Genomic DNA, 288,358 nt, shown 5'->3' with positions numbered 1-288,358 from the left:
GCTACATCCTGGTCTTTGTCATTTCCACAATGATTACACATATTTTATACAATGCCCATTGGGATTCTGCCCATGCTCCACCCATACTCCACCCCAGAACACATACAAGTTCGTGGTGTAGCCAGACCTACTATTTTGGATGGGCCCTTTCCACCTCCCCCCCCCCCCCCTTAGCTCATCATTTCCTCTGTCCTTCCCAACTCCCCCACTCCCAAAGACCAGCATCTGTCCCCTCTCTGAATCCCCCGGTCCACCTCAGAGGCATCCTGGCAGCCGCACTGATTCGTCTTCACAGACTTCCCTCTGCCACTTCCCACCAGTAAGGAAACAGGAAGTGACATCAGGGAGGTTAGAATGCAGCAGAGGGAAGGAAATTCCTATTATCCCCAGGACTCTATATGGGTCACTCAGAGTTGGGCGCAGATCCCAGATCCTCATCTAAGCTAATTAATTCATAAGCTGTTAATCAATAATTGGTGTTAATTGGCACTCATTTGAGTTTGTGCCCGGATCTGCCCTGCACCCTATTCTATAAAATACATGCCTATAGGTTATAATGTGCAACTCAAAAGGGGCGTGGCCAAGGGAGAGGCATAGGCGTCAGGAACTTTCCCAGAAATTAGGCATGATGTTATAAAATAGGGCCATTTATGTACCCAACTGTCATTTACAGTAGGTTTCAATAGACGTAAGTGTCGCACTCGAACTTAGGTGCAAGATCTGCACCAAGCTAGTATTCTGTAAAAGATGCTCTGCATAGAGTGCGATTTGCAGAATACTAGCTTAGCACAAATCTTGGCACCTTCCTTTGGGCTCATTTGGGGGGGGGGGGGGGGTCTTTTACAAAAGCCGTGCTAGTGTTTTTAGCTCACGGTAAAAATCAGCTGGCGGTAAACGCTGAAACGCCATGTCTCAGCGTTTACCGCCAGCTGATTTTTACCCATGAGCTAAAAACGCTAACACAGCCTTGTAAAAGGCCCCCTTATAGAAATGCCCCCCCACTATGTGATATATACGAGTGAAAAATGACTGTATAAAATCACCCCTAATGAAAGTAGGAACCATTAGCATCTCCTGTCTTTCCCCTCTCCTGTCTCTCCATGGAATCAGCTGTCCAGAAAAACATCTCTGACTCATCTGGGCTTCCAAGCAGTCCTGCTGCCTGCTGAGCTTGTACACCTGATACTGGGCACATCTAGATACGTGCTGATTAAAGATTTAATACCATGTGTAATGGATCAGCTCCTGAGGCTCTCTGTTCAGGCTGCAGTGTGAATTGATTAGAAGGTTATGAAGTAAAGGGTCACTCTCTCACTGACCTCCTACATCAATGGCATATGAAACAAGAAAGGCAGGGCTCCATAGAAAAAAAAATCTGATGATTTCAACTCAATAGATAATAGATGCTTTTTTTTTTCTGGCTGGATCATCAGGCGTGAGCTGTGACTGGGGGGTACCGTATATGGAGGAGTTGTCTTCATTCGGTATCTGATATTTCTGAGGGGAACGTGAAGCTTCTCCATGTGCCTGTAGGTCTGGGGCTCTGTACAGAGGCATTGTCTTGCCTTTCCATTGTTCATTAGAACTGTTTATTGAATTTGTCAGTAGTCGGATGGCCTAACAATGGATATTTATACAATGCATTGGCTCAGTGGCTGGGTGCTGCATTCTAGGGATGTGCATTCATTTTATAATGAAATGCAAAACTGCAGTTGTTATGTTAAAAAAATGAAATGAATCCCTTCTCAACACCAAAATTCAGGGTGGTGGGGGGGGGGGGGGGGAGGGTTCCTTTCAGTTTGGAAATGAATAAATCAGCACTGCTGACATTTACAAATTGACCTCCCCTCCCACGCTTTAGATGCCATCTTACCCCATCTGTGGCTGCAGTGAATCAGCTCAGGCTGACTGGCTGGTTGCATCAGCATGGCCCAATAGATCCCACAGCCCGTCTTCTGGATCCCAGGAACTGGGCCAGCACCTGCCAGTTTCCCTCCAGCATCAGTATGTCTCGTGTCATCGAGGCAGGCATTGGAGGTATTGACCTCAGCTCAATGTGTTTCACTGTACAGCAGGGGCGTAGCCAGATCTTATGGTGGGAGGGGGGACAGAGCCGGAGGTTGGGGGCACATTTTGAGTGCCGCCGCCACCCCCACCCCACCGCCACCCCTCGCTTTGCCTCACCTCCCCCCGCCACTGCCACCGCCTTGCACCTTCTCGCACCCCCCTCACCTCGCAAATACCTTTTCTGGCGGGGCTCCCCAATCCCCGCCAGCCGAAGACTTCTTCATCGCTGTCTCTGGCGCAGCCGCGTACCTGCCCTGATCTTCTTGCTCCTCCTGTCCTGTGCACGCTGACGCTCCTTCTCAGTTTCACGAAAAGGAGTGTCAGTGTGCACAGGACAGGAGGAGCAAGAAGAGCAGGGCAGAAACACGGCTGCGCCAGAGACGGCGCTGAAGAAGGCTTCGGCTGGCAGGGGTTGGGGACCCCCGCCAGCCAAACCAGGGGCCCGGACATAATTTGCGGGGCCCAGGCCCCCATGGCCCCCCATAGCTACACCCCTGCTGTACAGACACCTCTTGACACTCCACTGACTTCAGCATGACATTGAAAAATTGCAGTGGGGTCTCCAATGCCAGATTAGATCTGCAGCAATCCCCATTCACTCCTGTTCTGAGGCTGGCACCATTTAAAAAAAAAAATGGGATGCAGTGGGCAGGAACAATTTGGGATTGACCCTGCTTTCTTCTGGTTAAGAGGCATCTACTACTACTACTAATCATTTCTATAGCATTACTAGATCTAAACAGTGCTGTACACATTATATATAGGTACTTTCTAGGGGGCTCACAATGTAAGTTTTTTTGTACCTGGGAGAATGGAGGGTTAAGTGACTTGCCCAAGGTCACAAAGAACTGCAGTGAGAAATAAACCCAGGTTGCCAGGATCAAAGCCCGCTGCACTAACCATTAGGCTACTCCTCAGGCATCTAGAGAGAGAGGGTGGATAGGGAAGGCCGGGGGTGGGGTGGAGGCACAGCCTTCAAATGTCCATGGTGAGGAGATTTTTCAGCACCTGGAGGATTTATTTCTATTTATTTATTTATGTATGTATTTATTTCCTATTTTATTAACCACCTCTATCAACAGAGCCAAAGTGATTTACATACACATCTATATATATAAAACTCACCCTCAACGTTCTGAAGACAGTGACGTCAGTGAAGCCAAGCCACTGACTTCCTTCAAAACGGTTCGAAGGTTCGTGGTGGTGAAGCCACCGAAATCGCTCCGGGCCCCGCCCTCGAGGGCGGAGCAATGGCATTAAAGTCTTGCTGAAATACAAATGAAATCAAGAGTGTAGCTCTAATAGTTACCTCAGTCAATGAGTCTTCCAAAATCAATGAAATATCTTTCAATTCCTCAGATTTTTCTTGTTCCAAAACTTCAGAGATCTCCTCTTGATTTTTTTTTACATTAAAGAAAAAAAAATCTTATTTATTGGAGAAATATTTTGAGGAGAAAACTTCAAATTTTCAACACGGTATTTTTTAAATAAATCCAAGGGGAGGATTCCTATCGGTTTTGGAAAGTTTGGAATGTTCAAACGTCTGCTGTAGTTTTCAATTTGTTCAATTTTTTGACGAATATTAGTATTGTCTTTAATAACCGCTGAAACATTTTCTTTAATTTTTACAATATCATCTTGAGAGCTCTTTACTTGGTCTTTAAAATCTTACGTCATCAGCATTCTTAAACCTTATCCTAAACTGGATAGCCAACCAATGCAAAGATTTCATCATAGGGATCACATGATTCCACTTCCCCACTACCAACCTGACTGCTATGTTCTGAACCAATTGCCCCATGTATATCACATTAGAGTAATCTAATCACAAGATGACCAGTGCCTGAGTCACTACAGCCAAGTCATTAAGAGACAGGACTGAAATTCCTGAATCATCTTTAATTTCCAGTAACATGAACTTGTCAGAGCTGGAATTTGTGATTCCACAGTTAATATTGCATCTGTCCAGACACCCAAATCCAGTGGTGTGATGGAGCAGGCTCTCACAAGCTCACAAGAGCCGGTTAATTCTGGGAGCCGGTTGTTAAAGTAGGGCCCTCCATGGCTACTTTAACAACTGGCTCCCAAAATGTGGGCTTAGGCCCCCTGCTGAATTCTCTTTTACTTTGCTGGTGGGGATGCCGAGCCCTGCCAGCCAAGTAAATAGACTGCTGCTGCTCCCCGCTCCTTGTTTCCAGCTCTGAGCAGCAGGCTGGGACTTCTCCAGCATGTGTGAGAAGTTCCAGCATGCTCCTCAGAGCAAGACGGTGGGAGTGGTGGCAGTCCATTTATTGGCTGCCAGCAAAGGTATGACTAGCGTGCCCGCAGGAAGGGAGGGAGGAGAGAGAGGCAAGTGTTGCTCCCCCCCCCCTCCCGCCACCCCTGGCCCTTCCAACTGCAGAGCTGGTTACGGAGAAAGAGCCTGTTGTTAAAAATGTACCAGCACACTCCTGGTCAAATCCTTCATTTTTTATGCTCAAGGAATTCACACCTCATTCAGGCTTACCTAGCAAAGTGGTTCTCCCTCTTTTCTACCTCTGGCTTGGCCATATTTCATTTTAAATCATGAATTTAAAGGGTATTGTGGGTTGTATCTGCCGCGCAGTCCAAGTTATCTTCCCTATCCTTGTATTATGGGGTTGTACCTGCCATAGGGGTTACTGTGCTAACATGTTAAAAAATGTGTTATTTTCCACAGTTCCCATTATTTTTAATGAAACTTATTAATGAACAATGAGCACTTTCCAATTTAATGCAGTAATGCAACCTTGCAGGGCCATATTATCCACCCATAGGGCCCTGGGCAAACTTTTGTGGATGGTCTCCCCCTAGGAGGTTTAATTGACAGGAGATGGCACTACATGACAAGGCTGAAGCCATAGCCACCATCTTGATACACTCAAACCAAAGCAAACTATTGGTCCACACCAAGCCACTCATAGGTAGTCCTTATTTCTAATAAGCATTTGCTATTGTTTTGGGTGACTCAATATGGCAGCACGCTCCGCCTACTGGCTTCAGGCCAGATAATGGGCCAAGCATGGTCCCACCGTCTCCTGTCAATTAAACCTCCTTGGCCTCTCCCCTCCAATTTCAGAGTCCTTGCCTGGTCTAGCAGTGCCCCCCCTCTCCCATCCAGCTACGTAGCTTACCTTGCTTCCCAGGGATAAAAAAGGCATAAAGGCACAGAGCTGCCATCAGTCTGCGCTGCTGTTGACTCTGTCAATTGTGCCCCTCAGAAACAGGAAGTGGTGTCAGAAGGGGCTGGACTGGGAGAATGAGCAGCAGCATGGACTGATAGTCACTGCTTTTTATCCCCTTGAATATGCTGCATCGGGGAAGGGAGCGAAGAAAAATGCTGGACAGAAGCAGACAACCGCTTTTAACTTATGGACTCCCCTGTGCTCAGGGCCATTTTTACTTAAGGGCCCCCTGCACCTTTGTGAATAGAATTGTTAGAATGCAGCAAAGCCTTGTTCTAAGACTGCAGCTTTCTTTGGAATTTTGATTAGTCTGTATTTAACAATGTTTGGTCTCTGCCTTCCTTTGTATGGCAATGTATTTACTTTCTGAAGTACACTAAAATCACAAATGTATAAAACTAATCTGGGACTGCATTTAGACTATCAGGCTTATTTTCGAAAGAGAAGGGTGTCCATTTTTCGACACAAATTGGGAGATGGGCATTCTTCTCCCAGGGTCGCTCAAATCAGCATAATTGAAAGCCGATTTTGGGCACCCTCAACTGCTTTCCATCGCGGGGACAACCAAAGTTCAAGGGGGCGTGTCGGAAGAATAGCGAAGGTGGGACTGGGGCATGCTTAACATATGGGCGTCCTCGGTAGATAATGGAAAAAAGAAGGACGTCCCTGACGAACACTTAGCCGACCTTACTTGGTCCTTTTTTTTTTTACGACCAAGCCACAAAAATGTGCCCTAAAAGACCAAATCGGGGATGACCTCCCCTTACTCCCCCAGTGGTCACTAATCCTCTCCCACCCTAAAAAACAAATTTTAAAATATTTTTCCAGCCTCTATGCCAGCCTCAAACATCATACCCAGCTCCATCCCAGCAGTATGCAGGTCCCTGGAGCAATTTTAGTGGGTACTGCAGTGCACTTCAGGCAGGCGGACCCAGGCCCACCACCCCCCATCTGTTAAACTTGTGGTGGTAAATGTGAGCCCTCCAAAACCCACCACAAACCCACTGTACCCATATCTAGGTGCCCCCCTTCATCCCTAAGGGCTATGGTAGTGGTGTACAGTTGTGGGGAGTGGGTTTTGGGGGGCTCAGCACACAAGGTAAGGGAGCTATGCACCTGGGAGCTTTTTCTGAAGTCCACTGCAGTGCCCCCTAGGGTCCTAGCTGGTGTCCTGGCATGTCAGGGGGACCAGTGCACTACGAATGCTGGCTCCTCCAATGAACCAAATGGCTTGGATTTGGTCATTTCTGAGATGGGCGTCCTCGGTTTCCATTATCGCTGAAAATCAGGGACAACCATCTCTAGGAACGACCATCTCTAAGGTCGACCTAAATGTTGATATTTGGGCGTCCCCGATCGTATTATCGAAACGAAAGATGGCCACCTATCTTGTTTCGATAATATGGGTTTCCCCACCCCTTCGCAGGGATGTCCTGCGAGGACGCCCTCAGGAAAACTTGGGCGCCCCATTCGATTATGCCCCTCTATGTGTCCCATGATCACTGCAGACCTGCCCAAACCAAGCATTGTTAAAGGCATTCTCATCTTAATCAGACTGGATTTAGGTTCTTTTCTCTTTTTTTGTAATCCAGATTGATTTTTTTTTTTAATTAGAAAATATTGACTGAGGATTCTATCCCAAACCAGTGCCCATAGTAAAAAGACATGACTTGACCATGCCCATCTAGCAATAAATTGGCAGAGCTGCTAAAATCCCTCTTTTATTCCTAAGTAGGTGGTCAACAGATGGCTGAGACCCATTGCAGGTGTGGAAATCTGAACATGGCAAAAAGCAGGTCAGGATCATGTGTGCGTATTTTATAGCACACATCATATGCTATGAGTGTAGGTGTTGTATATCTCTATAGGGGAGGGGAAGACATATTAACCCCCCGGCTGCCAGTGTGCTAATGCTGACACAGCCTGTCGGCATTGCCTCGTGACTTTCAGCCTCATTTTCAAAAGAGATGGACGTCCAAAAAGTGACATAAATCGGCACTTGGACATCCATCTCACAGAGACGTCCAAATCGGTATAATCAAAACCCGATTTTGGACATCTTTCTCGGAAGTCCGTCGCAAGGACGTCCAAATCTCAAGGGGGCGTTTCAGAGGCGGGACTTGAATGTTCCTAAGACTTGGACGTCTTTGAGCCATAATGGAACAAAGCAAAGACGTTCAGGACTAAAACTTGGACTTTTTCACCCAGACCTGTTTTTATTACAAATAAGGCACAAAAAGGTGCCCAAAATGACCAGATGACTACTGGAGGGAATCAGGGATGACCTCCCGTTACTCCCCAAGTGGTCACTCTCACCCTCGAAAAACATGATTAAAAATATTACTTGCCAGCCTCAGATGTCATACTCAGGTCCCTGGAGTAGTTTAGTAGTAGGTGCAGTGCACTTCAGACAGGTGGACCCAGGCCCATACACCCCCTACCTGTTACATTTGTGGAGGAAACAGCGAGCCCTCCAAAACCCACCAGAAACCCTCTGTACTCACATATAGGTGCCCCACTCACCCATAAGGGCTATGGTAGTGGTGTACAGTTGGGGGTAGTGGATTTTGGGGGGGTGGGGTGGGGGACTCAACACACAAGGTAAGGGAGCTGTGTACCTGGGAGCATTTTATGAAGTCCACTGCAGTGCCCCCTAGGATGCCCGATTGCTGTCCTGGCATGTCAGGGGGACCAGTGTATTAAAAATGCTGGCTCCTCCCATGTCCAAATGGCTTGACTTTGGACGTTTTAGACTTGGACATCTTTGTGTTTGAAAATGGCCGAATATCAAAGATGTTCAAATCCAAGGACGTCTATGGTATTTTCGAACATAAAGACGGACGTCCATCTTTTTTCGAAAATGACCTTTTCCCTGCCTCCGAATTTGGATGTTTTACAAGGATGTCCAAATTCCAACTTAGACGTTTCTTTCGAAAATGCCCCTCTTTGTAAACGGGGGGGGGGGGGGGGGGGGGGGGGGGGTAATAAGGTTGACATTAGAAAGTAAATGTTGTTAATTAGCAATAAGGTTAGATTGTTGGTTTAATCTTTATCATAATGATTATGAGTAAACTGAGGCCATAATAATAACACTCCAGATCATTGGCTTGGTGGTGTCATATCGCATAATCATACAGAGCTGCCTATATGTGATAGACATGGTAACAAATTGCCAGCTGCCCTGGCTGTGATGCCAGTGTTCAATCATGAAGGAGTGTAACCTGCACAGAGTGGTGGGTGTGACTTTGGCCACCTTGTTGTGAAACTGGATGGACCCTGTGGGTCTTTATCTGCCGTCATTTATTGTGTTACCATGAATTTGAGTTTCCAGATCCTGTAATAAGAATAAGGTTTCATAGATACATTCCAGTGGCATAGCCAAACACCCAATTTTGGGTGGGCCTGAGCCCAAAGTGGGTGGGCATGAGAACCCTACCCCCCTACTGGTATCTTTCCCTCCCCTTCCTTGCAGGGGATCTGGCATCTCTCAGCACTCCCCCCCCCCCCCAAGTACCTTTTAAACACTTCAGTTTTTCACTGACAGCTCATACATACTACCAACTCCCACCCTAGGGCCTTCTCTTTGACACAGCTTCCTGTTTTCGCATAGGTGGGACCAAATTAGAGGGAAGACTCTGGGGCTGATGTGAGCAGCTTGTATCAGTCACTGCTCGCTGCCAGAGAGGATATGAAGTGTTTAAAAGGTACTTGGCGGGGGGGGGGGGGGGGTTGAGAAATGCCGGATTACCTGCAGGGGATGGGAGGGACAGTAGCTAGGAGTCTTCTGCTGGTGGGGCTTGAGGATCCTCACCAGCCACATAACAGGTGCACTACTCCTGGGTGGGCTTGGGCCTAACCGTGGTTACACCACTGCATTAGGCACAAAATCAAGACCGGCTCAGCCTAGCCCTCACAAGCAGGATTCATCTTGTAACCCTGTTCTTGAGGAGATCCCAGTGCAAAGCTTCCCAAGCCATACCTGGGAACCCCACAGCCAGTCAGGTTTCCAGGATATCCATAATGAATATGCATGATATAACTTTGCATACATTGGCAATCTAGCACATGCAAAATACTTGTTTCACACATGTCCCTCCTTTTCGGTCCCACTTTTATGCCCCTACTAGCATGCAAATGAAGCCCTGCAATGAGTCTCTGTGCCTGGCCCTACGTCCCTCTGTATTCCTGACAGGCCACCCTTGTTTGTTGTGGATATCTTGAAAGCCCAACTGGTTATGGGATGTATAGGGCAGATTTGGGAAGCCTTGTCTTAGTGTTTAATGCAGTGGTAGGCAATTTCAGTCCTAGGGAATTACAAACTAGTCTGGTTTTCAGGATATCTACAATGAGACAAATTTGCATACAATAGAAACAGTACATACAAATATATTTCTTGTATATTCATTGTGGATATCCTGAAAACTTGACCAGATTGCAGTGCTTGAGGACTTGAATTGCCCACCACTCCTCTAAAGAGCCTGAAAAGCGTCTCCTCCTTAGTATGTGTACCATTATAAAGCAATGGCTATCTGATTACTGCCACCTCATCACAAGTCAACCAAACATGCTTGCTGATCAAGTCCTGGCTTTGTTCCTTTGCCAGCATGGAAAGGCATGATAATGTTTTTATCATTAACGGAACGGAATTCAAACATGCGTGGGATATGCATAAAGGAATCCTGTGCAGAAGGAATGATTCCTCAGAAGCTTAGCCGAAATTGGGTGGCGGAGCAGGTGGGGGGAAGAGGGTTGGTGGTCGGAAGGCGAGGATAGTGGAGGGCAGACTTATACGGTCTGTGCCAGAGCCGGTGATGGGAGGCGGGACTGGTGGTTGAGAGGCGGGAAGTACTGCTGGGCAGACTTGTACGGTCTGTGCCCTGAATAAGGCAGGTACAAATCAAGGTAAGGTATACACATATGAGTTTGTCTTGTTGGGCAGACTGGATGGACCGTGCAGGTCTTTTTCTGCCGTCATCTACTATGTTACTATGTTATGTCACTGTGGGAGGCTATTTTGAATTAATGCTCCTTGGATTCAATGATTTGAGTTATATAAGGACATGTAAAGAGAAAGAACAAAAAGTACAACAAGAATTAGACAAAGAGTTTATATTTTTAAATGATGTGTGCTTTGTTTTTTGGGGTTTTTTTTGTCCGTGAAAATTTTAATTGGTTATAAAAATGTATACAATAACTAGAGCAGAGAAAACTACAAAACAGTAATAATATAGATATAACATCAACAGCAAAAGGGTTCAAAAGAAAAGGATAATAAAAAAAGGGAAGATTCTGTATTGCTATGTCAACTGGATAGAAAATAAAAAAGAAGGAAGAGGAAAAGAAGATATTATTAGCATGCTGTCATAGAGAGAAACCCTTCTGTAAATATCTCAAACACTATAGCTAAGAATTTTATCTAAAAAGTTTTTCAAAATTAGTCAGTGGCATTTCCAATGGCTGCCATTTTTTTCGATATGCGTTTACAAGTTTTCAGATGCGAACCTCTTCCCTGATGAAGATTTTCAAAACCTGGCCATGTTGGCGGGGGTTTGACGATCGTTAGGATTTGAAGAAAAATTTAAAATGGTGGATCAATGAGGATGTGATTAATGAACACCAAAAATGCTGGACCAAGTTTCCTAGAAGGTGTATGCTGCTAGTTTAAATCTGAAGATCCACATTTATCACATACTGTTGTGTTATGAATACATATTGGAGAGAGAAGAGAAATGCCACTGACTAATTTTGAAAAAACTTTTAGATAAAATTCTTAGCTATAGTGTTTGAGATATTTACAGAAGGGTTGATGTATAATCTCCACACGTTTGAATAGAGGTCTCTTTAATTTGATTGGTCATAGAGAGATAGTCATCAGTACCATTCCAAATTTTTTGTTTATGATTTATCAGCCACTGACATTTCAAATTTGTAAATTTGCCATTTCCAAATTTACCTCATTTAGGGGTCCTTTTACTAAGGTGCGCTAACAGATTTCGTACGCACTAATGATTAGCATGTGCTAATATAATGGGCTTCTTAGTGCACGCTAATCATTATTGCATGGTAAATTCATTAGCACACTTATTACAGATTGCCATCAATTAAAAAAATAAGAAAAATCGGCCTTTTTACTCCAGCGGTAATAATGACCTTAGCACGTGGGAATGACCCACATAAGCATGCACTAAGGCCACCTTTTACCACAGTTTGATAAAAGAGCCTCCAAATATGCACCCCTAAGCCCTACTTTTATTGGAGGAACTGACATTTAAATTAGACTACTGCAATGGATCTCAACCCTAATGCTGACACTTGCAGGCATCCTGCTGACACATGGAAAACGTGAATATGGCACAAACAGCTAAAGACTGGACTAGAGCAGTGGTTCTCAAACCTGTCCTGGGGGACCACCAGCCAGTTGGGTTTTCAGGATATCCCTAATGAATACACATGAGACAGATTTGTATGCCTGTTACCTCCGTTATATGCAAATCTGTCTCATTCAATTCAAATCAATTCTTGTATATCACTAATATCCCCTTTCCAGGGTTCAGTGCGGTTTACGCTCTAGGTGAGACAAAAGCAATAGCGTTAATGTGAGGTTTCAGATACATTAGAGACTGTTGGATTAATGAAGTAAAAGTCATGATGGATTGTTATGAAGCAGTCTTTGGGAACAGAAAGGTTTTTAGCCTCTTCCTGAAGTTGAGGTAGCTGTTTTCTGTTGTGATGGGAATAGATCGTTATTCATTAGGGATATCCTGAAAACCCGACTGGCTGGTGATTCCCCAGGACAGGTTTGGAAAACAAGGGACTAGAGGAAGACAATTGTTAAAAAAAAAAAACAACAATTGTTAAGGGAACATCGCACAAGTATTAATCCCCCAAATAAAAAAATCTATGGAAAGAAAGCCAGTACGGTTTTGGTAAAGAAGAAAGGAGATCTCAGATTAAGACTGGTAAAGCAGCAACGGAATAAAAAATCAGGCAAGTAGATATTTTTCAGAGTGCAGAGGGCAAATGGTCTGTAAGATCCTGAGTAATTTGGTGAAAGAAAGCATGTCTGAAAGCGGCTTGGGTTTAGCACACAGCTGTCTAAAGTCTTCTCCAGGGAAAAGGATAAAATGTTACATCAAGTTTCTAATTTCAGAGTTTGATGAATCTGACTATGCAAAATATTTACAGATGGGAGCAGGGATTGAGTGTGAGTGGCTTCGTCATGTTAATTCAAACAGTTAAAGGGAAACTACCATAATGCCACTTTTCTGCCTTTTTTGGCCCACTGCCCACCACACACACTCACACACAGAGTGAAGCTGTAAGCTGTCGGAGAAACCCACAACAAGTCCTTCATAGCACTGTGACGGTCTCTTCTACTTGCAGTCTTTCATTCCCTGTTAGCACTATCACACAGCACTCTGATCTGTCTCTCAGTCTCTCTCCCTAGTTTGCACCGCACTCCTACAGTGCCTGCTCGTAAATATGATCTATAAATATCTATCCCAGGATATTGCCTGTGTGTATCCACTATCCATCACAGAGAGAGAGAGAGAGACAGAATGGAGCTATGAGCTGTCAGTGAAGCCCTCACGTCCCTTACAGCACTATGACTGTCTCTTGTTTTAGTCACGCCTTCTGGGACCAGTTCTTCTACTGAGAACACTTCAACCTTGAGGTCGATTTTTCTTTCATCCTATTTCATATCTTTAATAGACAGGATATGTAACTTTAGGACTACAGTATCTAAATAAAACAAATAAATTTTGTTTTTGAAAGGTTATCAATAGAAATCAAACAAAATAAAACCTTTAAGAGTGGACCAACACGGCTACCACACCTCTCTGTTTTTGAAAGAACCCCCCTCCCCCCCAGAAATATGTGTTTGTTAATATACTACAAGGCTGGCTTAAGCAACAACTCAATTAGGCAATCACCTGGAGCACCAGAATTTGGAATATGGTAACAGACGAAGAAGAAACAGGGAAAAAGCAGGCTGAATGCTGCTCAAGGAGTCTGGGCCTGCCCTGCTGATGTGGGATGGATAAGAACTGGTTAATTGTGGGCCAAATGCCAAGTGATGGGAGGAAGCTGCCTCCTGGAACAGCTGATGCAAAGAGAAGTGAAGGGGGATGGGTGGTTCACAGCTGTTGCCACTTGCAGCAAGTTTTTGGTGTCTTTCCTCCCTACCCTCTGCACAATAGCTTTTGGCTGTGATCATATCAACATCATCTCTTCTAGAACAATCTTCTACAAATGCCTAGTAGGGAGGGAGGGAGCAGGGTTGGAGCAGAAACAACAAGGCCTCTGCCCTGAGCTTTCTGGTGTTTCCATGAAGATTCAGCAGTTCGTGCAAATTCCTGCAGTGTGTGGGTGAGAAGTTTCTTAGTATGAATTCCATTAATATCATCTAAAGTCTCTGCTTGAAGCCACAAAAGAATGGCTGGAACACGTAGGCACCTGTCTTTTATGAAACTGTCTTCTGGCGTGTTGTATGTTCAAGCACAGTTCATTTTCCCAGCAGGATAACATAGAATATGAAAGGAAAAACACAGGAAGGAAATGATCAGCTGGGTCAACAACCCCCATCCCGACTGATAAAAAAACTGGATGCCAGAAAACCAGATATAGTGGCAAAAGAGAAAAAAAACACCAGAATGGCATTTATTATAGAGGTGTCAGTCCCAAGCGATTACTCAGTGAATCCTGTGGAGAGAGGGAAGATTCTTAAGTACCAGGAAATGCAGTCCGAGAATAAGAAAATGTGGCAGAAAGACACAGAAATATTCCCTATCGTTTTTGGGTGCCACAGGCTTGATTATAAAGAACTTCTAAGCACACCTGGATAAGTTGCCTATACAGGTGTGAGGATGTTATAATGCTGTTATATCGCTCCATGGTGCGACCGCACCTTGAGTATTGTGTTCAATTCTGGTCGCCGCATCTCAAGAAAGATATAGTGGAATTGGAAAAGGTGCGGCGAAGGGCGACTAAAATGATAGCGGGGATGGGACGACTTCCCTATGAAGAAAGACTAAGGAGGCTAGGGCTTTTCAGCTTGGAGAACAGATGGCTGAGGGGAGACATGATAGAGGTATATAAAATAATGAGTGGAGTGGAACAGGTGGATGTGAAGCGTCTGTTCACGCTTTCCAAAAATACTAGGACTAGGGGGCATGCGATGAAACTACAGTGTAGTAAATTTAAAACAAATCGGAGAAAATGTTTCTTCACCCAACGCATAATTAAACTCTGGAATTCGTTGCCGGAGAACATGGTGAAGGCGGTTAGCTTGGCAGAGTTTAAAAGGGGGTTAGACGGTTTCCTAAAGGACAAGTCCATAAACCGCTACTAAATGGACTTGGGAAAAATCCACAATTCCGGGAATAATAAGTATAGAATGTTTGTACGTTTGGGAAGCTTGTCAGGTGCCTTTGGCCTGGATTGGCCGCTGTCGTGGACAGGATGCTGGGCTCGATGGACCCTTGGTCTTTTCCCAGTGTGGCATTGCTTATGTACTTATGTTACATCTTATGAACTCCAGAAGAAAGCTCTTTTGGCATGATGCAAGTACTTCGGTGAACATTAGCAGTACATTTGAGAGACTAAGATCATACACCACATATCCTGGCTTAGAAGTGAGGTTCATTCCTGACATGGTATATTATTATTATTATTTGTTACATTTGTATCCCACATTTTCCCACCTATTTGCAGGCTCAATGTGGCTTACATAGTACCGAAAAGGTGTTCGCCAAGTCTGGTAGAGGAACAAATACAATGTGATGTTAGGGTCGGATAAGGTAGGTATGTTTCAGGCACATTAGGGGTCGAAGATAGGGAGGGTTATATAAGTGTCCAACACGATCTTTGGTTTTGCTGTGTTGCAGAGTTGAGGCAAAATTAACCCTTTTGGGGAAATTGCTTGAAGGAAAATTATGTGCTTATGTTCATAAGATGTTACATGATCAAGCTGCGCTATATTTGATCCAATTACTGCTTGGTCCTTTCATAGGCAACATATGTTATTCTAAGAATTGGTTGTTATTGTGCTTTCCTTCTCCTAGGGGATCAAGATATAGAATTTTTTAATAACATTCTCTTAAAAGGCAGCAAAAGAAAGGAATAGACATGAGAGGGTCAATATTTTAAAAGGTTTAACGGGCAGGAGAGACTCCTGTCTGGTTAAACCCCCATGAGCTAGTTGACCACCAATAGCAGCACTTAACCAGGTAGTGACGCAGAATATCTTCGCTAACCAGCCATCCTCTAACCAGCTAGGCTAGGGACGGGCTGGTGGTAGAGTTTGGGCACAGCACCAACTTATCCAGTTAGTGGCATGTTCAGTCCACTAACCGGCTAAGGAGTCCTTTTACTAAGGTATACCGAAAAATGGCCTGTGCTGTTGTAGGTGCGTGTATTGGACGTGCAGAGGTTCATTTTTCAGTGCGCCTGCAAAAAAGGCCTTTTTTGGGGGGGGGGGGGGGCCCGAAAATGGATGTGCAGCAAAATACAAATTGGCGCGCGTCCATTTTGGGTCTGAGACTTTACCGTCACCCATTGACTTAGCGGTAAGGTCTCACGCGTTAACCGGGTGGTAAACGTCAGCACGCGTACACTGCCGATTACTGGCCGGTTAGCGCCACGCGGTAGAAAATTAAAAAATATTTTCTGCCATGTGTATCAGAAGTGCGTAAAAAAATGGAATTACCGCCCGGGGCGTGCAGTAGCTGGGTGGGAGTTCCAAATTGACGTGCATTGGATGCCTTAGTAAAAGGGCCCCTAAGTAAGCAAATAATTTAGGACAACAAAACAGCACCAAGTTAACCGGGCAACTTCCAGGTCAGCGAACATATCCGGATATTCAATACTGGGAGCTATGCCGGGGTTAGGTCAGCCCGCAGCTGGAAGTAGCTTGTTGCCATGGGCTGAATATTATCCCAGAGGGTTTTATACAGTTATATGTTATTTTGAAAGCAGTTGAAGACATACCTTTATAGTAAATATATTGAAAATTGTTAAAGAGAATATTAGTTACTGTAAGGAAATGGAACAACAGAATCCTGTTCAGAAGGAATGGATCCACAGAAGCTTAGCAGAGATTGGGTGGCAGCACCGGTGGTTGGGAGGCGGGGCTAGTGCTGGGCAGACTTCTAAGGTCTGTGCCCTGAAAATGGCAGGGACAAGTCAAGGTCAGGTATACATATAAAGTAGCGCATATGAGTTTATCTTGTTGGGCAGACTGGATGGACCATACAGGTCTTTTTCTGCCGTCACCTACTATGTTACTATGAATGCATATGCATTTTATTATAATTCTTAGCAACGGCTAGTTTCTTTTTTGTACTCGGCCTAGAATTAGTTAAGTACAGAAGTATTGCCATACTGGAACAGACCAAAGGTCCATGAAGCCCAGCATTCTGTTTCCAACAGTGGTCAATCCAGGTTACAAGTACCTGGCAAGATCCCAAAACAGTACAATACATTTTATGCTGCTTATCTTAGAAATAAGCAGTGGATTTTCCCCAAGTCCATTTTAATAATGGCTTATGGACTTTACTTTTAGGAAGCTATCCAAACCTTTTTTAAACCCTGCTAAGCTAACTGCTTTTATTACAGTCTCTGGCAACGAATTCCAGAGTTTAATTACACACTGAGTGAAGAAATATTTTCTCATATTCGTTTTAAATGTACTACTTTGTAGCTTCATTGCGTGCCCCCTAGTCCTAGTAGAGATCTGAGAGATTGGGCTGGAGCAGAGGTGAAAAATATAATGGTGTACCTAAATAAATAATTTTATGGGCTAAACATAATATCTTAAACTGGCTATGAAAGGACAGGAAGCCAATGAAGGTTTTCCAACAAAGAAGAAATTCGGTGAAACTTTCGCGCTTTGCATAAAAAATGGGCTGCTGAATTCTGGAGTGTTTGGAGTCTTCAAAGTTGAGTTTGATATCTTCAGTTTGGAAGTAAATATATTTTCTCAAATGTAAATCTACTATCGAAGATCACTCCCAGTTAACAAAACAAATCTACTGAAGGAATAGGCATATTGAATAATATTGGTACAACTGAGGGCTGTAATCCAACAGGTAACTGTTTGGAAGCATTTAAGACAAGTTTATGCTGGTGACACCAGATTGAAAGTGCATCCAAGCAGTTTTGTAGGGGACTAAGATCAGGAGACAGAAAAGAAGTAGGCAAAATTAATAGTATGTCATCTGCGTAAAGAAAAATTGAATGTTGAAGCTCTGGATCAGAATTGCCAGGGCACTTAGGAAAATATTGATCAAAAGTGGTGATAAAATTGAACCCTGAGGCATACCTGAGCCCAGAGGAAAATCAGAGGATGACGTAGAAGGTGTGGGTACTAAAAAAACATCGCTGTGTCAGATAGGAGGTAAACCAATTAAGGACTGTGCCAGAGGTACCTCTTTGCTGAAGACAAGTGAGGAGGAGTGAATGATCTACCAAATCGAACACAAGAGAGAGACCACAAGAACTATATCACCCTTATCCAAGAAAGAATGGAGCTGACTCAGAACAGCTGTAATAGTAGTTTCAGTACTATGGTGGTGAGTACCGAAACTAGTCTGGCGGGGGTACAATATGGATAACTGATCACAGTGAGAGATCAGCTGGTCAAATACTACTTTTTCCACCAGCTTGGAAATTAAGAAGAGGTTAGATATAGGATAGTTTTCTGGAAGAGATGGATCTAGAGATGACTTCTTAAGGATCAGTTTAATAACAGCTCTTTTCCAGCTGTTGGGAATGTGACCCATAAACAAACTCTGGGATACTATTTGTAAACATATTGGTAACAGACTGGCCAGCTTATTTTCGAAAGAGAAAGACGCCCATATTTCGACCCAAATCGGGAGATGGGCGCCTTTCTCTCTTGGGCGCCCAAATCGGTATAATTGAAAGCTGATTTTGGGCGCCTCCAACTGCACTCTGTCGCGGGAACGAACAAAGTTGACGGGGGCGTGTTGGAGGTGTGGTGAAGGCGGGACTGGGGCGTGTTTATCAGCCGAGGAGAGATGGGTGCGCTCGGCCAATAATGGAAAAAAAAGGGCGCCAGAAGAGAGAATTTGGGTCACTTTTTTGGACCCTTTTTTGTCACGAACAAGTCCCCAGAAAGTGCCCCAACTGCCCAGATGACCACCGGAGGGAATCGGGGATGACCTCCCCTGACTCCCCCAGTGGTCACTAACCCCCTCCCACCCAAAAAAAAGAACTTTAAAAACTTTTTTTTGCCAGCCTCAAATGTCATACCCAGCTCCATCACAGCAGTATGCAGGTCCCTGGAGCAGTTGTTAGTGGGTGCAGTGGACTTCAGGCAGGTGGACTCAGGCCCATCCCTCCCTACCTGTTACACTTGTGCTGCTAAATGGGAGCGCTCCAAACCGCCCCCAAACCCACTGTACCCACATCTAGGTGCCCCCCTTCAGCCACAAGTTCTATGGTAATGGTGTAGAGTTGTGGGCAGTGGGTTTTTTGGGGGGGATTTGGGGGGCTCAGCACCCAAGGGAAGGGAGCTATGCACCTGGGAGGTATTTTAATTTTTTTTTTTTTTACTTTTTACAAGTGCCCCCTAGGGTGCCCTGTTGGTGTCCTGGCATGTGAGGGGGACCAGTGCACTATGAATTCTGGCCCCTCCCACGACCCAATGCCTTGGATTTGTTTGTTTTTGAGCTGGGCGCCTTATTATCGAAACAAAAGATGGACGCCCATCTTTTTCGAAAATGCAGTCTGTCCCGCCCCTTTGCGCATCCATCCTCGGAGATAGGCGCCCAAGGAGATGGGCGTTCGCGTTCGATTCTGCCCCTCTGTGTGTATTAAAATGAACATTCTTAATCTGAAGACAATTGATAACAAATATTAGGGTGTATGGACTAGAAAGGCCTTTTCTCAATACTGTAGATCACTAGATACCCTCAGCAGAACTGCCAAGTTACCCAGTTCTAGGAGGGAGAATTGGGGTTTTCAACTTAACATCCCAAAGTTAAGTTTGAGTCATTTGTAGTCCCTGATCCTACCCATTGAAATCAGTGCCGCCGAAAACATAATGCATCAGGATGGGGTAGTCAGAAATCCAGGCCTGGTCTAAAATCTTGTAACTAGCCACTGACTTGGCAGCTGTACCTCAGGGTCCTATGCGTGGGGCTAGTAAGCAAACCAAAATTAACCTCCATTAAAGCTCTTCACTCATGCGCACCCGTGCACACACACACACACACACACACACACATCACGGCTGTAAAAATCTGAAGCTGCTGTCATTTTTAAAAAATGTACCTTTTGTTCTCAGAATGAATTGTTAGTACAGAACTCTGGTAAGAAGAAAAGGCAGTGTAGGTCAGTTTGTGTCTGAAATTTGGGGGAATTCTTGAGCAGACTGCATACAAAGACCATTGCTCTCTTTGTGACCTCGCCCAGACGGCAGTGTGTTTTCTGCGCTGACAACATTACAGCTCCCCGGACTAATATAACTCAGAACAGCTATGGCTCGTTATCAGACTGAAACAGTTATACTGTACATAGTATGAGAGAGAGGTGGGGGGGGGGGGGGGGGGGGGTTCAGGGGGAGAAAGACAGTGAAAACCAAATCAGATCTGACCCAGAGGAAAGGACCTGAGTCTCCCCTTTCAGCAGATTCTCACTGTTCAAAATTCTTAATAGTGTGTGCAGGGCATCGGCTGGGATATTTCCTTTAACATTGCTGAATTTGTTTTTTTTTCTCTCTTGTTCTTTCCCCCTCTTGCAACAAAAATCTGCTGAACACTTGATTCTGGTGCCTTGAAAGCAGCAGCTCCTACTCGTGCAAAATTACATTTTAATAACCTTCACTGCAGTACAGGAGGAGGACTGCAGGAAGTACTGTTTTTAAAATGGTCATTAAAAAAAAAAAAAAAAGGTTTCATTGTAATGACAAGGGAGCATTGGAACAGACAGTAGGCCCCTTGGAGGCATATTTTCAAAGCACTTTGGGAGGCTAAGTTCCATATGTTTCTATGGAACTTTGGGAGGCTAAGTGCTTTGAAAATAAGCCCCTTGGCCTCCTCTTCCTCTCCTTCCCCATCCCCCTGAAGACTGTTTGGATGCTCGGAAGAAGGTACCTGACTTATAATCAAGGACAACACGGTGGAGGAGGTAGGAAGCTCAGGAACTGATGGCCATTTTGTTGCCTCTTAGTTAATTAAATTTGAGGCATATAGCAATAGCAATTCCATCCCTCCCCCTCCCCTGAACCTTCTGGAAACAATATTTCAGTAACTGTTCTATCTTACTGCAATGGATTTGGAGTATTAGATTCATTTATCTGTCTCCCAAATTCAAGCTCTAGGTGAATTATAATTCAGGTATTGTTATTGTACTTACTTCCTTGCCCAAGAGGGTTTACAGTCTAAATTGTACTTGAGGCAATAGATTAGTTTAACCCTTTCTAGCCTGGGGTTGTTGTCCCAGGTCTATTATGCTTACGTTTATTAAAATCTTGTTTTACTGCTCTTCTAGAAATGACTCAAGGTGGTTTGCAATCATAACAGCAAGAGATAGCAAAAAAAAAAAAAAGAACCGGAAAAGAAAAGCAAAGCCATAAACACAAGAAAGCTCAATAGCATTATATAGTTATATGACAGGATATAAAAATAAAAATAGTAAAAATTAAGAAATAATAGAATTTTACAGCAAAAGTACCATCATTCTTCTGGCCTCACCACAGTGTAGTGCTTGGGAAAAGTCATTGAATAAAAATGTTTTAAAACCAGCCTTAAATCTCCAAAAATTATTCTCTGCGTTCCAAATTGTAGAAGACTGCATATTATTATTATTATTTGTTACATTTGTATCCCACATTTTCCCACCTATTTGCAGGCTCAATGTGGCTTCCATAGTACCGTTAACGGCGATATTGAGTAGAATCTAATCTAGCAACAAAATATGGAAAAATGGCTAAACAGTGTTGATCCTGAGAATACTCTCCTCTGGATTCTATATAGCGTGGCTTAAGTTGCACGCACAAATCCAGTCGTATTCTGGATTTGCACATGTAATGTAATTAGTTAACAAGCTAATCAGCACTGATCATTGCCACTTAAAAAGCAATGATTGACACTAATTGGCATTAATTAGAATTTACGTGCAGAACTGTCTAAACATATTCTGTAATATGATGCATGTAAATTCTAAGTCACATAGTTGAAAAGGGGGCATGGCCATGGGCGTGGAATGGACGGGTTGTGGGCATTTCTAAAATCTATGCGGGTTGTTACAGAATACACCCGTTCCGTGTCTAATTTAGGCATCAGCATTTGCACCAAGTTTTACTTGGCGTAACTGCCTGTGACTAGTCATGTGGACAGGACCTCGCCGTATTCTATAAACTGCATGGAAATTCAGTTTTATTTTATAAAGTACGCCTAAGTTTGGCGTACTTTATAAAATACACATAGGCGTATTTCATTTTGGCACCAATTTTTTAGGTGAGATATATAGAATCTAGTCCATTGGGGCCAAAAGGTTATGTAAATAATGTAGTATATAATGCTGTATGGACCAAAATTAATACATAGTAACATAGTAACATAGTAACATAGTAACATAGTAGATGACGGCAGATAAAGACCTGCATGGTCCATCCAGTCTGCCCATGACAAACTCATATGTGTATACCTTACCTTGAATTTGTACCTGTCCTTTTCAGGGCACAGACCATATAAGTCTGCCCAGCAGTATTTCCCGCCTCCCAGCCACCAGTCCCACCTCCCATCACCGGCTCTGGTACAGACCGTATAAGTCTGCCCACCCCTATCCTCGCCTCCCAACCACCACCCCCTCTTCCCCTCAACTGCTCCGCCACCCAATTTCAGCTAAGCTTCTGAGGATATATTCCCTCTGCACAGGATTCCTCTATGCATATCCCACGCATGTTTGAACTCCGTTACCGTTTTCATCTCCACCACCTCCCGCGGGAGGGCATTCCAAGCGTCCACCACCCTCTCCGTGAAAAAATACTTCCTGACATCTTTCCTGAGTCTGCCCCCCTTCAATCTCATTTCATGTCCTCTCGTTCTACCGCCTTCCCATCTCCGGAAAAGGTGCGTTTGCGGATTTATACCTTTCAAATATTTGAACGTCTGTATCATATCACCCCTGTTCCTCCTTTCCTCCAGGGTGTACATGTTCAGGTCAGCAAGCCTTTCTTTATACGTCTTGGAACGTAAATCCCATACCATCCTCGTAGCTTTTCTTTGCACAGTAAGACATTGGAAGACAATGTGCCTTTCAAAGTAGAGGGGGGGGGGGGGGGTAGGATCATATGATCATACCTCTGAAATTTGTTACTAATTTAGTGGAAGCATTCTATAAACTACATTACAATAGTCTAACTGACTCATAAGTGATGCAGACTAGAATCAACACAGCAGATTTATCTAAAAAAAAAAGCGTGGACAGCTCAACTAAACCTTAGTACCAGAAAACACTGCTTGATTACCTTTGTCACTTGTAGACCGAATGAGAGTTGTGTGTCAAATATAATGTCCCAAGATTCTAAGTGGACTCCAGTGGAAGAGACTGGCCCATGAGTTCCAGTGCTACTGAAGGGAAAGACCATGTCCTATAACCCACCTTGCTTTAGATTTGGCAGTATTTAATTTAAGACCATGGTTCCCTTTTCAAGATGCCACTTTGGACAGACATGCATTAAACAAAGAAAGATCTGGACAAGTAAGATCAGTAACTGCCACTAATTGTACATTATCGGCAAAAATACCCAGTCATTGAATCAAAAGGGCTAATGAGATAATAAACAGTACTGGAGAAAGGACAGAGCCATGGGACACTCCACAGTGAAGTGGATACTTCTTGGAGACTGATCCATTAAAAGAAACATAACACCGGCAAGCCAATGAAAATGATCCAAATCATTTAAACAGGGTACCCTAAGCCCACAATCATATAAATGAGGTAACAGCTAGGTATGGTCAACTAAATTGAACACCACAGTAAAGTCCAGGGAAACTATCAAGGCAGTCTTGCCCCTGTGCTGTTTGGCAGACTGGGGGTACATGTTCTGGGAGATTCCACTGATTTGTTGTTCTCACTGAATACAGCACTTGTTTCCTGGTTAGGACTATTATAATTGGGGGCCACTGGGAATCAATTCACATTCTCCACTCTTTACCAGCACTTAATAACTCAATCCATGCCAGAACCGGGGTTCTGAACCCAACATCTTACTTAAAAGTTGCTTTCAAGAATAAGGGACAGACTCAACAACTATAAGAAAAGCATAGCCACAGACCAAAAATAACAGCTGACTCTTACAATCACATAATTCTCTCAGGACTCTCCATATCGTACGAGAGTCTTCTTTCACTCCTTTCTATAGAACACCTTCAGAGCTGGATTGAACTGAGATGTGATCACAGATGCAGTTCCCTCTGACTTGCCTGACTCTCCTTGCTCAGATCCAGGGATGACTGTTACATCCTGTCCTTCTTTACCAGGACCAGGACTCCCCGTTGCCCTCTTGTACTCTACGGCTACTTTCTTCTTTCAGGGAAGTGAAGAAACCTAAGCAACTTCTGCCACTTCATACTTCTCTACTTCTGCTGGTGCAATGACTGGGCTGATCGAAACCTTGATCCTCTTACAGAATGGTGCAGCGGTTGGAAAATCAGTAATCGAAGGCACAGGATTCAAATGAGGTTGGAGGTTTATACCAGTTCCAGTTTCCCTCCAAAAGGGATCTCCTATTACTGTTAGCTCACTGAGCACGACATCCCTGCCCCTGTTGTGGAAACAGCAGAGGTATAAACAGTTCACAGCGCAATACTTTAGTTGAGACACTAGAGGTCTCTGCTATCCTCCAAAGGCAGATCCTTAGAGGCCTCTACAGAGGGTTAAGTGGCTTGCCCAAGATCACAAGGAGTGTCAGAAGGAGATGTGGGATCAGAACCCCGAATTCCTGGTTCTCAACCCACTGTTCTAATCACTTTTCCAAATCAAGCTTTTGTTTTCTTTGCTGGAGGTTTCTACAGCTGAAATGATTGAGATAAGTGGAGAAAGTGCTGCAGTACCTTTGGATATGTAACCCCTGGATACCTTTTCCTCATGACAGAGGGAGCGGGTGCTGGTACAGATAATTATATTATACTTCATACCAGGGGCGTATCTGCGTGGGGCCACAGGGGCCTGGGCCCCCGCAGATTTCTCCCTGGACCCCCATACCGCCATCAACCCTCCCCTGCTGCTGTGGCTTACTTTTGCTGACGGGGGACTCCAACCCCCACCAGCCGAGGTCCGCTTCCACCTGCTAGTGCCTCTGCCTTTAAAAATATTTCTTCAGCTGGCGGGGGACCCCAACCCCCACCAGCTGAAGAAATATTTTTAAAGAGGGGGTGGAGAGAGTCGTTGGTGGCGGGGGGGGGGGGTCTGGCAGCGGCGGCGGGGGGGGGGGGGTCTGGCAATGGCGGGGGGGGGGGGGGGGCTAAAATGTGCCCCCTACCTCTGGCTCTGGCCCCCCCTACCGCCGGAGTCTAGATATGCCCCTGCTTCATACCACTGGGGCCATTGCTGGATAGGGGAGGAGGAGGGAAATGGCATTCTTTTACAGCCCTAGCTTCATGGAGCTCACCACACTAACAGAGCTGGTGCTAGGGTCTCTGACACCCCTCTGCAAACTATCAGTTCTCCCCCCCCCCCACAGTTCAGAATCTCTTTTCTCTCTTCTCTCTCCCCCTTCTCCCACCCCGCCCCTTTTTCAGCCCAGTGCCTTAAAAGGTAGAGAGGAAAAAGGTTTTTTTTTTTAACTTATTTGACAACTTTTTAATTTAATTGAAAGCTTCCCATATGTAGATATAAATATCATGAAATATAATTGAATGTCACTAAAACTGCGTAAAAAAATTATTGTAGCTGGTAAAAACAGCACTAATAAAGTCTGTATTTCTGCTCATTTTTCTACACTGTTCTATACAATACAGTAATACATGGCCAAAGTTCAGTGAGGATATCCTGTTTACTGATGGGTTCAGCTTAACTGTTGTAATCTGCATTGGGATGGAATCAGTGCGTTTTTTCTAGCAAAAAAGGTGCCGGTACTCAAATGCTAGGTCACCCTTCAGGGGTGGGGTGATCACTGAAGGACCCACCCCCACAGTAGCCAGGACTCTGCAACCAGTCACAGAATCTATGAAAAGGCAGAATTGGTGTGTAGAGCCTGAGCTCTTTCATTAAAACTTGGGGTCCATGGGTCAATTTTAGCAGACGGTGGAAAAGGTGCCGGTACTCAGTACCCCCAAGTACCCCCTCAAAAAAAGCCCTGGATGGAATAGGCTATGAAAGTAAATTCAATTAAAATGAAACTCTCCTTTCATTGGGGCACATGGAATCACATCTTCACCTATCTCTTTTTAACAAATGGATTATTCTGTTTTGAGCATGTTTCAGGGACAAGTGGTTTTCATAAGTCAAAATAATAAAAATAAATATTTTCTTTCATGCAGATCGCTCATTTGTTTAAACATAACTAAATGGGATAATAAGCCCCTAATGTAGTCCATTAGCTTTCTTATATTTTGTACTTGTGATGAGTGTGACTTATATTGTGCCAAAACCTGCCTGCCGCCCCCTCCCGCACACTACAACCCCTCCCCCACTGCCACAGTTGCCATCACTTCCCACATACTACAACCCCCCCCCCCCCCTACTGGCACAGTTGCTGTCCCCCTCCCACACACTAAAGCCCTTCCTGGTCCTACCTTGAAGGGGACCTGGTGGTCTAGTGGCTTTTTCAGGGCAGGAAAGTACCCCACTCTTTCCTGCCCACTGTTGCTACTGTGCCTGGTGCCCCTCATGTTTAAAAAAAAATGGTAGACTGCTGATGGAAGCCTCCGCGCAGAAAAGCAGAGCAGAGACAGAGTAGCGGCATCGGGCAGGAAAGAGTGGGATTCTTTCCTGCCCCCACAGCCACAGAGGCCACTACACCACCAGGGCAGGCCCTTCAAGGTAGAACGTGGGCGGGCTGTAGCGTTCAGTGGCAGCAGCCAGTGAAGTGCTTTGGGTAAGCAAAGCATTGACAGTTTCTGGCACCCATCAAATGTTGGCGTTCCCCTGCCATGCATACCCTACATACCGCGTTCCGCCGGCCCTGCATACCAAGTACTGATCAGGGTGATTAAAAGGTAAAAATACAAGCTGACAACAGGTTGGTTATTCAAACAGAATGTTTACTGTTTAAACAGTAGAATTGCAATACATCGGAAACGCACTGGGAAAAAATCAGTCAGGAATTTCCTCTTGTGTAGCTAAAGCATAAATCTCAGGGGACAAAGGAACAAAACATTTCTAGATCTGGTAATTCCAGATTTTCTACATGCAGGCAGACTCCAAATCCTTATCCTGTCAGTTTTAGGCATGAAACCGATGTTCCACTGTCCTCTGAGGATTCTCCTCTGGTCTGTGCAAACTAATCTTTACCTGAATCTCTCTAGTTCAAGTAATGGTCCTTCTTTTTTCTTCTCCTGGGTAGAATTTTTTTTAATTCAACGTCTAGGGATCTTAGCTTCTTCTCTCAACCCTAGGCTGTTCTCATGGTTTGGTGCTGTATACTTTGCACACCTTACACTGCTCCATGTATGCTTTCAGCTGAGCGTGTTTGTCTGCCCAGTAGATGCATTCTTAGGCTTGTCACAGGCAGGCTTCCATTCCCATGTATGTGGTATGTATTCTGATCATGCTGGTATGACAATCTTATCTACCTTGAACAGAAACCCTCCTTGTGGGCTCAGTTTATGTCTTCTGTGATATTATGGAGCAACCTGTGTTCGCATTTGAGTGCTGTATTGTGGTCATCCAGCTCAATGGCTTGTAGAACATTATCCTATTCAGTACTTGTATCTTTCTGAGAATGCTTTTTAAGGGGGAAAGTTCTTGTAGCAGATTAATTCATTCTATCTCCTTTTTCACTGATCCATGTTGATTGTTTTCTAGGAGGTATGCCCTACATAGAGTGACTACCGTATGCAGGAATTTCCCAGGGCAATATGTTATACTTGTATTGCAGCAAAGCACAAAGTAGAGGTAGTCCAGAGAAGGACACTCAAGGTTCTCCACAAATAGATTTATTGATCATTGATCATTGACCCGACTTGGCCAAGTTTCGGCACTTAACAAGAGTCAAAGATTCTCCTTCATATAAAAGCTAGCGGGTCAAATAAAATGCATCCAGTGAAGTCTGCCAAAACTTGCGCGCTGGATGCTAATTTTGGTTATGCATAAGTGCTGAAACTTGGCCAAGTCAAGTCAATGATCAATAAATCTGCTTTGTGCTATTGCTTGTGTTGGATCGGCACTCTATAGAGTGTTTCTCTTCTGTTTGGTTGCTCTAAACTTGTATTGTAGACTAGTAGTCTCGGAAGCCTCACTAGAAGTCTCTTAGGAACAGTGGTGGTTTCCAATATGATCTCTAAAGATTTATGACTAAATGTACTTCTATTCATTATCCAAAGGTGAACTGATGGGAAACATTTAAGGCCAAATAATATTGCGAGTACCTCTTTTTCTATATGAGCATATCCACTCCCACTTTAGCTGAGATTACATTCATGCACCTTTCTGACTTTGCATGCAACTTTCTTTAACTAGTTCCTTATTTTCTCACTCCTATTAATCTATCGTATCTATATGTTCCATATGTTCCTTGCGGAAACAGGAAATGGGGGCGGGACCAGAGGCAGAGCTGAGAGAGAAGGGAAGGCGGGCTGAAGCGCCGTGCCTGCTCGCCTTTCACTGCTGTCGTCGGACCCTAAGGTAAGAACTTTTAAATTCTGGGCGGCACGCAGGAAGGCGAGGAGCAGGCAAAGGACTGGGAGAAGAGGGCGGGCAGCGCAGGTCGGGCTAGCACTCGGAGGAGAGGGAGGGAGGGGGCCTGGAACTCGGAGGACAGGGGGTCCTGGAACTCAGAGGAGAGGGAGGGGGGCCTGGAACTCAGATGAGAAGGGGGGAGGAAGGGGGCCAGGCTGGAACGTGGAGGATAACCTTGCTAGCGCCCATTTCATTTGTGTGAGAAACGGGCCTTTTTTTACTAGTATTCTATAAACCACACCTTTACAGAATATGCCTAGGCGGAAATATTTTTGGTGCCAATTTTTCACTACTACTACTACTACTACTTAGCATTTCTATAGCGCTGCCAGGGCTACGCAGCGCTGTACAAGTTTAACATGGGGAAGGACAGTCCCTGCTCAAGAGAGCTTACAATCTAAAGGTTACAAACTATGTAGTCAGTGTAGGTAACATGAATGGGGAGGGTGATTAGGCGCCAAAAGCAAGGGAGAAGAGATGGGCTTTGAGTAAGGACTTGAAAATGGGGAGGGAGGGCGCATGGCGTATGGGCTCTGGAAGTCTGTTCCAGGTACAAGTGCCATATATAGAATCTAGTCCTATGGGGGTAATTCTCAGAAGATCATGAATTCTGTAATGGTAATTATGTGCATAATTCGTTGTAGAATACTAATGTATGTCCACATTTATGCACCTAACTTTAGGCATAAGCTCTTATGCCGGCTCAATGGCTGGTTTGAATGTTTGCACCTAACTGTTTAAGTGTTGTATGTGCCCCTGACCTGCCTATGCCCCTCCCACATCCACAGCCCTCTAGTGCTAAGGCTATAGAATACCAGCTAAGTGCAGTTAAGCATGTAACTGAAAATCAGTGCCAATTAGTGCCAATTATTGATTAACACCAATTAGCCCCTAATTTAACAATTAAGTTATGTAACTCGCAGGATTCTATAGCCTTCGTGTGCAACTTTGCATAATAAGCACAAAACTGGGCATGCAACATTATAAGAACATAAGAATAGCCATACTGGGTCAGACCAATGGTCCATCTAGCCCAGTATCCTGATTTCAGCAGAAGCACCTGGCAGAAACCCAATTAGTAGCAACATTCCATGCTACTAATCCCAGGGCAAGCAGTGGCTTCCCCAAGTCCATCTCAATAACAGACTATGGACTTTTCCTCCAGGAACTTGTCCAAATCTTTTTTAAACCCTGAAACACTAACCGCTGTTACCACATCCTCTGGCAATGAGTTCCAGAGCTTAACATTTTGTTGAGTGAAAAAATGTTTCCTCCTATTTGTTTTAAAAGTATTTCCATGTAACTTCATTGGGTGTCCCCTGTTCTTTGCACTTTTATGAAAGAGTAAAAAATCGATTCACTTTTACTTGTTCTACGTTACTACTACTACCACTACTTATGGGATTTGCGTTACAAGACGTATGAGGAGAGACTTTCTGAACTAAACATGTATACTCTGGAGGAAAGGAGAAGCAGGGGTGATATGATACAGACGTTCATATATTTGAAAGGTATTAATCCGTAAACGAACCTTTTCCGGAGATGGGAAGGTGGTAGAACGAGAGGACATGAAATGAGATTGAAGGGGGGCAGACTCAAGAAAAATGTTAGGAAGCATTTTTTCACGGAGAGAGTAGTGGATGCTTGGAATGCTCTCCCGCGGGAGGTGGTGGAAATGAAAACGGTAACGGAATTCAAACATGCGTGGGATAAGCATAAAGGAATCCTGTGCAGAAGGAATTGATCCTCAGGAGCTTAGTCAAGATCGGGAGGCGGGGCTGGTAGTTGGGAGGCGGGGATAGTGCTGGGCAGACTTATACGGTCTGTGCCAGAGCCGGTGGTGGGAAGCGGGACTGGTAGTTGGGAGGCAGGGATAGTGCTGGGCAGACTTATACGGTCTGTGCCAGAGCTGGTGGTGGGAGGCAGGGATAATGCTGGGCAGACTTATACGGTCTGTGCCAGAGCCGGTGGTGGGAGGCGGGGCTGGTGGTTGGGAGGCGGGGATAGTGCTGGGCAGACTTATACGGTCTGTGCCCTGAAGAACACAGGTACAAATCAAAGTAGGGTATACACAAAATTAGCACATATGAGTTATCTTGTTGGGCAGACTGGATGGACCGTGCAGGTCTTTTTCTGCCATCGTCTACTATGTTACTATATATGTTATTATGTTACTTATCATTTCTAAAGCGCTACTAGATGTATGCAGCGCTGTACACTTGAACATGAAGAGACAGTCCCTGCTCGCCAGAGCTTACAATCTAATTAGGACAGACAGAACAAACAAGAGATAAGGGAATATTAAAGTGAGGATGATAAAATAAGGGTTCTAGGGTTAGGAGTTAAAAGCAGCATCAAAAAGGTGGGCTTTTAGCTTAGATTTGAAGACGGCCAGAGATGGAGCTTGACTACCAGCTCAGGAAGTCTATTCCAGGCATATGGTGCAGCAAGATAAAAGGAACGGAGTCTGGAGTTAGCCAGTGAATGGAGTTCCTGGGGAGGAATGTAGGGAGAGATGAGAGTGGAGAGGTACTGAGGAGCTGCAGAGTGAATGCACTTATAGGTCAATAAGAGGAGTTTGGACTGTATGAGGAAACAGATTGGAAGCCAGTGAAGTGACTTGAGGAGAGGGCTAATATGAGCATAACGACACTGGCGGAATATTAGTCGTGCAGCAGAAGTTTGAACAGATTGAAGAGGAGAGAGATGGCTAAGTGGGAGACCTGTGAGAAGCATTACTCAGGATTTTGTAGATCTCATTCATATCCCCCATCAGCCATCTCTTTTCCAAGCTGAAGAGCCTAACCTCTTTAACCTTTCCACATATGTGTAGAGTTCCATTCCCATTATCATTTTGGTTGCCCTTCTTTGAACCTTTTCTAATTCCACTATAACCTTTTTGAGATAAGGCAACCAGAATTGAACGCAATATAGATTTTAGGGATATTTATAAAGCAATAAAATACATAAAGAATATCATAATGCCTCTGTATCACTACATGGTGCAACCACACCTTGAGCATTGTGCGCAGTTCTGGTCGTCCCATCTCAGAAAAGATATAGCAGAATTGGAAACGGTCTAGAGAAGGATGACCAAAGTGATAAAAGGGATAGAACAATTCTCTTATCAGGAAAAGTTAAAGAGATTAGAGTTCAGCTTGGAGCAGTGGCGTTCCTAGGGGGGCTGATACCCGGGGCGGATCGCCAATGCGCCCTGTCCCCCAGGTGCAGCCCCCCCCCCGGTGCAGCGTGCCCCCCTGGCAAAAGGACACCCCCTCACCCCGGCGAAAGAACCACCACCCCCGGGTGCACGCCACTGGGGGGGTGCCATGCGCCGGTCAGCTTCGTTCGTTTCCATGCTCCCTCTGCCCCGGAACAGGGAGCATGGAAACGAACGAAGCTGACCGGCGCACGGCACCCCCCCAGCGGCGTGCACCCGGGGCGGACCACCCCCACCGCCCCCCCCTTGGTACGCCACTGGCTTGGAGAAGAGATGCTGAAGGGAAATATAATAGAGGCCTATAAATTCCTGAAAGGAGTGGAATGGATATGTGACATAATTGTTTACTCTTTCAGAAAACTCAATGCATAATTAAGCTCTGGAATTCTTTGCCAGGGGATGTGGTAAAAACAGTAAAGTGTAGATGGGTTTTTAAAAGTTTTGGACAAGTTCCTGGATGAAAAATCAATAAACCATTATCAAGGTAGACTTGAGGGGAAATTCACTGCTTATCCCTGGAGGTATGAAGCAGGAAATCTTGCTACTTTTTGGGACTCTGTCATGTGCTTTTGACCTGGATTTGCCACTGTTGGAAATAATAAGATATAGGGCTCGATGGACCTTTGGTCTTACCTAGTATGGCAATAGTTATGTACAAAAGTACTGCTCCTTCTGAAGTATCACACAGATTGCTAGTTGTTCGACTAAACTGTAGTACTTCAGTGTTGGAGCTTCATGAATGAAAGACTTGATTTTGCTGAAAGCCTCTTTCTCAGCTGGTGCTCATTTCCGTGCTGCATCCTTATGTGTTAGCACTTAGAGTAGTTGACAAGTATCCAATAGGTATGCCCAAAATTGAGAAAATTAATTAGCCATTCCAATGAGGTGCTGAGCTGATTTCATATCTGTAGATTGTGTGTTTGCTAAATGGCTTTTACCTTGTCTAGATTTGGCTGTAGACGCTCTGAATCAAGACATGCCCAATATAAGGTTATTTCTTTTTGTATCAACGTATTTTTGAACATTCAGTTTACCGTTCTTATTAAACCATACTTCAAGAAGGTGTTGCTGTTTGGCATCATAATCTGTTACATGACCTCTTATCCCCTTCCGGTTTGATGGGAAGAATATAATCTGCTCCGGTCTTCATGTCCACCAACTCTTCTAATGCTGGGCTCAGTTTGTGCTTGGAAACTTCTGGAGATGTGCTGATTTCTGTCAGCATTTACTACCAGTGATACCTGCTCAATAGTGTGCAAAACGTTCTCAAGTAGCTGGATTGCTCATCTAGTTTTACATGCCAATAACTATCTTTAATGTCACAAACCATAAACACGTTTTGCCTTAGATAGGTCTGGTAGCACATTCTTGATGGTTGGCAGAAGGTAATATGACTTCTTTGAGGGCTCTGTTGAGAGGTTTTGATCTATATAGGTTCTCAGTTTGCCGCTTCATCACCATTACTAAGTCACGATCCAATGAGTGGTTGTTTTTATTGGAGAGATGATAACATTTTGCTGCTGGTTTGTCAGTTTTTCCTATAGTGGTTTCATCAGGGCTAGTGGAATTCTGCATTTCGGTAAATTATACTGGTTGCATCTGTAGATCAAGTACTAAGGTCAGTCTGCCTTTGAAGTGTCAAGTTTTCTGGAATACATCTCTAATCTGATAGAATGGGGGCAAGGATTTTACCCGCTCGTCTGTTTGTCTGTAATCAGAAAAATGTGCTACACGCTGATTAATTCCATGTCCTCTACAGCTTGGCTGACCAGCAGTGAGTTGATGTCTACCCTGTTAATCGTTATTATTTCTAGTTGCCACTGTTTTCCATTATATGGATTCCTTTATATACAGGCAAAACGTGCTATGTAGCCTCACAGGTTTCTTGTACATTTTCAGAACTTTACGACATTTTCTAAGGAGTCACTTAAAAGGTTTATTGCAATGATGTTGTAGCGTACCTGGAATTTTTTCATTTTACACTTTAACATCATTGTTGCAAATGTATCTGAACTCTCACTCTTTCTCTTTAATATGTGTATTTCCTGATGTTGTGGCTTTTTGCCTGTTGTGTACATAGGACTTCCTCCTCCTCCTCTTCAGTGTCTGAGTCACCTCTTAAAGCATGACGTACCCTTTGCTTGTTGGGTGGGTTGCTGTAGCACTGACTTCTACAATGATTCTGCTTGCCGCAATTCTTGCATTCTTTCCCATAGGTTGGGCATTCCTTCATAAGATTAAGACCTGGTTGTTTTCTTAATTATAACATAGCAATATAGTAGATGACGGCAGAAAAAGACCTGCACGGTCCATCCAGTCTGCCCAACAAGATAAACTCATACGTGCCACTTTTTGTGTATACCTTACTTTGATTTGTATCTGTCATTTTCAGGGTACAGACCGTATAAGTCTGCCCAGCACTATCCCCGCCTCCCAACCACCGGCTCTGGCACAGACCGTACAAGTCTGCCCAGCACTATCCCCGCCTCCCAACCAGCCCCCCTCCCACCACCGGCTCTGCCACCCAATCTCGGCTAAGCTTCTGGGGATCCATTCCCTTGGAATAGGATTCCTTTATGTTTATCCCACGCATGTTTGAATTCCGTTACCAATTTCCTCTCCACCACCTCCCGTGGGACAGCATTCCAAGCATCCACCACTCTCTCCGTGAAAAAATACATCCTGACCTTTTTCTTGAGTCTGCCCCCCCTTCAATCTCATTTCATGTCCTCCAGTTCTACCGCCTTCCCATCTATGGAAAAGGTTTGTTTGCGGATTAATACCTTTCAAATATTTGAACGTCTGTATCATATCACCCCTGTTCCTCCTTTCCTCCAGGGTATACATGTTCAGGTCAGCAAGTCTCTCCTCATACGTCTTGTAATGCAAATCCCATACCATTCTCATAGCTTTTCTTTGCACCGCTTCAATTCTTTTTACATCCTTAGCAAGATGCGGCCTCCAGAACTGAACACAATACTCCAGGTGGGGCCTCACCAACGACTTATACAGGGGCATTAAAACCTCTTTTCTTCTGCTGGTCACTTCCCTCTCTATACAGCCTAGCAACCTTCTACTTATGGCCACTGCCTTGTCACACTGTTTCATCGCCTTCAGATCCTCAGATACTATCACCCCAAGATCCCTCTCCCCGTCGGTACCTATCAGACTCTCACCGCCTAACACGTACATCTCCCGTGGATTTCTACTCCCTAAGTGCATCACTTTGCATTTCTTCCCATTGAATTTTAATTGCCAAAGCTTAGACCATTCTTCTAGCTTCCTCAGATCCTTTTTCATGTTTTCCACTCCCTCCCGGGTGTCCACTCTGTTACAAATCTTAGTATCATTCGCAAAAAGGCAAACTTTACCTTCTAACCCTTCAGCAATGTCACTCACAAATATATTGAACAGAATCGGTCCCAGCACCGATCCCTGAGGCACTCCACTACTCACCTTTCCCTCCTCCGAGCGAATTCCATTTACCACCACCCTCTGGCGTCTGTCCGTCAACCAGTTCCTAATCCAGTTCACCACTTCGGGTCCTATCTTCAGCCCGTCCAGTTTGTTCAAGAGCCTCCTGTGGGGAACTGTGTCAAAAGCTTTGCTGAAATCTAGGTAGATTACGTCTATAGCACGTTCCTGATTTAATTCTCCGGTCACCCAGTCAAAGAATTCAATGAGATTCATTTGGCACGATTTACCTTTGGTAAAACCATGTTGTCTCGGATCTTGCAATTTATTGCTTATGTCCAAAATTATTTGGGGGTAAAGTTTATTTTACATTTGTTCACTGGCACTCTGGATTTTGTGGATTGTGTGTGATTAGATCATTACTCTTAGTTTTTACTTGATTAGAGACCAGGGGTTCTTCTTGAATAGGGAAGGGAAACACAACCGACAAGAGGAGGACCTACTAGGGACCATGGAGAGTTATAAGATAAATACAGAGTGGAAAGCACCAAGATGATAAGAGATCTCCTTCAGCAGACATCTGCGAATAGACTGGAGGTTCTAAATATGTATACCCTAGGGAAAGAGGGACAAAAGGGATCTTATACAGACCTTTAAATTCTAGAAATGAATTACTGCACAAAAGAGCCTTTTCCAAGTACATACTCGGACAGACCGAAGGTCCATCAAGCCCAGTATCCTGTTTCCAACAGTGGCCAATCCAGGCCACAGGTACCTGGCATGATCCCAAAGCAGTACGATATATTTTATGTTGCTTATCCTAGAAATAAGCAGTGGATTTTCCCAAGTCCATTTTAATAATGGTTTATGGACTTTTCCTTTAGGAAGATATCCAAACCTTTTTTAAACCCCGTTAAGCTAACTGCTTTTACCATATTCTCTGGCAACAAATTCTAGAGTTTAATTACATTATTTTATAGACCTCTATCACATCTCCCCTCAGCTGTCATTTTTCCAAGCTGAAGAGCCCTAGCAGTTTCAGCCTTTCCTCATAGGGAAGTCGTCCCATTCCCTTTATCATTTCCGACGCCTTCTCTGTACCTTTTCTAATACCACTATATCTTTTATGAAATGCGGTGACCAGAATTGCACACAGTATTCAAGATGCGGTCACACCATGGAGCAATACAAAGGCATTATAATATCCTCATTTTTATTTTCCATTCCTTTCCTAATAATACCTAACATTCTATTTGCTTTCTTTGCTGCCGCAGCACAATGAGCAAAGGGTTTCAAAGTATCATCAACAATGACTCCTAGATTCTTTTCCTGGTCAGTGACTCTTAATGTGGACTCTTGCATCAAGAAGCTATAGTTTGGGTTCCTCTTTTCCACCTGCATCACTTTGCACTTGCTCACATTAAACATCATCTGCCATTTGGATGCCCAGTCTCCAAGTCTCATAAGGTCGTCTTGCAATATTTCACAATCCTCTTGCGATTTAACAAGTTTGAATAATTTTGTGTTGTCAGCAAATTTAATTACCTCACTAGTTATTCCCATATCTTGATCATTTATAAATATGTTAAAAAGCAGCGGTCCCAGGGAGGTAGAGCCAAAACAACATCATAAAGTATTTTTTTCATGGAAAGTGTGGTGGATGCCTGGAATTCCCTCTCGGAAAAGGTGATAGAAGAAAAAATGGTGCAGGAATTAAAAACAGTGATATATACAAAGCAGCATAAAGGCACAGAGAGCTTCAGCTATGCAATGATTTTTGCATTACTAAGAAATCATGGGGAAAGTAATCTGCATTATGTGGCAAGTAGAAACCCAACAACCTTCCAAGACAGACTCTATGGACCATGCTGATCTTCCTCTGCCGTCATTGACAACGCTACTCTGTTTCTATGTTACGATGAACAGACTTATAACGTAAGCCCGCTGACTTTTTAATTGTTAGTTAATGTATATTTAGGGGCAGTTAGGAACTGCCATTGTTAGTGAGAGAGCAAGAGAGTCTAAAGCTCTACACAAGGTTGGCTTGAACTCTCTAGAGGAGAGATTCCTACACCAGACAGAGAAGCCCTACTTGGGAGAGGGAATATCTCAGTGAAGAGAATGGGAAAACAGCATCTGAACTCAGAGAGGACCAGTCATATTATTGCATGTTGTGATTTACTACTTTTCCCCAATAAAATACTGGATCCCTTCTACGTGAACCTTCCTTTGTTATATACCACCATGGAGCCTACGGCCTCAAGGGTAGGAAAAGGAGAGGAACCCAAACACATAACATTACCAATTACTTCTACTTCAAATACACATTCTTTCAGCAGAGTGGGTCCACAACACCTCCCAAGCCATATTTAGTTCTTTCCTTCAGCCTTGGCAGCCCCTAGTCTTAATGTTACCTCCAACCATAGCACATCCCCAGCTTTAATTCCCCTGTCTTTGTATGTTTTATGTGCAAGAGATAGGAATGCGGTGGGGTGGGGGTGGGGGGTAAACAGTTCTCCTTTCAGCAACTTGAAGGGAAACTAAATCAATTCTACATGGAAGACTGGCAGTGTGGTGGCTTGGTTGCTTAGCAGTTGGTTCAAAAGCTGAATGGTTGGCAAGAAATTATATGTCACAGGACCCCTTTTATAGGAGAAACTTCTCCCCCTGGCCCTTATCCATGCTTTGAGACTTTAGTTTCCTGGAATTCTGTACATATATCTCTAAGCACTTGCTTTGCAGATCTATTAGTTTTGTACATCCTGGTAGTTAGAGTGGCCCCTAGTATAACACAAGCAGCTGAAGGAGGGCCAACACAAGGGGTGGGCCCCAGGCTAGGAATAAATACCATACTGCCATTGCCTCTACCAGTGCAGCCGCGACAAAGAAAGCTCCCGTGTGGTTGCTCCTAAGCAGCCATGTCATTGAAAGCAGGGGTGTAGCCAGACCTCAGCGGGAGGGGGGTCCAGAGCCCAAGTTGGGGGGGGCACATTTTAGGCTGCCTTCCCCAGCTGCCGCCCCCCGCCGCCGTCCCTCCCCCGCCACTGCCAGGTACCTTTGCAGGCGGGGGTCCCCAACCCCCGCTAGCCTTAGTCTTCTTCAGCGCTAGTCTCCGGCGCGTTCGCTGATCTGTGCTGTGAGTCCTGACTGACATCCTGCATGCACGAACGTGCAAGACGTGAGTGCAAGACGTTAGTAGAGGTCGAAAGTAGAGGGGGCCAGGGCTGAATCTGTGGGGGCCCATGCCCCCGTGGCCCTACCTAGCTATGCCCCTAATTGAAAGGGAACAGGCTGATAGGCCTCAGAATCGGAAGGAGACTGCACTCCTCCAGCCAAACGTGACATCAGAAGAGGAAACCCGCACCCTCAGGCTGCCTGGGACATTTTTTAGCTCTGTGATGCTCCTGGAAGAAGGGGGAAAATGCAGCAGTGTATGGTGAAAGAATGTGGTAAAGTCTACTATGGAGGGATCAATAAACGATCAGTTACAATTGTATGTGTGTGTGCCTATGTTTTGACAGTTGTGATACCTTTAATTTGACTTGCATAAGAATTATAAAAAGACAGCATTGTCCTTAAGCTTTCATTTTCACCATTATGAATCTAATGATATCCGGTTGTGCTACGTTGTCTAGGGTTGCCAACTCCCTCTTTCGGATGTGACCTTTAGAGGTCATGATATGAGGCTGAAAGGAGACAGACTCAGAAGTGGCATTAGGAAACATTTCTTCATAGAAAGGGCAGTGAATGCATGTAATGGTCACCCTGAGGAGATAATGAAGGCCAAAGCAGAAACAGAATTAAAGGAAACCTAGGAAAAGCACAGGATCTTTGGCTATGAAAAAGTGAAAGGAAAGATTAGATGAGTCTTACAGTCTTTATCTGTCATCATTTCCCGTGTTTCTGTAGCTGGTCCCTGATCAGTTGGAGCTTGAGCAGATACACGTTATTTTTCAGTGTCCGGCTATAATCTCAGAATTTTCTCCACCCATCTCTTCCCGTGCACAAAGAACAAAGAAAAACGGTCCCTGTAGGCTGGCATTATGAATCCACAAAGTCTCCCTTCCCTCTGCAATCCAACTTGAACCCTCAAATCCCAAATTTAGGACACTCCTTAAGACCTGCATTTTTGAGAAGGCATACAATATACAGTTGGGCCTTAATGATTGCCCCAAGATCCATTAGCTCACGCAGTCCTACTAGATACTACCTATTCAAACCTTTTCCTTTGCTTTTAACTCTTTCCTATTAAAATAATGGTGTTTCTCCCTGATTTTTCTTTTTATTCATTGTATTTGTTCAGTTATCCTGTGAGGAAAGGCAGTATATTAAATAAAATAAACCATAAATCATACCGCAACACTGGAGAATTAAAAGAAGAAATGCATTTCCTTTTCCACTGAACTCAGTACAAAGACGTCTGCTATGCACATTTCTCAAAGCTATCATATTCCATTTAAAAACATTCAAAATAAAATGCTTTTTTCTACCTTTGTTGTCTGAACATTTTATTTTTCCATTATGTTGGTTCTAGTTTCTCTTTTCTGCTTTCTGCTCTGTCTTCTGCTAATTCTCTTTCCAGTGGCTGCTGTCCATTTGGTATTTTCTCCTCTCTCTCCTGTCTTGTTCCATTCCCTCACTACACCTGCTTCTGATATACTGATCATTCCTTTTTTTTTTTTTAGCTCTTTCATCTCTTTTCTTTTCTGCCTCTCTGCCCATTCAAATTGCACCCTCTTTTTCACCCTTCTCCTCCTTTTACTTTGCAGCTACCTATCAAATTTCCTTCTCCTTCTCTCACCCATTAGCTCTACCATTCTCCATCTCACTCCTCCCCTAGCCATCCATTCCCTTTCATCTTTAATCTACTCCCCATTACCATATTTCTGCCCTCTGTAATCACGACCTCCTCTCATTTATTTCCTTCCCACCCCCTCCTCTCTTCCTGGCCTCTCCCATTGGTTCCACTATTTCCAGAATCTTCCTCCCTCCACTCTTCTAGCTCAGCATCTGCTCCCTCTTTCTCCCCTCACCACCCTCATAGCCTGACATCTTCCTGTCCCTTCTCTCTTCCCTTCTGCTCCCTCCCCCATGATCTTGCAGTTCTCCGTCCATCCCTTCTGCCCCTGGATCCAACATCTCCCTCTTTCTCCGCTCCCTACCTCCTGTGCATCTCTTCCCCACTCTCCTCCACCCACATGTCTACCATCTCTCTCTCTCTCTCTCCTTCCCTTGAGCCCCAGGTCCAACATCCCTCCCAATGCAATAACTCGCTCTCCCTCCCCTCTACCACCATGCCAATATATTCCCCTTCTTATCCTGCTTCCCGCTCCACCCCATGTCCAACATTTCTCCCCCCTGCATGCAGCATGTCTCCCTTCTTCCTCTCTACCCTCATGTCCAACATTTCTCCCTATTCCGTCCCTCTCTCCTCCTATGTGCATCATCTCTCCCTCCTACCCCTCCACCCCCATGTGCAACATTGCTACTTTTATTGCCCCTCTCCACCCTGTGCCACATCTCTCTCTTCCTCACCTCCACCCCCATGCCTAACAGTTCTGCATCTTGCTCCTTCTCCTTCTGTGCAACATCTCCCCTCCCCTACCCCACCTCCAACAATTCTCCCTCTCTCTTCCCCCACCCCATGTAGCATCTCTTTCTTCCCCACCCCTCCACCTCCATGTCCAACCGTTCTCTCTCTATCTTCCCTTCCTCCCTCACATTGTCCAGCACTTCTCTGGATCCTCCCCCTGTCTACCTTAACAAGTGTCTTTCTCTTGAAAGGGTTGCCAACAGTGGCAGTGATTCCCACATGCTGCTTGCTGCGCCTGGAAGCCTTCCCTCTGCCACATCCTCTCCCCCTCTGATGCAACTTCCTGTTTCTGCCTGGATGGAACGCAGCAGAGGGGAGACTTACGGCTCAGTTGCAGGCAGCATTTGGGAATTGCTGATGCTGTTGGCAACCCTTTCAAGAGAGAGATGCTTGTTAAGGGAGGGAGATGCAGGACTACAGGAGCCTCCATGACTGTGGGAGCCTCCATGCCGGTGCTGTTGAGGGTGCACCACTGCTGGGTGGGCCTGAGTCCAATGTGGGTGTGCCTAGGTCCAACTGGGCCCACCACCTCTGCTTGGATGTGCTGGGTTCCAGGTCTATGCCCATAGTTTTGGTCATAGACGTCCTTTCCCTTTCTGAATTTGGAGTTGGATGTCCATATTTTGGCCCCTCCCTATTCTCACCCAAAATATACCCCAGACCACACTGCCTTCCATAAGGACATACTGCTGTTTTAGACATCAGTATCCAGGCTTTATAAAATTGGGATTTGGACATCCATGCAATATAGATGTCTAAATGCTGGTTTACAGCTATCTAAAACACGAATAGAGCTTCTCAAATAAGGGCCCCTATGTCTTGGGGTTCAGTTGTGGATCAGATTACAACCCGTTTTTCCTCCATACTCCTCTCCTCTCTTCCTCTTAACCTATAAGTTAGAGAACAAAGATCTTGATGGGCCCCAGGATGGGAAACACACTTCCTACTACATCTTTACTTTGGACTTCCTCAGTGCGAAGGAAGGAAGCAAGACCCTGGACCAGTAGCATAGCCAGACCTCAATTTCTGAATAGGCCTGGGAGGTGGACTGGGTAGGCACGACCGACACATTTCCTCTCTGCTTGGTACTTCCCCCCGACAGGTGATAAAAAAACTAATACCATTAATACCTTGGATGGCAGGGATCCTCAAGCCCTGCTATCTTAAGAGCCCTCTTTGCAGTCCCCCTGAGCTGTCTCAATCCCACGGCAGTCGGCAACACATTTCCAGCTGCTGATGCCGGCAGCCCCCCCCACCCATGCATGCTTAGTGCTGGTGCTGGTGGCTGGAAACATGCTGCCGACTGTGCCAGGGTTGAGACAGCTGGGGGGGGTGGGGGGCTCCATAGAGGACTCTTCAGTTGGTGCTGCCATTGGATGGGACCAGGGCTTTTTTGAGGGGGTACTGAGTACCAGCACCTTTTCCGTTGTCTGCTGCCATTGATCCATGGTCCCCAAGCTTGCCAAAGATTCTGTGACTGGTTGCAGGGGGCCTGACTATTGTGGGGTGGGTCCCTCAGTGATCACTCCATCCCTGAAGGGTGACCTGACATTTGAGTACCGGCATCTTTTTCACTAGGAAAAATGCACTGGATGGGACCAAATTGAATCTGGGTTTTTTTTCCTGTGAGTTTGGGCTTTTTTGTTTTTAGAACTCGTGGGTTTTTAAAAAAATTCACAGGTAGATTATTTTGGGGCTTGTTGGCGCTGGCCAGCATATGCGAGCAGAACGACTCACATACACTGCCAGCAGCCTAAGCCACTACTCCGGTGTCTTGCGATTGGCTGAGCTGTGGTCTCCTGGGGTGGGACACCGGTTGCTAACAGTGCAGAGCCGGTGTGCAGAAGAGGGTCAAGGTAAGCACCAGTTCCGGTTCCTCTAATGTCTGGTAATTGAAGGGAAGTAGCCAGGTGAGTGTTTTAGTATATGATTAAACTTCGCAGTATGTAAAAAAATAGGGTTTAATTTTGGGCTTATGTTTTAGGAAAAATGCACGTGTTTTTTCCACACCTACCTGGCAACATACCATTTTGTTTCAGACTTTCAGAGAGGGAGTAGCTGGGACTCTAGGAATTTTGATCAAAACAGAACCGGAAGCAGACAAAACCCAGGAAAGAAAAAAAATCTTCCAGAGGCTACAGCAAAGTGCCAGAAACAGGCAGGGCAGGCGGCAGGCCACACACATCAGCAAACACATCTGGAGACAAAACTGTGCTGTTTGTGTTTCGAAGCTTGAGGCTACACTCGTTTACTGGCTGCATCTGGAAGGGGAAAGTCCAGGAGGAGGAGGTCAGGAAAGTACCAGGCAGAGGAAGGAATTTGGAAGGGACATGGGGGCAAGCCTAGAGAAATCTGTACTCACAGCTTGCTTATGTTGGCTTCTGTTATACTACTTAGGTTTCTACATGTGTTAGACTTGCCTACTGTTGTACAGGCACTAGGGAGTCGGGCACATAAATGGAGCTGAGAGTTGGCAGCGGCGGGAAGAAGGGGTCGAAAGGGTTGGCACTGGTGGGGGTCAAAGGTGGTGGCGGCGGCGGGGAGGTCAAAAATGGCGGGGGGGGGGGGGTCGGCGGTGCCAGGGGGGGTCTAAAATGTGCCCCCTCACCTCGGGCTCTGGACCCCCCTCCTGCCAAAGTCTGGCTACGACCCTGGACTGAATCCTGAGATTGTTGATGACCTTATTCATCCACAGATTAAAAAAATCATAACAGTGCATCATAGGGCATATTTTTCCTCTCTAGGGCATACAGAACGGGTTGTATTTTGTACCCCTGGACATTTTAACAGGATGGATTAAGATTCCTTTGGTAGTAGAAATCAGCTATTGTTGGGGTTGGAAGGGTAGAGGATGGGGATGAGGAAGGCTATTATAGCTGCTCGCTGTTATTGTTTTCTATTAGTAATTTATACACAATAGTTGCACAGCATATTGTTCCTTTTTATAGTTTAATAAAAAGATTTAAATATAAAATCATAATTGTTCAAGGCTTCTGCAGATGAGGACAGAGTCCATGGGGACGAGACGGGGACGGAACCTGCGGGGACAGATACAGGGCTAGAGACAGAACCTGCGGGGACAGGGTAGGGATAGAGACAAAACTCATGGGGGTGGGGACATATTTTAGCGAACAACCCTGAACCTCACATGCTCATCCCATGGCCACGCCCCCTTTTCAATTGCACGCTAAAAGATTTGCATGAGCATCTTTATAGAATAGCGCTTAGTAAGATATGAGTGTAAATCCAAATTGTTGCCCTTTAACGCTGATAATTGATTATTAACCCCCATTATTGCTGCTAATTGGCTCATCAATCAATTAAATTGTGCGCCATATATAGAATCCAGGGGATACTACATAGGCCAAAGGGAGAAGACGATAAAGGGATGCCCAAAATGTATTAATAGGGAACTACCGGTTTGTTCTACACAAGTGAATGTCAGTTCTATAACAGGGTGTTTTCACATTTACACATCACTTGAGTGCTGTTTCCTGTGGTAGAAAATATTTTTCTATTTTCTACCGAGGGGGGCGTTCCTGGCGGTAATCAGCAGCAGAGCCACATTGCTGCGCACTGCTTGATTACCGCATGAGTAGCGCGTGAGCCCTTACCACTAGGTCAATGGGTAGTGATAAGGGCTTAGGTAGTAATACAGCTGTGCACTACTTTTAATTTTACCGCATGGCCATTTACTGCCCCCCCCCCATTAAAAAAGCCCTTTTTCCCAGCCACGGTAAAAAATGGCCCAGTGCGCGCCAATTTCACCCGTCCACACTACTACTACTACTACTACTACTACTATTTAGCATTTCTATAGCGCTACAAGGCATACGCAGCGCTGCACAAACATAGAAGAAAGACAGTCCCTGCTCAAAGAGCTTACAATCTAATAGACAAAAAATAAAAAAATAAGCAAATCAAATCAATTAATGTGAACGGGAAGGAAGAGAGGAGGGTAGGTGGAGGCGAGTGGTTACAAGTGGTTACGAGTCAAAGGCAATGTTAAAGAGGTGGGCTTTCAGTCTAGATTTAAAGGTGGCCAAGGATGGGGCAAGACGTAGGGGCTCAGGAAGTTTATTCCAGGCGTAGGGTGCAGCGAGACAGAAGGCGCGGAGTTGGCAGTAGTGGAGAAGGGAACAGATAAGAAGGATTTATCCATGGAGCGGAGTGCACAGGAAGGGGTGTAGGGAAGGACGAGTGTGGAGAGATACTGGGGAGCAGCAGAGTGAATACATTTATAGGTTAGTAGAAGAAGTTTGAACAGGATGCGAAAATGGATAGGGAGCCAGTGAAGGGTCTTGAGGAGAGGGGTAGTATGAGTAAAGCGACCCTGGCGGAAGATGAGACGGGCAGCAGAGTTTTGAACCGACTGGAGAGGGGAGAGGTGACTAAGTGGGAGGCCAGCAAGAAGCAGATTGCAGTAGTCTAAACGAGAGGTGACAAGGGTGTGGATGAGGGTTTTGGTAGAGTGCTCGGAAAGAAAGGGGCGGATTTTACGGATGTTGTAAAGAAAGAAACGACAGGTCTTGGCGGTCTGCTGGATATGAGCAGAGAAGGAGAGAGAAGAGTCAAAGATGACCCCAAGGTTTCGAGCTGAGGAGACAGGGAGAATGAGAGAGCCATCAACAGAAATAGAAAACGGGGGGAGCGGGGAGGTGGGTTTGGGGGGGAAAATGAGAAGCTCGGTTTTGGTCATATTTAATTTCAGGTGGCGTTGAGACATCCAGGCAGCAATGTCAGACAAGCACGCTGAAACTTTGGTTTGGATGCAAGGTGAGATATCAGGGGTAGAAAGGTAGATTTGGGAGTCATCAGCATAGAGATGGTAGGAAAAGCCATGGGATGAGATTAATGAACCAAGGGAAGAAGTGTAGATAGAAAAGAGGAGGGGACCAAGAACAGAACCCTGAGGTACGCCGACAGGCAGAGGGATAGAAGTAGAAGAGGATCCACCAGAGTGAACACTAAAGGTGCGGAGGGAGAGGTAGGAAGAGAACCAGGAAAGGACAGAGCCCTGGAATCCAAGTGAGGACAGGGTATCGAGAAGTATGCTGTGATCGACAGTGTCAAAAGCAGCGGAAAGATCAAGAAGAATGAGGATGGAATATTGACCTCTGGATTTAGCCAGTAATAGGTCATTGGAGACTTTAGTAAGCGCAGTTTCGGTTGAGTGGAGAGGGCGAAAACCAGATTGTAATGGGTCAAGAATAGCATGTGAGGAGAGAAAATCAAGGCAGCGGCGGTGAACAGCATGCTCACTACTGCAGGCCGCTTTTTACCGTATCTCAGTAAAAGGACCCCTACGGTTTTGTACCGGGACAATGGAGGGTTAAGTGACTTGCCCAAGATCACAAGGAGCTGCAGTGAGAATTGAACCCAAGTCACCAGGCTCAAAGCCCACACTGCAGGAACCATTAGGCTGCCCTCCGCTCCAGATCAAGGCGGTTTACAATTTGAAAAAAAAAAATGAACAATAAAAGAAAAACTGGAAAGGAACTACAATAGCTTGACAGAAAAGAATAGTCAAGCACACAAGAGCAATCAAATCTCAACAAACAATAGGCCAGCAGTGAAAGATAAGAAAAGTAGAGAAACCAGAAGTAGATAGGAAAAGAAAAGAATGAGGAAGGAGGGGGGAGGGGTACAATTCCTCTGAAAAGCAAACTTGGACTGGCTTAGGTGGCAGTCAAATGCCTCATGATAAAGCCAGGTTTTCAGAGCCATTCTGAACTTTGAAAAAGATGGTTCAGCACGAATAGAAAGGGGCAGCGAAGACAGATTTCCATAGCCAAAAAAAGACATTCTCTCCTAGATGGCCCTTGCTTTAACAGTGGTTTGATGCAGTTTCTGCTGTTCAGGAGTTCAATTCTTTCATTAATGTTTCTGCTACCGTTTTCAGTCCTACCTCTGAACCTGTTTAAGGCAACAGTTCAGACTGTTGTAAAATGACCCTTCAGAAACCACCAGGAAGTGACCTGAGAGGAGTGATGGCAAATAAATGTTCTTGATGCTCCCGGTACTGGTGACTGATTTGTGCATGTTGTGCAAAGGATCACCACAGTGAAGGAACAGACTTGAGCTGACATGTTCCCTTCCTTCCCTCATGCCATAAAAATGAAAACCACATCCTTAGCAGCCCAGATTGCTATCACAACAGATACTGACTAATTCAGGATGCTGGCTCTGTCATGAGTTTTTGAAGCCTAGTCACAGCCATGGCAGGCATCAGCTTCTCCGGGTCTTTTGGACCAGGGGAATCATTCATTTTCCAAAGATTTGCTCCATTTGTCTCTACTAAAGTACCTGACTATAGAAGGTTTTACCGCGTGCTCTTTAAGGCTTAATATCTTTGTCCCATTTTGCATTCAGAGGGCAATTTTCAAAGCCATTTCTACCATTTTCCTTGAAAAATACCAGTTCTTAATGTGAGTAAAATTATCGGCATCATTCCGCAACATTGGGTGGGATTAAATCACGTGCAGCACTGCGCAACTCTGTCTGGCAACAACACACTTAGTTTTGGAAAGCAGTAACAGATAAAAGCAGGCATGAATCTCTGTTGGTACATATTCCAGGGCAATAATTTGATTCCTAATGCATGGGTAAAAGGTATCCATGGACTTTTACCTAAAAGTAGGAAATTTGATGATCCCTCAGCCTCCTTCAATCTCACTGATTAATTTTAAGAGTGGGTTACAATTGGGCCACCTTTATGCAGGGCTGCCGAGAGGGTGCGGCGGGGGGGGGGGGGGGGGGGCAAGATTCCCCCAGGCCCGGCATCCAAGGGGGACCCAGTGCTGGGCTCAATGTGTAATTAATCTCTGGAATTCGTTGCCAGAGAAGGTGGTAAAGGCGGTTAGCTTAGCAGAGTTTTAAAAAGGTTTGGACGGCTTCAAAAAGGAAAAGTCCATAGACCGTTATTAAATGGACTTGGGGAAAATCCACTATTTCTGGGATAAGCAGTATAAAGTTTTTGTACTTTTGTGGGATCTTGTCAGGTATATGTGATCTGGATTGGCCCCTGTTGGAAACAGGATGCTGGGCTTGATGGACCTTTGGTCTTTCCCAGTATGGCAATACTTATGTACTTATGTCTATCTCTCTCCTTCTTCTGACGGGACCTGGGTGATTGCGTTAACGTAAACACCCGGGTCCCGACAGGAGCAGGAGAAAGACAGGTGCCGGGCCCTCCTTAGAGGCCGGGGAGGAGCAGACAATATTCCAAATTGGATTCGGGGACCCTGGTTTTGCTGGAGGGGGTCCTCAAGCCCTGTCAGCAGCAGCCTTCCTCCAGCGCTGTTCTCTGCCGCATTGCCTGCCCTGCTCAATTCTTCCCCTCATGTCGGCACTGAGCAGGGCAGGCAATGCGGCGGAGAACAGCGCTGGAGGAAGTCTTCTGCTGGTGGGGCTTAGGGAGCCCCACCAGCCAAGGTATGGGGAGTTGCGGTGGGGGGGGGGGGCAGGGAGGTGGGGCAAAATGTGCCCCTCCACTTTTGGCTCCAGCCCCCTCCCCCCCCAATCTTTCAAGTCTGGCTTTGCGCATGGAGGGGTTGTCTGAACGAGCAAGGGAAGGGCGGCAACTGCGACTGTGTCTTGAGTGAGGGGCCCACAGGGCGGCAGCGGTCCTGCCCTGGGTCCGGCTCTTTCTCTCGGCAGCCCTGCCTTTTTGAGCTGCTACATATTTATCCTTGATCTCAGCAAGGATTTCTCTTCTGTCCTCTCCTCCATCCCTCTGGTCAGTACTATCTCCTCCAGTCAGCAGGGGGAATTAGTAAACAGGGGCTCTGCGGTTCTGAACCACTGGGGGGGGGGGGGGGGGGGAGAAGAGGCAGCAGTGGTAGATGACTGGCCCTTTAATGCCCAGCTAAGGAGGAAGGTAGGAAAGTCTGGAGAAGCAAGAGCCCAGGGAGGTTTCAGGCTTATTATAACCTGATATACTGCTCTTAAGTATAACTTTCAGAGCAGCTCACAAAGAAAGAAGAATTGCAATATTGGATAGCACAGAAAGAGAAACAGAAGTAGGGTTACCATATGTCTGGGTTTCCCCGGACATGTCCTCTTTTTGAGGGCACCGTCAGGAGTCTGGGCGGGTTTCCCACTTTTCATTATTTGTCCGGGTTTCCCAGTTTGGTCTCAGACCTGCACGACAGCAGCACAGTTCCAGCCCCAGCCCCAGCTGCAGGCAGCTCTCGGTCCTCACCTGCCTGCCCTCAGCTTCCCGACAGCCCTCCTTTCCTTCCTGCTGCCCTGCGTTTAAAACTTGTATTTTACTTCAAGTCGCAGCAGCAGTGAAAGCAGCAGGCTCGCCTCCAGCCTTCCCTTCCTTCTCAGTGTCCCCCCCCCCCACCCCGTAGCTATGCCACTATGTTGAAGGTGGTGATCTCATGGTAGTAGTCAGAGTTGATGCCAGCAATAATTTGAATGTCATCAGCATAGACAAAAGCAGTCAATTCAGTGACTGGATTAGGGTCATGAAGATGTTAAAAAGAGTTGGGGCCAATAATGAGCCCTGGGGAATGCCACAGTTGAAAGAGAATGGATTGGAATAGTTATCTCTCCAAAAGACCTTTGTATGTTTGATTGATGAGATAGGAATGAAACTGTTCCAGAACTGTGTCCAGTATGCCAAGAATTTTGAGACGAACAAGAAGGAAGGTGTGATCAACTAGATGAAATTCCATGGAGAGACTCAAAGAAAGGAGAATAACCATCTTACCTTGAGCTAAGTGCTGGAGAATAGAAGTAGGGAGTCCTAAGATGGCAGTTTCTGTACTATGGTGTCATCTCACGCCTGTCTGGTGGGAATGCAAGGCATTATTAGATTTATCCAAAATATTAGTTAAGTACTCCAGGACAAAGGGCTCAGCAATTTTTGAAACAAATGGAAGTTGGGCGATTGGATGATTATTAGATGTTAGCATATAACCAATGGTAGTATCTTTCAGTTTAGAGGCAGATAGACAGGAAGAAGTAGGTTTGAGGATAGATGGGAGAAAGTGCCAGTGGGGACCCAGGAACTGAGGGAAGGGTTAGACACTCAGGGATTGGTTGAGATTAGTGAAGACTCGGGGACTGCATAAGGGGTGAGTAGAGCAGGGCCGCTGAGAGGGGGGACAAAATTCCCCGGGCCCGAGCCACCAAGGAGGGCCCGGCGCCAGAGTCTCTCGCCCTCTCCTGCTCCCAGGCCGCTGGTGCCGCAGTCCTGTCTCCACCTGCCTGCCCTCAGCTCCCTTCTGTCTGTCGTCCGACCCCCTGCATATAGAAAAAATCTCTGAAGCAGCAGTGCAGTGCCTTCTCTGCAAAAGCGGCAGATCGCCTTGGGCGGGCCTTCCTTCACTGTGTCCTGCCCTCCTCTGATGTAACTTCCTATTTCCGCAAGGGCGGGACACAGTGAGGGAAGGCCCGCCCGAGGCGATCTGCTGCTTTTGCACAGAAGGCGCTGCGGCTGTGTCAGGCCTAGTAACCCTCAGAAAGTGAGCCCCTGTGCCGAATGGAGTTAGGCAGCCGGACAATCCTGATCTTACCTGAAGAGTGGAGCAGCAACTCCTCAGGAGGTCAGGGGTGTGTAGACACAGGTGAGACTTCCAGGGCGGATGGAAAGCAGGAGCAAAGTCCAAGACCAAGCAAGTCTCAGAGCAGGTGACAAACAAAAGCACAGTCCAGGTCCAGGCAAGTTCCAGGGCAGGCGGCAAACAAAAGCAGAGTCCAGGTCCAGGCAAGTTTCAGGGCAGGCGGCAAACAAAAGCAGAGTCCTGGTCCAGGCAAGTTTCAGGGCAGGCGGCAAACAAAAGCAGAGTCCAGGTCCAGGCAAGTTTCAGGGCAGGCGGCAAACAAAAGCAGAGTCCAGGTCCAAGCAAGTTTCAGGGCAGGCGGCAAACAAAAGCAGAGTCCAGGTCCAGGCAAGTATCAGAGCAAGAGCAGTCCAAGAAAAACACAACGCCACAGAATCCACAAAAGCAGAAGCCGAAGCAATGAGAGTTCTACCTTGCTGCTCCTAAATAGCCCTCCCCATCAGGAGGACCGGTAACAGCTGAAAGGAGGCGGAGCTACCCACAACCGTGACTCAACAGCCCCGGATTGGCCGGCCAGAAGCAGGAGGCGGAGTCAGCCGCGATCGGCCAATCCGGACGTTGTGGAGAGTGACATCATTCCTCTGAGGCTCCACGCCTGCAAGGGATCCCTTTCTCGGGGAACGCCGGCCCTGTCCACCTGGCCGGCGTCTCCCCGCCGCCACCGAAGCGGACCGGAGGGCCGGAGCAGCCCAGACCACAGACAGGACTCCAGCGGTGCGATGCAGGGGCCTGGCGCCCGACCGCCTCTCCTGGCCAACACTCCCTGTGGCACCCTGACAGCGCGGCACGCCCGACGGAGAAGCGGCACAGGTGAGGGACGCGACAGTACCCCCCCCGAAAGCCCCCCTCCTCCGTCTCGGCCCAGGTCTAGAAGGATAACGAGAGTGAAACTCTCGAACCAAGTCGGGTGCATGGACATTCTTTGCTGGTTCCCAAGAATTATCTTCAGGACCAAACTTTTTCCATGAAATCAAATAAAAAAGTCTTCCCCTTTGGAGCTTGGAATCCAGAATTTCCTGTACCTCAAACTCAGGATCCGGCTCAGAATCAGGAACAGTAATCCGCTTAGGTTCAGGATGCCACTGTGAGGCCCGGAAAGGTTTGAGTAACGAGACATGGAAAGCATTGTGGATATGCAGGTTACTAGGTAAGTGAAGACGATAGACTACCATCCCCACTCTGGTTTGAACAGCAAATGGACCAATAAATCGGGGAGCAAACTTCAAGGATGGAAGACGAAGCTTCAGATATTTGGTGCTGAGCCACACCCATTGCCCAGGCAGGAAAACAGGAGCGGCCCGACGATGGCGATCAGCAAACCGTTTATACCGGGCCGCCGCCCGCTGCAAGTGGTGCTGTACTGTTCTCCAAGTGTCCTGGATAGTGGAGAGAGTCGGCTGAACTAGTGGAGGAGCGTGATCCAAAGGAAGCGGAGGAGGAAGACACGGATGACGTCCAAAAACAACAAAAAAGGGTGAAGTCTGGGAGGCCGAGTGCACACTATTATTGTAGGCGAACTCAGCCCAAGGCAAAAGATCAGTCCAATTATCCTGACGGGCATTAGTAAAAGCCCGGAGGAAAGCCTTAAGCGTCTGATTAGTCCGTTCAGCCATGCCATTCGTCTGCGGATGATAAGCTGAAGAAAAAAGTGTGGCGACACCAAAAGCGGAGCACAAGGACCTCCAGAATCGAGACGTGAATTGAGAACCTCTATCACTGATGATACGCTGAGGAAATCCATGTAACCGAAAAACATGCTGGACAAAATGGGAGGCCAAAACAGCAGCAGACGGTAGGGTTCGCATAGGAACAAAATGTGCCATGCGGGAAAAACGATCCACCACCACCCAGATGACAGTGTTACCCTTGGAGGGAGGAAGATCCGTAATAAAGTCCATAGAAATGTCCTGCCACGGATGCTGAGGTATGGGCAAGGGTTGCAGAGGTCCCCAGGACTTGCCCGGAGGAGACTTGGTGCGAGCACAGGTGGGACAGGTAGAAACAAACTGTAGAATGTCCTGAGCCATATGAGGCCACCAAAAATAACGGGAGATGAGATGATAAGTTTTCCGGAACCCAAAATGTCCAGAAAAAGCAGAAGAATGACCCCACTGTAATACCTTGCATCTGGAGCGGGAAGGAACCGGGGTCCGCAGAGAAGCAGCAGCCACCACCGACGCAGGAAGACAAGCCGGATCTAGCATAGGAGAAACCTCATCAGGTTCTTCGGGCTCCTCAAAGGCTCGGGAGAGCGTATCAGCTTGGACGTTCTTTTCAGTAGGTCGGAAGATCAAGTGAAAGTCAAAATGGGCAAAAAAAAGAGACCATCTGGCTTGCCGTGGATTGAGACGCTTGGCATCCTGTAAATAAAGAAGATTCTTATGATCAGTGATCACAGTAAAAGGATGTGCGGCCCCCTCAAGAAGATAACGCCATTCCTGAAAGGCAAGCTTCATGGCTAGCAATTCTCTGTCCCCCACCGTATAATTACGCTCCGCTGGGGAAAACTTCTTAGAAAAGAAAAAACAAGGATGCCGTTTACCAGAAGAAGCCACCTGTGATAAGACAGCTCCAGCTCCAAGAGCAGATGCATCCACTTCAACAACAAAAGGCTTCGCAATATCCGGAGTACGGAGTACTGGAGCAGACACAAAAGCAGTCTTTAAAGTAGAGAAAGCCTCCAGAGCTGTGGTGGACCAATTCCGCACATCGGCCCCTTTTCTGGTCAAAGCTGTCAAAGGAGCCGTAATCAAAGAATAATGTGGAATAAACTGTCTGTAGTAATTGGCGAAACCAAGGAACCTCTGCAAGGCCCGGAGTCCTTGAGGCAGGGGCCAATCTTGGATAACCTGAAGCTTAGCAGGGTCCATCTGAAGGCCATCGGCGGAGATAATATGTCCCAGAAAAGGAATAGTCGACTGGTGAAATGCACATTTCTCCAACTTGGCAAACAGTTGATGAGCCCGAAGGCGTTGGAGCACCGTGTGCACGTGCCCTGGATGGTCCTGAGGAGAAGCAGAGAAGATTAGGATATCATCCAAATAGACAATGACAGATGAATACAGTAAATCCCGGAAAATGAAATTAATAAAGTCCTGAAAAACAGCTGGAGCATTACACAGGCCGAAAGGCATGACCCGGTATTCAAAGTGGCCTTCGTGAGTATTAAAAGCAGTCTTCCACTCATCCCCCTCACGAATGCGGATCAAATTGTATGCACCTCGGAGATCCAACTTGGTGAAGATAACCGCCCCCTGAAGACGATCAAATAACTCAGGGATCAGAGGAAGAGGATAGCGGTTCTTAATCGTGATAGCATTCAGTCCTCGATAGTCAATACAAGGTCTCAGCGACCCGTCCTTTTTGGACACAAAAAAAAAACCCGCACCAGCCGGGGAGGAGGAGGGTCGAATAAATCCCTTGGTAAGATTCTCATGAATGTATTGCCGCATAGCAGCCGACTCAGTTCTGGACAGAGTATATAATCGTCCCCTAGGAGGCATCTTGCCCGGCAGTAAATCAATAGAACAGTCAAAGGGGCGATGGGGAGGGAGGGAGTCTGCCTCCCGTGCATCAAAAACATCTTGAAAATCACTATATTCCTCTGGAAGACAAGCTTCATAAGGTCGAAGAATCCCAGGTGAGGCGGAAATGCTTCTAGGAGGAGGTTCCACAGGAGTCAGGCAGATCTCAAAACAATGTTTACTCCATTGACTGATCTCCCCAGTCGGCCAGTTGATGCTGGGTGCGTGCAGACGTAACCAGGGTAACCCTAGAATAACAGGATGGATAGCATGGGGCAAAATAAAAAATTGGATCTCTTCATGATGCAAGAGGCCCACTTGCATCTTCAGTGGCGGGGTGAGCTGAGTAACAAGATGAGGCAGAGCCGAGCCATGAATGGACGTTACCTGCAGCGCAGGCTTACAAGGAACTGAAGGTTCTCCCAGCTTCTTAAGAAGAGATGCATCAATAAAATTACCTCCCGCTCCAGAGTCCAACAGAGCTAAAGTGTTCACCCTGAAGTCACGCCAAAGGAGAATTATAGGCACAGAAATCAAGTTATCTGGAAGGGAATTCGAATGACCCAACGCCACCCCTTCCTCAGGGCTTGGGTCTAGGCATTTCCCGGCTTATTGGGACACTCCTTCACAAAGTGACCAGGTTTACCACAATAAAGGCAAAGTCTATTGTTTCGTCTATGGGCCCTCTCAACGGCTGAAAGACGATGTCTGCCAATCACCATAGGTTCTTCAGACCCCTCTGTGGTCGATCCTGCCGCACCCTGAGGAGACATGGGCCGTCGCCTAGGAGGCGGACGCGAAGTCCCCTGTTCTCGTGCTCGCTCCTGGAATCGAACATCAATCCGGACACAGAGGGAAATAAGTGCATCCAATGTGCTAGGAACCTCCCGGCCAGCCAACTCATCCTTGATACGCCCGTTCAGGCCTTGCCAAAAGATCGCCTTGAGGGCCTCTTGATTCCACTTCAGCTCTGCCGCTAGCGTACGAAATTGGATAGCATAGGCTCCGACTGAACTGCTTCCTTGCTGAATACGTAGCAGTTCACTAGCTGTGGAGGAGGGGCGTCCTGGGACGTCAAACACCATGCGAAACCTTCGCAGGAACTCTCCCAGATCCGAAAGAAGAGGGTCTTGTTGTTCCCACAAGGGTGAGGCCCATGCCAGGGCTGACCCGGACAGTAGCGAGATGATGTACGTAATCTTGGATCTGTCTGTAGGGATTGAAGCAGGTTGCATGTCAAAGAGCATTTGGCATTGGTTCAAAAACCCGCGGCAGGCGGCAGGGGTACCATCAAACCGGGGAGGCTCAGGTAAACGGAAGGAAAGCTGGGGTGGAGCTGTCCGGCTGGCACCAGTAGTCGGACTTCGCTGGGCCGACATCTGTGAGCATACATCTTGAAGGACTCCCGAAAGTCTATTAAGCTGGGCCTGCTGTTGTTGAAGAGCTTGGGCCAGGTCGGTCAAGTCAGGCTTATCCGGCGAGCTCATGGCTTCGGCTTACTGTCAGGCCTAGTAACCCTCAGAAAGTGAGCCCCTGTGCCGAACGGAGTTAGGCAGCCGGACAATCCTGATCTTACCTGAAGAGTGGAGCAGCAACTCCTCAGGAGGTCAGGGGTGTGTAGACACAGGTGAGACTTCCAGGGCGGATGGAAAGCAGGAGCAAAGTCCAAGACCAAACAAGTCTCAGAGCAGGTGACAAACAAAAGCACAGTCCAGGTCCAGGCAAGTTCCAGGGCAGGCGGCAAACAAAAGCAGAGTCCAGGTCCAGGCAAGTTTCAGGGCAGGCGGCAAACGAAAGCAGAGTCCAGGTCCAGGCAAGTTTCAGGGCAGGCGGCAAACAAAAGCAGAGTCCAGGTCCAGGCAAGTATCAGAGCAAGAGCAGTCCAAGAAAAACACAACGCCACAGAATCCACAAAAGCAGAAGCCGAAGCAATGAGAGTTCTACCTTGCTGCTCCTAAATAGCCCTCCCCATCAGGAGGACCGGTAACAGCTGAAAGGAGGCGGAGCTACCCACAACCGTGACTCAACAGCCCCGGATTGGCCGGCCAGAAGCAGGAGGCGGAGTCAGCCGCGATCGGCCAATCCGGACGTTGTGGGGAGTGACATCATTCCTCTGAGGCTCCGCGCCTGCAAGGGATCCCTTTCTCGGGGAACGCCGGCCCTGTCCACCTGGCCGGCGTCTCCCCGCCGCCACCGAAGCGGACCGGAGGGCCGGAGCAGCCCAGACCACAGACAGGACTCCAGCGGTGCGATGCAGGGGCCTGGCGCCCGACCGCCTCTCCTGGCCAACACTCCCTGTGGCACCCTGACAGCGCGGCACGCCCGACGGAGAAGCGGCACAGGTGAGGGACGCGACAGGCTGCTGCTTTAGAGATTTTTTTTTTTTTAATTTAAACGAAGGGGGTCGGATGGCAGGCAGAAGGGAGCAGAGGGTAGGTAGGTGGAGACTGGGAACTGCGGTGCTGGCGGCCTGGGAGCAGGAGAGGGAGGCGACAGAAGTAGCGATTGATGGGTGGGCGGGGCAATCCTGGGGGAGGGGGCGGAGCCTTGCCCCGGGCCCGGCTCAGTCTCTCGGTGGCCCTAGAGTAGAGAGTGGGAATGGAGATTGGGGCAGAGAGAATGAGGATTCCATTGAATGTGGTGGGGAGAGTGAGAACTGAGGCTTGAGTATGGAAACTGAGGGAAGGAAAGGGAGATGCTTGCTGCTGATAGATATCTGTGTAACAAGGAGAGAGAGGCTGCAAAACTGAAGGTGTGCCCTGGGTAAGGTGATTATGCCAGAAGGTGAAGAATGGAGAGAAGGTGATGGGTGTGCTGTGACAAAGTGAATCCAGTGCTGGCTTTCCGCAACATGATATAGGTTGGGAACTACTGCTGTAGTGCTAGAGGGCTATTGTAGGGCACATCATTCATTCCTGACACTAACAAAAGCATAACAATGAACCAGGTACTTTTTGCTATTTCTCTGTGGGGTAATATCTTCAAATGGGTTAATCGCATGTACAGAAATCACTTGTAGTTCAAAACCAGATACAGCAAAAGGTGCCCACACTTATCTCACAAAAAACTTTTTAACATTAATGCTGAAAATTAATATCCTCTAACAGGAAATAATGATTCAGCTGTAACACAAGCTCAATCAGCTTCAGAATTTTTTTTTCCTTTGGTCCAAAAAAAATTCCCTGTTCATAGAACAACTTTCACTTTCATTTTTTAATTTAAGTTTTTGAGAAACTGTAGCCCCGTCCATAGGCGTCTGGAGGACGCAAATGATAGAGCTACTGAAACTGGAAAGATGTGGATTTCTCCTCCAAAGAGGGCAGGAGCCTGGAAAAAATGGGCAAACTTTTGGGACACATTGCAGCCAGCAGCGAGAAGCAGAATCCTAAACTAACAACACTGACGGACTTCATCTATGTGACTCGGACTCCTTGCACCCATACAAGCGGATAGCATTGGGGGGGGGGGGGGGGGGGGGAAGCAGGGTTTGGGATAGGAAGGAAGTAGTAACTGAAAATGTCTATTGTACCTGCACATGACGATTTTCTTGTAATTTGTCTCACATTAAGTCATGTATTGTTGTTTTTGGAAACTTAATAAAAATGAGTTAAACATAATTTAAGTTTTCAATTGATTAATTTTATACATACCATTAGAGGAATGAACCTGGGGGGGGGGGGGAAGCACTTACTGCCACCCACTGAAGGTGGCGGTAAGGGCTCCTGCACTAACCCAGCCGTAACCGGGCAGTGCGCAGCACTGCCGATTGCTGCCGGGTAACCTCCAGATATTTCCACTAGCACTGGAAATGCCATAAGCTGGGGGTTGGCACTTGCGTTGGGCTGGTGATAGTTCCTGGTTGCTGAATGGTATGCTATCTACAAATATTGATGTGTGATGTTATTAGTATTGGAGGAAAAGCCTTTCAAATAAAGGCTAGGACATTCCTTTGTCAATCTAGATGAACGCGTAGACACCCAGCACATAAAATACCAGTCTGTGGATACCGCGGACCCTGATGTAGGAGTCAAAACCTTGGCCAAAGTCGGGCCGGGGTTAGTGGATAGAGATTAAACAGACAACTGGACGATTGGAAAGGTAAGTCTCTTTTCATACTCTAGTTTAAGAGCTATTTGAAAAAACTGTAACAGTAAAAAGACGGGAGGTTTTTCAGCCAGTGACGATTGCGCGGGCTTCCCTACGGTTGATTTAAAGATTGCCAAAGGAGTGTCCTAGCATTTATTTTAGGCTTTTCCTCCGATACTAATAACATCAAACATCGATATTTGTAGGGGCGTTACCAAGATGGCGGATGTGTGACCTTGTCCGGAAAGGCTGCTCCCTGCTGCACAAGTGAGACTGATTCTTCTGTTGCAAAATGCTGCATACAAAGCGGAAAGGAGCTGTGAGGCTTCCCCTGCCACCCGCAGCTTCTTCCTCCCCACTTCAGGGCAGCATTGAGCCCTTCCTCTCGTGTTCGTCTCAGAGAGTAGAGACGGGGTTGCCTGCTGTAGGGGTATCCGGTGGAGCAGACCCCCTATTGGGCCTTGAAACATCTTTATCCCTGCCTCCGGAATCAATCTGTCCTCCGTGTCCGGCTTCTGCGATGGTGAGGGGAGCAGGCACCCGAGAACCCACGGTAGCGATTAAGGAGCCAGTGAGCGGAGACCCCTTGCCACGGGAAAGAAGCCGAGAAAGAGAAGTCCTTGTGTTTGAGGGACCCGGAACAACTCCGGAGGTGAATCTGGACAGGATTTGGCTAATGCTGGGTAAAATCGATTCAACTCTTCAAAATACCTCAGAAAAGGTAAATACTCTATCCGTGAAATTTGAGGACATGGTGAAAAATCTAGAAATGGTTAAAGAAGACTTGACTATACAAGTTAAAGATTTAAGAAAAGATGTTGTTCAACTGCAAGAATTTAAAATGACAGTGATAAAAAATGAGTTGGCTATGCATAGAAAAATCGAACAGATTGAGAACTTCAATAGAAGATTAAACCTCCGAGTACTGAATTTCCCTAAAATTCCTGGCAAGACACCTATTGACTTGTTTAAAAAAATATCTGCTGGAAAATTTGAAAATACCTCAAGAACTTATTCCCCCTATAAATAAAATATATTATCTGCCAACAAGTCCAGGTGGAAAAGAAGGAAACAAAGACGGTCTTGGAGTGGATGGTATGGATCTTAACAATCTGTCTGCAATTCTGGAACAATCCATTGAAATCGTCTCGGAAAGGGCTACCCTTTTGGTTTCCCTGGTGTTTGAGCAGGACCTTAACACAATATTAAAGCTGTACTTTAAATTTTCAAAGGTACCGTTTTATGGAACTAAATTGTGGATATTTCCGGATGTTACTAAGGTAACCCAAGAACGTAAAAAGCTATTTTTTGCAATGAAACAGGATGCCCTTAAGTTAGGTGGCTCATTTCTGTTAGCATATCCTTGAAAATGCCTGGTCAGGCTTAATGGGATAAAGTATGTATTTTATGACCCAGAACAGCTGAAATCCTTTCTGGATATGAAACAACTGCATGTAGATTTAGTTAAATTACGTGGGACGAATTGCACACATAGACCGCATTATGTATATTTTGAAATTGTACCTTTAAATCTCCACTGATTTGTAACTCCCCCCCTCTTATTTGAGGTCTAAGAAAGCAAACTATTTCCTGTTTAAATTTGTTACTTTAAACATTTATGATACGCTGTTTTTCTGTAACAAGTGTCATGCTTGTAAAAAATTGAAAAATTCATTAAAAAAAAACATCGATATTTGTAGATATCTTAACATTTGATTAGTTGATGAACAGAGCGATATCCTACACGCTTCAGTTTGTTACGCTGAATGATAAGCCTGGGTTGGGCCTTCCACTGCTTAGTAAAAGGTCTCTTAAGTGCTATTCTATAAAGAGATCGTGCCCTTTATAGAATAGTGTTCGGCATGGATCTGGTGCCTAAATTTCGGGTGCCATACTTATACCTGCTAAAGCAAGTGTAAATGATGGGGCCCAACTTAGACGCACTTCGGGTGAATTCTGTAAATCTGTGTGCAACTTTTTGGAATGCCTCTGACATGCCTCCTTTTCAGATACGCACAATTGAAGTTAGGTGCCTTTGTTCTGAGAATGGTGCATAGTGAGATGCGCACGCAGATTTTAAGACTGCCAATTAACATTAATAATTGGTTGTTAGCGCCCAGTTATTGATGTTTCTAAGATCATTAGTCAATTCATTTGCACACACATAAAGTTGGATGCAGAAATTTGGGCGCGATATATATAATCTGGGGGTATGAGCGCACATACAATGTTTAAAGACCATACACTAAGCATTATTGCCTTTCCCCGTATAAAAAGTTTAAAAGAGCTTCTGTGTCCTGCAATGCTGCCACTCGTACAAGAGAGCAGAACATTTTGAAAGGAGGAACATCTTTGGTTGGACATTATCAATGTGGGAATTTTAAGACTTGTGGAATCACTGTACAATTAAAAGAATTTTGTAGTCCAATGGACAACACAGTGTATAAGTTGAAGTATTCACCAACTGCAAGTCAGATTTTGCTACATCTTAAAATACAAATGCAATAAGTTATATGTAGGAAAAACTATTAGGGCTGTAAACCTTCATATGAATGAGCACAGATCAAATATTTCCAGAAAAAAGGCTGAAGCATAATTGGTTACACATTGTATAAAGTTTAATCATAAATTTGAAAATTTTGGCTGTTTTTATAGAACAAATTCCTCCCAATACATGAGGAGGTGACTGAGGCAAAAGACTTATCCATCGAGAGCAATGGTGGATTCATAGTCTCAAAACATTTAATGGTTAAAAAATGCTAACTATGTATGGATTACAATATCGATAAGTATAATGACCATGAGTGTCATCTGTTTCTGGAACTGTTTAAATTCGAGAACTTAAGTGCTCATATGTGTAATAGGAACAAGTTGATGTCGGAGCTTTTGACTGACTGTGTTTTGCTAAAGGCGGGCACCATTTAGATATCAGTATTGATTGCTGGTGTATAAGCAACACCGTGAGATGAAGTGAGTAATTCTGGCTTAACTGCATTTGTGTGGTGTAGAAATAGGATGAATTTGTTTTTCTCATTTCGTTGAGCAGCTTCCTATATATTCCCTGAAGAAGTCAGAGGGTGAAATGGAGGCCACTGTGGGGATTGCAATTATGTAGTAAAGATGAGTGCTCAAGACTATTTGGGATTAAGAGGTGATGAATACACACAAACAAAAAAAAAATCTAAAAACTCAAAAAAGTTGAAAAATTTTAAAAATAGATACAATATTTAAAAATTGTAATAATGGTGAATAAATTGTTAAATTTGTAATCCTATTTTCTTGCAATTAATAATGTATGATTTTCATTTTTATTTTTATCATTGTACCTTCTGGTTAATTGAACCATTCTCTTATCTGTAATCTGCATAGAACTTGAGGTAATTGCAGAGTATAAGAATTAACTATTATGTTATGTTATAAACTGGTATAGTGTGTGTGTGGGGGGGGGGGGGGGGGGGGGGGATTGACCGATGAAAGAGACTGGAGTCGTAAGAGGCAATAGCTACAGAAAGTCTTTGTACTTAAAGTGGCTTTATGCTGTGAATACTGAGGTCTTTTTCCTCCCTTTCAGCTTTATGCTGTGAATACTAAGGTTTTTTACCCCTCCCTTTCCATTATTTTCATATCACCTAGATTGTTTTAAATCTAGACTGAAAGCCCACCTCTTTAACATTGCTTTTGACTCATAACCACTTGTAACCTCCTCTCCTCCACCTACCCTCCTCTCCTCCTCCCTGTTCACATTAATTGATTTGATTTGCTTACTTTATTTCTTGTCTATTAGATTGTAAGCTCTTTGAGCAGGGACTGTCTTTCTTCTATTTTTGTGCAGCGCTGCGTACGCCTTGTAGCACTATAGAAATGCTAAATAGTAGTAGTAGTAGTAATTGTTACAGTTCAGTCAGCCTACTGTATATTTTTATGGTTGATAATGTTCATGGCTACTGACATTGCATCATATTATTGCTGTCACTATAACTTGCCTACTTACAAATTTACCTCATAGTTCTAATTCTGTATTATGCTGACATTTGGTCATTTTACTTTAGCTATACGGTTATTACAATGAGTTTCCTCTGTTCTAGCTACACCTGCTGTACACCATCTTGGGTAAATCTCTTCATAATAGTGGTTAATATATCTTAATAAACAAAATAAATCAATAAATATTGTTGGGCCCAGGTCAAATTCTCTGTCCTGGACTTACAGTATGTCCCACACAGAATCTGCATGTTGGGAATTCATTGGCTAATTTGACTTTTCCAGTTGCAAAAGTATGCAGGATGAGCTGCCCCTGATGCTTTGCACTGGGCCCAAACATATTTTGTGGTGGTACGATATACAGAATGGGCCACATTCTATAAATGGCACTGAAAATTCAGCAGCGATAAAATTTGGCACGCAACTCTATTGTATAAAGGACGCTTCAGGTTTTTATCTCCATCACCTGCGACCGCACCTGGAGTATTGTGTTCAGTACTGGTCTCCGTATCTCAAAAAAGATATAGTAGAATTGGAAAAGGTACAGCGAAGGGCGACGAAAATGATAGTGGGGATGGGACGACTTTCCTATGAAGAGAGGCTGAGAAGGCTAGGGCTTTTCAGCTTGGAGAAGAGACGGCTGAGGGGAGATATGATAGAAGTGTATAAAATAATGAGTGGAATGGATCGGGTGGATGTGAAGCGACTGTTCACGCTATCCAAAAATACTAGGACTAGAGGGCATGAGTTGAAGCTACAGTGTGGTAAATTTAAAACGAATCGGAGAAAATTTTTCTTCACCCAACGTGTAATTAGACTCTGGAATTCGTTGCCGGAGAACGTGGTACGGGCGGTTAGCTTGACGGAGTTTAAAAAGGGGTTAGATAGATTCCTAAAGGACAAGTCCATAGACCGCTATTAAATGGACTTGGAAAAATTCCGCATTTTTAGGTATAACTTGTCTGGAATGTTTTTACGTTTGGGGAGCGTGCCAGGTGCCCTTGACCTGGATTGGCCACTGTCGGTGACAGGATGCTGGGCTAGATGGACCTTTGGTCTTTCCCAGTATGGCACTACTTATGTACTTATGTACTTATGCGGTGAGAGGGCATTCCAAGTTTCCACCACCCTCTTGGTGAAAAAATACTTCCTGACATTATTCCTGCATCGTCCTCCCTTCAACCTCAGTTCATGTCCTCTAGCTCTTCCACCTTTCCGTTTCTGGAAAAGATTTGTTTGTGGATTAATACCTATCAAATATTTGAACATCTGTGTCCTATCACCCCTGGTTACAGCTCCATGGCACAGCTCCAGACTATATGGTACCATTAAAAAACTTATCTCAAAGAAACACTAAATATGAGGCAAGAAACTGTCTCAGACTACACCTCCCATATTGCAAAAAAAGTGATCTACAAAACAGTCCACTCTGCAGACTTCACTTACCTAGGAACCAAATGGTTCTTACCACCGAAAATAAGAAATATACAGGAATATACTAGATTCTGCAAAATCCTCAAATCGTTCCTATTCAAACAAACCCTCACAAAGGATGACCATATCTCAAACAATTAATTATTACCTGAATTGGTTATTACTCTATTTGCCATTAACTTTCTCTTTGCTTCATGTACAATTTCTCAACCATAATAGATTTTCTAAATGTTAAACTTCCATAGTTATTCCAGTATGTTTATGATACTGTATTGTAAAATTGATTTCTTACAACAAATTACTTTATTATGCATTATTCTTTGTTATGTATCCTATACTGTTTGTTGTAATCCACATTGAACTCAAAGTTGTTTGGGATAATATGGGATATAAATGTTACAAATAAATAAATAAATAAATATACACAGGGGTGTGCTGGTAAATTTTTAACAATAGGCTCTTTCTCCGGATGTAGCCAGCTCTGCAGTTGGAAGGGCCAAATGTGGCCGGGGGTGGGGGGTGGGGGAGCAACACTTGCCTCTCTCTCCTTCCTCCCTTCGTGCGGGCACGCTAGGCATACCTTTGCTGGCAGCCAATAAATGGACTGCCACCACTCCCAACGTCTTGCTCTGAGCAGCATGCTGGAAACAAGGAGCGAGGAGCAGCAGTAGTCTATTTACTTGGCTGGCAGGGCTCAGCATCCTCACCAGCAAAGTAAAAGAGAATTCAATAGGGGGCCCAAGCCCACATTTTGGGAGCCAGTTGTTAAAGTAGCCATGGAGGGCTTTACTTTAACAACCGGCTCCCAAAATTCTTAAAAACTTAACAACCGGCTCTTGCGAGCCTGTGAGAGCCTGCTCCAGCACACCACTGAATATACATGTTCAGGTCATCAAGACTCTCTTCGTACGTCTTGCTACACAAACCACATACCATTTTCATTGTTTTTCTTTGAACTGCTTCTAGCCTTTTTACATCTTTTAGCAAGATACGGCCTCCAAAACTGAACACAGTACTCCAAGTGGGGCCTCACAAACGACTTGTACAGGGGCATCAACACCTCCTTTCTTCTACTAGTTATACCCCTCTCTATGCAGCCCAGCATCCTTCTGGCCATGGCCATTGCCTTGTCAAATTCATTTGTCACCTTGAGATCCTCAGACACCATCACCCCAAGGTCCATCTTCTGAGCCGAGCTTACCAATCTCTCCCCTCCTATCTGGTACATCCAGAGCTGCCAAGTTACCCATTCCAGGAGGGAGTCTTTCTGGCCGGTCCTGGTTTTAAACTTACATCTCAAAGCAGTGTGGGGCTTGTAGTCCATGATTTTATCCACTGAAATCAGTGCTGCAGGTCCCATAATGCACCAGGATGAGGTTGGCAGAAATCCAGGAACGGCCAAACAGTCTCCCTCCTGGAATGGGTAACTTGGCAGCTCTGTACATCTCTTTTGGATTTTTGCACCCCATGCATCACTCAGCACTTCTTCGTATTAAATGTTAACTGCCATTCTGCAGAAGTCTTGCAAGGCCACCGCTGGAAATCTCGGAAGCCATTTTAAAGAAGTGGGTGCAGCAGCAAAATGGTCAGCAGCAGTGGGTAGGAAACACTGGGGATCTTTCCTGCCCTGAAGAAGCCACTAGGCTACCAGGGTGGCTTGAGGTATGTGCCTGGAGGGCACCCAGGACTGGTGGGGAGGGCTGGAGTCATATGTGGGAAGGAGGGAGGAAGGGAGGGAGGGAAATGTAAATAAAGCAAGGTTAGTATCTGTTTCCCCTTTCTCACACAGCCGTCATTGCTGTACACTCAAAACACAGCAAGCAAACCTGTGAGCTGCTGCATCCATGTTGTCGTTCTTTATTGTTGATGGCATTTTTATTTAATCTCACTTATATTTTCAAACATGTTGGCTTGTGCAGCATACAAATTTATACAGAGAAAGTATAATAACGGAATAACTTTTCATAGGTAGAGTAGTAATTTGTTATAAATCGTAATCAGTGTATCATTCTCCACCGCTGCCAACTCCAGGCTCCGCCCTTTCTGCCTCGCCTCACCCCATGCTTGGAATAAACTCCCTGAGCCCATACGCCAGGCCCCCTCCCTGCCCATCTTCAAATCCTTGCTCAAAGCCCACCTCTTCAATGTCGCCTTCGGCACCTAACCATTTCACCTCTATTCAGGAAATCTTGACTGCCCCAACTTGACATTTCGTCCTTTAGATTGTAAGCTCCTTTGAGCAGAGTCTGTCCTTATTTGTTAAACTGTACAGCGCTGCGTAACCCTAGTAGCGCTCTAGAAATGTTAAGTAGTAGTAGTAGTAGTAGTAGTATATTCATGCAGAGATTTTTTTTCTCCTGGTACAGGGCCACTAAAACAGACATCATGCTATGAAAATCAGGTGCTCAGCATTCAGAGTTTCTATCTATCTATCTATCTATCTATCTATCTATCTATCTATCTATCTATCTATCTACTTATTTATGACATTTTATCCCACATTAAACATGAATTAGGTTGAAACCTGGGAGCATTTAAAGTCTTTTTTTTTCCTCTGCCTACATCAAAAGAAAAAGATGGCATGTGGGAACTTGCTCCTTTTGTTTTGTGGATTGCAGTGGTATATTCTTAAAATGTACCTGCCTATTTTTTTTTAATGCCCAGTTGGGTATATATGCTAATCTGAACTTTGTTAAATGTTTCAGACATATCCATCTACTTGCTCCCATGATATAACTGAATTCTATTATTCTGTCATAGACATAGTAACATAGTAGATGACGGCAGAAAAAGACCTGCACAGTCCATCCAGTCTGCCCAACAAGACAAACTCATATGTGCTACTTTTTGTGTATACCTTACCTTGATTTGTAACTGTCATTTTCAGGGCACAGACCGTACAAGTCTGGCCAGCACTATCCCCGCCTCCCAACCACCAGCCCCGCCTCCCACCACCGGCTCTGGCACAGACCGTATAAGTCTTCCCAGCACTATCCCCGCCTCCCAACCACCAGCCCCGCCTTCCACCACCGGCTCTGGCACAGACCGTATAAGTCTGCCCAGCACTATCCCCGCCTCCCACCACCGGCTCTGACACAGACCGTATAAGTCTGGCCAGCACTATCCCCGCCTCCCAACCACCAGCCCCGCCTCCCACCACCAGCTCTGCCACCCAATCTCGGCTAAGCTCTCACTTTAATTTCAAACGTAAGCTACAATGAACCTGAGTTTGCTTGGGATAATGTGTAATATAAAAAAGTCACTTATTTCTAATAATCTTTTTGCTATTGTTTTGGGCGAACCAGTATGGGGGCAATCTCTGCCTATTTGCTTCAGCCCATATAATGGGCTAGAAAGGCTCACCCCGTCTCCTGTTTTATCTAACCTCTTTGGTAAAAAAAGGTGGAGGGAGTGTGGGTGCAGGTAAGAGGGAAAAAAGATTGGTAAGGGGGACATACATGGAGGAATGGGGAAGGGAAAAGGGGAAACAGAGCACATGGGACAGAGAGGGACATGCTGCTCATGGATATGTGTATCTTACTCAATTTTGTGTTTAACAGAGTATGGAAGAAAATGATTTATGTTACTTTTACTAGTATTTTTACTGCTTATAGAATCTGGCTTTCTTGGAAAGGGGTCAAGGTGACTGCGCACAGCATGGCAAGGGCAGGGTGGGCCAAGGGATGGGATGGAGGAGATTATGTGATGCAGGGATGGGTTAGATTCTCCAAGGGGATGGGCAGGGACGAGTTAGATTCTGGTGGGGTTGGGCGGGGACGGGTTAGATTTCTGTCCCCATGCAACTCTCTACTTCAGACTTGAAACCATGCCTCTCTTTATCAGCTACAGATTCCATTGGTTATAACAGCAAGGATGAAAGAATATTTATTTATTTACTAGCCATTAAGCCTGTTAAAACGTGCAAGCTTTTTGTTTTTAAAAATGTAATGAAAGAGCGAAAGGAAGAAATGAAAGTTGAGGGGCGAGTTTTTTCTTGTTGTAAATTTAATAATTCTCACTTCCATCCATCCATGTCCAACAACCCTCCTCTCTCCCCTGCCCTCCCCTCCCCTCCATCGATCCATGTCCAGCAACCTTGCTCTCTCCCCTGCCCTCCCCCCATGTCCAGCAGCCCTCCTCTCTCCCATGGCCTCCCCCCATCCACCAACCCTCCTCTCCCCCCTGCCCTCTGACCATATCCAGCAAACCTCCTCTCTCCCCTGCCCTCCCCCCATGTCCAGCAATCCTCCTCTTTCCCTTGGCCTCCCCCCATGTCCAGCAACCCTCCTCTATCCCCTGCCCTCCCCCCATGTCCAGCAACCCTCCTCTTTCCCTTGGCCTCCTCCCCGTCCACCAACCCTTCTCTCTCCCCTGCCCTCCCCCCACATCCAGCTACCCTCCTCGCCGCCACTCCCTCCCCCCTCTGTGCCGGGCCCTGCACTGACATGTCAGTGCCTCTCACCTCCCTGTGAAAGTGCTGCAGGCACTGGAAAAGATTGCTGATTCTCTGGGCACCGGAATTACACCTAGTGAAACCTGGTATAAATCCTGGCGCCCAAGCTGGGTGCGGAGACCCATTATTCTACAACACTGTGCACAACTTTTTGGAATATGCCTGACCCGCCTATGCCCCTCCCATGGCCACACTCTCTTTTGGGTTGTGTGCTATGGAATTTAGGTGCCCAACATTATAGACTAGCACACAGACAGATGTGTGCGCAAATCTTAATTGGTGCCAATTAATGCCAATATTTGGTTGTTAGCATCCAATTATTGATGGTTAACAGCTTGTTAGCCAATTAATTTGCATGCGCATCTTGGGAGCGCAGTCAAATCTGGGTGCCATATATACAATTCAAGGGTTAGCTCTAAACTGCAGATTACTGCTGCAATATTAAGGTCACCGTAATCTGCATGCCTATGAGATTGAGCATAATTTCACGATAGAAGATTCTACTGTGAACCTCTGAGAACTGGCAGACTCTCTGAGATGGCTGTCAATAGCCCATGTGTCTCTCCTAAATTCCAGCAGAGATCCAGGACTCAGGAAGCAGATAATCAGATTAAATTCTCCCTCCACTCCACCCCAGGCCAAGGAAAAGTGAAACCCTGGAAGCCAGAGCTGGAAAAAAGGCAGAAAAGAAAGAGGTGCCTTGCTGCCTTAAGCCCTGCCTGTCATGACCGGCCGGAGTCTCACTGTTCCCTGACCGGGGGAGCCAGGCAGGCAAGGGCAGGAAATGAGTCACATTTGGCCTGGCAGCTGTCGCCCTCCTCATTTGCATGCAGCAAGGCGGAGGCTCCGGAAGAGGCAGCAGTGAGCTCCCGAGTCACCATTGCTCATTAATCAGAGCGCTGTCTTTTTAACCCGGTATACTTAGGATTCATTTATAGTCTTGGCTTAAAAAGAAGAAAATCCAAGAAAAAGATCAGTTCTGCCCAATAAAAAGAAAAAAAAAAAACCCCAGTATTGACCGAAGCCTTTAATTAGTAAACAGGGAACTCGTGTACGTTTATGTACTGGTTTATTTATGTGTTTCATTCTTTGCTTTATTTACATAGGGAGGGTTATAATTCGAGATGTTTTGAATGGGGTTCGTAAAACATATCTCCATCTCAGGTCTTCCTTTACATACAGATGCTATAGATACTACTTTTCCCTTAAAAAAAAAAAAAAAACCCAAACATTTTTTGCTCTGTAGAATCGACCTTTTCGCCACTAAATTCTAGCCTAGGAAGCAGCTGATCGGCCCACCTCGGGGTTAGAGTTGTGTGTGTGTGTGTGTGTGTGTGTGGGGGGGGGGGGGGGGGGGGGGGGGGGGATGGGGATGGGGACTGAGTGTCAGCCCATCAGTCCCCAGTGGGGGCCGGCAATCGCCTTTGTGGTTTATTACTGTTACGAACTTGGACAGAGAGCTGATTGTTCAGCTTCAAGCCCCTTTTTATTAATCAGCATGGACGGGAGCTTGTCCCTTGGCAGCGCTCACGCCTGGCCTTAAAGAGGCAATGCCGGGGCGGGGGACGTCCTGCACAGGCGCTGCACAGGGAGGGGCTCGGGCACCAGAGAGCATCACCACGATGGTGAACTTGGGTTTCAATGAAAGCACTTTGTACCGAAATAAAAGGAAATCCGACCCGAGCTTGACGAAAACGATTAAGTCTGTTTTTATTTGTTAATTAATTTCATTTTCTAATTTTGGCGCACGCCTCGTGCGTCGTTTTCTTTGGGTCCTGCAATATTCGGTACTGATCCGGGCGCCCCAGTATGATCCCGGATCTTCGTTTTTTGGCTGACTGTGATTGCAGACGACACCGAGGAGAGGTTCATCCTGTTCTTGCACCAAATAAATGTCCATATTTATCCAGAAAAACAATGACTGCTCTTTTTTTGGCATTGATTTTTTTCCCTATGTTGTGATGATTCTCAGGAAAAGTTGAATTAAATAAAAACCAGAAATAAAAGGGCCTGGTCCATTCTAATGTTTAGATATTAAAGACTCAAAGATCCGGTCAAACCATGTGCATAAATTATAAGGAGACTGTTATGTACATAGGGCCTTTAAGCTGAATAGGGTTGGTATATACAAGGGAGGACATTTTATCAAGAAGGATCCCAGTCTTACCTTTTGTAAATACAGTATTTTTTTTATTAAGGGATCTGCATGATTTAAACTTTAACACTGATCTTTTAAATAATTTTAATATGAATGTGAAGGCTTTGCTGTGCTGTTAAAATTGCCCTATTGTTATTGCAGGTTGCCTTTCCCCTTTAGACAGCTGTGTGGTGTGGCCGTTTTCTCCGTCCTTTTTGTTTTATGTAGGTCTGCAGATTTTTAAATGAAGCTTTGTAAAAAAAACCTTTGTGCCTGTAGTGTTGGTGAACCAGCTAGGCAGGACTGGTCAATCCTATCATTCTAATTGCAGGCTTTCTCTAGCAGCCTATATACACTGTAAACAATCCTCAGATTTCCTATTCCACCAGTCCTTACAAGGACTTTTTGTCTTCAGAGGACATTGGGATCTGGGGAGAGGGAAACAGGGACTCAGAGGGGCTGAGAGCACCTTCTTCCTTATGTGGGCCCTGGCCAATATTCAGCTGGGGCCCGCAATGTCTTATGCGAGTCCTGGCTGAATACTGGCATAAGATCTGGCAGCCAGCACATGCCGACATGGCCCCAGATATTTAATGCCGGTGCTTGGACTTAGCCTGGCACTGAATATCTGAGCCTTATCTTGCCCGTGGCAGTCAGTGTTTAAAAAAACTTTGACCACCACTGGCTGATTATTGACCAGACTGTAGGTGTATATATAGATAGATAGACAGATAGATAGATAGATAGATAGCAGTGGCGTAGGAAGGGGGGGAGGGTCGGTCCGCCCCGGGTGCACGCCACTGGGGGGTGTCGGCTCCGCGCTTGTGCACTGCCCTCTCTGCCCCGGAACAGGTTACTTCCTGTTCCGGGACAGAGAGCAGTGAACCAGCGCTGAGCCGACACACCCCAGCAACGTGCAGTCGGGGCGGATCGGCCCTCCCGCCCGTCCCTCGCCGGAGGTATGCGCTCCGGGGGGGGGGGGTGCGCTCCAGCGGGAGGAGGGTGCGCCGTGCTGCACCCGGGGAGGGGGTGCGCAGTGGCGACCCGCCCCGGGTGTCAGCTCCCCTCGCTACGGCTCTGATAGACAGATAGATAGATAGAAAGTGATGTGCAAAAGTCTAGAGTAAGTAGTTCTTAAAGATGTTTTGAAGCTTCAGTATGCAATTTTTCACTTAACTGTAGATGTTATGGTGGAACATCATACATTGTGGTGCTCATTTTCGAAGCATATGGATGTCTGTGACGTCCATATGCTTGAAACTTCCAATTCCCGATTTTGCAAAGGCAGAATAGGAATGTCTAACTCTGCAGTACGTTCAAATAGCAAGGGGGCATGCTCTGGGTGTGTTTTTGGCGGGACTAGGGAAGGCCTGAAAACTGGATGTCCAACAGTGATTACCGAAGGAGAAGAAATGGCCATGTCTAAAAAGAAGGATGTCTTGAAACCTGTTTGAGGAAAGTCCAGGTTACAAAGATGTCCACTGGAGGGATTAAGGCACGACACCTCTTAATTTCCCATTGGTTGCTGTCCCCTCCCTCTTTCCTGAAAGTGAAACCAGAAGGAAATTCTAGGATAGCTTCAGGTATTTTGAACAAAGCAGGAGGCAAGTCTGAGGGGTAGCCTAGTAGTTAGGGTAGTAGGTTGTAAACCAAGGCACTCAGGTTCAAATCCCACTTCAACTTATTTTTTTTTAAATTGTGAGCCCTCCAGAGACAGAAAAATACCTGCTGTACCAAAATATATAAAACACCTGCAAACCTGAAGGCTGTTGAAGTAGTGCACATTAAGGTATAGTAGATATTTTTCTGTTTCTGGAGGGCTCACAATTTCAAAATAAGAGTTAAAAAGTGGGATTTGAAACTGGGTCCCTCGGTTTACAGTTCACTTGCACTAATCACTAGGCTGGCCCTGTGCTCTGCATAGACCTCTGTGTGGCCATTTTCTAAGAATGCTGTTATACAGATGTTCACGTGTGCCTTGTTTTTTCCCATTCAAAATTTGGACATGTCAGTTTGTAAAATAGATGTTCGTGCTGGACGTTTCCAGTGTATGGACATCCATCTGACATATTTTCGAACAGGCTATATACTGTTTGAAAACACATGTGAGATAGACATCCCTTTGGGATGTTCTGACTTTAAGTCTTTTTGAAAATGCCCCTATATATTTCCATGATCACTCCTTTTTCAGATGCAGATTGGATGTGTATTCGTACTGTCTGTTGCTTAACAAATAGTAAAGTTAAGCAAAGTTGGATTCTGCAGGAAAAAATAGATCCAACTTCAGCAGGAAGCCGGCAAAAGAATCGGTTGGGCCGCTGGATGACCGAGGGGTAAAAGGGGCAATCAAGGAAGATAAAGACGTAGCAGAGAGATTGAATGAATTCTTTGCTTCGGTCTTCACCGAGGAAGATTTGGGTGGGATACCGGTGTTGGAAATGGTATTTCAAGCGGATGAGTCGGAGAAACTTACTGACTTCACGGTAAACCTGGAGGACGTAATGGGGCAGTTCAGCAAACTGAAGAGTAGCTAATCTCCTGGACCGGATGGTATTCATCCTAGAGTACTGATAGAACTGAAAAATGAGCTTGCGGAGCTACTGTTAGTGATATGCAATTTATCCTTAAAATTGAACGTGGTACCGGAAGATTGGAGGGTGGCCAATGTAATGCCAATTTTTAAAAAAGGTTCCAGGGGAGATCCGGGAAATTATAGACCGGTGAGTCTGACGTCGGTGCCGGGGAAAGTGGTAGAGGCCATTATCAAAAACAAAATTACAGAGCACATCCAAGGACATGGATTACTGAGACCAAGTCAGCACAGCTTTTGTGTGGGGAAATCTTGCCTGACCAAGTTACTTCAATTCTTTGAAGGAGTAAACAAACATGTGGACAAAGGGGAGCCGGTTGATATTATGTATCTGGATTTTCAAAAGGCGTTTGACAAGGTACCTCGTGAAAGGCTACAGAGGAAATTGGAGGGTCATGGGATAGGAGGAAATGTCCTATTGTGGATTAAAAACTGGTTGAAGGATAGGAAACAGAGAGTGGGGTTAAATGGACATTATTCACAATGGAGAAGGGTAGTTAGTGGAGTTCTTTAGGGGTCTGTGCTAGGACCGCTGCTTTTTAATATATTTATAAATGATTTAGAGATTGGAGTAACTAGCAAGGTAATTAAATTTGCTGATGACACAAAGTTATTCAAAGTCGTTAACTCGCAACAGGATTGTGAAAAATTACAGAAGGACCTTACGAGACTGGGCGGCTAAATGGCAGATGACTTTTAATGTGAGCAAGTGCAAGGTGATGCATGTGGGAAAAAAGAACCCGAATTATAGCTACGTCATGCAAGGTTCCACGTTAGGAGTTACAGACCAAGAAAAGGATCTGGGTGTCGTCGTCGATAATACACTGAATCCTTCTGCTCAGTGTGGTGCTGCGGTTAGGAAAGCGAATAGAATGTTGGGTATTATTAGGAAAGGTATGGAAAACAGGTGTGAGGATGTTATAATGCTGTTGTATCGCTCCATGGTGCGACCGCACCTTGAGTATTGTGTTCAATTCTGGTTGCTGCATCTAAAAAAAAAAAGATATAGTAGAATTGGAAAAGGTGCAGCGAAGGGTGACTAAAATGATAGCGGGGATGGGACGACTTCCTTATGAAGAAAGACTAAGGAGGCTAGAGCTTTTCAGCTTGGAGAAGAGACGGCTGAGGGGAGACATGATAGAGGTGTATAAAATAATGAGTGGAGTGGAACAGGTGGATGTGAAGTGTCTGTTCACGCTTTCCAAAAATACTAGGACTAGGGGGCATGCGATGAAACTACAGTGTAGTAAATTTAAAATAAATCAGAGAAAAGGTTTCTTCACCCAACACATAATTAAACTCTGGAATTCGTTGCTGGAGAATGTGGTGAAGGTGGTTAGCTTAGCAGAGTTTAAAAAGGGGCTAGACGGTTTCCTAAAGGACAAGTCCATAAACCACTACTAAATGGACTTGGGAAAAATCCACAATTCCAGGAAACATGTATAGCATGTTTGTACGTTTGAAAAGCTTGCCAGGTGCCCTTGGCCTGGATTGGTCGCTGTTGTGGACAGGATGCTGGGCTCAATGGACCCTTGGGTTTTTTTTTTTTTGTTACATTTGTACCCCGCGCTTTCCCACTCATGGCAGGCTCAATGCGGCTTACATGGGGCAATGGAGGGTTAAGTGACTTGCCCAGAGTCACAAGGAGCTGCCTGTGCCTGAAGTGGGAATCAAATTTAGTTCCTCAGTTCCCCAGGACCAAAGTCCACCACCCTAACCACTAAGCCACTCCTCCACTCTTTTCCCAGTGTGGCATTACTTATGTACTTATGTACATAAGTAATGCCACACAGTTAAATAATACTGACTGCAAGTTCATTTCACCTCAGCTACCCAGGCAGTGGTTTGACAACTGTGGAGTGGCAGATTTTTAATCTACAATGTGCATAAAATTCCTGAAATGTGGATTGAGGGGATATAAATCAAGAAGAAACTGTTGTTGACAGAGAAACAGGTAAGTACAGAGCCCAGTGAGCACAGAAGTACTAAAAATGGACTTGAGATGTGGAAAAAGGTATTGTACTTTTCAGTGACAAAAGTACTCACTGCCTCTTTGGAGGCCAGGCTCGCACTTATGTATGTATGGTGATTTCAGGTGAAGAATACAAGCCAGAGTGTTTGAATGTGTCTGCCAAACATCCGTTGAAGGTCATGGCTTAGGGTTGCATGACAGCAAGTGGCGTTGGGATGTCTACAAATCATCAGTGGCACATAAATGCCAAGAAATCCATCGAGATTCTGCAGAAGATCACGATTCCATCAGCACAGACACTTTTTTCCAGTTGACTACATATTCCAGGATGACAATGTCCCATACCGTCAAGCCAAAGCAGTTGAATGGAAGAAATCCAAGAAGATCTCTACCCTCAACTGGCCAACCCAGTCACCCGACTTGAATACAATGGAAAACTTGTGGCATGAAAGAGCACTGCAAAATCAGTGCAAGGACAAATTGTTCCACCCCCTACTATTATCAGATTTAAGAGCAGAGATGGAGTTTTAGATTGAAGACCCAGGAATGGCCAGGTCTGAATATTGGAGTTGAATGGAAAGCTTTTCTGTAATTACACTGGATTAAGGGGTTTAGATTTGGTGAAAGCATATAAACAGTAATTGCATCTTTTTGAGTAGAGGAGTGTGGTAGCCGTGTTAGTCCACTCTTAAGGTTATCAATAGAAATCAAACAAAATAAAACATGGAAAAGAAAATAAGATGATACCTTTTTTATTGGACATAACTTAATACATTTCTTGATTAGCTTTCGAAGGTAGCCCTTCTTCCTCAGATCGGAAATAAGCAAATGTGCTAGCTGACAGTGTATATAAGTGAAAACATTCAAGCATTACTATGACAGTCTGGCAGGGTGGGAGGATGGGGGTGGGTCGGAGGTATGCATGGGGACATCAAAGCATATCATTGATATTCTAACAGGATGGGTGTGGATAGGTGAGGGGTGGGGTGATCAACAGAGAAATACAGCTTTATCCACACCCATCCTGTTAGAATATCAATGATATGCTTTGATGTTCCCATGCATACCTCCTACCCACCCCCATCCTCCCACCCTGCCAGACTGTCATAGTAATGCTTGAATGTTTTCACTTATATACACTGTCAGCTAGCACATTTGCTTATTTCCCATCTGAGGAAGAAGGGCAACCTTCGAAAGCTAATCAAGAAATGTATTGTTATGTCCAATAAAAAAGGTATCATCTTATTTTCTTTTCCATGTTTTATTTTGTTTGATTTCTATTGATAATCTTTTTGAGTGAAATCCATTGACAGTGGATGGGCAGCTTTAGTAATTTCTCTGGATTTGATCTAACTGCTACAATACTAGGCTGTCCTTACATAAATTAGTCATAGAATTACTCTTCATATCATTAGACTAATCCACACATCTAAATATCAAACCAACTAACATGTATTAACTGACAAGGATGTTGCTTTCATACACAATAAATACACAACTCATACTATTAAACAAGTGTAATGCCTACACACATATTATGTTGCCTGAATGCAATGAACATTCCCCACTCAAAGTGGCTTAATCCATGTCCAACAAATAACTGTTTGTTATTATAACTACAAACAGCATGATAGCCACATTTTGGATAAATGACTATGATTCCAGTCCACGTGGAGGGGCATAATAGAACGGCGCCGGCCAAATAGATCGCCGGCGATCTATTTTGGCAGCGGCGCAACAGCTGGCCAGAACCATATTATCGAAAAAAATGGCCGGCCATCTTTTTTTTCGATAATACGGTTTAGCCCGGCCAAATGCCAGAGTTCGCCGGGTTTGAGATCGCCAAAAAAAAATGCCGGCCATCTCAAACCCGGCGAAATCCAAGGCATTTGGTCGTGGGAGGAGCCAGCATTTGTAGTGCACTGGTCCCCCTCACATGCCAGGACACCAACCGGGCACCCTAGGGGGCACTTCTAAAAATTTAAAAAACAAAATACAAATAGTTCCCAGATGTATAGCTCCCTTCCCTTGGGTGCTGAGCCCCCCAAATCCCCCCCCAAACCCACTCCCCACAACTCTACACTATTACCATAGCCCTTATGGCTGAAGGGGGGCACCTACATGTGGGTACAGTGGGTTTTGGGGGGGGGGGGTTGGAGGGCTCAACACTTAGCACCACAAGTGTAACAGGTAGGAGGGGGGATGGACCTGCGTCTGCCTGCCTGGAGTGCACTGCACCCATTAAAAACTGCTCCAGGGACCTGCATACTGCTGTCAGGGAGCTGGGTATGACATTTCAGGCTGGCATAGAGGCAGGCAAAAAAGTGTTTTATTTTAATTTTTTTTAGTGTGGGAGGGGGTTGGTGACCACTGAGGTCATCCCCCATTCCCTCCGGTAGTCATCTGGTCAATTGGGGCACCTTTTTGAGGCTTGGTCGTGAAAATTAAAGGACCAAGTAAACCCGGCAAAATACTGCTTAACGCCGCTTTTTTCCCATTATCCGCGAAAGCCGGCCATCTGGTAGCCACGCCCATGCTGCCCATGTCCTGCCTTCGCTATGCCGCTGACACGCCCCCTTGAACTTTTGCCAGCGAGGTGACGGTAAAGCGGCGATGTTGTCAAAAAAGCCGCTTTCCATTATACCGATTTCACCGCTTTTGAGAGAACGCCGGCCATCTCCTGATTTATGTCGGGGAAATGGCCGGCGATCACTTTCGAAAATAAGCCTGTTAGTGTCCAATTTATCCAGTGCTGTCTTCAAGCAGCCGAATCACATTCCTCCTTCAAGGCAATCACGTTGAACTTCTTCTTCTGATTCACATATATTCCAATAGTGAGTCAAAATCTTTCCTCGGTCTCAACACAGCAGCGCTGTGCGTGTTTAGCCCTTTTCTAGGCAGATCGAATGGTATGAGGAGGATATCCTCGTTGCCGAAATCTCTCCGTTATTATTTGTGCTTGCTGAGCAAACACCAAATTATTCGAACACAATCTTTTAACTCGCAAAAACTGCCCAGTAGGTATACTTTCTGTTAACTGTCTGGGATGATGACTGCCAAAATGCAAAATAGTGTTCCTATCCGTAGGCTTACGGTAAACACTAGTTATAAACTGATTACCACTATACATTTGTCCTTTAGATTGTAAGCTCCTTTGAGCAGGGACTGTCCTTCTATGTTAAATTGTACAGCGCTGCGTAACCCTAGTAGCGCTTTAGAAATGTCAAGTAGTAGTAGTAGTAGTAGTAGTATACATAATTTCAATATCTAGGAATTGTATTGTATTCCCCATTGATTGCATTTCAAATTGAATACTAGAATCACAACTATTCAGAAATTGCACAAACGCACGTACTTCATCCAGAACTTTTTAAAACCCCGCTAAGATAATCACCTTTACCACATTCTCTGGCAATGAATTCCAGAGTTTAATTACACATTGAGCGAAGAAAAATTTTTTCTGATTCGAATTAAATTTACTACTTTGTAGCTTTATTGCATGCCCCCTAGTCCTAGTAGTTTTGGACAGAGTAAACAAATGATTCACGTCTACCCGTTCCACTCCACTCATTATTTTATAGACCTCTATCATATCTCCCCTCAGCCGTCTTTTCTCCAATCTGAAGAGCCCTAGCCGCTTTAGCCTTTCCTCATAGGGAAGTCGTCCCATCCCCTTTATCATTTTTGTCGCCCTTCTCTGCACCTTTTGTAATTCCACTATATCTTTTTTGAGATGCGGTGACCAGAATTGAACACAATATTCGAGCTGCGGTCGCACCATGGACCGATACAAAGGCAGACCTCTAGAGTAGTAAAGAAAGGCTTTTATGATTCTACACTGACTTTACTCTATCCATAATTATTTTGATGGTCAAACTATGTACACTCTTCTTCATGCTTTCATGATTTCACATCTTTATTATTTTACTGTTGTTTTTTTTAACACAAGTATCTCTCAAGCTAAACTGAAGAGATTGCAGACATTACAAAATGCTGCAATTTGCTTCCTTTGTCATGTCAAAAAAAAAAAAGACCATCAGGGGCATTTTCGAAAGAGAAGGGCACCCATCTTTCGACACAAATCGGGAGATGGGCGTCCTTCTCTCAGGGTCGCCCAAATCGGCATAATCGAAAGCCGATTTTGGGCACCCTCAACTGCAGTCCATCGCAGGGATGACCAAAGTTCCCGGGGGCGTGTCGGCAGTGTACTGAAGGCGGGACGGGAGCGTGCTTAAGAGATGGGCGTCCTCAGCCGATAATGTAAAAAAGAAGGGCGTCCCTGGCAAGCATTTGGCCGACTTTACTTGGTTCATTTGTTTTCACGACCAAGCCTCAAAAAGGTGCCAGAACTGACCAGATGACCACCGGAGGGAATCGGGGATGACCTCCCCTTACTCCCCCAGTGATCACCAACCCCCTCCCACCAAAAAAAAAAAATTAAAAAAGATTTTTTTCCAGCCTCTATGCCCGCCTCAAATGTCATACCCAGTTCCATCACAGCAGTATGCAGGTCCATGGAGCAGTTTTTAGTGGGTGCAGTGCACTTCAGGCAGGCGGATCCAGGCCCATCCCCCCCCCCCCCACCTGTTACACTTGTGGTGGTAAATGTGAGCCCTCCAAAACCCACCAGAAACCCACTGTACCCACATGTAGGTGCCCTCCTTCATCCCTAAGGGCTATGGTAGTGGTGTACAGTTGTGGGGAGTGAGTTTTGGGGGGCTCGGCGCCGAAGTTAAGGGAGCTATGCACCTGGGAGCAATTTGTGAAGTCCACTGCAGTGCCCCCTAGTGTGCCCGGTTGGTGTCCTGGCATGTGAGGGGGACCAGTGCACTACAAATGCTGGCTCCTCCCATGACCAAATGCCTTGGATTTGGTCATTTTTGAGATGGGCATCCTCAGTTTCTACTGCATCCTCAGTTTCTACTATCGGAGAAAACTGAGGTCGCCCATCTCTAAGGTCGACGATCTCAACATTTAGGTCGACCATCTCTTAGGTCGACCTAAATGTTGAGATTTGGGCGTCCCCGAACGTATTATCGAAACAAAAGATGGACGCCCATTTTGTTTAGATAATACAGGATGCCCCGCCCCTTTGCAGTGCCGTCCTTAGAGATGGGCGCCCTTAGAGATGGTCGTCCCCATTCGATTATCCCCCCTCCATGTCACCTGCTATTAATGAATAGATACTGGTTGTCAGTGACTTTTGGATCCACTTTACGGTCCTGGTATGTGCTTTTTAAGCACTGAGAGAGGGATGTTTATCCTACTTTAAATTCATTGACCATTACACCAGGTCATTTAGCCCAATCGCTCATTGACCATTGTTTGGTATTTCCCTTTCAGTCGCAAACCCATATATTGTGTGGTTCCAGCTCTATGAAACTCTTTGCCTTTATCCTTCAGATATTGTAGAACCTCTTCAAAGACTCATTTTTCTTCAATTGGCTTTTGGGATTTCAGATTTGGAGTTTTAAGGGGCTAATGCTATTCTGCATGAAAATGTCGGCTAGATGACTCTTTGATAGTATGTTTAATTGTCTCTTTCCTGTCATCAATAGAGGTCTTTTCTTTTATAAATTTTACTCTTTTAATTTTTATGTGTAAACTGCTTCGACCTGTTTGTCAGATGAAAGCAGTACAGCAAAGTTTAAACAAATGATAAGCAATAAGAAACGATTGTGGATGAATGGAATAGAAGTAGTGGAGACATAAGTACATAAGTAATGCCATACTGGGAAAAGACCAAGGGTCCATCAAGCCCAGCACCCTGTCCACGACAGCGGCCAATCCAGGCCAAGGGCACCTGGCGAGCTTCCCAAACGTACAAACATTCTATACAATCAAGCCATTGTGACATCACTAATGAGGTTGGTTCTTATTGGTGGAATGAGCCACTATGACATCACAATAGGTTAAATCACTGCTCTATGTAATAAAAGTGAGCCAAGTAGAGGACATAAGTACATAAGTAATGCCACACTGGGAAAAAACCAAGGGTCCATCAAGCCCAGTATCCTGTCCACGACAGCGGCCAATCCAGGCCCAGGGCACCTGGCGAGCTTCCCAAACGTACAAACATTCTATACATGTTTGTTTACTCCTTCAAAGAATTGAAGTAAATTGGTCAGGCAAGATTTCCTCACACAAAAGCCGTGCTGACTCGGTCTCAGTAATCCGTGTCCTCGGATGTGCTCTGTAATTTTGTTTTTAATAATAGCCTCTACCATTTTCCCCGGCACCGACGTCAGACTCACCGGTCTATAATCTCACGGATCTCCCCTGGAGCCTTTTTTAAAAATCGGCGTTACATTGGCAAAGTTGATATCTGAATTCAAGAAAGAATAGGTGAAGCCTAGAGGATATGTGAGGGAGAGGAACTGATTCTAGAACTGAGTTGGTTCTTATGGGACATGAGATGGAATTGCTTCCATTGATTTTTTTAAGGAACATAATAGAAAGAAGGAGGAATCTACAAGAGGGTAGGAAGCTGAAGAAAGGAGTTCAATACTGATCAGGTCAATATCTGGTTAAAAATAATCATATGTAACCCTGGTCTCACCACACAGGTCCAGGCACCAGCTAGCTCTTCAGGTCAGCACCCAAACCAGGGTCACCACAAAAGTTTTATTTCTGAATGAGCTGGGCGCAGGCTGGAGCCGGGCTTGATTCTGGTAGGCCGAAGGGTTATAAGCCTCACTTTTGCTTTATTTCTTTATCAGTCTAGGAGCAAATGAACTTCACTCTCACTCCAAAGAAACTCTCAACTCCAGGATTTGTATTTTATGCAAAACAAACTTTACTGGAATGCTGCAAAAAAATTGCAAAAAGGCAGATATCCAAACTTCATACTTTTCTTGTAACAGAACAGTTCAATTTGTATCCAAACCAGTTTACTTTGCTGAAAGAGGTTTTTGTGCCAGTCCAAAACTCTTGGTGTAAATCTTAACTACTTGATTAAGAGTCTCTTCATAAATCCTAGAGTATTTACATATTTATAGCACCACCAGTCCTGCAATACACATCCTTTCTGGCAGAACAATACAAGGCTGTGTCCTTTCCCGCTGGGCTTTATCCAGCTGCCTGACCCACTCAGGATCAGACGGCCCTGTCTGTCCTTCCTCCAGAGGTCCACTTCTTCTCTTCGAGCTGCTGCCTCCTGGCACCAAACAGGCTCTTTCCTGTTCTGCTCCTGGGCTGCGTTAACACTTTCTACCCACTAGAGCACTCCTCACTCTCCAGTTAATGCTTTTTTTGGGCGAAAACCTCCTCCTTATTCAGCTTTAGGTTATTGGGCCTATCCAGGATACCCCTTCTCCTCACGGGTCCTGGCGGGGGTGTGAAGGAAACCAAAGACCATGTGCTCACTAATTCTATCTCTTTTATAACTTCTCAACTCCACCCCACTATGACATCTACTGTTAGTTACTCATTGCAAATCCTTCCTCTGGGTTGGGCTCCATTCCCACCCACTGATACTGCTCTCCCTCCCCACAGTGACTCTGGAGAGTTCTACAGCAGTCTAGTCAGTGGCGTACCAAGGGGGGGGGGGCGGTCCGCCCCGGGTGCACGCCGCTGGGGGGTGCCACGGCGTGCACCTGGCTCCGAGTTCGCTATCTTCGCTCTTTCGCTGCAGCTCCCTCTGCCCCGGAACAGGTTACTTCCTGTTCCGGGGCAGAGGGAGCTGCAGCAAACGAGTGAAGTTAGCGAACGTTTCGGAGCTGACAGGCGCGTGCCGTGGCACCCCCCAGCGGTGTGCACCCGGGGGGGGGGTCATTTCACCAGGGGGGGGGGAGTTGTCATTTTGCCGGGGGGGGGGGGGGCGCATCGGCGATCCGCCCCGGGTGCCATCCTGGCTAGGAACGCCACTGTCTAGTAATCCCCTGAGGAATTTCCAACTCAGTTTACCAGGGAATTACACTCTCCCCTCCCCCCCCCCACACCCAGTACAGAAAATATGATTTCCCTAGTTTCATCACAGGGAATCATCTTCCCTTGTCCTCAAGGGCCAAACCTTACATTTCCTTTCCCTCAGGAGTCAAAAAGCAAACCTTGATAACATGAACAATTTCTATTCAAACATAATCATATTTGAAACCCAACAACATTCCTTGTTATTTTCAAACACTTATCCATATGTTTTTCCCAATTTACCATTAATTTATATCACACAACACATATCCCAATAGGCATAAGTACATAAGCAATGCCACACTGGGAAAAGACCAAGGGTCCATCGAGCTCAGCATCCTGTCCACGACAGCGGCCAATCCAGGCCAAGGGCACCTGGCAAGCTTCCCAAACGTACAAACATTCTATACATGTTATTTCTGGAATTGTGGATTTTTCCCAAGTCCATTTAGTAGTGGTTTATGGACTTGTCCTTTAGGAAACCGTCTAATCCCTTTTTAAACTCTGCCAAGCTAACCGCCTTCACCACGTTCTCCAGCAACGAATTCCAGAGTTTAATTATGCGTTGGGTGAAGAAATATTTTCTCCGATTTGGTTTAAGTTTACTACACTGTAGTTTCATCGCATGCCCCCTAGTCCTAGTATTTTTGGAAAGCGTGAACAGACGCTTCACATCCACCTGTCCCACTCCACTCATTATTTTATATACCTCTATCATGTCTCCCCTCAGCCGTCTCTTCTCCAAGCTGTATAGCCCTAGCCTCCTTAGTCTTTCTTCATAGGGAAGTCGTCCCATCCCCGCTATCATTTTAGTCGCCCTTCGCTGCACCTTTTCCAATTCTACTATATCTTTCTTGAGATGCGGCGACCAGAATTGAACACAATACTCAAGGTGCGGTCGCACCATGGCGCGATACAACGGCATTATAACATCCTCACACATTTTGTGTTCTCTTTTCTTTTCCCAACAAAAGAGTTATTATTCACCATTTATTTTCTTACGACCCAGCTTCCATTTCTTCCACTTAAGTCTTAGTAGCAAGGGTGGCAGCCTGCTTAAGTTTTACTATTTGTAATCACAACTCACTTTATGCATGAGTCAGGACACCTTTGATTTAGTGAAGGTGGCAACTTGCTCACATTTCCATATTTTATTCTATCAGAGAATACACATTCAGCCTCATTTTCGAAAGAGAAGGCTGCCCAACTTTTGACACAAATCGGAAGATGGGTGTCCTTCTACTACTACTACTTAACAGTCCTTCTCCAAGGGTCGTCCAAATCGGTATAATCGAAAGCCGATTTTGGACGTCCCCAACTGCTTTCCATCGCTAAATCCTTAAATCAGAGCACTACAGGTATGTAGTAAATAACTAAAATGCAAGGGAGCTCCCAAGAGAGTCTCGGGGTGATGGAAAAATAAGTGGCTCCTTGAAACCAATCACAAATGCCACATTCCACAAGCCAACTTAAAGAAGTGGATGTCTAAGAGACCCAGAAGAAGATTGGATTAAATTAAAATTCAATGTAAAATTATAGAGATGATGCTCAGACAAGGGAACTGAGGACCAGCTATAATGTGTGATCAATTGAAGTGGAGTGACTGCAGTCCAATGTAAAGTATGACCCTTCTTATGAGTAGGAAGGTGTGGTAGCCATGTTAGTCCACTCTAATCAAGAAATGTATTAAGTTATGTACAATAAAAAAAAGGTATCATCTTATTTTCTTTTCCATGTTTTATTTTGTTTGATTTCTATTGATAACCATGAGTAGGAACAAATCTCTGTATACATAACTGCAGATTTTCTAAAAATGATAAAATGTTTGTCATATTATTGTTGTTGATTCTCTAAATTCAAATTAAAATCCTAATAAATGAAAGAGTTGTATAGAAGCCTGTAAAATTTATTCGTACAATTGTGAGCATACTTGAACCCAACTACCAGGGGATCTGTAAACTAAAAGTATTCCCAAGGGATGAGCAGAATCTTCCCCTGTTAATTGACAAAGTAATGATTCTGAACCCGGATTTATATTTGAATTAATAATTGAAAGTGACAAAAAAGTCCTTAAAAATCAGAGGGTTAGAGTAATCTTGTAACCGTATTTCAACAATCAAAGCAATTCCTACCTCTGAATCCCCAATTAAATCTCTCAAAATAAAAGTCTTATTACAGACTGATCTGCATGAATATAACAGGGGATTTGATTAGAGGATGTGATAAAACTAAACAAAGTCTTCAAAGAAATGTTCTTCAAATAAGATTTGGATTTCTTTGCACTACAGGGTTAATATTCAACGCAATTTAACTGGTCAGAAATGGCTCCTGGCCGGTTAATCACCTATTTAGGGGTAAACTGAAAACTGGCTATTTTGGGGGCATTCCGGGGCTAGAGTCAGCACCTGACCGATGAAGTGCTGATGTTCAGAACTTAACCGGCCAGGTTAACCCCATAATTCATGACGCGGTAAACCATAGCCGCTTAAGGGGTCCTTTTACTAAGGTGCACTGAAAAATGGCCTGCGCTAGTGTAGGTACGGGTTTTGGGCACGTTCAGATTCATTTTTCAGCATGCCCGTAAAAAAGGCCTTTTTAAAAAAAAAATTTGCCAAAAATGGACGTGCGGCAAAATACTATAATTTTCATGCACTGCGGTACAGAGCATTGTATGTCTAAATGTAGGCATACAATGCTGTGTATGTCTTGTAGCGCTATAGAAATGATAAGTAGTAGTAGTAGTAGTTGATGCTAACTTGTGCCAGTATTCTTTAACAGAATCTTGGTGTCAAGATGCTGTTATAGAATTGGCACGAGGTGCCAAGTTAAAGAATTGCCCTGTTAATGTGTGCAAAATTGAATGAACATGCATAATCTTTCAATTAACAGACATTGGACTGGATTCTATATATACGGTGCCTAAAAAAATTGGTGCCAAAAATATTTCCACTTAGGCATATTTTGCAAACCACATCTAGATTAGGCATGCTTTATAGAATATGCCTGGCCGGATTATAGAATACGCCTAGCGGACATGCCTGCACCTAACTCTAGGCGCATCTATTTACGCCACGTAAAACTTGGTATAAATACCAGCGCCCAAGTTAGGCATGGAGCGGATGTATTCTATAACCGTGCATGTAGATTTTCAGAATGCCCACAGTCCGCCCATTCCACGCCCATGGCCACGCCCCCTTTTGGCAGCACGCATTAAAATTTATGTGCACCACTTCACAGAATATGCCTAGCGAGTTGTGTACATAAATTCTAATTAATGCCAATTAGTGTCAATAGTTGCTTGTTAAGTAGCACTTGATCCTGGGGAACTGAGTTTGATTCCCACTGCAGCTCCTTGTGACTCTGGGTGAGTTACTTAACTTTCCACTGCCCCTGGTACCAAATAAGTACCTGAATATATGTAAACCGCTTTGAGTGTAGTTGCAAAAACCTCCGAAAGGCGGTATATTAAGTCCCATTTCCCTTTCCCTATTTGAGATTCTATATGGAATGTTAATGTTGCTATTCCACTAGCAACATTCCATGTAGAAGCCTGCCCTTGCAGATCAGCAACGCGGCCGCGCAGGCTTCTGTTTCTGTGAGTCTGATGTCCTGGTACGTGCAGGACGTCAGACTCACAGAAACAGATGCCTGCATGGCCGCATTACTGATCTGCAAGGGCAGACTTCTATATGGCATGTTGCCAGTGGAGGAGTAGTAGCCTAGTGGTTAGTGCATTGGACTTTGATCCTGGGGAACTGAGCTCAATTCCCACTGCAGCTCCTTGTGACTCTGGGTAAGTCACTTAACCCTCCATTGCCCCTGGTACAAAATAAGTACCTGAATATATGTAAACAGCATTGAATGTAGTTGCAAAAACCTCAGAAAGTCAGTATATCAAGTCCCATTTCCCTTCCCTTTCCCTTTATCGGCACTGATTGGCTTGTTAAGTAAATTGCACACGCAAATCCAGAATACGATTTGTGCGTGCAGTTTTGCTTGCGCTATATAGAGTCCATAGATTATGTCAATTTGCTTGTGTTCCAAACCTTTTATTAAAAAGAATGCATGAAAGAAACAAAAAAAAAAGTCCAAAAAGTAAAAAAAGAAAGGTCAAATGAACCAGAAATGTATGGAGAATGTTTATCCTGTGTATAGCTATACTGCCCAATTGGAAGCTAATTCAGCCTCACATTCTCTGGTCAAACTGACAGGTAAGGTGGTGGACTTTGGTCCTGGGGAACTGAGGAACTGAGTTCAATTCCCACTTCAGACACAGGCAGCTCCTTGTGACTCTGGGCAAGTCACTTAACCCTCCATTGCCCCATGTAAGCTGCATTGAGCCTGCCATGAGTGGGAAAGCACGGGGTATAAATGTAATAAAAATAGATAATATTGGAGATTCTACATGGAATGTTGCTAGCAACATTCCATGTAGAAGGCTGCACAGGGTTCTGTTTCTGTGTCTGACGTCCTGCAGAAGCCTGCACGGCCACATTGGTGATCTGCAAGGGCCAACTTCTACATGAAATGTTGCTAGTGGAGTAGCAACATTCCATGTAGAATCTCAAATAGTAGCAACAGTGGAGGAGTGGCCTAGTGGTTAGGGTGGTGGACTTTGGTTAGGGTGGTGGACTTTGGTCCTGAGGAACTGAGTTCGATTCCTCACTTCAGGCACAGGCAGCTCCTTTTGATGACTCTGGGCAAGTCACTTAACCCTCCATTGCCCCATGTAAGCCGCAGTGAGCCTGCCATGAGTGGGAAAGCACGGGGTACAAGTGTAACAAAAAAAAATAATAATCTGCAAGGCATGCAAATTATGCTACTCTTAACCCCCTACTACTACTACTATTTAGCATTTCTATAGCGCTACAAAGCGTACGCAGCGCTGCACAAACATAGAAGAAAGACAGTCCCTGCTCTAAGAGCTTACAATCTAATAGACAAAAAGAACCTCTATTCTCCTGTTCAGTACCCAAGTCTGTTTTAACTTTCAACGATTTTTATTGATGACAAAACAAAGTTGTGAAAATTCACTATGAAATATACATAATGTCCAGAAGCAAAAACACATTGAATATAAATGAAAGGCAAGCTAACAACTGTCATCAATCAATTCCAAAATAGTCTCCCTGAACTCCCAACCCTTACCCACCCAACCTGTTTCATTCCAACAAGAGATACAACCATGTAAACTCGTTGAGCAGGGATTGTCTTGTATGTGTTTTATGTACAGCGCTGTGTCCGTCTAGTAGCGCTAAAGAAATGATAAGTTAGTAGCAATGTCTGGGGTGAAGGCAATAATTTTTAATCCTGCCGATGAGCTGGCGCAGTGCTGGCTTCTAGTGATTTTAATTTCTCAAAGGTGAGACTTTTTTGTGCACTGTGCTGAGCATCTGACATAGAACAGTCAGAGGTTTTCCCACTCAGCTGTCAGGGATTTTAGCCTGGAAATCTAGGATTTAAATCTCCCGCAGCTTGGTATTTCCAGAGCTGTAAAAGTTTTGGTCATTCTGCAGAAATGAGTGACGAGCCCTAGAGCCTAGTAATTTGCACAGGTATAATTCCTTTACTTTCTCTTTTTCTTCCACAGCAGTGGATAGGGAATCTTTGTTTCATGAAATGCCATGCAGACAGACTGGGTTGGTTCTTACAGGTCTAGACATCTCTTTGGTTCTTCCCAAGACTAATGAACTGTTCTGTTTTCACTTCAGCAATTTCCTGATGTCAACGGGTTTCTGCGGTCCACAGGGTAGGCCTACTGCTAGTTTCATACCTAAAAAAAAGGATTTTAAGATGCAAAGCTGTTAGAACTACTAAGGCCCCGCCTAATGCATCCCAACCCCAGAGGTTTGAATCTTAAATTATTTATTAGCCTAATACATGTATCATCTGTCCAATGGTTTTCGTGTTTGTTTTTTCTTTGCCAATAAGCAGTATGCTTGGTGGCCTTCCACAGCACTACTCCTGTACTTTTAACTTGGGGGGGTGGGGGGGGGGGGCGGGTGCTGGCTGACACTTGGGCACACTGAAAGGCTTTCTGGGAGAGTTTTTCTTTGGCATAGTGTTAAGATGATAACTACATGGTGAGCACCCTTTAAAATCTGTGAGTTAATATGTAATGCCTTTTTCGGCTTTAGGTAAAGCAAACGCTGCTGTTATTACACTAACAAAAAATCTACACAGAGTGTATGGATGCAAATATAATAATCCTAAGGGCTATTTGACTAAGGTGAGGAAGAGTCTCATATGTAATGCACGATAATATTTCTTTCACTCAACAGGTGAATCAATTGTGCGTGTTCATATCTTAATCATTGACTCAGACCATTGATTAAGATATGAACACGCACAATTGATTCACCTGTTGAGTGAAAGAAATATTATCGTGTATTACATATGAGACTCTTCCTCACCTTAGTCAAATAGCCCTTAGGATTATTATATTTGCATCCATCCATACACTCTGTGTAGATTTTTTGTTATTTTGTTTTATGGGACAGAGTGACGGTCTACAATTATTTAACAGTTATTACACTAAGGCAGAAATGTGAGTTATGGCAGTGGCCTTGTGACTATGCACTTTATTCATCCGGAATGTAGTCTTTAATCGAGGTCACCCAGAGGGCCTCTTTGAATGTATGCATTCTGTGTATTCAAGGTGTATGCTTCTGTAAACAGTGGCATATGAAGTATGTGCATGTAGAATCATGTCGTGTAAAAACGGGCATAGTTCATAATACCTTAGTCTTTGGTGCCCCGCTGATTGTTGGATTCTGTAGGCATTTGGGCTATTGGAAAAGACTCACCTATACTAATTTCACATTTCTAATCAGCACCGGTCCCAAAACCTGACTATAGCTGTCCACACGGTGAAAGAAAATATATACAGGGTGAGGCACACAAAAAAAACCTAATCCTCCCTAGAGTTTTTTTGCCATTTTCCCAGCAGCCGCTTTGAATTTCAACAAGAAATTAAGGGGGTCTGTGCGTTAAAAAATGGGCTGCGCTAGTGTAGGTAGGTGTTTTGGGCCTGCGCAGATCCATTTTTCAGCGTGCCTGTAAAAAAGGCCTTTTTAAAATCTTTGCTGAAAATGGACCTGCGGCAAAATAAAAATTGGATCTGAGACCTTACCGCCACCCATTGACATAGCAGTAAGGTCTCACGCAGTGGCTGAGGTAATTGTGTATGCGCATAGAATGACGATGACTGCCCAGTTTCCACCGTTGTCTAGGAAAAGAAAAATTATTTTCCTTGCTCGCATAGCGGACATGCGAAAAAAAACCAAAATTACCGCCCCGGCCATGCAGTAGCTGGGCGGTAACTCCAAATTGATGCGCATTGGACACGCGTAAGCACCTACGCAGCTTAGTAAAAGGGCCCCTATATGTACTTATTTAGGGGAGGGGGAACGGGAAATGGGACTTGATATACTGCCTTTCTGAGGTTTTTGCAACTACATTCAAAGCGGTTTACATATATTCAGGTACTTATTTTGTACCAGGGGCAATGGAGGGTTAAGTGACTTACCCAGAGTCACAAGGAGCTGCAGTGGGAATTGAGCTCAGTTCCCCAGGATCAAAGTCCACTGCACTAACCACTAGGCTACTCCTCCACTAGCAACAGTCCATGTAGAAGCCTGCCCTTGCAGATCAGCAATGCAGCCGTGCAGGCTTCTGTTTCTGTGAGTCTGACGTCCTGCACGTATGTGCAGGACGTCAGACTCACAGAAACAGAAGCCTGCGCAGCCGCGTTGCTGATCTGCAAGGGCAGGCTTCTACATGGAATGTTGCTAGTGGAATAGCAACATTCCATGTAGAATCTCAAATAGTAGCAACAGAATCTCAATAGTAGCAACATTCCATCTAGAATCCAATAGTAGCAACATTCCATGTAGAATCTCAAATAGGGAAAGGGAAATGGGACTTTATATACCGCCTTTCTGAGGTTTTTGCAACTACATTCAAAGCAGTTTACATATGTTCAGGTACTTATTTTGTACCAGGGGCAATGGGGGGTTAAGTGACTTGCCCAGAGTCACAGGGAGCTGCCTGTGCCTGCAATGGGAATTGAACCCAGTTCCCCAGGACCACCGTCCACCACACTAACCACTAGGCCACTCCGCCACTCCCAGCTTTACCACAGGCCTTCAGTAGCTTTGGGAAGTTCTTAACAGCCTTGTTCATCAGTCCCTATGGGTAGGCTGTCATCTGCAGTGCTTCCTTGAGTTCAGCAATTGTTGTGGCTTTGGGTGGAGCTTGCAATAAGCCTCCAACATTGCTCCCCAGACAAAAGCCTACATCATAGTGATATCATTAACAGTAAGCTGGTACCTCATTTTTTTGTTTCATATAGTGGTAGTTTTACAGTGCAAACATTTTTCAATGCACAAAAATCACTGGGTGGTCACGCTAAAATGTCTGTACATAAGAAGATATGAATAGCCGTACTGGGTCAGACCAGTGGTCCATCTAGGCCAAACTCCTGCTTCCAACAGTGACCAATCCAGGTCACAAGTACCTGGCAGAAACCCAAATAGTAGCAACACTCCATGCTAGCAATCCCAGGACAAGTAGTGGCTTCCCCCAGGTCTCACGGAATAGCAGACTATGGAGTTTTCCTTCAGGAACTTGTCCAAATCTTTTTTTAAACCCAGATACACTAACTGCTGTTACGACATCCTCCGGCTACGAGTTTAAGAGCTTAATTATTCATTGAGTGAAAAAAAATATTTCCTTCTATTTGTTTTAAAAGCATTTTCCATGTAATTTCATGGAGTGTCCCCTGGTCTTTGCACGTTTTGAAAAAGTGAAAAATTGATTCACTTTTGCCTGTTCTATACCCAGGGCTTTTTTTGAGGGGGTACCGAGTACTGGCATCTTTTCCTTTGTCTGCTAAAATTGACCCATGGTCCTCATATTTTAATGAAAGAGCTCAGGCTCTACATACAAATTCTGCCTTGTCATAGATTCTGTGACTGTTTGCAGGGGGGCCTGGCTATTGTGGGGTGGGTCCCTCAATGATCATCCCACCCATGAAGGGTGCCCTGGCATTTGAGTACCGGCAGTGGCGTTCCTAGCCTGGCTGACACCCAGGGTGGATCGCCGATGCGCCCCCCCTCCTGGCAAAATTACACCCCGCCCCCGGGTGCAGCGTGACACCCCCCCCGGGTGCATTTTTACCTGCTGAGGGGATGCCGTGCGCCTGTTAGCTCCGAGTCTGCTCGTTCCCTCCCTGCTGCTCCCTCTGCCCCGGAACAGGAAGTAACCTGTTCCGCGCAGAGGGAACAGCAGGGAGGGAACGAGCGGACTCAGAGCCAACAGGCGCGCGGCACCCCCCCAGCGGCGTGCACCTGGGGCGGACCACACCCACCGCCCCCCTTGGTACGCCACTGAGTACCGGCACCTTTTTCGCTAGAACAAATGCGCTGTCTATACCAGACAGGATTTTGTAGACCTCAATTATATTCCCCCTCAGCTACAGTGTTTAAAGATAACCTCATTCCACTCAGCACATAAACGTAGATAGTAACAACAAATAAAGCTTTAAAATTTCACGTTAAAATTCCAAGCAGTTATTGAGAAAACAGCAAAAAAATTCTAGGGGGTTACTTTTCTATGCCTCACCCTGTATATATCCGGCTGAAATTCAAAGAGAGTTAACTGGCTGGGAACAGCCACCGACCAGTTAACTTGCTTGTTGGCGGCTATCTGGTCATTTTCAGTGGCACTTAACTGCTTAGTGCTTCTGAAAATAGCCGGTTAGTGCCGAACTTCAAACCAGCTATGTAAGGGGCATTCTGGAGGCTGAGTCTGGTCTCACCAGAGCCTTCTATAGAGGTATCATCACCTCCTTTTTCCTACTGGCCATTCCTCTCCTTATCTCCACCCAAGCATCCTTCTAGCTTTCTTTATCGCCTTTTCTACCTGTTTGGCCACCTGTACTGCTATGGATTTACAGCCTGTCTCACTGACACAGACTACTCAGTAATTACCGTGGATTCTTTTGGATTCGTATTAGATAAATGAAACCTTTATTAGAGGTGCTAAAATCTATGATTAAGATATAGACAATGATTAGCTATATAAACAATCATTATATCACTGGTCTCTACATCTAAGCAATGCTAAGAGTTCTTATACCAGGAAAGGAAGCAATAATACATTATATACATCCAATATCACTGGTCCTTACATCATCCAGGCACTTAACATCAGCTGGGGGGGGGGGGGGGGTGGCACGGTTCACAACGAGAGCCAGGAGCTTCTTTGACCACTGCTGTCCCTGGGATTGGTTACATGGAATGTTGCTACTCTTTGGGATTCTGTCAGGTATTTGTGACGTGGATTGATCACTGCTGGAAGCAGGATATTGGGCTAGATGGACCATTGGTTTGACCCTGTAAGGCTATTCTTATGTTCACAAGCAAAGAGATATGAAGTGATGGCCTAAAATTGGACACCCAACCCTTGAGGAACTTTCTTGTGTGTGTACAGAAGTAGGTGGCTAATGGCTTGTGGAAAGATGAACACTGCACAGCTGCTGCTCTGGCAAGATCAGCAGGATCCTCCATCATCTCATGAGTATTCCTGGAGACAAGTCCCCGAGCTCCATCCGCCTCATTATAATTTACCTCTGCCAAGCAAAACAGATTAAAGATCAAACACACATACAATCTAAGATACCATATGTGAATAGTGTACTTATTATGGGGGAAAGTGACCCAAAATTAAGTGCATCAGCAATTTTTATGCTGATCTGCAGCTTGGTACCTTTTCTTGATAATTAACATCCTAGGCTGAACTGGGCCTCAACTTTTTGCACCTGTCCTCAAAGAGAGCATGAGCTATTAGGAAGGGTGTCAGTGGGCAGAAGTATCGCAGGTTTGTGTACCCCAATCCTAGTGCCAAACCTGGGGTTTCTTAAGGAAGAGAGGAGGGTATCAAATGTACATAAGTACATAAGTAATGCCTCACTGGGAAAAGACCAAGGGTCCATCGAGCCCAGCATCCTGTCCACGACAGCGGCCAATCCAGGCCAAGGGCACCTGGCAAGCTTCCCAAACGTACAAACATTCTAAACATTTTATTCCCGGAATTGTGGATTTTTCCTAAGTCCATTTAGTAGCGGCTTATGGACTTGTCCTGTAGGAAACCGTCTAACCCCTTTTTAAACTCTGCCAAGCTAACCGCCTTCACCACGTTCTCCGGCAATGAATTCCAGAGTTTAATTACACGTTGGGTGAAGAAACATTTTCTCCGATTTGTTTTAAATTTTTTATTTATTTATTATTTATTCATTTAACCAATATTTACAAGAAACATCTTGCTTAGGAAAGTGTCATATAACTAGGAACTGTTATAAAAGGAAAATACTCTCAAAAACAAGCATATAAATCTATACACTTTCAAATTTATAAGACACTCAAGTCCATAATGGGAGATCCAAGATTTCAGGTAATCTAAGGGGAGAATTATAATATAGCAAAAAAGTTACTGGGTAAATCCTTCTCTGTTAAGAAATTATACATTATTCTTTAAAGCTTCTCCATTTTAACTGAGGCTACTAATGCTGACAAATGTTCAGGTTCAGTAAATACATATTTCTTCCCCCCTAGCCTTACTATGCACCCCCCAAGTGCAGAATTTCTGGCTTAAGGAGTAAGAATTGTTTCCTCCGTCGACGTGTCTCCTTGGAGACATCAGGAAATAACAATATTTTGAGACCCAAAAAAGGGTTCTCTTTATTACGGAAAAAAAGGCGGAAGATCCAATTCTTATCAGGTAGTAGGGCGACAGTCGCTACCAAAGTAGCGGCTGTGACCAATTCAGAGTCAGAAGTCTCAAGCAAAAGAGAAACGTCAATAGGTTTTTCAGTCTCTTGATTCAAGTTCCTTTCTGGGACATAATAAACTTAGGAAAAGGGTGGAAAGTCCTTTTCCTGAACATTCAGATTTTCACGGAAATAACGTTTCAACATATCAAGAGGAAGAGCATTTGGAATCCTAGGAAAGTTAACGAATCTCAGGTTATGATTTTTAGTATAATTGTCAAAAGCCTCTGTTTTCCGCCTGAGATTAGTTACATCTTTTACCATCAAAGTTTGTAACGTTTCCATCTTCATAACCCTTTGGTCAATTTTTTCCATTTTTTCATTTAAAACTTTAAACTCTTCCTCTTTTTTTTTTCAGGTCACTTTCAATAGTTTTTACTCTTGGTAAAAACTCTTCAGTTTGCTTAAGAAAACATTGTCCCAGGTTGGACATTAAATCCCACAGAGTGTCTAAAGTCACATTCTTTGGCTTGGCCACTAACTCTTTAGGAAGTTCAAACCTTACTGAAGACTGTAAATCTGCTGCACTTCGACCCTCAGTTTCTCTCTCCTCAATAAGTGGTGTTGATATGGGCGACCTTCCCTCCATTCCTTCCCCCGATGGTAAAGACGCTTCTCCCCGAAGTTCTTCCGGGTCCCCTACTCCTTCCGAGGGAGACCCTGTCGGGTCAAAGAGGAAGGAACTGGCGCCAAGCGGTTGAGGAGGAGGAGTGCGTGCAGCGGGGCTTAAAGTTGTTTCCAGTCCGGGGGAAGCCAATATCTCCCGTTCGCCGGCGTTCCCGATCGGAGGCGTTCCGCCTTCTTGTATAAGTTCCCGTGGCCTCATGAATCGATCCAAAGGACCAGGTAACGGGGATGAATGCGGGGAAGCTCTGCCCGCGATTTTCCCTCGACGTTTAGGCATCGTAGGAGCGAGGTCTAGGGCGTCCTAGCAGGGCGCAGCCATCTTGGCATTTGTTTTAAATTTACTACACTGTAGTTTCATCGCATGCCACCTAGTCCTAGTATTTTTGGAAAGCGTGAACAGACGCTTCACATTTCATGGTCCTTTTCTCAATTCGCCAAGATTACCACTAGAATCTTATATTGTGATGTGTGCAGACCACGCTTTTATAATTACCACAGGTCAAAAGGAAGAAGGTGCTACCACTGACCCCCAATGAAAACTACCTACGCTCTTGGATGTGCTCTAATAAATATTAGTTTGCTTTTGCATCATGTCTTTCACCCCAGCCAGATCACGGCATGCCCTACTTTGGTGTCACAGGGCAGAAAGTGACTGGTGGTTATGGTGTCAAATCTGACCAGCACAATAACTGTGCAATTATTAAGAAACACTGCTGGGCTGGTTCTCTCTGTACCGACTCCCAAAATATGGTACGAGTTGATCTGTAGTTCTATTACATGTGCTTGTACAGTCTTCTTGGATACACTTTCTACAGCTCTGCCCATCTTTTATTTATTTATTAGGATTTATTTACCACCTTTTTGAAGGAATTCACTCAAGGCGGTGTACAGTAAGAATAGATCAAATATGAGCAATAGGCAATTAAAGCAGTAAAAATATTCGAACAACAATACAACATATGGCATGGTATACTACTTGCAATGACAACACAATATGTACTAGAACATTATAATTGGTAGTGAAGAGTGAGGCAAAGTTGTAACATGTAGATGAGTAAAAAAGTAGGAAGAATTAGAAAGTAAGGTGATAGATTTGAAGAAAGTTGCACGTGAGGTCAGAGAGATGGTTAAATATTATCTCAGCTAGGGTAGGAGTGGATAAACATGTCCCGCTGCAGTATGTGCAGCCCGAGTCAATCCTTGTGTGTGTGAGTGAGACTAATAAGTTAGTTACTTCTTCCATTAAAGGCTTGGTTGAAGAGCCAAGCTTTCACCTGCTTCCTGAAGTAGAGGTAGTCTTGTGTTAAGCGGAGCCCTTCAGGCAACGCATTCCAGAGTGTGGGGGCTAATCCGGAGAAGTACATGACCAGTCTCAAAAAGAGCTCACTCCTCCAAACAGCAGCTCTCTGGTTCAGTTCCTGCACCCTAGCCAGTCTCTAGAAAATCCACTGTTTCGGGACGCTGAAATCCAAGTGACAAAATGATAACATGAAAACCTCATGGATACAAAGCAAGGGTGTAGCCAGATTTTCGGTGGGCCCTCCAAAATCCCCCCCCCCTTTTGTCCTGCATGTATCTCACTCTCTTCTGCCCCCATATCAAGCACCCCCCCCCCCCCCCACCATGGTCTAGCAATTCCTCCCTCCCTTTCTGAAACAATCCCCATACCTTAGTACTTTCAACAGCAGCAATGGAAGCAGGGGCGTAGCCAGACACCCACTTTTGGGTGGGCCTGGGCCCAAGATGGGTGGGTAGAAGAATCCTGTCCCATTCTACAGGTGATTTGGTCTCTCCTTCTCTCACCTGCATGCCATATGGTCTCTCAAACATCCCCCCTCTCCCGCATATCTTTTAAATAGCAGATTTTCACTGGCAGCGAGCAGCAACTAATACACACTGCTCATGCTGGCCCCACAGCCTTCCCACTGATGCAACTCCCTATTTCCACATAGGCAGGAATACGTCAGAGAGAAGGCTGTGGGGCCGGTGCGAGCAGTATGTATCAGTCGCTGCTTGCTGCAGGCGAAGATCTGCTATTTACAAGGTATGCAGGATAGACAGTCGTTGAGAGTTTTCAGCTGGTGGGGCATGGGAATCCCTGCCAGCCACACAGTGTGCTGCTACTGGATGGGCCTGAGCCCAAAGTGGGTGGGCCGGGGCCCACCCTTGGCTACGCCACTGAATGGAAGTGATGTACATACATCTACTGCCTACACCAGCCCTGCAGGCTTTCCTCTGCCGCATCCTGCCAGAGAGGAAACAGGAAGTGTGATGTTATCGAGGGCAGAATGCGTTTAATTGCTGACACCTAAAGTTAAGCGCATGAATGCCGACTTACACTAGTATTCTATAACAGCAATTACAAGCATAATAGCCGTTACAGAATTGGCACTTAGCACTTAAATATTTGATGCCTAACTTTAAGCCACCTTTCTTGAATTTACCATATATGCACATATATGCTAGTACTTTATCACATATATTATTTTATTTATTTATTTATTAGGATTTATTTACCGCATTTTTGAAGGAATTCACTCAAGACAGTGTACAGTAAGAATAAGTCAAACATGTGCAATAGACAATTACAGCAGTATAAATATTCAAATAATACAAAGTATATCATAGTATACTACTTACAATGTCAACACAATATGTAATAGAACATTTTAATAGACAGCGTAAGATATCAGCAAAGATGGAACATATAGATAGGTAACAGAGTAAGAGGAGTTAGAAAGCAAGGTGACATTTAAAGAAAGGTGAACATGAGGTCAGAGAGATGGTTAAATATTATCTCAGCTAGGGTAGGAGTGGATAAACATGTCCCACTGCAGTATGTGCAGCCCGAGTCAATCCTTGTGTGTGTGAGTGAGACTAACAAGTTAGTTACTTCTTCCATTAAAGGCTTGGTTGAAGAGCCAAGCTTTCACCTGCTTCCTCAAGCAGAGATTGTCTTGTGTTAAGTGGAGCCTTTCAGGGAGAGCATTCCAGAAGATGGGGGCTACTTGCAAGCATCACATCGTGTAATGTCTTTTGGACAGGGTGTGGTTAGTGATAGTCAGTGCGTTTTTCCTAGCAAAAAAAGTGCCGGTGCTCAAATGCTAGGTCACCCTTCAGGGGTGGGGTGATCACTGAGGAACCCACCCCACAATAGCCAAGCCCCCTGCAACCTGTCACAGAATCTATGACAAGGCAGAATTGGTGTGTAGAGCCTGAGCCCTTTCATTAAAACTTGGAGTCCAAGGGTCAATTTTAGCAGACAATGGAAAAAGTGCCGGTACTCAGTACCCCCAAGTACCCCCTCAAAAAAAAGCCCTGATGATAGTCCTTGAGAGGACCTTGGTGTTCTTGGAGGTGTGTAGAGGCTCATCATATTCTTCAGGTACTCGGGGCCAATTCCTTTAAGGGCCTTGAAGATCAGACATAGAGGGGCATAATCGAACAGAAACGCCTATCTCCATGGGCGTTTATCTCCGAGAACGGGTCCGTGAAGGGGCGGACCGAATCGTATTTTCGAAAAAACATGGACGTTTATCTTTTTTTGAGCTGGGTGTTTTTGTTTTTCAGCGATAATGGAAACCGAAAACGCCCAGCTCAAAAACGAATAACTCCAAGACATTTATTCGTGGGAGGGGCCAGGATTCGTACTGCACCGGTCCATCTCACATGCCAGGACACCAACCGGGCACCCTAGGGGGCACTTTTACAAAAAAAAAAAAAAAAGGTAAAAGAGCTCCCAGGTGCATAGCACCCTTCCCTTGTGTGTTGAGCCCCCCAAATTCCCCTCAAAACCCACTGCCCACAAGTCTACACCATTACTATAGCCCTAAGGGGTGAAGGGGGGGCACCTACATGTGGGTACAGTGGGTTTGGGGAGGTTGGACGACTAAGCATTAAGCAGCAAAACTGTAGCAGGTAGGGGGGGATGGGCCTGGGTCCACCTGCCTGAAGTCCACTGCACCCCCTAACAACTCCTCCAGTGACCTGCATACTGCTGCCAGGGAGGTGGGTATGACATTTGAGGGTGAAAATAAAAAGTTGTGAAACGGCATATTTTGTGGTGGGAGGGGGTTCGTGACCACTGGGGGAGTCAGGGGAGGTCATCCCCGATTCCCTCCAGTGGTCATCTGGTCATTTAGGGCACTTTTTGGGGCCTTATTCGTGGAAAAACAGGGTCCAGGAAAAGTGCCCTAAATTCTCGCTAAAAACGCATATTTTTGTTCCATTATCGGCGAAAGGCGCCCATCTCTGATCGGCAGATAACCACGCCCCAGTTCCGCCTTCACCACGCCTTCGACACGCCCCCATCAATGTTTTCAACTGCGACGGAGTGCAGTTGAAAACGTCCAAATTCGGCTTTTGATTATACCGCGTTATTCGTTTTTGTGAGATAAACGTCCGTCTCCCGATTTAGGTCGGAACTTGGGCGTTTTTCTCGTTCGATTATAAGCAGGATAGAGTTTCAAATTTCACCCTGTATTGTACTGGTAGCCAGTGAAGTTGGTGTGATGTGGTCACTTCGCTTGCAAGCTTCTATTAGTCTTACTGCAGCATTCTGAATCAGTTGGAGGTGGTGCAGGCCCTTTGCAGTCAAACCATTGTAGAGTGCATTACAGTAATCCAGTCTCGATGTTATCATGGCATATACAACTGGGATAAGATTTACCTTCTCGATGTAAGGAGAGAGGTAGCATAGCACACATATACACAAACGGGGGTGAATTCTACATATGGTGTTGAAAAAAGCACTATCCTATAATTTGTGCTTAATGTTAGACGTGGTATTTAGAATAGGGCTTATACCTGGGAATTGTGTCTAGCTTTAGGCTTGCAAAGTCACAAAAGAGAGGGGTAACAGCATACAAAAGTACGACAGAAACACAAGAAAAGCAAACACTGGGCCTTCAGGATAGAGAGAAATGTAATTCTTTAATCGGAAGATGACCCGACACAGGCCGTGTTTCGGCGCACAAGTGTCCAAAGTTTCCAAGATCACATACAACTTCATAAGGACAAGGAAGATCCAAAGTATTCAGACACGCTTGAACAGTCTATTAAAGGCTTTTAGCTAACAGACTGTTCAAGCGTGTCTGAATACTTTGGATCTTCCTTGTCCTTATGAAGTTGTATGTGATCTTGGAAACATTGCTCACCTCTGTATAAAGGGCATCACAAGACTCCTGAGGGCAGACGTTTTGATGCCGAAACACAGCAGCTGTGTTGAGTCATTTGAGTTGTTCCAATAAAGATCGCCTTTTATATTGATGTCTCTCTTGGTTTTTTGGAAGAGTCTCTCTTTCCTACTCCCTGGGCCCTCTCTTGCTGACGTGCCTAGGGACTTCTTGTTCCTCCGCTTTGTGTGGCTGCTGGAAGCATGCCACTGACTTCCTCACTGACTTCCTCTCCTCTTTCCTCTACATATTAATTGATTTGCTTGCTTTATTTTTGTCTATTAGATTGTAAGCTCTTTGAGCAGGGACTGTCTTTCTTCTATGTTTGTGCAGCGCTGCGTACGCCTTGTAGCGCTATAGAAGTGATAAGTAGTAGTAGTAGTCTCTTGTAACCAGAGCTAATATTGTGATGTCATAATGCCTCAGGCCACCAATAAGAGCCAACCTCATCAGTGATGTCACAATGGCTTGATTGTCCTATACTTGGCTTACTTTTATTACATAGCTCTTTGAGCAGGGACTGTCTTTCTTCTGTGTTTGTGCAGCGCTGCGTACGCTTTGTAGCGCTATAGAAATGCTAAATAGTAGTAGTAGTAGAGGGAGAGGGTAGAGAACCTCTTCAGCTGGCAGCTCTTGGGCCTACCCACCAGCCATTCAATGGATGAAACAATTTGGGGAGGGGTGCTGAGGCCAAAGTGGGGGTGCCCAGGCCCCTCCCCCCCCCCCAGGCCTACTGGCTGGCACTGCCGTGAAAGGTCTGGGGATCTTTTTCACATGATAATTTCAATGCGCCACAAAATGAGCGTTTTGGGAAGAGGTTTGGAATGGTATTACAGGGATTTTGCAGATCACAGACGCAGTATCCATTCAGATTGTGACAGGTGACTTGCTCTGGATAAATGGCAGCAATGACTATTAGATTTGACGATCGCCCTGGCCATTCAAATGATAGTTTATAGCTTATTTGAAATTTGATATACTTGCCAACTGGAAGAAAGCCACAATGCAATATACAGCATTCTGGTGGCACACTGTTCTCTCGATGTACAAACATGAATGTAAAGCGGCTGAGCAAACAAACAAGATAAGCACGGTTAAATGGATGAATCACAATGTCATTGTGCAGAGAGGCACTGGAGAAATCTGAATACTATGTTACGATAAGACAAGCGCTCTACCCGGAATAGGGAGAGCTGTGGTCTTGGCCTTTCTGTTTATACTAGTTTGGGGTTTGTTGTATTACGCTGATGCTTTTGTTTGGATTATTGGAAAATTAAATGAAAGCGTATGAGCTGAATATTGACTCATATGTTGTTTGTATAATCTTGGAAAAGCACCAACCAATTTCCAGCATTCTAGTAAAGATCTATTCAGTTTCACATCAGATCCTTTCACGGAAAATCCTTTTTTAAAAAAATATAAATATGTCTTTGCTGAAGGACAGGTATGTGAAAGAAAGCTGGGTAAGGGCCTGGGTTAAATTGACCTTTCTAATGATTTAGTTCAGGGCTGGGAGGAACTATTCTCATCTGCTCATTGTCTGAGGATGAATCTTTCTCTTTCAATTCAGCTGTGAACAGCACTGGATACAAACATGTACAGTGAGGTCACTGACCTGAATTTATCTATTCTAAGAATGAATTGACTTTCTTTCCTTTGAAAAGTGTGGGTAGAGACATTTTCCAGGATCATTGTTTGTACCACAGCTGACCATTATTATTCTGAATAAAATAGAAGTGTCCTAGGAGAGAAAACAAGTATTTAGTTTTCTCCCAGCAAATGGCATAACCAGATTTTCAATTATTATTATACTTTTTTTGGGGGGAAGGGGCCTGATCCCAAAGTGGGGGGAGCATAAAATTTTGCCCCATCATTCCTTTTCCTTTCCCAGCCTACTCTCCATGACCCCTGTGACTCCCAACTCAATTTTTTTTACTTATTTAAAGTTATTTTTATGGAATGAATAAATACCAGTACAAAAAAAAAACCCTGAAATAATTCAAAGAATGGCATTCCATCTGTTCCAAATACTCTATATGAATAATATCATAGATGTTATATATAACCCTTCCTATACTCACCCACCCTCCAATACCCCTTCTCTCTATAATACTTTTTTGCCCCCCCTTTTAGCCCCCATCTTTCTCCCCCCCTGCCCAAGGACTATGTCAAGCATGGGATTAATGGAGCAATCTATAGATGATAGGTCTACACAGCCAACTCATTAAGGATTTTACTTCGCAGAATGTAACGCTCCCAAATAGACAGAAATAATTTCCTTCTTTTAAGTGAGAGATGAGCACCTCTACCTTCCAAGGTCATAAGCTCATGACCTGGAACTTATGACCGTGGGACCATTAGATCATGAAGGAGCAAAAGCGACACTCAGGGAGGACAAGGTCATAGCGGAGAGATTGAATGAATTCTTTGCTTCGGTCTTTACGGAAGAAGATGTAAGAGATCTATCTGTAGCGGAAATGGTTCTCAAGGGTGATGATGCAGAGGAACTGAAAGAAATCTCAGTGAACCTGGAAGACATACTGAGCCAAATTGACAAGTTAGAGTGATAGTTCACATGGACTAGATGGTATACAACCCTGGGTACTGAAAGACATAAAATTGCTGATCTACTGTAAGCGATCCGTAACCTGTTGTTAAAGTCATCCGTAGTACTGAAGACTGGAGGGTGGCCAGTGTAATATCGATTTTTAAAAAAGGTTCCAAGGGTGATCAGGGAAATTACAGGCTGGTAAACCTGACTTCAATGACAGACAAAATAATGAAAACTATTATAAAGAATACAATTACAAGACACATAGACAAACATGATTTAAAGGGACAGAGTCAGCACGGGTTCAGCCAAGGGAAGTCTTGCTTCACCAATTTGTTTAAATATCTTTGAAGGTGAGAATAAACATTTGGATAATTGCAAGAGGATTGTGAAAAATTACAAGAGGACCTTATGAGACTGGGCATCCAAATGGCAGATGACATTTAATGTTAGCAAGTGCAAAGTGACGCATGTGGAAAACAGGAACCCGAACTATAGTTACATGATGCAAAGTTTCACATTGGGAGTCACCGAACAGGAAAGGGATTTAGGTGTCATCGTTGATGATACGTTGAAACACGCGGCAGCTAAGAAAGCAAATAGAATGTTAGGTATTAATAGGAAAGGAATGGAAAACAAAAATGAAGATGTTATAATGCCTTTGTATCGCTCCATGGTGTGACAGCACTTCGAATTCTGTACGCAATTCTGGTCACCGCATCTCAAAAAAGATATAGTGGAATTAGAGAAGGTACAGAGAAGGGCAACAAAAATGATAAAGGGGATGGGATGACTTCCCTATGAGGAAAGGCTAAAGTGGCTAGGGCTCTTCAGATTGGAGAAAAGATGGCTGAGGAGAGATATGATAGAGGTCTATAAAATAATGAGTGAAGTGGAACGGGTAGACGTGAATCGTTTACTCTTTCCAAAAATACTAGGACTAGGGGGCACGCAATGAAGCTACAAAGTAGCAAAATTAAAACAAATTGGAGAAAATATTTCTTCATTCAACATGTAATTAAAAGTCCAAGGTGGAGGCCATGGAACCTAGAACTTGTACATAGTCCCAAGCCCGCGGATTTGGAGTTTGAAACAGTGCTCGAAACTGAGCTTGTAACCGCTGTGCTTGAGCTGAAGGAAGAGAAACTATCCCTGTTTGGGTATCGAAGCACACCCCCAAGTATTCCAGCGTTTGAGAAGGCGTTAGGCTGCATTTCGGGAAGTTGATCACCTAACCAAGCGACTGAAGCAACCCGACCACTTTGTCGGTTGCCTGCCAACTCTCCTCAAAAGAAGACACCTGCACAAGCCAGTCGTCTAGATAGGGATGGACCTGAATCCCTTCCTTCCTGAGATAGGCAGCCACTACTACCAGGACCTTGGAAAATGTCCGAGGCGCTGTGGCTAGGCCGAAGGGCATCACTTTGAATTGAAAATGATGACCGAGCACTGCAAAGTGAAGAAAGCGCCTGTGGGGAGGCCAGATCGGAATGTGTAAATAGGCCTCTTTGAGATTGAGAGAGGTCAAAACCTCCCCTGGCCGTACCGCTGTGATCACAGATCGGAGGGATTCTATGCGGAAAAGCCGAGCCCGTAAGGACCTGTTGACGCACTTGAGATCTAAGACGGGTCGCCAAGAACCGCCTTTTTTTTTGGCACCACAAAATAAATGGAGTATCGACCGTACCCTCTTTCTGCTGGGGGTACAGGCTGGACGGCACCCAGCCATTGTAAGTTGAGGAGGGTGTGTCGAACTCAGTCCAGTCTTTATCAATAAACTCTTGCTGTGAACTTTTTTTGAGTCCAGTAGCAGTTTCATCAACATCATCCACCTTGTCACCTTCGCTGTGCCTTTCTCTTGGTTTTACCATTGCGGAGGTTTGTTTTCTTCAGTGATTGTCGACAGCTTATGGGCAGAGTCATGCAGCGGTCGCATGCTGACTTGAAAATTGAAGAGTTTAATTCAGTTTTTTTTTAAATAAAAAAAGGTATGTGCAAGGGAAAAAGAGTAAAAATGTATTTTAATTTATTTCAAGGTTGGAAAGTTTTATTGTGACAAGCTATGAACATTTAATGCTGTGCGGTGTGCAGGTCTCATGACCAGGGGTCTCAAGACAGTCATGGTGAGCTACTTAAAAATTCTAAACTGCCGAAGCAGGCAGTTGGGAGGCAGCATTCAAGGAAAGCAGATGGACGAGAGTCTATGTCAGTCTGACTGGGTTTGAAAGTAGTATTTTAAAGAGATTTAAGGAAGAATAATGGATGACTACTATTACTACTACTATTAAACATTTCTATAGCGCTACTAGACTTATGCAGCGCTGTACAAATTAACATGAAAAGACAGTCCCTGCTCAACAGAGCTTACAATCTAAATTGGACAGACGAACAGACAGCTAGGGGTGGGGAAATTGCAGTGGTAGGGGTGATAAGTGAGGGTGTTGAGTAAGAGAGTCATGGTTAGGAGTCGAAAGCAGTAACAAAGAGGTGGGCTTTAAGCCTAGACTTGAAGACAGCCAGAGACTGAGCCTGACGTACTGGCTCAAGGAGTCTATTCCAGGCATAGGGAGCAGCGAGATAGAAGGAACGGAGCCGAGGATGACTGGTGAAAAGAGCAAGGACAGGCAATAACCTGAGCTTCGCGGTGTTTATGGCTCTTGGTGGTGAGTATGAGAAGAGTTTTAAGAAAATTCCAGACCAATTTAGCTGAAAGAGATATTTGGAAGTTGCAGTAATGTTATTGAGTTCTTAAAAAATATATATTGTTACAGCTGCTACAATGATGGTTCCTATGCTGGATGATAGAGTGTTGTGTGTCTGAAAAAAGTTCTTTCCTGAGCTAATGTGGGAGGGTGAGCTAAGGGACCATACAGTAACCTTTATTTTGGGTGGCTAGACAGGGAACAAATAGAATTATCAAAGGTTTTTCCCAAAGTCCGAGTATTCCTGAACACCTTCGGTAGGGATATATGTTTCTCTCATTTATTTATGTAAAGTCAGGTCAGTAGGTACTCAAGTACTCCGGGACATGGCAAAGAATAACGCTGGTACCTAACATAAAGAACGAAGAAGAGAGAAGTCTGGAAGAGAGTTATGTGACAACAACAAAAGACTGAAACACAGGGATAATACAGAAAAGAGCTGCTGGGACAAAGAGATAGGAAATTTAGAACCTTCACTTACCTGATTCCGGGGTTGACCTTGAGGGTGGTCCTTGAAAACCAAATGTTAACACAAAGAATCAATTCTGGGGAAGAAAATTAACTTTCAAAGTTCACTTATTGAATTGAACTGTTAAACATAAGAGAAGGGGTACTTATCTGATACTTTGGTACTATCCGTGCGTGGCAAGTTGTTGATATGTCATGAGAGCTCTGTGAATGGGAAAAATGGGTAAATACTACTATTAATTTGTGTAAATGTTTGCTAATAAAACTTATTTTTATTGTTAAACTCCCTGGTTTGGCATGGAGTATTTTGGGGAAACCAGTGAGTTTTTTCTAGCAAAAAAGGTGCCGGTACTCAAACGCTAGGCCACCCTTCAGGGGTGGGGTAATCACTGAGGGACCCACCCCACAATAGCAAGACCCCCTGCAACCAGTCACAGAATCTATGGCAAGGCAGAATTGGTGTGTAGAGCCTGAGCTCTTTCTTGGGGCCCATGGGTCAATTTTAGCAGACAATGGAAAAGGTGCCGGTGCTCAAAAAAAGCCCTGGGGGAAACACAGTGACATAGTTGTAATGTCATTGCAATACCCTTCTCCAACACCAGGGGGTTTACAGGTGCATGGAACATTCCACCCAGAAACATTTCCAGAAACACCACTGTGGTCAAACAATCAGTGGGAAGGACCCAGAGTAATGTGTGTGTATGTGTTAAGTTTGTTTGCACTTGCCCTACCTGGTTTACACCAATTAAATCAACTTGAAAAATGCAAAGAGAGGGTTTTAGGCATTCATACCACTGATACAAAATTCATGATCATTTTTGTCCTTGGGACCCACTCTAGATAAGTCCTGTCTGGCAACCTTAAAAATGATTTAAACATTGTATACTGCATTTTTTAAACACCTCTGATTACCAGATGTGACCATAAACAGAGGTAACAATCTGTTTTAAATGTAATTGTCTAGCTGCCCACATATTTCATGATGGATTGTCCCACAGTACTGCTTCGTAATCTTGTGACTTACTTGAAAATGACCCATTTTTGGGTTTCACTGCAAAGACTGGAAACATCTAGTCTAGCAGCTTGACTAGATCTCAGTGGTCTACCTCAGGAAACAGCATCATTTGCGTTTTTTCACCTCCATCTTTATTCAGTTCAGAGCAACTGAAGGCAGGAGGTGTGTTACTCAACCAAAGTGAGTGCTTTATCTGAAATTATTTTGCAGCACATTAGTGGTAGAAAGCTACAGGGGTGACAGGTGTTACAGCCTGTCTTCTGTATAAGCAGTGCATTTTTCTAGCCAAAAAGGTGCCGGTACTCAAATGCCAGGCCATTCTTCAGGGGCGGGGTGATCACTGAGGGACCCATCCCACAATATCCAGGCCCCCTGCAACCAGTCACAGAATCCATGAAAAGGCAGAATTGGTGTGTAGAGCCTGAGCTCTTTCATTAAAACTTGGGGACCGTGGGTCAATTTTAGCAGACAATGGAAAAGGTGCCGGTACTCAGTACCCCCGAGTACCCCCTCAAAAAAAGCCCTCCTGGTCCTGTGGCTTCCCTCATCATGAAAAAGACAACTTTATTCTAAGAAGGTTATACTGGATTTGGGGGCAGAGGATATTTTGAAGTTTGCCTATTCAGCATTATAATTGCGTAATTCAGATCTACCACACTTTGCATGTTTTTACATCCGGGAAGGGATGAAATGAAAATGAGATTTTACAGTGCCTTGTAAAATGTCTTCAAACACTTGTACTTTTTTCACATTCTGCTGTCTAAAAAAAATAAAACTGATAATGGGTTAAAGTAGAGGTTTGTTTCATTGATTTATGCAACGTACTCTTCATTTTCAAAGTGAAAAAAAAAGCAATTATAGAAATATTCAAAAAGTAATTAAAAACGAGAAGCTAAGAAGTCTTGATAGCATAAGTTCTGAAACCCTTTGTCACAGCAAACCCAAATTAGCTTTGTTTCCAAAAATTGCCTTAACTGGACCTTGATGAATTAAATAGAGACCAGCTGTGTCCAATCACAGTAGTTTAGCTGGTTTCAAACACTCCTGGAGGAAGAATGAAGCTGTTTTGATGCATGAAGTGAATTTGAAGCAAAGGTTGAGACATGGTGAGCCTGGAGTTGCTATAAGAACTCCTGGATAAAGTTATTAAAATGTACAGATTAGGAGAAAGGCTGTAAGAAATATTCATTGTTTTTTAATATTCCTTTGGGCAATGTCAGGCCCATCAATACAATGTAGAAACACTGCCTCGATCATGCTATCTATCCAAAGTCAGTAGCTGTGGATTAAGGAAACAGCTGAGGAAGATCATTGTGAGGCCTAAAATAACAATAACGATAAAAGGTCTCTGGCTGAGACTAGACAAAATGTTGACTGTTCAATAATTTCAAGATCGTTTCACAAACATGGCCTGTATGGTGTGTGTGTGTGTGGTGGGGGGGGGGAGGGGGTAACAAGAAGCAACTACTGCTTATGAAAACTCATTTGATATGTCACCTAGGGCCCTGTTTACTAAGGTGCACTAGCATTTTTAGTGCACACTAATGCTAGAGACACCCATATATTCCTATGGGTGTCGCTAGTGTTAGCGTGCGCTAATTTTTAGCGTGCATTATAAACAGCATGCCAACAGTGCAGCTTAGTAAACAGGGCCCTTAGTGTTTGCAATATATTATCCCCCAGATTCTATATTTATGGCGCCTAAAGTTGCATGTGCAAATTTGGCGGTGCGGTCAAATTGTACATGCAACTTAATTGGTTAACAAGCCAATTGGCATCCATAATTGGCCACTAACAAGCAATTATCAGCACTGTCACTAATTAGAATTTACGTGTTCAACTGTGGTGCGCATACATTTTAACAAGCGGATCTCAAAAAGCGGATCTCAAAAGGAGGTGTGGCCATGGGATAGGCATGGGTGGGTCATGAGCATTTCTAAAAATTACATGCACTGTTATAGAATATGCAGGATCTGTGCGTAAGTTAGGCATGGGCATTTACAAAAGGTTTTAGTTGGTGTGAATGGTCACGGCTACATTTTTGTCGTGGGAATGGGTGCCATGCGTGTTCTTTTCTTTTCCATGAAATTTTCATTGAACTTGTATAACAGATGAAATACAACACTTGTATAATAAAAGATACGTACAGAATACTTATAATAAGTACATAAGTATTGCCACACTGGGACAGACCAAAGGTCCATCAAGCCCAGCATCCTGTTTCCAACATTGGCCAATCCAGGTCACAAATACCTGGCAAGATCCCCAAAAAGTTCAATACATTTTATGCTGCTTATCCCAGAAATAAGCAGTGGATTTTCCCCAAGTCAATTTAATAATGGTCTATGGACTTTTCCTTCAGGAAGCCATCCAGATCTTTTTAAAACCCCGCTAAGCTAACTGCCTTTACCACATTCTCTGGCAACGAATTCCAGAGTTTAATTACACGTTGAGTGAAGAAAAATTTTCTCCAATTCGTATTAAATTTACTACTTTGTAGCTTCAACGCATGCCCCCTAGTCTTAGTATTTTTGGAAAGAGTAAACAAACGATTCACGTCTACCCGTTCCACTCCACTCACTATTTTATAGCCCTCTATCATATCTCCCTTCAGCCATCTTTTCTCCAAGCTGAAGAGCCCTAGATGCTTCAGCCTTTCCTCATAGGGAAGTCAACTCATCCCCTTTATCATTTTCGTCGCCCTTCTCTGTACCTTTTCTAATTCCACTATATCTTTTTTTTTTTTTTTATAGCAATTTACATTCTTACAAGTATAACTTGTAATATGAAATACAGAGAAAATTTGAATATAAAAGAAAAAAAAGAAAATTATTTAGAAAATATGCAACAAGTCTCTTCCTTAGACCCCAAAAATGTTTGGGAGGGGTGGTTTACAGATGAGGAGATCAAAGTATAATGATGAAGAGAAAAATTAGAAAATAGCCTAGCCTGAATAATCCCATCCTATTATAAACTTAATCAGTTATTCCCTCAGACTACTAGAGAGCTTCTTCATGTCCAAAAATGTTCGGAGTTGTTCTGGTTCAAAGAAAATATACTTATTACCCAAGAAACGGATTAGTCATTTGCATGGATATGCCAATAAAAATGATGCTCCCAGAGGCCTTGTCTCCTCTCTAAGAGCAAGAAACAGCTTCCTTCTATCCTGTGTAGTTTTTGTTACGTCTGGGTATATCCATATTCTATGTCCACAAAATGGTATTAAGGACTTCTTAAAATACAGTCTCATTACCGAATTTAGGTCTTGTTCAAATACAAACGAGACAATTAGTGTCCCTCCCGTGGATACTTCCACTCTATCTTTTTTGAGATGCTGTGACCAGAATTGAACACAATATTCGAGGTGCGGTTACACCATGGATTGATACAAAGACATTATAACGTCCTCACTTTTGTTTTCCATTCCTTTCCTAATAATACCTAACATTAAAAATATATAAGTATTATGCATAAGAGACGTTAGCAAATATACAAAATAAAAGTCTGCAACTTAATATGTTGATGTTACACAGCAAAATCAAGAAGTATTTTCAAAGGAATTAATAAAATCAGTGAGCGGTGACCACGCGACACTTTTTAAAACTACTGAACCCAAAATTTCAGGAAATGCAAGTTGGTATTTACGATATAGTAAAACAGACTGCCACCAAAAATGTTCATTGAGTATAGAAATGATAAATAGTAGTAGTAATGAGGTTTTTTTTTCTAATTAGATAGTATCATTTGCTCTGCTATAGTAATGAGTATCAAAAAGGGATTTATGGCATTCTGGTATGTCAATGATTGAGGAAGAGGATTTAAAAATAATAATTGGCAAGGCAAGAGTAATATTAATATTGACTATTTGTCATATAACATTCCAGATAGCCTGCCAAAATATTTTTGAATTCGTGGACATTCAAATGTCATGTGGACTAATGTTCCTGGCGAAACTTGACAATGCCAGCAAAGATTTCAAGAAGTAAGTTTGGAGACATGAAGCTTACGCAGAATCCATACAGCTCAGAAAGTACATTGATTGTAGAAAGTTAGAAGTTTAATTAATGATGATCAAAGCTTGAGTTGTAAATTCTTAGTGATGTAGCGATTTTTCCCATAAAGACAGAAGAGTGTTGTTGTTCTTGTACTGATGTGACAACATCATCTTGTAGATACACGAAGCAGTGTGACCATTGTTCAGTAGGGAGTTAGTTAGCTGACTCATTTTATTTTTGTTTTATTCTATATATTTATCCATTTTTTATTTTTCTTTCTATTTCGCATTTTTTCGTTTTTCAACCCTTAGTTTCAATTTTCACATAAGTAGAGGGGTGTGGTAGCTGTGTTAGTCCACTCTTAAGGTTATCAATAGAAATCAAACAAAATAAAACATGGAAAAGAAAATAAGATGATACCTTTTTTATTGGACATAACTTAATACATTTCTTGATTAGCTTTCGAAGGTTGCCCTTCTTGCTTGCTTGCTTCCTTTGTCCTTTTTTTTTGTCTGCGGTGCTCGGAGGTGGCGTCTCCGTTGCGTCGCTCCGGTCTGTATCGTGAACCGTCTTCTCTTCGGGATGCATGGGTGATGCGCTGCGTCCGTCCTCAGCTCTGATTTCCTCTGTGGGGCAGGTTTCGATCGCGTCTGTGCCTGCTTCCATTCTGATGGGGGAGGGTAATGCAAGGTAGCCAACAGACAAGGATCTAAATAGAGATTCGGCCTCCCGGCTCGACTGCAACACTCGGCGGTTAACTTTTTCGCGGTTTGATGCCGGATCCTCCACCGTGCTAAACTCCTCTTTTGTTTCTTCTCCCCTACGCCGGAACTGGTGTGGGGAACCGGGATAATTGTCGCCGGCTGTTTAATGTCGTCGTCGCCGGCTCCCCTACGTGCAGGAGAGCCTGAATCGCTGGAGAGCCTGGTCGCAGGGTCGCGATGCAGGTGAGCTGGAGCCCTGGATGCACCTGGAGCCCAGACACGAAAGAGCAAAAGAAGGGCAACCTTTGAAAGCTAATCAAGAAATGTATTATGTCCAATAAAAAAGGTATCATCTTATTTTCTTTTCCATGTTTTATTTTGTTTGATTTCTATTGATAATTTTCACATAATCACCGGGAAGTTGTTTTCCCTATTTTTGACCCTAGTCTTATTAATAAATCCTTATTCATGGTCTCAAAATGATCATCCCCCTCCCTTTCTCCCTCTTTTTTAAAAGTTTTTATGGGTTTCATCACTACTGGTTTCATATCCTTTATATTTTAACCAAGACATATCCCTCAAACAGACATGTATGATATACATAGTTTTATCAGTATTATGTGCACAGAGACACATAAATACATTTAAGCGTATAGATTTTTATAAAAAGATTATTGCTGGGTTCTATATATAGAATACATTTTTTAAATATCGTGCAGATATATTTTATTTATATGCTTTGTATGTTCCATCTCTATTTATGTATTTTTTATCTATCTGTAATTAACTGTGCACATCTTTTTTATGCAATACTATCACTCTACGATTGACACAAGAGTACTTCACATACATTTTTGACGTATGGTTTGTATTTAGCAACTGATGGATACATACTTTTATTTGTTCTTTAACTGGCTATTTATATATGTTTTTGAATATCTCATTAGTTTTTATTTTGCAATATTTTACATTGTTTTAGCTTATTAGCATTTGAGTCTTTTGACTACATATGGTTTGTTTTTATTTAACGTTTATTTAACGTTTATTTGTATGTATGTGTTTTGTAGACTCCTGATGCAGGCCTAACGGCCAAAACACAACGGTTGTGTCGAGTCTTTTATTCATCAATAAACAAGTATTTTCAAGATCCATCTCTCCAGGTCTTGTATTTCCGTGGTCAAACATCCCACTTTCTTCCATACCGATGGTAGGAAAACAGCCATTGACACTTAAAAAAACCCCAGATTTTTTCAAACAATGAGAAATATGGGAAGAGGGTAGCTGAAATTAAGAAAATTAGGATTGTTCCAGCGAGAGATATGAAGTGATGAACATGAAGTTCAATTATATTATCCAAAGCCCTTAGACAAGATCTAGTAACGGAAAAAATAAGATTATCTTTTTGTGGGTAAGTTAAGGAGGTGGTAACAAGTAAATGCAATGGAAATGGTTGGGCTAAGGATTTTTCAAGGGTTAACTAAACAGGTGAATAATCAGTTTTAGGAGAAAACCAATAGCAACCTTGTTGAGTTATACAGGCCTTATGATACAAGAAAAAAAGTCAGGAAATAATACACCACATTTCTCTTTTGGAGCTTTAAGTTTAACCAAAGCAATTTTAGCTAATTTAGTTTTCCGGAGGAAAGGGGATAAGAATTTGTCACTCTGTTTGTAAAAGGAAGCTTGAAAGAGAACCGGAATCATGCTAAGTATGTAGTTTACTTTTGGTGAGACCATAATTTTAATTGTTTCAAGCCTGCCCCACCAAGATATATGCAAGGGAACCATGATGAAAGAAGACTTTTGATAAACCAGTATGTTGTCACCATATGAGTTATAGTGTCCTGAAGTGTGTTATAGAGTTCAATTCCTAAGTAGGAGTGGAGGAGTGGCCTAGTGGTTAGGGTGGTGGACTTTGGTCCTGGGGAATCGAGGAACTGAGTTCAATTCCCACTTCAGGCACAGGCAGCTCCTTGTGACTCTGGGCAAGTCTCTTAACCCTCCATTGCCCCATGTAAGCCACATTGAACCTGCCATGAGTGGGAAAGCACAGAGTACAAAAGTAACAAAAAAAAAAAATATTTGATTTTCTTTGGAGACCAAAGTAAGTCATATTGTTGAATTATGTTAGAGGTAGCATGAACATTTAAAGGAAGCACCTCAGTTTTGGATTGATTAATTGTATAACCAGAAAATAAAGAAAAGCAGTGCATAGGAGAAAATAACAAAGGTAAGGAGGAAGAAGGATTAGAAATATATAGGAGTATATTGTCTGCGTAAGCAGATAATTTCAAATGGATATTTTGATGTCAGTGATGTAGCCTGAAGGCAATGTTTAGGTGGGCCAACAGGTTGGATGGGTGGGCACTAGAGAAACACCTGCCACCTGATACACCCATGCCCTGCCCATGACCCAACTCCTGCCACACACCTACCCCACTCCCAATAACTTCAATGGGAGTAGCAGTGCTGGCCTCAGTGGCTGCAGGCCACATACAGAGCTAGGCGAAATACAAGAGGGTGCACTTTTCATCCTCCACCGAGCCACGGTCCTCCAACACACATATGCTTTCTCCAAATATGCCCTACATATTACAGTGGGGCCCTAAAATATCAATACATCTATCAAAACTGAACAAGCCAGAGTACTATAGAATACTACATAGAAAATTCATGCTAAAAGAATACGTTGGTCACATATACAGAACACAAATGCCAAATACAGAATAAGTGACCACAAACCATATACAAATTAAATTGAAATCCCAAGAGCTCAGACCTTACATGTAGCACAGCACAGAGAAATACAAGGAGATGCATTTTCACCTATACTGTGCAAAATATAATGATAGCACATGCAAGAGACAGTGTTAGGGGAGGTACAACTAGGGCAATTGCGTTTGGCCCTCTAATCAGAGAGAACCCTAGGCTAGCTGCATAGGCGCCCGGTATAAGAGGCTTGGACAGGCTAAGCCTCCCCTGCTGTGCTCTGAGGGGTTTAAATTGTTGATTTACCTCCATCCTCACAGTAGGAGCTGCAGTGAAAGCCCTCTAGCCTTGTGTAACCAGTTGTAGAAATTGGTTTATGGTTTGTTTACCTTACTGCTGGGGAGGGGGGGGGGGGGGGTTGGCTGGAGGTGTCCTGTGTTGCCAGGGAGATATTTAAGGAGGATGACTTCCTGACCTGCACTGAGGACAGATAGCAACAGAATCGGATACTGGGCCAGCATGATCAGAAAAAGTCACCAGACAACAAAGGTAGAAAAGATCATTTTATTTTCATTATAGTGTTTGGAATATGTCCACTTTGAGAATCAGGTGCTCAACATTAAAAGTTTATATTTATTTACTTATTTATGGCATTTTATCCCACATTAAACATGACTTAGGGTGTTTTGTGGCTCTTCATGAGAATTGTGATCATATGATCCCTTGTTTCATATTGTTGACGGTCTGCATTTTCCGTATGGGTGGTATATTGGTGTATTAGGTTCTGCCCAGTGTAATATTTATGGTACAGTAAGGTTCTGAGTGTGTTTTTGCACAAAGTTGTGCATAGTGTTTTGCAGTTGAGCAATTGTGCTTAGAATATGCTTTGAGCAACCACTTTATTCTTTGACATATGATACATATCTAATGTCTAAATTTAATAAAAGGTATGAATTGTGACTTTTATTTTTATTTATTTATTTTTTCTGTGTGTTATCAGACAATTATGGATTTAAGCTCCACCCCTGGCCCCACCCCTAACCCTGCCCCCTTTAGCCTCCCCAAACAGTTGGGCCACCGACCGCCTATGGCTAGCTGGAAGCTGAAGAAGGTGTAGCCTGTTAGTAAGCTTTTGTGTCCCCTCCCAAATTTCTGCCTTGGGCCCCAGCCATATCTAGCAGGATGTACATTTCAAATTTGACATATTCTAGTCACAAAATAGAAAAATAAAATTCTTTTTTCTACCTTTTGTTGTCTGCTCATTTTATTTTTCAAGTCATGTTGGTCCCAGGCTCTGGTTTCTACATCCTTCTGTCTTCTCTTAAGTCACTCACCAAGGTCTCATGCCCATGTCTCATGCTACTAGGGGATTCCATTATCAGAGGCATTAACTTTGGAAAACAGTTCAAGGGGCCATGCAAAGTGAAATGCCTTCCAGGCTCCTCAGCTACCAGGAGTACCAAGCAAATAATCTCTATAATCAGAGAAGAAACTAAGGAGTCAAACACTGATGTTGTTATCCACCTGGGAACAAATGACTTGTCCAGTAATACCCCACTTGCCGTGCAGAGAGCTTTTCAGGAGCTGGGGGAGGGGTTAAAACCTTTGGTACAAACAATAGCTTTTACTGAAGTACTACCTACCTTTGGAAAGGGAGAGAAAAGATTGCGAAGTACTGAAAATGTCAATAGCTGGCTCAAAGCCTGGTGTCACCAAGAAGGATTTAGATACATAGGAGGATGGCGCAATACATGGAAAAACAAAAGACTATATTGTAACGATGGGCTGCATCTCACTGTGGCAGGAAAAAAAATCCTTGGGGAGAAATTTAGACAATATATTTCTAGGCATTTAAACTAGAAGGCGGGAGTGCCATATGGAGGCAGGTCACTTCAAGTGCTCACCCCCAGCTAAAGCTAAAGACAAGATGTGACAGTAGAAAAGAAAGCAATGAAAACAACAATCTTAGCAAATCACTTTTTACCAACACAGCAGGAAGTGAGACTAAACAAAATACTAAAGAGAAGATAAAAATGCCACTGAAATGTAGATGGAAAGCGATGACCACAAATGCTCGCAGTCTAAGCAATAAAGTTCATGACCTGCAAGCCTGATGTTGAAGGCAAACTTAGACATTGTTGCAATCACGGAGACATGGCTCAATGATTCCCATGAATGGGATGCAAATGTACCAGGTTATAATCTATTTAGGAAGGATAGAGATGGTCGTAAAGGTGGAGGAGTAGTTCTGTATGTGAGAAGTGATATCGTAGCGACTGAAATGACAGGGGCCTGGGGAAAGGAAGAAGCGATATGGATCACCTTAAAAAGAGATGATAGAACCTCTGTCCACATGGGTGTTGTCTACAGACCTCCGACACAATTGGAGGAACTAGATAAAGATCTGATTACAGTTATCCAAAAGTTGGGAAAGAAAATAGAGGTGCTGTTGCTGGGTGATTTCAGTCTGCCAGATGTAGATTGGAAAGTTCCATCTGTGGAATCGGAAAGAAATAGAGAGATCATGGATGCTTTTCAAAGTGCTCTGCTCAGACAAATGGTGACGGAACCCACGAGAGAGGGAGCGATGCTGGATCTGGTGCTCACAAATGGGGATAGTGTGTCAAATGTCCGAGCGGGTGCCCACCTGGGCAGCAGTGACAAACAGTTTGGTTTGATATAACAGCTGAAGTGGAGGGCGGCCACTCAGAACTCAAAGTCCTGGATTTCAAGCATGCTGACTTTAGTAAAATGGGGGAATACCTGAGGAAGGAGCTGATGGGCTGGGAGGATGTACGAAAAGTTTGGAAGGACAGTGGTCCAGGCTGAAAGAAGCTATAAATATGGCCACAAACTTTTATGTAAGGAGAGTAAATAAAAGCAAGAGAAAAAGGAAACCGATGTGGTTCTCCAAGCAAGTGGCTGAGAAAATAATGGCTAAAGAGTTGGCGTTCATGAAATACAGAAAAACTCAAGAACAGGAACACGGAGAGGAATACCGGATGAAACTGAAAGAGATACGTATGGCGAAAGTGCAAGTGGAAGAACAAATGGCTAGAGATGTAAAGAGGTGTGACAAAAATTTCTTCAGGAATATTAGTGAAAGGAGGAAGATTAAAAATGGAATTCTGAGACTGAAAGATGCTGCGAACCGCTATGTGGATAATGATGAAGAAAAAAACAAATTTGCTAAACGAATACTTTTGTTCTGTTTTCACTGAAGAAAATCCTGGAGAAGGACCACGGTTGACTGGCAAAAGTACATATGAGAATGGAGTGGATATAGCACCGTTCACAGAAGAGGGTGTATATGAACAACTTGAAAATCTAAAGGTGGACAAAGCCATGGGACCGGACGGGATCCACCCCAGGATATTGAGGGAGCTCAGAGAGGTTCTGGTGGGTCCTCTTAAAGATTTGTTTAATAAATCCTTGGAGATGGGAAAGGTTCTGTGGGACTGGAGAAGAGCAGATGTGGTCCCTCTTCACAAAAGTGGTGATAGGGAAGAAGCTGGAAACTACAGGCCGGTAAGCCTCACTTCAGTTATTGGAAAAGTAATGGAAGCGATGCTGAAGGAAAGGATAGTGAATTTCATGGAAGCCAATAAAGTGCAAGATCCGAGACAACATGGTTTTACCAAAGGTAGATCATGCCAAATGAATCTCATTGAATTCTTTGACTGGGTGACCGGAGAATTGAATCAAGGATATGCTATAGATGTAATATACTTAGACTTCAGCAAAGCTTTTGACACGGTTCCCCACAGGAGGCTCTTGAATAAACTTGACAGGCTGAAGATAGGACCCGACATGGTGAACTGGATTAGGAACTGGTTGATGGACAGACGCCAGAGGGTGGTAGTTAATGGAATTCACTCGGATGAGGGAAAGGTAAGTAGTGGAGTGCCTCAGGGATTGGTGCTGGGGCCTATTCTGTTCAATATATTTGTGAGTGACATTGCCGAAGGGTTAGAAGGTAAAGTTTGCCTTTTTGCAGATGATACCAAGATTTGTAAGAGTGGACACCCCGGAGGGAGTGGAAAACATGAAAAAGGATCTGCAGAAGCTAGAAGAATGGCCTAATGTTTGGCAATTAAAATTCAATGCGAAGAAATGCAAAGTGATGCACTTAGGGAGTAGAAATCCACGAGAGATGTATGTGTTAGGCGGTGAGAGTCTGATATGTACAGGCAAGGAGAGGGATCTTGGAGTGATAGTATCTGAGGATCTGAAGGCGACGAAACAGTGTGACAAGGCGGTGGCCGTAGCCAGAAGGTTACTAGGCTGTATAGAGAGAGGTGTGACAAGCAGAAGAAAGGAGGTGTTGATGCCCCTGTACAAATTGTTGGTGAGGCCTCACTTGGAGTATTGTGTTCAGTTTTGGAGGCCATATCTTGCTAAGGATGTAAAAAGAATTGAAGTGGTGCAAAGAAAAGCTACAAAAATGGTATGGGATTTGCGTTACAAGACGTATGAGGAGAGACTTGCTGACCTGAACATGTATACCCTGGAGGAAATGAGAAAAAGGGGTGATATGATACAGATGCTCAAATATTTGAAAGGTATTAATCCGCAAACGAACCTTTTCTGGAGATGGGAAGGCGGTAGAACTAGAGGAATGAGGTTGAAGGGGGGCAGACTCAAGAAAAATTTCAGGAAGTATTTTTTCACGGAGAGAGTGGTGGATACTTGGAATGCCCTCCCACGGGAGGTGGTGGAGATGAAAACAGTAACGGAATTTAAAAAAGCGTGGGATAAACATAAAGAAATCCTGTTCAGAAGAAATGAATCCTCAGAAGCTTAACAGAGATTGGGTGGCAGCACCGGTGGTTAGGAGGAGGGGCTAGTGGTTGGGAGGCAGGGCTAGTGCTGGGCAGACTTCTACAGTCTGTGCCCTGAAAATGGCAGATATAAATCAAGGTCAGGTATACATATAAAGTAGCACATATGAGTTTATCTTGTTGGGCAGACTGGATGGACCGTACAGGTCTTTTTCTGCCATCACGTACTATGATATGTCTACTCTCTCCATGTCCACTATCCATCTTCTTCCATCTCTGTAACTCTATCTTCCTCCATGTTCCCTTCCCTCCAGCCCTCCCAAGCCCAGCAGCTCTCTCCCTTTTCTCCAGTCCCCTTCCTCCCAAAGTCCGGCAGCACTGTCTCTTCCCTCCAGCCCTCCTCCTCCCCCCACAAATGCAGCACTTCTGCCTTCTCCCAATCCAGCCTGTCCCAATCCAACATCCCTCGCTGCCTTTTCTCCCGCGGGTCTGGCAATTTGGAAGCGTTACCTGCCTCTTTCTGCTCCTCCCCCCTGTTGCGTGCCTGCAGCTTTCTTATTTGGGCCATCACTGGCAGCGGTCCTTTCTGATGCAACTTGCCAGCGACGGCCCAAAAAAGAAAGCTGCAGGCAATGTGGCAGCAGCAGGGAGGAGCAGAAAGAGGCAGGCAATGCTCGCAGACCCGGACCCTTGGGAGGAAAGGCAGCAAGGGATGTTGGATTGGGAGTAGTTAGGGTGGGCTGCGGGCAAAAGTAGGTGGGCCTGAGCCCATACAGGCCTACCCATGTTTTGATGTATAATTCCTATAATGGAATGAGAGTTAATTGCTATCAGGAGCAGTTCTAAAGCCAAGGTGGAGATAACGGGCATCCTTGTCGAGTGCCTCTACCTAAAGTGATAGAGTTGAGAGAGAATTATTTTCAATAATTTGTGCGGAAGAATTAGTATATAAGACCTTAATCTTACCAATAAATTCTAAAGGAGCACCAAACCACTGTAAAACTGAGCATAGGTAGTGCCATTCCACCCTGTCAAAGGCCTTTTCAGCATCTAGCGAGAGCGCAATGACAGAGTGAGAATAAGATTTGGCTATAGGCAGTGGTGTGCTGGTAAATGTTTAACAACAGGCTCTCTTCCTGGTCCACCTCTGCACCCCTTGTCCACCTCTGCGCCCCCCCCCCAATGCATTACTTTCTCCAGAAAAAAAAAATTAAATGATCCCAGGTTCCAATCGAACTCACGAAGGGAAGGCTAGAGATGGGCAGGGCTTTCAATGACGCAGCCGCTTCAACGGATGTAATAAAAAAGATTTAAACCACCCAGGGTGGCGCGGGCCGGGCGCAGGCAAATGAGGGCTGTGGGAGGTGAGGTAAGCGGGGTAAGCATGGCTTGTGGCGCTCTCCTGCCATGCTTACCTCGTTTACCGGAGCCAGCTCGCCGTGCAGAACAACCGGCTCGCAAGATCTTAAAAAATTTAACAACCGGCTCCAGCACACCACTGGTTTACACCCCAACATAAATAACAAAAATCTTGATATACAGATTCAGCCACACAAATCCTGATACCATGGGCCATCCTCAAACACTCAACCCCTTGCATCCCTGCCCAATACAGACACCCAAATTCTGTCACCCCAAAATGGAACAGCTCCTGATACACCAACTGAGATGTTCCTTTTTTGGGTGAGAGAAACCATAACATGCCTACACAGGTACACATTAATCTCCCTCATCTTTTCCTCACAGAATCCGACACTTCAACATAAATGCACAAACCCTGGCACACTTTCTGAACACAGGCACCTCTATGCTGATGACACCCAACTGTATCTCTCCACACCAGACATCACCGCAGAGACCCAGGCAAAGGTATTAGCCTGCTTATCCAACATTGCTGCCTGGATGTCCAACCGCCACCTGAAACTGAACATGTCCAAGACTGAGCTCATCGTCTTTCCACCAAAACCCACTTCTCCTCTTCCTCCACTTTCTATCTCGGTTGATAACACCCTCATCCTCCCCGTCTCATCTGCCCGCAACCTCGGAGTCATCTTTGACTCCTCCCTCTCCTTCTCTGCACATATCCAGCAGATAGCCAAGACCTGACGCTTCTTCCTCTAACATCAGCAAAATTCGCCCTTTCCTCTCTGAACACACCACCCGAACTCTCGTCCACGCTCTCATTACCTCTCGCCTGGACTACTGCAACTTACTCCTCACCGGCCTCCCACTTAGCCATCTATCCCCCCTTCAATCTGTTCAGAACGCTGCTGCACGTCTCATATTTCACCAGAACCGATATACTCATATCACCCCTCTCCTCAGGTCACTTCACTGGCTTCCAATCAGATACCGCATTCAATTCAAGCTTCTCCTTCTTACCTACAAATGCACTCAGTCTGCTGCCCCTCACTACCTTTCTACCCTCATCTCCCCTTAGGTTCCCGCCTGTAACCTCCGTTCACAGGACAAATCCCTCCTCTCATTACCCTTCTCCACCACCGCCAACTCCAGGCTCCGCTCATTCTGCCTCGCCTCACCCTATGCTTGGAACAACCTTCCTGAGCCCTTACGCCAAGCCCCCTCCCTGCCCATCTTCAAGTCTTTGCTTAAAACCCACCTCTTCAATGCTGCATTCGGCACCTAACCCTTACCATTAAGTGAATCCAGACTGCCCCTATTTTGACTGCCCCTATCGGTCTGACCGTTCACGTGTCTATTAGATTGTAAGCTCTTTGAGCAGGGACTGTCTCTCTTTGTGAAATTGTACAGCACTGCGTAACCCTAGTAGCGCTTTAGAAATGTTAAGTAGTAGGCACCTCTTCTTTTAAAGACTACTAAATATGCATATATTACATGTGATCAATAAAACATTTGCCAGCTATCTTTAACCACTAGCCCTTCAAACACCTAAAACTTCAACATAGGCATTTTCTTTCTACAGCAGTGCAATCCTGGCCTCACAGATCATAATATGTAAAATAACAGTGCTTTTTTTGTAGAAAAAAAGGTGCCGGTACTCATTATGGGCGGGGTCACCACATATGACTCCACCCCTATGATAGCCACACCCACATCAGCCACACCCCTTATACCAGCTATGGCGCATATAAACATACATCACTGAAAATATTATACTAGTATAGGAGAAAAAAATAACGTAATTTTTTTTCATTAGAAATAATTTCTGTAAGCTGTTACAGCTCCAGTGTACCCAGTGCAAAATAAGACAGCAGATGTAAGTTCTCAAATTGAACATATTTCAAACAGTAAAATGAAAATAAAAAGATTTTTTCTACCTTTGTTGTCTGGTGACTGTTTGTCTTTCCATATTGGTCCCAGTCTCTGATTCTGCTGCTCTCTATCTGTTCCCTTAACTCCGTTTCCAGGGCTTCCTTTCCGTTTATTTCTTTACTTTCCGCCTTTCTTCTCCATTTCTTGTCCTACATCCGTAAGTAAAAGCTGGGTCCTCTGCAGACTTCACCGTCCAGTGGATCCATCTTCTGCCTATTTTCTTCAACCATGTGCAGATTTTCTCCTCTCTTCCTTTCCCCTCATCTCGTCTCTCACTCTTCCCTTCCCTCCATCCATATCCAGCATTTCTTTTCTCTCCCTTTCCTCTCCTCCATCCATGTCCTGCAACCCTCCTCTCACCTGCCCTCTTCCATCCACCCATGTCCAGCGATTCCCTTTGCTCCCCTGCCCCCCCAGCCATCCATACCCACCCCGCGATTCCCTCAGCTCCCCTGTCCCCCCTACCAGCCATCCATACCCACCCCGCAATTCCCTCGGCTCCCCTGCCCCCCTCCAGCCATCCATACCCACCCCATGATTCCCTCGGCTCCCCTATCCCCCCCCTCCAGCCATCCATACCCACCCAGCGATTCCCATGGCTCCCCTGCTCCCCCTCCAGCCATCCATACCCACCCAGCGATTCCCAGGGCTCCCCTGCTCCCCCTCCAGCCATCCATACCCACCCCGTGATTCCCTTGGCTCCCCTGCTCCCCCTCCAGCCATCCATACCCACCCAGCGATTCCCATGGCTCCCCTGCCCCCCTCCAGCCATCCATACCCACCCCGCGATTCCCTCGGCTCCCCTGCTCCCCCTCCAGCCATCCATACCCACCCCGCGATTCCCTTGGCTCCCCTGTCCCCCCCTCCAGCCATCCATACCCACCCAGCGATTCCCATGGCTCCCCTGCTCCCCCTCCAGCCATCCATACCCACCCAACGATTCCCTCGGCTCACCTGTCTCCCCCTCCATCCATCCATACCCACCCAGCGATTCCCATGGCTCCCCTGCTCCCCCTCCAGCCATCCATACCCACCCTGCGATTCCCATGGCTCCCCTGCCCCCCCCTCCAGCCATCCATACACACCCTGCAATTCCCTTGGCTCCCCTGCCCCCCTCCAGACATCCATACCCACCCTGCGATTCCCTCGGCTCCCCTGCCCCCCCTCCAGCCATCCATACCCACCCAGCGATTCCCATGGCTCCCCTGCTCCCCCTCCAGCCATCCATACCCACCCAGCGATTCCCATGGCTCCCCTGCTCCCCCTCCAGCCATCCATACCCACCCCGTGATTCCCTCGGCTCCCCTGTCCCCCCCCTCCAGCCATCCATACCCACCCAGCGATTCCCATGGCTCCCCTGCTCCCCCTCCAGCCATCCATACCCACCCCATGATTCCCTCGGCTCCCCGTCCCCCCCCCAGCCATCCATACCCACCCAGCGATTCCCAGGGCTCCCCTGCTCCCCCTCCAGCCATCCATACCCACACCGTGATTCCCTCGGCTCCCCTGCTCCCCCCCAGCCATCCATACCCACCCAGCGATTCCCATGGCTCCCCTGCCCCCCTCCAGCCATCCATACCCACCCCGCGATTCCCTCGGCTCCCCTGCTCCCCCTCCAGCCATCCATACCCACCCAACGATTCCCTCGGCTCACCTGTCTCCCCCTCCAGCCATCCATACCCACCCAGCGATTCCATGGCTCCCCTGCTCCCCCTCCAGCCATCCATACCCACCCTGCGATTCCCTCGGCTCCCCTGCCCCCCTCCAGACATCCATACCCACCCTGCGATTCCCTCGGCTCCCCTGCCCCCCCTCCAGCCATCCATACCCACCCAGCGATTCCCTTGGCTCCCCTGCCCCCCCTCCAGACATCCATACCCACCCAGCGATTCCCATGGCTCCCCTGCTCCCCCTCCAGCCATCCATACCCACCCCGTGAGTCCCTCGGCTCCCCTGCTCCCCCCCCCAGCCATCCATATCCACCCAGCGATTCCCATGGCTCCCCTGCTCCCCCTCCAGCCATCCATACCGACCCTGCGATTCCCATGGCTCCCCTGCCCCCCCTCCAGCCATCCATACCCACCCTGCGATTCCCTCGGCTCCCCTGCCCCCCCTCCAGCCATCCATACCCACCCAGTGATTCCCTTGGCTCCCCTGCCCCCCCTCTAGCCATCCATACCCACCCAGCGATTCCCATGGCTCCCCTGCTCCCCCTCCAGCCATCCATACCCACCCAGCGATTCCCATGGCTCCCCTGCCCCCCCTCCAGCCATCCATACCCACCCAGTGATTCCCTTGGCTCCCCTGTCCCCCCTACCAGCCATCCATACCCACCCAGCGATTCCCATGGCTTCCCTGATCCCCCTCCAGCCATCCATACCCACCCAGCGATTCCCTTGGCTCCCCTGTCCCCCCTACCAGCCATCCATACCCACCCAGCGATTTCCATGGCTTCCCTGCTCCCCCTCCAGCCATCCATACCCACCCAGTGATTCCCATGGCTCCCCTGCCCCCCCTCCAGCCATCCATACCCACCCAGCGATTCCCTTGGCTCCCCTGTCCCCCCTACCAGCCATCCATACCCACCCAGCGATTCCCTTCACTCCCCTGCCCGGCATCCATACCCACTCTGCGATTCTCCTTGCTCCCCTGCCTCCGTCGCAGCTGCCATAGTGAAAGGCCGTCAGCCTTGCCTTCATTTCCTGTTGTGTCCCGCCCTCGCGCAATGATGTCAGAAGAAGGCAGGACACTGATAGGAAACGAAGGGAAGGCTGACGGCCTTTCACTACGGCAGCTGTGACGGAGGCAGGGGAGCAAGGAGAATCGCAGAGTGGGTATGGATGCCGGGCAGGGGAGCGAAGGGAATCACGGGGTGGGGATGGATGCCGGGAAGGGGAGCGAGGAGAATCGCGGAGTGGGTATGGATGCCGGGCAGGGGAGCGAAAGGAATCGCGGGGTGGGGATGAATGCCGGGCAGGGGAGCGAGGAGAATCACGGAGTGGGCAATGATGCCGGGCAGGGGAGTGAAGGGAATCGCGGGGTAGGGATGGATGCCGGGCAGGGGAGCGAGGAGAATCGCGGAGTGGGCATGGATGCCGGGCAGGGGAGCGAAGGGAATCACGAGGTGGGGATGGATGCCGGGCAGGGGAGCGAAGGGAATCGCGGGGTGGGGATGGATGCCTGGAGGGGGAGGGCAGGGGAGCGGATGGGGGGGGGGGGCAAAAAAAGGTGCTGGTACGCCGTACCGTTGCGTACCGGCACAAAAAAAGCACTGTAAAATAGACATCAAAAGAAATAGAAGACAGTGAGAGCAGGAAACAACAGGTACTTGTGGGAAGCAAATCGGAAGGGAAATTTTCCACAAAGCCCCAATCCTATTTGGGACAAACTTTCCCTGCACATCTCTCTTGTACCAAGAAAGAGGGAACCTCACCTATCTTGCTATTTTCCCATATTGGAGGGAGCCAGACAGATTTCTAGGGCCATAATTTCTGGAGATGGGCTTGCATCATCAGAGTGCCACTGACCACCCTCCCCCCCCCCCCCCCCCCCAGGATAGCCATTAGAAATGTTCCCTAATCTGCATGGCTTCCACCATGCAACAGTATCTGAGGCACTGGAGGGTCTATTCAGCCTCTGCCAAGGCAGGCAGGGAATGAGTGCAAAGCCCTGAACCAGCAGCCCAGCTGGATCTGTAAACAGTAAACACCTTTGCCCTTTCCGCAGTCTGGTAGGACTCCCTACTGCTCTGGCACAGGCTGCCTCCTTTTGCATCAGCTGCTTGCCCTCCCATCCTAGGCTCGATTCAGGGCTGTAAAACCAGGCAAGCAAAGGGGAAACACTCCCATGCACTTAAGAGGACCACTGCACACACAAAACCCATCATGGGGGGGGGGGGGGGGGGGACGAATCAGGGAACTCAGTGCTGACTTCCTCTCTATCCTTGTCTGATTCTCTCTCTTTTCTTACCTCTCACTTTCTCTTTCCTCCCTTCCTTCCCTCCTGTGTTTTCTCCTAGAGTAAAGCTGCAGATGGAGGTAGGACACATCAGGCTCCCTCCACCCGCTCTAACTCTTTCCTTCTACTGGGTCTTTCCGACGTGCAACAGAAGTTGCAGCAGAGGGAAGGACCTGGAGCTGGCTGGAGAGAGCCTGCTGCAATCACTGCAGGCAGAGCTGGGTCCCCGTTTTAACAACCGGCTCGCAAAATTTTGGAAAAGATAACAACTGGCTCTTGGGAGCCGGTGCGAGCTGGCTCCAGCACACCACTGGCTATAGGAGATGAAAAAAGAGTCTAGAATTATCAGTAATAAGTCTATCTGGCATAAAGCCAACTTGACAAGGGGATATGACTTTCCCTATAACCTTTTTTAATCTGTTAGCCAATATTTTAGCATACATTTTGTAATCTGAATTAAGAAGGGAAATGGGCCTATAGTTTTGTACAAGCTACGAGTCTTTATTAGGTTTAGGGTTGACTGTTATCACAGCTTCTGAAAAATGTAGCCAGGACCTGCCCACCAGGGGATGTATTATCCTTTCGCACCGAGGATATATCTCCAAATGTTGCCCGGGAGGGAAAGGTTAGGACAGCTGTTGTACTTGGTGATTCGATCATTAGGCATATAGATAGCTGGGTGGCTGGTGGACGTGAGGATCGCCTGGTGACTTGCCTGCCTGGTGCGAAGGTGGCGGACCTCACGCGTCACCTAGATAGGATTTTATATAGTGCTGGGGAGGAGACGGCTGTCTTGGTACATGTGGGTACTAATGACATAGGAAAATGTGGGAGAGAGGTTCTGGAAGCAAAATTTAGGCTCTTAGGTAGAAAGCTGAAATCCAGATCCTCCAGGGTAGCATTTTCTGAAATGCTACCTGTGCCACGCGCAGGGCCCATGAGACAGGCAGAGCTCCAGAGTCTCAATGCGTGGATGAGACGATGGTGCAGGGAGGAGGGCTTTAGATTTGTTAGGAACTGGGCAACATTCTGGGGAAGGGGGAGCCTATTCCGAAAGGATGGGCTCCATCTTAACCAGAGTGGGACCAGGCTGCTGGCATTGGCGTTTAAGAAGGAGATAGAGCAGCTTTTAAACTAGAAATGGGGGGAAGGCCGACAGTCGCTCAAAAGAGCATGGTTCGGGATAAGGTATCTTTCAAAGATATCACCATAACAGGGAAGATAGAGTATCCTGATAGTGAGGTTGCAAAAGAGATTGTAGTAGATCGGGTATCTTTAAATAACAATAAAAATCAGACAAAAGATTGCCAATTAATACTGTCAAGTACTAAGCATGATGTACTTAGGAACAACAAACATAGTTTGAAATGTCTATATGCGAATGCCAGGAGCCTAAGAAATAAGATGGGGGAGTTGGAATATATTGCACTAAATGAAAAATTAGATATAATAGGCATCTCTGAGACCTGGTGGAAGGAGGATAACCAGTGGGACACTGTCATACCGGGGTACAAATTATATCGTAGTGATAGGGTGAATCGGATTGGTGGAGGGGTAGCATTGTATATTAACGAGAGCCTTGAATCAAATAGATTGAAAATTCTGCAGGAAACAAAACACTCCTTGGAATCACTGTGGATTGAAATTCCATGTGCAAAGGGGAAAAGGATAGTGATAGGAGTGTACTACCGTCCGCCTGGCCAGGACGAACAGACGGATGCGGAAATGTTAAAGGAAATCAGGGACGCAAACAAACTGGGCAACATAATAATAATGGGGGATTTCAATTACCCGCATATAGACTGGGTTAATGTAACATCTGTACACGCAAGGGACATAAGATTTCTTGATGAAATCAAGGACAGCTTCATGGAACAGCTAGTTCAGGAGCCGACAAGAGAAGGAAAAATACTAGACTTAGTCCTTAGTGGTGCTCATGATCTAGTGCAGGGGGTAACGATACGAGGGCCGCTTGATAACAGTGATCATAATATGATCGGTTTTGATATTGGCATTGAAGGAAGTGAAACTAGGAAATCAAGTACGCTAGCGTTTAACTATAGAAAAGGTGATTACGACAAAATGAGAAAAATGGTGAAAAAAAGACTGAAAGGAGCAGCTCGCAGAGTAAAAAACTTGCATCAGGCGTGGATGCTGTTTAAAAACACCATCCTGGAGGTTCAGGACAAATATATTCCACGTATTAGAAAAAAGGGAAAAAAGACTAAACGTCAGCCGGCGTAGCTAAACAGTAAGATAAAGGAAATCATTAGAGCCAAAAAACAATCCTTCAGAAAGTGGAGAAGAGAACCAACTGAAAGTAACAGGATAGATCATAAGGAATGCCAAGCCAAATGCAAAGCGGAGATAAGGAGGGCAAAAAAGGACTTTGAGAAGAAATTAGCGTTGGAAGCAAAAATACATAGTAAAAATTTTTTTAGATACATTAAAAGCAGGAAACCGGCCAAAGAGTCGGTTGGGCCGCTGGACGAAAATGGTGTTAAAGGGGCGATCAAGGAGGACAAAGCCGTAGCGGAGAAATTAAATGAATTCTTTGCTTCGGTCTTCACCGAGGAGGATTTGGGGGGGACACCGGTGCCGGAAAGAATATTTGAAGCGGGGGAGTCGGAGAAACTAAACAAATTCTCTGTAACCTTGGAGGATGTAATGGGTCAGTTCAGCAAGCTGAAGAGTAGTAAATCACCGGGACCTGATGGTATTCATCCCAGAGTATTAATAGAACTAAAAAATGAACTTGCGGAGCTACTGTTAGAAATATGCAATCTGTCCCTAAAATCGAGTGTAGTACCGGAAGACTGGAGGGTAGCCAATGTTACTCCGATTTTTAAGAAGGGTTCCAGAGGAGATCCGGGAAATTATAGACCGGTGAGTCTGACGTCGGTGCCGGGCAAGATGGTGGAGGCTATTATTAAGAATAAAATTGCAGAGCATATACAAAAACATGGACTGATGAGACAAAGTCAGCACGGATTTAGTGAAGGGAAGTCTTGCCTCACCAATCTAATGCATTTTTTTGAGGGGGTAAGCAAACATGTGGACAATGGGGAGCCGGTTGATATTGTATATCTGGATTTTCAGAAGGCGTTTGACAAAGTGCCGCACGAAAGACTCCTGAAGAAATTGCAGAGTCATGGAATCGGAGGTAGGGTATTATTATGGATTAAGAACTGGTTGAAAGATAGGAAGCAGAGAGTAGGATTGCGTGGCCAGTATTCTCAGTGGAGGAGGGTAGTTAGTGGGGTCCCGCAGGAGTCTGTGCTGGGTCCGTTGCTTTTTAATGTATTTATAAATGACCTAGAGATGGGAATAACTAGTGAGGTAATTAAATTCGCCGATGACACAAAATTATTCAGGGTCGTCAAGTCGCAGGAGGAATGTGAACGATTACAGGAGGACCTTGCGAGACTGGGAGAATGGGCGTGCAAGTGGCAGATGAAGTTCAATGTTGACAAGTGCAAAGTGATGCATGTGGGTAAGAGGAACCCGAATTATAGCTACGTCTTGCAAGGTTCCGCGTTAGGAGTTACGGATCAAGAAAGGGATCTGGGTGTCGTCGTCGATGATACGCTGAAACCTTCTGCTCAGTGTGCTGCTGCGGCTAGGAAAGCGAATAGAATGTTGGGTGTTATTAGGAAGGGTATGGAGTCCAGGTGTGCGGATGTTATAATGCCGTTGTATCGCTCCATGGTGCGACCGCACCTGGAGTATTGTGTTCAGTACTGGTCTCCGTATCTCAAAAAAGATATAGTAGAATTGGAAAAGGTACAGCGAAGGGCGACGAAAATGATAGTGGGGATGGGACGACTTTCCTATGAAGAGAGGCTGAGAAGGCTAGGGCTTTTCAGCTTGGAGAAGAGACGGCTGAGGGGAGATATGATAGAAGTGTATAAAATAATGAGTGGAATGGATCGGGTGGATGTGAAGCGACTGTTCACGCTATCCAAAAATACTAGGACTAGAGGGCATGAGTTGAAGCTACAGTGTGGTAAATTTAAAACGAATCGGAGAAAATGTTTCTTCACCCAACGTGTAATTAGACTCTGGAATTCGTTGCCGGAGAACGTGGTACGGGCGGTTAGCTTGACGGAGTTTAAAAAGGGGTTAGATAGATTCCTAAAGGACAAGTCCATAGATCGCTATTAAATGGACTTGGAAAAATTCCGCATTTTTAGGTATAACTTGTCTGGAATGTTTTTACGTTTGGGGAGCGTGCCAGGTGCCCTTGACCTGGATTGGCCACTGTCGGTGACAGGATGCTGGGCTAGATGGACCTTTGGTCTTTCCCAGTATGGCACTACTTATGTACTTATGTACCAGTTATTAAATTATAGAGAACAATTTTGGATTTATTAAAATCTGTAGCAACCTTCAGATTTAAACATGGAAACTGAATGGATGTCATTGGTAAATAGAATCACGTGGAGTTGCATTGATTTTTGCTTCCTTGTTTACAACGGTCTATATGAGACAGTGACAACATCTTTTTATGAGCACATCATGATGGGTATGGATGATATGCTGTCAGTTCTCTGATGCATAATATAAAACATGGTATCATGTTGGATGTCTCATAGCAATGATGAAAAAATTGAATGTTTTCCCATAAGTAAAAAACAAAACATTATAGTGCTCATTTTCAAAGCAGATGGATGTTTTAAAATGCCTAAAAAAAAGTCCACCTGCTAAAAACATCCAGATACTGATTTTGGAAAGTCAGAATTTGGACATTTCATACTACAATTCTTCCAAATAGCAAGTGGGTGTGTTGTGGGTGTGTGGGTGGGACTAGGGAGGGCCCAAAAGTAGGATGTCCAACAGGGATATTCAAACAGGAAGAAATGCCCATGTCTAAAAAAGAATGACTTTTTAAAAATAATCTAGACCTGTTTCAGTCACATCCAAGTTACAAAACCTTGCTCTAACTGAGCAGATAACCACTGGAGGGATTAAGGCATGACCCCCTCCTTAATCCCCCAGTGGTTGCTGTCTCCTTCCCTCTCCCCTGAAAGTGAAACTGTAAAGGAAAACCAGGCTCTATGTCAGTTGCAGGTATTATAGCCACTCTGAACAAAGTTAATGGGCTCCAATGAGTTCATTATTAGAGTTAACAAACATTTAATTGGCACTAATTATGAATTGGATGCAGATCTGGCTATGCACTATTCTGTAACAATAGACACCTAAATTGGACTGAAAGCAACTCAAAAAGGGGAATGACCATGGGAAGAGCATGGAAACAAAAAGGGAGGTCCGCGCCTTCCACAGAAACACAAGCACAGCAACCAAGGGTGGAAGCAAGACCAAGTCCAAATGACCAGCCCAAATAACAGAGTAAGAGCGTCAAAACAAGTTTACTGGGACCCAACACGGTTCGTGTTTCAGCAACAAGACTTCCTCAGGGGTCTTTACACTTGAGGAAGGCTTGTTGCCGAAACACGAACCATGTTGGGTCCCAACAAACTTGTTTTGATGCTCTTACTCTATTGTTTGGGCTGGTTGTTTGGACTTGGTCTTGCTTCCACCCTTGGCTGCTATGCATGGAAAGAGCATGGACAGGTTGGGGCGTTCACGTAAGATGTGTACAGTGTTAGAGAATAGCGGGGATCCGCGTCCAATTTGCATGTCAGGATTTACACCAGGTTTCAGCTAGCATTAGTAGTCTTCATGCCTAGAGCTGAGTGCAAATTTGGTGCTGAATGCTGTTCTATAAATAGAACTCAACCGAAAGCCATTTATAGAATCTGGCCCTGAGTGAAGAAATATTTTCTCCAATTTGTTTGAAATTTACCACTTAATAGCTTCTTTGTGTGCCCCCTAGTCTTTGTATGTTTGGAAAAAGTAAACAAGCAATTCATGTCTACCATTTCCACTCCGCTCAGGATTTTATAGACCTCTATCATATCTCCCCTCAGCTGCCTCTTCTCCAAGCTAAAGAGAACTAGCTTCTTTAGCCTTTCCTCATAGGGAAGTCCTCCCTTCTCCTTTATCACTTTCATCGCCCTTCTCTGTAACTTTTCTAATTCTGGTATATCTTTTTTGAGATACGGTGGCCAAAATTGCACACAATATTTGAGGTGCTGTCACACATATAATATTTTCAGTTTTGTTCTCCATTTCTTTCCTAACAATTCATAACATTCTATTTGCCTTCTTAGCCACCGCTGCACATTGAACAGAGGGTTTCAACATATCATCAGCAATGACACCTAGATCCCTCACCTAGATCCCTTTCCTGGTTGGTGAATCCTAATGTGGAACCTTGCATCATGTTGCTATAATATGGGTTCCTCTTTCCTACATGAATCACTTTGCACTTGCCGACATAAAGGACTGAATTCTATAAATGGTGCCTAAAATAATCGGTTCTGCAAAAATAGCGGTAAGCACTATTCTATAAATGGCACTTAAGAACAGCTCTTACTACTGGGAACTACAATTACATTTAAGTGTGACCATTTACACCAACAAAATTTGGCGTAAAACCCCATTATTTTATAACAATGCACGTAAATTTAAAAAATGGTCCTGATCCACCCATGACTGTGCCCCCTTTTTGGATCTGTGTGTAAAATTTACTCAGGGATCCTGTGCCTACATTTAGGCATGTAAATTTTAATTAATTCCAATTAACACCAATAATTGATTAAGATCTCAATTAGTGGAGCTAATTGCCCCACTATTCAATGAAATTGCATGCATATAATTTTTTTTGCCGTTTTTAGAGATTTCGGGGCTAAATGTCGTCTGCCATTTGGATGCCCAATCTCTCAGTCTTATAAAGTCCTCTTGCAATTCTTCACAATCCTCTTGTGATTTAACAACTTTGAATAACTTTGTGCCATCAGCAAATTTAATTATCTCACTAATTATTCCCGTCTTTAGATCATTTATACATATGTTGAAAAGCACTGGTCCCAGCCCAAACTCCTGGGGAACTCCACTATCTACCCTTTTCCATTGAGAATACTGACCATGTAACCCTACGCTCTCTTTTGTATATTTTAACCAGATTTTTTTGTGTTCTATTTTTATTGTAAATTGTTTAGTTTTCATTGTAAACCACTTTACAGTTTATTGAAGATAGCCGGTGCCAGTCAGGTTCCCACCCCGGTGGGCCAGCATTTTACAAGACCAGGACACTGCACCAGTGATTTCATAGTTAGAATCCTGAAAGGTAACTTTAAAACAATACAGGAACGTAAGACCTTTGAAGTCAGAATGATTGAATATTTTGACACCCAACAGACAGGACTTAACAAGGATCTGGGTTTTCTAGCCCATTATAAACCATAAAATTGTATTTCTCTGTTTATCACCCTCCTCTCACCTACCCACACCCATCCTGTTAGAATATCAATGAAATGCTTTGATGTCCCCATGCATACCTCCTACCCACCCCCACCCTGTCAGACTGTCAAAGTAATGCTTGGATGTCTCACTCATGGAGTGGCCTAGTGGTTAGGGTGGTGGACTTTGGTCCTGAGGAACTGAGTTCAATTCCCACTTCAGGCACAGGCAGCTCCTTGTGACTCTGGGCAAGCCACTTAACCCTCCATAGCCACATTGAGCCTGCCATGAGTGGGAAAGCGCGGGGTACAAATGTAATAAAATAAATAAATATACTATCTGCTACCACATTTGCTTATTTCCGATCTGACGAAGAAGGGCAACCTTCGAAAGCTAATCAAGAAATGTATTAAGTTATGGTCAATAAAAAAGGTATCATCTTATTTTCTATTGATAACCTTAAGAGTGGACTAACACGGCTACCACACCTCTCAGTTTATTGTATTAAGCAGTATATCTAATGAAATCAAATGTCATAATCAGGACCAACTCAGCCCCTATAGTTTTCCTAGGCTGCTTAGGAGAAACGAGATGGGGGAGGGGGGACTGTGAAGTGGAGAGGGGAAGAAGTTGAGGTAAGATGTACATTCAAGGGGTCAGAGAGAGGACACAGAAGAGACTGGAGTCATATAGAGGGAGAGGATGGGAGAAATGCATGTCTACTATTTAGAATACAGGCCACCAACCGATTACTAGCAATTATATTGTTAATTTCAAGGTTATGTCATCCACTGGCTCCAAGGATCCCACATCTGTCCGAAATTTACCATTCCTGGGTGGGAAACTCGACAGCTCGGCAGCCTTTCTCTTAACTCTAGGTCCTAGGCCTGTGCCTAATTTGCCTGCATGTTAAGCCTTCCCTGCAAGCTGTCTCTAAAACATGGTGAATGCTACACCTACGCTTTTCTCACTTCTTCCAGTTCAGCTATTTGAGAACTCAGAGAAACAGGCAAGATGTGAAAGAGACATGAGGACCCTTTGGTTCCTCTGTTATTCAGGCAGGGGCTGGGGCAATTTATTGCCATATCTGTAAAGCAGTAGTGATCACCGTACAATGGTTAGAGACAACAGTGGACATCTGAGATGGCAAAGTGAGAAAAGGGAACTTTCATACAAGAAACAAAACCTGCAACAGCACTTAAGGTGTTAACTGTATAAATCTTACTGTTTCCAAGCAAGCACATGAAGAAAAGCAGATTCAGAAAATCCCATCAGTGCCCACTAGTAGAAATTTAGACACTGGAATTTTGGCTATAGGACCCCAGCAACCAGTGATGTATTGGGACTAAAAATTGGTCTTGGCATTTACAATACACTGACCCTAATCCAGGCTGTAAGTTCTTATTGAATTTCATTTCCTCCTTGTTCTCAGTACATTTGGCCTGTAATTCAAAATTTGACTGGCTCTCTTGGCATTTGCCAGAATTGCCAATCTGGGATGGCTAGAAATAGAGAGTGAAATATAATAAGCCATATCCATCACAGAGAGTGCAAAGCCTGTATTTTTGTGCAAATGGCTCTGGGGTGGCTCCATTATTATTATTAATTTTACCAAGGGTTGTAGTCTGGTGTCAACATTCCTGGTTTCAATTTTGTTTTGTTTTGTATTTTGTCCAGTTTTGTTTTATGATGGGTGGTATGGTTGTCTGGGGGGGGGGGGTTAATTTTAATTTATTGGTTTTTTTTTTTGGGGGGGGGGGGTTTGTTTTGTTGTTTTGAGAGACATATAAAGCCACTTTCTTGTTTATTATGGAAGGTAGTCAATTAAATTAAACATAATCACAAACAAAGCCAGTGTTAGGCAGTGAGGAATTATACCATGAAAAAAAATATCTTGGACCCATGCCAAGGATGGTGATTGAAGAATCAGTGGAGGCCTCTGCCCTTTCTGCCAACATTAAATCTTATAGGAATCAGATTTGCTGAGACAGAGGGCAGGATCGTTGAATCTGTGAGTGAAATGCATTCTGGTTATGCATATGTTTGCAAGGAGAAGGTGGACAAATGGTTATATTATTATTACCAAAGAAAGAGGCCGGGCAACTTGGTCACACATCAAAAAAATAATGTAGAAGCGCTTTTCTTTTATATAATCCTTTTTCCTAGTTAGCCGTCCTCGTGCCATAGATGTTTAATTGCAAATCTATTCATTCAACCAGAAAACAAAGGATGCTTATTTACAGTGGTCACAGCTGGATGCAATACCTCGCCGGTTGTGTTGCAAATGGATGTATATTCCTCGTCAAAAGTTGCAGTAAGACATATTTAGCCAAATATATAATAACGGAAAAGCAGCTGTTCTAATACAGTGGGGATGAAAGAACAAGCAAACTGTCATTACATTACGCAGTGCAATCTGACGAGACAGCCTGAGGAATCTTTATCGATCATCAGCTGTTGAAGAAACGAGTTGAATTTACTGAGAGCGCCGTGCCGCCGCCCTAAACTGCAGCTACTAGCCTAGCAGTACCTCCTCCTGACCTTACATTCGTTTGTATTTTTCCCCGTTTTAAAAACGAACGGGCAGTGGCACTGAATTTTCGGCGCACTAAAGCCTTTTCTTCGCTTTCCTTATACATAAGCAAAGGAAGTCCCCTACCGGCCCTTTCACCACCGAAGGCCTCGTCATCGCCCCTTTAAGGCGAGACCAGGCAGGCCTGTCTGGAGGGGGAGGGATCACGTGACGTCAACGGAGGGCGGAGCTGGTGGGTTGGTTTGCAAGCAAAGAGACTAGAGAGAGAATCGAGAGAGCACTGCAGGTCAGGCCGGGCAGAGGCGGCTGTGCAGTTGCTGTGGTCCCTTTAAGCCAGCCGGGGAGCAGGACCGTACGCAGTTCTTTGCAAACACTGGTACCCGGTCTTCGGGCAGCAACTAATTAATTCCCTCCCATTCCCCCCCCCCCCTCCCAGCTGGGACAGTGGGGGAAGGGCTGGAGGCTCGCACCTCCTGCCTCGGAGCTCGAGCCTGACGCGCGCGCGCGTTCCTTCCCACGGGAGTTAAAGAAGAAACAAGATGGCTGATGATAAGCGATGAGGAGGAGGACTGCCGGCATCCTTCCCCTTTAAGAGCCAGAGGCGGCCGGTAACCGTCGGCTCGACCCGGGCCCGGCCCGCCGATGGGCAGCTGAGCGCACCCCCCAGCCGTCCCGCCCCCGCAGGAAGAGAGCGCAGCAGGACCAACCCGGACCCCATCCCCCCCCCCCCCGGGATCTCTGTCCATAAACAGCTGAGGAGGAGGAGGAGGCTGCACCAGGCCCTTTATTGTCAGCTCGGGGGGCAACACAAGGGACGCTGGGGGGCGAATTTTTTCCTCCTGCCCCCCCCCCATCACGTGAGCGTCCAGAACATTCAAACAAAATAATTTATATATCCGGAAATAATATATTATATTTATGACCAAGCTGGTGGATTGGCCTTTTTTTTTTTTTTTTAAATCTTTGCTTTTATTTTGGTTTTTCTGAGTGGGGGGTGAGGAGGGATTCTGGGGCACGAGATCTGGTTTGATCGCTGGACGGAGAGCGAAGCAGACCGGGAGCCGCACAAATCGTGATCTGTCAAATGTGTTTTTATTGGAACGGGAGGGGGGAAGGAACAGATTTCTATTTTTTATTGGGGGCAAAAAAAAAAAGTCTTAAAAACAAAATGGCTGAAGGCGGCTGCGATGAGTGTTGCATTTTTCTCTGATCTGATGATAAAAGGCTAAAAAAAAAAAAAGCCACAGCAGCTGCGTGCTCAGTTTGAAGTTTCCCTTCACTGAGCTGAGACTGAGCTCATAAAAAAAAAAAGGAGAGGCACATACTTCTGGGGGTGGGTGTTGGCATTTTCTTTTTGATTTTTAGAAATTAAATCTATATTTTAATATATATGGATACTCGTATACGCACACTTTTTTTGTTTTCTAAATACAGCAGAGAGGAGAATCAAAATGGCTGAGTGAGTCGATCTGCTGGAATTATATATACGTTTCTGTGGTGGGTTTTCCACCCCCCTCTCAGCCTCTCGCCACTTTGCAGGCTGGTCCTAAATGCAGAAATAGGTTTTCTTTCATGTCAGAGGGGGAGAGAAGGAAAGGGGCGAAGGGTTCTGATTAGCAGTCGAGAAATTTCTTGTTTTGCTATCGGAAGAGAGGTGTTGAGGATTTTGTTTTTCTTGAGCTTTTACCATTTTATTTTATTTTTTAGTGCGTTTTAGAAACCACAATATAAATATACTTTCAAGGTTTTTACGACCAAAATAATGTTTTGAAGGAGCATTTTTTTCCGCATCAATTGCTGTTTCGATTTTCTTCTTCCTATTTGCGAAACAAGGAAGGAGTGGGAGGCCTCCTCTTTTTTTTTTTTTTTTCTTTTTTGCTCAGGGCTGGAATTTGATCTGAGTGACTGACCTGTTTTACAGAACTGTGTCCAGAGCACATTGTGAAGCAACGGAAGGAGAGCTTGTTCCCCCCCCCTCCACCCCTTTGAATTAAATCTGTAAGCAAGTATTCAACTTTCATAAAAGAAACCATTTTTGCTATCCACTGGATCTGAGCTCTTTGATTATTTTCCAAGGTAAATGATTTGCCTTTCGGTGAGAGAAGGCGCTGGGAGGAAGTCTGGGCTCGATGGAAATTGAAAAAGGGCACAGAAGCTGTATTTCGAACAGTGAAACTTACTGAATGTCAGTTTATGCTGAAATCCCAAATTGCAGAGGCTTATGTAAAACTTGGACAGGTTTTTTCTTTCGCGTTTTCACTACCAGCCTTGGGTAGGTTTTGATTTATTTTTATCTGGAATCAGAGGATGCAGTGCTTAAAATTGTGGTTTTGAACCAGAAAGCCACTTTTGTTTTCTTCAGAGCGTTTAGCATAAAACCCTCTACTGAACCCCCTATTTTTTAGCTTGGATTTAGGGTTACTGAGATTTAAGATTAAAATTTTAAACTATTTTTTGAGAGCCTTATTAAATATCTGCATATCTCAAGTACAAAAGTTTGAAAAGACTGAGAAAGATGGCTGAGAACTGGAAAAACTGTTTTGAGGAAGAGCTTATTTGCCCCATCTGCCTGCATGTCTTCGTGGAACCTGTTCAGCTCCCTTGTAAGCACAATTTCTGCAGGGGCTGTATAGGAGAGGCCTGGGCTAAAGAAACTGGGCTAGTCCGTTGTCCTGAGTGCAATCAGGCTTATAATCAGAAGCCCAACCTAGAGAAGAACTTGAAGCTCACAAATATTGTAGAAAAGTTCAATTCCCTTAGTGTGGAGAAGGCTCCCTCTGTGTTGCACTGTGTATTTTGTCGAAGGGGCCCTCCTCTGCCTGCACAGAAGATCTGTCTGCGATGTGAAGCCCCCTGCTGCCAGTCCCATGTGCAGACTCACCTGCAGCAGCCTTCTACAGCCCGTGGGCACCTCCTGGTAGAGGCTGAAGATGTGAGGGCATGGAGCTGCCCACAGCACAATGCTTACAGACTGTACCACTGTGAAGCAGAGCAGGTGGCAGTATGCCAGTTCTGTTGCTACTATAGTGGGGCCCATCAGGGACATTCAGTCTGTGATGTGGAGATTCGAAGAAATGAAATAAGAGTAAGTATTTGTTTTCCTTTCTGTCACTGTACTGAAAAACTAGATCAGGTGCCTTATGCCCTTTTCTGCTCCTTTAGTTCTATGCTGTGACTCAGAATACACGATACCAGGTGCCCATCTTACTGGATGCGCACCTGGGCACAAGCTGCCATTGTTCTTGACGAAATGTGAATAATGAAAGACAAAAGTTAGAATGCCTTGATGGAAAAACTTAGGTCACTCATGAGATTGGCTTGTGAGTTTAACCATTTTGAAACTTTGTAGTCTCTCTCTCACTCACACTGCCATCCATCACCACCCCCAGGACTGAGGAGCAGACAGTGAACTGCTTTGAGATCTGCTAGGACAAATTTCAGTATTGCATTGCAAGTTAGGTGTGTCAAACTGGAGCCACCTCTCACCGCCAGAGGGAAAGGAGGGCTAAAACTGTAGATTGTATAAGCATTTTCAGAAAACTCATGCTTTGGAGGTGCCCCTTCTTGATTGTTAACAGTGCAAAGCTCCCAGAGGCAGTTTGCTTATGCTCAGAAGATGGTGGTTTTGTTTTTACTGTAATGAGAGTAAAAATCAAAATTTGGTTATATTTAAACATGCCTCAATGGCCTGTTGAAAGGCTGTATGGTAGTCTTTGTCCTGTAATAGCTTCTCAGCTGTCACCAGTTCCTCAGATGAGCAGCACCAATTTTGTAGTCTTGGATGGTGTCCTAGATAGTAGTAGAGAATGATTAAATGCTAACTGGTTGCATCTGAATGAGCTTGGCTGGTATTGCAGTGATTTTAATTGCTTTGGCCTAAAATACCATTGCAATTTGAGCCCCGGTAGCAGCCTCTGGAATAGGTGCTATGAAGATTTATTTATGTATTAGGATTTATTTACTGCTTTTTTTTTTAAGGAATTCACTGAAGGTGGTGTACAGCAAGAATAAGTCAAGCATAAGCAATAGATAATTGCAGCAGTAAAAATATTCAAACAATACAAAGTATGGCCATAGTATGCTGCATTACAGGGCCAACACAATACACAGGAAAACATTTTAATAGACATAGGGTGTAAGGAAAGATAGAACATATAGACAGAAAAGATATAGTAACAGAAGCAAGAAAATAAGAGACTGGTTAGAGAGTTGCAGATGAGGTCAGAAAGGTATTTGGAGTGGAGGAGTGGCCTAGTGGTTAGGGTGGTGGACTTTGATCCTGAGGAACTGAGTTCAATTCCCACTTCAGGCACAGGCAGCTCCTTGTGACTGGGCAAGTCACTTAACCCTCCATTGCACCATGTAAGCTGCATTGAGCCTGCCATGAGTGGGAAAGCGCGAGGTACAAATGTAATAAAATAAAAAATATTTGAACATTATATCTTGGCTAGGGTAGCAGTGGATAAACATGTCATGCTATAATTGCAGCCTTTTGGGGAATGTATAGCCACTATGTGCCTGCCTCATGTATTTACCCATTGTCACCCCAGAAATTACATCCTCATATAATTTCTTACTGTTAATGTATAGCCCGCCAATACCATGCAAATAGTTCACAATGGGTTATGGTAAGAAACCTGAAGCACAAGACCTCCAAGATTACAACAGATAACAAAGATAATCATTATCAGTCCCGTATTTTTTTAAAAAGTAATGTCTTTAAAACCTTCTTAAACGCATCGTGTATAAAAAGAAAAACCCCAGGCAGGCTGGATTCTGCTGGCCTGATGATTGGGATGGAAGTATTGGAAATCTGGTTTAGAGCTGATAGTGCTGTAAGGCAGGGCTCACAGTCTCAGGAGGGAGCTACCAGATGCTCTCAAGTAGTGTCTGCTGGTTGCCTTTGCACAACCTGATTCTAAAGTGCTGAAGAGTGATTTCTTGATACGCTTCTCAAATGTTTTAGGTTGCAGCCCTCTTTCTTTGTAATAGTTGAAACCCCTCCAACACCCCAGAGATAACATGAACATTAGCATTAACGTAGTTTAAAGTTGAGTACCTCATACCACCTAGCTTGGAAAACACTGTTCTAGGTCAAGAGTAGGCAAAGACGTTGCCATCTACCCAGTTAAGATTCATCTGTGTGGGGCTTTGTTTGTTTTAAACTATTTTGGGGTAAATTGTGACTTTATATGCTAAACTTACACCAGCATGACCTCTCAAACCCCTTCCTGTCCCTATGCCCCAAGCATGTGGAACTCTTATTTTTATTATTATTATATATTTTAAGGTGCTTATGTCCACTACCACCTGGTAGGGTATTACAGGCTGTGTTTCTCATGTTCATAGAAGATGCATCCTTAATTAATTGACATGGGCCCTCTCCCATACCTTTCCACCAGGTGTACTAATAATCCAGAAAACTAGTGAGGCCACTCAACGCAGTTTATCCCAGTCTTTTGGGAAATCTGCTGCTAGAGCCCTGAGCAACCTGGTTTTCAGTGGATTCCCAATGAGCTTTTAGCAAATGCATTCTGCTTTCATTTGGCCTAGGAACACTGTTAATTTGCGTAGGTTGGTTATTTGCTGCTCTTCAGGACTATTTTGTTCTAGGCTTGCTGACCAGGCAAGGATAGCTGGCCTGTGGTCAGAAACAATTAAGCCATTGCAGTGGCAGAATTGTAAGGAAGAATGGTCCTGGAATGCCTTTGCTGTAAATCTTCCCTGGTTTAAGTTTGGGGTGAAGGGTCAGGATAAGTTTGGTTGAACTCATTTGCAGTAGCTCTAGAAGGAAAAAATGAGCTAGAACAGTAATATAACCATCTCTCTACCAGGCTAAAGTAATTTTGGAGTATATTGCTTGACTCTGGATAAAATGTTGAAATCTGCCATTGACTGTCACAAAAAAATAAATTGTGTCTTGGGAACACTCCATTGCGCAAGAGCTTAAAAAGTTCCATTTGTGCCTTCACCTTCCCAGTGCCTTTATTGGATTTGTTTTGGGGCTCTTGACTGTGTCAACAGAAACAGTAAAGACAGCTGGAGCATTTCAGATTAGATGTTACTGTTAATTCCAGTAAATCTAACACTTAGGTCACTTCCTTAAAGCAGCAGGACTGGTCAGAATGCTAGCAGCTTATCAGTTTGTTTTTCTTTCTGGCTTCCTCTCTAGGTGTTATTCCTAGGTCTCCTTTCTTAAGTATTGAATTTTTGATGTTTCTGACTTTTTCAATAAAAGGCAGGACCACATCCTGTTGTTCAAATTCTTCTTCTCTGCATCAGCTTGCCAGACAGTTGTGCTATGTTCGCATTTCAGATGTGTCAGGGTGACGTTTGCATAGGAATCTGATAGGGATCATTGCACAGTACTAAGTTGATTTAAATCACCTATATTTGGAATGACTGTAAGCATTCAGAAAGAAAGCAATAATCTCTGTAAGAATAACATAGAAAAAGTGAAAATTAATTAGGGCCCTGTTTACTAAGCCACGCTGTAGGTGCACAAAATTTTCACCTGCTAATGGTAGACACCCATTATATTCCTGTGCTGAGTAAACAGAGCCCTTTATACTTATAAACAAAATTATAACAAAAATGCTGTTTTAAAGCAAGAGATTAACTTTTGTTTAATCCAAATCTCCCTTTGACCAAGGGGTTTCAGATGATTTTGAGCAGTTGTCCCTGGCATCCATGGAAGTAATTACTTGAAAATATTATGAAAAATTTCAGCATTACTTGAAAATACTTATTAGAACAAAAAGGTGTATATGCCTCTTTCTCACTAGGAAAAAATGTGTTTCCATAGAAGTTACCTTAGTGCCCCCTCCCCCCCCCCCCCACACACGTGTTTTCATAGAAGTTACCTTGGTGCCCCCCCCCCCCCACACACACACACGCGCACACACACAAATCACAGGCACAGAGTGGACATCACTTTTCACTAATCATTGAATGCAAAATCCCTCAGTATGATTGGGGTAAAAAGCTGTATCAAAAGATCTGTCACTGGGTATATCTAGAAAAGATAAGTATGTACCTTGCTAATTGAGAAATAGAGTTTTGGACTTCAAAGAGCTCTTAGAGTAAATATATTTTTGGAGATTTTGTTGAAGATCATTTTGACTTTGGTTACTCATGCTATTAAGATTGAAGGCTTTTGTGATGCAGATTACCGTAAACCTTTTTTGATGCTGTTCTAAAAAATATTTCAATTCTAAGCTCTTTGAAGCTGCAGAGTAAGCTTTACTTCTCAGTTATCAAGATGTGCATACCTGTTTTTTGGATATATTTAGTGATAGATCTTTTGATAGCATATAGCTTATGTACTTATAACTGTTCATCCCAGTCATACTGAAATGCTTTTTGTTTGCAGTGATTATACAAATGTAATGTCTGTTCTACCCATTTATCAGAGGGTCTAAGGTTACTCCTTACTGCTTCCACTTCATGCAAATCTGTTATGAATATTCATTGTGGGTATCCTAAAAACCTGACTGGCTGGGATGCCTCCAGGACCAGATTTGGGAACCAATGTCCTAGGTCCTTTATTAATTAAAAAAAATCTTATGGAAATGAACCACAACTGTGCTATACAAATGGAAGGACCCCTCCTTCCCCTTCAGTTTTTCTCTCCTGGCATGTTCTTGGTTATAGGTTGCTGGTTCTCTTTGTTTGGTTTCATGCTTTTTAGTTTGATCAGTTTGGTTGCTGCATACTGATTTCCAAACAAGAACTATAACGGTGTATCTTTAAACTCTTTTGTGGGTGTCTGAGATCAAAGACCAAGAGGATTTGATAGGAGCACAGATTAAAACACAGCTCATGGGATGGTGGTAGGGCATGTAAATGTCTCATGCATATTCATTGTGGGTATCCTGAAAACCTGACTGGCTGGTGTGTCCTGAGAACTGGCTTGAGAACCCCTGGCCTAGGCTGAAGCCTCTTTCCCTTTGGTTCAGTATTGCTCCTTGGTGTAGGAATTGCTATTGGCATAGGTTGTAGACTTGTAGGGAATCCAGTTGCAGTTGTGCAGGTCATCAGGTTAAATGACTAGTAACAGCTTTTTCCCTTTTCCCTGTTTTCTTTCATGGCCATCCCTCCCACTTCTTCCCATACTTGGCCAGCTCTGGCACAGTCACCAGCCTGAGGACTGGTGGTGGGGGGGGGGGGGGGTCCTTTCTCTGTGTCACCAGCTCTGCTTTTTGGATGCCACGGATTGCCACGCAGATTACAACTTCCTCCCTTTGGGCCTCGGGTGTGCAAGGAAGAACTGCACTGATGGATGGGTTCTTTCAAACCTGAGTCCTCCTTCATTGCAGAGATATGACCTGAACTGTGGTATTGGCCCCTGTAATGGCTGTCTCTTAGTAAGATTTTTGCATACATTCATACAGTTCTTAGTCTTCTGGCTAAGGTCCCAACCATCAGATGACTTTACATCAAAAAGTAAAATAATCCTGTCATGAAACAGGTAGATAATCTTATGTGATGTCTGAAAAACTCTAATTGCTATCAGGCTTTGTGTGCCTAAAAGAAGTAATGACTAATTTCCTATGTGAATTCACTAAGAACCTTCAGCATTGGTCATCTATCTTGATGCATTATTTATGATGGGAAGTCATGTTTGTGTAAATATTTTGAATATGACTAGAGCCAGGTAGGAAGGAGGCCCTGTAGGTCCTTCCCTTTACAGCTTGGGTATTAATTATGCCTTCATTTTGTGTAGAAGCATCTTGTATCGCCCTTGGTCCCTCCCCCAAGTGAGGCCAACCCTCTTAATTAAGAGATTGCTGATGGTGCGGTATGAGGTGATGTACCAGCACTGGACCAGAGGCTAATCTGAAATCTGCAACCACATATTGCTCACAATAATGAGCCTTTGAACATTTGTCTACAATTTTCATTCTTTAGACAGGTCTGAGCTAGTGTTGCTTCAGTTGGCTTGCTGGCATGGATGCACACACAGGATATGCAGCCTGTATGAAAGGGCAGATTATTATTTTTAAGGGTGTTCTTATCATAAATCTTAGTATCCTGGCTCTGTCAGTTGTTGAGAGGAGACAATCTGAATTTTTTCCAAGAGGGAGTAGGGGGAACAAAAAGGAATAAATCTACGTAGAAAGAAGGGTGTATGTTTTGCTAGTGAAAGCAGGATGCTGTCTGCACAATTTTTGTGCTTGGATACTGGTGTGTTGAAAGAATGCTGTATGTTTGCACTGTACAGTATTTCATTAACTGGCTAGTTAATAAATTCCTGCATCAGTTAAAGCATTGTTCAGTCACATATTTAGCCTGCACTTCCTAGGAAGAGCCATGTTTGAAACAGTGTCACTGATTGGTTTGCTCAGTTTATGATGTCATGTGAGGCATCCAGTATGAATCAGTTAAGCATAGTGAAGGTCAGCCCTACATACAATTTTCTAACCTACTGCTTGCTGGATCTGGCTAGTGAGTTATGGTACCAAATACAGCTGCCCATGTGATTTTAGGTACTGTTGAGGTGGGAGGAGATGCTCAGTGACCTGGTAGTATTTTAGACAGAGGGAATCTAAGTGGGTTTGCAGTAGAGAGTTGCACGGGGACAGAAATCTTACCCATCCCCACCCATCCCCGCAAAAATTTAAACCATCCCAACCCGTCCCCACCCATCCCCGTAAGAATTTAATGGTACATAAAAGAAAATTCCAGTCAGCTCCCTCAGTCTCTCTCTGGATTTGAGCCACAGCACTGTAGGCAAGGAAGGAACGGAAGTTGGAACTTGGAACACTCTGGTGCGCACATGTAAGATTTGTCTCTGATTCACTGGCAGTGTGTGAGAGGTCACCACATGCTATTTGCCAGTAGGTCAGGTGACATCTGATTCTTGTGCCTGTGTCAGAGCTGAGGTCTATGCACCAGTCTGGGAGCAAAGAGGATTAATAGTAACATAGTAAGTGACAGCAAATAGACCTGAACGGTCCATCCACTCTGCCCAATAGTCACACTCATGATCAATTCATCATTAAATCAACGAGTGTGATGTTATATACTTGATTATGGTCTTTCTTTCTTTGTTTCTGGAACAAAGACCACAGAAGTCTATCTGGTCCCATCCTTATGTTCCAACTGCTGGAGTTGCCATCGAAGCCCACTCCAGCCTATTCATGTTCTCATTTGTGGGACACAGACCGTAAAAGTCTGTCCAGCACTGTCCTCATGTTCCAGCCACTGAAGTTGCTGTCTTAAGCCCTTTCCAGCCCATCCTACACCAGATTGCCATGTATGAGACACAGACCATACAAGTCTGCCAGGTATCAGCCCTAGTTCATCACAGCCAGAGTCGCCATCTAAGCGTCACTTGACACATCCACACACATGCAGCCATTTAAGGTTAGCTTTATATAGCTTCCATTTTCTAATTAGAGATCCTCTGTGTTCATCCCATGCCTTTTTGAATTCCGTCATCATTTGTGACTACCACCCACCTCCTTAATGGAAGACTTTCCACATTTATGCTGTTAAAGCAAGGAAGAAAAAGAGGAGGAGGAGGAGACAGCACTCAAAGAAATTGGTATTCAGTAGATGAGAGGCTGGTGCAGGTGCAGCTTACACTTCCACGGGAAGCCCGCAGAACTGCTTCCATCCCCGTGGGAACCCTGCAGGAACTGCCTCCGTCTCCGAGGGAATCCTGCGGGTTCCGCGGGATTCCCGCGAACCCCGTCCCCGTGCAGCTCTCTAGTTTGCAGGGTACATGCGAACTGGAGGAGTAAGTTCTTTGGTAAGGCTGGTGCAAGGTCTCCATGGCTAGAGATTTTGGTTGGTCTTCTGTGGGGCTGAAGCTTTGGAGTGGCCGCAGATTGCCTTGTACAGTGCTAAAAATGAAAATAGAAATGAGCATGGTTGATAGTAGAAGCTGTGTGATGGGCATCAGAAGACAGACTATCCGTTTTCCATCTTCTGCTGAAATTCTGTTTGTGCAACAAAGCTTGAGAGCTGCAGGCAAGTTTACAGGGGAGAGGTAGAGTAAGAGGTTACTACTCCCATTCTACAAAAGCTGTAGACCTTATAGCAAGGTGTTTGTGGAGTGGGGGTGACTGGATGTGTCAGTAAGCTGTGTACAGTCTGCTTGCAGGGGCATTTTCGAAAGAGAAGGGCGCCCATCGGGAGATGGGCGTCCTTCTGTCAGGGTCACCCAAATCGGCATAATCAAAAGCTGATTTTGGGCGCCCTCAACTGCAGTCTGTCGCGTGGATGACCAAAGTTCATGGGGGCATGTCCGAGGCGTAGCGAAGGCAAGACTGGGGTGTGCTTAACAGATGGGCGTCCTCAGCCGATAATGGAAAAAAGAAGGGTGTCCTTGACAAGCATTCGGTCGACTTAACTTGGTCAATTATTTTTCATGACCAAGCCTCAAAAAGGTGCCCAAACTGACCAGATGACCTCCGGAGGGAATCAGGGATGACCTCCCCTTACTCCCCCAGTGGTCACCAACCCCCTCCCACTATAAAAAAAAAAAATAAAAAAAATCTTTTTTTGCCAGCCTTTAATGTCATAACCAGCTCCATGACAAGCAGTATGCAGGTCCCTGGAGCAGTTTTAGTGTGTGCAGTGCACTTCAGGCAGGTGGACCCAGGCCTATTCCCCCCCTACTTGTTACACTTGTGCTGGTAAATGTGAGACCTTCAAAACCCACACGAAACCCACTGTACCCACATGTAGGTGCCCCCCTTCACCCCTTAGGGCTCTGGTAGTGATGTACAGTTGTGGGGAGTGGGTTTTGGGGAAGGTTTGGGGGGCTCAGCACCGAAGGTAAGGGAGCTGTACACCTGGGAGAAATTTCTGAAGTCCACTGCAGTGCCCCTAGGGTGCCTGGTTAGTGTCCTGGCATTTGAGGGGGACAAGTGCACTACGAATGCTGACTCCTCCACCTTTTTGAGATGGGTGTCCTCGGTTTCCATTATCGCCGAAAACTGGGGACGACCATCTCAACATTTAGGTCGACCATCTCTAAGGTCGACCTAAATGTTGAGATTTGGGCGTCCCCGACCGTATTATCGAAACGAAAGATGGACGCCCATCTTGTTTCGATGATAGCGTTTTCCACGCCCCTCCGCGGGGATGCCCTCAGGAAATCTTGAGCGCCCTGTTCGATTATGCCCCTCTGGTCTCTTTTTGGGCAGCTCAGTTATGGGTGGGACTGCTGTGCGTAATTGCTGGAATGCAGGTCTGGGGGAGTTTCTGGATGAGATGGGAGCTGAAATGACTCAGATTCAGTCTGTGCCTGAACTCCTGTGAGAGAACAGAGAGCCAGTGTTCTCAGGCTGAGGAGCAGAATAGTAATGCTTAACAAATGAGGCAGATTCAGTTTGCAGTTTAATTTAGATGTTTGATTTCTCAATCCTATGCATCTCTTCTCTGGCCAGGAGTGGCTTGTGCAATCGGCAAGAAATGCTTTGAATGTACTGACAATGTAAACGTAGCATATACTGAGCAAGAAAGGGAAACAAATGTTCCGTATACAAGGTTGTATCAATAGTTCCCAGCAAAGTGTGTAGCCACTTGTAGAGGATAAAACCTTTCCTGCTTTTGTTTCATTTTATTTTTGTCTCCCCTTTTGAAATAACTGGGAAGAACTGTGGTTTTGAATGTTGGAAGGCATGCTGTTGCCAGGCAGACTAGCGTGTAGAAGTCCTGGGGGGGTGCAGGGAAGCAGTGGCAGCCCTGAGAGGTATTTTGCTGTCCTCTCTGCACGGCGTCCATGGTTCTTTTGCTTTCCTTATTCGGTTGACAAAGCACTAATGGCAGAAAGCTAAAACACAAATCTCTGAAGGCATTTAGGAGCCCTTTCACTCAGCTGCGTTAAGTTCTAATGCGTACCTAACGCAACTTAAAATGGTGTACCACAGAATGCGCTCAGGTGGTAACTTCCAAACTAGCACGCACGGGCCCAGGCACTAAATATATATTTTTTTGTGAGGGGGTGTGTTGGTGAGGGGGGGGCAGAGTACCAGTCAGTTAGTGCAGGATTAATGTGAGCCCCTACTGCCTACAGAATGGGTGGCAGTACATGCTCATGTGGTATTTTTGTAAAATGACTGCACGCTAATTGCGGCAGTGCGTGGCTATTCAGAAAATAGAAGATTGGCTGTGGTAAAAATGGCCTTAGCATGCAGGAAAAATCCATATAAGGGCAAGCTAAGGCTACGTTTTGCTGCAGCTTAGTAAAAGGACCTCTTAGTTCTTAGCCTACTTCGAAATCGTATCAGCTGCCTTTTTTTGGGGGGGGGGGGGGGGAGGGGGCAGGGTAAGGAACTGGTATCAACCGTGTACTTTTAAAAATATTGAAGCAGCATTTTGAGGTAATCTGTTTTCCTGCTTCAGATAGATCCCCCCCCCCCCTCCCAATCCCCTCTTTAAAGAGAAATTTGATGATTCTAGTTGTTAGGAAGAAGGTGAACAACTGAAACCCAAGGCAGTTGCACCAGAGCTGTTGTAAAGGGCCGGTGTTCCTGCTCTCAGACAAAAGGATTCTTTCTCTGTGTGGGTCCCTTTGTTCTCCTGTGCCTGCACAACATTCAATCAAGGAAAGCTAATTTAGTTCTGCTTCTACCAATCTGTTTTAACACTGCTGATTTTCATCAGTGCTGTAGCTTGGGAGTTGAAGGGTATAAGGGTAGTAGTCGTGTCTAATGCTTACCATTTCTTTAATTTTTTTTTTAAATGTGTTTTGTTTTCTGTGGCCCACAGTACATAGTTCAGTAGTGGGGTTCGAAGAGCTGTTAGTACAGGTTTGTGGATGAAATAAAAAGGCAAACAAAAATACTTTGGCCCTAAAGCTAAGTTCTGTGTATTTTTTTTTTTTTTGTGGAGTGGGAGTGAGGAAGAAAGGAAGTTAGATGATTCAAGGACATCAACAAAGAACACAGCTAAGGATGAGTTCTTTATTTTGTTTCTCTATAAATGGCAGTATTGGTGCAGTTTTAATGGTTTAACATTTCATTTGGGTCATTATTAAAGGAAGAGGTTACACAGCAGCTGTCTCCTGCCCCCTCCCCCTCCCCCCAGCATGTATAGTTCACGGTCTTTTTATAAACATGTAAATAGTTCAACTTATTGAAGAGTTTTTTTTTCCTCTGTTAAATATATTGTGGTATTAAATAAATTATGGTGTTAATAGGGATATACAGTAGACTGGGTAGTAAATGAAGACTTCAGGTCAGTCATAGGTTGGATGAATTGTTTAGATTATGCATAGTGAAATGTCATCTTGTGAAGATCTGATTAAGGGCTCCTTTTACAAAGGAGAAAGGCAGGGACAAATCAAACTCGGATATACATATACAGTATTACATACCATGTAAAATGAGTTTATCTTGTTGGGCAGACTGGATGGACCGTTCAGGTCTTTATCTGCCATCATTTACTATGTTACTATGTATGTGGTAGAAAGTGGCCTTAGATTGCCCTTATGTCGGTCTCTCCCACAGGCTAAGGCCATTTCTAATGCAGCTGGAGAATGGCTGGCTGATTTTCTATTTTCCTATGTTGCCAGTGTGCGGTCATTATTTAAAAAAAAAAAAAAATTATTGTGTGAGCCCTTACCGACACCTGTTTTTGAAGGCGGTAAGGGCTTGTGCGCTAATCCTGCACTAATCGCTGCTGATTAACACAAACACCCACTCTCCATCCCCAGACAAGGCCCCTTCTGCAGTTTTTATTACATGGTTTGCATGTGCAGATCGCTAAATTACTGCGGGACGCCTCGGAGCATCTTGCGGTAAGCACACGCAAGTGCGTACTGCAGTTTTTCTTTTTTTTAAAGGAGCTTAAGTCTTGGCTGCATTGAGGGACAAATGTCCTGTCCTTAGCACAGTACATTAAGAATGATTATATTGCTGACCTTCGTTTACTGGAAAAGATCTTCAGCTTTGAAAAGTGAGGCAACTGACAAATGTATTAACAGAGATATGATTTTAATAAACTCTTGGAGTTGCCTCTTCCCTTTCAAAAAAAATGTTCTTTCCCTTCATGCATGATTGTGTATTTTGTGTTTTCTGTTACTGAGTTGTATCGCTGAACAAAAATGTACTTACCCCTCCTACCACCACCTTGGTTTTTTTTGGTATTTGTGAGTAGGTGAAGTGCATGTGCTGAGGGAGAGACACTTGGGCAGTGGCTGTTACAGAATACAGATGTCTTCATGTTTCCATGGGTTTGAATTAGTCAAATTATAAAAGGTTAGCACACAAAATCTGGCAGAAGAGAAGTAGTAGGAGGTGAGGCCAACCCCCTCCCCCAAATACCCCCCTGAAGTCTAGCACTCAAGTACCACTCCCATCTACAGAGCAACAGATTTTAACCCCACTTCTGCTATTCAAGGCCAGCATGAAATTATTAGAAAAGGTCAGCAGGGGCACACATGAGCCTCTCTGGCTGCATCCTTGCTCCATCCTCCAAACCCCTAAAACAGTAGATTATCATGGCCGCAATGATCCAATACCATAATGGGGGGGAGGGGGGGGGAGGATATTTTAACATATGGCAGAAAAAGATGCCAGGCATTCAGACTGAATTGATTACCCCCAATTCAGAAACCCCAAGTGGTCTTTCAGTAAATAACTGCAAATGATACAATCTTTCTTGAAGCCGGAGGGCCTTGCAAGAAATCTAATTTAAAAAAAAAAAAGGGTGGGTGATGAGCTTATTGTTATTGACCAGAGACCCCATTCACCACTCCTCCTGCAGTCAGATGTAAGGATTCCAGCAAGATTTACTGAGAAACTGGAACTTTAACACTCATTTTTCTCTCATCCGGCATAGGAAGAGTTGTAAAAGGCAAGGCATGGATAAAGCAACTAGCACAGATGCAGTATCCCTGATTATATGCTGAAGGAGGAAAAGAGTATTTGGATGCTAAACACAGGATAATGAGGAGCTGTCCCTGACACAAGGTCAGGTTTTTGGGAAAATAAGCCAGCAAATTGCTATATACCCTTTCTTCTTTGACACAGCGTCTAGATGTGACATCTGAATTCACCCTCACCTCAGAATTCTTTAGGGTCCTGAACAAACCCTGTCTTAGACGTAAAATTCCTTGGTTCTGTTTATTTACGTTTGATTACCCACTCAATAAACATACTTTGAGCAATGTGTATCCATCAATATTAAAATACAATACAATTCTAAAATCTAAAATAACAATACAAATCAAGTCAAACAAAATAACCTAAAAACAGTAAAAACAACTGTTTTCTAATCTAAAAAGCTTTGTTTATAGCAAACACTTAAAAGCTTAGCTTCCCATCAGAGTAGCCAAGAGTTTGTCTCCTAACTTTGTATCAGCTTCTCACATACAATATAGCAAAATGTAACTCTTAAAATTTAAGAATGTTGTGAACATAATTGCTGATGGTTACAGCAATTAGTGGTGGAGTGGTGGCATATTGTAGGTGTCAAACAAAAAGGGCTTGTCTTATCAGCTTACTGTTCTGCACCAATGTGTTTATTTATTTGGATTTTGCTCATAACCTTTTTCAGTAGTAGTTCAAGGTGAGTGATATTCAGGTCATTTCTCTGTCCGTGGAGGGCTCACAATCTAATTTTGTACCTGAAGCAATGGAAGGTTAAGTGTCTTGCCTAAGATCACAAGGAGCAGCAGTGGGATTTGAACTGGCCACCTCTGGGTATCAGGACTGGCGCTCTAACCACTAGGCTACTCCTCCACTCCTACCAGCAGATGGAGGTAGAGAAAACTGAGTTTTACCAGCGACCCCACTGGTATAAGACTGGTGGTGCTCCCTGGAAAGATCCACTATTTTTCTCCACCTTTCAGTAGGTAGTAATTACTGCTGTGTGTGTTCGGTCCCTTGGCACACAGCGTAGTCAAGTTTGGTAGAGTATGGAGTTTCTCTGCCGGGGATGCTGGCAGTGAAGCACTGCATACAAGAGCCGTACACTCAGCATTGCTGCCGGTTCTGTCTGCCCACAGTGTGATGGGCCGTTTCCAACTTTGGAAACGTGTTGGAGAGGGCCACTGGAGCGTGTCCTCTTCCAAAGAGACTGGATTGAGCTGGGCAGTGTCCTGGTCTATTAGATGTCCGGAGACCCGGGCGGTGGGTTTGCCCAGTGAGAATTTCTGCTGCTCTTGGAGGGGAAGTTTGTCAGAGTTATGTCGGACAATGCCACGGTGGTGGCTTACATCAACAAGCAGGACGGGACCTGGTGAACATGGCCAATGCTGGACAGACTTCTACTTACTGTATACCATCTTGAGTGAATTCCTTCAAAAAGGTGGTAAATACATCCTAATAAATACATTACTCTGTGCCCTGAAAATGGCAAGGACAAATCAAGATCATGTATATATAGTATTAAACTCGTAGCATCCGCTATGATGTATCTTTGTTGGGCAGACTGGATGGACCGTACAGGTCTTTTTCTGCCGCCATCTACTACGTTGCTATGTATTCCTCTCTACCAAAATTATTAAATACCTTCAGAAACTGTGGTGCAGCCACTTCAGAGGTGGAACTGAGGCTGTAAGAACTGTATGTTGAGGAAGGTTATGGGAAGTAATAAGTAAAGGAGGATGTAGAAGGCAGGTTTATTTGGGGGGTGGGGTGGAGGAGGAACTCTGTTATAACCTGAAGCAGTACTTCTTTGCTAGCTACTGCATTCCCATCTCTTACCTTCCCTTCTTTATGTAACAGGGATTGGTTGAACTGACTTAGGCCTTTAAGTCCAGCATCTGGTTGGGCAAACTTATCAGTGCTGTGTGACAGTGTTTGGAGAGAGTGAGATGTTAACTTTTTTTTTTTTTACAGGGCCTAGTCACCATAGGTTTTCTGCTTGGATCATGTGTCTGTGTGGTGAATCAGAGTAACACTCACAATGAGACAGTTACACCTCCGTAAGCAAGTTGCTATTTAGGGTGGGGGTTAATGCTTTGCTCAGAAGCACAGAAAATGTCACTGTCGGTGAACAGTTTTTAGCATGGGCTTTAAACAGTAAGATGGAAGGGGAGGGGGAATTCCTTTTTGTTGATCTTCAGGTTTATTTCTTTTTCGTGCCAAAGCTGAAAGATAAAATATTCAGTTTCATATACTTTCAACTTCTGGATCCAGCAGTTTTTTTTCTTCCTTCTCCTCTTCAGAACTTGGGGGGGGGGGGGGGTTAGAATCGGTGAATAGGACCTTCTATTTGCAGTTTGCCTGTCTCTTCCCTCCCCCCTTCCCAAAACGTTAATAACGTAGATGGGAGTCTAGGATTTTTTTTTGTTTTGTTTCTTTTCAGTTCTGAAAAGGAAGACAAAGAAAATGAGCTAAATAACTCGGCTCAGCCATCTTGGAGCTGATGATGGTGTATGTCATCTTGGAGATGCCAGCCATCCATCTCTCCTTGCCAGAGGCTGTGAATGCAGCATTTGCACCCACACTTTACCCAGGCAGTTAAAATTGTACGCAGGCACTTGGCATGGGACCAATCCCACTCCTGTACTTTTATAAAAGAAAGCTATGCTTAGTTCACAATTTCCTTCTGCAAGATTACAGAATGCAAATAAACCTATGCTCCACAATGCATATTTTAATTAATGAAATTTTGAAAACCACCTGCTGTGGCTGGGCCTTAAACTATATCTGCCAGCAAAGTAATTTCTAGTTCTTTTGCTTAATCTTTCCTTCCCCACTAGCTAGTCACTCCATGTGAGGGAGCGCTGGCCTTTGACTTTACTGCAATCTAAGGTTTCAGCTTGGTTGTCATGGATACGGCTGAGTGGCCAGCAGTAAACATCTGGAAGTGGCAGCTCTGCCGTTAAATTCCTTGTGACATCACAGTAGAACTGGTTCCTGAATCATTGTCATGGAATGGGGGCTTGCCATTCTCGGTTAGCAGCTGTGACCTCTGTCACAGGGTAAGATAGCAAGAACTTTCCAGTTGCTAGGTGTTGTGCAAAGACTGCCTCTGTCAATGGGTGTCATTGCAAATTTGGACTCTGGCTGCTTTTGATATGATAGTAACTAGAGAAATACCTCACTAACTTTATTGTTTTGGCACTTGTTCTTAACAAAATATGGTATGTGTTAGTGAGAGAGAATTCCCCTACCAAATAGGCATTAAGTGCACATAGATTGTAATCTTGGCAGCTCTGGAAGAGATGAAGAACATTGTTTAGTTTCCTGCTTAGTGACCAGGATTCCTAATCTTTGTTCCCAAAACAGAAATGGTATGACTGTTGTGCTTCCAAGAAGGTAAAAGCAGTGAAGAGAGATTACAACTCTGAACAGCAGTGGTGTGACAGCACTGAATACCCAAAAAGGTTGGGGTAACCTGCATCAAGATTCCATGCGTAGAATATTTTACTTCTAAATGAGCATGGGGAGGCTGGAACTGTATTTGCTAGATGTATCCCATGGAACACGTCTCCCTCCTTCATGCCTTCACACTTGCTTAGTGCCCTCCTCTCCCTCCCATTCTAAGCCCACCATTAGCTCAGTAGTCTTCAAAATGGTGGCATGTGTGCCTTGTGTCCTAATACAGAGGTTTTCAACATGCATTACTTGTACCCCAAGGCTGGGTATGTGAAACCTCTATAGGGGGTACATGGCAATTGGTAGAGGACATTCCTTACTTACCTCCTGTTATTACCATGGCCATGCTCCTGTTTTTCTAGACCAGCAGCAGCAAAACCTAAAGCAGTCCCTGGGCCATGGTCTTCATGTACATTCAGTTGGCTCCGTTGATCCCCTTCCTCTAAACAGGAAGTTGACATCAAAGGGGGCAGGGGACCTGCAGCGCTGACAGTATACGGATGGACTGTGTCTCAAGGATTGCTTTAGATTCTGTTGTTAACGCTCCTGATCTGGAGAAGTGGCAGCAGTGGTGGAGGGGAAGGGGAACAAAGAGGCTGAGGGTAGACTTGGGGGGGGGGGGGGGGAGAGAGAAAGAGGGGGAAATACTGGATGGAAGGGTGGGAAGAAGACAGTTTGTGAAAGACTTAGGACTAAAAGGAAGAGAAATAGAAGAGTTGGGTTGGGGGAAAGAGATGGAAAGCTGTAGGTAGGTTCAGTAAAAAGAGGGAAGTGAATACTGGACAGAGGCAGAAAAATAAATTGAAGAAAACTGAAAGGAAAAGGAGAGAGAAAAATGAAGAGTTAAGAGAAGTTGGAGGAAATCATAAACCAAAGCTTAGACCAGCATAATTAGAAAAATAAAATGACCAGACAACAAGGTAGACAAAGCAATTTTATTTTCTATTTTGTGATTAGAATACATTAGTTTTTTGGACTGTCCATTTCAAAATCTCTGCTGATTGGAGCTTGAGAGTACTCGATTGAAATTCTTGACTTAGGGGGTTCTTGACTTGAAGTTGAGAAACACTGTCCTAGTGTGTATTATGGTGTGCTTATTCAACAGCTCAAGGCACCCCCTGGTAGCCACAAGAAATTTAGCATCAGTAGGCAGCCACCACCAAGGCTTGTTACATGTAGAGGTAGCATAAACAGCCTGTCAAAAATGATATACTGTAATTCAAAGCTTTCTAAAGCCTGACAACACTAACAAATACCTGAGTGTTCTCTTGCTCTTCCAGATATCCCCTTGCAGCTCATCCCTTCCTGCCCCACCATGAGGTTTACTTTGGGCCTTGTCCTCTTCAACCCCTTAATCTCCTTATGGCTGCTGTATACCAGGTGCAACGTATGCAGTCTGCATTGACTCCTTGCTGTGTGTCTTGAGTACCTACACACAGCCCTGAAAAATACAACTCGCAGTCCCAAAAGATCATGGCACAAACTCTTTGATGTAGAGAAAGGGAGTGTGTGTTTCGGTCTTTTCCCAGCCTCATTACCCTTTGTGGGTATTATTGCAAAGCTTCATAATAAATGAACCCTCTGGACCCTTTTTGTATCTTAAGTATTATTCTTACAAGAATCAAATGTGAAGAGGGTAAGGCCTGAAATGGCCTATGAATGAGTGGAGGTGGTGAAAGATTTTGGGCATGCCTGGGAGAGATGTTGGAGACCAGTGGAAGGAAAGGAGTTGTGACGTTGGGTAAAAGACGTGGAGAAAGGGGAACTGTTGATAGCTTGTGTAGGGGAAGTTGAATGTGCTTTTACCTCAAATGAACAAATATACCGGGGCAGCATTTAAAAAAGGAAAATGTACCAAGAATAGCAGGTATCTTATTTACTAACGTGTTGTCTAGTTTGACAGTTGGCAAAAGTGAGTTTCAGGGTCATGTTATTGTTGAACTAAGAAGGGTGAAGGATAAAGTCTCCAAGCAGTGGTCTTAGTAGTATATAAGCTCACATTCAGTTTCAGCCTGTCCTCCATATCTGCCTCATGCATTCTTCTCTTCCTGCTGGGATGGTAGCAGTTGCTATTAAAAATCCACTTTAACCTAACCTCATGCCTTAATACTAGCATTCATATAATCTGTTGTCCTAATCTAAGGGTTTCTTTCATTCACATCTTTTACACCCTCTGTCACTCATTCTGATACCTCATGAACTCTGTGCTTGCTTTCGCAAATTTTTACATGCTTGTACATGTTTTCAGAGACAGATTTTCTGTGTTACAGTACTCTAAATCCAGCTTAGACTAGTTGGATGCGTACCATCAGTAGAGATGTTAAATAAGACTTGATAGCTACACAGTCTCAAAGAACCATTAGTGCTTCAAATCACTGTCTTCATATTTCTCATGTACTATTTACAGCCACACCAAATACTTTCTACCATGGCTTTGTTTTATTTTTGTTGTAGGTTTTATGTGTGTGGATTTTGCTTTTTAATAGATGATCTGACTCATGTACACTTCTGACAGAACCTGAGTAGCTAGCTTTGTCCTGCAGCGCCAGGGCAGCTGTATGGAAAGGCTGCCTGCAGTCTGCCCCAGGCCTTTTCCTCTTACCCACCTTGTTCAGAAGGGTCAGAATGGGTCAGAGGGAAAGGTCTGGTGCAGACCACAGATAGCCTTTCCATATGGCTTCTGCTGGCGCAACTGGGCAAAGACTTCCTGCAAGGGTAAATCAGGTTGCAAGGGAAGGGGGGGAGAGATTCCAGACCGACCAAGCGAGGAATGGAGGTTAATTATTGCGATTAATAATTAATACGTAACATGTAGTCCTTGTTTCTGTGTTTCCTTCTGTTAGAAAAGCGGAACAAGTAAAACTGCTACATATCCTGACACAGAATCTACACTTTAGCAGAATACACCACAACAAACCATGGGCATTCCCTCCCAAATACAGAATAAGGAACCACATGTTAAAAGCAGAAATATGCAGAGAAAAACTGAACTCTGCTCTGCTCTGCTATCTACTGGCGCTTATCTCTTTACTCCTTTTTACTGCACTAAAGGAGGGAAGGGACTATATTAGGGAGCAAGAGGCTCTGCTCAGTCTGCTATAGCCTCACTCCCTCTTCTGCTTCTGAAACTACATAGAAAGGTAGGGATGGGACTTAATTTTGAGAGCAAAGTAATTCTTTTTTTTTTTTGTTTTGTTTTTTTTGTTTGTTTGTTTGTTTCAGGCTTACTGTCTCTCCCAGTCCCTACTCAGGTTCTATCAGAAGTGTAGACATAAAATGAGTCGGACCATTAAAAAAACAAAAAACCAAACACATACATACAAAAAACCTAGAACAAAAATAAAATAAATCCATGCTAGAAAGTTGGTGTGGCAGTAAATACTACATGAAAAATATGAAGGCAGTGATTTGGATTGCAGCTCTGAGGGCTGAGGTTGGGCAACCCTGATGTAGTGTATCTAGATTTTTCACAAAGCTTTTGATAAGTTTTTCATGTGAGACTCCTGAGAAAATTAGTCATGGGATAGGAGGCAATGTTCTCTTGTGGATTAGGAATTGGTTATTGGAGAGAAAACAGGGGGTAGGGTTAAATGGTCATTTTTCTCAATGGAGGAGGTGAATACTGGAGTGTCGCAGGGATCTTTACTGGGATGGGTGCTATTTAACATTTATAAATGATCTGGAAATTAGAACAAGTAAAGTGATTGATCAGTTTAGTGTCTTCTGTAAATTTAAAGTTGTTAGAATATATGTGAACTGTGAAAAATTGCAGGAAGACCTTAGGAACTTGGAAGATTGGGCATCCAAATACATAGTAAGTAATAGCAGATAAAGACATGAGTGGTCCATCCAGTCTACCCAACAGTCACATTCATTACCAATTCAAGATTAAAATCAACAGTGAATGTGCGATAATATACTTGATGGTGGTCTTTTATTTATTTATTTTTTTTTGAAGATGTCTCAACACCAATAACAAAATGCAGAGCTTTGCTGTCATAGACAACCCAGACAACAATCGGAAACTTCAGAATATATAAAATACTGTGTAGTAGAACAGGTAGACGTGAATTGCTTGTTGACTAGGGCCACGCAATGAAGCTACAAAATAGTAAATTTAAAATGATTTGGAGAAAATATTTCTTCACTCAATGTGTAATTAAACTCTGGACTTCATTCCCTGAAGATGTGGTAAAAGCAGTTAACGGAGGTTTAAAAAAGGTTTGGATATCTGCCTAAAAGAAAAAGTCCGTAAGCCATTATTAAAATGGACTTAGGGAAAATCCAGTACTTATATCTGGGATACGCAGCATAAAATGTATTGTACTGTTTTGGGATCTTGCCAGGTACTTGTGGTCTGGATTGGCCACTGTTGGCAACAGGATACTGGGCTTGATGGACCTTTGGTCTGTCCCGAATGGCAACACTTATGTACTTATATAACATCAGACTAGACAGCCAAAGACTGTTTCCGTTATAGTGCTAAACAAGAGCTACTGGTGTGTTTTGTAATGAGGACAACAGTGCAACAGCAACACCCCATCCACCCCATGGGCTGCATCCTACAGCAGTAAAAGAAAAGAAATAATAATAATTTCCCCAAATTCAGAAGTCGAAGGTAGTTATGAGAACCATTAGAACTATTAGATTGTAAGCTCTTTGAGCAGTGACTGTCTGTCTTCTATGTTTGTGCAGCGCTGTGTATGCCTTGTAGCGCTATAGAAATGCTAAATAGTAGTAGTAGTAGTAGTAGTATGAGAACCAGTTGCACAATTCACAGAACTGCTGACAGCCCTTAGGTACAGGAGTCCTATATTGAGAATCCGGCCAAGTCGCCATCAGGTTCAGCCATGCAGCTGGAGATGGTGCTGCCAGGGTAAGAAACATTTCTTAGCCAAAAGTACAGACAGTAAGACAAATTGACATTGAGCATCTGTGTGCCCTTGTTCCTTAAGAGGCAAATCATTCCCCATCAGCAACACACAATAGGACCATTCAAGCCTCATTTGAAGCACTCGCAGATCAGAACCCCTGCAGGGCTGGGCACTCCAAGAAGGAGTGCAAGAGGGTACCAGCCCCATCCGACATCTAGGGTAGTGAGGGTCCTCCCAAAGCCCCATCTGAACCCCCTTCTGCCTAGTTCTATGAACTCTGTGTAAGATCTTAAATTGGATAATCTGAAGTAAAGCGTTAGGGGTGGTTCCCATAATTACATCAAAGCAATTCTGAAGGTGTTTGATGGGGATAGTCTTGGCCATATCAAGTCCCCCGAAAGAGTCTAAATGGGGGGCTTCCCTATTGTCCCTTCAAATCTGGTACCACTAAGAGAGCCTGTTCAACATAGGCAGGAATTGGAGAAATACCTGGTCCAATTTTGTGAGATTATGTGGCCCTACTGCCACATCATGGATAAATAATAATGGTGGGCCTGTTAAAACGCAAAAAAGTGATTGCTAGGGAGGGCCAATGCCTGTCGGAACTGATCAAAAGATGGAAAATAACCACCCCCGACCGACTCTAATTCCCCTATATATGTGTTGTCTCCATCGCGCCAAACCCCAAAAGGGGAAGCACCCACTCTGGCCGGGAAATTAACATTGCCCTGTAATGTCAAGAAAGGGCTGACCTTCCGGGCACCACCCACTGTATGCCTCCACCATGACCAAGCTCTGCCCAAGGCCTGCAAGTAAGTGTTACTCTTTGTCGCCGCCATGTTTAAAGTAGTCCGTATTGCTAATCACATTAAAAGCCAAATAAGGCGCACACCAGCTATTCCAAAAATCTTTAGGGGCAAAAACAGCCTGGTGGCTATGGAGCTCATGAATCGATTTCATCAATGTGGCAACATTGTACATCCTGAGGTCAGGCAATCGAACCCCTCCAAAACTGCAGTCCAAGATTAACTTTGAAAAGCTGATACGTGGATGTCTGCCATGCTAAATAAAGGAACTGGCACTGGACCTATAAAGCCTGTCATCTTGTGGGGTGACCCACAGTGGAAGCATCTGAAGAGGATACAACAGCTTTGGAGGAAGCACTATCTTAAGCATGGCCACCCGACCCAGAAAATTAACCGGGAGATCCCTCCACGTAACACAAAGCTGTCAAACGGCTTCCAACTAGTCACCCACATTCTTTTTATATAGCCAAGTTGGGGTCCGCACTTAAGAACACACCTAAATATTTAACCCTTACCTCCACCCAGGAGATAGGGAAGTTTGGCATCTGAGCACACCAACATGGACAAGAGAATAGGCAAAGTCTCAGATTTAGTAAAATTAATCTTTAAATCTGCAAAAGCCCCAAACTCACAAATAATCCGCATAATTCTGGGCAGATTATCGGATGCCTGGTCAGTGATGAGGAGCATATCATCCGCAAACAAGTTAATATGATACTTGGACTCTCCAAGCTGAACACCCAGCAGATCCCTAGACTGATGGATTTTTGCCACCAAAGGCTCCAAAGAGAGAATGAATAGGAGCGGGGAGAGTGAGCATCCGTGATGTATGCCCCTGCCCAAGTAAAGCACTGGGGACAGAGAATCATTAAGGATGATTTGTGCAGAAGGATTCATATAAAGAACCAGGACCCATTGCAAGAATGGTCCCCTGATACCAAAACGTGCTGGAACCCAAAAGTAACTCCAAATCACCTTGTCAAATGCCTTTTCTCCGTCCAGGCTGGCCAGAATTGCATTCTCGGAGACAGTCCCCCCCCCCCCCCCCCCCCCATAAGGAATCCAAAGGACTTTCAGGATGAATGTCCTGGTTAAACAGAGAGATGGGACGATACGATCCTACCTGCGCAACATCTTTTCCCGGTTTAGGTAAGACTGTAATAATCATGTAATTCATAATAGAAGCCCATCATTTCCTGGGTGGTATGCAGGTCATCGCACATAGCCAGAAAAAGCTGCAGAAGCAGATCTTGCAAGATTTTGTAAAATTCAGAGCCAAGACCATCTAGTCCGGGAGTCTTAGCCAGCTTAGGTCTCCCGAGGACTAGCTGCACCTCCCTCCCTAAGAAGGGAGCATTAAGCTTCTACACTTGAGCTTCTGATAAAACAGAGATCCAATGACTGAAAAAAGGAGGCACAGGCCTGTTCATCAAAATGACCTTTATTATACAGGGATTTATAAAAATGATCAAAGGCCTTAGCTATTTCCTCCTGCCTAGTGAACATCGTACCCGTCTCCCCTGTATCCAACTAATATAACTTCCCAAGCGCTGCTTCACGAAAGAAGCCAACAGTTTCCCTGTTTTGTTGCCCCACCAGTGTAACCGATACTTATACAACCGAATACTGTGACTAGCTTGTTGATCTAAGGCATCCTGTAGTTGGTGCTTCGCTGTCATATATTCCCAATGAGATTGAGTAGTCGAGGAGGCCTGAAAAGTCCTCTGAACTTCTTTTAACTGTTGAGAGAGGACTACGATATCATGCGGTCTGTTCTTATGGAGCCGAGAAGTATAAGCTATGTTTTTACCTCTAAGGATGGCTTTAGCTGCCTCCCAATATACTCTGGAGTCCACTTCCTCCATGTCGTTTTCCGCTACATAATCCTACCAAGCCTGCCTCAAATAAGTGCATTCATGCGCCATCTGGGGGGGGGGGGCACTCACATTGCCATACGGAGTGTGATTCCTACAAGGGAGTGGTCCAAGTGAGCCACAGCGTCGATAAAGGCCACAGCGTCGATAAAGAGACCTGAGAAAGAAGGATATAATGAAGACGGGCATGTACTCCATGTGGGTGGGAGTAAAATGTATAGTCCTGCTCGTCTGTATGAAGCACCCTCCACACATCAAGTACTCCAAGGGTATTGACAAGCAAATTGACCCCTCTGGCCTCCTGATCTTTGGCTGGCTTGCATTGAATAGTGAAGTCACTGGTGGAGTTAGTTGCCCCCTACAATGAGTTGGTACTCGTCAAAGGCAGAAAGTCGTGTCATTAATTGAGAAAAGAATTTGTGAGAATACACGTTAGGGGCATGTATGCTGCAAATAACTACCTTCACCCCCTGGAGCTCCCCTGCCACCAACACACATCTGCCCTCTGGATCTTGATGAAGGCTATATAGGACAAAGGCAAGCCTCTTATGGCTCGAAATGGCTGTTCCCACTGCCTGTTGTTAAATGTGGAGTAGTAAAGCTCACCTACCCAATCTCTCTTAAGTTTCAGATGCTCTGAGGCACTCAGATGTGTTTCCTGCAACAGGGCAATACCCACATAATCTCTCTTAAGGGATTGCAAAATATGGGTTCTCTTTACTGGGAAATGAACGCCATCCACATTCAAAGTAATAATTTTTTAGCTCAGGTGACACTAGTAGCACACACCAAAACAGCTAGTTCTAGTGCACAAAAAGTAGAGAGGTAATCGGGAGGGTCTCCCAGCTAAACCCACCCAAAAAGTGCATGTCACCCTTGGTAAACACCTTTAAAGTGGAGCCCGCCCACCCCTTTAACCCCCACCCCCAAACAAAGTACACACACCTCCATCTCAACCAGTAACCAACAAACTCCGTACACACCAAATGTTCATTCTACACCCACCCAACCCTTACAGAAATGACATTGTTGCCCCCAAACCCACAGAAACATAATTGTGTATAAACAGACATAGAACCTTGCTGCAGAAAAACACATTGCACAAAGAATATAAATAGTCCAGAATTCAATGGGCCCCTGATAGGGTTCACAAGGATTGAAACATGATTCACAAACCAAAATAGGGTAACCCCCTCGTGGTACTATAGGACATAGAAACATGAGTTGTCCAATAGAACAGCCCCAAAAATGCACACTGATGAAGGTTAGCACCTAAAGCGGCGATCCCTCACGCCCCATGAATCCATGAGAAGGAAAAGTAAGAACTCGAATGAGGCAGCCCAGACCCCAGTAAAAACGTTTCTGCACAGGGCACTCAGGCTGGATGTTCATCAAGAAACGCTTTCAGGACTTCTGGAGACTCCAAAATGAGGGATTTATTGTCATGATTAATCCAGACTTTCGGGCGATATTGCAGGGCAAAACAGATATTCCGTTGTGTAACAAGTGTGTATAATAGGGGGATAGCAGCCTCCACTGCTCACTGACGTGAGCAGAACAATCTTGAAAAAGCAATAACTTGGTACCTTTGTGCCCACTTAGCTTTGTAATGTGCTAGCAACTGAGACTTCACAGCAGAGTTAAATATCCGGGCGATGACTGGCTGGGGCTTATTCCGATCTCCCTGAAAACACCCAACACGGTGTACCCATTCCTCTTTCAAGTGCAGTCCATCTGACTGCAAACCCAGCTCCTGGGGCAACCATAGTTCCACGAGGTCCCACAGCTCTTTATCCTTCACCAACTTGGGGACCCCGATGAGACGAATGTTGTTGTAGCGTTCCTGATTCTCTAGATCCTCTACCTGGTCCCCTAGAGCCTTGCAATGCCTCTCCAAGTCCAGGACCCTGCTGGTAATCTTCGCATGGTCCTTCTGGCAGGAAATCTGATCCTCAGCCTGCTATATGCTACTCGCGTTGTCATCCACGCTACTGTAGACATCCTTGATTGCAGCATGCAGCTTCACTAGACGGCCATCGAGGATTCCCGACATATGTCGGGTTATCTCCTTAATAGCTGCTTCCTGGATTTCCATGATTGGTGTCGACCCAGGGGTGAGAGATATCGCCGGTTCCAATGCCATCTTAGTGACCATCAATTTAAAGCGGTCCTTCTGCAGTCTTGGCATTCTGATCTGCATTCCACCGACCTCTGCAGTCGTTCTCCAGCAGAACCCTCACTTGGAAGGCTATACAGTATAAGAAGCACTTTCGAAATAGAACAGTATTGTCACAGCAGGGTAAAAATAGCAGGTTTACAGGGGCTAGGAGAGGAGAGCAGATGTGAGGTGTCCATTCAGGAAGCAACCATCACGTGACCTCCCGTCTTTCTTTGGTGTTTCTGGAACATAGACCATAGAAGTCCACCTAGCTTTGTCCTTATGTTCCAACTACTGGAGTTGTTGTCAAAGCCCACTCCAGCCTATCTGAATCTGTCATGTCATTCGTGGGACACAGACCGTAAAAGTCTTCCCGGCACTGTCCTCACATTCCAAATTGCTGGAGTCTCTTTCAAAGCCCTCTCCAGCCCATCCGAAACTGGATTGCCATATGTGGACAAATGCAAAGTGATACACTGGAAGAATGATCCAAATCTGTTATGTGTTCTAGGGTCCACCTTGGGAGTCAACACCCAAGAAAAAGATCTAGTTGCAGATAGCACTCTGAAATCTTCTGCCCAGTGTGCTGCAGCGTCCAAAAAAGCAAACAGGGTGCTAGGAATTATTAGGAAAAGGATGGTAAACAAGACCAAGAATAGTATAATGCCTTTGTTGCTCCATGGTGCGACCTCACCTTGAGTATTGCGTTTAGTTCTGGTTGTCATATCTCAAAGATACAGCGGAATTAGAAAAGGTTTAAAGAACAGCGAGTAAAATGATAAAGGGGATGGAACTCCTCTCATATGAGGAAAGGCTAAAGAGGTTAGGGCTCTTTAGCTTGGGGGAGATATGACTGAAATCTAAAAAATCCTGAGTGATGTAGAACCAGTAAAAGTGAATAGACATATAGATATGGATAGATATTTAGTAATGTCACACAAGGGTGTGGCACATTCTGTATCACCAGGTCTGCTCCCTCTTACACTTTCCTTGGAAGAAGTCAGGAAAAATCCCCTTGATCCAAATCCCGCTCTGGTCCAGGATTTCCAACTCTCCGGCTCGGATAACTCACACAGCAATCAGGTTCCAAAACATAAAGAGCTTTTATTCAGCACAAAGAATTAGATTCCATTAACAAAGTTCATTCTCCAAAACACAGCACAGGAAGGGTTTTTCTTTTCTTTCCTAACCTAACTTGCATTTTAAGTCTCTAGCAGTTCATATGTTTCTCATAAGTTTGAACCAGTGTTTCCAGGACACAGACTAGAGCTGTGCCCATATGAACCTCTCTTTGACCAGGTTAATTCCCCACCTGGTCCCAGCCATAGGCTAGGATTGCTCAGTAACAGTGTCTGCACCCTTCACATGGCTGACCCTGACCCTCTGGTCGGTCCCTGTCTCACGACAGCATTTCCCTGGTGAGAACCAGACACCAGTTCTTTCTCCCAGACACATTCTAGGACTGCTCAGGAATAGTCTCTGAACCCCTCACATGGCTGAACAGCCACAGGCTAGGACTGCCCCTCAAACAGTCTCTGCACCCTTCACTTGCCTGACCCTGACCCCCTCTTCTCAGTCCTTGTCTCCCAACAGCATTTCCCCAGTGAAGACCAGACACTAGTTTTTTCCCCTTCTCTCACTAACCAGGCACCACATTAACTTTAGGGTCGTCTTGCCCTGGGTTAGGTAGCCCGTTTACTCCTTGCAGCCAGTTCTGTGTGAGAAAGCTGTCTCCTGCCCTCAGGCAGGCTGCTCTCCTCCTGTCTCTTTTGTCTGTCTTCTCTCAGATCATAGCAGGCTTTTCACCTCTGTGTGTTCCCTGAGAGAAACGGCCCCACCTGTTTCCAAGCCTCACTTTGGCTCTCAGGGTATACTGCTTACTGAGGAGCAAAGGCTGGATCTAAGTCCTGGCATGTCTCTGAGAACTGACTTCCTTCCAGGAAAGCACTACAGGTGTGGAGCACCTCCCTTCCGGAGACCATGATAGGTTTTCTCCCTTCCAGGGGTTCTGAGTTTGTCCTGAGAAAGAAATCACTAAGCACTACTGGGAAGGGTTTAGAACCTGGGGAATCCGTCTTCTTAGTAATTATGCTCACCCCTCTCCGGGGAAGCACAGCCTGCTATCCAGGTAAAATTTCTCTCCCTTCTTACAGTATTTGTGGTTCAATAAGGTATGAAAAGACAACATGGAGGGCAGGAGGGTGTTCTATACATCACATATATATATATATATATATATATATATATATATATATATATATATATATATATATATATATATATAGTGCACTCCATTTAAGTGCAGGTCGTCGGATAAGTGCATGCTCTGTTTAACTGCATGCCGTACTTCGGTCCCATTTTTGGCGCCATCAATTTCTATGGGGACAAACTGGTTTAGCGCACCACTGATAAGTGCAAGATTTGCTTATATGCATGGTTTAAGACCGCTCCTCTGCAGGAAAGACTCCGCATAAATGCACGCACGGAATATGGAAGCCGATTGGCACATGACAACCAACAAGATTTCAAATTTACCGCCCCTTTAACTGCCACAGGCAGAATAAGCGAAAGAATGTTGTTAGATTGTACACTGGAGTCGTCGCCACGCAACTGTAAGACTTTAAACTGGCTGACCGAATAGAAGTTCTTAAAAAATTAGAAAACAAAGTCAAGCATCTATTGCTAAAGAATATGGTGTCAATCCCAGTCAAATTTCACGTATCTTGAAGCAGAAAGACCAGCTTCTGGAAGACTGGCAAAACAATACAAATCCACAACGGAAACGAAAACGGGCAGGAAAAGCTGAGGAGGTAGAAGATGCTCTTCGGTGGTTTTCTCAAGTCAGGAGCAGTCAGATTCCTGTCAGTGGTCCACTGCTTATGGAGAAAGCTAATCAGCTAGCTGAAAGTCTTGGACTAACTGAATTCAAAGCCACTGTTGGATGGTTGGAAAGATGGTGAAAAACAAGACGCTGACGACTTTGGTGCTGAAAATTGGGTTGTTTCAGTTCTTCCTACCATCTTGAACGAGTTTGCACCTCGTGACATTTTCAATGCTGATGAAAACGGTCTCTACTGGCGAGCGATTCCTGGTGGAACACTTGCATTCAAACAAGCCGAAACTACAGGATGTAAAACATCAAAGGACCGACTGACGATCCTCCTTTGCTGCAATAAAGATGGAAATGAGAAGTTGGAACCACTTGTCATTGGATTCTGTATATGGTGCCTGAAAAATCCACTTGGAAAGAAAATGCGCTTCAATTTTATAGAATAGGCTTATATTTCCATGCGGTGTATAGAATACATCGAGCACCTCTCCATGCAACCAAACTTGGTTGCATCCTGAGGAAGGGTGGTCCGAAATGCGGTCTCGCATCAAGGAGCGAATGAGGAATCAGAATGAACTCAAGCTGAATGAGATATGCAGTCATCAGGAAGCCCTTGTCCAGCTGCACTGGGCCATTGAATCCAAACTTGTAAGGATATCGTATTGGTTGATCGAGTTGAAGGAGTTCCGTTCGTTGGAGCTTTATACTACTCACTGCTGACATTCTTTTGAATTTGCTTACGGGACATGTGAATAGCATGAGGATACAAGGACATGAACTCATGTTTATGGGGAACATAATCTTGGATATGTAGTAGTGAGTTAGTATTGTGTTCCACATGATATGCTTTTATATGGAATGTAGTATGTAGTTGGGTTGAATGATGAAGTGAAAGGCTTGTATGAGTGAGTTCCAGAGTCTTCATAGAAAGATGGGAACATTTTATGGTTAAGTTGTTATTCATAATAAAGTTTAAGAAAAAGTGTAACAGGAGTACGTTTATTAGGATGTGTATACATGATTGTATTTCTAGTTAATTTATTTGATCCCCGTATGTGAGTATAGATTGCATCCATTTAGGCCATGTTTTACTTTGCGCAAATCCCGACATCTAAATTATGTGCAGAGCGACTGTATTCTATAATAATGCACATAGATTTTAGAAACGCCCTGTCCATGGCCATGCCCCCTTTTCAACTATGTGACTTAGAATTTACTTGCACCACATTACAGATTACGATTAGGGAGTTGTGCACATAAATCTTTAATGCCAATTAGTGCTGCTGATTGCTTGTTAATCCAATTGACAGCTGATTAGCTAATTAACCAATTAAGTTACGTGCATTGTTATAGAATGGTTCGATTTCTGCACTCAAATTAAGGTGGATATATAGAATTTGGGGGTAAGTATGTACTGAATGCAAACTAATGCATATTAATGTGCATTAACATATGTTTGAGGCCCTGACTTGTTGCCTACATGTAACTTGTGGTGAGCTCAATCTAAAATGGCATAAAAATACGTACATTGATCATACAAAATTCTATAAATTTTTTATGTAGATAAGTTTTATATATGGCATGTTGTAATCTCTTGAGGGGATGTAATGTGTGATATATATGTTATAGATGTCTGGTTTGTAAGGTGCCTTTTTTGTGTTGTGTGGGATGCTGAAGACTGAGAATGTCACTTGCATATGCTCATCTTTCTGTATATCCTTAAATTTTGTAGGTTAAGTTGCTTTGTATGTTCAGTTTTGAGCAATAAAAGCAGTGTATCCTGCAAGAATTGTTTGGATTGGTCACTGTTGGAAACAGGATGCTGGGCTTGATGGACCTTTGTTCTGTCCCAGTATGGCAGCGCTTATGTTCTTAGAGGTAGAATCTTCAGAGTAGTAACTGTAGATGGTATTTAAAGAGTATGACATTTTATTTTTAGCAGTTCTCAACCAGAGTTTGAAAATGTTAATAGTTCAGCCTTACCTGTCTGGGGGACAGAATCTTCAGGGAAAAAAAATCACCCATTAGAGAAGGGAAGAGGAAGGTGGTGAAGCATAGTCCTAGCCTTTACAGTAACGAAAATCTTATTTTCAGTTTGGCAAATGCTTCTACCCAGGGCTGGCTCAAGGGATTGTGATGCTCTTAGCCAACTTGCTTTAGTGTCCTGCCCCTTTCTCCCCATTGGCTCCCTGTGGGTTGTCAGACCCCAGGTCTCCTCTCTGGCGCACCCCACTGATGCAGTTTTCTGTGGGCTCCCTCGCCCTGAGACACCGATTCTTAACCCATTCTGGGGACGTAGATTTTTCAGGATAGCTGCAATGAATGTGCATGAGACATAGTTGTGTATAATGGAAATAGTACATGCAAATATCCCATGCTTGTAAACCTGACTGGCTTGGAAGGCTGCCTCCATGTAATCCCAAGCTAACCTGGAGAATGGAAGACCAGACCCAGAACTGAACTCAGGTGTTCCGCATGACAGTGCACAGCACCTGCTACTGAGTTAACCTTAGTTAGATATTAGCATTATACTTCCTCTTTTCTTAACCCCACCCTCTCTATTGGGTGAAAGTAGACCCTTGATCTTTGCTCCCTGTCCTTGAAGGCCACCAACAGTTCAGGTTTTCAGGATACAGTTAATGAATATGTATGAGTGACTTCCATGCCTGCTGCTACCATTGCATGCACATACATATTCATTAGGGATACTATGAAAACCGTCCCTGTTGGTGGCCCATGGTCTGAGTGGGAAGGCTAAGGAAGTAGACTACTATATAGCTGATCTGTCTTGTGACAGGCTTTTTGTGTGTGTTTCAGGGAGTGTAGAAGTAGACAGATGCAGTTGGCATTACTATTTGAACAGCTGGTGCTTTGAAGACGCTCTTCAGTGTGTTCTCTATGAGATTCATAAAGATTATAATCTGTTCTTTGGAATTCTGAACAGCCAATCAAAAATACAAGCACACAACAAAATCTCTATCCTAGCACTTTTGGAGCCAGCTGAAGACCATTTAAATAAAGCATCAGGACTTCAGTAACTTTGTAATTAAAACTGTCCTTGATTGTATCCAGTGTTTCTTGTGTTAAGAGCATTTCCCTTTTTTATCCTGTGTGTTACGCACATGGTATGATTGTGCCGAGTTCATTAATGTATGGAAGTGAGGTTGGGTTCTTTTTAATGTCATCTCTTTATTTCAGAGCACTTTTGATGTTATTCTCCTATACAGTGGTTGTACATATCTCAAGGTTTTTTTTTTTTGTAAAAAGGGGTAATATTGCAAGGCTTACAGCGTGACGCCACGGTCCTGTGATTGTAGGCATATACAGACCTCTAAAATCTGTAGTGACAGTACCTGATTCCCACACTGGGATGGAAAATCCAAATTATAACTACATGATGCTAAGTTTTCACATGAGGAGTCACCATCAAGGAAAAGGTTTTAGATACCATTGTGATAAATTGGCAGCTAAAAAAAGCAAATGATGTTAGGAATTATTAGAGAAGGAATAGAGAGTAAAACAAGAACAATGCCTCTGTATCTCTCCGTAATGAGACTGCATCTTTAGTATAGTGTGCAGTTCTGGTCACCAAATTTCAAAAAAATGTAGTGGAACTGGAAAAGGTACAGAGAAAGAGTAACCAAAATGATTAAGGGGATGGAACGATTCATATGAGGCAGTCCAGAAAAAGAGCAGACCACACAAACCAGCTGGTAAGTGTTATAAATAGCCCCAAGATAACCTGAGAACCTATACAAAAATAGGACTCATAAAATCAGATTGATTGAATCAAAGCTTAATTAAGCAATTTATTGTTTAATAAATAAATCATTCTTGCAAGAAGGGGGGGGGGGGGGGAGGTTGCGGCATCTCTGAACTTGGAGCTTGCCTTTACACACACACAGATTTCTATAAGATTCCACAGATTTTGTAGTTACATTTAAGAGTCTGCCCCTGTTTTTCTCATTGGCCTATGGTCGTCTGTCTGCTAGGGTTCTGTGTAACAACAGCTCTGAAATTCTTCCCCCTCCCTTCTGTAGTTTCTTTGTTCATAGTTATCTTAATGCAGCAGTTTCTACAAACCTTCCCCCCCCCTTTTTCCTGTTCCTGCTTCTTACAGTTTCCTTTGTGCAATGATTCAAACAGCTAACATATAGTAAAATGCTTTCTTTTAAAGACATCTTAGCTAGGGCCTATTATATGAAAATGGCATATCTACTATAATAAAACGCACCCTCAACGTTCTGAGGACACTGACGTCACTGCAGGCACTCACACACCGGTTCGTAAGTTCATGGAGGTGAAGCCACAACACTCACCATGTCTTCATGCCCTGCCCTTGCGTCACACGTGATGACGTCGAGGGTGGAACACGTACACAACAAGGCAAATGAATGCATGGGGAGCAGTATGGATACACACGGAGCGTATTTCCCTACTCCTCCCCTTCCAACAAATCGCAGCCGCCGAGGACGTGCCCATCACCCCGCCCCTTTCGCCCCATCACCCCGCCCCTTTAAAGGTACTGCCCCGCCCCCACCGCCCCCTCTTCCCCTCATCATCTTCCCTCCCCCCTGTCACCTCCCCTCCCCTTACGCCACTATCCCTGGTGGTCTAGCGGTACCTGTTCGCTCGGGCAGGAACGAAAGAGCCCCCGCTTTCCTGCCCGGAGCGCTGCTGCTAGCTGCCCGGCTGCATCGTGTGTGAGTTTCAAAATGGCTGCCGAGAGTTCAAGCTGCCTCGCGAGACTTCAACTCTTGGCAGCCACTTTGAAATGCCGGGAGCCGGACTCCCACACGATGCAGCAGGGCAGCTAGCAGCACCGCTACGGGCAGGAAAGAGGGGGCTCTTTCTTTCCTGCCCCGACCGAACAGATACCTCTAGACCACCAGGGAGACTAGCGTAAGGGGAGGGGAAGGGAGTCCCGTGCCCGCTAGCGCCCGTTTCATCAGAGGCAGAAACGGGCCTTTTTTACTAGTATTTCTATATGTTTTACAGTAAGGTAGTAGGTAATTTATTAAAGCAGATGGGCTAAAAAAAAACTGTGCTCAATGTGGCCATGTTTCGCCTATGTAAGGCTGCGTCAGGGGCAGATATATAAAGGGAATAATTTCAACATGCTTCCCTCTAGAACTAACAATAATAATGGCAAATAGCCAGGGCAGTGACAGCAGTTCTCCACACAGTTTCCCACTAGTTATCTGCTGCTGATGCAGACTTACATAAGTGAGATGTGGCCACATTTGGTGCTAGATGGATAGATAGATATAGATATCTTCTGCTTTAATAAATTGCTTACTACCATCTGGTTTGTGTGCTCTGCACTGCTTGAGTATTTGCAGATCTCTGCCTCTTATTATTCTACGATTTGTATGAGGAAAAGCTAAAGAGGGCTGAGAGCTGAGGGAGATATTCAGGATTTTAGATCTCCTCTATCATAGATTGGAATGGGTAAAAGTGAATTGATTAGTCTTTCAAAAAAGTACAAAGACTAAGGTGATGCATGAAGTTAAAGTAGCACATTTCAAACAAATTAAGTGAAAAAGTATTTTCTCATATGTATACTTAAGCTCAAACTCACTGCTGGAGCAACTGGTAAAATAATTAAAGCAAAATAGTTAATGTAGTTTAAAAATGATTTGGACAAACATTTGGAGGAAAAGACTGCTGGGCTAGATAGATTCTTGGTCTGACCCAGTAGGACAACTCTCATGTTATGTTCTAAGTGTGTTTTTCTTCATAGTCTGAATCTCAGCTCGCTTGGTGAGGTGTGCTGGCAAAGGTGAGTAGTGATTACTGACCCCCCCCCCCCCTCCAGTTAGTTCCTAGGGCCTCCACATACAAAAAGGCAGAGCGGGACTCCCCTCCCCCAGCCAGACTGGTTTTTCAAGTTTGACATTTGTTAGATCACCCATTGGGACTCCATCTGGGTGGTTTATAATACAATATTAGATCTAAGGCTAAAGAAAACTAGAGGTAAATGAGAACTACCATATATGCTCATCTATAATTCAATCTAGTGTATAAATCGAGGGCAGTTTTGGGACTAAACATGATGACCTGTGTCCCACATTGCTCTCTCTCTCTCTCCCCCTCTCCAGCATCTCCCCTCCTTTTCTCAAACCCACTCCCACAGGGTCAGAACAGACTTAAAACCAGAAGGAAACAGCTAAATCATATTTCAGTATGTGAGAATTATATATTTCGCTCTCAGTTTTAAATCTGCCACTCGGCAAATTCACTAAAGCAAAATGTGTTTGCATAAATCACTTACCCTTTCTATCTAAGGAGAATGTTTTATTCAGGAATCAGTATTTCTCTGTAAACACACGCTCCTGTTTTTCTTGAACAAAAAATAAGAATGCAGAATTTCACTCTCCAACTCTTTCCACATTGTTTCAGCTAAACTTCCTCTTTGACTGCTCAAGCAGTAGGTTCAGTCAAATGACTTTGAGCCCTTTCTTGATAATTGTCATGCATGCTTCCCTGCGGGTGCACCCTCCTTTCAATGTACATGCTCAGCACATACTTTAAACCAGCCAGAACATTTACAGATTTTAAACAATCACTATTTATTTTTATCAGTCCTCTATCTCACTTGCACATCTCCTTGAAACCACTTGTCTTTAATTTGAATACTGTACAAGCTCACCTTGAATTAAGAGTTCTTCCCACATCAGGGACATATATAGCATTGGCTGTATCTTCTCAAGCAACTTCAGTACAACCAGAGTCTGTCTACTGTACGATAAAGCTAGCAATACCAAGAGTGCTATGACACGAGAATGACCCTTAGATAAGGACTGGTTTATTGATGGGATTTTGAAATAAAAAATTTTCGATTTACATAAATATATATGGTATATAATAGTTCACAGTTCAACTTTTTTAATATACTTCAAATAATAAAATATTTAAGCAGTTTGCATTTCAAAATTAGATCAAGGGTAGGGAAATTGGTGGAGAAGTAAGGATCAAAAGTATATGGTGGACTTATAGAACTCCAAGAGGAGAAGAATTATTTAAAATTTAATGTAACAGAAAAAAATAGGATAGGGAAAAACATGAGGCAGGGAAGTGAAAAGATTCCCACTTCAGGCACAGGCAGCTCCTTGTGACTCTGGGCAAGTCACTTAACCCTCCATTGCCCCATGTAAGCCGCATTGAGCCTCCCATGAGTGGGAAAGCGCGGGGTACAAATGTAACAAAAAAAAAAAAGGACAATTAACATAAGTGTGTGATAGGGACAGACCTGCTGCTTGGGCAATGGAGAAATGCTAAATATCTAATTGGAGAATACAATTATGATGAGCTTTATGTACAAAATGAGTCTTGAGAGTAGCTTTAAATCTTAAAAGTGAGCGTTTAGATTGGAGGTTAAGTGGAATATCATTCCATGGGCGAAACTACTGAAAAAGATGTGGTTCTAGCAAGATGTGAACGCACCTGAAGGAAAGGGGACAACCAGAAGGTGCAGTTGAGAGGAATGTAGTGTATGCATCCGTGAATAGGGTATGAGGTGCTTGAAGGGTTGGAAAGATAATGATAATTTTGAAGAGAATCCGGTATTGAACTGGAAGCTAGTATTTTGCTTGGAGAAGTGGGGAAGGGGGGAAACACTGTCAAATTTTTGGGTACCATATATCAGTTTTAACTGCTGTGTTTTGGACTAGCTGTAACCTGTGGAGATGATATAATGGAAAAGCATGAAGAAGGGAGTTACAATGCACTCAGCAATTCGGACTAAAAAAGGCAAACAAAATACACTACTTTTTCTTTGCAAGGTCTTATGCAAGTAAAGTTTGATCTTACTGCATACAGTACCCCTTTGCATGTTTTTCAAATTTTGTTTAAAAAAAACTGCATTAAAATAAGGGTATTTCACTGATCTGTACAACATAGTCTATACTTATGACTTTGGTTAGTTACTTTGAGGGGTTGAGAGTTTAGGGGAATGGTTAATGAAAAATTGCCTAGTTCTCAATGTGCAGAAAACAAATTTCATTAGCAGGGTGAAGGGGATCTTGGGGATATGAGCCTGTTCAAATTTTAAAATTGAGAAGATTAGTATGTTTTAGAAAGTAAGCAGTTTGGGATCAGGGGAGGTTCAGGTGGTTCATACTGTTTTAAGTTTCATGTTTTGCTAACTCAGGGCGTATTTTTTACTAAGGTGCGCTCACGTTTTTAGCGCACGCTAGACGCCCCTACTACTACTACTACTATTTAGCATTTCTATAGCGCTACAAGGCATACGCAGCGCTGTACAAACATAGAAGAAAGACAGTCCCTGCTCAAAGAGCTTACAATCTAATAGACAAAAAATAAATAAAGTAAGCAAATCAAATCAATTAATGTGAACGGGAAGGAAGAGAGGAGGGTAGGTGGAGGCGAGTGGTTACAAGTGGTTACGAGTCAAAAGCAATGTTAAAGAGGTGGGTTTTCAGTCTAGATTTAAAGGTGGCCAAGGATGGGGCAAGACGTAGGGGCTCAGGAAGTTTATTCCAGGCGTAGGGTGCAGCGAGATAGAAGGCGCGAAGTCTGGAGTTGGCAGTAGTGGAGAAGGGAACAGATAAGAAGGATTTATCCATGGAGCGGAGTGCACGGGAAGGGGTGTAGGGAAGGACAAGTGTGGAGAGATACTGGGGAGCAGCAGAGTGAATACATTTATAGGTTAGTAGAAGAAGTTTGAACAGGATGCGAAAACGGATAGGGAGCCAGTGAAGGGTCTTGAGGAGAGGGGTAGTATGAGTAAAGCGACCCTGGCGGAAGATGAGACGGGCAGCAGAGTTTTGAACCGACTGGAGAGGGGAGAGGTGACTAAGTGGGAGGCCAGCAAGAAGCAGATTGCAGTAGTCTAAACGAGAGGTGACAAGGGTGTGGATGAGGGTTTTGGTAGAGTGCTCGGAAAGAAAGGGGCGGATTTTACGGATGTTGTAAAGAAAGAAACGACAGGTCTTGGCGGTCTGCTGGATATGAGCAGAGAAGGAGAGAGAAGAGTCAAAGATGACCCCAAGGTTTCGAGCTGAGGAGACAGGGAGAATGAGAGAGCCATCAACAGAAATAGAAAACGGGGGGAGCGGGGAGGTGGGTTTGGGGGGGAAAATGAGAAGCTCGGTTTTGGTCATATTTAATTTCAGGTGGCGTTGAGACATCCAGGCAGCAATGTCAGACAAGCACGCTGAAACTTTGGTTTGGATGCAAGGTGAGATATCAGGGGTAGAAAGGTAGATTTGGGAGTCATCAGCATAGAGGTGGTAGGAAAAGCCATGGGATGAGATTAATGAACCAAGGGAAGAAGTGTAGATAGAAAAGAGGAGGGGACCAAGAACAGAACCCTGAGGTACACCGACAGGCAGAGGGATAGAAGTAGAAGAGGATCCACCAGAGTGAACACTAAAGGTGCGGAGGGAGAGGTAGGAAGAGAACCAGGAAAGGACAGAGCCCTGGAATCCAAGTGAGGACAGGGTATCGAGAAGTATGCTGTGATCGACAGTGTCAAAAGCAGCGGAAAGATCAAGAAGAATGAGGATGGAATATTGACCTCTGGATTTAGCCAGTAATAGGTCATTGGAGACTTTAGTAAGCGCAGTTTCAGTTGAGTGGAGAGGGCGAAAACCAGATTGTAATGGGTCAAGAATAGCATGTGAGGAGAGAAAATCAAGGCAGCGGCGGTGAACAGCACGCTCAAGTAATTTGGAGAGAAAAGGAAGGAGGGAGATGGGTCGGTAATTAGAGGGACAAGTAGGGTCAAGTGAAGGCTTCTTAAGGAGAGGTGTGACCACAGCATGTTTAAAGGAAGCAGGGACAGTCGCAGTGGAAAGTGAGAGGTTGAGAATGTGACAGATAAAAGGAATAAGAGTAGGAGAGATGGCATTAAGAAGGTGGGTGGGAATGGGATCAGAGGAACAGGTGGTACATTTTGAGGAAGAAAGGAGAAGTGTAGTTTCCTCAATAGTAACTTCAGGAAAGGAGGAAAGGGAATGAGGGGAAGGAGAGAGAGGGGAACGGACTAGTGGAGGGAGAGCTGGTGAGGTAGAGAAAGCAAGGTTTATCTTTTGAACCTTGTTGTGAAAGAATTCAGCAAGGGTCTGAGGAGATAATGAAGGGGGAGTTGGGGGAGGGGGCACCTTGAGGAGAGAGTTCAATGTGGTGAAGAGAAGTCGAGGATTAGAGCCAAGAGAGTTGGTCAGTTGGATATAATAATCCTGTTTGGCACGTAAGAGAGCAGATTGGAAGGAGGTCAGCATGAACTTAAAGTGTAAGAAATCAGCAAGGGCCCGAGATTTCCGCCAGAGGCGTTCGGCGGAGCGGGTACAGGAACGTAGGTAGCGGATATTAGAAGTCAGCCAAGGTTGGGGTTTTGTACGCCTTACAGGGCGGGTCATCAAAGGTGCAAGAGTGTCTAAGGCAGAGGATAGAGTATTGTTGTAAGAAGAAACAGCCTCGTTGACAGACGTGGATGGTGCCACAGTAGAGAGGAGGTTTGAAACATGGGAGGATAGAGATGAAGGGTCAATGTCGTGAAGATTCCTAGATAAATTAGATAGGATAGGACGGGACTGGGAGGGAGGAGATTTAAGTGTGAAAGTTATAAGATGGTGATCAGAGAGGGGAAGATCGGAGGCAAGGAAACTAGAGGGTGAACAGTTGGAGGAGAAGATGAGATCAAGACAGTGACCATTTTGATGAGTGGGGGAGGTGGAGCATAGTTGGAGATTAAAGGACGACGTTAAAGCGAGTAACTTGGAAATATAAGAGTTGGAAGGATCATTAGCAGGAATATTAAAGTCACCAAGGATGAGAGAGGGGGAGGAAGGATCATGGAAGAAGGCAAGCCAGGCATCAAAGTCACTGAGAAAGGATGAAAGGGACTTATCAGGGGGACGATAAATGACCGCTATTCGAAGAGGCAGAGGAGAGAAAAGGCGGATAGAGTGGACTTCAAAGGAGGAAAAACAGTGAGATTGAGGTGGAAGAAGGGGTTGAAATCTGGAGGAGGGAGAGAGAAGTAGTCCAACACCGCCCCCACGGCCAGCAGAGCGAGGAGTATGTGAAAATAGATAACCGCCATGGCACAGGGCTGCGACTGAAGCAGAGTCATCAGGGCAGAGCCAGGTTTCTGTTATGGCGAGCAGATGGAGGTGACGCATTGGTGTCTTTAACATTTAGTGCACACACAATTTTAGCGCGTGCTAAAAATGTGAGCGCGCCTTAGTGAAAGACGCCCTTAACTATGCATTGGTACAGCTTTTTGCAGCTGGATACGTTTTTAGATTGGGAGTACAGATATTTGCATCGCCAATCTTGGACAATCGTACTGGCTTGTATTGGCTTGTATATTGACCTGCTAGGAAGACTATTTTGTTGTCTTTAGTGGTGTGCAATCTTGCAGTGAGATTTGTTTTTTTGGTTTTTTTTTTAATTATTAAGCAGCTAAAGAGGGTGTTGGCATGACTATTCTTGAGTTTCGTTCATTGACTGCCTATTGAAGCTTAGATAAGGTTTAAACTGTTGTCTGGCCTTTCAAATTTTAAAAGTAAGGATCCTGTGAATTTGACTAGGAAACATACCCATTACATTCTGGTCGCCAGAGCATGTTGTTGGAGGTACTCTGTGATCTGTGTGTGCTTGGTAAGGTGAACATCTAGGGTCTCTAAAGTAATTGTACCAGAGCTGTGGACTAAAGTGCCAGAGGAGCTACATGAGGAAACGAGTTATGATTAGGCCCATAAGAGTCTGGAAATATGGCTGTTCCCTAAGTACAGGATGGTCTGTGCATTAGGAGGGACATCAGCTGGTGTTTGGATATTGGAGGATTATGAGGAAGGGAGTTGATTCTGTGTGGGTTTGTTTTTATATACCATTTTGATTACCTCTGTATAAGCTTGAATATGGTATAAAGGAGTTGTAAATAATTATAGAAATATTCAAAATATAATTGAGAATAAAACCAAAATGTCTTGATAGCATAAGTTTTCACACCTGTTGACTCTGTGCTTGGAAACCTCTTGCCACCAGTAAAAACCATGAGTTATTTGTAAAGAGTCAAATGTTGCATAGTGGGATGGTTCTGTTTCTCTTCTTGGCATTCTAGCTCAGTCTCTTCAAGATGGTTGGGGATAGTCTGAAGTGTAGTTCATCATGGTTTCATTTCAGGCTTAGGCTTTGAGCCTTTCAGGTGTTCACTTTATTCTTGCTGAGCCACTCCATTATTGCCTTTGCTTTGTGCTTAGGATCATTGTCCTGTTGAAAGGTGAACTTTCTACCCAGTCCCAGGCAGACTGGAACTGGTTTTTCTTCAGGATCAGCTTGTGCTTTGTGCTATCCGTCCTTCCCTTGATCAACACTCCATGTCCCTAAAAGCATTCTTAAACACGGTCGCGGCGCCATTCTGTTGCACTGTAGGGATTGGCTTAGTGGGGCAATGTGCGCTGTTTTTGTCTCGCACATCGCTTAGTGTAGAGACCAAAAAATTCCTCTTTGTTTTATGGTCTCATCAGACCACAAAACATTCTCACGCATTCATTGGAGCTGTTTGGGTTTGCGCCTGACAAGTTGTGAAAACTGAAGACTGATTCTTACTCTTGATTACTTTCAATATTTCTCTAATTCTTTCACATTGGATGCATAGAATACTTTGTGTAGTTGGTGAATCTTATACTCTGATGCATTTTGAAATTTTTATTCTTTTAGAAGATAGAATACAAAATGTACCGGGAGCGTAAGGGACTTCTTTACATGGCACTGTACATCAGTACTCTTTCATTTTTATGAAGTAGGTCCATGATACTCAAATAAAATAATCACTCCATTTTTTTAAATGAAATGTCATTAGGAATTGAACCAACTTTCTGTTCATGGATATGTGAAGGATAGTGTTTGTGCTGTGATGTATGAGGTGAAATCAAATGTATTTGAATTAACTATTCTAATTGTTTTTTTATAAAAATGAAATGGGTTGTTTAAGCCAAGGTATTAGGTGGAACAGCTATTTGTCCTCTTGTTCACCTATCTTATTATGTTTTCATAGCCTCCCTACTTTACCAGCTTCCAGTTTTTCTTAATTTAGAATGAATTATTGGAAAGGAACAGGGAAACTTTCTCTACACCTGCAGAAGGATCAACTGTGGCTGACAAGCTGTACTTAGCACTTTGGTAGTCTCTGAATCTGGATGTTTCAAGTGGCTTTCATCAGCTCACTGGTGACTGACCTGAAAACCACCTCAGCAAACATATGTTTCTTAAATGGATGATCCTTGACTGTGAAACTTATTATATTGGGCATCCAACAATTATTCTTCCATACTGCAAAACTGGGGGAAAAACGTGGGGTATAAATGTGCAAATAATAACAATAAATAATACCAGTATCATAGCCAGTACTGCTCAAGCTGGTCCTGGAGAGCCCTCAGTCACTCTGGTTTTCAGGACATCCACTATGAATGAGAGATTTGCATGTATGTAAATTTATCCACTGCATATTCATTGTGGATATCCTAAAAATCAGATTGGCTAGGAGAAATGCTGGCATAATCAACTCCTTGTCAGTAGTTAAGGATTGACCCTGGAACTGAAAGAAAATATGCTGAAGAGAATGCTTGCTCCATTTATTTTTAATGGCTGTAATCATGGCCTATTTTGTTTTCAAGGTCTCATTCACTTTCTTTCAGACTTCAACACCAGAAATAAAACTCCTATTTATCTGCAGTTCAAGGCTATGGAAGTAGGCCTCATAAACATTTACTCTCCAGTATTTTCAAAGTGACAGCAGTTCTCATTTAGGCAACCAGGCCTTTGTATTACCAAGATATAAAAACATCTTAAAAAATAAAAATCCCAAATGGGTATCTCTTAGAGCCTGTATGCAGCTTTTTTTCTTAAGATTTGGGAAAAACAAATCAGCGGAGGGTGCATTCATATTCAAACTATACTTCAGGACTGCAGAAATATATTCTGCTGTTTATTTTTTCTTTCACTGTTGGGCTCATTTTCGAAATAAATCGGAAGATGGGCATCCTCACAGGGCCGAACAAATCGGTATAATTGAAAGCCGATTTTGGACGTCCCCAACTGCACTCCATCGCAGGGACGGTCAAAGTTCAAGGGGGCGTAGCGATGGCGGGACTTGAGTGTGCCTAACACTAGGATGTCCTCGACCCATAATCGAAAGAAATAAGGACGTCCCTGACGAACACTTGGACGACTTTACCTGGTCGTGTTTTTCTTACGACCAAGGCAGAAAAAGGTGCCCCAACTGACCAGATGACCACCGGAGAGAATCAGGGATGACCTCCCCTTACTCCTCCAGTGGTCACTAACCCCCTCCCACCCTCAAAAAACATCTTTAAAAATATTGATTGCTAGCCTCTATGCCAAGCTCAGATGTCATACTCAGGTCCATCACAGCAGTATGCAGGTACCTGGAGCAGTTTTAGTGGGTGCAGTGCACTTCAGGCAGGCGGACCCAGGCCCATCCCCCCACAACTGTTTGTGGAGGAAACAACGAGCCCTCCAAAACCCACCAGAAACCTACTGTACCCACATCTAGGTGCCCCCCTTCACCCCTTAGGGCTATGGTAATGGTGTACAGTTGTGGGTAGTGGATTTTGGGGGGCTCAGCCCACAAGGTAAGGGAGCTATGTACCTGGAAGCAATTTCTGAAGTCCACTGCAGTGCCCCCTAGGGTGCCCAGTTGGTGTACTGGCATGTGAGGGGGATCAGTGTTCTCCCACAACCAAATGGCTTGCATTTGGTCGTTTCTGAGATGGACGTCCTTGGTTTCCATTATTGCCGAAAATCAGAAACGACCAAGTCTAGGGACGACCATCTCTAAGGACGACCAAATTTCAGGATTTTCACGTCCCTGACTGTATTATCGAAATGAAAGATGGATGTCCATCTTGTTTCGAAAATACGGGTTTTCCCGCCCCTGGATGGGGACGTTTTGCGATGATGTCCTCATCAAAACTTGGGCGTCCCTTTCGATTATGCCCCTCTATGCCTCTCAATCCTTTTTTTTTTTTTTTATATTCAGACTCTTCCTTTTCATCTTTGTCCAGATCCACTCTGGATGACAAAATCCTCTATACCACTGGTTTTCCTTGTCTTTAATATGTTAGAGGAAGAAGGACTTGACTGTGTTCATGTACATCAGGTACAAAGGCTGAGCAAGTCTGTTATCTCCTATGCTCATAGAATAGGATTAGAAATTATAATAGAGAGCAATAGGTACTAACAAAAGCCGGAATAAAACCAAACTCCCCCCCCCCCCCCCTCCATAGCTCTGAAGAGGACATTCCCCAAGTACCCACTACCTTGGGACACATGGGGGGGGGGGGGGGGGAATCTTAAAATTCTACATTTGGAGCTAATTTAAATCATAGTTATGTTACTGCATACATTTAAATCAAAACATGAAATAAGACCCAAATAGGGTTTGGAAGGAAAGCAAAAGAGGCAGGTGAACAGATTGGACCACAACCAGTCCAAACAGAAACTGGAAAAGATAAGTGTGGCAAAAGTTCCTTTAATGTTGAAACATAAAATGTATACAAGATCCTAAGGCCACCTCTGTATGGTCAATTTTTTTTCTCTGAAATTTGGGTTTAGAAGTCCAGCAGCAGTGGGTGGCCCTCAGCGTTTTGCTAGTCTTGCTTAATAGCTATCCCGTAGAACCCAGGCACCGCTCAGGTCTCTACTCTGACCTATGTTGGTAAGAGACTTGGAAGAATCCCTAGAAGTTCATGGAGGGTGAGATGCTATGGTTTGGATATATTGAAGGGTCAAGAATTTAGCTCATAGGGGCTGGTCCAGCTGCTGAATCCTAATTAACATGTCAGTAAATACACACTGCCTTCTAACACTTGTCACGGGTTTATTGATTTGTGTATCTTGTGTGTTATATATTTTGTTATGTGTGTACATTTTGAATGATCTTCTATTTTTGTAAGCTGCCTGGAGCTTTATTTGAGCTAAGTGACTCACAACTGGTACATAATAAGTAAAAGCACAAAAGAGAGAAGAAACTGCTAACAATTCTTGAACAGTTGTTTCATGTCAGTTACTGTCATTGTTGCAATAAAAAAACTTGTGCCTTCCTGTTGAAGACTTCCTCTCTGAAGAAAGTGGGAAACCTAGTGGTGTGCTTCCCCCCCCCCCCCCCCTGTATTTTTAGCTAGACGTATTGGTTCTGGCTGAAAACTGGCCAGAAAGAGCTTGGGCGCAGAATGGTTTGCTATGTAATTTTTTTGGAAGATTTGGTAATCCAGCTGTATCATTCTGAAATTAGGATCATCTCTGTTTCCAAAATATGCTGCAGCACAGTCTTTTACCCAGTTTTCTTGCTGGATTTTGTTTAGATGATTTTGCTTTGCCAGTATGTCCTGTGTCTCATAGGGTTTGTTAATAATTCATAGCATGTTCTATTATGGCAGGAGTTAGAACACTGTTTGTTTGGAAGGGGAGGGACTGGTTTTCCAGGCTTAAACCAGCCTTCCTGGTCATTTCAGCTTTGTGGATACAAAAGCAGAGATGAAGTGCGGTTCAAACTGAGCTTGGCACTGGTGTGAACATGGCTTCAGCTGGATAAAGAGAGACAGAAAGCAAACTGGAAATTGTGGTCTCCAGAGCCAACAAATGCATCAAGATTAATAGCAGATTTTGGCAGGCTTCTGGGGTAGGGAAACCTGCTTCAACAGCAAGGCATCTCTTTACTAGTATATGCCTTTGGGCACCAGTAAGCAAAGAGGGTGGGAGTGGAGAAAGAAAGAAAGAAGGAAACAGAAAGCACAGTGAAAAATACAGTTGGGCAAAGGACATCAGTATTAGATGCCTTAGGTCAGGGCTGTAAATCAGCCAGGTTTTCAGGATATCCCTCATGAATATTCTTAAAGTGTTTTCATATAATGGAGGCAGTGCGTGGAAATACATCCCATGCACGTTTTCTAGGGATATCCCGAACTAGACTGGAATGCAACCCCCCCCCCCAGGAGCTGATGGTAGGTAAAGTGCCCCAAAATGCTGCACAGGTTAGTGATGCTTAACTGCACAATTTTGTGGGCACATGATGCAAAAGAGGTTTACATGCAAGCTAACCCTCCACAGAGTGCTTTTGTATGTTGCCGTACTGGTACAGACTAAAGGTCCATCAAGTTCAGTATCCTGTTTCCAACAGTGGTCAATCTAGGCCACAAGTACCTGGCGAAATCCCAAATGAGTAAAACAGATTTTGTGCTGCTTATCCTAGAAATAAGCAGTGGATTTTCCCAAGTCCATCTTAATAATGGCTTATGGCTGTTTTTCTTTTTTTTTTAAAGGAAATTACTGTGCTAAGCTAACTGCTTTTACCACAGTCTCTGGCAACGAATTCCAGAGTATAATTACACGTTGAGTGAAGAAATATTTTCTCTGATTTGTTTTAAATTTACTATTTAGTAGCTTCATTGTGTGCTCCCTAGTCCTTGGATTTTTGGACAGAGTAAACAAATGATTCATGTCTACCCATTCCACTCCACTCATATAGGCCTATAAAATACTATTCTCCTCAGCCATCTCTTCTCCAAGCTGAAGAGCCCAAACTGCTTTCCTCCTAAGGAAGTCATCCCATTCTTTTTATCATTTTCGTCGCCCTTCTCTGTACCTTTTCTAGTTCTGCCATGTTTTTTTGGAGATGCAATGACTAAAATTGCATACGGTATTCATGGTGTGGTTGCACCATGGAGTGACTATTTTTTCATAATTCTTAACATTCTGTTTGCTGCTTTAGCTACTGCTTTACACTGAGCAGAGGTGACACCTAGATCTTTTTTTTCTAGGTGGTGATTCCTAATGTGGAACCTTGCATCATGTAGCTATAGTTTGGGTTCCACTTTCCTACACGCATCACTGTGCTTGCCCACATTAAATGTCATCTGGATCCCCAATCTCCTTTGTTAGTGTCAGTTTACACTGCCCTGAACCAGTGGGTGTTTTTCCTTCCCACCAGCAGATGGAGGTAGAGAAAACTGAATTCAACCAGTGACATCACCAGCTATAATCTGTGGTGGTCTCTGGAACAATCCAGTATTTTTCTCTACCTTCCAGCAGGTGGTAGGTTGTGCTGTAGTGCTCTGTCCCTTGTCGAGCTTTCTACCACAAGGTTGAGGGATTTCCCTATAATTAAGGGAATTCTCTTGGCATCCCCAGAGAACTTGGATGAAGCAGTATCTGGTTCCTCAGATCGAGGTAGGTTCGGGCGGCATGTCTGACTCACACCTGCCTGACCCATGGCAGCCACCGATTCTGTCCACGCAGTGTAGTGGACTGTTTCTGACAACATTGGGGCAGTAATGCCAAGTCTGAGGAGGTGTACAGCTCAGGTTGGGGGGTCATCTGAAGTGAAGCATAATGATTTACCTTAAATGACCCAAGATCCCCTTGGTTGGTTTAGTGCAGGGGTTCTCAACAGAGTTCTTGGAACACACCTAACCAGTCAGATTTTTAGGATATCCATGATAAATATGCATGAGGTGAATGGAGGTAGTGCATGTATATGTTAAGCATATATTTTAGCAGTCTTAAAGTACATATATACATGAGAGCAACTCTAAAAGAACCGATTGAAAAATAGCAAATATGTGCTTTTTTTTTTTTCTTTATACTACCAGCCCCAAAATTCAAGCAGAGATGATAGTTGGGGGGGGGGGGGGGGTACTAAGAAGATTATGTGCTTGGGTCTTATGTAGAGAGAGAATTGGAGGGTCAAACTCTGTTTACAGACTGCCACTGACAGTGGAAGAAAAGATAGAAAAGGCAAGTAAAGTAAGGTAACTACTTTTCTCGAAAATGTAGTTAATGGTGGAAAGGTAAATACGGACTTGAGAAAAATGAAAAAAAAAAAATAGGTGGAAGGATATGCCAGAGTTGAAATGCTAAAGAAAAACAAAATGTGCTCGATTTGTTAAGAGATTGGAGAAGGGTCATCAGTAGTTGGCAGAGGGCATATATGGTAGTGACATGGCATATCATTTACAGAAATGTTTGTATGAAACTAGCAGATAAAAGTAGCAAAGCATAGCTATATGTACACCTTCAATCTCGCGTACACCCATTGTGTATAACCTGAAAACCCACCAGACTGGGCATTCCCTGAGGACTAGAAAAAAGTTATATGCTCTTATCATACAAGTAGGGAAAGTATGCAAAACATGGCTCATTAAATTATTTACAACCCATATAAATGTAAATACATGTATGCATTATTGGGTCTAAGTTGATGGTTTTTGGGTCTGTGCATTGTGTGTGCCTTCTGTATGTCTGATCAGGAGGAGGAGATGAGGGGAGAAGGCAGTTTGAAAGGTGCACTTACTTAATAACTATGCTAGCATAAGTCAGTGTATGCATACGGTAGAGAGCTGCACGGTAATGGGGAGTGTGAGATTCCCATGAAGTGTAGTCAGAATCTCTGGTGACTCCAGTATGTGGCTTGGAGTGTATGAAGAGAGGCAGTTGGAGCACCAGAATGAGGCTTGGCATACTCATTGATTGAATAGTGAATACCATCCCAAAAAATCACAAGAGGCTGTTGGAATTGAGAGGAAACAGTGCAAGTAAATAATAGTGTCTACTCCTGCAGGTACGGGTGGGGATGGAGGAAATTAAATGTGGGGATGGAATAGAGCTTAGTGGGTATGGGTTGGATCCATTTGAGATGGGTGAAATTTCTGTCCCTGTGCAACTCTAGCAGACTGTAGTTCATACAGCTTTTCCCATAGAAATGTATTGGGTCATTTTTCTTTTTGGAGAGAGATCATTTCTCGTCACTGCCCTCTCCCCCAGCCAGATGCAGAAACTTCACTTCAACAGTGCAAAAACTTTCTTCAGATCACCACGTCCCTCTTTACGATAAGAGCAATCTTTCAGACATCTGCCCCTATTGTCTTCCCATTGGTTGAATCCTATTTACAGTATCAGTTTCTAATTACAAGGGAAGCCGGCAGATCAGGCTCACTCATGGGGGAGGAGGGAGAGGAGGGTCTATAGAAATGAATGTAGAGTTTTTAAACTGTGTATGTATGTATGTAAAATATCTGTTCTGTGTTGTGTGTATGCTGGGCATCTGTTGAGGGAGCAGGGGATGGATGGCACTTTCAGGGTGGCAAGTTTTAGGGGATGGGAGGACAGTCTGGAGCATGTAGGCGCAGTTTATTTAAAATATTTATTAACCATACTATCTTACAACTCTAGGCGATATACAAAGTAAAACATGCATAAAATCCAAACAAAACATAAAACAAAAATAGACCAACCAGCAAACCAGTAAATAAGTAAACTGCCATGCTTAAGTGCAGTATGTCTGCGTGAAGAAATATGCTTACCTGTTTTCTAAACCGTAGCATTGAATTAATACTTTTCAATGCATACGGTATTGTGTTCTACAGTCGGGCTCCTTCAACCTGAACAATTGTTGAACGATAAATGTCAAGTCTAATCTGTCTAAATGTAGGAACGTCAAACACTAATCAGAAGAACTTAGGTTACAGTTTGGACGGTATATTCTAAGGGCAGCTGCCAATGCCAACAGTGCTTCATTATTCAATATTTTATAAATCAATGTGGGCACCTTAAACTGAACTCGAAAATGTATCGGGAACCAATACACCTCTTTCAAAGCTGGAGTAACATGATTTGACAGTGGAAGACCAGTAAGCATCCTTGCCACAGCATTTTGAGCTATCTGCAGAGCATGTAATGTATTTTTGGGAGGCCTAATAGCAATGCATTACAATAACCAAAAGTTATTATAAGATAAATGATCTTTTAATCTAACTTCAGTTTCAAAAAATATTTTTTAAGTAATAATGAGGTTTAAAAGACAGCATTGAGTCAATAATGATGCCAAGATATCGACATGTTGAAATAATTGGAATTTCAACATCCACTTTGATAGAAGATGGAAATTACGTTGGCACTGGCCTGTCTGACAAAAATAAAATTTGTCTTTACAAGAATCAATTGAAATCTATTTGCTCTCATCCAACTTTTCATCTTACGGAGACTCATACTCAAGTTTAAAGACATTTTTACATGCTGGCTGTTGTTGTCTCCTCTTTGTACCATTCCACGTATTTGCAAAGGTGGAAAGAAGAGAAAACGACAGCTTGCACGATTAAAAGGTGAAGTAAAAGAGGCTATTACAGCCAAAAGATTGTCCTTCAATGAATGGAAAAAGGACCCAAATGAAAATAAGCAACATAAGCACTGGCAAGCGAGATACAAAGCATTAAATGAAGAAGACTAAAAGAGAATATGAAGAGAAACTTGCCGCCACAGAGGCTAAAAAAACTCACAGTAACAACTTTTTCAGGTACATCAGAAGCAGAAAGCATGCGAGGGAATCCGTGGGACTGTTAGATCACGAAAGAGCAAAAGGGACAAGGCTATAGTGGAGAAACAATGAATTCTTTGCTTCGGGCTTTACAGAAGAAGATGTAAGAGATCTCCCTGTACTGGAAATGGTTTTCAAGGGTGATAACAGGGACTCACGGAGGAGCTGAAAGAAATTTTGGTGAACCTGGAAGATGTACTGAGCCAAATTGACAAGAGTAGTATCACCTGGACCAAATGGCTTACATCCAAAGGTACTCAAAGAACTCAAGCATGAAATTGCTGATCTGTTGTTAGTAATATGTAACCTGTCGTTAAAATCATCTGTAGTACCTGAAGATTGGAGGGTGGCCAATGTGATGCCAATTTTTAAAAAGGGTTCAAGGACTGATCGGGAAATTAAAGACCAGTAAGTCTGACGTTGGTGCCATGCATAATAGTGGAAACTATTATAAAGAATAAAATTACAGCACACATAGGCAAACATGGTTTAATGGGACAGAGTCAGAATGAGTTCAGCCAAGGGAAGTCTTGCCTCACCAATTTGCTTCATTTCTTTGAAGGCGTCAATAAACGTGGGTAAAGGTGAGCTGGTTGATGTAGTGTGTCTAAATTTTCAGAAAGCCCGGTAAAGTTACCTCTTCTACTTCGGCGCTATTGGCTTTGAAGCAGGGAGCACAGACCCTGGGCGACTATGCTATTAAGTTCCGCACTGTGGCTTCTGAGTTGGCCTGGAATAACGAGAGTCTGGTCGCGACTTTCTGGCAAAGACTGGCACCCCAAATTAAAGATGAGCTGGCTGGATGGGAACTACCTCCCAGGTTAGATGACTTGATTAAACTGTGTACTATGATTGATATTCAGTTTCAGGAGCGTAGCCGCGAACGGCGCTCCTCAGAAAAGGTAGTTATCAAGACACCTGGTCACCGGTATGTGCCACAGAGGCCTAGTCCGCAGGAGGCCGCTCCGCAACCACCCGCTGAACCCATGCAACTTGGCCATATTTCACTTACAATGCAAGAGAAACAAAGGCGTCGGAACCTGAACCTTTGCCTGTATTGCGGTGAGATTGGTCACTACGCGGCCAGATGTCCACTTAAACCTGGGTCCTTGGATCAGGGTCTGATGGCAGGCACTATAACCAGCCAATCGTCTGGTTTTCAGCAGACCCAATTTCTAGTACCAGCAGTGTTGGATCGAGGTTACAGAAAGGAGCCGACTGAAGTTTTTCTGGACTCTGGGGCTGGTGGGAATTTTATAGCCGAGTCTCCAGTTCAACAGCTTAACCTTCCTACACAAGAATTACCTAAGACTATTCCACTTTTTTCAGTTTATGGGTACGTCCAGGGATATGTCAACACCCAAACGGTTCTGGTGAGCTTATGTATTGGCGATCACCGAGAGGACATCTCCCTCTCCATCCTTCAGTCAGCAGTGCAAGCCATTGTATTGGGCTTTCCTTGGCTCCAGAGACATAATCCGACCTTAGATTGGGAAAAGGGTGAGATTTTGAACTGGGGTGAGTCTTGCAGGAACTTTGTCTCACTCCTGACACCAATAGTCCTGTCGACGAACAGCAGGACCAACAGTCAGATCCTTGGACATTAATGTTTCTGCAGTTGGTCTAAACTGCGTTTGTGTGTTACCCCAGATCAATCAGTCCCCAGCGGGAGCCCGCAACACGACCAACCTCCAGATTCCAGCCAACGGGGGCTCTAAGAAGACTCCTCGAGGCTGGGTGTCTCACACCTTACCTAAAAGAAGGGCCCTAGGTCCTCGGGTTCAGAACAGTCCTGAGATTGGGAGATCTAAGGATCCTAAGTATTGCTCACAACAAAACATGGCTGATAGCCCTACTCCAGCGCTAGGCACTCGATCCAGCTCGGGTGATCAAGCCCAGCCTTGCCCGCAACCTACCACCTCACGATCCGCACCTAGGGCTATGGGCGCGGATTGCACGCCTGAACTCTCCAGCCGATTCCACCAAAAATATCCATGGAGACCCAGACCTCCCGAGAAGTCCGGGGGGGCCTTGAGGGGGAGATACTATCACGAATGTGGCCATCTGGTGGTTAAACCTGGTGGCTGCAGCGGGCTGTCTGGTTGTTGTTTTCCCTGTTCCAGAAGTCATGCTGGTCCGGTCCGGATCTTCCAGCCTTCCAGACTGGCTTGGGACTTTTGGAACTTAGCAGCACCCTTACCTGGTGAACTCCCTTGTTGGTTGCCTTTATGAAACACCTGGATACTTTCTACTTTGCTTTGGCAACAGAGGTCATCTGAGTCTCGTCAGTGAGAGTTGTTGCAGTGCTTCCTGATCTCCTTATCCTGTGGTGGACCGACCCTGCTTGTTTCCCTGGTTTACTTCTCTGCTTGTTGCCTGCCCTGACTTCTGCTGGTATCCTGACTACGCTCTGCTCGCTGCCTGCCCTGACTTCTGCTGGTATCCTGACTACGCTCTGCTTGCTGCCTGCCCTGACTTCTGCTGGTATCCTGACTACGCTCTGCTCGCTGCCTGCCCTGATTTCTGCTGGTATCCTGATTGCTTCTCCTGCTCGCTGTCTGCCCAAGACTCTGAGTGTGTCCTGGTTTATTTCTGCTGCTTGCTGCCCGCCTAAGACTGTTTGGTTTCCTGGAAGCCTCTACTGTGTCCTGCCCTGCCTGTTCCAGCTTGCTCTACTTCAGCTGCAGCTTCAGTCCGGCTGCTCCAGTCCTGGTTGTATCAGACTGTCTGTGTTCTGCCTTGTCTCTTGGGGTGATTCTCCTGCCACTGCCACTCCTCGGCAGTGGCCCAAGGGCTCACGTATCCTCACTAACGTGACATCTGGAACCTCTGGTCTGATTTGGCTCACTTTCAAACTCGTTGTGTCTTTTTACCAGTTTTTCCCACATGCCATGTTTCATCCAATTCCATTAATTTTTATATGCTACAGAACCAGGAAATTCTTCCATAGAAATGCATTGGGCCATTTGGGGGGGGGGGGGGGGGGGGGGCTTTATTTCTCTGGAGCCTACAGTCTGATTTGGCCCACTTTTGAACTTGCCTTTTTATCAGTTTTCCTACATGCCAAGTTTGATTCTATTCTTGTAAATTTTTTGGAGAGTTATTTTGCCCCTAGAGAGACATTCTGACACTTTTTTTTGTATAATTCTTTCTTTCTGATGGCTTTGGGTTGGAAAGACTAAATTGTGGTACTAAGGAAGAAATTGGTAAACATGGACTAACCTTAGTGGTTGAAAAACCAGTGGAGTTTGTACTAAAGGAAATGATGGTTAAATTAGCTTGAATCTACTAGCTTCAATTATCTGAAGCAACGAGCTTTTACTAGAGAGAGATCATGCCAATCAAATCTAATCACTTTCTTTGATTGAGTGATATTTAGAAAAGGCTGTGTACTAGATGTATTATATTTAGGTTTTTAGCAAAACCTTTGATACTTTTCCACTATGGGAGACTTAAACTGAGCAGGATGTGGGTGAGCCCTGAGTTGGTTTTCTGAATTAGGGTGGCAGAGTTGATGGACCGAAGAGAAGGTTGTGGTAAATGGTAGACTGGTCTTGCTCGGTGCATCATTTATGGATGACTAGTAAAAAAGGCCCGTTTCTGAGAGGAATGAAACGGGCGCTAGAATGTTGGGTGTTATTAGGAAGGGTATGGAGTCCAGGTGTGCGGATGTTATAATGCCGTTGTATCGCTCCATGGTGCGACCGCACCTGGAGTATTGTGTTCAGTACTGGTCTCCGTATCTCAAAAAAGATATAGTAGAATTGGAAAAGGTACAGCGAAGGGCGACGAAAATGATAGTGGGGATGGGACGACTTTCCTATGAAGAGAGGCTGAGAAGGCTAGGGCTTTTCAGCTTGGAGAAGAGACGGCTGAGGGGAGATATGATAGAAGTGTATAAAATAATGAGTGGAATGGATCGGGTGGATGTGAAGCGACTGTTCACGGCTATCCAAAAATACTAGGACTAGAGGGCATGAGTTGAAGCTACAGTGTGGTAAATTTAAAACGAATCGGAGAAAATTTTTCTTCACCCAACGTGTAATTAGACTCTGGAATTCGTTGCCGGAGAACGTGGTACGGGCGGTTAGCTTGACGGAGTTTAAAAAGGGGTTAGATAGATTCCTAAAGGACAAGTCCATAGACCGCTATTAAATGGACTTGGAAAAATTCCGCATTTTTAGGTATAACTTGTCTGGAATGTTTTTACGTTTGGGGAGCGTGCCAGGTGCCCTTGACCTGGATTGGCCACTGTCGGTGACAGGATGCTGGGCTAGATGGACCTTTGGTCTTTCCCAGTATGGCACTACTTATGTACTTATGTACTTATGCTAGCAAGGTTTTCATGGAAGTGTGTATGTTTGACAGTGAGTGTGTGAGAGACAGAGTGAATTTGCGACTGTGTGTGTGTGAGAGAGTGAGACTGTCTGTGTGAGAGTGTGTGTTCGAGACAGAGAGTGTGCCGCAGGGGTCCCCCCTACGTGTGTTGGCATCCTTCCCGCTCCCCCCCCCGTGTTTCCTTTTCCCATATCCTTCTCGTCCCCCTCCCCCCTCCCAGCCTCAGGGTCATGCCCCCCCCCCCCCGGCCTGCAGGATCGTGGGCCCTGTGGCGGCATTTTTCTGTATCGTAGTGTGTATGTTTGAGAGAGTGTGTGTGAGAGTGAGTGTGCGAGAGAGAGTGAATGTGTGAGTGTGACAGAATGAGAGTGTGTGTGGCATGTTTGTGCGAGAATGTGAGTTTGTGTGTGAGAGGGAATCCCAGCTTCAGGGTGTTGGCCCCGCCTCCCTTGGGCTTTCAGGATGGTGGTCCCTCCGTCTGCCGGCGTTTTTTCCCCTCCCCCCTTCCTGCCCTCCCCCTTCCCCCTTCCCTCCTCGCAGGTTGAGGTTCGAGTGCCCCCCCTTCCAGTGCCTTTCAGGGTCGTGGCACTCCCTCCGACTGAAGCTGTCTCCTTTCCTGGCATGTTCAGGCAGGCAGGCAGGCTGGCTGCCTGCGTGTGTCCGACGTTCAGGCTGCCTGCCTGCGTCGCTCCCTCCGTCCTGCGAAGTTGGGAAATGGCTGCCGAGGGGCAAGGGGAGTGAGATCGCGTTTCGCCGATGCTTACGTCCCCGCCTGCCTCTCTCCGATGTTGTGCGGGCGATGTTAGTCCTCCGGAGCTGGGAAATATCCGCCGAGGGTCAGGGAGATGGCGTTTGGCCGATTGTCATAACGCCGCCCTCGACGTCATGACGTTATGACGTTATGACGCGAGGGCAGGCCAGACACTCAGGGCAAACCGGATATCTCTGGCGCCTCAATTTCCGGCTTGAGGCTTCAGAACGTTGGAGGTGCCTTTTATTATAAAGAGATCTGTAACCCTGAGACTGTTTGGACAGTTGAATACATAAGTAAATAAATTTGCACATGGTCTACTCATTGTACTAGGAAGTAAATTAGATAGGCTTATTCCTTATGTGCTTCTGTTTTCTATATTAATGACAACTTAAGCCATAACGAGCAAGGACTGCTAAAATGCCTTCTAGGCCTTATGGTGGTGAGCCTATTTTCTCACTCCCATTGTGAGCTGACAGTGTGATGCCAAAAGCAAATGGTTGCACATTTTATGCAAGTTAGTAAAGTGAAAGCAAGGGGGAGGAATGCGACTGATGCATGCGCACAAAGTGCCATTTATTCATAGTGCTGACTCTGTTGCTCCAGCTGGAGCCTCAAGTAAGTGCTGTGTTCTCATGCTAGCAACACTAGCACTAGTACTGTAGAGGGAAGGGTCAGCAAATCCTTTCCTGAAGGGTCTAAGTTATTTTTTTTTTTCTTTAAAGCTTTATTTTGCAAATAGGTAGGAAAATGTGGGATACAAATGCAACAAATAAATAAATAAATGGAGCTAAGGGACTGTAAAGTGGGATGTCCAGTGCTAGCAGATAAACTTGCTCTAGAATCAGAATCTCTCCCACCACAGTACTGTGGGCCAGATGCACTAAACTTAACGAGCCCTTAACGAGCAAGTAGTAAACCCTGGCATGCAGTAAATACTTTTTTCCGAAGACAGTAGCAGCTAACGAAAACGGAATGCAGATGAGCAAACTGTAGAAACCCCTATTGTGATGAGATGCACTAACCTTTTCCGATTGCCTTAACGCTGGAAAACGGTGGGAAATCTAACGAGAGGTCTGTACGGGGTTGGAAAACTTCATAAAATGTAAAAAAAAAAAAAAAAAAAAATTGGGTGGGGGGGAGGGGGGGGGGGCAAAAACGGCCAAGTGCTCGTCATGGACGGCCATTATGGGAGTGCTCCACCCGAAAAACAACCCAAGTGCTGAAATCAAACAAGCTCCGATGCTGCAGGCTCTTTTTTGGACCCCGGAATAATAAAAACGTCTTTTTTGGCAGTGCTTCACTCATCTGAGAGACCTGGAAGTCTCTGAGCCAATCACAGTGTGTTTACCTCGGCTGAACGCCTTGCCATTGGCTCAAGGACTTCCAGGTCTCAGCTGAGTGAAGCACTGCCAAAAAAAGACGTTTTTATTATTAAGGGGGCCAAAATAGACTTTTTTTTTTTGATGGGCGCCCATTTTTGTTGCCTTCCCCAATTGCAATAATAAAAACGTCTTTTTTGGCAGTGCTTCACTTAGCTGAGACCTGGAAGTCCCTGAGCCAATCACAATGCGTTCAGCCAAACTAAACACGCTGTGATTGGCTCAGAGACTTCCTGGTCTCTCAGCTGAGTGAAGCACGGCCAAAAAGGACATTTTTATTATTCTGGGGTTGAATGATGTCCAAAAAAGAGCCTGCAGCATCAGAGCCTGTTTGATTTTTTTTTTTTTTTAATAAAGCTTCGCTTTAAAAAAAAAAACAAACGTCCATTTTGGGCGGACTCCCCCCCCCCCCCCCCCCCCCCCCCAATAATAAAAACGTCCTTTTTGGCAGTGCTTCACTCAGTTGAGAGACTTGGATGTAAGGAAAGGACATCCAACTAAGTAGAGTTGTGGCTGAGTGGTTAGAGCACCGATCTTGTAATCCTGAGGTGGCGGGTTCAAATCCCATTAATAGTTTTGTTAAAAAAATGAAAAAGGACGAGCACTTGGATTTTTTTTCCACTTTTTTAAGTTGTATGAAGTCTTTATTGAACATTTATCAAAACAGCATAACAAAATACAGCACTCCAGAACAAGTAAGTAATAGCATAACTGATCAGCTCCAGGTCTCTCTCAGCCAATCCCAGCGCGTTTAGCTGTTACCAGTATCAGCTTAACGCGCTGTGATTGGCTGAGAGAGACCTGGAGGGAGGGACGTCCAAAAAGTGTTGATTTGTGTCCTCTCACGTCCCGATTTTCTGGACTGGAAGGCTCCTCCCTATCAGGTTAGTTTTTATTCTCTTGCCTCTGAAATGTACATTAGCTTGTAGCCTGTAAAAAGAACGTCTTTTTAGAGGGAGTTTTTTTTAATACTGAAGGACTTCCATAAAGGACGTCCTTGGCATGTGCAGAGCAGCCAGCATAACACTTGGCTGCTCTGCGCATGCTCGACCGGCCGATTGGCCGACTGTTTAACGATGGAATAGAGAATGCTGTGAGCTACATCGAGCAGCTCATTTGCATTCCTATTCCTTGATGCATGCCCGTTCCTTACCGATTCGCTAAGGGAATCAGTAAGGGAAGGGCTCTAACGATTGATTAGTGCATCTAGCCCTGTGTCCTGTGCTAGTGCACCATTTGCTGAAATGCTCTTTGTGCTTGGATTCCAACTTGGCTATAGTTTGTGCATGTGAGAAAATGCAGAGATTCTGCTGGGAAATGTAGGATTTTGTTTGCTGCTGGTTACTTTGCAGACTAATGTAATCTCTTCTGTTGTCAGAGGACTTTTTCTGTCCTGCTTGCTCATGATTGGAAATGTTTAGAAACATGATTTACATAACATGCATGTTGAGTATAGCTTAATTTTTCCGAACTTAAAACCAAAAAGATACTGCAAGGAGGGATGAGATGTCCTGTCTATTTCGGAAATGGAGTAAAGTGACTGAGCTTTCAGAATTCTGCCAGCTCGTGGAGAACAAAATGTTCCCTTAGAAATCGCTGCAGGCACATTGTATTTGCGCTAAACCAAACTGCTTAGTACTCCTTAGTAAAATGCTTTAACCGGGTTGGTATAGTGTGTTCAATCTATTTACTTGCTGTGATTTTCTGTTTGCATTTCTCCTCAGACCAAAACAAAAGTTTTGTGAATGAATGGGGAAACCCATTCTAATGGCTGCATATTTAATAAAATAGAAAAGTTGTGTTTGCTTTACCATTGGAAAAAGTCTGTCCAAATTTTCTAGGATTCTGCTTTTTTATTTTCCATAAAGAAAGCTGCATCATAGCTTAGAGAGATACAAATAAAATTAAGCATGTGTCTTTTGTAAAACTGCTTCCTGCTCTTTACACATAATTCTTCATCTTGCTTTGGTCATAGAAGATGGTCACATCTTGGATGGAAATCTCTGCTTCCAGGCATTGACTGGAAAGGGGAGGGGGCAGCCAGAACATTTCTTCCATTTTGCTTTCCTAGTGGAAATAGACCTAAAAGGACGCGTGGAAGCATATAATTTCTGTAGGAACAACACATCTCTACTTTTCTGAATTGGATCTTTGATTGCATTGACTTGCTGGGCTACTTTTCTCTTCTGGTATAAAGGATGCCTCCCTAACTAGTTTAGTTGTTACTACTCGTACTTTTTTTTAAACTTTATAGTTATCAAGTTTCTGAAAAAGGGGATATACAGAAAAAAAAGCCTATAAAGGAAAGAAATTCATAACACATAATAATATTCTTAAAATCCACTGAAAATTTTGTATACAGCTGGACAAAGCTGCGGGAGATGTTTTTGATTTTAATACTTTGCATTGGCGGCCACTGCTGTGTGCAAGCAAAAGTCCCCTGTCCTTCAATGTTCCCTTGAAGGACTAAATTGACATGAGCAAAACGTTTCCTGTTGTATTACCTTGAGGGGCATAATCAAAAGGGGCGCCCAAGTTTTCCTGAGGACATCCGGGCGAAGGGGCGGGGAAACCCGTATTATCGAAACAAGATGGGCGTCTATCTTTCGTTTTGATAATACGGTCAGGGACGCCCAAATCGTGAAATTTAGGTCGACCTTAGAGATGGTCGTTCCTGACTTTTGGCGATAATGGAAACTGAGGACGCTCATCTCAGAAATGACCAAATCCAAGCCCTTTGGTCACGGGAGGAGCCAGCATTCGTAGTGCACTGGTCCCTCTGACATGCCAAGACACCAACCGGGCACCTTAGGGGGCACTGCAGTGGACTTCACAAATTGTTCCCAGGTACATAACTCCCTTACCTTGTGTGCTGAGCCCCCCAACCCCCCCCCCCCCCCAAACCCACTTCTCACAACTGTACACCACTACCATAGCCCTTAGGGGTGAAGGCGGGCACCTACATGTGGGTACAGTGGGTTTCTGGTGGGTTTTGAAGGGCTCACATTTACCAGCACAAGTGTAACAAGTGGTGGGGGCCTGGGTCCGCCTGCCTGAAGTGCACTGCACCCACTAAAACTGCTCCAGGGACCTGCATACTGCTGACATGGAGCTGGGTATGATATTTGAGGCTGGAAAAAAATATTTTTTAAATTTTTTTGAGGGTGGGAGGGGGTTAGTGACCACTGGGGAGTAAGGGGAGGTCATCCCCAATTCCCTCCGGTGGTCATCTGGTCATTTAGGGCACATTTTTGTGGCTTGGTCGTAAGAAAAAAAGGACCAGGTAAAGCCGTCCAAGTGTTCATCAGGGACGCCCTTCTTTTTTCCATTATCGGCCCATGTGTTAGGCACACCCCAGCCCCACATTCGCTATGCCTCCGACACGCCCCTGTGAACTTTGGTCATCCCCGTGACGGAAAGCAGTTCAGGACGCCCAAAATCGGCTTTCAATTATGCAGTTTTGGGCGACCCTGTGAGAAGGACACCGATCTTGCGATTTGTGTCGAAAGATGGGCGTCCTTCTCTTTCGAAAATAAGCCTGCTTGTGAGCAGTTCTTACAGATACATACTAAATGCTCTCGGAGGTTGTAAAGAATTCCATGAGCCATACTCTGCATGCTTTGCTTACTTGTTTACTTATAGTTTTATAGCTGCTCAGAATTTTACTTGGATACTAGATGTTTAGCACAGCTTAAAAGGGAACACTACTGCCCCTGTATGAGTACCACTTCTTTTTTTTTTTTTAAGGGTCAGTAGGGGTACTTTTGAACACAGCAGGGAAAGACCCCTTCACTATCTATCGGCTGCTTCCACCCAATACCTCTCTTACTGACATTATACATGCTGTATGCACTCCAGGGAATTATGTACTAAATGAGTTGGGGGTCAGAATAAATCTTTTACTGGCTAGCGTCTATACCCACATTCAGTTTCAACCTAATAAGTTAGCATTTCAAAATGTTCTTTGTATAAATTAGCATGTGAGGGCATTCTATACTCTCTCATCTCTTCTATACAGCACCATCACTGCAGCAGTACAACTAGGCCACCAGAGATCTACTCCAGAGTACACCCTTGTACAGTTGAAATATTGCTCATAATTCCTACCCTCCCACCCTAGTTGTATACAATCAGTAATTCTCATCTAATTCTCCAGCAATGTGATGTTTATCCTACCAGTGGTGCCTGTACATTTTCAAGGTTAAGATGTGATCTATGCTCATTGAACTGCAGTTTAATACGGCATTTGCTTCTACCAGCATAGATTAAATCACATGGACATAAAATCACAGATATAACCCACACAGAGTCACATGTAGTGTTCCAACATGTCTAGTATAAATTTAGTTGGAAGATCATACCAAATAGACCGTTCTGTAGTATTTGCACATCATTGACAATGGCCACAATTTACATTTGTGCCTGATGCAGCCATATTCACCTTATCCAGATTTTTATAAGAAAAAAATTCTGCTAGTGTTTTTCCACTTTTAAATGCCATAATTAGAGAATGGAAAACACTTCATGTAATTGCAATATATGCCATTGATCATGAATAATTTTAGCTACTGCAGTTGCCATAGGTGAATAAGGTAAAACACATGTTAAAGAATTTTTCACTTCTAAATTTTTATATTGGAGCAACAGCTCATATTGGGCAAATCGTGCTCTCACATAGGCCCATTTCACTACTTGCTTGGGTTAACCCCTACTTAAAAATCTGATAGTAAGGTGCCTCGATTGGATCTTAAATTCAGAAAGAGTAGAGCAAATCTGTTGCATATGTAAAGATTGACTGGCAAACTACGCTTCAGTTTATAAGGAAGGGAACTATGAAATCTCAGAGTTATTCCTTTCCACTGGTTTCCTGTATAGGGTTGTAAAAATACAACCTTGAACTTTCTTTATATGTACTGTATATCCAAAAAAAATCAGTTTTCTGTTTGTTGTATTGACATGACAAACTGCAAATTACAGTCCAGAAAATTCAACCAGGTCAAGAATTCTTTCAGTCTTCAGTATTATTCAAAATTAAAAAATATTATCCAGAAATCTTTTCCAAACAAGTATTGACTTGTAGTATACAGATAGATATAAAAATCCTGTTTCAAATTCTGCCACATAAAGAGTTGCTACAGAGGGAACTAGTGTAGCCCTCATTACTATACCATGAATCTGTTGAAAAAATTATCTCACATACTTAGTTATTGTCAGTTCTGCTAGTTGGAGCAAAAACTGTGTTGAGATCTCCTTGAAAGCACTTTAGCAATAGTAGTGCTGCTTCCTGTGGAATATAAGTGTAAAGTGAAATCACATCCAAAGTAACAAAATAAATTGACTCTGTCATTTATTACAAGTAAACAATGTATCATATGAATAGTGTCTCGTACATAAGATGCCATCTTGGTTACCCCTGGTTTCAAAAAGTGATCTACAAATTGAGAGAGAGGCTCCAGTTTAGAGGGGCCCTTAGTGCGTGGCAACAGGTTTGCCGCATGCCAATCTGGAGCTACTGCAGGAGCCTGGCGGTAGTTTCCACCCCCAGCATATGCCATTCCTGGCGCTACAAAAATGTCTGTTGTTCTGGAAAAGAAATGGCTGTGCGCTGGGGGGGGGAGGAGGAGCCCATTGAGGTGGCGGCAAGGGCTCTCAGGCTAACCCAGCGCTAGATAAGAACCAGCGCTACAAAAATAGCGTGAGAGTCCTTGCCACCACCTTAATGGGTAGTGATAAGAGCTCCCCCCCCCCCCACACCCGAAATGGCCACACAGCAAGTGGGTTCACTTACCGCACAGCCATTTCTTTTCCAGAACAACAGACAGCCTTTTATCTGCTGCGGTAAAAGGGGGCCTCAGCGTGCATCAAAAACACACACATGCTAACGCAGGCCTTCTTTTACTCAGCTTAGTAAAAGGATCTTAGAATTCCTTGTAAATACAATAGGGCGATAATGTACATCCTTATGTATTTTAGGCAGAAAATAAATGCATCAGTCTATGGATGATGATCAAGTAGAAATGATGTTTCTTTAGGAGTGATCATCCCTCTAGCAGCCGCAGACTCAACTATAAAATATATTTGCTCTCTTAAGTCCTCCATCGGATTTGCTGGCAATTTTTGATAGCATTTTGTATCAGATAGCTGATGAGTGACAGACAGTGGGGAGACCTATTAGAAGACAACGGGCAGTTCTTTGTCCGCAGTAGTGAATATTTCTCGTATACGTCTTACCACTATTCAACAGCAGGTATTGAATTTGGGTCTAGGTTTTGTGCCTACTGAGAGTTATGAACCTTTTAAAATCCAGATAGAGATTACTGTGTTAGCAAGAAGCTCCAAGTGAAGTTATTCTTTTGTACAACACAGCGACCCTTGAATATTTCTATTCTACGACCAGTATCTAAATGGTACTCACCTGGAAATATGGATCCCATCATCTCAACTTTTAAAGATTTAATGCTTCAAGCTATTGGAAGGTAGGAAAAGAACTTTTGCATATGAGAGAGAGAGATTAAATATGTCACAACTTGAATGGCAAGCCAAGTGGCAAGCAATATGGCAAGCAATATGGAAAGAAATGCAGATTTAGTGATCCTCAGGGTGGATAAGGGAGGAGGAGCTGTAATTCAATCCAGATTACAATACTCTTTGGAAGTCTCCTTGAAGCGAACTGCTGTTTCCTTTTGAAAGTGAATCTCTGCACAATATAAGATGAATTGTTTTTGAATACTAAATGATTTGATATTTAAAAGGATGAATGAATATTATAGCTGCTCTGAGGAGAAAGTTTTGAAAAGTTTACAAGACTGATGATTCTGTATATAGATAGAGAGATAAAAATGCTCTCAAGTGCTACTTATATATAGAATGTTTTGAAGTGCTATCTTAGGTTGAAATTGAATGTGGATATAGGCATTGGTAGGCACAATAATAAAACATATTGAACAGAATAGGTTTTACAGCATTCTGGAAATATGTGCAGATACTTTGCTTGGTTCTTAGTCAGTCCCAGCTCCCCAGTTCAGCATCTTCCTGTTGGCCTTGTGAACAGTATTGTTCAGCAGTACCATAACAGAAATTCTGAGGTTACTGGTGACCATACAGTGGCATTCCTAGGGGGGGGGGGGGGTGGTGGGTGTGGTTACTTCCTGTTCCAGGGCAGAGCGGGAGCATGGAACGAATGAAGGACAGGCGCGCGCGGCACCCCCCCCAGCGGCGTGCACCCGGGGGGGGGGGGGTGTTCTTTTGCAGGGGGGTGTCCTTTCGCCGGGGGTGGGGGGGTCATGTTGCATCTGGGGGGGCGCTGCACCCGGGAGGGGCGGGGTGCATTGGTAATCCGCCCCGGGTGTCAGCCCCCCTAGGAACGCCACTGTGACCATAAAATAATTTTCCTATATGAATATTTTTGATAGGTTGACAAATGGCCATCAGGATTCAGCTCTGCTAGCTTTTAGTTTGCTGTTATCAAACACTAGGTACAGCTAATGTATATTACCTGTATTAGCTGTACCTATGACTAAAGCAGCAGACTGAGAGACCCAGGGAAGCTAGAGTTCAGATCCCACTGATGCTCCTTGGACAAGTCACTTAACCAGCCATTGCCTCAATTACAAAAAACTTTAATTGTAAGCCCTCCAGGGACAGGAAAATACCTACTGCGCGTGTAGGTCATTACCGCCCGGTTATCGTGTGGGTCTTTACCGCTAGGTCAATGGCTAGTGGTAAGGTCTCAGACCCAAAATGGACGCATGGCAATTTTCATTTTGCCACACGTCCATTTTCGGCAAAAAAAAAAAAAGGCCTTCAAAAGTAGATAGCATAAAAGTAGAACAGAGAAAAACTTCATGAAAAGCCATATTTGTTGTGTCTAAGGCTCAAAATACATGTACTGTAGAAAAGAGGAAAGAAAGGGGCTGTATAATGGAGGCACTGGAAAGAATTCTAAGTAATAGGTTCAAAGGAGGTAGACACAAGGAGCAACATTTGAAAATTATTTTGTTACTGAAAGAGGTATGGTGATGATGAAGGCAAAAATAATTCATGAAGGCATGGAATAGAAACAGGTGAAGGAAAAGCCAAAAATCTACTTGGACTTACACTGCAAAATCTTGTGGTCGCTTTCTGTTGTCATATTCTGTTTGTGTTCTGGGGTTTTTATTTCCTTGCGTGAGTTGTCATAGAGCAAGATTCATGATTCAAGGGAGAAGAGGAGGATGGCAGATTTTTAACCTGCAGAAAATGCTTTAGTTTTCACTTAACATTTCCATGTATCGGTCCAGTTCTGGGAGCTCTGTGACCTCTTTTAGACATATTACTACAACCAATCTAAGCAAATCTGCAGATCCACTACTTGTAAGGCCAGTGAAACCCATTATTAGATCTTTATCTCTCTTTATGTGCAATGATCAAAAGTTGTCTGTCTTGGGGCTGCTTGCCAACATGCTGGAAGGAAGCCAGAATCAAATCACTACTAAAGAAGGTTACTCTGGACTCCAAGACTATTTCTAACTATAGGTTAGTTTTCAAATATACTGTTTATTTTGATGATAATTGAGAAGGATACTGTTTATTTTGATGATAATTGAGAAGTCTTCTTTGACTGCCTGACTTCCTTCAGATAGCACAAAGTCAACATTTGTAGCTCTAAACAGTCAAATCAGTCCAAGGACCAATGATGGGTAAGTGTGCTCTATTCTTTTAGATACAGGCTTTGCCTTCAGCTTGGTAGACTCTTCTGCTAAACCACAGGAACTGGGTTTTGAAGGGTTAGCTTTAGATTAGTTTGTCATTTCCCTTAGTCTGCTCTTTCTCTTCTGATTGTGACTCTACCTTATTAGCTTCCTTCACAGTCATGTGTGGGGTTCTCTTGGAGCTCCATCTGTTCCTCACTCTGTTTAACTTGTTTGTGGCCCTCCTTGGTAAGACCATTCAATCATTCGGGTAAAGCACTTATTCCTTAGCCTCCCTCTGAACTGGCCCAGAATGTGACTGATGGGTTGTGCACGCCTTCCAGCAGGTGGAGACTGAGAAAACTGTGACTGTAGAGAGAGCCAATAAGAGCCCTTGCCAGCTAGAGAAAGATCCAGTAATCTCAGTCTCCAGCAGACCACAGATCGCGTGGTAGACTTCTTGCAATCCTTAGGTTGGGTAGTCAACGCGTAGAAGAGCCGTCTGCGGCCATCTCAGTCATTGGAGTAGGGAGTTTGTTTCAACACGTTGCAGGGCCGAGGTTTTCTTCCGGCAGCTTGTGACCTCAAGCTGAAGTCACAGATTTGCCAGTTATTGCAGACCCCGAGGCCAACAGCCAAGATTATCTTTAAGTCCTGGGTTCCATGGCGGCGGCAATCGAGACAGTGCCCTGGGCTAGGGCTCACATGAGGCCTATGCAGAGGTCTCTTCTTTCACGGTGGTCGTCGCAGAAAGACCCGCTGCACCAGAGATAGTCACTTCCTGCACAGGTGAGGAGCAGCCTACGATAGTGGTTACGGGATGCCAATCTAACCAAGGGAGTGCCTCTGGACCAGCCCAGCTGGCTGATAGTTAAAACGGATGCCAGTCTCCAGGGCTGGGGAGCTCATTGTCAGGGACAGGTTGCTCAGGGTCTGTGGTCCCTTCAGGAGAGATCTTGCTCGATCAATCTGCTGGAGACCAGAGCAGTTTGGCTAGTGCTCCAGGCTTTTCTTCTTCTGGTGGAGGGCGAATCGGTCTGCATTATGTCAGACAATGCCACAGCAGTGGCTTATATCAATCAGCAAGGAGGGACGAGGAGTCGGCAGTTGGAGCAAGAGACATCGCAACTGATCCGGTGGTCGGAAATGCATCTGTCTGCTCTGTCAGCGGCTCACGTGGCAGGAGTTCAGAATGTCGAGGCAGATTTTCTCAGTCGACACATTTTCGATCCCGAAGAGTGGACTCTAGCATTTCAGTCAGTGGTGAAGTGTTGGGAGCATCCCAAGATGGATCTGTTTTCTACTGCTCTCAGTGCGAAGCTTCCTCTGTTCTTCAGTCATCGCAGGGATCCCAAAGTGCAGGGAGTAGACGCGCTTTTTCTGCCCAGGCTGACCGATCTTCTTTATGCCTTTCCTCCATGGCCTCTAAGAGGGTGTCTTCTTCAGAGGATCAAGACGCACAGGGACCGAGTGATTTTGGTGGCATCGGATTGGCCTTCTAGACTGTGGTATGCTGATCTTTGGCGTCTTCTAGTAGGGGCTTCTTTCAGGCTCCCAGACATGCAAAATCTTCTGGTGCAGGGTCAGGTGGTTCATCCGGATCCCAGTTGATTCTGTCTTACGGCCTGTCTCTTGAGTGGGCAAGGTTGACAAAGGGGGATACTCGGCGTTTGTAATTGCCACTATGCTTTGCTGTCATCGGTGCTCTACCTGCTTGAATTATATTTGAACTTGGCGGATATTCGAAGCGTGGTGTGAGGAGCTCGGTATTTCTCCCTTTCGAGCATCCATTCCGCAAATTTTGAATTTTCTTCAGCGTGGTTTTGACAAGGGGCTGGCTTTGGCTTCTCTTAAGGTGCAGATTGCGGCCCTTTTGTGTTTTCGGGGTCGTGTTCCAGGTAAGTCTCTGGCTATCCACCCAGATGTTCTCCATTTTTTGAGAGGGGCAAATCTCCTTCGTATTCCGTCTCGCTCCTTTTTTCCTCGCTGGGATCTTAATTTGGTGCCTCTCGGTCCTTACAAAGCCTCCCTTTGAGCCTTTTTCTTCCTGTACTTTGAAGGACTTGACTCTGAAGGCAGTATTCTTAGTGGCTATTGCCTCGGCTAGATGCGTTTCGGAGTTGCAAGCTCATTCGTATCAGACTCCGTTTTTGGAGTTCAGCTTGGATCGAGTGGTTTTGCGACCAGTTCCTTCCTTTCTACCCAAAGTGTTAACTCGTTTTCATTTATCCCAACCGGTAGTGTTGCCGGTACTAGGTTCATTCTCTGGAACAGAAGGACAGTGTCGCTTGAAAGTATTGGATGTCAAACGCGTTCTGAAGCATTATGTAAAGTCTATGGAGGATTTTCATCGGTCCGATCGGTTGTTTATTCTAATCTGAGGTTTCCCGCAAAGGGTTCATGGCTTCTAAGCCTTCTGTTTCTCTGTGATTTAAAGAAATGATAGTATCAGCTTACCTTCTCGCCGGGAAACCCGTTCCGGAGGGAGTTAAGGCCCACTCTGCCAGAGGTCAAGCGACTTCTTGGGCAGAGCGTTGTCTGGTACCTCCTGAGGACATTTGTAGGGCAGCGACTTGGTCTTCTTTGCATTCCTTTTCTAAGCACTATTGATTGGACGTCCTGGGTCGTCAGCAGGTCGTTTTCGGTGCAAAGGTGTTGTTGGTGGGTCTGCTAGGTTTCCTCCTGTAATTTTACTGCTTTGTTTCTTCCCATCAGTCACATTCTGGTCTGGAGGGACGCTAAGGAAGGAGAAATGAGACCTTGCCTGCTAATTTGCTTTCCTTTAGTCGCTCCAGACCAGCCCAGATCCCTCCCTTCAGGTATTCTGTATTTTCAAGAGTTAACTGATGTTTTTTTCTTGGCAGCTGTGTTGTTTGTTGTAGTTCCATTGTTTTAAAAAACAAAACAAAAAAGAGAATCAGTGGCTCAGTATGTAGCCTCTTGTACACGTTATGCAGATGCATGGCTTTGGGCACTGTTCTTTCTGTGGCACACACCCTGTGTTGGCAGTGTGCCAGTGGCTGCTCAGGCTTTTGGATGCACAGACAATTTCCTTACTGTTTTGCTTCCTTCTGCTTTGGTACTTTATTACTGGATCTTTCTCTAGCTGGCAAGGGCTCTTATTGGCTCTCTCTAGAGTCACAGTTTTCTCAGTCACAACCCATCAGTCACATTCTGGGCCGGTCCGGAGGGACTAAAGGAAAGCAAATTAGCAGGTAAGGTCTATTTTCTCCTTCGTAAGCTGATGACATACAAACAGAGGATTTTACGTCATTGAAAACTCATAATTTTTACAATCTCAATTCATATTTGGATTCAGTTGCAAATTCTCATAAATTTAATATTTGAAACCAAAAAAATTACAGGCCATGTGGCTAACACAAAATAAGTCCAAGCACACTTTGTACTATGTATCCTGAGTTTTGCCAGTTGTCCTCAAGGATAAGGTGACAATATATAGTATAGATCTTTAACATATGACTACCACATCTCCTATATAGTCAAAATGTCCTCCTTTCATCTCTATAGAAACCATTTATTTCAACTATATCTTGAGTCTAGAGACATCCAGATGAACCATTCCAGGGCTGCTTTTATCATGATCTGCCTGTCCTTTCTTTAATCAGTTACAACTTAGTCAATGTACTGCAAATAATTTGCTTTGTTATGGTCAGTTTGTCCATATATGTCCCCTATTGGCCTCTCATCGCTGGCTACTAGTTTCATTTTGGATCAGATTGAAAATACTAAGCCCTGAATAACGGCCTTCCCATTTACCTGCATGATCTCATTCTCTATTCCCCAGCTTTTGACTTTAGATCTGCTGAACTTTTTCTTTTGGCCATTCCCCCACCTCCAGGAGTATGGCATGCATTTAGCTATGGAACCCCCCTCTTGGAATATCTTAATTTTATATCTAAAATCCAAGCCAAACTTTTCTTTCTTTAAATCCAGCCTGAAAACACTATTCTGTTGCTATGTCTTTGGCACATAAATTTCCCCTGTGTTCTAGTTGGATTATACCTAAGCACTGGTCTAGGGATGGTTAGGACACAAGTGATGGAGTTCTTAGAAAATTGGTAATACAGGTTTGGGTATAATTTACAAGAGGGCACAGTTGGGATTCAGGAATATGCCTGGTGTAGTTTAAATCAGTGGTTTTCAACCCAGTCATCAGGGACCACCTGGCCAGTTGGAGTTTTAGGATCCCACAATGAATATGCATGAGAGATTTGCAAGCAGTGCAGGAAGTGCATGCTAATACATTTTTCATGCATATTCATTGTGGGTATCCTGAAAACCCAACTGGCCAGGTGGTCCCTGGCTACTGGGTTGAAAACAGCTGGTTTAAATCATGGCCAAGGTAAGGCAGCCATAAAATTAGTGTGAGCTACACATTGACAAATGTGGTGCAGTATTCACAGTAATAGGTAAATAAGTACTATGAAAACAATAGTTGATGAAAAGTGAAATGTGCATAACATGCCTGATTTAAGGATCAGGAGCAATAGAACATAAAAGTACAAAAACTCTAGAACTTGGTGTGCCAGCACAATTTTTGAAGGGAGTGAAAAATCACAAATACACAAATAAGAATTTGTGCGTAAAGCTATGAATGACATTTTTTTTTAAGTGATAAATTTAAGGATCAAAATGTGGTTGGTTCTTAAGTTATTTGGCTGCTCAATTTTTTTCTGTTGGAATGTGATTTTGAAACTTTCCAGAAGTTTCAAGAAATGTACACACTGAGTACATAAGTACATAAGTACATAAGTAGTGCCATACTGGGAAAGACCAAAGGTCCATCTAGCCCAGCATCCTGTCACCGACAGTGGCCAATCCAGGTCAAGGGCACCTGGCACGCTCCCCAAACGTAAAAACATTCCAGACAAGTTATACCTAAAAATGAGGAATTTTTCCAGTCCATTTAATAGCGGTCTATGGACTTGTCCTTTAGGAATCTATCTAACCCCTTTTTAAACTCCGTCAAGCTAACCGCCCGTACCACGTTCTCCGGCAATGAATTCCAGAGTCTAATTACACGTTGGGTGAAGAAAAATTTTCTCCGATTCGTTTTAAATTTACCACACTGTAGCTTCAACTCATGCCCTCTAGTCCTAGTATTTTTGGATAGCGTGAACAGTCGCTTCACATCCACCCGATCCATTCCACTCATTATTTTATACACTTCTATCATATCTCCCCTCAGCCGTCTCTTCTCCAAGCTGAAAAGCCCTAGCCTTCTCAGCCTCTCTTCATAGGAAAGTCGTCCCATCCCCACTATCATTTTCGTCGCCCTTCGCTGTACCTTTTCCAATTCTACTATATCTTTTTTGAGATACGGAGACCAGTACTGAACACAATACTCCAGGTGCGGTCGCACCATGGAGCGATACAACGGCATTATAACATCCGCACACCTGGACTCCATACCCTTCTTAATAACACCCAACATTCTATTCGCTTTCCTAGCCGCAGCAGCACACTGAGCAGAAGGTTTCAGCGTATCATCGACGACAACACCCAGATCCCTTTCTTGATCCGTAACTCCTAACGCGGAACCTTGCAAGACGTAGCTATAATTCGGGTTCCTCTTACCCACATGCATCACTTTGCACTTGTCAACATTGAACTTCATCTGCCACTTGCACGCCCATTCTCCCAGTCTCGCAAGGTCCTCCTGTAATCGTTCACATTCCTCCTGCGACTTGACGACCCTGAATAATTTTGTGTCATCGGCGAATTTAATTACCTCACTAGTTATTCCCATCTCTAGGTCATTTATAAATACATTAAAAAGCAACGGACCCAGCACAGACCCCTGCGGGACCCCACTAACTACCCTCCTCCACTGAGAATACTGGCCACGCAATCCTACTCTCTGCTTCCTATCTTTCAACCAGTTCTTAATCCATAATAATACCCTACCTCCGATTCCATGACTCTGCAATTTCTTCAGGAGTCTTTCGTGCGGCACTTTGTCAAACGCCTTCTGAAAATCCAGATATACAATATCAACCGGCTCCCCATTGTCCACATGTTTGCTTACCCCCTCAAAAAAATGCATTAGATTGGTGAGGCAAGACTTCCCTTCACTAAATCCGTGCTGACTTTGTCTCATCAGTCCATGTTTTTGTATATGCTCTGCAATTTTATTCTTAATAATAGCCTCCACCATCTTGCCCGGCACCGACGTCAGACTCACCGGTCTATAATTTCCCGGATCGCCTCTGGAACCTTTCTTAAAAATCGGAGTAACATTGGCTACCCTCCAGTCTTCCGGTATTACACTCGATTTTAGGGACAGATTGCAAAAAGTTGTACTCTTTTTTTTTTTTTTGAAGTGTGTGGGAGCAGATGGGCTTGCAGACATCTTAAGTGTTGTACAACCCAATCCTTACACCTGACTTTTCACGCTTAATAGAAGCAAATAGAAGAGCTGAGGTGCTCATCTGTGTGCGAGCTGACGGCAATGGGTGCCCACCCAAATTCTCAAGTCACATTCTTGCTGCATTGGTGGCTGTGTTAAAAGCCAAGACATATCATTTTCCAGTAGAACAGTTCTGTCCTATCCCACTCAGTTGTGGGTGATGAGTTAAAGTAGTAGATGATGGCAGATAAAGACCTGTACAGCCCCTCCAGTCTGCTCAATATAAACTTCCCCTCCAGTCTGCTCAAGAATATAAACTTTTTATATAAGGTATGAGGTGATATGCATACCTGATATTGATTTGTCCATGCTGTTTTCAGTGCATAGATTGTAGAAGTCTGCCTGGCACTGTCCTTGTTCTAAAACTTTTGAAGTTGTTATCGAAGCCCTTCAAAAATTCCATTCCAGCCCATCCAAATCTATCCAGCCACGATCAGGGCACAGAAGTCCGCCCAGTAGTGGCTTTGCTTCCCAATTACCAGTATTGCCACCTAGTCTCCGCTAAGCTTCTTTGGATTGATTCCTTCTAAACAAGATTCCTATGTGTTTTTCCCATGTACTTTTGAATTCCATTATGGTTTTCATCTCCACCACCTGCCGTGGGAGGGCATTTCAAGTATCCATCACCCTCTTGTTGAAAAAATACTTCCTGACATTATTCCTGAGTCGGCCTCCCTTCAACCTCAATTCATGTCCTCTAGTTCTATCACCTTCCTGTTTCTGGAAAAGATTTGTTTGCGGATTACTACCTGTCAAATATTTGAATGTCTGTATCATATCATTCCTGGTTCTCCTTTTCGCCATGGTATACACGTTCAGGTCATCGTCTCCTCTTATATGTCTTGCTACGCAAACTGCATTCTATTTTTGTCGCTTTTCTTTGAACCACTTCCAGTCTTTTTTCATCTTTAGCAAGATACATCCTCCAAAACTGAACACAGTGCTCCAAGTGGGGCTTCACCAATGACTTGTACAGGGGCATCAACACCTCCTTTCTTCTACTGGTTATACCCCTCTGTATGCAGCCTAGCATCCTTCTGGCCGCAGCCCCCGCCTTGTCACATTGTTTTGTCACCTTGAGATCCTCAGACACCATCACCCCAAGGTCCCTCTCCTGAATCAAGCTTACCAATCTCTCTCCTCCTATTTGGCACATCTCTTTTGGATTTTTGCACCCCAAGTGCATCACTCTGTATTTCTTAGCATTTAATTTTAACTGCAAGACCCTTAACCATTCTTCCAATATTTGGAGATCCCTTCTCGTGGTTTCTACACTCCTCCGGGGTATATGGCTATTTTCGTGTCATCCGCAAAAAGGCAAACCTTTCCTTTTAACCCTCCAGCAATGTCTTTCTCAAATAAGGCACCATGGTTAGCAAGGAGAAGTTTTAGATAATGCAGTTCATAATTTTGATTTTCTGCCTTGCTTTGTTTCAGTGGGTATACACATTTTGTCACTAGACAAGCCCTACGCTGTGCTACAGTTTGCTTTTTCTCACCACTCTTTCAATAGAGGGCAAAGAAGATGAAGCCTTTCGGCTGTAAGAGGCCAGGTGTTCAGACTACAGAAGAAGCAAGCATAATTCACCCAAATATTTAAGTGTTATTAAAATATCTTTCCCTGCAAAGTGATTTTGACCTTTTTCACTATCTTGCCATTTTGACTTTCCCAGAGGTTAATGAGGTATTAGATACACAAGTCCTTCAGTAAAATAAGGAAGATCCTAATTCTTGCTTGATCTGTCACTTCAGAATTGGGTTTTGATGACAGCTTTTCCTCCAGTGCCAATAATTCAGCTGCTATTGTCATCAATATGGCCTTTCCTGGAGCAGGAATTAATTACCATCGTTAATAATCCCTTCTAAATGGGTCTTTAGTGCATTTTCCTCAGCCTCTTTTTGTTATAACCTCTAGCACTGGGACTCACCTCCAAGCTGATAACTTCAAAGGGGAAGGAGCCATTTTTTGCAGGATTAATGCTAAGTATTAGAGATGATGATATGTGAATCTGCTGTGGGCACAGTGCCAGAACAGACTTGGGCAGCTGCTAAAGTTGATCCTGTGTTATAAAGCTTGCATTTCATTTCAGTATTAACCAAAGAAAGAAGCTCTCTGTTTTTTAAAGTGTTCCTTTTGGAAGAGACCATGGCCATTTCAAAAAAGTCTAGTTTGAACCTAAGGGTAAAAGCTTTTGGTAAATGAGCGCAGGCACCAAAGGTAGAGAGAAAGACCACACCACAGTGAACACAAAAATATATTGCTTTGTTTTGTTGTGTTGCACAGAGCTAAAATAGGGTAAAATAATTTTATTTTCCAAAAGTGAGCTACTTTTGTAATTTCAAGTTCCAAGTTTATTCAAAAATGTTCTAAACTGTCCATTGGAGCTCTATCCGAGTGGCTTACAATCTAATACAGGGTAAGAAAATGGGAAAGAGAGGTGGAACTACAATGTTCATAGGAGAACAGGGGAGGGGGGAAACACATAGGGGACAAGTAATGCAGACCAGTCTCGTCTGCGCCATATTCCACTACAAGAAATCAACTGTAGGCATCGGCAAAGAGAAACGTTTTTAGACCTATTTTAAATAGCTATAAAGACGATGTAGATCTAAGGCGGTATGGGAACTTATTACACAACTTGGGACTTTGAACAGAGAAAATTGCATGGTGAGTGGTGTCATAGACAATTTGCAGAACAAGGGGACAATGAGATGGTTTTATTGTGAGGATTGCAATGATCTGGTCAGGCAGTAGGGGATCAGGAGTTGTGAGAGAGGGTTCACTGGAGCTATGGATCTTGTGCACAGGTACTAAGATCTATGTGATGCAGTGGGAAAACGGCAGGCCTGTGGGCCACTTTGAAAAGGGGAGTTACAAGATCATATTTCCTATTCTGGTAATAAGTTTGATGACAGTGTTTTGTATGAGTTGAAGTCACTTGAGATTTTTAGCCTTAATTCTTTGATAAAGTGCATTGCAGTAATTGGAACTGGCTGATGACTAGTGAAAGAATGAGGAAAGTGCTGAAGGATGTAGTAGGGATTGTATAGAGTGAATCGTGCATAGCTTGTATTCACAATTGTAGAAATCTGGGTAGTAAAGCTAAGGGAGTTATCGATGATTATCCCCAACATTCATGTGTTACTAACTAATGGAACTGGAACAGAGCAAAGAAAAATGGGAGATATAAGCTTCTTATCAGCACAGCTCTGGGTACCACTGACTGTGAGCTTTCCTCACTCCTCCTTGAGGTGCATCAGAAGAACAACCCAATGCAGCAGAGCTTGAGAAGAATGTGAAACCAAATTCTCTTGCACTATGCTAATCCTTGAGTTAAAGAGAAAATAATTTTCTACCTGGAGGATTCAGTTTAAGGTTATTCTATTAATTTATAGAAACAGAAATAGTCTTTGTCTACGCTACCTTCATTGAGATGTCGTTCCACAAATTCACTACCCTACTGTAAAGAAGTATTTTTCCTTAGTTTACTTCAGAGGCTATAGCCTTTCACCTCCATTCTTTGCCCCCTCAGTCCAGAGCTTCCTTTCAGTTGAAAGAGACTCGCCTCCTGTGCCTTTATGCCATGGAGATATTCCACAAATCTATCAAACAGAAGAGTGAAGTAAATAATACAGTAGAAGGAATAATACACAGTACTTAAATCATCCAAGCGCAGATTCTCAATACATATCGTCTATGGTTCCATACAGTCTGTTGCATTATCTCATTTTTCAATTTTTAATAAGGAGAAAAAAGCCTCAGAATAATGAGGGGTTTATATCAGCTTTTTACACCTCGGGGTGCTTATAAGTTCCATACCTTTATTCTTCAATCATAGGCTTCAAAAAAGAGCACTCTTTTGAAATATAAACTACCCCCCTGAAGCAGCGGTCGAGGTATCGCGAAACGGTGGCCGTCAGAGTATTTTTTTTTAAATGATTGCAAGAGCTAGAAAGTCTGCTTCAAATTTTGGGCCCTGTTTACTAAGGTGTGCTAGCATTTTTAGGGCGTGCAAAACTTTAGTGCATTCTAACACTAGAGGCGCCCATATATTCCTATTGCGGTCTGTAACGTTAGCGCACGCTAGAAACGCTAATGCGCCTACAGCATGGCTTAGTAAAGAGGCCCCTCAATAAGCTAAGTAAACTGATTTTAAAAAAAAAATTATTAGTAACTATTCAGGATTTAAAATGTTGAGGTTTTTTGAAGCTTATGATTGAAGAACAGAGATGTGGAACTTATAAGCACCCTGATATACACCCTCATTATTCTTAGGCTTTTTCCTTCTTGTTAAAAATGAGATGATGCAACAGATTTTATGGAACAATAGATATGTATTTAGAATCTGCGCTTGGATGATCTAATTAAGTGATGCCGCGGAGGTATTTAAATGTCTATCATATCTCCCCTCTCCCGCCTTTCTTCTAAAGTTTACATATTGAAATCTTTAACTCTGTCCCCATAAGGTCTTACCCAACAAAGTCCCTTTAGTATTAACAGAACTTCCCAAACTGTGGGTCAGGACATTAAATGGGATCACAAGATCTGTGTTTGGGGCCATGACCAAGGTTGACTCTTCATAAGTGCATTATTATTCTGCTCCTCCAGAGGGTCACACAATTTTATTTGGTTGCAGTCATGGGATCACAGCCAGAAAAGGATTGGGAAGCACTGAATTATAGCATCAATATTGAAGATCTTCTGTTCTTCCAGAACATTGTATACATGATGTACCATCTTTTTGCACAATGAGTCTGCATGAACTGAGATCCAATATTTTCTGGGTGACAGGTTCACTACCTATTGATCTATATAAACCTGGTGCAAGTGTTATCATTTCTGTAACAGCTAAAGACATATTTATTTAGGCAGGCTTTTCCATCACTAAAGATAGAATAGCAGCCTTTTTGGATAAAAGTGTGGACGAGATGGATTAAAAGTGCAAATTACAGCAAGGATGAAGCTCAGATATTCAATTTGTCCTCTGTCATTCTGTTGTTATGTCTTCTAAAACTGTATTTTATTTATTTTAGTTTTAATTTGTGTGTGTGTGTGTGTGTATTTTATTTATTATTTATTTATTAGGATTTATTTACCGCCTTTTTGAAGGAATTCACTCAAGGCAGTGTACAGTAAGAATAAATCAAACATGAGCAATAGAGAATTATAGCAGTAAAAATATTCAAATAGCAATACAAAGTATGGAATAGAATACTACTTACGTCAACACAATAAGTAATAGAACAGTTTAATTGACAGTGTAGGATATAAGCAAAAATGGAACATATAGGTAAGAGGAGTTAAACAATAAGGGGGTCTTATACTAAGGCGCACTGGTGTTTTTCTTATATTCTACTGGTCAGCAGAATCAGAAAGTCATAATAGGATCCATCAGACTAGCATATCCACCTCCATTTTGGAATGGTTAGCCAAAATGGAGGTGGATACTCCAGTCTGATGGATCCTATTATGACTTTCTGATTCTGCTGACCTGTAGAATATAAGATAGAAGTGTGAAGAAGCTGAGTATGTATTCCTAAGGGCATCTTTAGCATTTAGTGCACTAAAAACGCCAGTGTGCCTTAGTAAAAGACCCCTAAGGTGATTAATTGAAAGAAAGGTGGTTAAATATTATCTCAGCTAGGGTAGGAGTGGATAAACATGTCCTGCTGCAGTTTGTGCAGCCCATCACTCCTTCTGTGTTTGAGTGAGAAAAACAAGTTAGTTACTTCTTCCATTAAAGGCCTGGTTGGAGAGTGTATGTATGTGTGTGTGTATACAGTGGGGGAAATAAGTATTTGATCCCTTGCTGATTTTGTAAGTTTGCCCACTGACAAAGACATGAGCAGCCCATAATTGAAGGGTAGGTTATTGGTAACAGTGAGAGATAGCACATCACAAATTAAATCCGGAAAATCACATTGTGGAAAGTATATGAATTTATTTGCATTCTGCAGAGGGAAATAAGTATTTAATCCCTCTGGCAAACAAGACCTAATACTTGGTGGCAAAACCCTTGTTGGCAAGCACAGCGGTCAGACGTCTTCTGTAGTTGATGATGAGGTTTGCACACATGTCAGGAGGAATTTTGGTCCACTCCTCTTTGCAGATCATCTCTAAATCATTAAGAGTTCTGGGCTGTCGCTTGGCAACTTGCATCTTCAGCTCCCTCCATAAGTTTTCAATGGGATTAAGGTCTGGTGACTGGCTAGGCCACTCCATGACCCTAATGTGCTTCTTCCTGAGCCACTCCTTTGTTGCCTTGGCTGTATGTTTTGGGTCATTGTCGTGCTGGAAGACCCAGCCACGACCCATTTTTAAGGCCCTGGCGGAGGGAAGGAGGTTGTCACTCAGAATTGTACGGTACATGGCCCCATCCATTCTCCCATTGATGCGGTGAAGTAGTCCTGTGCCCTTAGCAGAGAAACACCCCCAAAACATAACATTTCCACCTCCATGCTTGACAGTGGGGACGGTGTTCTTTGGGTCATAGGCAGCATTTCTCTTCCTCCAAACACGGCGAGTTGAGTTCATGCCAAAGAGCTCAATTTTTGTCTCATCTGACCACAGCACCTTCTCCCAATCACTCTCGGCATCATCTAGGTGTTCACTGGCAAACTTCAGACGGGCCGTCACATGTGCCTTCCGGAGCAGGGGGACCTTGCGGGCACTGCAGGATTGCAATCCGTTATGTCGTAATGTGTTACCAATGGTTTTCGTGGTGACAGTGGTCCCAGCTGCCTTGAGATCATTGACAAGTTCCCCCCTTGTAGTTGTAGGCTGATTTCTAACCTTCCTCATGATCAAGGATACCCCACGAGGTGAGATTTTGCGTGGAGCCCCAGATCTTTGTCGATTGACAGTCATTTTGTACTTCTTCCATTTTCTTACTATGGCACCAACAGTTGTCTCCTTCTCGCCCAGCGTCTTACTGATGGTTTTGTAGCCCATTCCAGCCTTGTGCAGGTGTATGATCTTGTCCCTGACATCCTTAGACAGCTCCTTGCTCTTGGCCATTTTGTAGAGGTTAGAGTCTGACTGATTCACTGAGTCTGTGGACAGGTGTCTTTCATACAGGTGACCATTGCCGACAGCTGTCTGTCATGCAGGTAACGAGTTGATTTGGAGCATCTACCTGGTCTGTAGGGGCCAGATCTCTTACTGGTTGGTGGGGGATCAAATACTTATTTCCCTCTGCAGAATGCAAATAAATTCATATACTTTCCACAATGTGATTTTCCGGATTTAATTTGTGATGTGCTATCTCTCACTGTTACCAATAACCTACCCTTCAATTATGGGCTGCTCATGTCTTTGTCAGTGGGCAAACTTACAAAATCAGCAAGGGATCAAATACTTATTTCCCCCACTGTATATATAGTAATCTGGCCCAGACTTTTTAGATTGAGTGGAATAGAAATTTTTTAAAATAAAAGTTCTTTCCTCCGTGTACAAATGGGATGCAGTGGAATAAAGGTCTTTCATTCATGAGATGGCATGGTGGGAAATTATATCACAAATATCCAGTTTGTGTTGTACACACTTTTTCTACCCAGTTCTACTGTAGGAGCTAGTCATAATGAATAGTTGTATAGAATCAATAGATGTGAAGGGAAGGTGTGTGTGTGTGTGTGTGTGTGTGTGTGTGTGTGTGTGTGTTGGGGGGGGGTGATCTAAAAAAGATTTGCATAGTTAATCTAAAATTGATTTGGACTGTACTGATGTGGGACTACCTTGGGCCAGTTAGAACTCTCCTTGCATGCCACCCTTTGTTATGTTTGTGGGTTTAAACTTTTTATGGATTTTATATCATTTACTGGGAAGTACCATTCTAGGCCAGTATGAGATAAGTTGTGAAGAAACAATGCCACTTGATATGTTTCCTGGTTTCACTTTGCCCTTGTTGGTTGACTAAGTGCATTCTTTCTTCTGTGTAGGTGATACAGTTCTTAGTTTTCATAGCAGCCTCTTTTAATATATATTCTTACCTATAGTAAATTGAGTCATTCTAGCTATAAGCAGTGGTTGATTTTTAAAAGGTCAGTAGGTAAATGAGACAAATTTAGTATACTGGTAGTTGAATCATTTCTATATTTAGCTAGCTGAAGTAAGAGGTGTTATAAGTTTCTTGATGCCTAGAAGTCACTCTTTTGACTGACACACATACAGAAGTCTGTGCACACTCCATGTATACGACACCCATTAGATATGTGCAGAATGTGTGGATTTCTGTCGAGCTATTGGTAGGACATAGAATTTGTAAAATCTTAGAGAAATATAGTTGTGTATCAAACTGTTGCTTCATTTCTAGTCATATGTGGGAACATTCCTGTCCTTGACCATGTTTTGTTCTGAGAGGAGGTGGTAACGTATCAAAATTATTATTATTAATAATTTTTTTTGGTGGGGAGGGACAATATGGAATAACTAGCGTGTCTAATGGATACAGAGTAAAATCAGTGCCTTGGGCCTTCCTCCACCAGTTTATCCTTTAGCACTCTCTATCCATTTCCTATCCTTCTTTGTGCATTTCATCTTCCTTCCCTAGTTTGTGTTATGATATAATTTGTAACCTGGTATGACAGTGTCCCACAGGTTAGCCTCCTTCCACCAGGTCTCAGAGATGCGTATTATATCTAATTTTTCATTTAGTGCAATATATTCTAACTCTCCCATCTTGTTTCTTAGGCTTCTGGCATTCGCATATAGACATTTCAAACTGTTTGTTGTTCCTATTTACATCTTGGTCAGCAGTTGACAGTGTTAATTTGCAATTTTTTGTCAGATTTTTATTTAAAGACACCTGGGGGCTCATTTTCAAAGCACTTAGACTTACAAAATTCCATAGGTTACTATAGAACTTTGTAAGTCTAAGTGCTTTGAAAATACGCCTACTGGTCTACTATTGTCTCTTTTGCAACCTCGCTATCGGGATCCCCTATCCTTCCATGTTTTGGTGATATCTTTGAAAGATCCCTTTTTCCGAACCATGCGTTTTTGAATGACTGTCGGCCTTCCCCCAGGTTCTAGTTTTAAAGCTGCTCTATCTCCTTTTTAAATGCCAATGCCGGCAGCCTGGTCCCACCCTGTTTAAGGTGGAGCCCATCATTCCAGGATAGGCTCCCTTTTCCCCAGAATGTTGCCCAGTTCCTTAAGAATCTAACACCCTCCTTCCTGCACCATCGCCTCATCCACGCATTGAAACTCCAGAGCTCTGCCTGTCTCTGGGGCCCTGCGCGTGGAATGGGGAGCACTTCGGAAAATGATACCCTAGAGGTTCTGGATTTGAGCTTTCTACCTAAGAGCCTAAATTTGGCTTCCAGAACTTCTCTCCCATATTTTCCTATGTCATCGGTACCCACAAGTACCAAGACAGCTGGTTCCTCCCCAGCACTATCTAAAATCCTATTTAGGTGAAGCACGAGGTCCGCCACCTTCACACCAGCTAGGCAAGTGACCAGGCGATCCTCACGCCCACCAGCCACCCATCTATCTACATGCCTAATAATTGAATCACCAACTACAATAGTTCAGTTCTCCTGTGCTGAGGACTGAACTAGGCCCTACTGTGCCTTCTAGAGTCTGTTAATGCTGTGGCAGAAAATTCAAGTTTTAATACTATGGGGGAAAGGGTATGGAGACTAGCTAATAGAGTTTGCTTCTTTTTTTAAATTTAATTATATTTTATTTAAGTCCAACTGTGTTTAGTATCCTACATTCCCACTTTTAAGCCCAATCTTTGTTACCAAGCACAGAGCAAAATAATGTCACTTACCCAGAGAAATATCCTCTTCTCTCAGAACTTCTCAGAAAGAAAGTTATGTGCAAGAGTTTGTTGGAACTACTTAGACTGTTAACAAGGTGTAATATATATACACAACATATCTAGATGAGCTTAGAAATTCTTTTTAATTAGGGTGGTGGCATCCACTACAATTATGACAATTTATATACAGTGGGGGAAATAAGTATTTGATCCCTTGCTGATTTTGTAAGTTTGCCCACTGACAAAGACATGAGCAGCCCATAATTGAAGGGTAGGTTATTGGTAACAGTGAGAGATAGCACATCACAAATTAAATCCGGAAAATCACATTGTGGAAAGTATATGAATTTATTTGCATTCTGCAGAGGGAAATAAGTATTTAATCCCTCTGGCAAACAAGACCTAATACTTGGTGGCAAAACCCTTGTTGGCAAGCACAGCGGTCAGACGTCTTCTGTAGTTGATGATGAGGTTTGCACACATGTCAGGAGGAATTTTGGTCCACTCCTCTTTGCAGATCATCTCTAAATCATTAAGAGTTCTGGGCTGTCGCTTGGCAACTCGCAGCTTCAGCTCCCTCCATAAGTTTCAATGGGATTAAGGTCTGGTGACTGGCTAGGCCACTCCATGACCCTAATGTGCTTCTTCCTGAGCCACTCCTTTGTTGCCTTGGCTGTATGTTTTGGGTCATTGTCGTGCTGGAAGACCCAGCCACGACCCATTTTTAAGGCCCTGGCGGAGGGAAGGAGGTTGTCACTCAGAATTGTACGGTACATGGCCCCATCCATTCTCCCATTGATGCGGTGAAGTAGTCCTGTGCCCTTAGCAGAGAAACACCCCCAAAACATAACATTTCCACCTCCATGCTTGACAGTGGGGATGGTGTTCTTTGGGTCATAGGCAGCATTTCTCTTCCTCCAAACACGGCGAGTTGAGTTCATGCCAAAGAGCTCAATTTTTGTCTCATCTGACCACAGCACCTTCTCCCAATCACTCTCGGCATCATCCAGGTGTTCACTGGCAAACTTCAGACGGGCCGTCACATGTGCCTTCCGGAGCAGGGGGACCTTGCGGGCACTGCAGGATTGCAATCCGTTATGTCGTAATGTGTTACCAATGGTTTTCGTGGTGACAGTGGTCCCAGCTGCCTTGAGATCATTGACAAGTTCCCCCCTTGTAGTTGTAGGCTGATTTCTAACCTTCCTCATGATCAAGGATACCCACGAGGTGAGATTTTGCGTGGAGCCCCAGATCTTTGTCGATTGACAGTCATTTTGTACTTCTTCCATTTTCTTACTATGGCACCAACAGTTGTCTCCTTCTCGCCCAGCGTCTTACTGATGGTTTTGTAGCCCATTCCAGCCTTGTGCAGGTGTATGATCTTGTCCCTGACATCCTTAGACAGCTCCTTGCTCTTGGCCATTTTGTAGAGGTTAGAGTCTGACTGATTCACTGAGTCTGTGGACAGGTGTCTTTCATACAGGTGACCATTGCCGACAGCTGTCTGTCATGCAGGTAACGAGTTGATTTGGAGCATCTACCTGGTCTGTAGGGGCCAGATCTCTTACTGGTTGGTGGGGGATCAAATACTTATTTCCCTCTGCAGAATGCAAATAAATTCATATACTTTCCACAATGTGATTTTCCGGATTTAATTTGTGATGTGCTATCTCTCACTGTTACCAATAACCTACCCTTCAATTATGGGCTGCTCATGTCTTTGTCAGTGGGCAAACTTACAAAATCAGCAAGGGATCAAATACTTATTTCCCCCACTGTATCTCGTTGCCATGTTTTCTTGGTCTCTGATTGCATTTGTTGGGACTTGAGAATTGTCTATCTGTTGGGGTGATAGGGTTTTTCTACATCTGTTTAAACATTTTTTATTTCTGCGTCAGGTGTGTGCTATAAGGTAAAACCTAAAAACAGAAATGCTGTGAATAATGTGTAGCCATATGACCTGTATAGTATTTTGACATTTTTTATCACTAGTTATAAATTTAAATTGTGATGCATTAAGGCCAAATGATCACCTTCAGCCTAACCAATCTGCTTTCTTCTTGTAGAAGATGCTGATGAAGCAGCAGGACCGGTTGGAGGAACGAGAGCAAGACATTGAAGAACAGCTGTACAAATTGGAATCGGACAAGCTACTGGTTGAGGTATATACCTGGGCAATGTTTCACCTCTCTATTAGTATTGTTTCCAAGTAGGCATTTCTAAATCTGCTTCAGTTTTATGGGGCATAGGTTTCTTACCATCCTTGTGTAGATGCAGTATTTAGTTTCTTATTAACATCTGTAGTGGTTACAGTTGCTTCCATATCACCTGCTATAATCTTATCTCCAAACTTTAGTTTGTCACTAGGAGGAGGAAATTTTTTTTTTACCTTATGCAAGCACTTTGTTATATTACCTTTGTTATAATACTACTTCCTTAGCGTCCTGCTAAACCAGTCAACACCAATGGGTCGTGACCCCTTCCTACCAGCAGATGAAAGAAGAGATGCTGAACCATTCCAGTGACAGCAATGCTATAAGGGCTGGTACGCCCTGAAATTCTCCAGTATTTCTCTACCTTCATCAAATTGTAAAGATTGGAGTAGGTCCTCATCCTAGCTTTCCAGAGTGCAGTCCAGTGGTTGAGCGAGGGCTTTATCTTAGTGAGGCTTCTGGCTCGGTTCCCTGCGGGGTCCTTGCCAGCAGAAAGGCGTGCTGCCCCTCCAACTCCCAGTGTCCCTCTTGGGCTCCCCTGCAGCCTAAGGGGAAAATAATCCCCAAGCCTGTAATTCTAATTTTGGCTTTATTCCCTGCTTGTCAGAGGAATGAAGTTGTTCTAATTATAGCAGAAAAATGTCCAAGTTTTAGAAACGCCTAAATCACGTCCCCAACACGCTCCCCCCCCTTGTGATTTGGATGCATTAAAATACAAACTGCATAGAAAACAGTCTTAAAATTGGGTTTCGAAAATAGCAATTTGGACATTTTGGCAAAAAAAAAAAAAGTCCTTCTGCCGGTTTGTGCCACATTTCGGATATTTTTGTGTTTTGAAAATTGAGCCCCTTTATGAGTTCTTCAGTCTTCACTGAGTTAGATGTGGGGGGAGATACCAGTGCCAGAAATGGTACTCAATACTTATGAACCAGAGAAACTAAACAAATCTGTAAATCTGGAAGATGTAAAGGTGCAATTTGATAAATTAAATAGTAGCAAATCACCCGGACTGGATTATATATATTCCAGAGTACTGACGGAACTGAAAAATGAACTTGCAGTGCTATTGTTAGTAATATGTAATTATCTTTAAAATCAAAAATGGTACCAGAAGATTGGAGGGCAGCCAACGAAACACCAGTTTTTTTAAAAGGGTTTCAGAGGTGATCTGGGAAATTATAGACCGGTGAGCTTGATGTCAATGCCAGGCAAAGGTAGAGGCTATTTTAAAGAATAAAATTACTAAGCTTTATATTATAGGCATGGATTAATGAGACAAAGCCAAAATGAATTTAGTCAAGAGAAACCTTGCCTCAACAATCTACTACGTTTTTTAGAAGGGGTGAATAAACTTGTGGATAAAGGTGAGCTGTTGATATTGTGTATCTGGATTTTCAAAAGGCAGTTGACAAGTACAACATGAGCAACTCTTGAGGAACTTAACAAGTCATGGGATAGGAGGTAATATCCTATTGTGGATTAAGAACTGGTTAAAGGTAGAAAACAGTAGGGTTAAATGGTCAGTATTCTCAATGGAGCAGGTAGATAGTGGTTTCTCCAGGGGTCTGTGCTGGGACCACTGTTTTTAAAGATATTTATAAATTATCTAGAGATGGGAATAACTAATGAGGTAATTAAATTTGCTGATGACACAAAGTTATTCAGAATTGTTAGATCACAAGAGGATTGTAAATAATTGCAAGAGGACCTTACGAGATTGGGCGACTGGGCATCCAAATGGCAGATTACATTTAATGTGAGCAAGTGCAAAGTGATGCATGTAGGAAAGAGAAACCCAAACTATAGCTATATGGTGCAAGGTTCCAGATTAGGCGTCACTCCCCCCCCCCCCCCCCCCCCAGGAAAAGGATCTACTACTACTACTACTACTTAACATTTCTAGAGCGCTACTAGGGTTACGCAGCGCTGTACAATTTAACAAAGAGAGACAGTCCCTGCTCAAAGAGCTTACAATCTAATAGACAAGTGAACGGTCGGTCCGATCGGGGCAGTCAAATTGGGGGCAGTCTGGATTCACTGAACGGTAAGGGTTAGGTGCCGAACGCAGCATTGAAGAGGTGGGCTTTAAGCAAAGACTTGAAGATGGGCAGGGAGGGGGCTTGGCGTAAGGGTTCAGGAAGGTTGTTCCAAGCATAGGGTGAGGCGAGGCAGAATGAGCGGAGCCTGGAGTTGGCGGTGGTGGAGAAGGGTACTGAGAGGAGGGATTTATCCTGTGAACGGAGGTTACGGGCGGGAACGTAAGGGAGATGAGGGTAGAGAGGTAGTGAGGGGCAGCAGACTGAGTGCATTTGTAGGTAAGAAGGAGAAGCTTGAATTGAATGCGGTATCTGATCGGAAGCCAGTGAAGTGACCTAGATCTAGATGTGAATATTGATGATATATTGAAACCCTCTGCTCAGTGTGCAGCAGTGGCTAAGAATACAAATAGAGTGTTGGGAATTATTAGAAAGGAATAGAAAACAAAAATGAGAACATTATAATGCCTTTGCATTGCTCCATGGTGCAATTCTTGTCACCGCATCTCAAAAAAGATATAGCAGAATTTGAAAAGGTACAGAGAAGGGCGATGAAAATGATAAAGGGGGTAGAATGACTTCCTTGAGGGAAAGGTTAAAGAGAATAGGGTTCTTCAGCTTGGAGAAGAGAGGACTGAGGGGAGATATAATAGGGTTTATAAAATACTGAATGGAGTGGACTGGATAGACGTGAATCGCTTATTTACTCTTTCCAAAAATAGCAGGACTAGGGGCTACGCAATAAAGCTACAAAGTAGTAAGTTTAAAACAAAAAGAAAATATTTCTTCACTCAGTGTGTAATTAAACTCTGGAATTTGTTTCCAGAGAATGTGGTAAAAGCAGTTAGCTTAGCAGGGATTAAAAAGGGTTTGGATAATTTCCTAAAAGAAAAATCCATAAGCCATTATTAAGATGGACTTGGGAAAATCCACTGCTTATTGCTAGGATAAGCAGCATAAAATCTGTTTTACTGTTCTGGGATCTTGTCAGGTACTTGTGACCTGGATTAGCCACTGTTGGAAACAGTGGGCTTGATGGGCCTTCAGTCTATCCCAGTATGGCAACATTTATATTCTTACTAGTAAAAGAGGCCTGTTTCTGTGTGAAATGAAACGGGCGCTAGCAAGGGCTTCCTCCCCCTCCCTCCTCCTCACCCCCCAACCACCCCCTCACACTCCCCCACATCCCCGTTCGTCCGTCCCTCTCTGTCCTCCGAGTTCGAGCCCCCTTCCTCTCGGAGTTCCATGTTCCCTACTTCCCTCCCTCCCTCCCTGTCCTCTGCGTTCCAGTCCCCCCTCCCGTTCGAGTTTCAGGACCCCCTCCCCTTATAGCAGCAGGACCCCCCTCCCCTTACAGTTGCAGGACCCCACTTCCCGTTCGAGTTACAAGCCCCACCTCCCGTTCGACTTCCAGGACCGCCCCTCCCCCTTCTAGGCACCACCCCCTCCCCCTCTCTCGTCCCAAGACCCCCTCCCCCCTCGTCCCAGGACCCCCTTCCCCCCTCTCTCGTCCGAGGACCGCCTTCCCCCCCCCCCCCCGGCAACAGTGAAGTTGAGCACGCACGGACGCTGCTTCAGACTGCCTTCGCTCTCGCTTCTGTTTCAGCTGTGCCTCTGGTCCCGCCCTTCTGCAAACAGGAAATGAGGGCGGGACCACAGGAACAGCTGAAACAGAAGCGAAGGCAGTCTGAAGCGGTGTCCTTGCGTGTTGGACTTCACTGTTGCCGGCGGAGCAGGAGGTAAAAAGTTTTAAACAACAGCCGGCACTTACGAAGGGCTGGGGCACCCGCACACGTCCTGCTTGCACTCGGAGGCCACAGAGAGAGAGGGAGGGAGGCGGTGGAAATGGGAGGAGAGGGGGGGCATGGAACTCGGACGGGATTGGGGCCGTCGGATGGGAGTGGGCCCGTGGAAGGAGGGAGGGAGGTAGGGGGGGTCATGGAACTCGGGGGGGAGGGGGGGAATTCTTTACTCACCTCCGGTGGCTGATGCTGGGTTCTCTTCCCTCTCATTTCCTATTGGTCCGCCCTGTGATGTCATCCCCAGGGCGGACCAATGGGAACTGTGTTACGAACCCAGGCATCCAGACGGAGGTGCAAATTATTATATAGGATGTTGTTAATTTAAAAGCTATGGCAATGTTAATCTACTATATCTGTAATTTTCTTCCATACATTAGACCAGGATACGTGTAAATTGGGACATTCATAGATCAAATGAGGAAGGCTACCAACAGCCGTGTTACAGGACTACAACAATTTATGGTCTATGGATCCACTTTTCACTGGTTTTTAACCAGTGTCCATGGGATGCAGTGATAAAGGAAATATAGGAACTCTTTCAATAAGGCTGACAGAGATCGCTTGTGAATTCACAGCCAATAATATTCTTATTGCTGATCCAAAAAAGTACCCCCTAATTCATATTCGTTTAGCAGCATTTCCTGTTCCCAAACTGGAAAATGTTATAGAAAAAAAGAGACCATTTGGGACAAAGACATTATTTTCTGAGTAACAGTTTCATCATTAGTCTATATTACATCATTTAGCAAGTTGAAGCTGGAACCAAGCATTAAATTGTGTGTTGGGAAGATTAAACCTCTTTTTGAAGCATTTGAAAAGCCTTAAAGTCCATTATGAGGAAGTTGACCCGAAACCATATTTACTTGTTTGTTGGCCGTGTTGGCAGAACAGGCCAAGTTCCAATAAGAATATGAGGGTTATTGCAATATACCATTATAGTAGAATCACAGAAATCATCTCCCAATGTCTTCTCCAAATGTTGAGAAGCCATTTTCATAGCTGTAATAACTGGCCGGGCTTTTCTTTTAGAATAGGGAAAATTTCCTGATAGAAGGTATAATGGAATTGGAAAGACACAAAGCCATGTGCACTTATTTTGAGCTGCGAGAGTTTGGAAAACACTGATCTTCTTACCCTAAAATTTTATAAATAAGGTAATTGGCAAAATCAGGTAGATTCATCCCACCTTGCTACTTAGTTTGTTTCAATTTGTTTTTAGCATTACTAAATCCCTATTTTTTTTTCATTTTTAAAGAGTTCACATTGGGGCCAATTGACCTGGCAAGAGCCATTTTGTTTACATTGCTACACCTTAGCATAAGCCCAATAAAAGAATGCTTTGTATTTAGATATTTACATTTGAAAGTGAGTAACACAAATAGGAATGAAATATAAAATATTGCCATTTCTATTGGCTTGTTAAGGGTGTGAAATGTCAGATTAATGATTGCTGATATCAGTTTCAAAACAATACAGGAGGAGGAGGATAATTTTATAACAGGTTGCTTACTTAGAGGTCAGCTGTATAAATTTCAGCTATGATGAAGCTATGGACATTTATGCCCGCTTTGGTTATAAAATATGCATGTTTGCACATACTTTGCATTATATGTGTAAATTGACTACACTTGTGCAGCACACTAGAACGTTTCTACAACTGAGTCGCATAAAAATATATGTTTTTGTGATCGAGTGTACTGTTGTGTGGGATAATTTTATAAGTAGCATTTATGTCCATGTACTGTGAAACATGTGTGAAAATGCCTTTACAAATTGTGTAGCCATCCAGTGAACTGAATGACAAAATGCAGTTATATTATCAGTACTAAGGATCATTTTTACTTGCTTAGAAGGGGGACAGAGAGTGAAAAAAATACAATGTTTATATAACACATTGAACTTGTTAGAAGTAGGCAATGTTTATGCAGCATGCACTAGGGAATAATATAATAGTGCGTATGATTTCTTTTAGATCACTGTATAGTTTTCTGTAGAAGTTTAGCTGATTTCTGTCTCAGTTCAAACCTTATTTTTTAGTTTAGGTTGAAATTCTTTAAGCAGGTACTTTGCAATTCCTCTAAGTTCCCAGGAAACAGCTATATTTAGAAGTGGCAAAAATGACATTGTGTGGAATGAGATCAGCTTTGTTGATGTAGGTGTTATTTTGATAGAATTAAATCGGCAACCAAGAGATGTCACTATGATATACAGCTGTTCCTCATTAAACAAAGTCTGTTTTGGGATGGGATTCAGTACACAGAAGAGAGGAGACTTACTTCAACAGAATTTTGAGTTAGTACTATTCTGCTGCTCAGCTTCCTGCAGGCCACTCCTGTTTTGCACAGAGGTTAAGCCTGTCTGAAGTGCACTGCACCCACTAAAACTGCACCAGGGACGAATATACCCACAAACTTAGTCACCCCAGATTGCGCCCTCCCCATCTCAAATAGCCTGAAAATCCTGGGTGTCACAATCGACCGAAACCTTACACTTGAGGCCCAAGTTAACTTCACAATCAAGAAAATGTTCCACTCAATGTGGAAACTTAAACGTGTAAAGCCATTCTTCTCGAGGGCAACTTTCCGCAACCTGGTTCAATCAATGGTACTAAGCCATGCTGACTATTGCAATGGACTTTATGCGGGATGCAAAGAACAACTCATAAAGAAACTACAGACTGCTCAAAACAGAGCAGCCAGGCTCATATTTGGAAAATCGCAATTTGACAGCACCAAACCGCTATGATAAAAACTGTACTGGCTCCCAATCAAAGAACGTATTACTTTTAAAATCTGCACCCTGGTCTACAAGATTATCTATGGCGAAGCACCGGGTTATATGTCTGACCTTATAGACCTACCAAAAAGAAACACAATTGGATCATCACGATCATACCTAAATCTTCACCACCCCAGCTGCAAGGGACTCAAGTATAAATCAATCCATGGATCCAGCTTCTTTTATATAAGCACGCAAATATGGAACGCATTACCAAAGCCATAAAGACAACACACGACTACCTCAACTTCCGGAAATCACTAAAGACCGACCTGTTTGAGAACCTTACTGATCCAACTTAAGTGCCTGGACTAAGCAACACAATGAAACCATAACCTGCAACGAACATTATATAACTCTTCTCTCGATTCTATTATGTCTCTGTAACACATACATATCATTCTCTACCATATCACTCTGTATTTGTTTCATCACCGGAGGCGGCTTATGCCTTATGGTGCTATGTAAGCCACATTGAGCCTGCAAATAGGTGGGAAAATGTGGGGTACAAATGCAATAAATAAAATAAGTAAATAAATAATTTGAGGCTTTTTGTCCTTCAAATGAGATTGCACCACGTTAGATGTTATTTGATTTGTCCTTGCCATTTTCAGGGCACAGACCGTAGAAGTCTGCCCAGCACTGTTCTTGTACTAAAAGTTCTGAAGCTAATGTCAAAGCCCCTTAAAATTTACACTCAAGCCCATCCATATCTATTCAGTCACGATCAGGGCATAGACTGTAGAAGTCTGCTTAGCACTGGTTTTGCTTCCCAATTACCCACCGGTTAAGCTCCATCCAGCCCGGTAAGAAACCTGCAAATTTGCTGGATGGAGCTCCTTCCTGGTTTTGGCCGAACTATCAGTTCCCCTGAAGATGCCGTTATTTAGGCGAAACATGGTCCATGTAGGGAACTGGGAACATTGTATATTGACTGCATAGATCACTAGAAAAGTTATGCACAGATTCATACTTTTAAAAGTGTTGCATTGACTGGGGCCTTACATCATTTCCTGAATTGGATTATCTACCCATCATACCAAAATCATTAGACTACTAGAAGAGTCATATCCCGAGTCTGATAACTGATGGAAATATGAAAGTCATTAGAACTTGCAACATCTAAAGTAGGAATAATTCACAACAGTGAAGACCAAATTAAAAAGTTTTCAAGAAGGTACACCCTCTAGATGCATCTAGGCCTGCTTGTTGTATGGGTGATCTTATGAAAAACAAACTGCAGAATGTATGGATTGAAGATAATCAATGTATTGTCTCCAAAAGCACAGTGATAATTCAGGAGAAGGCCTGAAGTATTTGTAGTGGTTTACAGCATGTGCACAGAGAGGCAGCTATTAAAATGATCAGTGGCCTGTGTCATAAATCATATGGGGACAGGATTAAAGATCTCAATATATTTACATTGGAAAAAAGGTAGGAGAAGGGAAGGACATTTAACTACCACTGTTATAAATGCATAGAAGGTGTGCTTCTTCAAAAGGAAGCTCTGGAAAAAGCGGTCATAAGAAGAAAGTGAAAGGGGAAGGACTCAGGAGTATCTAAGGGGATTATTCCTTTATGGAAGGGGTTGTGGATTTATGCAACAGTCTCCTTGGCAGGTGGTATATTCTCTGTACTTTTTCTATCCTTTCTAGAATTCAGATACAGTTCTCATCTCTCTGAGAGAGCAGAATGGATTTTAGAGATTAGTGGTTCATATGGATGGGCAGACTGGATAGGCCATATGGTATTTATCTGCTGAAATATTCTATGTATGAAAGTGGAACTTTTAGTAAAGGATGATTTCATAGATTTAAATAGCTCAGAATGCACAACACCAAGATGATTGAAAAAGGCATTAGCAAACTTTGCTGTTGAAAATAGTGGTGGTTAACCAAAACCATCCAAAAATAGTAACCAGTTAATGTAATAGCTAGGTATACCTTAAGTTTAAAAAAATTGAATATTTAAACATGTTTTTCATTAGTGTTGTTTCAATTCCATATGTGGAATCATCAGGGTGGGTGACCATAGAATGTCTCTGTATTGTGCATACATTCCATAAAGTGAACACTAAAGAATACCGGCATATATGAGCATATGTGTACACATACATGAATGCCAAAAATCCACGTAAGCACTATTCTGTAATTAAATATGTGTATATTATATAGTGTATATGTGTGTGAGGGGCAGGGGGGCTGCCGGCATACATGTATATGATCTTGGTCTTCATCCCCAGTCCTTGAGGGCTATCAACTGGTCAGGTGTTCAGGATATCGCTAATGAATATACATTCATAAATATAAGGTTGAATCTATTTCGATATAGTTTTATTAATATGTATATAATATTAATCATAACTATAAATAATCATTTTCATTCTTTTTACCTTTATTATACTCCAAAAATATTAATTTTTTTAAAGCTTTCCCTCAATTTAGCATTAATATTCCACAACCTCTGATAATCATCTTATATTTCACAGCATAAGCCTGCTAGCCCTATATCTCAAATCATACATTTGTAGACAGTATTAATCACATTTTTGACTCATTTAAATGTCAGTCTTTTTATGATTTTAGAATCAATGGGTAATGTTGTTTCCTGCAAGTTCTTGATCCTTCATTCATCAAAAGTATTTGTGGGAAAATTCCTCTTTAACTTATCTAAGTAGTAGCTCAGTCCTTTAAACAATGATGCTGGGGATTCCCAATTGCTATGTAGCTGTCCTTGCTATATACTGTGATCCAAACATTTAAACAGTAAGATCCATGATCACAATCCTCTGTTTCATCTCTCTATCAGAAACTGTATCCTCAACCCAACATGGTTCATATTTTGCTATGGCATCTTCAGGGGCTGAGACAAAAATAATGTACAAATGCCTACTAAATATGCTGGTTAAAGAAGAAAAATATAACGTTTAAAATCTAAAACAACCCTTTCACTTATCTACTAGTTAAAATACTCTGTTTAGATACAGGGAACTGGTCATCTTTGTCCGCTGAAAAATTCTGGCATTCTTATATGCACGCATCTGTGTTTTTTGTAGCTGACTTCATGCTGCAGGACATGTTACTATTGGCCCTAGACGTTTTCATTTTGTTCCATTATTGCAGAAAAAGTCTATATTTTGGTGCAACCCATGTCCTGCCTAAAACACGCCTCCTTGAAATTTGGACGAACTGTGGAGCAAAACGTCTAAAATCAGAGTGCTGAAAATCACAACTTGGATGTTTTTGAAAGAAAAATGTCCTCCTACCACCTTATGACTTTTTTGAACTTTTTATTTTTTTTTTATGAGCCCCTAAGTGTACCAGCGTTTAATCAATCAGAAATGGAACCTGTGCTGAGAGCCAGATTCAACTCTGGTCTCCTTGTTGGGCAGGCTGGATGGACCGTAAAGATCATTATTTGTCGACATTTACATTGCTGAAAAGGGGCAGGTATGAGATGAGGTGAAAGCTGGATGGGTCTGTGGAACTGAGATGAGGCTTTTTAAGGAGCGAGGTAATCAAAGCATTTTCCAGACAAGGGGACAGAGCCTAAGAGGCTTTATTGAGACACGGGGAAACAGTATAGGTACAATTGAGGATGCAAAATGCTTAACAAGAAATGCTTGAGATGAAGATAAGGGATTCACATCCCTAATGACATCATTCAACAAGGTAAAAGAAAGATTGTATAAAAGAAGCCTATTCATGTCTGAGAGAGGTAGGTAGAGAAAAGACAGTCAATAAGAGGGACGGTGTAGACTTGTAGGAAAGAGGAAGAGGTAAAGGTGTGCACAAGTGAAGAGATCTTATTTAGCTGTGCTTTTGCTAGTGAATGGCATAGCAGTAAGGAGGGATATTAACCAGGTGAGGCTGGGGTTGTGGGTGCAATGTCATTGAGAATGTGAAACACTTTGAGATTTTTTCAAGGCCTGCTCGAGGAGTTTAACATATTTATTTGTTTGTTTATATCCCACATTATCCAAAAATTAATTTCAGTTCAATGTGGCTTACATTTAACGGACCTCAATTACATTAACAATATACTGAATAAGTTAAAATTAACAAGACACAGTCATAATATACAGTTCTCTAATTTACAATTCAATCTTAAATAATTTTTTCTTGAAAAGATAAGTTTTCAGGTTTTTGCAAATAGTAAGTAATTTATATTTCTTATTTCCTTGGAATTTGATTCCACCATTTGGAACCCAAGTAACTCCTCCCCCCCCCCCCCCCCCCCCCCCCACCCTTTTACAATGCTGCACGGCAATGCAGACACAGCCTACTCAAAGTGAATATTAAAACACATTTCATCTTTACATTCTGTACCAGCTCAGAGACATGCACAAATTTTTTAAATGTGCTTGTTTTGGCCAGGGCTTTTACGCACATAGTAAATGTTACGTTCCTGTTGTAGTAAAGGTGAGGATATGCCAGAATTTATCACAGGTGTTGTAAGATTACATGAATAAGGTACTGCAATGGTATGCATTCGGGTAATAATAATAAAACAGCATGTTTATACAGCTGTCTAAGCTTGCCCTCGGTAATGTACTGATGGATCTTAAGAGCATGTAACTATAAAAAGAATAATTTATAAGCTTTTTACTCCATGTAATTAGTTATTTACAAGAGTGGGAAATGGCATAGAAGAAATGTTCAGAAATAAGGTTCATTGAAAAAAAAGCTCTCACATCAGAAATTATTTAATACAAGCATACACTTTACCTTATAGGCTGCTGCCTACTATCTGTTACCCATCACATTGTTTGAATGTACAACCTGGTTATGACACAGAAACAGGGTTTGTTTTCTAGAAGGAAGTGCTCGCTCTGGAAGGCTCCGGTGTTCAGTGAGTTAAGTCCGATGAATCTAGAGAGGCTAAGAGCAGAAAAGGTAAGGTCCTTTCCAGCTAGAGATGTCCATCTTTTATACTTTTTCAGAAGGTGATAGGCTGGAGAAACCACAGGAATGTGTTTGGTATCATTCAAAATGCATTTCCTAGAACTCTGTCTCCAATGAGACTAGTGGTTGAGCCTTTTTGTTTTAAATTGTAAACCTGTATTGAAGTTTAAACAGCAAACCACAACACAAAAGGCATATGAGCACACTGTGAACTCTTCAGTGCACCCTCAATACACAGAAAAACTCCCCAACTCCCTCTCCAGCAACTGTTAGCGATTACCCTAAATGTTCCAGTTTCCACAATTGAAAAGCCCGCCACCTCCTGTCAAATTGTCCCTGCTTATGATGATGCAGCACATACAATTTATACATGCCACACCAGTGATCCAGCGTCTGCACCACCTGGTCCCTGAGCGGGGAGAGCACTGTTTCCAGTGTGGCACCAGCAGCAACACCCAGGCATAAAATAAAATTTATTTATTTATTTATTGGATTTGTATCCCACATTTTCCCACCTATTTGCAGGCTCAATGTGGCTTACAATACATCGTGATAAGTGGAAATACAGTTAGAAAATATACAATTACTGGTACAGAAGGATCTTGGGTAACATTATAATAAGAGACATGATAGTAGTATAACAAGCAGATATAGTAAGACAGTTCTGAATATATATGGAGGAGTTACATATGTTCATATTTGTTACTCTTTGTGGTACGCCTTGTTAAAGAGATGAGTCTTCAGTAGTTTGCGGAAGTTAGTTCGTAGATCGTTTTTTAGGTTGCGCGGTAATGTGTTCCATAGCTGTGTGCTCAGGTAGGTAAAGCTAGACGCATGCATTAGTTTGTATTAGGCCTTTGCAGTTGGGGAAGTGCAGATTAAGGAACGTGCGGGATGATTTTTTAGCATTCCTGGGTGGTAGGTCTATCAAGTCTGACATGTAGGCTGGTGCATCTCCGTGAATGATTTTGTGAACTAGAGTGCATATTTTGAACGTGATGCGTTCTTTCAGTGGGAGCCAGTGTAGCTTTTCTCGTAGGGGTTTAGCACTTTCATATTTTGTTTTACCGAATATGAGTCTTGCTGCAGTGTTCTGGGCTGTCTGAAGTTTCTTGATTATTTGCTCTTTGCAGCCAGCATAGAGTGCATTGCAATAGTCTAGATGGCTGAGCACCATTGATTGTATAAGGTTACGGAAAATGGTTCTTGGGAAAGAAAGGTCTTACTCTTTTTAATTTCCACATTGAATGGAACATCTTCTTGGTTGTATTTTTCGTGTGACTTTCCAGTGTTAGGTGTCGATCGATGGTAACTCCAAGAATTTTTAGGGTGTTTGAAATTGGCAGGTTCAGATTTGGTGTATTGATGGTAGTGAATTTGTTCATGTTATGTTGTGAGGTGAGTATTAGGCATGAGTTTTTTCTGCGTTAAGTTTTAGCTTAAATGCATCCGCCCATGAGTGCATGATATGGAGACTTTGGTTGATTTCATTGGAGATTTCCTTTAGATCTTGTTTAAATGGGATGTAGAGCGTTACGTCGTCTGCGTATATTTATGGGTTGAGGTTTTGGTTTGATAATAGTTTGGCCAAGGGTATCATCATTAAGTTGATAGAGTCGGCGAGAGGGGGGATCCCTGTGGAACTCCGCATTCAGGTATCCATGAGGCTGAAGTAGTCGAGTTAGATGTCACTTGGTATGATCGTGTGTGGTTAGGAATCCCTTGAACCAATTGAGAACATTACCTCCAATTCCAAGTACTCAAGGATGTGTAATAGTATTCCGTGATCAACCATGTCAAAGGCGCTTGACATGTCAAATTGTAGGAGTAATATGTTCTTTCCAGTTGCAGTCATTTGTTTTGAATTTAGTCATGAGTTTAACTAGTACTGTTTCGGTACTGTGGTTAGACCTAAATCCTGACTGGGAGTCGTAGAATATAGAGAATTTGTTTAGGTAATCTGTAAGTTGTTTGGTTACCATCCCTTCCGTAAGTTGATTATTAAGGGAATGGATGCTACTGGCCTGTAGTTGGTTATTTCACTGGCACTTTTCTTTGTGTCTTTGGGTGAGTAATATGTTTCCTTTCTCCTGCGGAAAGAGTCCATTTTGTAACATGTAATTAAGTGTTTCGTTATGTCTGTTATAAATTGTTGAGGAGCAGATGTCATAAGGTTGTTTGGACAAATGTCTAGTTTACAGTTAGATTTAGCAAATCTTTTGAGCGTTTGGGAAATGACATCCTCTGATAATGTCTCGAAGTTCGTCCATGTTCTGTCTGCTGGGTATACGCCAGGGTCTGGCTCTAAACAGTCAAGGAGTTCTGCATAGTTGATGGTACTGACAGGTATCTTAAATCGCAATTGTGCGATTTTCTCTAAAACAGGAACAATGCTATTCAGTAAGACTACGTCCATCTGATGTTTCACTGTCGTATGCAGTACTTCAGACAGCGTGGCAAACACTTGGGAGCAGTAAGCTGAAGTTACAGGCAATGCCACCACATATGTCCATAGGTGCCCCATCCCTCACACCCTCCACCAACAAGCATCAGAAGGTACATTTATACACTTGGACAGCTGCACCGAAGTACAGTACCAATAAAGAAGAACTTTATACCCATTTTCCACAAGGCAGAGACCCCAAACCTCAAATACGCTGCCACCCATCCTCCCACACTAACTTTCTCAAATCCTCTTCCTAAGCTGTCATGTAACTAAGCTTATGATCCCCCCCCTACCATTCAAACAGTGACAGATGTCAGAAATCGCCCCCCTCTGTATCATAGGGCCCAAGAGCTGTTCAAAAGCGCTTTTCCTCTTGTACTAACATAATGTCACACCTGCAGAAAGGGGATGAGATCACTAGACACAATATCATACTTACTGTTTAAATCCTCAAAACTCCACACTCCTGCCCCTTTCCCAGACAGGAACCCAAAGCTGACCCACACAGACCAATCCTACCCATTCCCACCTACTAAAAACGGCTTGATCCCTCTCTGCAAATATGCAACGTACAATTCCAATAGGGGCTGCCCCTCCCAGATCAGGCTGACAACCTCTTGGCCACCACTGGAGGTTCTGTAACTCATCATCCGAAGACCCCTCTTTTCCATCTCCATCCAGGGCTTAATCACCTGAGCCTGCCAGGCAAAGAGGGCATGCAGCTGGGCTGCTTGGTAATAGTGTTAAACATTAGGCACTGCCAGACCCCCATTGCAACATCCCAGCCACATCACCCACTGCGCAACTCAGGGCCTGCGAATTGCCCAAACAAAGCGATAAATCAGGCATTGTGCACATGAGAGATTGCAAGCAGGAACCTCCACGAGCAAAGCAGAGAAGTAATAGAGCAGTTGAGAGAGGATCATCATCTTGACCATCTCAGTACGCTCTATCCATGGTGAAGACAATTTCACCCAGGAGTGCAAATCCTGGGCGATCTGCTGCCATAACAGCCCATAATTTAAATCATACATCCAAGTTCCACAAACCCCCCACCACCAAACACCCCCCCCCCCCCCCCAAAAAAAAATATCAAATAGAAGACCGTGTCCATCTGAAGGGAAATTGTTTCTAAAGACTGCTCACATGCGCACCAGGAAGAATGTATGTAGTCCTCCAATTTATACATGTTGACCCAAAATCCAGACACTCGTCCATAGGCTTCAAGCTTGGCCACAGTCCCCGAGAAACATTCGCTGGAATGAGTCGCAATAAAAAGAATATCATTAGCAAAAAGGCTAATTTTGTGATCCATGTCCCGTTCATGAACTCCATGAATTAATACCTGATCCTGAAACCGCTGAGCCAGGGGCTCAATGGCCAGAGCAAATAGCAGAGGGGACAGGGAACAGCCCTGCTAAGTGCCCCGGAAGTGTTCGTACAGCTCCAAATAGCGCCCATTCACCTTTACACAGGCCAGTGGATGGGTCTGTAAACTGATCGAATCAGCCACAAACCGGGGTCCCAAGCCCAACTGCGCCAGCACCCGGAACAGAAACAGCCAGGACACCCGGTCAAAGGCCTTTATCGTCCACAAGAGCAAATACAAGACTGGTGAGTACTCGAGGACAGATCTCTAATATTCAACAAAATCGAACTTGGTCAGGATGCAACAGCTGTGGTACCAACTCCATAAGCTGGTCTGCAGTACCCGAGGTAAAAATCTTGGTATCCACCCCGAAAAGAGAGATGGGCTATAGGAGTCACAACTTGTCGGATACCTCCCTTTCCTTTTGGATAAGAACTCTCCCCCTCACAGACGCATGAAGTATGACAATTGCATCCCCTCCCCACAGATTAAACAAGGCAATAGTAGAAGACAAGAAGACGCTGAAACTACTTGCTAAAATGCACCTAATCAAGGGATTTCCCTGTTTCATAGACTGAAGTACGTGCCGCACCTCTACCACAGTAATGGGACAGTGTAACAGATTGGCCTCCTGCCCAGGCACCTTACCCAGAGATACGCTGTCCAAATAAGAATTGATAGCTGCCTCAGTGGCCTCTACCACTGGGGTGTAGAGCTTTTGAAAAAACCTAGCAAAGGCCGCTCAAATCTCCGCAGAACTCAAGATACCCCTACCCCTTCCCCTTTTAGCCGCAGCACATTATTCCTGGTACCCTGCTTGCGCAGTCTATGGGCCAGTAAGCAACTAGCCTTATTGTTGAATTCAAAGTACTTTTGCCAGACACACTGGAGCCTAAGCTTTAACTGCTTTGCCTCCAGTTTTCACAATTGGCCCCTGGCCATCCAGTTGCTGTAGGAGCCCTCTCTCCTTAGGCGATCCTTGTGGCACTCCTCCAACAGGAGCAACGGGTCCCGCGGTCTCTACTCCTCCCTCTACCACTGCTGCTTTGTATGGGAGGCAATAGAAATGACCCCGCAGGGTTGCTTTAAGGCCCTCCCGTAGGGCCCTCCGGGAAAACTCCCTCTACACCATCAAACTCTAAGTAATCAAGCAGCAGCTGTTCCACTTGAGCTGCAGATCCTCCAGGAGGCCATCATTGATGCGCCAATAGAGATTACCACCCCCCCCCCCCCCCCCCCCCCAGAGCTCCACCTGGATCGGGGCATGAATCTGATTACATAATCCCCTCAATAATTGTACACTATGAAGCGAAAAACAACCCTGATCCAGAAAATATAATCAATTCTGGAATAGTTGCTAAGCGCTGAGGAGTAGAAAGTATAGTTACGAGTGATTCCATTAGTCTCTCCCCAACTATCTACTAAATTAAGATCATGCAGAAAGTGATGGAGCCTTCTTCGTATCCATACCATCTGCCTCCCAACTACCCGAGAGTTATCCAGCGTAGACGCTGCAGTCATTTTGAAGTCACCCCTTCAAATACCCCTTATAATAGTGACCCACTCAAAAAATGTGCCTTGCACTCCGTTAGGCACATACAGATTTACAACTGTATACACCTACCAGTTAATAGTTACCACTACTAGCAAAGATGGCCCTCATCATCCCTCCACACCAATTTCACCTCCAACCGTAACCCCTTGCACGCCATCCCACTTGTGACCCCCTCCCCCCATTAGAGGCCCAGAGAATGGTGAGATACCGTGGATAGTGAACCAGTTTCTCAGAGGACCACAGCAGATGGCTTTCCTGCACCATACAAACATCACCGTTCAAACGCTTCAACTCTTTAAAGAAGATAACTCCACTTGAAAGGTGAGTTCAGCCCCATTAGATTAAGTGAAACTACATGGACCAAAGTATCCCATATAAGCAAGAAATACTATTCCTCCCACCCCTGACCAACATTCCAACACCCCATCCCCCCCCCCCCCCCCCCCCCCCCCCCCCACACGCACTGCAACCAAATCACAATGGGAATCCATTCCCACTCCTGCTTCCAACACATGAGGATGTTTGACTCCATAGGAGTCACACAGGCACACAAACAACCAAAACCCCTAAGCCCACTGCCTCCAATAAGCCCAGCTCCCCCACCCCACACATGCATAGCTACTGTACACACTCCCACCATCCCAGCATCACACTGCAATCCCCCCCTCCCCACACACAGCAGCAACCTCACAAATCACTCCAAGCAGAGTCACCCATGTCCAACAGAGATACAGACCGCACAGAGGAACTGCAGGATCAGATCACACCAGGCCGGGCGCGGCCCCCTGGCACTCCCCTCTTTGCTGTCGACAGCTAGGGCCTCTACTGCCTGTCATCAAAAGCCAGCCAGGTGATGTCAGATCTTCTCATGACGATTCTGCACTACAGGTCTATGCAGACCGTCCTCCCAAGCATCTGCCACCATGGTGAACTTCACAGGGACCCCATTCAGGGGTCCCCAAAAAGAAAGGCCCACCGGTTAGCGCAACTTAGGCTTAAGCCAACACCTGGATAACTTCCCAAAGGCCCTACGCTTGACCAAAGTGAGGGCCACCAGGTCCTGATAAGTTCAGTCATTTGCCCCTGCCCTCAAACAATCCATGCTCCCATGCTTTTTTGAACATGAGCTCCTTTTCAGTAAAATGCAGGAAGCATGTTACCACATCTCTCGGGCAACCGCCCACTTGGGGACTCAAAGAGTGGTGCCACCCGTAGCAGCCAGAAGTAGATCGTGTTACCATTTTCCCCAAATCCTGAAATTCCAGCCAGTTTAGGAAGACCTCGGATCCGCAGGTTATTCTCCTCATGCGGTCAAGTATTCAGTTTTTGCCAGCAACTCCCAATGATCCTCATTCAATTCCTCCATTGCGGTCTGGGTCTTAGACACTGTGGTCTCACAGACATCACATGAGCTTCAGCCTGTTCAATCTGGACCCTCATGCCTGCCAGATTAGACTATCTCCTGCACTGGCTTCCTTGATGTGGGTTTTTACAAACACAAGCTCCATTTTGATCTCTCTAAACCAGCTGTGAAAGTCAATTGAGAAAACCCCTACTAGGTCACCACCAACCGCCACATCCTGTTCTCTGATGGTCACCATCTGATGCTGCTCCTCTGGATCTTCCGCATCCCAACTCCGCACATGGCTATGTCGCTCTCCCAACTTCGCTGGGTGGTTTGCACTCCACAGCAAGCATTTTAGCCAACATTCTTGCCAGCGGTTTAAACACTGGGGCTCCCCACACATTCATAATCCGGCAGGGTAGAAGAATCAGTGCGAAGATACAGCAGGGAGGCGATTTAGCTGGACCCTCCACAGAACTTCCATGTTATACAGCCATGCGTAAATACACAAGAAATAAACTATTTTTCAGATAAAAAAATAATCTGAAAGAGATCACAGTATGATACTGCAAGGAGGTAGACCCAAAGTAACCTCTCCATGAAAAGAGTGCTGGAAACATAGAATAGCCTCCACTGAAGTTGATGAAGGCCAAAACAGTGGCATAACTCAAAGCCTGGGATAGGTACGGAGGATCCTCTATTGCAAGAAGGGAGGGGAAACCATAGAGCTAGGGTCTGTGGCATTGCACCAGTAGTGAGCAGAGCTGAATGGGCCTTATAGTCCCTAACTGCCATCTCATCTGTTTTTCATGTCAGAGGATCATTAATATTGAGAGGGAAAAGACCTGAGCATTCAGTTCTTTAATATCATTTTCATGCATTCACAGTGAGAGTGTTTTTTCCCCCTAATGCCTATCTAAATTCTTCCTGGAACAGAGTTCCTATGGGATCAGAGCCCCAGGGGATTTAGATGGCAGATATTTCCTACTAGTTTACAACATAATGCAGAGTAGATTAAGAAAAGCAAGCAGCAGAATAAGTGAAAACACAGTGCTGTGTATGCTGTAGCACTAAATATTATTTGTAACTCCAATCAATAAGGGAGCCTTAACAGTGGATGAGCTATGGTTAATATTGCAGTCCACCTGTCTGAGTAGTATGTATTTGTTAATACAACCCTGTGTATGTATAAACAAGAGGGTATTTTTGCCTTGGTAAAGATTAGACTACAGCTGTAGTTCTGTGATGTAGTTCACTTCTTACATTATGCTCCATTCTAAATATTTTCCTTAGTATGGCACACAGAAATATTTCATACATACAGTATGTTTTTTAAATATGGTAATTTATGCCCACAATTGATGAAATGTTTTCTGCTTATCAAGGTTATGGTTTTGACACTTTTTCTGGGCCGAGCCCCTCCCTTTCCATCTTTCTCCTCCATAGGCTATATGGGAGGGATAGACACAATGATGTCTGGCCAAGAGTTACCAACTCTCAAATCATGGAGATATAAATAGCATTTAAGATATCCCTGTTTTCAAAGTTTATAGGTATGAATAATATATCTACCTATGAATGTCTCAACTACTTTAGTTTCAAGTTATTCGAGATTTAATATCCCTCCCATCAGACAGGTGACCTAGGCGCTTATAGTGTAAAATATAAAGTGTGGGACATATTGATAGACTAGATAGAGAGAGAGAGGGGAAAACTTTAATATCAATAGGTTATCAATATAAATCAAACAAAATAAAACATGGAAAAGAGTGGACTAACACAGCTACCACACTCCTCTACTTAATATCAATAGAAAAGTGGGGAAGGGGTAAAAATATAAGGTTGAAGGCTGTGATCATAGAACTGCATCCAGCACTTGCACAGATAAACTAGTGTGGCTGTTGGGAAGACATTCTTAAAAAGAAATGTCTAAGGTCTCCCTTGAATCGCTCAATGGAGGGCTGCATTCTTGGGGGATGAATATTATGTACTAAGCAGTTTTTGCTACCCACGATTTCTCAGTGGTCCTTGCAAATGGCCTTCTTTAATTTCTTGTTTCCTTTTCATCCTGCTAGACCAGTACAAACCAATGGATTGTGTCCCCCTACCAGCAGCTGGAGGCAGAGCAGCTGAACTGTTCCAGTGACATCACCAATAAGTGTTGCAGCCTGGAACTTATCAGTGTTCTCTGCCTCCAGCAGATGGTGCAGGTTGGACTGCTGCAACAGGATTCTTACGTATAAGCCTGGTTCCCCCAGGGCGCACCCTTCCCTTGTCCGATGTTGACTTCCAGGGATTGGTTCTCCAGACCTTCCCCTGATTTCTCTGAGCCTTAGCCTATGGGTTTTTGCTCAGTGCGGCTGGCTGACAGAAGACCTGTGGGGTGCCAGCAGGGATTAGTAGAATCCCCAGTCACTGTGAGTTGAGGCATGAGGATTCTTGGGTGGACGGGGGAAGGTTAGTCTGCAGTAATCCGTGTTCCCACTGGCTTAAGGTTTGGGGAAGCCAGCGGGTGAGTATTATTGCTGGCTCTTACTGATCAATATGTGATGGAGGGATGATGATTTTGACATTGCTTAAGGGACTTACCTGGAGCCAGGGGTGACCAACACAGTGCTAGTTAAATGCCCCCCCCCCCCCCCCCCCCCGGGTTGGTTAGATTCAAGGTGGGTTTGGTGAAAATGGCAGCCATTTTATGGTTTATTTGAACTTTATAAACTGCCCTTCCAGACAAATGTAACAGAGCAGTATACAATAAAAAGAGGAAATAGTTCTGTATCCTCCAGCCACATTTTTTGGTCTTGGACTGCTTTTGTTGCTACTTGAAGATCCTTTCTTTCTCTACATGATTCACAGAGTAATTGCTTGGGACTAGCAACTCTATGATCAATGATGTTCAGATGTCCTTTCTCCACCATTTTGTCCAGTTTTCTTGCATCAGCATGGGATGTCCTATGTGATCATAACCTCTTCATTTTCCATAACGCTCTTAGTTATGATTCCAGTTCTTTTCCAGTACAGCACTGTTGTAATGTTTACAAAGTTTCCATGGACAAGACGTGCCACCTTGTGTCTGTTTTTATAGAAATTTCTACCATCAAAACTTTGCAGTCTTCACGAGATATGACCTATTTCTAGCTTGCTCTTGCAGAATCTACAGATGTTTGCTGTACCAGTTTGTTCTATGCGTGCTATAACCATCTCGTCTATATTCCACTGTCCTGGTTTCAACAACCGTTCATTCTTAGGTTTCAGTTCATCTCTTTATAACCGTTCATGTGTCCGCTTTTGATCAGTTTAATGGTTTTCTGGAGTACACTTTGTATTTCCTGCTGTACTTATACCTTTAATGCAACTAAAAAGAACCCAGTCCACTCCCACCAGGAAACCAACAAAAGCAAAAAGGGGTGGAAATGGCACAAGAAGATGACCAGGATGGACAGAGCCAAATCCTTTATTTCAAAATGGTGATAACTAAAACCTTCCTCAGGGGTCCTATTATAGGGAACCAAAGGCGTATATAGAAAGCAGATGCAAGTAACAAAAGTGGTGAGAGAAGCCTTCAACTTCTCTTGAGGTAACCGGCAGCCATCCAAGAGAGGTTTGAAGGCTTCTCAGTGCTTTTGATACTTGTATCGCTTCTATATATGCCTTTGGTTCCCTATAGCAGGACCCCTGAGGAAGACTTCATAGCTAAACCACTTCTATGGACCCATAATTGGTCCATAGAATTGGTTCTTGCGCTGCTTGTTCACCGTTTTGAATAAGGATTTGGCTCTCTCATCCTGGTGCATCTTGTGGTACTTCCCACTCCTTTTTTGCTTTTGTTGCATTTGCCACTTAATCCTCACTTGCTGATCTAATTTGTAGAACAGTTTTTTTTCTCTCCCTTCCCTTTTGGTACTGTTGGATTCTCACTCAGTCCTTCTACTTGTCAGAATGCTTGTCCAAGTTTAATGGATTCTGGAAGTTTTCTTTCATATTTCAACCCATTTAAGCAATTTGGATCTGATGACACTGTTAAGTAAGACTGAAGGCGTATGATAGTAGCTATATAGGTGTAATCTATTTTTCTGAGATCCATTCCTCCTTCAGCTTGGGGAATGTACAGTTTTGGCATACACTGATTCTTCTAAATGACTTCATGGGCAGGGAGGAGTTTTCTCATTCCTACATCCAGTTTTTGAAGGCCTTTAAGAGGCCAGTCTACAGTTCCAAAGCTGTTTGAGAGTGCAGGAATTGCCGGCTGATTAATGGCTTATAACGTATTCTATGAAAATGCACTCTTCAATATCAGTTTTAGTCTCCTACAGTTTTCTTTACTGATCTTTCTTTCTCTTGGTGATTTATGCTTGATTGTTGCTCCTTCAAATCTACTCCTAGGTGTGTGTGTATGTATATATATATATATCTTCCTTTTCAAGGTCCTTTATCTTACAAGAAGGTGTACTCTGCTGTGTGGTCTAGTTAGGAATGCTGCACCCCTTGCACAATGGTGACATTTAGTGGTGGGACTTGGGGCCAAAATTGCAGCCTTCAGGGAGGAGCTGTGATCGCTAACCAAGTTAAGTGAGTAGGGCGAGGATATAAAATGGGGGAGAAATTCCTGCATAGTTATAAATAAAGGCTCAAGGTGCCAAATTTATTTATTTATTTATTTATTTGTTGCTTATATCCCACATTTTCCCACTTGTGCAGGCTCAATGTGGCTTACAGTAAGTTAAATAAGAGTACAAACTTAAAGATTAGGCAAGCATCTAACAGAGTGAACTAGGTAGGGTAGGGGACAAGGGATACATTAATCAACATAGTAAGATGAGGGGTAAGTCTTAGCAAAGAGGAATGTCTTTAACAACTTCTTAAAAATCACAACATTGGTTCCAAATGAGCTGGAAGATTAAAGGAAACAGGAAGAAATTTAAAGTCAGATTAAAGTGTGCTTTGTTGCAATGTGACCAGAAATGGAATAATGTATATAATAGTTCGTTGTGAAGCCTTATATGGAATAATGTATATAATAGTTCGTTGTGGAAGCCTATATGGATAAAATGTTCTTTCATAAATGACAGGCTGTTTCTTGGTGTGAGTTAAATGTATAAGTATCAGGGGCACATTGCAGGAACAAGAGCAGTAATATGATAACATATTCACTTTGGTGGCTATTACCAGTATGATCAAGAAGTAGCTGAAAATGTGAATGGTGTGGTCTGTTTTACTCTTCCAGGAGAAGGTGAGCCAGCTGAAGGATGAGGTGCGCTTGCAGTATGAGAAGATGCACCAAATTCTAGACGAGGACCTGAGGAAGACTATGGACATACTAGACAAGGCACAGGCAAAATTTTGCAATGAGAATGCTGCCCAGATACTGCACCTCAATGAGCGCATGCAGGAGGCCAAGAAACTGCTCAGCTCTGTGCAGGTCATGTTCGACAAGACAGAGGACATCAACTTCATGAAGGTATGCTGATTGATATACTCTTAACGAGCACGCAGTCTGAGTCATACTGCTTGCCCTGTGATTTTTATTTTCTCCCAAGATTGTGTAATGAGAGGTAGTTCAGATATCTGTATTCAGAAACTGCTGAATGGGTAAGAGATCTGGAGGTTCAGCAGAACTTATCCAGACAAGCTTGCCCTGAACATCCAGATAGTTCAATGATAGGGAAAAAGTCATTCCCCCCAATTGTCTCTATTATTGCATATATATCTTACTGAATGGTTTTTGGTCTTTAAACAAAATGTAATATTAGACAAAAGTAAACACATAAAACAGTTGTTAAATTACTTTGTTTATTTAAGGAACAAAGTTATGCAATACCCATATACACCCATGTGAAAAAGTAACTGCCTTCTTAATCAACCAATTGACCACATTTAATTGATCATTAGATTCATCTGATTGACCACAGCTAGGCTTGATTATAGCCAGCCAGCCCTGTTGAATCTAAATCTCACTATGTATTGAACCTTACCATGAGAGTGAAGTAGTCACCACAAAGTTTCTGCAAGAAACCATGATCAAAGGAAATTCCAGAACAGATGAGTGAAAAAATGTTGAAATGTATCAGTTTGGAAAGGGTTGAAATCCATTTCTAGAGCTCTGGAACTCTACCGAACCACTGTGAGAGCCGTGGAGGGGCATAATCAAACGGGGATGACTATCTCTAAGGGCGCCCATCTCTAAGGCGTCCGGCGAAGGGGCGGGGAAACAGCTATTATAGAATCAAGATGGGTGTCCATCTTTCGTTTCCATAATACGGTCGGGGACGCCCAAATCTCAACATTTGGTCGACTTTATTTGGTCCCTCTTTTTTCACGACCAAGCTCAAAAAGGTGCCCAAACTGATCAGATGACCACTGGAGGGAATCAGGGATGACCTCCCTTACCTCCCCCAGTGGTCACCAACCCCCTCCCACCCAAAAAAAAAAAATTTTTTTAAATATTTTTTCCAGCCTCTATGCCAGCCTCAGATGTCATACCAGCTCCATCACAGCAGTATGCAGGTCCCTGGAGCAGTTTTTAGTGAGTGCAGTGCACTTCAGGCAGGCGGACCCAGGCCATCCCCCCCCCCCCCCCCCCCCACACCTGTTACACTTGTGGTGGTAAATGTGAGCCCTCCAAAACCCACCAGAAACCCACTGTATCCACATATAGGTGCCCTCCTTCATCCCTAAGGGCTATGGTAGTGGTGTACAGTTGTGGGGAGTGGGTTTTAGGGGGGGGGTTGGGGGGCTCAGCACCCAAGGTAAGGGAGCTATGCACCTAGGAGCAATTTGTGAAGTCCACTGCAGTGCCCCCTAGGGTGCCCGGTTGGTGTCCTGTGCACTACGAATGCTGGCTCCTCCCATGACCAAAGGGCTTGGATTTGGACGTTTTTGAGATGGGCGTCCTCGGTTTCCATTATGGCCAAAAACCAGAGACGACCATCTCTAAGGTCGACCTAAATGTTGAGATTTGGGCGTCCCGACTGTATTATCGAAACGAAAGATGGACGTCCATCTTGTTTTGATAATACGGGTTCCCCTGCCCCTTCGCCGGAACGTCCTAGAGATGGCGCCCTTAGAGATGGTCGGTCCCGTTCAATTATGCCCCTCTATGGGGCTCATTTTCGAAAGAGAAGGACGTCCATCTTTCGACGTAAATTGGAAGATGGCCGTCCCTTCTCCCAGGGATGTCCAAATCAGTATAATCGAACCCGATTTAGGACGTCTCCAACTGCACTCCATCGCAAGGACGGCCAAAGTTCAAGGGGGCGTGTTGAAGGCGTAGCGAAGGCGGACTTTGGCGTGTCTAACACTTGGACGTCCTTGACCCATAATCGAAAAAACAAGGACGTCCCTGACAAACACTTGGACGTTTCACCTGGACCCTGTTTTTCTTACGAGTAAGGCACAAAAAAGGTGCCCGAAATGACCACATGACCCCTCCCACCCTCAAAAACATCTTCAAAATATGTCGTGCCAGCCTCAGATGTCATACTTGGGTCCATGACAGTGCATGCAGGTCCCTGGAGTTTTAATGGGTATTGCAGTGCACTTCAAACAGGCGGACCCAGGCCCATACCCCCCCCCCCCCCCACCTGTTACGTTTGTGGAGGGAACTGCAAGCTCTCCAAAACCCACCACAAACCCACTGTATCCATATATAGGTGCCCCCCCTTCACCCGTAAGGTCTATGGTAGTGGTGTACAGTTGTGGGTAGTGGGTTTTGGTGGGCTCAGCACATAAGGTAAGAGAGCTATGTTCCTGGGAGCAATTTATGAAGTCCACTGCAGTGCCCCCCAGGGTGCCCAGTTGGTGTCCTGGCATGTCAGGGGGACCAGTGCACTACAAATGCTGGCTCCTCCCACGACCAAATGGCTTGCATTAGGACGTCTTTGACATGGACGTCTTTGTTTTGAAAATACGAGTTTCCCTGCTCCTGGATTTCGCCATTTTGCAAGGACGTCCAAATCGCAACTTGGACATCCCTTTTGAAAATGCCCCTCTTTATCAGACGTGGATGTTAAAAATACCATCTTGGTAGCTCAGACCAGATGGATTTTACGACACCAGCATGGTTAAAAGGTGAAGAAAATAAGAAGCAACATAAGCACTGGCAAGTCGGATGCAAAGCATGAATAAAGAAGGCTAAAAGAGAATATGAAGAGAAACGCTGCAGAGTCTAAAACTCACAGTAACAACTTTTTCAGGTACATCAGAAGCAGAAAGCCTGCGAGGGAATCCGTGGGACCATTAGATCACGAAGGAGCAAAAGGGGCGCTCAGGGAGGACAAGGTCATAACGGAGAAACTGAATGAATTCTTTGCTTCAGTCTTTACAGAAGAAGATGTAAAAGATCTGCATGTACTGGAATTGGTTTTCAAGGGTGATGATGCAGAGGAACTGAAAGAAATATCGGTGAACCTGGAAGATGTACTGAGCCAAGTTCATCATCTGGACCAGATGGCATACATCCAAGGGTACTCAATGAACTCAAGCATGAAATTGCTGATCTACTGTTAGAAATATGTGTCATTAAAATCGTCCATAGTACCTGAAGATTGGAGGGTGGTCAATGTGACGCCGATTTTTAAATAGGGTTCTAGGGGTGATCCAAGAAATTATATACTGGTAAGTCTGACGTCGATGCCGTGCAAAGTAATGGAAACTATTATAAAGAATAAAATTACAGAAGACGTAGACAAACATGGTTTAATGGGACAGCATGGGTTCAGCAGAGGGAAGTCTTTCCTCACCAATTTGCTTCATTTCTTTGAAGGCATGAATAAACATGTGGATAAAAGTGAGCCGGTTAATGTAGTGTATCTAGATTTTCAGAAAGCTTTTGATAAAGTTCCTCATGAAAGACTCCTGAGAAAATTAAAGAGTATTGGGATAGGAGGCAAGGTTCTGGTGTGGATTAGGAATTGGTTATTGGACAGAAAACAGATGGTAGGGTTAAATGGACATTTCTCTCAATGGAGGAGGGTGAACAGTGGAGTGCCACAGGAATCTGTATTTGGACCGGTACTATTTAACATATTTATAAATGATATGCAAATCGGAACGACAAGTGAGGTGCTCAGACTTGCAGATGATGCAATACTATTCAAGGTTGTTAAAACACGTGCAGACTGTGAAATATTGCAGGAAGACCTTAGGAAATTGGAAGACTGGGCATCCAAATGGCAGATGAAATTTAATGTAGACAAATGGAAGGTGATGCACGTTGGAAAGAATAATCTGAATCATAGTTATCTGATGATTGGGTCCACCTTGGGGGTCAGCGCTCAATAAAAGATCTGGATGTCCTTGTAGCTAATATGCTGCAGCCAAAAATGCAAATAGGATGCTAGGAATTATTAGGAAAGGGATGGTGAATGAGACCAGAAACACTTATAATGCCTTTGTATTGCTGCATGGTGCATCCGCACCTTGAGTATTGCATTCAGTTCTGGTCACCATATCTCAAAAGGTTCAAAGAAGAGCGACCAAAATGATAAAGAGGCTGGAACTCGTCTCGTATGAGGAAAGGCTAAAGAGGTTATGGCTCTTCAGCTTTGAAAAGAGATGGATGAGGGGAGATGTGGTTGAGGTCTACAATATCCTGAGTGGTGTAGAACGAGTGGAAGTAAATCAATTTTTTTACTCATTCCAAAAGTACAAAGACTAGGGGACACTACTTTTAAAACAAATAGGAGGAAATATTTTTTCACTCAACAAATAGTTACACTCTGGAACTCTTTGCTGGAGGATGCCGTAACAGCGGTTAGTGTACCTGGATTTAAAAACGGTTTGGACAAATTCCTGAAGGAAAAATTCATTGTCTGCTATTGAGGCACACATGGGGAAGCAACTGCTTGCCCTGGGATTTGTAGTATGGAATGTTGCCACAATTTGGGTTTCTGCCAGGTACTTGAGACCTGGAAAGCATGATACTGGGCTAGATTGACCATTGGTCTGACCCAATATGACTACTCTTATGTTCTTATGTATTTCACAACCGATCTAACTTGCAGGTCATTGGTATAAAAGAATGGCTAGTACCTTAATCGATTTCTCAGTTGGAAGAGAGATTCCAGATAGCAAATGAACAGATTAAGGAATAGAATTTAAAGAAGTAGTTAACGATAGTAACTTGTTTCTATTCTTAAGTTCTATGCACAAATGACTCAAAGTGGAACTGTTTGGACAACAGAGGTCACATTTTATATCTGGTATAAAGCAAATACAGCATTCCAGTAGTCAAAAATGGTAGTGGTAGTGTGATGTGGGGATGCTTTGCTGCCTCAGGACCTGGAAACCTTGGCATTATTGAAGGAACCATGAATTCTGTACTGCACCAGAAAATTCTAGTCATCTGTCCGTGAACTGAAGCTGAAATGGAATTGGTTTATGCAGGAAAGCAATGATCCAGAACACAAAAGCAAGTTTACATCTGAATAGCTGAAGAGAAATAAAATTAGTTGTGGATTGGCCTAGTGGAAGTCCTGATTTGAACCCAATAGAGATGCTGTGGCAGAACTTGAAATGAGCAGTTCACGCATGAAAACCTACAGACGTCTGAGTTTAATGTAACTCTGCAAAGAAGAGTGGGCTAAGATTCCTCAACTGCGATGTGAAAGACTGATATCAAATTATAGGAAGTTTTGGTTGTGATTAATTCTGTTTAAAATGGTGCAGCCAGTTATTACATTTACAGGGCAGTTACTTTTTTGCATAGGTGATATGTGTATTGGATAACTTTGTTCCTTAAAAAAATGAAGTAATAATTTAAAAACTGTGTTGTGAGTTTACTCAGGTTTCCCTTGTCTAATATTACATTTTGTTCAAAGATCAGAAACCATTCAGTGTGGTATATATGCAATAATAGAGGAAATTGGAAGGTAGGGACTTTTTTCCGCATCATTTTATATGGATATCTTTACCCAGATAATTTTAGGATAGCTATTTTTGCAGACCTTCAGGCTTATTTTCGAAAGAGAAGGGTGCCCATCTTTTGACACAAATTGCAAGATGGGCATCCTTCTCATAGGGTGGCCCAAATCGGCATAATCGAAAGCCGATTTTGGGCGTCCTGAACTGCTTTCCGTCGCAGGGACGACCAAAGTTCACGGGGGCGTGTCGGAAGCATAGCGAAGGCGGGACTGGGGTGTGCCTAACTAGGGCGTCCTCGACAGATAATGGAAAAAAGAAGGGCGTCCCTGATGAGCACTTGGGTAACTTTACTTGGTCCATTTTTTCTTACGACAAAGCCTCAAAAAGGTGCCCAAACTAACCAGATGACCACCGGAGGGAATCGGGGATGACCTCCCCTTACTTCCCCAGTGGTCACTAACCCCCTCCCACCCTAAAAAAACCTTTTTAAATATTTTTGCCAGCCTCTATGCCAGCCTGAAATGTCATACCCAGCTCCCTGACAGCAGTATGCAGGTCCCTGGAGCAGTTTTAGTGGGTGCAGTGCACTTCAGGCAGGCGGACCCAGGCCCATCCCCTGTTACACTTGTGGTGGTAAATGTGAGCCCTTCAAAACCCACCAGAAACCCACTGTACCCACATGTAGGTGCCCCCCTTCACCCCTTAGGGCTATGGTAGTGGTGTACAGTTGTGGAGAGTGGGTTTTATGGGGGGGGGGGGGTTGGGGGCTCAGCACCCAAGGTAAGGGAGCTGTGCACATGGGAGCAATTTGTGAAGTCCACTGCAGTGCCCCCCTAGGGTGCTGGTTGGTGTCCTGGCATGTGAGGGGGACCAGTGCACTACAAATGCTGGCTCCTCCCACGACCAAAGGGCTTGGATTTTGCCGTTTTTGAGATAGACGTCTTTAGTTTCCATTATCGGCGAAAACCTGAGGTCGCCCATCTCTAAGGTCGGCGATCTCAACATTTAGGTTGACCGTCTTTAAGGTCGACCCAAATGTTGAGATTTGGCCGTCCCCGACCGTATTATCGAAACGAAAGATGGACACCCATCTTGTTCCAATAATGCGGGTTTCCCCGCCCTTTGGCGACACCGTACTTAGAAATGGGCACCCTTATAGATGGGCACCCCTGTTCGATTATGCCCCTCCAAGTCCACACTTATATTTTGTATTAACAAAATTGCCTGAAGAAATGGGTAGAGTGTGATATTTTTAAATTATTAGATTAGTGCGGGTAAAAAGCTGAATTTAACTGCATGAATATGAACCTATCACTATCCAGACAAGGTTAATCCTTAGCTGCCCCTGAAAATCTCATATCTGTGCTTGATTTCCATTAGAAGGATTGGAGTGTGAATCCCTTAAAGGAAAATGGAAAATTAATTTTACTAAGACTAACTAGTGGTTCTCAACCTGGTCCTGGAGGCACCCCAGCCAGTTAGGTTTTCAGGCTATCCACAATGAATTCTGAAGAGAGAGATTTGCTTGCTTATGTTCTTACGTATATTATGCGTGCAAATCTCTCATGAATATTCATTGTGGATATGCTGAAAGGACCAAGTTTGGGAACCACTGGATTAGTCTCTCCTAAATTTTCATTTGTGTTTTGTAATGCACTTGATGTTGAGACACTGATTCACACACTAGGTTTTACTCCTGTTTCTGGGTCATAACAAAGGCTTACTCTGCCCCTTCTAGTCCAATGGCAGGATCCCAAGTTTCAGGCACGCTAAAGGAACTAGTAAGACAGAATGCAACAGAAAAGGAGGCCAGCAAAGCACATGATCTGTCTTATCAGTCACTGTAAAAGTAGGGGCCCCACATCATGACTAAATAATTCAAGTAGTGAAAACAAAATCAAAAAGCAGTGATGGTTTGGCTTTACATAAATATGCAGTATGGTATTTTTGCAATATTGTTGGAGAAAAGCGAGAGCCGAGAAATACTCTTCAGAAACTTGTGGGCTTGATCTGGTTCACTTTGCACAGTCAATCAGTTCCATCTTGAGTAATCTCCAGGTGATAGTACAGGGAGCTGTATACTAACTTCAGACTCAGAGGCTGGTGCAGTAAAGTGTGCTAGGCTTTGTGCACAGGTTAGACTGGTTGTAGCACACAATTTTGTGGTTGCACAATGTAAAAACAAGTTTTGCATATGCGATGCCTGTGCGCAAAGCCTCATGTATATATCAGTGCATAGCATGTTTAGATCCCACAGTAAAGAAGATATTAGATATTCAGCAAAGATGCAGAAAACCTGAAGGGTGATCTTGGGGTTCTCTGGCACTGACACTAACCCTGAGGAGGAGTAAAGGGTTAGCGTGTTCTTCTGCAGTTAGCACTGGAGAGGATTTGATGTCTGTTTCTTCATGTTACTGTGAAGAGGAGGAGATGGGGAGGGGGTGAGAGGTATGCTGGAACAAAGAAATTGACAAAAACTGATATTTGCAAAAACTGTGCATCATCATTTTGACTTGCATGGGCATGCAATTAGGATAGCAGTCCTGTTTTCTTGATTGCCAAATTATAGCAGCTGCTAGTGCAAATGTGTGCCTGGTTTGTTATTCCACATTAATGAACATTTTTTGGGCACACACCATTGGATTTATATCTGGAAGCAATTTTTTTTTTTTTACATGCGCTTTAGGAAACTGTGCTGAACTTTAGCACAGAGCCCTAATACACCGCTGTCTGTATCAGCCCCTCCAATTGTTTACACTTTAAAAGTGTTTGGGTTAGTTAAGAGGCTGCTTCCTAGTGGTAGCTGACAAAGAAATGAATTGTGCCCTCCAGTTCTATTCATAGTCACCACAATCCTAGGTGGCGTGTTTCCAACTCAGGAGGAGAGGAAACTGGACTTTCTTTATGAAAGAAGGGCTATCTGTAGCTAGGCACATTCACCAGTAAATCCACCGCCCTAGGGAAACTTGAGCTGACTCAGTCTTATATAGCCTATAGAACTGGAGGAAGAAGTTTTGAATGTTAATTGGTCTCCACCTTGCTTCTGCTAAAGAATTGATTTAGGATTTACTTGACTGTTGTACCGGTTGCTCCTCATTTGATAACTCAGGATATGTCCCAACAAAACTTGTCAGGTATGAGACGGATAAGTGCTGTGACCAGTGAAAACATTAACTTATTGTTCCTGTCAATCTGCCATCACTAACTTTGTGTTTTCCTTCATAGAATACCAAGTCGGTGAAAATCTTAATGGACAGGTGAGATCTCTTGCAGTTCAACTATAAACAGCCTTGCAAGTCTCAGCATGGCTGCTGCAGCAAATGCATGCCGTCAGGATAGCCTTATAATCATTTCAGTGATGATCTTCCTCACTCCTTGGTGCATAAAGCCCTTGATTTCTTAGCCTCTTTGGGTTCTGTTTCCAAACTGCTTGCATATTCTGTAGCAGTCTGTATTTGTAATACCCATGGGTTTTGGTGGTGGTCCTCTCTCTGGACAGTTTCCACTCTTAGAATGTAAACGTTTTAAGAGCTGCCTTAGCTAGAACCATGGCTTTTTGAGAGCATGAACTCTGCATTGTTCTCCTCAGAATCCAGTAGCCAAGTATCTGAGTATTAAGGTCACTGCAAAGCCTTATTTCCCTGTGTTGTAAGGGGGAGGGAGATGCTAAGAAGTAAGCGTCCATAGCCTGACTCCTCATAGGGTGATGTTTCCTATGAGGTCTTCTCTTGGTATCAGAATGTCTTCAGAATGCTAAGCTGCCTCATGCAGTTGGATTTGAAACAGGTGGTGCACATCTGTCACTCCTGGGAGAGACTAAAAGAAGGAATGTGGAGAGTTTTAGTGTAAATTTGGTTTTCCTTTTACTAACAGGACCCAAAATTGCACAGGAGGGAGTCTGCCTCCTCCCAAGATAGGCCACCTGAACTCTAAACTTTTCCTGAATGAGATTTCAAAGAAGGAGAAACAGCTGAGAAAAATGCTGGAAGGTAAGTACCAGCAATTGGGCAACATGCCTTACAAATACTGCTGAGACTCTGCAATGAGAGATTGCTTCCTCTTTCCCTGCCCCCCGAAGTCTTTCTTGGTTTTCAAAAGGAGTAAGCGTAGAGGGTTGTTCCTTGGAGTGAGTTGAGCCAAGCCTTTTTTTTATTATTTTAGATTTAAAACCTTTTATATACCATCCTACCAAAAATCAGAATTGTTTACATTGTTACATAGTAGCAATGAACAAAGCCATTAAAATAGGTCCAAAGATTGACAATCACATATATGAAATAATATCACACAACATCAAACAGACTTTTTTTAGATTATAGACAGACTTTAGCCATTTGAGCAAAATTAACCCAAGTCACTGAGAACCCATAGCCTTTCAAGTGCCCCACCCACTGACCCCTTGAAGGCCGCTTCCTGAAAACGCACTATGTATCATAAAGAGAACATTGTACTGAGCACCAGATCCTGTATTAAAGCAGTTGCCAAGCATATCTTGAAAGGTTGTTTATACATGTACATCCTATAAAAACTCCAGGAAGTGTGCTCCTTGGCACAGTGTAAATACTGTGGTGAGCACTAGCAGTACATTTGAGAGACTAGTTTATAATTAGGCGTGAGGTTCATTGTTCCCATGGTATGCGCAAAACTGACCCATTTGGGGATGTTATCCCAGAGGATATTAATATGAGAATTGAATGGGATTTGGTAGCTATAGTATACCAGTGTGTATATATAAGGGAATCTACAAAGTAAACAGGTGTGTTGATAAGGCATTAGCCATACCAAGCCTCATTCAATCCTCATATATAATTTTAGCCTCTTTCAGGACAATATTCATAGTAACATAGTAGATGATGGCAGAAAAAGACCTGCACGGTCCATCCAGTCTGCCCAACAAGATAACTCATATGTGCTACTTTTTGTGTATACCTTACCTTGATTTGTATCTGTCTTTTTCAGGGCACAGACCGTATAAGTCTGCCCAGTACTAGCCCCGCTTCCCAACCACCAGCCCCTTGATTTGTATCTGTCATTTTCAGGGCACAGACCGTATAAGTCTGCCCAGCACTAACCCCGCCTCCCAACCACCAGCCACGCCTCTGCCATCCAATCAAGTCTCCGCTAAGCTCCTGAGGATCCCTTCTTTCCAAACAGGATTCCTTTATGTTTATCCCACGCATGTTTGAAAGCCAATTTTGTGTTTGCTGTCAGCCGTATAGCAGGCCTAAGCTAACCAGATGGCAGTTGAACATGGATTTTGGAATGAACCAAGGGGGGGAGGAGGGAAAAGGGGCAGGAGGGAAGGACCTCAGAAAGAGCCATGGGGGATGGTGGGAGGAAAGGCACTTGGGAAAGAAGCCATGATGAATGGGTAGTGACTGCCAGGGATTTTAAGGATAGTGGAAAGAATGGACAACAACTAAGGAATTATTTTTTTATCCCCACATATCAAGTGCATAAGTAATGAAGTACCTGAACTAGTGGAGAACAAATCCACCAAAGTGGATAAAGAACAACAATATCCCATGGATATCTAGGGAGCAAAGAGGAGTGAGAACGGAACCAGCTCTTCAATGAACAAACCGGAGATGTTCGAAGACCCCAAAGGTCTTTTCAAGACGAGCACGTCACTCTCCAGCGACTTATTCTGTATGCCTTGTCTGCTAACTTCTCCATACATAATATTCAGACTCCTGAGGAAGGCACTTGCAGTGCCGAAACAGGGTACCTTGTAGAGTCTCATTAAATTATACTTCCAACTTCGAACGTCTCTGGTTTGTTCATTGAAGAGCCTGGTTCCGTTCCCACTCCTCTTTTGTACCTGAACTGCTACCAGAACCAGACTTTTCAAAGGAAAATCTGTGGGGGAACTTCCCTATGAAATTCACATGCAGGTCTGTGGATATAAAGTACAAAGTTGACTGTGAGGGCTAAGCTGTAAGGGAGAGAGAGACTAGAGATGTAGGGTGTGACTAGAGAGAGAAGTTGCTGGGGAAAGGCTAGAGAAAGAGACTGGTGGGGTAGGAGGGAAAAACTAGTGAGGATGTGCTGGAATAAAAGAGAATGATGGGGAGGGCCTGGGGATTGAGAGAGAGGTGGGTGGTACTGAGTAGGAGAAAGAAGGACATTGAAAGGGATTAGGTGGAGAAAGACTGGAGAAAGCTGGCAGTGAGACTTCTTGATAAAGGCGATGGAGAGGAACTAATACACAAGGATTGAGGAAGAGAAGACCTGTGGAGAGTGACTTGGCTGAGGGAAAGAGATACTGGTTGGGAAGGTTCAATGAGGAGGCTAAGGTGGGGAAGTGAGACTTGTGAGGTTGAGATGGGGGGTCCCTGAACCTAAAGAGGGTGCAGGCACTCCCATTCTGCTCATGTGTAGAAGTCTGTAGGCTTCTTTATATGCTATCCAATTTTAAATGGCGAAGCAACACTTTCTTTATCTTATATCCTTTGCTACCTATAGAGAATGATATGGGGACAAGTTTGTCCACACCCCGTCCCCGTGGGTTCTGTCTCCATCCCCACCCCATCCCCTCAGGCTCTGTCTCCGTCCCTGCCCCGTCCCCATGTGCTCTGTCCTCATCTGCAGAAGCCTTGAACAATTATGATTTTATATTTAAATATTTTTATTAAAGTATAAAAAGGAACAATATGCTGTGCAACTGTTGTGTATAAATTACAAATAGAAAACAATAATAACAGTGAGCAGCTATAACAACCCTCCTCACTACTACCCTCTACCCATCCAACCCGAACAATAGTTAATTTCTACTACCCCAAGGAATCCTAATCCATCCTGTTAAAATGTCCAGGGGTACAAAATACAACCCGTTCTGTATGCCTAGAGGGGAGAAATATGCCCTATGAACTGTTATGATTTTTTTAATCTGTGGCTAAATAAGAAGTCATCAACAATCTCAGGATTCAGTCTAGCTCTCCTGTCTTCCACAGTCTTCTTGCAATAGAAGATGTCTTCTTAGAAGATGTGCTGGTGGCAGGATGTACAGGATCCCCCACGCAAATTTTGCTAGTTGTGGCCGCATGTTTGCTTGTTTTTCCAAAAAAAATCAAAATATTGTCTGCATCGCTTAAATATAAATAACAGTCCAGTTGATTAACAAGTTTCAAAGTAGAAAATGACACAGGGACAAAGTTTGTCCCCACCCCTGTGGGCTCTGTTCCCATCCCTGTCCCATCCCCGCGAGCTTTGTCCCCATCCCTGCAGTTACTGCAGGTCCCTGTCCCCGTGTCATTCTCTAGCTACCTACCACTCGCCCTTTGTCATTCATTTTTGTACAATTTCCAGATGGGATGAGGAATGGAAGCCAGCTAACTAAATACCTTGCAAATTCCATGGAGGTGACGAGAGAGTGTTTATTTCACAGATCCTGTTATATGACATGTTTGCAGATGCATCACTATGAATAGAAAACTGCAGGAGAGAAATACTAAAGAGCTGCTTTGAGTGAGGGCTAATTAAATCCTGTTTTCTAATCTTGCGATAAAAGGGAGTTTGGATTTAGTGCACACCTTTTTCAATAATATCTGAAAGCAAGTTGCATTCAAATACATGAATATTTTTCTGTTTTCGGAGGGCTTACAGTCTGTTTGTACTGAGCCAGTGGAGGTTTTAAGCGACTTGCCCAAGATTACAAGGAGCAGCAGTGTGAGTTGAGCCCTGGCTTCCTTAGTTCTCAGCCTGCTGCTCTGATCATTAGGGAAAATGTCGTTTTTTCCATTGTTTTGCTGGCGTAAACATATGTAATTAAAGCACAATTTATGGGCATTAGACTTTCTTAAAGCTCACTAGCTGGGGTAGCTTATCGGGTATACCATGAGAACGGGGAAAATATGTTAAGCTGTAAGTCCAGTTCTGGGAGCAGGTTATGCTGTTTACTTCCCTCCTGTAGAAATGCTCTCATCGTGTTCACTGGGAGACTCTTATAGAGATGGGGGGGGGGGGGGGGGTATGATTGAGGTCTATAAAATCCTGAGTGGTGTAGAACAGGTAGAAGTGAACTGATATTTCACTCTTTTAAAAAGTACTCAATGAAATTATGTGGACATACTTTCAAAACAGAGGGAAATATTTTTTTCGCTCAAAGACTAGTTAAGCTCTGCTGTTACCACATCCTCCGGCAGCGAATTCCAGTTAGCGTATCTGGGTTTAAAAAGGTTTGCACAAGTTCCTGGAGGAAAAGCCCCATTCTCTATTATTGAGGTGAACATGGGGGAAGCCACTGCTTGCCCCAGGATTGGTAGCATGGATTGTTGCTACTAATTGGGTTTCTGCCACTGGATTGGCCACAGTTGGAAGCATGATACTGGGCTAGATGAACCATTGGTCTGTGGTCTGACCCAGTATGGCTGTTTTTATGTTCTGGTGAGTAAAGAGCAGGTTGTATCTGCACAGGTATTGGTTACAATCTTTGTATTATTATTTACCTGTTGTTCCTGTAATAGTGAAGCAGAGCATGTTGTAGTAGAACTAATTTATTGGGCAATATGATACTCATTTCCTCTTGAAGCCCACAGACTGTTCTTACAGCATGCTACCGTAAAAATGCCAGGCTTTAGACAAGCTCTTTGGCTCGATGGCAGAGTTTACACACTAAAAAACAAGGGACAGACCCAATAATACTCACAAAAACTGAATATGTGTGACATCTCTTCATTTGGTTGTTGGATTACAAATGTTGATCGAAGGATACATCTGTATGAAGATGTTTTTTTAGAACTGTGAACTGCTCATTTTTTCAGATAAGTAATGGAGCTGTTTTTGAAATGTGTACACGTTTATATGAAGTTTTGATATTTTGGAACTGAATGTTGCATTTTGGTATGATTTAACGTCAACACCTATTTTTTTTAGATGGGAATTTTTCTCTCTCAGTTTTTGAGAGTTTTTCATCCCATTCTTTTGCAGATGGTTTATGATCTATGATAGTACTGGGACTCCATTAGTGGGTTTGATTTCTAAATAAGTGCAATACCCAGTAACCTTTGAGGCCAGTTAGACGCATGTATTACCGAAGGGTTGCACACTACCATGTAGTAGACTTTGGTTCAGTTCCTGGGCCAGGCTGCTGCTGCTCTCACCAACCAAGGCTGAGGATGTTGTGGAAGCAGTGTTTCTTTGAGGACAAGCAGGCCAGTTAATTCTCACATGTGGGTGATGTCATCCACATCGTCCGGTGTGGAAACACTGCCCAGCGTGCTGTTTCTTTAAAAGCTTGTGGCAGTGCATGCACTGGTGCCTTCCCGCCTGACTCTCAAGTATGGGACCAATTAAGTGTTTTTTTTTTTCATTCACGGAGAGGGGAAGACACATCTATCGTGCCTTCTCTGTCGTATTTTTTCAATTGTTACTGGTGCCTTCCTTGTGGGTTTAGAGAATTTTGATATTTTCCCATTCAGGATTTGTTTTCTTATCCCCCCCCCCCCCTTATTTTCTTAGTTAGTTTTTGCCCGTTTAAGTTTTCTTTATTTTTTTGGGCTTGCAATGCCCTCTTAGGCCTGAGCATCAGCCAGGCACTGTCCCTTGAATTTTTTTGTGATTTCCTCTTGTTTTTATATCACCACTGGGAACCTTCGATGATGATCCAAGATGCTTCTCAGAGGAGGAGCCCTGTGGTGTTCCATCAGATCCCTCCCCACCAGAGGAGAGGTGAAAATCTCCACCAGAAAGTCTCTCCTTCCCTGTTTTTATGAAAGAATGACGGCTGCCATCCCAATTAAGTTGGAAATGGAGGATAAGCCCAGGGCTGAGATGTTCGAGGTCCTGGACTATGACTCTCCACTTAGAGAGGCTGTGACTGTCCCTCTTCACAAGATCTTATGTGATGTTCAGGTGAAGATTTGGGAGTCCCTTCTGTCTGTCCCTGTCCTCCTTAAAAAAGAAAATTGACATAATGTATCAGATTCAGAATTCACCTGGATTTGATAAGCCACAGTTGCCTCATCATTCTCTGGTGGTGGAATGTGCGCTCAAACAGGCCAGAAGTTCCCAGAGACTTTGCTTTGGCGCCCCCCAGGCAGAGAAGCTCGAACCCTGGTCTCACCTGGGTGTAATATGTATCAGGCATCAATGTTCTTTTCTTATATCCACTCATATCAGCCCTATACAAGTCTGTACTTGTGATCCTTGGTATGCAATACGACTGATTTGGCAGATTCTCTGTCCCCAGAGCAGGCCAAATCTCTTCACCAGTTGGCCAAGCAGCAGAAGGCTTGCTGTAAATTACTGGACAAGGGCATATATGATATCTTTGATGTTGCGTCCAGGATCTCTGCACAGAGTATAGCAATGCACATATTTGGATGGCTTCCTAAAGGAAAAGTTCATAGACCACTATTAAATGGACTTGTGGAAAATTCACTGCTTATTTCTAGGATAAGCAGCATAAAATGTATTGTACTTTTTGGTGATCTTGCCAGGCACTTGTGACCTGGATTGACCACTGTTGGAAACAGGATACTGGGCTTGATGGACCTCAGTCTGTCCCAGGATGGCAATACTTATGTATTTATGATTCTCATGGCTCCGTGTCTCTGACTTAGCCCAGCAGAGATTGGTGGATGCCACTTGCCATGAAGATAACCTTTTTGAAGAGAAGGTTGGAAGAAGTTGCATACCTCATTAAGAACACACACTGTTGCCATCGATACTCTCTCCTGGCGGACACCTTCTGCTTTTTCCTCTTCCGGGAGGTTTTTTGGGCAAGTCAAAGCAAGGTTCTTACTACTTTCAAAGGTGTAGGTACACTCCTCCTCACCCTGCTTAACCTGTTCAGTCACAGGCCGGCTCCCCAGTCAAAGTAAGAGGCAAGTTTTTGACTGGCTCCAGCAGAGCATAGCCATAGTAAAAGTATCTGTGCTGGACGATCTTCCGATTGGAGGGAGGCTGAGTTTGTTTCCAAGAAAGGTAGTCCCTTAATTTTTGACTGGTTGGTACTTCCAATAGTCCATATTGGTTATGCTGTTCATTGGCAAACAGATCACTAAATTGCCTCCTGAGAGCAACTTTCATCAGCTCTCTATACAGGGAGGTACTTTTAGAGGATCATTCCACCCTTCACAATGCCCATGCGGTTGAATCCATTCCACCAGGGGAAGAAGGGCTTGGATTCTATTTCAAATACTTCCTTGTTCTAAAGAAGACACGGGGGGGATGCACGCCATCCTAGACCTAAGGGCCCTAACAAATATCTGGTCAAAGAAGAGTTCAGGATGATTACATTGGCACCCCTCTTTCAAGAACAAGATTGGCTATGCCCTCTGGACTTACAGGATCCTACATGCGTATCCTGATATTTCCAGGCCACAGGAAGTATCTCAGATTTTGAGTGGGGACACATTACTTCCAGTACCACATTCTGCCATTTGGCCTCCTGTTTCTCCCAGGGTTTTACCAAATGTCTAGCAGAAGTCAGGAGTCGGTATGCAGACTGGGAGTCCATGTGTTTCCCTACCTGGACAATTAGTTGGTGAAGAGCACATCAAAGGAAAGGATTCTGTGCGGAGAACTATTTGGGTGCTAGAGCTACTAGGAATTTGTCTTAAACTACTCCTAGTTCCACCTACTCTCTGTCCAACAGTTGGAGTAAATAGGAGCCCTGCTAGACACCATGCAGACACAAGCTTTCCTCCCTGTGCAATGAGCAGACAATTCTGATTGCTCTTGCCACGCAGTTTCGCACCAGCCAGCAGGTCACAGCTCGGCAGATGTTCAGATTACTAGGCCACATGGCCTTCACTGTGCATGTCACTCCCTTGGTACATCTTCACATGAGAACTGCCCAGTGGACCCTAGCTTCCCAGTGGTGTTAGGGCCTCGGGGGAACCTAGTAGATGTCATCCGAGTAACCCCAGAACTGGCTCAGTTCCTCGTCTGGCGGACGATTCGAACCAATCTGACCTTGAGATTTCCATTCCAAATTCCTCAGCCCTGAAAGGTGCTGACGACGGATGCATCCCACTTAGGGTGTAGGGCTCATGTAGATGGGCTTACACCTAGGGTGTCTGGTCAGCTCAGGAGACAGATCTCCACATCAATCTTGTGGGAGTACTGGGCAATCTGGAACACTCTAAAGGCTTTCGGAGACAACCGATCAAATTGTACTCATTCAAACAGACAATCAGGTTCGATGTATTACACCAACAAGTGGTGTGTGTGTGTGGGGGGGGGGGGGGGGGGGTAGGGGTACAGGATCATACCCTCTGTGTTGGAGGTTTTCCGGGCTGTGGAACTGGTTGTCCAGGACAGGATAGTTCTCAAAGCCACTACCTGGCAGGGAAGGCCAACAGCCTGGCAGACAGATTGAGCAGGGGTCATTCAACCTCATGAGTTGTCACTCAATAGACTGTTGCCCGTGAGATTTTCTAAGAGTGGGGCACCCTCTCAGTGGATCTCTTTGCCATTCTTTATAATTTCAAAGTCCCCTCAGTACTTCTCCAGGCTCGGGTCGCACAACAGACTAGCATTGGATGCCTTCCTCCTGCATTTGGGGACAGGCCTTTTGTATGCATGTCCTCCCATATCTCTCGTAGGGAAAACTTTACTGAAACTCAGGCAAGACTGGGGAACCATACTACCTAATTGCCCCATGTGGCCCAGACAGATATGGTTTTCCACCACTTCTGGAGTTATCCTCCAAAGAACCACAGCGTTTGGTTTGTTTTCCAACCCTATCACACAGAACAAGGGATCTCTTCTACACCCCATCTCCAGTCTGTGGCCCTCACAGCCTGGATGTTGAAAGCTTAGAATTTGCCTTCCTTGAATCTACCAGAGGGTGTCTCCAAGGTTTTGCTGGCTTGTAGAAAAAATTTAACTAAGAGATATTATTCTTTCAAGTGGAGGAGGTTTGCCCTACACAGAACCTGCATGAATGCCTTCTACAGCTCTCCGAGTCTCATCTTAAGACCAACTTTGTACGGGTTCACATCAGTGCAATTAGTGCTTACTATTTCCGTGTAGAGGGTAAGCCCCATCGGGTCATGAAAGGTTTGCTTTTTGAAAGCCCCCTGTCAAACCTCTGTCTATGTCGTGGGGACCTCAACTATGTCCTCACCTTGCTGATGAAGGCTCCTTTTGAGCCACTCGATTCCTGTCCTCTGAAGTTCTTGACTTGGAAGGTCTTGTTTTTGGTCGCAGGGTCAGTGACTTCAAGCCCTAGTAGTGGATCTACCTTATACTAAATTTTATCACAACAGAGTAGTTTTCCACACACATCCTAAGTCCCTAAGGTAGTATCTGAGTTCCATCTAAATCAGTCAATCGTCCTTCCAATATTCCTTCCCAAACCTTTTGCCCATCCTGGCGAAAGTGCACTGCATACCTTGGACTGCAAGTGAGTACTGGCCTTTTATCTGGAGCAGACTAGGCCCTATAGATGGTCCCTCCAATTTTTTATTTCTTTGATCCCAACAGGATGGGGGTTGCTATCGATAAATGCACAGTCTCCAGTTGGCTAGCAGATTGCGTATCTTTTATTTATGCCCAAGCTGGGCTGACTCTGGAGGGTCATGTCAAAGCTCACAATGTCAGAGCCATGGCGGCGTCAGTAGCCCACTTGAGATCAGCCTCTATTGAAGAGATTTGCAAGGTTGAAGCATGCTCTTCAGTCCCTACATTCACATCTCAATATTGCCTTGAGCAAACTCTTGACAGGCAGTCTGTTATGTCAGACAGTTCTGCAGAATTTATTTGGATTCTAGAATCCAATCCACCCTCCTGTGCCCATTTTATTCTGTTCCAGGTGTCACCTCACAACAGTGTATATATGTTTTCAGGTTAATTGACTTTTTTGAACTCGCCATTGCGAGTTCTGTCTCCTAGTAGTGTTGTTTTTTCGGTGTGTGTGGTAGCTAGGGATTCCCACATGTTAGAATAGCTGGCCTACTTGTCCTTGAAGAAAGCAAAGTTACTTACATGTAGCAGGTATGCTCCAAGGACAGCATGCCACTTATTCTTCACATACCCTCCCACCTCCCCTTGAGTTGTCTCCTATAGCTATTTATTGTATTAATTGGGTCACACACTCGTGAGTCAGGCAGGAAGGTACCTGCGCATGCACGGTGGAAGCGCTGCCAAAGCTTTTAAAGAAATAGTACACGGGACAGCGTTTTCTACACTGGGCGCCATGGATGGCATCACTCACATGTGAGAATAAGTGGCTTGCTGTCCTTGGAGAATACCTGCTCAATGTAAGTAACTTTGCTTTGCAGTCCCTGTGATGTGAGGGGGAGGAGTTTCATTGTAACAGTGATAATCAGTGGCCAGACTAGATCCCACTATTGCAGAGTTCCAGAGGATTCTCGAGTGTAGTGCAGTGGCGTAGCCACGAGTGGGCAGGGGCCTACCCAGTTTTGCTTCAGGCCTACCCAATGGCAACGCACATCATTAATGTAGCTGGCGAGGGAACCCTGCTAGCTTACGAGTCCTCTGTAGAGTTTCCTTCCCTGTCAGTCTCATCCCCGGAGCAGTCAGCGGACAACCGTCACTCACCCCTGCACATTCTTGGTTCAGTTGGCACCCCGTGCATGTGTGCGTGGGGGCATGCTGGTTGAACTGGACATGCGCAGGAACCTGGACCGGGACAGTGCTGGTATCGGCGGCTACAAATGGACTGCTAACAGCTGCGAGGATGAGACTGCTTGGGATTCTTCACCTGGCGGGACCCGGGAATCTCTGCCAGCCAAGGTATTTATTTGTAATGCAGGGTTGGGCACAGGCGAGGGGGAGTAGCAGGCAGAGAGGAAATGTAGGTCATGCTCACCCGATTCAGTCCCTGGCCCACCCAATAACCGCAAGGGACATGCAATGAAGCTACAAAGTAGTAAATTTAAAACGAGTCAGAGAAAATGTTTCTTCACTCAGCGTGTAATTAAACTCTGGAATTTGTTACCAGAGAATGTGGTAAACGCGGTTAGCTTAGTGGGGTTTATAAAAGGTTTGGACGGCTTCCTAAAGGAAAAGTCTATAGACCATTATTAAAATGATTTGGGGAAAATCCACTGCTTAATTCTGGGATAAGCAGCATAAAATGTAATGAACTTTTTCGGGATCTTGCCAGGTATTTGTGACCTGGATTGGGCGCTGTTGGAAACAGGATGCTGGGTTTGATGGACCTTTGGTCTGTCCCAGTGTGGCAATACTTATTTACTTATGTCTGGCTATGCTACTGATGCATTGGTTCCTCTGTCCAGTCCTCAGAACACACCCAGCCAGTCAGGTTTTCAGGATATCCACAACAAATATGAATAAGATACACTTGTATTCCCACCTCCTCATTGTATTCATATGCACTATTATCACTTCACTGTTCAACTGATTACAGTTATGGCAAGTCCTGTATAGACCTCATAATTCCAGCCTTATTCCTACTCTCACCTATACTATCACTTTTCTCCTTTACTTAATGCCATTGAGTTTTTGCTATGTTTACTTTTCTTCTTTGTAAGTGCTACCTATATGTTATTGCTTATAATTGTTTTACCTCTAATAGTTTATCTTTATTTTACATTGTAAACCGCTCTGACGTTCCCCCACCCTAGAGCGGTATATCAAATTTTTAATAAACTTGGAAATCCCAAAAACCTGACTGGCTGGGTATCCAACGGACTGGGTTGGCAACCACAGCTCCTAATGTATGGCTCCCAAATATGAATTGTGGTTTAAATGGCTAGGCTGAATAATCCTGTGTAGGAGGACAAGTAGAAAATAGGGGAAGATCTTTAGGTGTTGTAGTGAAGACTCACGGTGCAGTAGTCCCTCAGTGGTCGTTTCTAATCAAGCTGGAAGAAACTTCCAGGCCCAAAACTCTGTCCCAGAGAAATTCTGGTTTAGAATGATAAACATGATGTTGTGAGGATCAGTTTTGTGGAACAAAAGGGGGTCTCCCCCCTTAAAATCATATCTTGATGTGTTTTCTTCTTCCTAGGTCCATTCAACACTCCAGTGCCGTTCCTCCAGAGCATCCCCATGTACCCCTGCAGTGTAAGCAACTCTGGGGCTGAGAAACGCAAGCACTCCACTGCCTTTCCAGAAGGCAGCTTCCTAGAGCCAGCATCTGGAACTGTCAGTAGCCAGTACATAAGCCAGGGGGCTTCAGCTGGCGAGGGTCAGTCTGCACAACCCATGGTGCCTTGTAGCTCCACACAACATGTAGTAGGACTGCCCAGCGGCCCACAAGCAGTCCACTCCAGTTCTGTCTTCAACCCATCTCACTACCCTAATAGCACATCATCTCAGCAGTCTGTGCTCTCCCAGTATGGTGGGCGCAAAATTCTTGTCTGTTCAGTGGACAACTGTTATTGTTCCTCTGTGTCCAATCACAGTGGGCACCAACCCTACCCCAGGTCCAGCCACTTTCCGTGGACAGTGTCCTCACAAGAGTACTCGCATCCACTTCCTCCTGCTCCCTCTGTACCTCAGTCGCTTCCAGGACTCGCAGTCAGAGATTGGATTGATGCTTCCCAGCAGCATGGCCGCCAGGATTTTTATAGGGTCTATGGTCAACCTTCCACAAAACACTATGTCACCAGTTAACCATGAAACAAAATACAGTTCCTGTTAATTATGCATTCAGAGAGAAACCCAGCTCTGCTCTGCTCTTCCTCATCTCCTCTGGCCTGCTTTGCTTCTCAAATCAGAACAAAATGAATTCAGTTCACTTATGGTTTTTGAGGTCAAATCGAGTGTCTTCTGTTCTAAATTTTTTCCTTTTCCCTGCCTTTCTTACAGCAAAGGAGAAAACAAATGCACATTTTACTTCCAGCTACTGTTTTGAGTATGTATTTACATGTGACCACTATGTTCATTTGAAAAAAGACAGCCTGTCCTTAATCTTTTTAGAATGGGTCTCTGCTCATCATCCCCTTTTGTTCTCACCTTATTTTGCTATCTCTGCTTTGGAAGCAGAAAATCCCATACAGTTTCAAGACTGGGTTTTGAGTTAAAAGGCCACTTATCATTCAGACTGGAATCATGTTTCATTTGCTTTTAGTAATCTGTAAATACATAAAGACAGGAAACAATGCACCAAAAAAAGAGAAAAGACACTTCAGCAAATTTATTAGCAGGGGTGCTGCCATGCTTGTTCCTTCCTGGGCTTTGATGATGCAACTTCCTGTAACAGGCACTTTGTTGAAAATGTGATTTCCTGTTTAAGATGTGGAGGTATTTATTTTGAAAGCAATTTTAGAACACAGAAGTGTTCAAATAAATGTGGTAACCTAACGGCAAGGAATTTGCCACCTCCTCTTCCTCCTTGTCCTTCCTTGTTTGGGGGAGGAGGAACATGTACTTGAATAGAAATCTGACCTATAAGAAATAAACTATTTTATATGTTCAGGTGTTGGAAGTTATCTGAGCAGACTTGCAGGGATCAGGAAAAAAGTGTTTGATGGAAACACTCTCTCTTTGTAAATAAATAAAAGAAGAAAAACAGGGTATTTGTTTTATAACTGTAATTCTGTAACATTTTAAAATCAGTTAAGAGGTAAACAGGAGCTGTTCTCCTCAAAAAAAATTAATAATGTATGGACCAAGTTTAGAAGCAGTAAGATGATTCATGTGTGTATGTATTACACATACACAACCTCTTCAATGGTAAATGGTCTTTTAGCTTAAAATTAGAGTAATTTCTTAAACTTTTTTAAAAATATTTTAGAACATTCCAAATCTGATACATGTAAGCAGAAGTGCAATTCAAAATTTCCTTTGCAACTAGTGTTTATTTACAGATTGACAATATAATTATTTTTTCCACTTTTATTGAATTTATTTTTAATCTGGTGAGCCACAACCATAGCATAAATAAACAGACTGTATGTATATATGGTATAACTAAGGTCCAGGCACTTTCTTTCTTTCTTGTTTTTCTGACAATGCAATTAATCTTACAATGCCATAACGTAACACAACAGCAATAAGATGTGGAAATGTATGTTTCATTGACAACTGTCACACTGAAAGCAGTGTGCACCAGGCTGTGTGGAGTAAGATGGGCTTTCTAGCTGGGATTAGGGAGAATCCAAAACTCTTTATGCTGAGCAGGCGCTTGGAAAAGCAACACTGTAAAGAGTGGGTGGAAAGAGTGTTGATGTGTCTCCCACCTATGACAAACACTTTGGAATTAGGTTGACTCTGAAGGGATGACTTGTTTAAAGCTTTCCCCTCTCCACACCTTCCATTTACACTCCCACCAGGTAAATTTGAGTTTCAGATTATTTCCCCTACTCCCCCCCCACCCTTCCTAATGACAGATATGTGGAGTCAGCACTGATCAAGCTGTTAGGAAAAGGAAAAGTTTCAGCGCTTTCTACATCACAATTGCTCAGCTGTTTTTCCCCTCAGAGGAGAAAATAATTGCTTAATTATTTTTTTTTTTTTTGGCGGGGGGGGGGGGATTTTTCATCTTTCTTGGTTGTGGATTAGGGAATCAAAACCAGTATTTAGTCCTGAGATTTCATAGCACAGGCCTCCCCCCACACATACTGGTGTGACACATTACTGATTTAAAGGAGTAGAGACTCTTCAGCCTGGTGCATGTGGTCCTTGCCAAGTTATTTCCTGCCTAAAGTGGGCTTGCTTTAAATAAATAAATTCCTGAACTGCTAAAGGGTTTTGACTTCAAGTTGGCAAACTATGCAAAGATTGCCAGACTGGAGAGGGAGTGAGGGAGATTTCAGGGTAGTGAAGGAACATGTTATTTTTAGTTTTTACACATTTCCTACTAGAAACCAAAATCTGTAATTGTTCATGTGCTATGGAACAGCCTTAAAGCTGAGCTGAAACATTAATCCTCATGTTATTTTCACATATATGTATAGGGGTAATCTGTTAGTTTCTCCTTGTGGCATTGCTGCAGGTAATTGAGTGGGAACATTGTAAGTGATACTTTTTTTTTGTCTTGTTTTCATCAAGTGTATATGCTTTGGGCTGCTAGACTTGAGTGTGCCTGGATTAGATTGTTTAGATTAGTAAAACCTGGGTTTTGGATTGAAAAGGCAAGTTGGAGGAGGGGATTGCAAATTATGTTTAAAAAATTAATTTATAAACTGCTTTGGGATACCCTCACAGTCAGGTGTCTCAGCTGGCTGAAAGTTTCAACATGTTTGAGTTTAATAAATCATGTCTCAATGCAGCAAGAATTTCTGTGTTTTTAGTCAGGAAGTACTTTTAAAATAAAATGTGGTCATGAGCTTTAAAACAAGTCCTGTGTGAGAAGCCTTTCACCCTAGTGCATGTTGTCTTGTGTTTCTGAAGAGAAACTAGCCCACACCCAAAAGACTGTTTAACTGAATAGTTTCTCTTGAGTGCTCATGATGCACTCTAGCCACCTTTTACTGGTAACTCTCACCCTTATCCAAAAAAGCCACAAAGTGTTAAGTTGATGGAAGGCTACTGGGCACCCCTCTTCACCCAGCCAAATCCTGTTGCAGTTGTTGGATCTGATAAAGCAGAGCAGATGGGGCCTGTCAGAATCCGCCTTGATTTAACTAACTCTTAATGAAGGTGAGGAGAAGGAAAAGTGATTGTGGGTAGGTGAGAAGCTGAAAATATGGCTGTATTCTTGTGTCTCTGTGATATAGAAAGGTGGCCAGGTTAGACATAGTATGACAGCTAATCTGGTCTGAATTGTAGTAAGCTGCCAAAACTATCACCAGCTTGTCTAGGACAATTGTACTGCTCTCTCCCCACTCTAGTGGAGAAAGGAGCTGCAGGGAAGGGAGGGGTTGGGAAGGAAATATGTCATCCCTTCATTATGAAACTTTGTCAAAGGTTCATTGGTATCCAAAGTTGCAGCAGCTTTGAATATTCCAAACTTTTGTACAAAAACAAAAAGTGTGGGGGAGGGAGGGGGGAAATGCTGAGGGAATTAAATTGTAAAAAGGTTTAAATAGCTCTGACAGATTTTTTTTTTTGTTTAATTTTTTCTTCTCCTTTCTTTCCATTAAAATAGCAGGTTATGCAGGACTTATCTTCATAATCTGGATTTCATGTCACTTTATCAATATTTTTAAATAAACATGTATACACAACAGTGGAATGTTCCATTTTCTGTTTTTACTTTTTTTATGTAAAAAAAAACGTTTATAGTATTTCTCTGCCTGTATGCATCTCCATATATAATCTTCATTTGTTCCTGTGCTTTGAACTCTTCAGTAAGCTTTCAAGACCAGAAGGAACTTAATGTGGTCTTGAGGGTTTGTTCATGTACTCCCACCATCTTTGCTGTTGCTGCAATAAAAGGTGTCCTCACAACCTAGAAAGCCTCCAGTTTTCTCCGGTTTTGCTAAGCTACTCTAACTCTGTACTGCAACGCTTTTGAATGGGGGGGGGGGGGGGGAGAATATTTTTTTCCTTTCTGCCACTAAGAGGATCTTTTACAAAGCAGCAGTAAGCCCAACGTGGGCTTACTGCACGCGAAATCTAAACTACAGCCGGCCTAACTTTGCTGCCAAAGTAGTAGTTCCGGGTTGAATGTGCGCCATTTCAGACGCTACGGAAATGTAACATTTTTTTTCTAGTGCGACAGTAACTGGGCATCACTGTGCACTGCCCGGTTACTGCTGGGTTACCACGAGAGCTCTTACCACCGCCTCGGTGGGTGATGGTAGGTGCTCCCCGCCGCATGGCCATGTGGTAAGAGTTATCTTACAGCAAGGCCATTTTTAGGGGGGGGGGGGGCGTTTTAACAGCTGCAGTAAAAAGGGCCGGTACCGCAGGACCCTTTTTCCCACAGCTTAGTAAAAGGACCCCTAAGTAAAAAATATAGAAGAATTAATAAGGTTTCATATTTCCATATTTTACAGAGGAAGCACAAATGTTGTGTGGAGGGTTGGTTGAATTTTTGTTCACCTGTAGAAACCTTATAAGTGCCTCTAGTATTAAAAAAAAAAAAAAAAAAATTAATGGAGCGGGAAATAGCCTACTTTTTGAAGTTAACCCCTTCTTAACAGATTAAGTTCACTTTCTAATTGGCCAACAGATTTAGGGTTTCTTTTAAAAAATGGCAATACCGATTAGTATGCACTGAATACAGAGAAGCCCATGGGAATTGAATGGGCTTCTTCACATTCTGTGCACTGCTTTATTAAAGGAGCCCTTCGTTTTTGGGAGGTTTTTTAAAAAGTGAAGTTGGAGGCTGTGAAACCCATTTTGGTTGGAGGGGCCAAACAGACCAATTTCTAGCCTCACCCCTAAACTCTCTCTGTGTTGGGGGTAAAATTTGGTTGGGCCATGGCCTCAGTGGTCCATCCCATTCTGCTGCCTATGAATGAAATAACTACTTTAGGTTTACTGTGCTTTATTCATTAAGCAGTTGTTACTATCCATATCTCCCAGTGCTGAACATTCAGAATGCCTTTCCATAGTTTTATATTTGGCTTTGGTGAGCCTGTTATGCTGATGACTTGATTCAGAAGACTCTGCTTCAGCAGTTTAGGATCAGGAGAGGCTTAGCTATGAACACAAATTATGATCCTTACTTATTAAAGATGTATATTCCAGTGGGAAAAGCATTGATGTAGCCGTCTGTTCATGGGACAGATGTTTTTATATTTCTCCAAAGTATTTTGTACCGGGTTTACAGAAGTATTAATTTCACAGTTAGTTAACTCCTGCATTCCCATAGTTTACATCACATTGTGGAAGACACCATGTAATCAGAATCACAGGACATCATGCCTGACACTTAGCTATGAAATGAAAATGTATATATAATTTTCAGAAGACACCATACAACGAATATTCAGGGACCAGGCATCTCAAACACTAGTAATATTGCCAATTTCACAGACAAGCTCAGTCATGTCTTTAATTTTTAGCCCATTGGATTCTGTTCTGTCCCCAAGAAAATCATGTTGTCGAAGTACTTTGGGGAGTGGACTGAAAAAATCTCAAACTGTGACCCAGAACAACCAGTCATCACCAAATTAAACGTTTTGTAGTTTATATTTGGTGATGTCTGGTTCTAGGGACAGTTAGTTCTAGCACAAAATTGTACCTTTGATCTGTTTTTATATAATTGTCTTTTCAGAAGATCTGCTTGGATGTACTCATGTTTTTTAAAGGTATAGTTACTGCTCTATGCACACTTTTAAAGAAAACATTGCATTGTGTGACCTGTCTATATAAAATGGGCTTAGAAAATAAAATTATCATTGCTAGCCCTAGCAGCGTTCATTTAAATCCTCCCAAGTTGGGCTCCTGATGCAACATTGGCAAACCTATTTAATGAAGTTACAAATCTTTGTTAACCTGAAGCCAAAAATACTGCTAGGGTTTGCACTTGGATAAAGGGTCAGAAAGAACTTTTTGTCAAGCCTCTGTAGTTTAAACAGGAAGAGATCATACACTCTAGACACAGACCCCATTCAATGGAGAAGTAGTGGAAACCTCAAATCCTGTAATCCAATGAAGATGTGTTGATTCTCGTTTGAAGAAAAGATATCCATATACCGCTAATAAATATTTTGGTGAGTGAACAGACTGATTGGATGAAACTAGATCTTGTCATTCTTTTCAATAACTATTACTACTAAACATTTATATAATGCAGCAAGACATACACAGCACTGTACAACAACGATTTGCACTCTGGAGGTTACAAAGGCAGGTGCTCAGGTCAAATAAGTAGCAAGAACTAAGAATAAAAATGTGAAAGGTGGACTAGTAAGTGGAATTATATAATTTACAGAGATCACCAGTTAGCACAGCAAAAAAATTTGAATTAATGAATCTTGCACAACAATCTTTTTAAGAAAAGGGGGGGGGGGGGGAGAGAGATAGCTGCAATGTTATCTGTAGTACCTGAAGATTGGAGGGTGACCAATGTAACACCAATTTTTTAAAAGGGTTCCAGACTGATAAGCCTGACTTCAGTGCCAGGAAAAATAGTGGAAACTATTATGAAGAATAAAATTATGGAACACAGAGCGAAACCTGGTTTATTGGGACAGAGTCAGCATGGGTTCAGCCAAGGGAAGTCTTGCCTCACCAATTTGCTTCATTTCTTTAGCAATAGAAATCAAACAAAAGAAAACATGGAAAAGAAAATAAGATGATACCTTTTTTATTGGACATAACTTAATACATTTCTTGATTAGCTTTCGAAGGTTGGCCTTCTTCGTCAGATCGGAAATAAGCAAATGTGCTAGCTGACAGTGTATATAAGTGAAAACATTCAAGCATTACTATGACAGTAAAATAGATACCATTGGAGATTCTACTACTACTACTACTATTTAACATTTCTAGAGCGCTACAAAGTGTACGCAGCGCTGTACAAACACAGAAGAAAGACAGTCCCTGCTCAAAGAGCTTACAATCAATAGACAAAAAGTAAAGCATTTAAATTTAAATATTTAAGCAGTCAAGCACAAGAGAACAGTCACAGAAGGACAGAAGATGTGAAGGGTGGTCAGTGTGATTAGGTGTAACTCTGGTTGGAGTAGTGCGAGAAGGTGATAGAAGAATAGAAATGGGTGAGGTAAAGTAATGAGTGGGTTGATAGGGAGGTTATATAAGACATGTCACTCTAGGGTGGGTGGGTAGAGGGGTAGGGGTAGGGTGGGTAGGATTAAGTCTAAAGCAGGAGAAGGTATTCTCTGCAGCCTATCTGTGAGATGGAAAATGCTCTCTGAAGCTGCTGCTATAAGTTGTTAGTTTTCTCTCCCTGAAAGAGATCCAAGCCACACCCACGAAGTTCAAACTGTCAGTGGGGAGGGTGAGGGGAGGAAATGGCAGTGCTTGATGAAAAGAGAGCTCAGTTTGATAGGAGATATACTATAGGATGTCATTCTGAGGCCCAGGCTAAGTCTAAAGCAGGAGAAGGTATTCTCTGCAGCCTATCTGTGAGATGGAAAATGCTCTCTGAAGCGTGCTGCTATAAGTTTTAGTTTTCTCTCCCTGAAAGAGATCCAAGCCACACCCCGAAGTTCAAACTGTCAGTGGGGAGGTGAGGGGAGGAAATGGCAGTGCTTGATGAAAAAGAGAGCTCAGTTTGATAGGAGATATACTATAGGATGTCATTCTGAGGGCCAGGCTAAGTCTAAAGCAGGAGAAGGTATTCTCTGCAGCCTATCTGTGAGATGGAAAATGCTCTCTGGAATGTTGCTACTATTGGAGATTCTACATGGAATGTTGCTATTCCACTAGCAACATTCCATGTAGAAGGCTGCGCAGGCTTCTGTTTCTGTGAGTCTGACGTCCTGCACGTATGTGCAGGACGTCAGACTCACAGAAGCAGAAGCCTGCGCGGCCACATTGGTGATCTACAAGGGCCGACTTCTACATGGAATGTTGCTAGTGGAATAGCAACATTCCATGTAGAATCTATAGAAATCAAACAAAATAAAACATGGAAAAGAAAATAAGATGATACCTTTTTTATTGGACATAACTTAATACATTTCTTGATTAGCTTTCGAAGGTTGCCTTCTTCGTCAGATCGGAAATCCTCTACTCATTTCTTTGAAAGCATAAAATAAACTTGTGGATAAAGGTGAGCTGGTTGATGTAGTGTATCTAGATTTTCAGAAAGCTTTTGACAAAGTTCCTCATGAGAGATCCTGAGAAAGGAGGCAATGGCCTTCTGTGAATTAGGAATTGGTTATTGGACAGAAAACAAGGTAGGGTAAAATGGCCATTTTCTCAGTGGAGGAGGGTGAATAGTGGAGTGACACAGGGATCTGCACTGGGAATGGTGCTGTTAACATATTTATAAATGATCTGGAAAATGGAACAGCAAGTGAGGTGATTCATCCCCCTGTTTACTAAGCTGTCCTAGCGGCTGGCAGTGCGCTAATGCCAACACAGACCATTCACTTGAATGGGCTGTGTCAGCATCGCTGTGCAGCTTAGTAAACAGAGGGGTAAATTTGCAGATAACACAAAACTATTCAAAGTTGTCAAAACACATGCAGATTGTGAATAATTGTAGGAAGACCTTAAGGAACTGGAAGACTGGGCATCCAAGTGGCAGATGAAATTTAATGTGGACAAATGCAAAGCGATGCACATTGGGGAGAATGCTCTGAAATCATAGTTACACCTTAGGAGTCAGCACTCAAGAAAAAGATCTTGGTGTCATTGTAGACAATACGCTGAAATCTTCTGATGTGTGTGGAGGCGGCCAAAAAAAAAACAGGATGCTAGAAATTATAGGAAAGGGATGCAAATAAGGCCAAGAATCTTATAATGCTTCTGTACCGCTTTATGGTTAAACCTCACCTTGAATATTGTGTTCAATTCTGGTTGCTGAATCTCAAAAAAGATATAGCAGAATTAGAAAAAGGTTCAAAGAAGAGAGATTAAAATGGGCAAAGGGATGGAACTCCTTCCATATGAGGAAAGGCGAACGAGAGGGCTCTTCAGCTTGGAAAGAGATAGCTGAGAGGGGATAAAATTCAGGTCTATAAAATCCCGAGTGGTGTAGAATGAATAGAAGTGAATCGATTTTTTCACTCTTCCAAAGTACAAAGACTAGGACATTCAATAAATTACATGGAAATACTTCTAAAAACATATAGGAGGAAATATTTTTTTTCACTCAAGAATAGTTAAGCTCAAACTCTTTGCCCGAGGATGTGGTACAGCGGTTAGCATATCTGGGTTTAAAAAAAGGTTTGGACAAGTTCCTGGAGGAAAAGTCCATAGTCTTATTGAGATGGAAATGGGGGAAGCCACTGCTTGCCCTGGGATTGGTAGCATGGAATGTTGCTGCTAATTGGATTTCTGTCAGGTAATTGTGACCTGGATTAGCACTGTTTGGAAGCAGGATACTGGGCTAGACGGGCCATTGGCCTGTCCCAGTTTTGCTATTCTTATGTTCTTTTGTGCAAGTAGAGAGTATTTGGACTCAGGTTGAAGCATTAATCACTGGTGACAGAAAAGAGTACCTGGAAAGGGTTAAATGAGTCATCTAACTGGGCAAAGTGCTAAATCCCTCTACAACCATTAACGATCTATTAGAAAGGAAATGTGTTAGTGGGGGAGAGCAGCCCAGAAGCTCACTCCCAATCCCTTTCCCAAGAGAGAGAGAGATACAATGCTGAAAAGATGCCAAACTGTCACCATCTTTCTGAATTCCATGATTTCTTCAAAATACCATGTTCAGTCACACTTTTAGGGACTTTGGTCAGACTTATTTACTAATCCTTCCATGGTTCACGTTATAGAGAGTTTTTTGTGGCAGCCTGATGCAGAAATGTCAAAGGGACTTTAAATGTGTTTGTGGTTCAATTATGACCTTTCTTCCCCCCCCCCCCCCCCCCCCCCCCCCTTCTGTAGGTTTGAGGAAATTGTGTACGGATTTACTGGCTTTCACTTCAGTACCTTCAGGCAATCTACATAAGTATAATTACTGGAACTGTACTGTAACAAGTACAGTTGTAGTATAACTGAATCACACATTTCTCACCAGTTATTTAGTAGAGATTTGAAAAGATACATTTGCATAACACTTTTGTTAACCTTAACTTTAAAGGTTTTTCTTTCCACATTTCTACCACTTTGCTGTCTTGTTCTGTAACCAGGTAAATAATGTCATTCAAGTCATCTGTTCCTAGTCATTTAGGATCCAGGCATGAAGGGATGGCTAATGTTTTGGAAAGGCTCTGTCCAGTAAGTTACTTTATTGCTGAATGGTTCAAAAGCCTCGCAGCAATATATACGGGCAATATGTTTCTATTTACCTAGAATTCAACATGTTTTGAGGTTGCTGCATTCCACAGAGCAGGAACATTGAACTCTAATTAGATGTGTGAGTGGATCTTTGTCATTGTAAAATAAACAGTGCTCTTCAACCTGATGCCATTCTGCTTAGCATCTCAGAAATAATTCTGTGTTTGTATCTGCAACAGTGATCACTAACCAATCTATGGTTGACTAATATTGCTTCCTTATCACTTCTCCCTCCTTCCAAGCATCTGTAGAGAATAGTGATGCTCGGTGACCAAGTAATGCATTTCAGTTCATCCAGTACTGACCTTACCACTGTTACATAACAAAGTTTTTACTTTTAAAATTTACAAGACAAGAGTATAGGAACATAGAGGCCCCAGGAAAGGCATTAATAGTTTGAGATAATACTCTAGAGATAATGTGTACTCAATATTTCTAATTGACAGTGTCTTCTGTATTCAGATTTCCCAGCTTCCACATAAGTGGTACTATACATCCCACGCACAGTATCACATGGGGACACTCAGGAAGTGAAATTAATCATGGCAGCAGTGTGTTAAATAGGTTTACTGGTCATAAAATATTTCTATGTAGTTATATTGCTTTTACATTTTCCAAATAAACTTCTAGAATTTTGGTCTCAGAATACTAACATTGAGGCTATTTTCTGTAAAATAGAACATTTTTGAGACCATCTTTAGGAACACCTCAAACGTAGTTGCACTGATTAACAGTGATTTGGAGAAATGCAGAATTATAGAACTGTCTCTTCGAGGTATTAAGTTCATCTATCAATAATCTTAGCTTGGCCTGCTATAAACCTCCAGGCTTGCAGACGATGTGATGTACCAATTTTTTTTATTTGACTAGTTTGCATGTAGCAAGCAGCCTAAAGCCTCCAGTTTGCATATGGTTTTACGCAACTGGAGGCTAGAGGAATGGACCGATATTTGGCAACTAAGGTTTTAATCCCAAAAACTGCAGGGTCATGCACTTGGGTCACAAAAATCTGAGGGAAAGGTACAGTATAGGGGGTGTAGTGCTTCAGTGTGTGAAGGAAGAGTGGGACTTGGGGGTGATTGTGTGTGATGACCTTAAAGCTTTCAACAGGTAGGAAAAAGTGATGGCCAAAGCCAGAAGGATGCTTGGGTGCATAAAGAGAGGCATGACCAGCAGGAAAAAGGAGGTGATAGTGCCATTGTATAAGTCTCTGGTGAGCCTCATTTGGAGAACTGTGTGCAGTTCTGGAGACCGCACCTACGGAAAGATATAAACAGGATGGAGTCGGTCCAGAGGGTGGCTACGAAATTAGTAAGCGGTCTTGAATGCAAAAAATTATAGGGACAGGCTTATGAACCTCAACATGTTTACGCTGGAAGAGAGGAGACATGATAAGAAACGTTTAAAATATCTCAAGGGCATGTATGTACAGGAAGAGAGCCTTTTTCAAATGAAGGAGAGCTCTGGAAATGGGGGGGATATGACAAAGTTAAGAGGGAATAGGCTTAGGAGTAACCTGAGGAAGTATTATTTCACAGAAAGGGTGGTGGAGGCGTGGAATGGCCTCCCGGTGGAGGAGGTGGAGTCGAGGAGTGTTCCAGAATTTAAAAAGGCATGGGATAAGCATGTGGGATCGCTTAGGAACAGGTAAGAATTAGGGGTTACAGAGGATGGACAGACAGGATGGGTCATACGGCCTTTAACTGCCATCATGTTTCTATCCCCTGTAGTTTAGGTTTGTGAGTTGATGGATTTTTAACTCCTTTTATACACCCTAACTGCATGGTGTGCCAATACTCAGACTGATCTGATAGGTAGAAGTAGGGCTGTAACATGGTAGAGGGTAAGTTGTGTTGGGGCAGGTTGGGCTACTATTGGTCATTCTGGGGAAGTATTTAGACCCAGTGGGGATGGGAATTTTGAGTACATTGTGTGCTGCCCCTCTCCATTTGGAGTTGCAGAGTTCCTGTAACATTAAAGAGGGTGATTTTATAACAGGTGCCAGGCATGAAAGGCATCCAGCAACATGTGCCTTTATACTATTACCTCAGGAAAAATAAGTGCATTTACCCCTGCTCTTGAGGCTGGTTTAACTGTATGTATGTGTGTGCTGTTAAGAATAGGTGAATATATGTAAATATATGCATAAGTGCCAGGTCTGCCTCTGTCTGTCTACTCTCTGCTCCAGGAATGCTATGCATACAGAGGACAGCTCTGTAAGAGGTGCCAAGAAGGCACTTACGGCATGAAAGTAGGTGCTATGTTTCTGTGCATCTACCTTTAAGCAAAATAATAACATTCAGGATTTAATGTTTTAAAAGGTTATGCATTTCTCACAAAAACTCAAAGGTACAGTATCGAGGGTGAAGTACCACTGTGCATGGATGTGAAGATTTTATCTGATGAGCTTAATGTGGCCAACAGGTTGAAAAGGTGACATGCTTGGATGTTTGGATACATGGGGTGAGGAATGACAGCAGGAAAAATGAGGTGGTAATGCCTCTGCATAAGTCTGGGATGAGACCCTCTGTTGGATTACTATCTATACAGTTCTGGAGACTGCACCTTCAACGAGATATAAACAGGATGGAGTTGGCCCAGAGGTCTTTGTCATAAAGCATATGGGAGCAGACTTAAATATCTCAATATGTATACTCTGGAAAAAAGGCAGGAGCAGGGAGACATAATAGAGATATTTAAATACCTCCATGGCATAAATGCACAGGAGGTGAGTCTCTTTCAATTGAAAGCAAGCTCTAAAACTGGAGGGGATGAATAGGAAGAAGGTTAAAGAGGATAGATCAAGGATAATATGTTTCTTACGCTTGGGAAAGCCTACTTGAGCATATATCCTCAAGTTCCTTGTAAAATTACCCCTAAAATTGTTTTTTTTTAGGTACACTTTTGGATTCCATTTTTTTTACATTAAAACATTTGCAAGTTGTGGGAGGAGCTAAAGAGCCACTAGCCATGATCGATGCATGAAAAGGGAGTTCTGCAACTCCATACCAAATTAACACAATTATGCAATACCCAAGCTACCCAAAACAACTAGATACTGCTGGTTAGAAGCCTGGGGAGTGAGGAATGCAGACAATGGAAATTGCTGGGAGCCATACAAGAGAAGTCATGCTGTGAAGCTGGCCACAAGAGATGGCACCATCCGGAAGACCCATCGGATAATCCTGAGGTTAAAAAGTGAGTAGAGCAGAAAATCTAGCCCCTGATCAGGTAGGGAAGTGGAGGTAAGAACAGGAGCCAAATGTGGAGAAATGCAGGAAGTGTATGTAGCAGATGGAAGCCTTGCAGGAGAGCTGTGCTGATTTGGGCTGGGAGCTTTGTGCTGTGCCTGAATTAAGTCCTGCTTGGGGAGCTACAGCTAAGGTTGCCAACTTTTTGACACAGAAAAACCTGTCACCTACTCTATACCCCACCCTTGCCTGACTCATGCCCTTCTCTTGTCCCACCCCATACCCTGCCCTGTACTATACCATACCTACTGTGGCTAATCTGTAGTATACTGACAAAAATTATAACTGCCTGCTGGGTCCACGTTAAAAAAAAGGGCCAGCATTATAAATCTCTATCTGCATTAATTTAACTTATTAATAGTGTTAACGTGTTAAATGACCATCCCTAATAAATTCCAAATGAAATAATGCTTTTCTAACTTTGTTGTCTGAGCATTGTATTTTTTTCCATTTGATTTGGTCCAAGTGTCTCTTTTCTGCTTTTCTCTTCTTCCCCCCCCCCCCCCCCCCCTTTCCAGGATCTCCTGCTCATTTGATATTTCTTCTCTGTCCATGTCCACCATCCATCTCCCCCCTGCATCATTGTCTGTCCTGTTCAGCGTCTCCCCTCTGTGTCCCTGTCCCCATCCTCCCCCTATGTTCAGCATCTATCCTCTGTTTCCTTATTCTCTCTCTATATTCAATAACTCTTCATCTGTGTCCCCTATCACACCTCTTTGCCCAGTATTGCCCCTCTGTGAACTATGTGGGTGTTGGCCAATATCGAGTGCTTTTTGTGCAGTCCTATCTGCCCACTTAGCTATGTACCACAGTATCCACATACCTACCAGTTCATCTGCCTTTCTAATGTCTGGATTTTATATGGCCAGATAGTGCAGATATTCATCAGTGCTGCCTACTGAACTCCAATGAGACTTCATAATGGGTTAAAACTGATGCTATGCAACATTTATGCCACAAATCTGTATAACCATAAGTCTTCCTGTCTGGGAAGAGACTTGAATATCACGAGAAATCCTCTAACTGACTGCAAGCCAGTGAAAACCCCTGGTGGCGAGCCGGTGGGAAAAGGTGTACTTTGTAATAAAGCAGATTGACGTTATTGATGCATGGCAAGCACTGCACCCATGGGATGAGTTTATATTTTCATCAATCCCATATTAAGAGGCATATTTCAAAGTAATTAGATTTACAAAGTTATGTGGAGGGGTCATTTTCGAAAGAAACATCCAAGTTGGGATTTGGATGTCTTTGTAAAACATCCAAATCTGGGGGCGGGGAAAACTGTATTTTCGAAAAAAGATGGACGTCCATCTTTCATTTCAAAAATACCAAGGATGTCCTTGGATTGGATGTTCTTAGATATGGACGTCTTTGACTTTCGGCGATTTTCGAAACCAAAGACGTCCATGTCAAAAACATCCAAATGCAAGCCATTTGGACGTGGGAGGAGTCAGCATTTGCAGTGCACTGGTCCCTCTGACATGCCAGGGCACCAACCAGGCACCCTAGGGGGCACTGCAGTGGACTTCATAAATTGCTCCCAGGTACATAGCTCCCTTATCATGTGTGCTGAGCCCCCCCCCCCCAAACCCCACTACCCCCAACTGTACACCACTACCATAGCCCTTATGGGTGAAGGGAGCACCTAGATGTGGGTGTGGTGGGTTTTGGAGGGCTCGCTGTTTTCTCCACAACGTAACATGTAGGGGGGAGTATGGGCCTGGGTCCACCTGTCTGAAGTGCACTGCACCCAATAAAACTGCTCCAGGGACCTGCATGCGCTGTCATGGACCTGAGTATGACATCTGAGGCTGACATAGAGGCTGGCACAAAATATTTTGAAAGATGTTTTTTGAGGGTGGGAGGGGGTTAATGACCACTGAGGGAGTAATGGGAGGTCATCCCCGATTCCCTCCGGTGATCATCTGGTCATTTGGGGCACCTTTTTGTGACTTATTCGTAAAAAAAACCACATCTGGGTGAAAACGTCCAAGTTTTACTTTAGGACGTCCCTGCTTTTTTCGATTATGGCTCAAAGACGTCCAAGTCTTAGGCACGCCCAAGTCCCGCCTTCAGCACACCTCCAATACGCCCCCTGAGATTTGGATGTCCTTGCAACAGACTGCAGTTGGAGACGTCCAAAATCGTGTTTCGATTATACCAACTTGGACGTCCATCTCTTTCTAAAATGAGCCTGATAGTAACCTATGGAACTTTTGTAAGTTTAAATGCTTTGAAAATGAGCCCCAAATTATATTTCAGATAGATATATCCTTTTGCCTCAACCTGGTTTTGCAGTAAAGAAGCCAAGATCGAGGCATCTGTCAGTGCAAACTTAATGTTGGTAAAGACGAGGAGTACTTTCTATGGAAGCTTAAACCCAGCATTGTATCATAATAAAGGTTTTAGATAATTCCTAAGAACAAAATGGCAAGAATATGAACAAGATAACCAAGCAGCAGAAATAAGTGTAGTCATATTTGGGAGACAGCAAAGGCAGGGAAAAGTTTATCCTACACTTTACCTGGGGACTTTCCATCTGCTCCAAGTGACCTCCTTGTGAGCTGTCGCTCTTGACCTGACCATTTGTAGCCCTACCTTCATGACATCACTGGAGCAAAAAGGTATTTAAAAAAAGTGACATCACTGGAGGTGTGACATGTTATCACAGTGGTGTCGACAAAGGGACACAGCCAAGGAACTCTGTAGTGCACTCCTTGGTGCAGCCTAGGGTAGATTCTTAGGCACTTTTGGACTCCTTGGGGTGAATACTAGGGCAGAGTACACTCATACTTGGTATGATGTATCAGTAGTGGATTCCTGTAATCACTGTAGGAGGAGATATGGTGAAGTGGATCTGTTTGTTTTTCAAAAGTTCAGAGAGGATCTGCAAGTGTTCAGTATGTGTTGGCCATCTAATGAATGGTGCTAGTGCATATAGAAGCCAGCTCTGTGGGTGCTTGAGCACCCCAAACTCTTTGACTGTGTTCAGGGAGGAGTAATTTCCATTGGGTTTAGCACCCTCGATCCCTTTTGAAAAGTTGCTCCTAGGCTAGTGCATGAAGATCAAGTGGGCTTGTCAAGGGTGACACATGACACAAATATAATGAAGCCTACAGTAGCAGTGCAGATCTGACTGAGGACAGAGAATACAGTTATAGCTAGTGTAGTGTTAGAACAGGTATTGATAAGGTGGTATGGGATTACCTGTTGTAGGTCTTGAACAATATAGTCTACTGGGACTTTCATCTGTGGGAGGAATGGTGTGGTAGCCATGTTAGTCCCTTTTTAAAGGTAATGAATAGAAATAAAACAAAAAAAACTTTTTTCCTTGGACTAACAAAACATTTTGATTAGCTGTTGAAGGCAATACCTCCTTCTTCAGATCAGTAATGAACAAGTGATGACAACTATCAAAATATTTAAGTGATGACAATACTTACATATTATATTTGTCATCACTTGCTCATTTCTGATCTGAAGAAGGTATTGCCTTTAAAAGCTAATCAAAAAATGTATTGTTAGCCCAAGAAATAAAAGTTCTCGTTTTTTTTTTTTTAATTTTTATTCATTACATTTATCAGTGAGTGAGAATCCTATATGTCAAACCTGCTGCAAAACTGGTGTTCAGCTGCCAACTCACTGAGAGTTCCAGGTTAGGTGGGGGAATGAGGCATGGTTGCCCTTTGTCCTCATTATTGTTTAAATTATTTCTTTGTTCCTCTAGGTTAGGAGAATGGCAGATATCACAGCAGGGTCCCCGAGAGACTGGGCCGGGCCCAGGGGCCCACGCCCCCCCCCCCCTGGAGGTCGTTGTCATCATCACCCCCCCCCCCTCCCTCTTGGCAGCCCTGTATCACAGGTATTAAGGTGGAGAGGAAAGAACTGCAAATGAGTCCATTTGCAGATGACATAGATTGTACACTGCTCTGCTCTGCCTTGCAGCTAGGGCGGTTTAACAAGTTTTAATAAATTACAATAAACTATGACGTCATTAGAAACATGATTTATTTATTTATTTGTTACATTTGTACCCCATATTTTCCCACCTATTTGCAGGCTCGATGTGGCTTACATGGTGCCGGAGAGGTGTTGGTAGGCTCCGGAGTAAACAAATACAAGATTAGGTTGTGGTAGAAAAAGATTCATGTGGTAGGGACCACATAAAGGTGTGGTGGGACCACATAGAGGAAATAAGAACAGATGAGGTTGTTTGGTGGTCATTACGAACTGTAGTGTTGTAGTGTCGCGGAGTTCAAGCATTTATGTTGGGTCGGGAGGGTAGGCCTTTTGAAACAGGTGAGGTTTTTTTAGTTTTTTCCTGAATTGTTGGTGGTCACGTGGTTTTCAGGGCTTTTGGTAGCGTGTTCCACAGTTGTGTACTGATGTAGGAAAAACTGGATGCGCAAGTTGATTTGTATTTTAATCCTGGATAGTGAAGATTTAGGTAGTTTCGTGTTGATGCGGATGTGTTTCCAGTTGGTAGGTCGATCAAGTCTGTCATGTATCCTGGTGCCTCACTGTAGATGATTTTGTGAACCATAGTGCAGATTTTGAAGGCGATGCGTTCTTTGATTGGGAGCCAGTGCAGTTTTTCGCAAAGGGGTATTGCGCTTTCAAATTGCGTTTTTCCGAAGATGAGTCTTGCTGCCGTGTATTGAGTGGTCAGAGGTTTCCTTAAGATTTGTTGTTTGCATCCTGCGTATATTCCATTGCAGTAGTCTGCATGGCTTAGCACCATTGATTGTATCAGGTTGCGAAATATTTCCTTCGGGGAAGAATTGTTTCACACGATTGAGTTTCCACATTGTGAAGAACATTTTCTTTGTAGTGGATTTTACTTGGCTCTCTCGCGTTAAGTAGTGGTCCAGTGTGACACCGAGGATTTTCAGGCTGTCTGAGACTGGGAGGGTGTGATCTGGGGTGCTGATAGTAGTGGGATTGTCCATGCTGTATTGGGATGAGAGGATGAGACAGTGTATTTTTTCTTTGTTGAGTTTTAGTTGGAATGCATTTGCCCAGGCATCCATGATGTTTAAGCCGATCTTGATTTCATTAGTAATTTCTGTCAGGGTGGATCTGTAAGGAATGTATACAGTGACGCCGTCTGCATAGATGAAGGGGTTGAGGCCATGGTTGGATAAGGTCTTAACTAGTGGGGTCATCATTAGGTTGAAGAGGATCGGTGATAGTGGTGATCCTTGTGGTACTCCACAGTCTACTTTCCATGATAATGATATACTTGATTTTGAATTTACTTGATATGTTCTTGTGGTCAGGAAACCTTCGAGCCATCTGAGTATGTTGCCTCCAATCCCGAACTTGTCGAGTAATCTCATTAATATGTTATGGTTTTACCATGTCGAATGCACTAGACATGTCGAATTGGAGGAGGAGGATGTTGTTACCTTTTGCTATTTGCTGCTTGAATTTGGCTAGGAGAGTGAGTAGTACTGTTTCTGTGCTGTTAGGGGACGAAAGCCTGACTGAGATTCATGTAGTATTGAGAATTTGTTTATGTAATCTGTAAGTTGTTTGGCCACTATGCTCTGCCCTTATCTGATGGCAGATAAGGGCCAAATGCCCTATCCAGTCTGCCCATCGTCAATAACCACTAACTCCTCCTTTTCCTAAGGGATCCCACGGTGCCTGTTCCACGCTCCTTAAAATTCTGACACAGTCTTTGTCTCCACGACCTCCATTGGGAGGCTATTCCATGCATCCACCACCCATTCCGTGAAAGAGTATTTTCTTAGATTCCTCCTAAGCCCATTTCCTCTTAACTACATCCTATGCCCTGTCATTCCAGAGTTTTCCTTCATTTGAAAAAGGCTCTCCTCCTGTACGTTAATGCTATTGAGGTATTTAAACGTCTCTATCATTTCCCCTCTCTCCTACCTCTCTTCCAGCATATACACGTTGAGGTTCTTGAGCCTGTCTTTATATGTTTTATGACAGACACCACACTGAGCCCGCAAAAAGGTGGGAAAATGTGGGATACAAATGCAATAAATAAAATAAATAAATACCAATTTTGTAGCCTCCCTCTGGACTGACTTTATCCTGTTTATATCTTTCTGTAGGTGGAGTCTCCAGACTTGTTTTTGAGAGATGTGAAGACTTTGGATCAGTCATATGCACAATAGAACATTTTAGCTTCTTAACAGGATTAAAATTAATTTTGGAAAGTCGAAGCACTGGCCAACATTGATCCTTTAAGAGGGCAATAAGTAGAGAAGCTTCCCATAGATTGGGCAAATGGGAATCTAAAATACCTGTGTTAATCAGCATGTCATCTATGAACTAAATTTTCAAGAACGTAAGCAACAATGGAACAAGTAGAGAAGGGCCTGTCGCTATTATCCTATGTTGAATTTTGAATATCATGTTGCTCAATTGACCAAACAGATTTTCTGGAAACTGAGGCAATTTCACAGAATACAAAAATACTTCTCCCAGTTGAATAGTCCACGCCCTTATAATTAGCAAATTGGATTATTGTCATTTATTTTACTTTGGTTGCTCAAGGATGTTATGCAAGAGACTGTAGAATATTGCAGCTAGATTGATCTACCAGGTAAACAAATGGGAAAGAGCCAACTGCATTGTCTTCCCATAGAAGCAATGAACACTGTTTAAATTATGTATGTTAATATTCAATATTATTCATGGTTCTGCGCCTTTTCCATTCACATTGATTCTGTCATTTTCTTTAGCCAGGAAAAGTCTTCATTCAAATGGTCAGTTGAAGGTAAATTACCCATCTGTACATGGTATTAGATTTATTTATTATTTATTTGTAACATTTGTATCCCACATTTTCCCATCCATTAGCAGGCTCAATGTGGCTTACAAATACTGTAAAGGCGAACGCCAAGTCCGGTAGGGTAAAC

The 288,358-nt window shown here is 43.9% G+C and overlaps 1 protein-coding gene across 1 annotated transcript; it reads left to right on the top strand.

The window, feature by feature from the left end:
- The first annotated feature begins 135,964 nt into the window (after nt 1-135,964).
- Nucleotides 135,965-270,736, top strand: TRIM8 (tripartite motif containing 8). The gene is made up of 6 exons (XM_030202829.1): nt 135,965-138,762; nt 222,273-222,368; nt 245,879-246,112; nt 254,740-254,771; nt 255,388-255,503; nt 267,461-270,736. The coding sequence occupies exons 1-6, from the start codon at nt 138,193-138,195 to the stop codon at nt 268,066-268,068; spliced, it is 1,656 nt and encodes a 551-aa protein (XP_030058689.1). The 5' UTR covers nt 135,965-138,192; the 3' UTR covers nt 268,069-270,736.
- The last annotated feature ends 17,622 nt before the right edge of the window (nt 270,737-288,358 follow it).

This window comes from Microcaecilia unicolor, chromosome 5, assembly GCF_901765095.1.
Source record: "Microcaecilia unicolor chromosome 5, aMicUni1.1, whole genome shotgun sequence".
NCBI lineage: Eukaryota > Metazoa > Chordata > Amphibia > Gymnophiona > Siphonopidae > Microcaecilia > Microcaecilia unicolor.
The sequence above is the reverse complement of the archived record's forward strand: the minus strand, read 5'-3'. Positions and strand labels throughout refer to the sequence as shown.

Excerpts from the sequence above, each read along its gene's own strand:
- TRIM8 (XM_030202829.1), top strand. The coding sequence starts at position 138,193 with ATGGCTGAGAACTGGAAAAACTGTTTTGAGGAAGAGCTTATTTGCCCC. Across the intron at positions 246,113-254,739 it reads AGGACATCAACTTCATGAAG|AATACCAAGTCGGTGAAAAT; the intron begins GTATGCTGATTG and ends TTTCCTTCATAG. Across the intron at positions 255,504-267,460 it reads GCTGAGAAAAATGCTGGAAG|GTCCATTCAACACTCCAGTG; the intron begins GTAAGTACCAGC and ends TCTTCTTCCTAG.